General features: G+C 43.9%; 1 protein-coding gene across 6 annotated transcripts; it reads left to right on the top strand.

Moving 5' to 3' along the window:
* The first annotated feature begins 35,736 nt into the window (after positions 1-35,736).
* On the top strand, positions 35,737-235,903 carry pdgfd (platelet derived growth factor d). Of its 6 annotated transcripts, none has more exons than XM_041199509.1 (8): positions 35,737-36,396; positions 97,322-97,375; positions 137,714-137,918; positions 155,185-155,371; positions 170,586-170,645; positions 188,694-188,895; positions 206,061-206,275; positions 233,672-235,903. In XM_041199509.1, exons 1-8 carry the CDS (start codon positions 36,285-36,287, stop codon positions 233,801-233,803), a joined length of 1,167 nt encoding a protein of 388 aa, XP_041055443.1. In that variant the 5' UTR covers positions 35,737-36,284; the 3' UTR covers positions 233,804-235,903. The 6 variants fall into 6 exon arrangements, with proteins under 6 accessions (XP_041055443.1, XP_041055445.1, XP_041055447.1 ...); XM_041199511.1 differs by having other exon boundaries at positions 137,732-137,918; XM_041199513.1 differs by lacking the exon at positions 170,586-170,645.
* The last annotated feature ends 52,455 nt before the right edge of the window (positions 235,904-288,358 follow it).

Consider the following 288,358-nt stretch of genomic DNA (forward strand, 5'->3'; position numbering starts at 1 on the left):
GAAGAAGAGTCTGAAGAAGAGTCATATGGACACGAAACGTTAACTCCATCTTTCTCTCCACAGATGCTGTCAGGCCTGCTGTGTTTTTCCAGCACTTTTTGTTTTTGTTTCAGGTCTCCAACAATATTTTGTCTTTATCGTTATGTGTAGAAGAAAAGGACTGGTTTTGACTCTTCACCAAGTGGAATGCAGGTGAGGAAAGAACCCCTGTTCAAAGGAACAAAGCTTGTTGTGGAGAGTTGAAGACCAAGGAGTCACCAGGAACCTTGCTGCTGGAAGTCCATTCCAGTATGCTCAGAACAGTAAGTGAAGGGGATTTTGTTTAAAAGGACACTGGAAGATTCACCCTGGGTGGGGCAGGGAGCCTGTTTACAAGGCTACGTTTCTGTTGATAATATGCAGTAACATGTAAATGTGACATGGGGTTATTGGTTGTGCTGAGAAGTTACTCGGGAATACCTTTCTGTAGTTGGAGTATTAGCTGCATACTAAGTAATATTTATTCAAATTTGATTTTAGTCTGTTTGTTATCTTAAAAATCTTAAAATGTGAACTCTTGTTTTGTGATTCCTTGCATTGGTCACAGGGGAATTAATATACTTCTTTTTAAAAATTATTGGTCTTTACAGGGATTGTAACACTTGCAAGGTGTTTATTGGCTATTCCAGTTATCATGCTTTTGAAGGTGTTACATGACATGTAATTTTAAAAAATCAAGTTATAGAAATTTATGCCTAAATCTAATTGTTAAATTTCCACAACGTTCTGGCAGGTAGAAAAGAAATCTTACCTTTTTCCAAACCCTGAAAAAAGGATTCAGTGCTTAAATGAAAATTTTATTTTTTAAAAGTTTAATTTTATTTCTAGTTGGAAGGAGTTTAACTAATGAGGTTATCGAAAAAAGGGATTGGGTGCATATTGATGTGACAATCATTGTTTCAAATGAATGTTCTGTGGTTATAATGAGAACACTAAATGGAAAATTGCAGTTGACACATGTCGGCCGCATATTTGTCACACTGTCTGGCTATTCCCAATTTCACACAATTGGTGGCAAATGTACTAGATGTTGACTACAATTACATCATCACCATTTGGAATATTTGTCTCACAGCATCATCCCAGTGAATATATCTAGAAGCAACTAAACCAGCTATCAAAATATTAAACAGTATGTTTGTTTAGAACATAAAGCAAAGCAAAAACATCAGAGAGAATAAAAACTTTGAATGCTGAAAAGCCTGAAATAAAATCAGAAAATGGTGGACCCATTAGCCTTCCAAAACATGAGTTAATCTTTCAAGTGGAGACAGTTGAAATAGAAATTCAATCGCAGCCAAAAAAATGGACATGCAAAGGGCAAGGCATGTAGGGCGAGATGTTAACTCACAGAGTTAAAATGGGGATGTAATATTTGTACTATATTCTAATTATCATAGGTCAGACATGCAACCAATGTTTCCTATATGATTCATTGGCTGCACACCTGTTTGGAGGGTTAGCTATCAGACACCCTGGATGCCGCATAAAGACAGCCAGAGCTCTTAGAGGTAAAGTGCACGCTTACTGCAAACATCAGGGAAAAGTCTCTCAAAACAGAAATGGTTGCAGCAAGCACTGGAAAGGGAGGACAGTGGACAGGAAGCGGGCTTCTTCCCCAGGCCCTCCAGGCAACAACTCTTTTGCTGATGGGCAGATATTGATGTGAATGTTAATGACTAAAGCTTAACTCCAAGTAGATCGGCTGCAATATTGAAAGAAGTCTAAGGACCTCATCAGAGATGTCAAGATAAGATTAATGTTCTCTTGCTCTTTGCTGACACTTCCACCACCTCCTACCTCACTACTTACAATAATACTACCACCCTCCCCCACTTCCCTTAACACTCCTACATCGACTGCATCACACTTCACTACACCTCCTTTAGCTCCCATTCGCCACTATTGCAACCTTCACTCCCCCACACCTTACATTTTACACACTGCATACCAGCTATTCAGTCAAGATAAGCACATTATTTAAACAGCTCACATGACTAATCTGATACCTTTAAAGAGGAAAAAGAGCCATTTCTGTCCGTTAGCACTATGTGTTGCTGGGTAGGTTAAGAAGGTAGCGAATGAGCGCTGAGGCATACCAAAATCGGAAAATTGCCTTCCAAGAAACATATTCGAATTAGTTATTAATTGCTTTAACTAATTCTCGTGTGTACTCTAGACATCTGCGGTAAAGCCTGGATCCAATATGGAAGGCAGTGTGCTTCCAGCTGAAAATGAGCAAGGTCTTCCTGCATATCTGTTTGGTAGCTGAAAAACAGGTGAAGTGTGATTGAATTTGTAGGTCAAAAACAGAATTACCTGGAAAAACTCAGCAGGTCTGGCAGCATCGGCGGAGAAGAAAAGAGTAGCGTCCAATCCGAGTTTTTACGTGGCTCGTCCACGTTGTGTCTTAACTCCAGGAAACCACAGCCAGGGGCGGCGAAAAAGTCACCGCCAAGGGCCGCAGATCGGGTGGAAACGGAGCTCGAGGTCACTTGGTCTTGATTTTCAGCCCGAATTTAAAATTTGGCAAGCGTGGATGTTTGCCACTTAGGTAGCGATGAAACCAGGAAGCCGGTCACAAAGTTAGTGGTCCGAAGACCTACCCTGAATTACATCATCTGATGTGTGTTACTTTATTAATTACTTATTTACATTAACAAAGGAAAAAGCCGTAATTAAGTTTCTTTTCTTCTCCGCCGATGCTGCCAGACCTGCTGAGTTTTTCCAGGTAATTCTGTTTTTGTTTTGGATTTCCAGCATCCGCAGTTTTTTTGTTTTTTTTTTTTCTTTGAATTTGTAGGTCCTTGTTGAAACTGAGGAAAGGAAGGCAGGGGCAGGACTTTATTGAAATGACCAAAGCAAAGACAGGTGGAGGAAGCAAGATGAGAAAACCAAGTCATAGCTGTTAAAAGGCAACAGAGAGTGGTTTAACTACCTGTGAATGGATTGTCTTAAAAATCTGGAATGATGAAATCTGCTGGAAAATTTACAAACTTCATCTCAGTCAGTGAAGAAACAAAATAGAAGGTAAAATTGCAGAGACAACTAAGGCCTGAAGATACTAAAATCAACATTCAGATCAGCAGGCAACACCTGAGAAGAAAACAAGCCAATATTCATGATGTTAATCTTCAGCTTGGCTTCTTCAGTGGAAAATCCAAATATGAAAGGCCATAGTGGGGATGGGAAGGTATTTGAAATCATGAGGTAGAAGGTCAGGAAAATTCTTGCAGGCAAAATGGAGATGTTTTTCAAAGCAGTTACTAATCTGTAACTGTAACTGTAGAAGCAACAAATACAGTGAATTGCACTGGAACCCATACATTTAAATCAGTGGTCATGAAATTCAATAAGGCCCGAATATGGGAGCAGGGATCATGATGCTTTGATGCAGCATTACAAAAACCACAAGCTGCCAGGGAATTGCTGCAAGCTGGGGGGATTGCTGCAAGCAGAGGGGGGAGTTGCTGCAAGTGGGGGAAGTCGGGGTGGCGATTACTGTAGGCAGTAGGTGTGTAACTTGCTACAAGCAGGGATGGGGAGGGGGGAAGCTGGGTGAGTTGCTGCAATGAACAAAGGGAGACATCAGAGCATGAGCATGAACACCAAAAACATCAACCCCAAAGTGAAAGAGGCATCAGAGCATGAACTCCAAAATACTAACCCCGCACAGAGAGATATCAAGGCATGAAGCCCTAACCAAATCCCAGTCATGCTTGTATACTTTCAGTGATAGTCTGCAACTCTGGCCCAGTCAGGCTGAGGGGTATAGGTCTGTGATAACCCACCCACTGTCAGGCTGAGGGAGGGGGTTCTGTGGCAACCCATCCGCTGACAAGCTAAGGGGGGGAGGTCTAGTTCACTCCTGAACCTCTCAGATCCCATAAACCACTGACCAAGGGTTTATATGTCCTAGTACTGGCACTGAGTCCCTCTCTGACCTTTTGTAAAATTGACAGCAGGTGCCATGGTTCCAGCTGAAGTCAGCTGAAAAGTACTGGTACCAATTCAGCAACTGGGAGTCTTTACTGGATTTCTGATGAGTCCAGCAGAATTACCAGTTAATTGGTCGCCTCCATTAAAATCTAGCCGAGACCAGAATAAAACCGGTTCCTCCAAGTTCAGGTCAGTTCAATCTTGAACTGGTCTGAACTCTTTCTTCCATCATGGTGGAATTGTGCAGCCAGTATTAAACATGTTTTTGATTGGCTGTACACCTGAACAAGGGATGTAAAATCATGAGAGGCTAACATGAGTCCAAGCCAGCCTGAACTGCTTAAAGGGGAAGTTTATTTTGACTGGAGCAGACACTTGAAGTCATTCTAAAAGTAAGTTTGACCTGGGGAAGACACAAGAATGGTAGAACATGGGAGAGAGCAGGCTCCAAGATTTTTGATTCTGTAGTGAAGGCCTTGGAGCAGAAGATGGACAGGAGATGAGAGCTTCTCTATCTGCAAGTGGCTAGAGACCTTCTAGACAGACACTGTGTAGGCTGTGGCTTGGTAGGCAGATAATCATTGCAGTCGATGCCAGCAGTCTAGCCCTGAGGACCCAGATGCAGTGCCATGAGAATGACCTCACACAATTGGTCATCAGTTAATGTAGTTTCAAAGGGCAATATCCCACCAACTATGCCACTAGCCTCATGCATTGATCAATGTGTCACACATCCACCACTCACATATCAACAACCACTCAATGAAGAGTGCAGGAGGGCATACCAGGAGCAGCACCAGGCATACCAAAAAATGAGATGTCAACCTGGTGAAGCTACAACACAGAACTACTTGCATGCCAAACAGTATAAGCAGCAAGTGATAGACAGAGCTAAGCGATTCCATAACCAATGGATCAGATCTAAGCTCTGCAGTCCTACTGCATCCAGTCATGAATTGTGGTGGACAATTAAACAAATCACTGGAGAAGGATGCTCCATAAATAACTCCATCCTCAATGATGGGGGAGCCCAGCATGTCAGCACAAAAGAAAAGGCTGAAGCATTTACAACAATGCTCAGCCCAACGTTCAGAGTGGATGAAATCTCAGCCTCCTCCGGAGGTCCTCAGCATCACACATGCCATCTTCAGCCAATTCAATTCATTCCATGTGATATCAAGAAATGGCTGAAGGCACTGGACACTGCAAAGGCTACGGGCCCTGACAATACTCCAGCAATAGTACGGAAGGCTTATGCTCCAGAACTTGCCACATTCCTAGCCAAGCTGTCCCAGTACAGCTACAATGCTGGCATCCACCCAGCTATGTGGAAAATTGCCCGGGTTATGACCTTTTTTTTCTTCGCTCATGGGATGTGGGCATCACTGGCAGGGCCAGCATTTATTGCCCATCCCTAATTGCCCTTGAGATGGTGTTGGTCAGCTGCCTTCTTGAACCGTTGCAGTCCATGTGGTGTAGGTACACCCACAGTGCTGTTAGGAAGGGAGTTCAAGGATGTTGACCCAACAACAGTGAAGGAACGGTGACATATTTCCAAGTCAGGATAGTGAGTGACTTGGAGGAGAACTGCCAGGTCCAGTACACAAAACGAAGGACAAATCCAACCCGGCCAACTACTGCCCTATCAGTCTACTCTCGATCATCAGTGAAATGATGGAATGGGTAATCAACAGTGCTAACTAGGGCAATGCTTAACAATAACCTGCTCACTGATGCCCAGTTTGGGTTCCACTAGGATCACTCAGCTCCTGACCACATTACAGCCTTGGTTTAAACATGGACAGAAGAGCTAAATTCAAGAGGTGAGGTGAGAGTGACAGCTCTTGACATCAAAGCAGCATTTGACCGAGTGCGGCATCAAGGAGCCCTAGCTGGAGTCTCTAGGAATCTGGGAAAACTCTCCACTGGTTGGAGTCATGCCTAGCACAAAGGAAGATGGTTGTGGTTGTTGGAGGTCAGTCACCTCAGCTCCAGGACATCACTGCAGGAGTTCCTCAGGGTAGTGTCCTAGGCCCAACCATCTTCAGCTGCTTCATCAATGACCTTCCTTCCACCATAAGTTCAGAAGTGGAGATGTTCATTGATGATTGCACAATGTTCAGCACCATTCGCGACTCCTCTGATACTGATGCAGTCCATGTCCAAACGCAGCAAGACCTAGACAACGTCCAGGCTTGGGCTCTCGAGTGGCAAATGAATGACCATCTCCAACAAGAGAGAGTCTAACTATCTTCCCTTGACATTAAATGTCATTACCATAGTTGATTCTCCCATGATCAACATCCCAGGAGTTACCATTGACCAGAAACTGAACAGGACCAGTCATACAAATATTGTGACAACAAGAGCAATTCAGAGGCTGGGAATTCTGCAGCAAGTACCTCACCTCCTGAATCACTAAAGCCTATCCATACCTGCAAGGCACAAGTCAGGAGTGTGATGGGATACTGTCCACTTGCCTGGATGGGTGTAGCTCCCGGAACATTCAAGAAGCAGGACAAAGCAGTTCGATTGATTGGCACCCTTTCCACAGACATTCACTCCCTCCACCACCACCACAGTGGCACCTGTGTGTACCATCTACAAGATGCACTGCAGGAACTCACCAAAAGTAGCATCTTCATGACCACTACCATCTAGAAGGACAAGGGCATCAGATAGATGAAAACACCACCACCTGGAAGTTCCTCTCCAAGCCACTCACCATCCTGACCTGGAAATATATCATCCTTCCTTCACTGTAGCTAGGTCAAAATCCTGGTATCCCGTCCCTAACAGCACTGTGGGTGTTCCGACACCACATGGACTGCAGCGGTTCAAGAGGGCAGCTCACCACCGCCTTCTCAAGGGAAATTAGGGATGGGCAATAAATGCTGGCCTAGCCAAAGACACCCACATACCTTGAATGAATAAAAAAATATCTCCAACAATCATAGCTCATACCTAATATTCATAGCTTCACCTCATCCTCACATACTTAGCAATGCTGCAAACCTCACACCCACATTTGACAGTTTACATGGCCAACGACTCAAGTAAGACACCCACATCATGCAAACAGATTTCACCATTTTCCCTGACACACTTCTCTCTCTCATGTAGGACACGGTGGTGCACAACCACTGGCACCAGCAGTCAACTGGCAGGGGCAGCATGTCCTTACCCTGATGGAGAAGACAATTCTGGCCATCGCTGCAGTGGCCATGATTGAAGCCATGGTTTCAGCAACAGGGCTGAAACCACAAACGATAATGGTATCTTCACACCTAATCCCCCTTCTCACCTCCCACTTCTCTTTCATCCCCCATTCTCTTTAAAGCTGTACATGGTGTAAGGATGCACCTCTGACTTTCCCCTCTTCCTGTCACCCCAACCCTACCCTTGTATACTTCTCCTTTAAGATACCCAAGAACTGTCACCTGACCAGACAGTGGAGCAGGAGCAATGTGTGGGAGAGAAAGAAATGCTGATGACAAAGCATCATTCCCTCTCACATCCACAACCACCAGCTCAGATACGGGCAACATGTGTATTTTAGACGATAATTACAGATCATGAGATCCGTTTGTTGTCATGCAGGCTCAGAATGATGACCTCATGGCTAGAGATACCAGTGCTCAAAGGGGCTTGAAGGGTATCACAGAAGTCCAGCCAACATGTTCCTAAGATTGTTCAGGGACCAACCCAGAGAAGTGGTAGTGACCCTAAGGATGCTAGCATTCATCCTCTGACCACAACCATTCTGCCAGTGACCTTGCTGTTACTAGCCAGCCAGCCCAGGTTGTTGCCACCCAAGCTGAGGTGGCACTTTGCATGGGCTTTCTCAAGCCAGAGCTGTTTTAGGGCATCCTGCTAGGGTACCTGCAGTATCCTCCACTAAAGTCAGCAGTGTCCAACAACAATGCAGCAACCACTGGGGTAGCATTGTGTAGGAGCACAGGGACAGGCAAAGGTACCCGGAAGACAAGCGCTAAGTGAATGCACAAGGCTGATTAGTTGACTTTTGTCTGGAAGGTTGAATTGTTTGATTGACAAAGTTGTTTTGTGCTAAAATAACACTGTGACGGTCAGTAAGAATTGGAAGGTGAGGTGAAGGATGGCTAATGAAAGAGGAATTGGGATTGTCTGCGCTGGTACCACAGTTAGATGAGTGGATCATGGACAGCACAGGCAGAAAAAGGCCATGTTATTTGCTTCCTCCCTTCCTCTAGTCTTCCTCTTCCTTCTTCTCCTGTTCCTTTTCCTTCTTCCTCTCTGAGCTGCCCACCATATACCTGATGGCAAGGGCTGTGCTCTCTTGATGGCGAGGCTGTGCAGGATACAGCAGACCACAATGAATCATAAGCTCTGAAGAGTTCTGCAAGGCTCAACCAGAATGGTCCAGGCAGCAGAAGCATTGTTTAAGCACCCAAATGGTCTGCTCAATGACATTTTATATGGCCGCATGGCTCTCATTATTTACGTGCTGCTGACAAGCCAGGTAGTCAGCGGATAGCCCTTGTCACTCATTAACCACCCATTGGCTTCTCATGGTGGTTCAAATGCTGATGATTCAACTGATTAATGAAGAATAAAGGTACCATGACTGCTGCTGGAATATTGGGCACTGACCTGCATGGCACTCTACTAAGACACTACTATCACATGGTCAACTCAAATTGACTTATTGATCATTTAAATTGAATACGCACTTGTTTTTTGTCATTTTATGATAAACTGCTTCCTGTCATAGTTCATATTGTACATCTGATGGAAGAAAAATGTTTCCAGTGCACGGCATTTGGGAGGAATCCTTATGTACAGGTATCTCTGCAGGGTCTGATGGTGGAACATCACAACTTGAGGTTATTGGACAAAAAGTGCTGTGGTCGCTTTCACATTATTTATTGACCTCAACAAGTTTCACGTAGCACTCACAGCACCTGGCATTAATGCAGTGGTAAATGACAAATAAGATATATTCTATGTGAAGACATGAGTCCAAGATTTGGTGAAAAGGATGAAAGCTATCCATTTTTACTTGGAGCTACAGCAAATTTTCAGAAAGCCCTCCAAATATGGTGTACATTCCTATGTAAATTAATGCTCATTTCATAACCTATTTGGTAGCCTTATCAAAGCTAATAATGAGTGATAGCATTAGGTTTGATATTCTTAGCACTTCTGAAGCACAAGTGCAAGTAAATAATATTTTTATGTGTGTAGCTGCAGTATCGCATGGGATTTTTAATGAGTGCATTATTTCTTATATTTTACAGATTTGTCAGTAAAGAAAAATCTGCCACTGTAAATCCCAAATTGTCCTTCCAATCTGAAAAAATGTGATGAACATTCCACTCTAATTAATGCAATGTCTGCACCAGTATCAGTCAAAATCCACCTGAGATTAAGCCAGCAGTAAATTTTTAATAAAATATATTCAATACTGAGACACCAGTCCAATATTTGACAAGAATGCAGAAAAGACAAAGTTATCACCTCTTTTTGAACTGGCAGAGAGCTACCCATTATTACTTAAAATTGCAACATATCTTCAGAAAGTTCTTTCTATGTGATGTATATTCCCAGGGAATCGCTGTGCGATTTAAGTAATTCAACACTAAGTGCTGGCTTGAGCCACGAGATTAAACTGCTTAATAATGGGCTTTGCCACTGGCCTGAAGGTAGTCCTTTGCCAGGGGAAGAAACAAAAAAAAATGAGTTTCTTATCCTAGATGGAATAATATATATGGATGTGAAAAGCAACATTGTATACAAAACAAAAACAAAAATACCTGGAAAAACTCAATAGGTCCGACAGCATCTGCGGAGAGGAACACAGTTAATGTTTCGAGTCCGTATGACTCTTCAACAGAACTAAGGAAAAATAGAAAAGAGGTGAAATATAAACTGGTTTAAGGAGGGGTGGGACAGGTAGAGCTGGATAGAGGGCCAGTGATAGGTGGAGATAACCAAAAGATGTCACAGACAAAAGGACAAAGAGATGTTGAAGCTGGTGATATTATCTAAGGAATGTTATAATAAAGGTACAGATAGCCCTAGTGGGGGTGGAGTGGGGGGAAGGAATCGAAATAGGCTAAAAGGCAAAGATAAAACAATGGATGGAAATACATTTAAAATAATATTTAATAATAAATAATAATGTTTTATGCAAGTTTGATAGCAATTATTTATGACCTAAAACCCAGAGTGAGATGTGGAAATACATTTAAAATAATATTTAATAATAAATAATAATGTTTTATACAAGTTTGATAGCAATTATTTATGACCTAAAATCCTGAGTGAGAGATGTCAAATTTCATCCTCCCAGCAATCAATGTTTCTCTTATTATGACCATTTTTTCTCTATTATACTCCTGAAAGCACACTTAGCCATACATATGCTAAAAATGATAGTGGGGAGCTGGGAGCTGGGAACAAAGAGGTAATAATTTACAGTTGTGCTTTGTCCCACCTATGCAGATAAGCTTCTCCTACTGGTCTCAACCACCTGTTGTATGTGCCTCTGATTACGTGCCTTTCATTTTTCCTTTAGCAGTAAGAGGTAGGTGATTAAAGGTTTGTTATGATGCATGGTTATAATATTATAAATTTTTAGAAAAGCTATTTGAAAGCCACATTTTTGTAAACCTTGGACTAAGTTTAAAGGCTATTTCCAAAATGGACTGAGGGTCACTTGGCTTTCTCCTTGTGGATCCGGGCTGGTACTCCTTCGGCCTGACAAAGAGGAGACATCCTCAGACATACACATTTAAAATTCAATGAGTGTTCCAAAGGAGTTTTCAGAAACTCATTGACTTGACGGCTTTTCCACCAAACACAAAGACACTAATTGATAAGCCACTGTACGGTGTGAAGATCCTTGATCTTTTTGATCACTACAGGGACTAAGGAGACTTCAGATAACTTTAGTGGAATTACCACTTGTCTTATGTGGAAAGTGACTTGGCAGTCTTGTACAGATCACACAATAACAGTGGCCATCTTGGCTTACCTGCAAAAAGCTTTAAAAAGAGCACAAAGCTACAGATCCACAGAGAAACATCTTGAAGAAGCTTCAACCCAGGGAGAGACAGAGAAAGGCATTTAAGCACAGCTGCTGGTCTGCTGTAAAGTAACTAGGCAGCTAAAAATGCCACACCTGCAGAGCAGAAGTAAAGAACCTTCTCTCCTCCCTGTAAACCTGATTCCACCTACTAAACTCACCTGTTAAAACAACCTATGGCAAGTAAACAATGGAAGCCATCGCAGCTGCAGAGCCAATCTTACAACTTCAAAGCCCTCACTTCAGATAGCACAACTGCTTGACTTCAGAAATATCAACTAAACAGTTCCAATTTCATAAATATTGTTTTATCTTCATTTGTAAGTAATCTTTCTGTGTGTATGTGTTAGCAACTTTATGGGTGTAATTTATCAGCAGTGGGATCTGCTGAAGTCAGTGGAGTTTAGAATAGCTCGCCATATTTTACTGCCCCTTCCAGGCCGCGATATGACTGTAAAATCCAGGCCTATATTTTCTTAAGTAACTTTCAGAGCAATAGAGTGAAATAAACAAACCTTTTCTTTTTTAAGTAAGAAGGCTTTGCTGCTGAGTTATTTTTTAAATTGCATTTCTCATTCCACGGGTAAGAAAATACACAAACATACAAATACATTGCTCACGGTCAACTTTGGGGAAATACCTTTTAAAGCATCTGTGACAGGTTGAATTCTCAATTTTTAATTCATACTTTGCTCAATGCTAATAAGAATAAGGCCTTTAAATTTATAATCTGTACATATGCTCATTATATCCATATTGTAAGACAATCTGACACAGTTAACTCATTTTTTATGTCAATTAATACGTAACAAATTTACACTACAATGCAGACTCAGGAGTTGGGAAATAGAAAACTGAGGTCCCACAACACCACTGCTTGCAGGATAGTTTGCATAACCAATTTCCATTTTAAATGCAGATTTAGGAAGTTATAATAGAAAAACTTGATAAAAATGCCTGATGTAAGTGTTACAACAGGAAGTAAAGTTTGGTGGGCAGATGCAAGATTATTGATATATTATAGATATACCAAAAAACACCATAGTGCAATGAAGTTTTTGGTAATGCTGGTGGGTTGTGCATATTTTGAACAGGTTGGCAGGAAGACCCAGACATCACTGTGGAAACACGAGCACTATGGGTTGTGCATGTGCAGAAGAGGCAAATTACTCTTCTTTCTGGAAGGAGTCAAGAAAAACAACAAAACACTTTTTTAAAGGTCATCACATGATTGGAGTGAACAAGGAAGAGTCTTGCCCACTCCAAATGGTGATAGTCGGCCACAATGGAGCAGGAAGCGGTGGAAGCTAATGAAAAGTTAGTTGACTTAATGGTACTAATCATCCTGGAAAACTGGGTACACTCCATATGTACAGGCTGCACAATTCAAATTCAGCTCACAAAGTCATAGCTCTGAGCAGAAATTTAAAAAACACAATTTTGAGAGATGCTGACACTTTCAAATATAAACTTTAATGAGACACTGAAAGACACATAAGACAATTCAATTGATGAATGGAATCATGTTTTTGTGATTTTTTTCAAATTTTGTTATGTTTTAACTTCTAGGCTTTTGAGATAGAAATTTCAGTTATTAAGAAAAATGACAATATTTTCAGAAATCATTGAGTAATTTCTGGGAACTTAGCAACCAAATTGTGCAATCGCAGGATGTTGAGATAGGCAAAACTCAACATAAATGTTGCGATGAATGTATAATTGGAAAAGGCATGCAAAAATGCCACAACAGTCGGGGTTTGGACGACCTTCCTGCCCTGCCAACTATTGAGGTCCTTAAGAGGGCTATTAATACAGTGATAGGTGGAGGATTCACCATGAGGGGAGCAGGGCAAGCAGACCTGTGAGGCATTGCTTTCAAGCTCTTGGGAGACAGATGATCCCTCATGCAAAGGCACTCAGTGACTTATTGGGGGGACCCGGCACCAGGAAGGGGGTGGAGGGGGGTGGTGGGTGGCTTGTGAAAGCCACTTCCCTTGACCTTGTAGCTAAGCTTTCTCCTATCCCGCCCCCGAGAACTCCCACCCTTTGACTCCCTTCCTGCCATCACACCCGTGGTCTGGAATCCAGAAAAAATACTAAGTCTCAGGTTGGTGTCATATTGGCAACAGAGGCTGGCAGCTTTTGGCAGGTAAGACTTCTGCCCCCAGAGTCCTTGATCCCGGAGAAGGCCTGTTGCTGTCCAGTTAATTTGGCAGGCCTTCGCTAGAAGAGGCAAAGCAGGGCTCCCGCTGACTCTTCAGCAAGTGGGTCATCTCCATTAAATCCAACCCTAGGCGTGCCTAAACATAAATGTGGTCCGGACTAATAGTGCAAAACAGACGAATCATTAGCCTTATTACTTTCCACTAATCTTTCTTTTCCATTTAATTTCAATGAATAAGAAGATCATACGGGGTGTAACATGGGCCATTAATTTGCAATCACCTCTTTGTTCTATGGACCTGGGCAAGCTCACCCATTCAGTTTTTGCTATCTTACAGGTAGATGTGTGTCCATTAATTATAAATGCATCCTATGTTGACTCAAGATTAATATTGATGTCTTTCCATGTTAATTGTTTGAAACTCCTTTTGGATCTCATTCCTGGTCTCACTGCAATGGACACCAAAGTCAGTTCATCCATTTGGCTTTGCCTGGTCATTGTCATTAATACATCATAGTTGACTCTCCTGCAGTGCCACAAAGTAATCTCCATTTTCAAAAGCACCACCTCTTACTAAGAGTTGTCTCCCAGAGAATAAACTATTGTCTATTGTCTATTATTATTGTCTCCCAGATAATAAACTTGGTTTGACAAATTGGATGCCCAGCTCTTACTAACCTTTGTTGACTGTTGTGATTCCATAGACAGTATTTATGTTCAGCATTTAGAACAGCTATATGCCAATTAAAATGATTCAAAGATGAAAAGAACATTATTATTGGTGTGTCATAATTTATTGATTTTTCATTTTCTCCTTCAAACTTCTGTTTTGCAAACTAACTATAGGCAATTTGCAGCAAGCACAATTTTGATTGTCATCCAAATGTCTTCTTATAATACTGTGAAAAACTATTTCTTACCAAGAGATTAAAATGTGCCCTATGGTCTTGATCATCTATCTCTGGACTGAGTTAAAAGTTAGGCCTTTAAAGTTGTTAAAAGTATATTTTTATTGAATGTTCTTGGGGCTGAGTTTCTTTGTATTATACACTTAAACAAATAGCACCTTTGCCAATTAAATTATTCACACAATTTTTTACACAATTCAACACTTATAAGGTTAGCAGTCAGCATATTATTCTTTCACTTGCTATCTTAAGGGACTTGACAGCACACTAAAACAAAAATAGAAAATGCTGGAAATACACAGCAAGTCCATAACCAATTGAAAAGAAAAAAATGCAGTATTAGAGCTGTCAAAACATTATTTTTATAAAGTGCAATGAATTAAGGACAATTAAGTGTGCCTTTATCAAGCACTTCTTAATAACTCACCTCATGGTGACCTGGTTGTCGGAAAATTGTATGCAACATTCTAGGGATGTTTAACATCAGCCAACATTTGTTTTAGATTTAAAAGAATGATACCCCTTCATTAGTACTTGCTAGCAGATGGAATATAAAATGTCATGGTACTCCAAAAAGCCTTTTATTTCAACATATTTTAAAACATTACAACTATTAAAATATCTTGTTTGTAGTGTAACAGGTAATTCTGCTATGCTGCTTAGCAATTTACCACTGGTGGGTGGATCACTGCTCTGATCCCCAGGGTCTGGAATTTCTTGCATGGGCACAACCGCAAATTGGACCTGAAACTGTGCCCAACGTTGCAGCTATTTTGTTGATGTCATGCTATGCCCAAGTATCCTCACAATCTAATTTGAGCATTTTGGAACCTAATAATAGGTGGAAATTGGCTTAATATTCCAGCGTGGCTGAAAAGTAACTGGAACCGAACCAATGGGGTATCCAATCAAGGTGCTAGGGTGGAGGACAATAAAAACTGAAATGAGAAAAAGGCTTCCCTTCACTTTGAGGCTGGGGAGTACAACTTAAGTAACACACGCATTTCGCTTTCCTCTTGCTTTTTAAATTAATTGACTGGAATTGCTCTATTGAGAGTCTAAACAACAACAAATTTCTTCAATCTCACAAATGACTGATTTCCCACAAAAAGATCAGGAAGAAGGATATTTAACTTTGCAAATGAGGATCTCCAAGCCATCCAGGATGAGATAGTAGGAAAGCAGGAGCAGTTCATCAGCTTCCTCCACATCCAAGCTCTCATATACATAGAGCCGAATTTTACGGCCCCGTTTCGAAGGGGACGGGGCTGTAAAATGCAGCAAAACATTCTAAACCTCATTGGCTTCGGCGGGAATGTAAAATCCCGCTGCTGTAAAATTTCACCCATAGAGTTTTAAGCTGAGAAACAGGCTTTTCAGCCAATAGGTCAATGCTGATGTTTATGCTCCATGCGAGCCTCCTCCTACCTTATTTCATCCCACTCTATATAACCTTACCATCTATCCCTTGCTTATCTAGCTTCCCCTTTAATGATTGTATACTGTTCACCACAACCACTCCATCTGGTGGGGCAGCAGTGTACTGAGGTGTCTGATTCACCAAATACACATCAATGTACCCAGAACGGTGGAGCTGAACCATAAAACATTCAATGATCTGATCAGAGAAAAGAAGGCAAGAAAGACACATGCTATAATTTCATTCCCACTCACTGTGGTTGTCACACTCAGGCAAAAGAAGTTATTGGTGATCTGATCTCACCTCCAGAATGATGCAGACCAGCAGCTCCTTCAATTGTTCCACATATTTATAGCCCCCTAAGACTAATGTTTCCCATTTCCGCCTTCACAAGACAAGAATGCGCACAGTTCCCAAGAGAGGATGAAGCATGGGAAGGCGATTGTACCAATTCTTCATTCCCTGTTTTCATACAAAACCAGTCAAATGTTTGAGCTGATGCACAACTATGGAGGCCAGGATGCAGAAGGAGAGTCCACACTCAGGGTAGCAGCTGTCACTTGCTATTCCCCATTTCTCCAGGACAGGAGAGTCACACAACCTTCCAATTCCCACCTTTCCACCCCATCATCCCCTGGGACAACCATTCTAGCATTTTGTTTCTTCCTCCAGGTTAGAATAGGCATTTAATGACAGCTCCTGGGGAGGAAGGTGATGACTTAAGGGAGAAAGAGGAGTTGGAGAAGGGGATGTGGACCTAAACAAGGGCAACAAAGCAGCTTCTGGAGGAGATGGAGGGAGACGATACTGACATTGGCATGCAAACCTGGTTCATTGAGCTCGCAGAGGACGGGCTGCAACTCTGCTCCTTCTTGAGAATGCAGTCTCCACCCCACTCCACCCCACTCCACCCCACTTTCAAAATATAGCGAAGTAGAAACGAGAGTCAACTGGCTTTCGCCAACAAAGTGCTGGTGGAGAGATTTTATACTGTGCTGAACGAGTAGCACAGTGGCAGGTGAACTCCCTTGCTTCTAAATGCAGTATCAGGGAGTAAATGTAGATTTGGAGCAGGTAGAATATTCTGCCAACTCTCTAGTGAAACTGGCCAGAGGCAGCCATTGTTGAGTCACTGGAATTTGACTTCATGGCCACAGGCTTGTGAAGGCAACTGTTGGTGCAGCTGGGTCTCATAGGCTACCTGTACGTTAAGGGAATGGAGGTCCTTTCTGTTCATGTGCTGTGTGGATTCTGAAGGGGAGCCTTCAGTGTCACATAAGTTTCGTTAATCACACTGAGCCTTCCCAGGAAACCTGCAATTCCATAGAAGCTCTCGACTCTCTGCCTTTATTCCAACACCGATATTTCAAATGTAATGAAATCCAGGCCTTGTGGAACAGGATATTGGTGACCTGTTCAAATCTGTGCCTCACTTTCCGATGACTGAACCACCACAGGTTTCCCATGGATGTCTGGCATGATCCAGAACCATCAATATGGAGTGCTGTGGTCATTTATTTTCATTGTTAGGGCTCTGCAGCATATGAACTAAGAGTTCAAATTATCTTGGAGCAATTTGCACAGTCAGCCAATGGCATCCTTTGTGAAGGTGAATTGACACACAGTCAGGTCCTCTAACATCACCTGGAACGTCAATTTGAGGCCTTTATACTGTTCAGGCTTAGTTCCAGTGAATGGATGCACTATCTTCCTGTGGTGTTTCCTTCTTTGAGTCTGCTATCTCTGATTCTTTCCCTCTACCTTCAATCTACCATAAAATAAGGGTTAGGACCACAAAAGGAGCCACCTTTCTATTTTGTTTTAAGAATTGCCTGTAAGATGACTCGTTGCACCACTAAGGGTTGATCAAGGCCTCAATTCCCTCCTCATCAGCTGACTTGCTCTTTCTTCACCTAATCACAGGTATCTGTCCACATAAAATTCCGATTGCAATGTTGAAACTCACCAAGCCAGTACAATTGGAGGATACACACATTTGAGAGTTGATGGGTAGAGCTTCATTCAAATGAAGGGTTTTATGGGGAAATGTAAAGATCACAAAGAATTGGACACATTGTAGTTATGTGCATTAAATAGCTTAGACATAAAATTCTACAATCTTTTAAGTCATGTATTTAGTTTGTGCCCAGATTACACACTTCCCTACAGGAGATTCTAAGGGCAGGATTTTTCAGATGGTAGGATTTCCATCCCAGATCTGAAAAAGTCAGTGGGGAAGGCATCCCCACTAAAATTGGCACCTCAGCAGCAACTTAAAGCTCATTTCAGAATTAATTGGCTGGAGATAGGACTTCTGCCCCTCACCCAGGAAGAAGTCCCACGTCAGATTGGCTGGCCAATCTGATTTGTCAGCAGCTTTGTAGTTCCAGTACTGCAGTCAGGAGTGGTGGCCACAGTAGGGACTACAAGCAGTCCCCAGATTCTAAATGTCGGGATTCCAGGGCAAAGGTAATTCCTGGGGTCTCTGGGCCCTAAGAAGCCCTGAGGAGTGTGAGTGGGAAAGGGGGCAGGAGAGGGACACCTGGGCGTGGCAGAACCTGGGGGCACCTGAGGCAGACTTACCTACTGGGCTTCGCACCCCCATCCATGACCTCACAATTGTGGCCAGGTGGGAAGTGACCCTTGAGTGGCCAACCATTGGTGACTTGGGGCCTCAATTGGGGCAAGGGCATTTGGGCCGCCCTAGGGCCTAACCCACTGATGGGGGAAAAATATGTCTATTTGTATGAAGTAAGTTCACCCCACTGTGAACGTCTGTTTGTAATTTCTGTCATATAAAAAGAGAAAATCCAATTTTTAACAGGCACAAAGCAGCCGGCTGGAGGTCTGCCATATGGCAATGCAGGTTCCAGTTGAATGGAATGCATGGTGTGTCCAGTATTGACTGATTCTTTTTAATGTTGAGCAAGAATCTGCAATTTTCCCGGTCTTTGATCCCAGTTCTGCTCCTCCACAACTGTGTTAAAGTTCAGCACTTGCCAAGGTTTCATTATAGGTACGTCACCCCAGTAGTGCTTTTCTAACTGGGAGTTCATACTTGGCTGTTCCCCAGTTGGCTGTTGGTACTAAAAATCTTTCTTTGAAAACAATATATTTTGACTATGCTTATGGATGGAATGTCTTAAATTGAAAGTGTTTGCCCCTTGAGCATTGTTCGCCTTTAAACAAATAGTTTATATTAGTTTAAAAATTGTCAAAAATGATTAGAGTAATTTTTTACTCAAAAGTCCTGCAAACATATTCCCCAGACTGCCATTTGGGACTGCAGTAAAGGCTTTTTATATACATTTGGTCATGATACTCCATGCTAACTTTTCAATAACTGTACTGCCCATCATATGCCTAAATTTGGCTACATTAAAATAATTGAGAGTCTGCTGTCCACATCCTTGATCTTGCTACATATTTGCTTCCTTAGAGGTGCATTTCCATTCACGGGTGGTAGTTGCCTGGCTTTTAAGGCATCTATTGAATTAGAAATTATGATCCATTGCTCTCCAATTGGTCTTAAGTTATTGTATGGGTAAACTCTTCAGGTAAAATCACCTATTTTTTCAGGCAATGCTTTTTCTTATAGAATCAGATCTCCTTTGATAGTTGTCTGCCAACTGTTGGCTATGATTCTGAGGTGGGCTGTGCATGCATTAAGGCCACTCTCAGCAGAATGGTTTGATCTCTGTTTCTGCCTGAACTTTAGGAACTATCAGGGACAGCAACTGAGACTAACAATGTTAGAGACCTGAAGCATGTGCAATAGCAGATTTCATGGAAATCGACATTATGGGCATGAAAGCCTGCTACCCCATTGTACTTTATTGTTTCCTGCATATCATTCAACTTTCTATTCATGTTGCTACATTTTCTATTATATTATACAGCTGGATTTTTTAACCAGCTTACTGTGAGACACTTAAGTGTGGCCTTCTGAAAATTCATATACACTAACTACACTTCAGGTAATATTCAATTGGAAACTTCTTCAAAAAGCTAAATTATGTTTGTTAGACATGACTTGCCCTTATCAAATCCATGCTGCACTATTGAATACTTTGCAGATAATAATCAACAAAAAACGTCAGTTAACTGAAGTAGTCTGTGTCCATATGCAGCAAGACTTGGACAACATTCAGGCTTGGCCTGATAAGTGGCAAGTAACATTCGCAACACACGTGCCAGGCAATGACCATCTCCAAAAAGAGAGAATCTAACCATCTTCCCTTGGCATGTAATGATATTACCATCAGTGAATACCCCACCATCAACATCCTGGGAGTTACCATTAACCAGAAACTGAACTGGGCCAGCCATATAAATACGGTGAGTACAAGAGCAGGTCAGAGGCTGGGAATTCTGCAGCAAGTAACTCACCTCTTGACTCCCTAAAGCAAGTCCAACATCTACAAGGCACAAGCCAGGAGTGTGATGGAATACTCTCCCCTGGATGAGTGTAGCTGCGATAACACCCAAGAAGCTCGACACCACCCAAGACAAAGCAATATGCTTGATTGGCATAAAAGCAATATACTGCCGATGCTGGAAATCTGAAATAAAAACAGAAAATGCTGGAAAAACTCAGCAAGTCTGGCAGCATCTGTGGAGAGAGAAACACAGTTAATGTTTTGAGTCCGTATGACTCTTCTTCAAAGTTCTGAAGATTGGGCCTCATCTACCACCTTCAACATTCGCCCTCTCCACCACTGACACACAGAGGCAGCAGATTGTACCATCTACAAGATGCACTGCAGCAACTCACCAAGGCTCCTTCAACAGCACCTTCCAAACCTGTGGCCTTTAGCACCTCAAAGGACAAGGGAAGCAGATGCAGTGGAGCACCACCATCTGAAAGTTCCCCTCTACACACCATCCTGACTTGGAAATATATCGCCATTCCTTCACTGTCTCTGGGTCAAAATCCTGGAACTACCTTCCTAACAGCACTGTGGGTGTATTTACGCCACATGGACTGCAGCCGTTCAAGAAGGCAGCTCACCAGCAATTCTTAAGGGCAATTAGGAATGGGCAACAAATACTGGCCTAGCCAGCGACACCCACATCCCACGAAACATTACAAAATAAAAACAGCCATGGAGCTCAAAAGGAAATTCAGATGGGGTGTGAAACGGGCAGCCGATCTGCTGCCAAAGTTTGATCTTAAATGATGGATTCTAACAACTCATCCATAATTGTTGTTAGCCTAAGATGTGTTTGATTATCTGATTTATTCTTCTCTCCTTTTTTGAACAGGACTATTAAATTGCCCAATTTTCAGTTCCCTGGGACAATTAATTGTTGGATGGGGGGATGGATTTTGTCAACATCAGGCCATTCCCAACAACGTAATCGGAAGTGTACACCATTTCCACTCTCTTTTTGCTATTTCACACATGATAGCAATTAAAATTTAAAGTGCCAGCTTTGTGCATGGGAAACATGTATAATTCAGCTGTGATGGGGGGTGGGGGGGTGGGGGTGTGGGGGCACAGGGGAGAATTTTCACTGGTGAAGCCCGGCATCAGATGACAATGCTGCAGCATGGGCTATAAAAGAGTCTCCTGGTTAAACAGGGAGGCTCTGCATCAAAGCCAAAAACTTCTTGCCAAACTCCATTGCCATTAACATAGGCTTGACGGCAAAATGGCGGCACGGGTTTTTTTCAAAATTTAACTTCACTTGTAAATAATTCGCATAGGATTCACTTTGTTCATATGCGCATTATCATTATTTGTGAGGCCAATTTAGTCAGAGAGCCAGATGTACTGAAACACTTCATGGTTGGCACACATTAATGGTTACAGGGCTGTTGGGGGCATTTCCTTTATTGTGGAAGAATAACGTTATGTTTTCTTGTTCACCCCATTGAATGTTCATGTTAGTGCCCCAAGTTGTACTTGCCGTTCTGTAGGATGCGGCTGAACTTGCAGGCAGAGCTGGCTCTTCCTTCTATACATTGTAAAGGAGATTGTCAAAGAACACTCTTAGAGATAATTGAAATGTTACAGGTGAACGCAAAGCCCTGTAAAGAATGTGCCAGTCAACACTCTGAATTGGACACACATTTGGACAGTATTAACACTACCCTTTAGGACCCTCATTTTCTTACCTTGACTCACTGTCCCTAGCACTCCTTACCATACTCGTGACACCAGCCACTTCCCACCTCTCTCCTCCATGTTCCAGGCCCCACCCTCTGTCATCCCCTGGATCCATCTTCCACTCCATGCCCCCGCCCCCACTCCGCACACCCCTGGCCCCCCACAATCATTGACTCACCCTTGGCGATGCAGATCCCCTATTCAAGCTGCCATTCCCCTGCTCCCCTTCCTTGTGCCTTTGAGTTAAACAAGGAAAACTGCTAACATTACACACAACAGCACAAAGCCAATTGGTGCAAACAACCTTTGAACAAAGATGAACTGGATTCCTTAAGATTCCTGTGGGCCACTGACTTTATCTTGAAGGTAGAATGTAATTTTTAAAAGCTTTACACTGGTGAGTATTCATAGCATGCAAATGGATTACACAAAAGAACCCACCACAGGCTAGAGTGAGGCTCAATGCATCGTAAACATGCCACTGACTCTGCACCTCAACCTGCCATTGGGAAATCAAGATTTTGCATCCTGCCTAATTAAGTCCTATTCACTAATTAACTCTTGTGGGCTCCATAAAATTCCACCCACCCTGCCCACTATGTGTATAAGGAAGATTGAAAAGTTATGGCTGGAGCTTCTGATATTTTCTGCTTGTTCAAAGATCAAATCATTACTGAGTTTATTAAGTTCTCCCAGCCATAACTCAAATATATCACTGGTTAAGTGAACAAATAATGATAAAATAATATTGCTTGTGTCGAATTAGGCCATAATTTGCTGCAGCTGTGCATTTAACCATATCTGCCTTTGGTCAGACTTGCCCGCTTAGATTGTTTAAATTTTTGCATGGCAAGTTGCTGATAGTGTAAGGTGATCAAATTGCAGCAAGGGGAAAATGGGTATCTGTGACCTCAGCGAACAGGGTAAGCAACTCTGTATCCTTTCGCCTTTCAGATTAAAGGATTGTGCAATTAACAACTCCATGACTGAGAAGGAAGTATAAGTTAGAATGGGCAAATTGAAGATCAAACCAGGTGCAGAAAGAAAAAGGGGGAAAAAGCAATTGGATTATAAGAGAGAAAAAAGTAACAAAAAGGAAAAAAAATATCGGGCAGGATTTCGCCCTTGGTGTGCGGACTCAGCGGGGGAGGTCGGGAAACTGACCGCCGCCCGTGATCAGGCCCGGAAGGCAGCATAACGCTGGCATGCCAATTAAGGCCCGCCCAGCATGAAACACAAGCGGCAGCGCTGAGCGATACTTGTGCGGAGGGAGGAGTGCCAACCGAGCGAGCACGAGTGTGCACTACATAATCAAGCGAACTGATCTTTAAAAAAATTAAAGATTTTATAAATGTTATGAAACATGTCCCCTCATGTGACTCTGTTACATTAGCAGGGACATGTTATTACTGAAAAAAATAAAGTTTTCATTTGATTTTTATTTGCTTTTGGAAACCTCATCCCGCCTGTGGATGAGGTTTCCCAAAAAGTGCAAAGGCCTCTTGGCCTTTTTGCCTGCCAGCCAACCATTAGGTAGGATGGGCAGTGAAAAATCTCTTTCAATTAACTTTTAAATGGCCTTAACAGGCCTTTTAACTATTGCGCGAGTGGGCAATGATGTCGGGACGCACGCCCAACATCATCACGCATCATTTTATGCTCGGTTGGGTCAGGCATGAGCCCACCCACCTAATTAAAAATTTTACTTAAATTTTCAAAATCTCCAACAATAGTTGTATCATGAAGGAATAAGACTTCAAATTTGTATTCGTAAAATTTCAGTGGCAGTGAGGTTAGATGATAATAATTAACACTGATCACATTATTAAAAAGGGACTTAGACTGAAATAGACAAGACTGAGCATTCTGTGGTGAGTTTAGTTCATCCCTACCACACAAGTACAACTTCACGCTCTTCAAAGCGCTTCAAAGGTGAGTCAAAACGTGATACGCTATCTTGGCAAAGTGAGTGGTAGAACAGCATGCCACAAGCAGCAGTTTTTGAGATTCTTGAGTTAAACCATGCATCAGCTCTTGCTAGAAATTGCTAAGGGTGGAATAATCCGCTCCCATTGGTGGCGGGCGTGAGCAGACAACATAGCAGGAAGGTCAAATCTGTTTCATGCCTTCATGAAACACATTTGCAACCATCTGCTCCACCAGTCAATGGCAGACCACATTTCCCACTGTCAGACATCGGGAACTTCATTGTAATACACCTGCATAAGCCCAGCTCGCCGGAATCATCCCCCCACACTGGATCGTCCAAGCACGTTGGCGTGACTGCATGCCAATGTGTTTGACAACAGCATTTTTAAGGCATGCACCTGACGAGCTGCACTTTGAGGGGAACTCAGAGGAGAGTGAACATTGTGCAGCATTCGCAAGGGTCACTTGTTGGACTTCAAGGTTGAAGTGCCGTGCATTCAGGTGAGGACACAGGCAAGAGACATTTTCCTAGTTGGCTGACAGTGCGGTGCCAGGGCAAGGGCAGCCCTGCGGTTGAGGTGAGGTGGGGGGAAGCACTCAGTTGAGGCAAGTTGGAGGGATAGGTTGCTAGGGCTGCCCTGTGCTTGAGACGGGTTGAGGGGTGCTGGAGAGCAAGGGCAACACTCCGGTTGAGGTGAGTTGTTGGAGATGGGGGCTGGGGGTGGAAGGCAGGGTAGTATTCTGGGTGATGGTGGTCCACAAGCACATGCGGGGTGGACAGGGGATGGGTGTGTGGTCGGAGGGAAGTGGCCATGGATTAGGGAAACTTTTTAGAAGGTGACCATTCTTCCACAGCTGAGACAGTTCAGACGCAGCCACATTGACATGCTTGGAGTCCGGCCTCCAGCTTATCTGCCCACACAAGCAATGCAGAGGCATGAAAGTGCCATCAAGTGCTCCAGGGCTTTTCACCACTCGGGCACAGACTGCAAACAAATAAGCATTTTAGTGGACTGCAGAACAGTCAGACAACTTCACATATTGTACAACCTCCTTGCTAAAGTTGGCCATGCAGCAGTCACTGGTGGAGGTGCTCACAGCCCCTTGCAATGTCATCATCCTGGTTTGGACCAGTCTCCCCCTTGGATCAAGCTAACAGGACAGCCTTGCAACGTGGATATGGAGAATGCCTGTGCCTGAGCTGAGAGCACAGCATGCAGTCCAGGAGGGGGAAACTGCTGCCAACTGGTCAGGTGGAGCGGGACAGAGATGCGTGGGGTTTTGGGCAGCCACGCAGCACAATAAACTCTGGCCATCCAAGTGGTTGCCAGTGCTGCCTGGGATGTATTAAGGGGCCTTCGGACTTAACCAAGAGAGGTTCTTAGTACATCCAAGCTAACCTATGCATCTCTGTCTTTCATCCTGCAGGAGGAGTGCATCAGGAGCATGGAGCCTGGCCAACTAGCTGTATGCCTCATAGCTTACAGAGAGTGGAGACGAAGGGGAAGAGAGCGATGGAGGCACCTGGCTGGTGAGAGAGAGGAGCAGCACCCTCAGGAAGAAGGGGCGGGTCGGTCTCCGCCACACACTGCTGAAGTGCCATAGTGAGCTATTGCTGGTCGGCAGCTAGCTAGACCCAGGGTCTATAGACGCTACCTATCATTCCTGCAGATGACTGAGAGCCAGTTTTGCCGAAGACTGCACATGTCTAGGGAACTGGTTAGTCACCGGCTGCAGGATTTGGTGTCACATCGACATGGAGGGCATCCACTGCTAGTCGCTGTGAAAATGACTGCTGCACTCAATTTTTACGCCAGTGGCTCCTCTCAGTGCCCCACATGTGGATCCCTATGGGATATTGCAAGCCTCCACTTACAAATGCATGCAGGAGGTCATGGACGCCATCTTTGCGAAGGCACACAACTTTGTGCATTTCACCCTGGACCAGGAGAGCCAGGGTGCAAGAGCGCTGGGATTTTCTCAGAACTCGAGTTCCCCATAGGTGCAGGGTGCTATCAAGTGCACTTACATGGTGCTCAGATCTCTATGGCAACAAGCGGTCAACTTTGTCTAGCACAAGCACTTCCTCTCGCTGAATGTTCAGCTGGTGTGCGACCACCACAAACACATCCTACAGGTCTGCGCGCGATTCCCAGGGAGTGTCCACGACTCCTATATCCTTAGCAGGTCTCAGGTTGCTGACATCCTCAGGCTCCACAGAGGCTGCAGGGTTGGCTGCTGGGGACAAGGGCTACCCATAGAGGACATGGCTGCTATCCCATACAGCAACAGAGCGAAGATATAACGAGGCTCATGATGCAACTCACACCTTGGTGGAGGAAACCATCAGAATGTTGAAAATGAGGTTCCGGTGCCTGGACTGGTCTGGTGGACCCTGCAATATAGTCCACAGAGGGTGTCATGTATCGTCGTCACCTGCTGCGCGCTTTACAGCCTGGCACGGGGAGAGAAGCTGGCTGAGGAGAAGATGGAGGAGCTGAACGTCTTCTCCAATGAGGAGGATGTAGACAGGGATGAAGGGGAGGAGGTCGCCGAAGGCGAGGACACCAGCGATGAGGCCCTTGCACTGGCCAGTCTGGCTGAGGGCAGCGCACATATCCTCTGGATAAGACTCCTGTCATGGAGACACAGTGGAGGCCCTAATAGTTGCTAGATTCCAGGAGGGTGATGACGACATGCAGTGAGGACTCCACAGATCTTTACATAGCCTCTGTGAATGTTTGCATCCTGCCTGGCTGAGGGCAGCTCACTTGCGCTCTGTGACCAGGGTCATATCATGGAGACTCAGCCGTGAAACTTTAAATGCATCTGTCTGTGATGAGCTTGATGCACGTCCTTTGGATGGCCTGCATTCAGGGCCCTGCTGTATGGCAATGGCACCCTGCTCGGCCCGTGGAGCTGGAGCTGGAGTCACAGGAAGAAGGGATTCGGATGGCCGTGACACTCCAGGAGTCACCTGGGTGGATGGCCCTGAGGCGTGCGTCTGCTGATCCTCTCTCCTATGGGGGCCCGAGGGCCCCTATCTGATTTCCTTGAGGAGAAGCAGAAGCTGGAGTGAGATCGAGCAGCTGCGCACCCCTCTCGCGTTGACACTGCTGGAGGCTAACTATGGTGTCAGCGATGGAGTTCAGCCTGTGCAGCAGTGCAGGACTGATGTCCTGGATCAAGGTCTCCATGGCGGCTTGCATCCTACCAGTGTTGACCTCAGTGCATTGGCATGCCAGCACTATCACCTCAAACTGAAGGCAGACGGACTCCACCATCGTGTCTTGCAACCTACGGAGTGCAGCGGACATCCCTTCCTGATGTTCCTGAGCTTGCCTCTCAGCTCCAGCAACTGAGGTATGACCAAGTCCAAAAGCTCGTCATCTGATTTGGATTCAGCTGATTTCAGGCCTCCAGCAGTCCTCTGAACTTGGGAAGTCCCTGCTGCCACCTGCTGTGGATCAGACAGTGTGATATACTCATCAGATTGTGACCCCAAGGCTATTCTAGAACTAGGTCCCACCAAGGAGTGTGTCTCTGTACAAGTGTGGAGGGTGTGGGCGCAGTGATGAGTCTTCAATTAGGGTTTCAGCAGATTCCCCTTCTGAGGCGTCTTTGGGTCTTGAGTCAAGAGCCTGGGTTGCAGACTGTTATGATGCGGCAAATGATGTGTGCCAGGCAATCAAATCCATGAGGGAAACTTCATCACGCAGTCACAACAATTTTATAATTTGTATTTTATTTCAAGATGCGTGGCCTGAATTCAGAAGTAACAAGTCCACCAAGACTTAGAGATTTTTTTAGAAAACTAAATTCAACCTTTATTAACAAAGTAAAATATTTCAAGCACATACAAAGGTTTACAAATTGCTACTATAATAACTCCTAAAGCCCTTAATTAATCTGGCTTCCAGTTATACCTCCTGTTAAGAAAATGGTTAAAAAAAAATAAGTTTAAACAGATCCAGGCAAGTCAACAAAATAAAAACAAAAAAACTGCAGATGCTGGAAATCTAAAACAAAAACAGAATTACCTGGAAAAACTCAGCAGGTCTGGCAGCATCGGCGGAGAAGAAAAGAGTTGACGTTTCGAAAGCATGGTTCTCTGATGGATGTTGCACAGCTGGATTTATTCTTGGTAGAGCACCACCGACCTCACGGTCAACACCGGAATGGTCCAGATCTTTGACAGCCAGCTGGTTGACTCTGTTTTCATAGTTCGTTAGAACTTTGATATTGGGCATTCCTTCACCAGTCTGTGACCTCCCCCTCCTGTGTGCCAGCTTGTCCTGCTTGAATACAGCTAGAGAAAGTGCAAGCAGAATGCTTGCCCGGCCAGATGATAAGTTGCCTGGCTTGTGTGGGTAGTGAGTGGTGCCATGGATGGGATGAGTACAATGAATGTGTGTGTGAGAGAATGAATGGTGATGTCCCTTGAACTGCAGTGAGTGAGATCCCTGTTGAGTGTGTGAGTTGAGAGTGATGAGAATAGTGACTTACCCTGGTGGAATTGAGGGGATCAGTCACTCTCATTTGGCACTGGGTGGTTGTCCTCTTTTGCAGATGTTGGCACTGACACCATTGCCTCCGCCTCCCAACCTGGATTGGTGATGTTTCTGCCCATCCAACGGCCAGAGTGGGGGCAGAGGACATCATGGGGGGCCTACAGTACAACAGTGACTGCATTTCAAATGTACTTCATTGATTGTAGAGTGCTTTGAAACATCTGCTGGATATCGCCAGCAAGGCCAGTAATAATTGTCCAATCGTAATTGCCCTTGAGAAGGTGGTAGAGAGCCATCCTCTTGAACCACTGCACCTACATTGATTATACTTTGTCAAAGTGATTTGGTGTAATTGAATTCCATGATTAGTCATCATTACTGATCCAAGCTTTTTATTCCAGATTTATGTACCTAACTGAATTTACTTTCCTAACTACCATGATGGGATTTGGTCTTGACCCTAGATCTCTGAAATTCTCTATTTTCCGGTTCAGTGGGATTGCTCTTGTTTTGTTCCAAATATATTTTTTGTCATATTCAAAGTATCCACACAAAAAGCATCTCTTCCTGCCTTTGGATTTTTACCTCTGAACTATCCTTTCTAGCAACAATATTCAAAGATTATAAAGACATTTTTCACATGCTGAAGAACACTCAATTCTACCACCATATCACCTGCTTAGGGAGAGAAGAGTGGGGTTTCATCGCGCTGATGGTGCTTGAAGTAGTCCAGGAAGATCTGATGATGGATGGTTATATAAACTGTGGGCTAGATGTGCTCCAATCTGCATCCCTTAGACTTGGGGGCTATCCAAATGGGAAAAAAGAGGGGAAAAAGAAAGACTTGCATTTACTTAGTGCCATTTATGACCACCAGATGTCTCAAGGTACTTTACAGCCAATGAAGTACTATTGAAATGTACTCACTGTAGGGATGTAGGAAACATGGAAATGTAGGAACAAAGATGGAAGCAATAAGGGCTTTACTGGAGACCAGGGCATTAAAGTTAGAAGAGAGGGAGTAGTTGAGCAGCTCAATAGTGAAGTATTGTGCTGAATGGAGGCTTGGCCATCGGCAGCTTCAAAATGCAATTGGAAGCTACTTCAAGTGAGTCCAGACTTCACAGAAAATCAGATTCCGGTGGCAGAGCAGATTGCTTTCAAATATAATTTCAAGGATGTGAAGCAATCCCAATTTTAATGATATAATGGTACATGAAGTTTTGTGCTCTTAAAATCTATTGTGCAAGATATTAACTTCCCTTTCCTATAAAATGCTTGGGAGACTATCAGATGGCACTCTGTTGACTTTCAGAAAATTGGTGACTTTGCTTTGTCCAACTTTCGTACAAATTTCAGGAATTGATAAGGAGCTAATTATTTCCAGTAAGAAATTATATTTCACCTAGGGAAATGCTGAGGTCACCAACCATGCCTTTCCTGCATTATTGTATTGATAGCTGTATTTTTGCATATCACCTGCTCAGAAAGAAGTCACTTTATCTGTGGTTAAGAAATGCTTTATGGAAGTTGTCACTTTTCATTGGTATGTACTTATTCTCTAGAGGAGATTTAACTCTTAATGCAACTATTTCCTTCACTATATAAAATTGATTCCTTCCCTACCAGGTTATTTAGCAATCTTACAGTATACTAAAAAGCCTCAGGATCTCTGGGCTTTCAGGGCCTTGGTAGTTTTCAGAAGCAGTGAAAGAATATATTCAAAAAATAAGTTAAAGCTATTAACCATTATCATGCATTGATGCTGGAGGAGGAGGAGCAATAGCCTCAGCATTTCTTGCCCACACAGAAAGTACAATATATCAACAGATGATGTTTAAAGTGGAAGAGTCAGGATCTATATGTTTTTCAAATAATGAAGAGGTACAAATGTTTAGTTTTGAATTTAAACTAGACATTTTGAAGTACATTTGCTTAAACACAGGTCAATAAGGAATCAGTAATTATAAGTAAAGAAGCACAGTTGTATGATGAGATTAATTAATTTGCACAATTATGAGAAGATTGTTAAAACAGAGATTAATTGACTGTAACTATCCTGAAGTTAAATGACCTTTGTGGGAGTAATTATCTCTTTCCTACCAGGAACCCATCAGCCCCCATTAATACTGTAATTAGACTGCCTATTTGATGTTGGTCAGCACCAATCATCATACAATACAATATTGCTGATTCCATCTTAGGTGCAAAACGGACTGGCAACAAGATACTGGAGAGATGTCTTTGCACCAAGTTACAATCTCCAAAGACACCAATAACTTTTAAAGCGGTTTGAACTTCAAGTTACTAGCTGAAAGCAAGATTTCATGTAACAAATGACTACCAAAACAACATTGACTAAGCACTATTTTATTTTTGTAGGCAGCTTATACTTTAAACTACAGAAAGTGACATTCCCCTTGTATACTAATCATCCATCACACTCTCCAAAGAATTACCATCCATATAACAAACAGCCCTCAGTTGCTACCAGCTTCCAATGGGTTTTCTGTATCCCATTTCACTGAGTAGTAACTTCGAGTGACCATCTCCAGGCACTTTTCTCAGTCTTCAGCGAGTTTCTTAAATTCACCACCAATAATAAAACCTGTCCTGATGTTTCTTCTTCCTCATGATACAAATCTACCAGAATCCTTAGGAGGTTGTAGGATGTGTCTCTTCAATGAGAGACTGTTTCCTTCTCGAATCCAACTATGATAGCTTGCAAAGCCAGACAGTCTTTTACTGTCTGCTGAACACAGCACTGCTGCTGTCTGTTTGTGATGTTCCTTGATTTATAGGGAAGCCTGTAACCTGATCTCAAAAATGATTTTTTCTGCCCTCTTCCCCATGGTGATGTGAAACATGGGCATCTAGGTAGGAATGCTAACTAGTTATCCTTGATCCCAATTTCCTTTCATTTTAGAAGTAATTGGACAGTTTACAGCACAAATGTTTCCAACCCAATACCAATAACACCCTTTTAGGAGTTTGGGAAACTCAGAGTCTACTCATTGTAAACTCAGAGACTGCTGCCATTGTCTCCAAGCATAAATACCTTGTACCTTTTTCTCAGTAAAACAATCTAAGCCCTCCTTGATCTCTAACAATCAACCACCCAAGTTTACTGCCAGGTAGACTTCAGAACAGTTTAATCTAAATTTAAGGCTATAATCCCAAAATACAACAACATTACAAACTTCATAATTGTAACAGCAGTGATTCATTTTGCTAGCAAGAAGGAGGAGAGGTAGTATAAAATAAAGAGTACAATTCCAAATGGATTGCAGGAATAGAGAGACATAGGGCGGAATCTCAGATTCAATGTGGTAGTGGCGGGTAAAATGATGTTTTACCAGTCGGCCATGATGACGGATTTTCACGCCATATCATCCCAAACCCACAACATTATTTATGCATTCCCAGGAAACACACCGTTTCCATGGCAGGCGAGCTCTGATTTGCCCGCCCACCATCACCTCACTGCTTGATCATGCCTGGCACCATATTTAAAGTCCAGCCATGTGCACACATCTCGGTACTTCCAGGCCACAACTATTGCAGAGAAAATGTCCATGAAAGGCAAGAAGACTGCAGCCCCCAAGTTTAGTGACGCATCACTAGAATGCCTTTTGGATGCCGCGGAGTCTCATCGCGATGTCCTCTACTGCCACTCTGGCCACAGGATGGGCAGTGGCATCACCAATCCAGCATGGCAAGCGGTGATCAGGGTCAATGCCCTGAAAAAGGGGACAGCCACCCAGCACCACTACAAGATGAATGGTCTCATCTGTTCCGCCAGGGCAACACACTTTTCTCACTACTCTCAACTCAGACACTCACAGACCCATCATACATCCACAGGGATCTCACAGCTCAAGGGACAACATCACTAACTTTCACACATACCCTCACATCTCCGTCAGGCTCATATCCTCTTGAGCTCACACCCTTATTCCTGTTCATGGCTCCGGTCACCACACATACTGCGCATACTCTCTCCATCTGTTTTCATGCAGGAGAAGCCTGCTCACATCAGCAGGGAAAGGTCCCAGACCAGGGGTGGAGTGGCCCACATTAGGCCCCTCGGTCACTTTGAGCAGCGTGCCAGCATGCTAACTGATGAGTACATGGACCGCGCCTGCGGCAATGGTCAGGTCGGCAGTTAACACCCACGTGAGGATCTTGCACCACATCATCCCTCTCTCAACTCAACTGTGGGTGCTCTCTCTCCTGTTTTTGACTCTGCTGCCATGCACTAATTATCTCTACTTTGGTTCACAGGAAGATCTGCCAAGCAACTGACACCCTCAGCCGGTCAGTCCTTCAGCTCTAATCATGCCCTCATCTGCAGCCAAGAGGACTCCTCCTTTAGTGAAGAGGTGCAAATAAGCAGCCTGGAAGACCTGTCATTGCAGATGCAGCAGCCAGCCCACAAGTGATTCTGGAGGGAAAATAGTGTGTGGCAGGGCCTTTTGGAGCCTCGTGCAAGCATTCTCCCATGCACGTGGATCCTTCACGTTTCACACTCATCTCAATGTCCTGAGCATTTTGAATGCTGCCTGCTGGGGTTTGCTTTCAGTTGTCCATCTGAACTGACCTGCATCTCCACCCACCCAATGATCACACTCCCATGCATCGCCTGATCTTGCCCACCATGACTTTCGATTTGCACATCAAGGTGCTAATTTGGTTTTACTTTCGCTCCTATGTCATTTACCCTCCCCAATCATCCATTTCCTTACCCCCATCACAGTTGACCCACCTGGCATCACCTCCCACCTCCTCTCTGTGACCTACCAACCACAACCCTTTTCCTTCAGGGATGTCCAGGTGAATGTGCACATTCCCTTCCTTTCTGAAAATCCCACCCCCATCCACATTAACCTCCCTGACCTCCTCCTTCCCACCCCTAGGGATTGTGTCTGCCTCTGGGTCCCCACCACCCACCCTTGCTACTGGGTCCCTTCCATTGCTACTGTCGAACACTCACCCTCCCACCTTACTGCCTCACTCTGCCCTCGGTCATTCTCAACCTTCCTTCATACCACACCCACCTCAATTCACTTCCCAGGAGGCAGACATTGCCTTATCCAACACCTCCCTTGCACGTTCACCTGCACATCATCCCCTCCGCACAACTTCTCCCCTTCACATCCCTTCCCCGCGGAACCCTTTCCACCCTGGAACCAGTTCCCCGCTTAGAACCCCTGACACCACACTCCAGTCCTCCCACCCGCCCTGACCCCCCCACCACTTAGGCCCTCCTGCTTCCTGACTCCTTCCTCCACTCTTACCTCTTCCACAACCCTTAGTCCCTTTCCCTCCCGACTCCTTCCTCCAGCCTTAACTCTTCCACCAGCATCATTTCTTCCTCCAGCCTTACTCCTACCCCTTTCCTGACTCCTTCCTCCACTCTTACTTCTTTCTCCACCCTTACTCCCTCCCCTCTCTTGCCCCTTCCTCCCCCTGTACACCCTTCCCTCTCCACAGCCCTTTGTCTCCCTGGACACCTTCCCTTCTCGCACTCCTTCCCTTATGCCTTCCACCCCCTTTAAACCTACCTCCCCAGTTGCCTTCATCTCCCCTGTTACATCCTCCTCCTCCTCTTATCCCTCCCCCCTCCCAACCTACCCCCGACACATTCATTTCCCCCCTTGCAACCTCACCCCATCCTGACACTTTCATTCACCCCCTCCCAACTTCCCCCATCCTGCACCTTCATTCTCCTCCAACCTCACCCCCCGACACCTCCACAGTCGATCCTAGTCCTTCTTCTCTCACCTCCTCGACCATCATCCATTGTGAGCATCAACAGTGATTTCCCAACTTTGGTGAGCTGCTTTGCAGCGGAGCCATGCCCATGAGAATCCACCCAGCATACCACGAACATTCCTCCAGGATCCCATTGCTGTTGGGCTCCAGCATCTTCTGCTCCTCGGATGTTCACAATGTGAGAAAAGCCCTGGCAGTAAGTCCCGACTTCTGCACATCACACTTGTCAAGACATGTTCCACACCAGTGTGTTTTCCCGCCGACATGGGCAGACGATCCAGCAGGAGGCAGGGGGCACAATGCCTGTGGGCAGGCCTAATAATAATATGCTGATGTATTACAGTGAGGTTCCCGACGTCCGAAGGCAGAGAACGTGGCCCACCATTGTCAGGTTGAGTGGACAATCCCAAATGGGCTTCACGCCATCATGAAGCCAATCGCACCATATTATCTGCTCATGCCACCGATCATGCCCAACGCCAGCGGGCACAGAAAATCCTGGCCATAGAATTATATGTGCAGAAATCAATGAATGCAACAGGGCAGCTTCGGAAAGCAGTTAATGAAGTATATGGGATCCTGTATTTTTTACATAGGGGCATAGTGTACAAAACTAAGTTATTTATAAAACACTGCTTCGGCCTCAACTGGAGTACGGTGCCCAGTTCTGGGCACTACATTTTAGGAATGATGTGAAGGCATTAAAGAGGGTGCAGAAAAGATTCATGGGAATGGTCCAGGGATGACAAACTTCAGCTATATGGTTAGATTGCAGAAGCTGGGGTGGTTCTCCTTGGAGAAGAGAAAATTAAGAGGAAATTTGATAAATGTTTTAAAAGTCATAAAGATCAGATGATTTGTTTCTGTTGGTTGAAGTGTCAAGAACCAGAGGACACTGATTAAGGTGACTGGCAAAAAAAGCAGCTGTGACATGATGAAAGCTTTTTTACGCAGTGCGTGATTAGGATCTAGAATGTTCTGCTTTGAGGGTGAGGTGGAAGCAGATTTTATTGAGGCATTCAAAAGAGAATTGGATTATCATTGAAGCAAATCAATTTGCAGGGTGTGGGGAAAAGACTTTGGAGTTGGCCACTTGAGTTGCTCTTCCAGAGTTGGCATGGGCATGATGGGCAGAATGGCCTCCTGCTGTGCAGTAACCCTTCTATGATTCTGTGGTGGAAATAGATTCCACAAATAATTTTAAAAGGCAGATGAACAGGTACTTGAGGACGAGAATTTACCTGATTATGGTCAAAAGGCAGGGTTGTGGGGCTAAGTGCAACTGATATGTCAAACAGCCAGCACAGGCATGAAAAGCCAAATGACCTCTTTCTGTGCTGTAAGTTTCTTATCCATAGGAATCAGAGATAACTACTACTTCGAATTTCAACACTTACTGCAATTATACACAAAGCACCTCTCCCACTCCCAAAGTATGAGTGGACTGTGTGTTATCCAGCAAGGTTCCAAAAACAATGCCACTGAAGCAGCAGATACTATTGCAGATGTGATAAAAGATTAACTAATATTATTTCCAGGTGTTGAATTGTTAAAATTGGTGTTAATTCAAAGAAATCCCGCTTAATCCAATCAGTGTTCATTCTGAGAAAGGGAAGACCGACTGGGGTAAGAGTGCCGACCGTAGGTGATCACATAAACTGATTTGAATGCAGTACTAATATGGTGGTTTAATGCTGCGAGTGCACGGCAACTGATCTGTACTAATTATTTCACGGGTTGTTGGTGCAGCATAAAAACTGCATCCTAAGACTGGTTTCTTATCCTATAAAGTGTAAAAAAACACCAACGCGTTGCCAAGTCTGAGTCATATAAGGACTGTGCACTGTGGATGACATTCCCAGCGTCAAACAGAAACTGCTACGTGTAGACTTTTTCCTTTCAACGTGAAAGCTTCAGCTGTAGCTTGCAATGCTTTTCCCTTTGTTTACACTGCTATTTCCTTATGCTTTACCCGGCGTATTTCCTCACCAGGACTGTGGGAGTACACGCGCGATCTGCACCGATCACTGCCTCTGCATTTTTAAACCACATATATGTTAGGGCTGTCAGAAGACACTTACAAGGATTCTATTTTTATTGCGTTTTGAAAGCTTTGATGATGCGCTCGCACTCTTTGAAGATGAGATCTCCACAGGACACAGTTTTTGGGTGAAATTTGGAGTCTTGTTTATTTCTGATCGGGGACTCGAAGAATCAACCTGTTACATCTTTTGAGCTTTGGGGCGTTCTTTTCTGCAGGTCTTAGACAAATCGCTCTCTATCGTCGCATTAATGATGCTGAAAGTTTGTTGAAAACACGATAGAGTTTAGAGAACGCTTTGAAGATTTAAAGAGTACACATCGCCTAACTGGATTTGATATTAATTAAGCAGTGGAGCCTGGTTATAAAAATCCCAATGTTATTGCTATTCATATTGGTTACAGTGTTTGGAGACTTTCGCCTTCATGGCACCAAAGCTCAAGGTGGATCTATTAAAGCTTTGCGATCCTCTACCATACAGAGAGATGGTAAGTTACAGTTTTGCTTTTAAATCTAATCTAAGCATTAAAAGTTGTTCGAGCATCAATGTTTTCACGTAATAAAAGTAAGCTGGTGCTGTTTAGCGACTCCTGTTGGGCTGAATGTAGTGAAGAAAATATAAATAAACTGCAAAACTTTTTTTCTGTTTTCTCAAAGTATTTCGAGATCATGGCAGAACATTTAGTTTGTCTCAATGAAATGTTCCAACTCTTCTATTTTTAAAACATTTTTATATTTCAGTATGCTGCTCGTTTGACATTTTTTACTTGGCTTTTATTCGTTTATTATAGTTTGGAGGAAGGACAGCACAATTTTCGGTGTATCTTTGGATCTCTTTAATGGCCTTTAACCGATGTTTACCACACAACGGATATATGTACCAGAATAAGTAACTGCGATGATTATTTGATCGTAAAAATTAAATTTAAACTGCTGGTAAAATAAATGCATCTTAATGTTACCTTACTGTACTTTTTAAAGTAGCTTTAACAGAGGATCGGAGACAACGGAGTGTGAAGACAGATTTCTCAAATTTACGTATTTTAAACTTTTATTATAGTTTTGTCACAATCGGAGCCTGTCTGGACAGGGGCCACACCAAACTTCATGCTTACTAAAATTGCTTTCTTTCCCCTTGCCGTGAATTATTGTGGTTTGGGTCATGAAGTTTCAGTGGTGAAATAAACTATAACAAGAGCTGCCCGCCTCAGCTGCTGGGGTTGTTTTGGCTGAGGGCGGTTTGCTGGTGCGCCTGTTGTGTGAATGCTGACAGATGCGTGTCCATTGTGCAGGGGGTGGGGGGCTCTGGTTTCAGAGCATGTGGCTGCTGTATTCCAGCAGCTGGATGAATGTGTCAGTTTTATTGAAGGCAGCGGGATATATTACCCTGCGGGAAGAGGCATTACTCGGCACTCAGATCTGGAAGGAGCAAAAGCATGACCTCATCAGTGCTATTGTCCAAACTGCATTGAGAGAGGATGTGGCTCCTTAAAGTCCACAATCTCATTCGCAGATCGATCACCAGGGAACAGAATGGGCTGGTGAGCTACGCCGATCGGCCTTAACCATTTAAAGGCGTCACGCCGCCCGGCTGTTCAATTTGCCCCGTTTGAACTGACACGGTGGGGGGGTGGGGGGGGGGGCAGGGCTTCCGCATGACGTCATCAGTAACAAGCAGACTGTGACGTCAGCGGTCAGATTGTGACATCAGAGGCGACTTTAGTCGCAAAAAAGTGACGTCAGCAGTAAGGGGCACATTGTGACATCCTCGGTAACGAACGGATTATGACGTCAGCGGTAACTGGAACACTGACGTCAGCGTGGCACAGACCCCAAAAGCTCCTGATGCCGCCTTGGTGTTGGTGCATGCGCCTTGAAGCCTTTCCTAAACACTTCAAGGAAGCTGCTCGCAGTTGTAGTGTTTTTTTATTTGGAAAAAACGTTGACATAAATAAGCGTTCATGGTGCAGGAAATTCCTTTCCTAACCTTACTGACTACAGGATGTGCTGAAAGAGGATGATGGAAATGGAAGGGAAATTCGGGAAGAGAAAATTAATTATGCTTCTAAACAAGAAAGGACTTTCTGCTGCAGAAATTCCATAGACCTGAGATAATTCCCTGGTTCCTGAAATAAACCTCATATTCCGAAATCCTGCTCTGAAAAACATCCATTTCTGGTGCCATTGTTATAGTCCTTAACAACCTCAGTGCCATTATCACAATTATCAGACATCACTTAGTTAATTGCTTCTAAGGTCGAAAAAATAATTTTTCAAGTCATAAATGTTAAAATTAATTACAAAGGATATTTGCTTAAAATTACTATTTTGAGTTAATTCACATATGTAGTCACTAATTTATTTAAATTAAATCAATTTAGTCTTATTTATTAGAATGCTTGTAAATTGAATTTCAGCATTGAAACATTGTTTATTAATCTATGAATTAATTAAAATTGACTTGTGCCTTTCATTTTATTTGAACAACATAGTTTAATTTGCACCACTTGCTAACAAAGTAATTTTTAACTTAAACAGGTGGCTTGGCTTAATTCAAATTGAGAAGAATTTAGTTAGATAATTAGGAGTTACTCAGTAGAAAAAACATGCTCTATTTATTTTTGCTTAAAATGTAATTTCGCAGTTCAGTGAGAGCAAATTAGGTTACTGACAATTTTTGAATTCTGGGTCTCCATACCAATAATTTTTAGATACTGGGCATTTTTTTCAATATATTGGAAGAAAGACTTTAAGAAAAATGATCACAAATTATAACTAAATGTAGTTGAAAGTATTAAAAGGGAAAGACCGAGGCAAATATACAGATTGATTTTATTTTTCCTAATTATGTTGTTTTACTGATTTCCATCCACAGCCACACACCACCTCAGTTTGTCAAAACAGGAATAAAATTCTATTCCCAAATCATGTACCAATGCTGATGTTGGGCAGCTCTTCATAGAATTATGAGTGCAGCTCGGTGAAGGCTACACATTTCATTTTACTTATCACTCTTCCATTACCTCTGCTGGGCATTGCCTCACAGTTGCGATTGGGAACTCAGTGACGAGAAAGGTTGAACCTGTGCCTGAGCAAAATTTGGCATCACTTCATAACAACTTGCATTTATATAATATAAAAACAAAGTGCTGCAGATGCTGGAAATCTGGAAAAAAAACCCAGAAAATTCTGGAAATGCTCAGCAAATCAGGTGGCAACAGTGGAGAGAGAAACAGTTAACATTTCAGATTGATGACCCTCATCAGAATAGATTGCCATCAGTACCAATGCTTTGCACATATTGGCCTGAACCTTCCAAGCAGCGCCAATATTGGGTCCATGCTGCTGCGTGTGAAGATTCTCCTGAACCCATGCTGCTGCATATTTTTTCCAGGATCTTCTGATCATGGCTGTTAGAGAAATACGCAGTGCAGTGTCCCTGGGGAACTCTGTCAGAATAGAATAGAGTTGGGGGAAGGCAGGGTTCTCCCCCTTTTTACCGCACTAGCTGCCATATTCTATCTGGTAAGTTTAAAGGTCCAGTCTTTGTGGGTTAGTGAATGGGTGAGGTGGGTTAGTGAATGGATAGATGGGTGAGGTGGATAGGTGATTGAGGTGGATTGGCAGTTGAGCAGGTGGTTTGGGAGATTGTCAGGGAGATAGTGGGGTGGTTAGGTCAGGGACAGTCTGGTCTGCCTGGGTAGGTAATCAGGTTGGGTTGAGCAAGGGTGTAGTTGGGTGGCCTGGGGGTAGTCGGGTCCAATTCGGGTAGTTGGGTCAGATTGGGGCAGGTGGGGTAGTCAAATTGGATTGGCAGAGGGGTGGGGATAGTCAGGTTGGAGGTTAGTCTGGTTGGTTTGGGGATTAGTTGGATTTGGTTGAGTTGGGGATTAGTTGGATCCAGTTGGGTTGGGGATTAGTTGGATCTGGTTGGGTTGGAGATTAGTTGTATCTGGTCAGGTTGTGGGGCTAGTTGGGTGGTTGGGTGATTGGGGGATAGTCGGGAGGATTAGGGTGTATGGTTGGAGTGTTGGGTTGGTTGTGCAGTTACCAGGTGTATGACTAGGTTTAATCTCTGTAAATTTCCTGGATAACTATTCAGCTAAGTCCTATGAATCTCTCTGAAGCCTCCAACTCTAGCTCAGAATCAGAGATGTTCCTGCAGGGTGCCAGGCAGTAGGGGAATTGCCCTTCAGAAGTTTAAACTTTCAAGGCAATTCCAACGTAAGTCCATGCATCAGGACTTCCACAGGGTCCTGACACACATCTTCTGTAGTCTGGTCTCCGAAGATCTGGAGCTCGGAAGAGTTGGGCCAATTTTATACAGAATGATAACTTCTAGGGAAAAAGCCTGTTTTTCAAAAAAAAAATGCTGTTTTGACGTATTAAAAAAACACCTAACATTTAGTGAAATTGTAATGCATTTCCTTATATTTTCAGCCATTGCACTGCAAAAATTAAGTCAGTGAGCAAATTGATATTTTTTTAAGGATAAGATAAATGCAAGTGTTAAATGTACCTTTTCTCTCACCTGTTAAAGATGCATCAGGAGCCTGTTGCACCATTCAGTTAGATCACAGCTGATCTGTACTGTGTCAGCTCCATTTATTTGCCTTTGATCCTCACTTGGGGGTATGGTGATAATATCACCAGACTAGAAATCCAGAAGTCGAGGTTAATGCCCACGGGACAGGGGTTCAAATCCCACCATAGAAGCTGGTGTAATCTAAATTCAATTAATAAATCTGGAATATGAAGCTTATCTCAATACTGGTAACCATGAAACTGCTATCAATTGTTTTATGATCCCAACTGGTTCACTGATGTTCTTTAGGGGACGAAATCTGCCATCCTTACTTGGTCTAGTGTACATGTGACTCCAGATCCATAGCAATGTGGTTGGCTCTTAACTGTCCTCTGAAATGTTCAGTTCAAGGGCAATTAGGGAAGGGCAACAAATGCTGCCTTTGCCAGTGATGCCACATCCCATAAAAAGAATAAGGGAACAAAATTAATGCCCTTAGCTGGAAAAATGCCAGCAGCTTCTAAATTGAAAATATCAACTCCCCTACCATCTACAGCCTTTCGAGGGACAAAATACCTAATTTTCACACAACGTGTGAAAAATACTCCACGATTTTACTCCTGAATAGCCTAGATCTAATTTTAAGATTTTTAAAATTGATTCTTTCATGAAATATAGGCCAATATTTGTTGCCTATCCTTGCTTGCCCTTGAGAAGGCACTGGTGAGCTGCCTTCTTGAACTGCTGCAGTCCATGTGGTATAGGTACACCCACAGTGCTGTTAGGAAGGGAGTTCCAGGATATTGACCTAGTGACAGTGAAGGAACAGTGATATAGTTCCAAGTCAGGATGGTGTGTGACTTGGAAGGGACTTGCAGGTGGTAATGTTCTTATGCACCTTCTGTCCCTGTCACTTTCAGTGTTAAAGGTCGCATGATTGGAAAGTGCTGTTGAAGGAGCCTTGCCGAATTGCTGCAGTGCAATTTGTATATAGTACACACTGTTAACACAGTGCGTCGGTGGCTGTAGTGCTAAGGTGGTGGATGTGGTGCCAATCAAACAGTATACTTTGTCCTGGATGGTGTTGAGCTTCTTGAGTGTTGTTGAAGCTGCAGTCATCCAGGCAAGTGGAGAGTATCCCATCACACTCCTGACTTGTGCCTTGTAGATGGTGGACAGACTTTTAGGAGTCAGGAGGTCAATTCCTTGTCGCAGAATTCCCAGTCTCTGACCTTCTCTTGTAGCCATTGTATTTATATGGCTGGTCCAGTTTTGTTTCTGGTCAATGGTAACCCCCAGGATGCTGGTAGCAGGGCATTCAGTGATGGTAATGCCATTGAATGTCAAGGGGAGATGATTGGATTCTCTCTTGTTGGAGATGGTCATTGCCTGGCAATTGTGGCATTAATATTACTTGTCAGCCCAAGTCTGAATGTTGTCCAGGTCTTGCTGCATATGGGCACGAGCTGCTTCAGTATCTGAGCAGTCGTGAATGGTGCTGAACATTGTGTAACAGTCAGTGAACACCCCCACATCTGACCTTATGATGGAGGGAAGGTCAGTGATGAAGCAGCTGAAGATGGTTGGACCTAGGACACTACCCTGAGCAACTCCTGCTGTGATGCCCTGGGACTGAGATGATTGACCTCCAACAACCACAACCATCTTCTTTTGTGCCATATATGACACCAACCAGTGGAAAATTACCCCCCTTATTCCTATTATCTCAAGTTTTGCGAGGGATCCTTGTTGCTGCCCTGATGTCAAGGGCAGTCACTCTCACCTCACCTCTGAAGTTCAGAAGTTCTTCGCAGAGCCCAGCATCACTTTTAATTTTGCAAGTTTAAAGAATTGAGTTCCAAGCCACAGAATCATCATCAAACAAAGTGATGCTCATGGGCCAATATCATTGCTGCAAAATGTTTCAAGGGTGGCATCAAACCTGATTTGAAAATTGCTCAAGACATTTGGGGCTGAATTTTATGCCACTGGGATTTTACGTTCCCGCCAAAGTCAATTGAGTTTCGAATGACTTGCCACAATTTATGGCCCCTTCCCCGCCACAACGGAGCCATAAAATTCTGACCTTGGACACTCAGTAAAGTGAAGCCGAGGAAAATAGGCATTTCCACACAGGATTTCAAAAATTTGAAAATGTAATTTCCAGGGTTCAGAAACCTGTGAATGTGCACAAGCATCCATGCATGTAGCTCCCCCATGGCAATTGGAGTTTGGTTAAAAGTCTGCAGCACAGCTTGGGTGTTACTAGCTGTGCATTTTGCTCTGCGCCCACTGGTCCCTAACTGGAGCATGAGAACTATTAATTTCAGAATAAAATAAACATTATGTTGAGCATGGAAAACACCCAACACCATTCTATTGATGCACTCATTGCAGTGGAAACTTTGAACTTGAGACTTCAAATGTTAAATTTAATAACACGCCTCATAAATTACTTGATTACTAATTCCTCTGTTGCCATATAGCACTGAACATTCCCTTGACCCTTCTTAAGTATGACCATATTTCAACATAAATTAATTAAATAATTTGCAAGTCAGATAAACACTCCCTAGAATACTACAATCAGCGATTATGACTTTACTGCAAATCCTTGAGTTTGTGTGAGCCCCTGACATTATTATAACGTATTCTATCAAAGTTTCAGTACTGAACTGTAGCACTTACAGTGTATGGACAATCTATTAGATATTCTAATATGCAATCCATAAAAAGATTTTCTCCATGAGAAACATGTATATGTATGATTAAGAAAAGCTATACTCAGAAGTCCATTCATGATAATTGTTCCTTCTTGCTATATATATAATGACATACTGCTCACACTGAGGAGGATGCAGGATCTGCTATGATAAATGGGGATGCTGATTAAAATGTCACCTAGGGAGTCTATCCTTCCATCTGGAGTTAATGCTAGCTGGAGGGTGGAAGTATCACTTTAGTTGGGGCATAGATGCAGGGATTGTCTTGATCTAACCACAGAGATACACAATCAGGAACTTGCTAAACAGCTGATTTTTACCAGGGTGGAGAATCTTCTACTCGGTCTAGAAAAGAGTTGAGCCAACGTAGCTCATAGCAACTTGAAGTTGAGTAAGCCAGCTGGCATTACTTTCCTGCATTGCTTCGGAGGCAGCTGATGGAAGATTCTGCTGGACATCTGGCAGCTTATGCTCTCCCAAAGCAAGCGGTAGAGAATGCAGCTGATATCACTCCAGCACCACTGTGCAAAATGTTTATGTTTGTCCTGTAACCTCTTGCCTGTTATTATTGCACATTGTGCTACTGTATTGTCTGTTAAACTCTATATTGCTGTCGCACGCTGGATCGATCAATGGCTTTTAGACTGTTAACCAGTCAGTCTTTGGGGATAAGAAGAACCCTCTCTGATAGTGAAACTAAGCTTAAGTTGTATGGTGGTTAACAAGTTGATTTGTTGTCCTTTGTAATGCTGGCCTGATGAAGGTTTGAACAATTTTGGCAGAACTTACTTTCCTTTTCAATTGGTAGAGATATTTTTATCAGGCAAAGTAATCGAGTATTTGCAAAGGAGGTCTTTTATGCAAAGGAATCTGTTTTGAACTCTGATAGTTTCTTGTATTTTATAAATCTTTTAAAAGCTTTAAAACATTATCAATAAAACAAATAGGCAGAGGTTTTTCTACTTTATTCAAATTGCATTCTGATTAAATGCTGGAATTGTGACATTTTTACCTTTTAATTGAAATATTGCATTTGATAACTTTGCAAGATACAGTCAACGTTTCCTCTCTAATATATCAAAAACCTTACATCTGAATATACGTTCTGAATTTTAAGTCCTTTTGTCACATTTATTCACATTTTTGATCACCACCTTTTGCCATTTATAAATTCCTATTTAATTCCTACATATTTAAAATGGAAATTGCCTACATAAGCTTGTCACTGTGTTCACATCCTCGCACTCGTGGGGGCAGTATAGAGCCTCATTTTTCACTTCCTGATCCTTGGGTAGCATAGTAAAAAAGCTACTACACTGCAATAAACTCTACTTCTCTGCTTACCAACTTGCTGTAAAATTTGCTTTTTAATAAATAATATAAAATAAAAGTATAATATAAAAAGGACATAGTGGATGACTTCAAAATAGGGTCTAAGTTATGTCGGCATTCCCTGGTCTAATTCTTCTTCACTTTCTAACCTCACTTAATCCAAAGACTATGGGAGGAATCATCCCAGATTTGCACAATGTGTGGTAATGGGCGGGAAAAAGGATGTTTTACCTGCCAGTCTCAATGGTGGCTTTTCACGCTGTATTGTCCCATTCCCGCTGCTTCCTGCCTCAATAATGCATTCCCAAGAAACAAGGCAGATCGCTAGTGGGGCAGCCTCTGATTCGCCACCCTGCAGTCACCTCAGGCCTTCAGTAATCAAGGAGCCATATTTAAAGGACGCCCCTGTACTGCGCAAGCTCTCTCTAAGGCATTGTAAGCTGCTGCAAATGCATGGCTGCTAAAGGTAGGAAACTTGCTGCCCCCAGATTTGGTGATGCCTCCCTCGGGCACCTACTGGATGCATTGGAGGCCCACTGTGAAGTCCTCTATCCCGCTCTGGGCGAAGACCAGCATGCAAAGCCATCAATCCAGCATGGGCGGTGGTGGCAGTGGTGGTCAGCGCCAATCCCCTGCAAAAGTGGACAGGCACCCAGTGCCAAAAGAGGATGAATGATCTCCTCTATTCCGCAAGGGTAAGTCACTCTTCTCATCGCTCTTAACTCTCACTCTCACAAGCCCATCACACATCCCCAGGGATCTCACTCACCGCCAATTCAAGGAACATCATTAATTCATTCTCTCACACACACCTTCATCTGCCCTGTGGACTGTGCCCTCATCCTGTCCATTGTACCACTTGCCACCCACACATGCCAGGCATCCATCTCATGTGGCCTGACAGGCATCCTGCCTACAGTCTGTCCATCTATATTCATGCAGGACAAGCTGGCACAAAACAAGAGGGAGTGGTCACAGAGGGGTGGAGGAAAGCCAGACATCAAGGTCCTCACAGACTTTGAAAATAGAGTCATCCAGCTGGCCAGTAATGATCTAGATTGTTCCTGTGCTGACGGTGAGGTTGGTGGTGATCAACCAAGTGAGGATCTGGCAGTGCAACATCCATCGGACCACCATACTATGAGTGAGTTTCCCTTTTCTGCAGTGCCCTGCCATGCACTAGTTATCTCTCCTTGCTTTCACAGGCTCATCTGGGAAACAGCCGAGAGGGTCCATGACCCAGGTCCTTAACTCAAGACCCGAAGGCACCTCGGAAGAAGAACTTGATGACACCCTAATTGAAGGCCCATCACAGCCCTTACCTACACCCTCCACCAGCGCAGAAACACACACCTTGGTGGGACCTAGTTCTAGAGTAGCCTTAGGGTCACAACCTGGCAAGCACATTGTGCTGTCTGATCCACAGCAGGTGGAGGCAGGGACTTCCCAGGGTGCCAGCGCTCAGAGGATTGCTGGAGGTCAGAAATCTGCTGAGTCTGAGTCAGATGATGAGCCTCTGGACTTGGTCATACCTCAGTTGCTGGAGCTGCGAAGGCAAGCTCGGGAACATCAGGAAGGGATGTCCGCTGCACTCTTCAGATGGCAAGGCACGCTGGAGAAGTCCATCTGCCTTCATTCTGAGGTGATAGCGCCAGCATGCCAGCATGCACCATTGTTGACCTAACACTGGTAGGATTTCGGCCTCCATGAAGACCTTGTTCCAGGACATCAGTCCTGCACTGCTGCTTGGGCTAAACTCCATCGCTGATGCCATAGTTGGCCTCCAGCAGTATCAACATGAGAGGTGTGCGGGATAACTCGATCTCACTCCAGCTCCTTTCTCCTCAAGGTGTCAGCCAGGGACCCTCAGGCATCCATAGGGAGGAGGGTCAACATCCCAGGGCTACCTACCCAGGTGACTTCAGGGATGTCCAGTCCATCCGAATCCCCTCTTCTGTGTGCTCTCAGCACCTTTAGGTGGGGCTGGCCCCCCATCTCTTCAGCGTCTGTAACCAGTGATGCTGTGCTCCTAAAAGGGCCAGGTGCTGAAGGCTGACGAAGGGTTAGATGCATTTAAAGTTTCACAGCTGCGTCTCCATGACATGACCCTGATCACAGAGTGCAAGCGAGCTGCCCTCAGCCAGATAGGAGTCATTCACAGAGGCAGACATTCACAGAGGCAGACATTCACAGAAGCAGAGGCAATGTGAAGATCTGTGGAGTGTCCTCGCTACATGTCAAAGGAAGCTAGTGACTATTAGGGTTTCCACTGCTCCTCTGTGAGTGAGCCTGAGCACTGAGGGTATGTGCGCTGCCATCAGCTACAGAGGAGTCAAACGTTCACAGATGCAAGGTGAGGATGTCAGGACTGTCCTCACTGCATCTTGTCTTCATCCTCCATGAATCCTGTTACTATGGGGGCCACACTAGCATGCCAGCCTCGTTTGGCCAGTGTGATGGCCTCATCGGCATCCTCACCTCTGAGGACTCATCACTGTCATGCCCTTCAACATCCTCCTTATCGGAAGATAAATGCAGCTCCTCCATCTCCTCCTCAGCCACGTCCTCCCCCCCTTGCAGCATCAATTTGTGGAGTGTGTAGCAAGCGATGATAGTGCATGAAACCCTCTGGGGAGTGTATTGCAGTGATCCACCAGACCTGTCGAGGCACTGGAGCCACATTTTCAAAATGCCTATATCTTGCTTCACCAAAGTCCAGGTCGTGGCATGAGTCTGGTTGTACCATTGCTCTGCTGCAGTCTGAGGCCGCTGCATAGGCTTCATCAGCCATGTCTTCTGCGGCTAGCCCTTGTCCCCAAGGAACTAACTCTTCAGCCTCTGTGGACCCTGGAAGATGTCAGGGATCTGAGACCTGCTGAGGATGTAGGAGGCATGGCCGCTCCCTGGGAATCGTGCAGAGACCTGTAGGATGTGTTTGTGGTGGTCACACACCAGCTGAATATTCAGCAAGTGGAAGTCCTTGTGATTGACATAGTTGACTGCTTGTTGCCACAAAGATCTAAGCACCAAGTGAGTGCAGTTGATGGCATCCTGCACCTGTGGAAAACCTGAGATCTGCACAAATCCAGGTGCTCTTGCTTCCTGGCTTTCTTGATCCGGGCAAAAAGCAGAAAGTTCTGTGCCTTTGTGAGGATGGTGTCTGTGACCTCCCTGGATACACTTGTGCATGGACACTTACAAAATCCTGCGCAAGTCACCTGTGGAGCCCTGGAAGCAGCCGCTGGCGTAAAAATTGAGAACCGTGGTTACTTTTATGGCCACTGGCAGTGAATGCCCTCCAGGCCCCCCTGTAACACCAAACCCTGCAGCAGATGCCATATGTGATCGACCAGGTCCCTACACATGCATAGTCTTTGGTGACAATGGTTTTCAGTCGCCATCTGCAGAAATGACAGGTGTTGTTTATAGACTCTGGGTCTAGCAAGGCGCCTTGAGTGATAGTTTGCTGAGTATCTTCAGCCCCATGCGCAGCAGGCCCTACCGACCCTTCATCCTGAGGGAGGTGCTCCTCCCTTTGCCAAGTTAGGCACCTCTTCTGTTCTCTTCTTCTACTTCTCTGCTCCCTATAAGCCATGAAGCATACTGCTAAATCCCCATGCTCTATGATTCTGATGTTGTCCTTCTACAGGATCAAAGAGAGAGACGTGTGCTTTAGCATATGTGTACTAAGAACCTCTTGGTTATGTCAGAAGACCCCTTCATGAATGCAGGAGAGTGCTGGCCACCATTTGGATGGTCAGTCTGTAGTGCGCTTCATTGCTGTCCAAAACCCCATTCACTTTCGCCCCACTCCGCTTGACCGATTGACAACAGCTTTGACCATTGGACTGCATGCTGTGTTCTCAGCACATTTGCATGCATTCTCCTAAGCCACACTGCAAGGCTGCACTGTTAACTTGAACCATAATGGGTACTGGTCCAAACCTTAACAAAGACATTGCAAGGGGCTGTGAGCACTTTCCCCAGTGACTGCGCCATGGCCACCTTTCGCAAGGGAATTCTACAACTTGCCCAGTGGGCCATTCATTCTGCTGCCCCCTAAAACCCACCTTAATTTGCAGTCTGTGCCCGAGGAGTGAAAAGTTCTGGAGCATTTGGTGGCACTTTTATGCTTTTGTGTTGCTTGAGTGGGCAGAGGTCCGACTCCAAGCATGTCAATGGAACTGCAGCTGAATGGTCTCAGCTGCGGAAGAATGCTCATTTTTGACAAGCTTCTCCAAGTGCAGGCTATTGCACTCACTTCCTTCACCACTCCCCCACCCCCCCCCACCCCACCCCCCAGCATATGCTTGAGTCTTTCCTTCAGTTTGTCTGTGCTGCCTTTCCCACCTATGTCCCCCGCCACCGGCATATGCTTGAGTACTTCCTTCAGTCTGTGCTGCCTCGCCCCCCACATGGCCTGACCCACACTGGAGCCCTTGTCCCTGCACCATACTGAAAGTCAGCCGTGAAAAAGCGACTTGCCTGTGATCCCACAAATGCGCAGCACCTCATCCTGAATGTCCTATGGGCGATGCTCACAAGTGGGCACTCAGCTCCGAGTTCCCCTCAAAGTTCAGGTCACTAGGTGCATGCTTTTTAAAGGCAGCCGTGAATAACGCTATTCTGAAATCACACCAGCATGGATGGTAACTTTGACATGGGGGATGATTCTGGTGAGCGAAGCTTATAAGTAAATGAAAATGTATTAAAATGATGTTCCCAATGTCCAGCAGCGGGAAAGGCAGTTGCCATTCACGGGTAGAGCGGACGATCACAAAATGGCTTCATGATGGCGTAAAACTAAGTTTTGGCCTCCTCACCATATTGATACCCCCAACCCCAACCCCCGCCATGCACGCCATGATGCCCGATGCCAAGGGGACCAGAAAATTCCAGGCTACATTTGGCCATGACTCTCATAAGTAGATTTTCACCTTTTAGCTTGGGTGAAAAACCGATATTGCGAATTGGCCACCCATTGTATTAATTAGCCAATTGTCACTCCCAGTGATTTCTTTGGGTGATTTGTACAGTGAGAAGGTGACCTGCAACATCAGTGTGATGCCCAAATGATGGGATGAAAATCTGTCTCCTCTGAGTTCAATGCTTTAGGATCTCAACTAGTAATACCTAAACACTCTCGATTCTGGCTGTGTGTTTCCAGTTTACTTGTTGTTGACTCCAGTGTGCGCCCCCTGAACAGGAAGTGGCAGCAAAAGCAACAGCTTGAAGAAAATGGGCCTAGAGGCTGGCTCCTGCGTCTCCAGCAGCATTTGCATGTGATTGAGGCAAAGAGTGACTAGCAGAACCAACAGGCTTCTCCATCTGAATTTCCCCACTGTTTCTGTCACAATACCACCCAATTTGCAATGGGGTAGTAAAGAAGAATCCAGCCCTTGATAAATAGGAATACAACTATGGATACAACTGTGACAGCTCATGATCGCTTGCAAATGGACAACACACTATTACTTGCCATAACATCGAGGCATGTTTAAGAAAACCTAAATATTGCTATTACACTAGTTTAACCCACTATGCTGCAGCAAAAACCATTTTGTTCCTTTTACATAACAACTGGTGAACTGGAAAATCTGACTCACAGACACAGTGCTAAAGTGCACAGGATTTTAGAAGTCTGTGGGTTAGCATCCCACGGGATATTTTAATTGAGGTAAAAGGAAAGTTGAACTTTGGCAATGAGCAACAGGTTGTTCAGCAACTAAATGAGAAAACAGGTTAACATTTTGGATTAATGACTTAACTGACCTATTTTAATTCGTCTTGAATATTTTAAGCAAACTTTACTGAAGCTTTGCCCTCCTTGTTTTGGTTATGCTTGAATGCTATTATGGCAAAGATAACAATGGGCCAAAATTGGTCAAAGTTAGATGAATGAATTGACTCAGCAAATAATGAGACAGAATATTGACAGGCTTCAGCTTCAATTACTTAGTGGAAAAGCAGTTAAAATGCATTTTAGTTCTTTCATCTGCTTGGATTATAGGTTAGCAAAATATAAAAGTTATAAACAGACGATACAAAAAATATTCAGATTTAATATTAGACTCAATTCAGGCACCTGGGTCAGATTTTGCAGTCCCAAAATGGGACTGAACGGAGTTGAATGGGAAAAGATAACGGCTAGTGCACGAACCAAGTCCTAATCCCATTCCCATGGTGGACATTTTCAGTGGCACCTGGCGGGGTAGGGGGGCAGGCTGGGAATTCCACACGCAGCCCTGTTGAAGTTGCTGGCATCATTCTAGGAGTGGATATTTGAGAACTTCTCCAATTTTCATCAAGGCAGCTACACTTTGGAAACATTTGTAAAAAAAACGCTGGTAGAGTTGAGGCAGGAGCCATGGATTAGAGGCAGGAAGAGTATGCAAGGTGTCAAGTATATAAGATGTAACCTTCCTTACAGCTCATCATGAAATGCTATAGCCTGAGTTATGTTTACTGAAGTGAGCGATGACAGTGCAGTGATTGGAAAAAGCAAATAAACATCAAATAATGTGTTTGCCAGGGTGTTACTTTTAATAACTGGCAAGCTGTCAAAGGAAAGAACAGCATTATAGAAGTGGAAAAGTCTTCAGATGCATTAGAGTAGATTATGCAATGGATAAACAGCTATTTTGAATTGCACAATATTGAAAGGCTTTCCCAGTGTGAGATCGAGAGCTAATTGTTTAAATTCCACACATAATTTTCATTCATTTATTGCAGAACAACTCAGCCATCTGTTTGGCTGTTTGAAAGCTTTGACAGATGTATGAACTTTTGGCTGCCTTCAAGAGCACTGCTGGTTTTGTAATACATAGTTTTGTTTACTCAGCTGCCCTAAGGAATTCAAGTATGATGGCTTAGCTGCATTCCAAAACATTAATAGATTATTTACTGCAAAGTTCATTTACTTAACTGTCCCAGGGAATGTGAGTTTGATGGCTTTGTCAGATTTCTGAGGTTCTGAAGAGGACAATGGTTTTTCCAAAAACCTATTCAAGTGTGTTTGTTTATTTTGACATATTTATGAGCTGTCTAATAACTTCAAAATGTTATGATAGGGCTTTTGAGTTGTTTATAAACTGGATACTGGGTGAGTGGTTTGGGATAAAGGCTAAGGGGTTCAGGGGTGTCAGTGGGTGAGGGGAGTTAAAGGGGGGAAAGGAGGTGAGGAGTAAAGGAAGTGAAGAATGCTTTATGCTGAAATGAAGAATTGGGCCAATATCTCTAGAAATGGAAGATCTTTTAACCTGGTCACATCGGCATCAGCCTGCCTCTGTTTACAGCAGCAGGCCCCACTCCAAGCTGTCCCACCCTCCAAGATATGAAAACCCACCAACCAGTTCTGCTAGGACAGAGGTGGGATCACAATATCAGGAGAATTCCTGATTCCTAGTTCACGCCTCCATGTTAAAACTTACAGTCCCTGATATCCATTTACTCATGTTTAATGAAATTATGTAGAAAGAGAAAAAGAACTAAAGAAAAAATATATTTAATATTAATTTAGTGCCTTTCATGTGCCCTGTGGAGATTTTCCAGTGCATCACAACCAGTTAATTATTTTTGAATTGTAAATACCTCTGTTCCTGAAGGTAAATGCATTTGTGCGTTATAAGCATAAGTTAATATGGCTGCAATCTATATGCTGCTGATTATAAATGGTTTATTAAACTGCGTCTGCCGGATTCTTTTGGTATGTTTGAACAGCTTCTGCTTCTCTTTCCACCTCTCTCTCCTATTCAATAGATCTTGTGAATCTCAACTTTCCTAACAGGAGCCCAAGAGAGGATCTTAACTGAAAGACTCAGTAAACCCATTGGCACAGGAAGGAAACATTTTTGACCTCAAAATTTTCCAAAGGAATATTTAAACAAAATTGAACTTTTCTACTACTTGTTCAAACATAAGATTTCTTTTAAGCTCTCCCTCCTCCTTCGAACCCCATGAAACAAATACTCTAGCTCTGTGTGTTCAAAGTAAGCACAATGATGTCCTACTATTCCCTGACAGATATTTTGACTTTCTTACTCCTTCCCCTATTCAGTTTTCAGGTTAAAGCTGCTGCAAAAATGTAAATTCTGCAGCAGCAGCACAAGCATTCATACCATTTGAGCCCAACAGAGGAATTAGGTCCAGGTCATCAGGGCACATATGGACATGGGGAAATTGCACACGAGCTGAGTACGGAACTTTGGATGTTTAAATAACTACACAACTTAAATGCATATTTCACCAAGATCAAACTAGCGGCAATAGTTGGCAAGCATTGTTCACAAATACTAATTCCCTCCAGTGCTATTTGCTTTATTATCTGCATTGTCAATGGAGCTGTATGAAATGGCACTACCTTAAACACATTAATACAATTGCTATCACCTTACTGTAGTTCCAACTGTTGTTCACAAACAAATTGAAAAATAAATCATGCCAACTCCATGAATCAGGAAATTAGAAACACAAACATAACCCAGTGTTTCAAAATGGATCACTTACCCTCACCACGTTGCATTGACACCAAACACATGCCTATTTTGGCAGAGCTCCAAGTCTTTTTGAGGTTACAGATTGTTGCCATGTGTTGGAAATGCCTGCCAAACCACTGCAGGATGTGCTTCAGCAAATTCAGATAGACAAGTTATGTGAGCATGTTGCACAGTACGCAACTTCCAGTATATCGAATAACTGTACCAAGATGGAGCATTTGCTCAATACATCTGCCCGTGTTGAAGAGAAAATTGGTAGCATCCAATTGTTGATGAATTATCTCAGTAAGACACAGATCTCTCAAGCTGTCTTTCAGTAGCTTTCTGTATAATGAAGTACTGCAGCAACTGGTGTATAATGCTCTGTTATACTACAGCTATATGTTTGAGGTTGATACTTGCTTCAGCGAAATATGAGCTAGCAGTACTGAGCTGGTTTCACAAAGCTGTGAAATTAAGGTATTGCAGATTACTGTACATGGATAATTAGACACATGAAGACTGGATGACTAACTGGCACCTGGATATCAGTGAAATTTTCATTTAAGTGAAATGACGACTGAAAAATGTAAAGACAACCCCTGAACCAATGGGAAACATTTGAAATTTAAAATGCCCTCTTTACGCTGAATTACACTGCAGCAAGTATGAAACCAAAAATGTGTGAAACTATCCCTTAAGATTGCTCCTCTGAATGCTGCACCATCAACTTTATAAATAGCTGCTGCTCCCATTTTTCATTATCAGCACTACTTAAAAATGTAAGTATATAATGTAAATGTGATGTGAGGTGGTAATTCTGCTATTATGTCCTTTGGTGCTTTATTTCAGTCACAATCATAACTTAAATTTTGCAAAGGACAATAATAACTTACATTTATATAGCATTTTACATACGCCTAAGAGGGCAAATAAAAACTCTTTATCTCATCTGAAAGGTGGCATCTCTACTCACTTCACTAATGCACTGAAGTATGTTGTGTTTCAGTCTAGGTTATATGCTCAAGTCTCTAGAATGGGGTGTGGACCCACAACCTTTTGACTCCAAGCTGAGAGTGCCACCACTGATTCATAGCTCACGCCATAAACTGAAGTTTTGGAAGGCGGATAATGGAAGGCCAATCAGGAGAGCATTGGAATTGTCAAGGTTAAAGGTGATAAAGTCATGGATGAAGGTTTCAGCAGCAGATTGGCTGAGATAGGGACTAAGATAGGTGATGTTAGTGAGGTGTGAGTTTGTGTTGTTTGTAATGGAATGGATATGGGGTTGGAAGCTTTGCTTGAGATTGAATAAGATGTGTAGCTTGCAAACTTTCTGGTTCAACCTGAATGGCAGAGAGGGCAGTTATATCAGTGGCAAATGCGCTAGTTTGTTCTGGGACTCAAGTCAATGGTTCAGTCTTACCAATGTTTAACCAGAGGAAATTATGACTGATCCATGACTGGATGTTAAACAAGTAACTTGACAACACAAAAGCAATGGAGGTATCAGTTGAAATGGTGGTGAGAATACTTAGTGTTGTTAGCATACATATGGAAGCTCACTCCATGTCTGAGGATGATGTTATTAAAGGGCAACAGGAAATTGGGGAAAGGGGTTCAAGAATAGATTCTTGGGGGACTTTGGAGGGAACAATGCAGGGGCAGGAAAAGAAGCATTGTGAGATACATTCTGGCTATGATTGAATAGGTGAAAGTGGAACCCGGGGAAGATAGACCCAGCAAACTGGGCAACAGAGGAGAGGTGTTGGAGGTAGATGTGGTAAACTGTCAAAGGCTGCAGAGACGTCAAGGAGGATAAGGAATGAAATGCAATGACATATAAACACGGTCATATATGATGTAACTTCTGACTTTGATTAAGGCCATTTTGATGCTGTGGCAGGGGAGTTTCAGGAAAGATAAACATTGATTTGGGAGGCCACATCACATTCAAGTTTTAGACATGACACATCAAGTCTGCAATATAGAAACAGGCTATTTGACCCAAGTGATCTATGACAGGGTTTCTGCCTTCAACCTCTCCTCTTACTTAATTCTCTCAGTGTATCCTTCTTTTTCTTTACCCTTCAAATGCTTATCCAGCTTCCCCACTATGCTATTTGCCTTAACTATTCCTAGTGGTAGCATGTTCCACATTCTACTGAGTAAAAAATTCCCCCTTGGATTTGTTGGTGACTATCTTATAGCTATGATCTCTAGCTTGGACTTCCTGACAAGTGAAAACATTTTATCTACATTTACTCTACCATACACTTGCATTATCTTAAAGACCTCTATCAGGACACCTCTCAGCTTTTTCTCTATGGAATCGAGCCCCAGCTTGTTCAGTCTTTCCTGATAAGAATATCCTTTCCTGATAGGATATTCTTATCAGTAGTTTTATCATTTTTATGAATATTGTTTGCACCTTCTCCAATGCCTGCATATCCTTTTTATAATATGGAGACCAGATGTGTGCACAGAACTCCAAGCAGTTGTCCAACCAAGGTTCCATACAAGTATAACAGACCTTCTCTGTTTTTTAATTCTATTTTCTTGAGGTGAACTTTATTTCTGGGTTTGTTCGATGGCCTTACTAACTTGCTACATTTAGTGGTTTGTGTGCCTGTAACTCTGTAACTCTAGTTTCGTACCCATTCACTCTTATTATCCAAGCAGTATGTGACCTGCTTATTATTCCTACCAAAATGCGCCACCGCACACACTTTCTATATTAAAATTCATTTACCAATTACATGCCAGTTTATTAATGTTTGCTTGTATTTATTGCATTATTTGCTATATTAAATATCCTTCCCAATTTGGCATCATTTGCAAATTTTGAAATTGTCCTTCCATTTCCTGAGTCCAGATCATCAATGTGAATTGTGAACAATAGGATCCTAGCACCAATCCCTGTGGAGCACTTCCTGCCTTTTGCTAGTCTGAGTAGGTACATTTAACCGCAGCTCTCCATTTCCTATTTAGCAGACAGCTTGCCATCCATATTTTGAAAAAAAGTGTCAATGATAGTGCTGCCAGGTTATGTGTGCTAATCCTGAAGGCAGGTCCTTGGCTCATTGTCTGCTGATGCTTCATCCTGAGCTGTTTTCTTGGCAGCTTTTAATCAGGGCGGTTTGCCATTGCCTTCCACTCTCAGAGGGCAGAGTGAGGAAGCAGGTTCCAAGTCTACGGCAGCCAGAACGGGAATTGAATGCAGGCTGTTAGCATTATTCTGAACCACACACTAGCCGTCTAGCCAACTGAGCTAACCAGCTCCCATTGATAGCACTAGTGCAAGGTAAAACCAATGCAAAGTTGAGCAGTAAATGGGCTGTTCACGATAAAAATATTTTAAAAAATTATTTCACAGGATGTGGGTGTCACAGGCTAGCCCAACATTTGGTCATCCCAGCAACAGTGAAGAAATGGCGATATATTTCCAAGTCCCGATAGCGTATGGCTTGGAGGGGAATTTGTAGGTGGTCATGTTCCCATGCATCTGCTGTCCCTGTCCTTCTAGATGGTAGAGATCATGGGTTTGGAATGTGCTGTCAAAGGGCACTTGGTGAACTGCTGCATTGCATCTTATTGATGGTAAACAATGCTGCCACTGTGCATCAGCAGTGGAGGGACCGAATATTGAAGATGGTGGATGTGGTGCCAATCAAGCAAGCTCCTTTGTCCTGGATGATTTCGAGATTCAGGCAAGTGGAGAGTATTCCATCACACTCCTGACCTGTGCCTTGTAGATGGTGGACAGGCTTTGGGGAGTCAGAAGGTGAGTTACTCAGTGCAGGATTCCTAGCCTCTGACCTGCTCTTGCAGCTACAGTATTTACATGGCTAGTCCAGTTTTGTTTCTGGTCAATGGTAACCCTCAGGGTGTTAATAGAGGGGGATTCAGCAATGGCAATATATTTACTGTCAAGAGGATGGTTGGATTCTCTCTTGTTGGAAATGGTCATTGCCTGGTACTTGTGTGATGCGAATGATACTTTCCACTTATCAGCCCAAGCCTGGATATTGTCTAGGTCTTGCTGCATTTGGACATGGACTATTTGAGAAGTCGCGAATTGTGCTGAAGATTGTGCAGTCATTAGCAAACATACCCACTTCTGACCTTATGATGGAGGGAGGGTCAGTGATGAAGCAGGTGAAGATGGTTGGACTAGGATGCTACCCTGAGGAACTCCTGCAGTGGTGTCCTGGTACTGAAATGATTGGCCTCCAACAACCACAACCATTTTCCTTCCGTCATCCTGCATATGACTCCAACCAGCGGAGATTTTTTCCCTTGACTCCCATTGACTTCAGTTTTACTAAGCCTCCTTGATGCCATTCTCGGTCAAATGCTGCCGTGATGTCAAGGGCAGTCACTCTTACCTCACCTCACCTCTGGAGTTCAGCTCTTTTGTTCATGTTTGGACCAAGGCTGTAATGAGGCCAGGAGTTGCGTGGCTCTGGTGGAACCCAAACTGAGTGTCAGTGAGCAGGTTATTGCTGAGTAACATGATAGCATTGTCAATGACACCTTCTATCACTTTACTGATGATCAAGAGTAGACTGAGGGGCAGTAATTGGCCAGGTTGAATTTGCCCTGCTTTTTTTTGTGTACAGGACATAGCTGGGCAATTTTCCACATTGTCGGGTAAATGCCAGTGTTGTAGCTTCTTGATATCACATGGAGTGAATCAGATTGGCTGAAGACTGGCATCTGTGATGCTGGGCACCCAGGAGGATGCCAAGATGGATCATCCATTTGCCTAATCTGGCTGAAGGTGATTGCAAATACTTCAGCATTGACCTTTGCACTGATGTGTTGGACTCCCCCATCATTGAGGATGGGAATATTTTTAGAGCCTCCTCCTCCAGATAAATGTTTAATTGTCCACCACCATTCCCGAGTGGATGTGGCAGGACTGCAGAGCTTAGATCTGATCCGTTGGTTGTGGAATCACTTAGTTTTGTTTACTGGATGCTGCTTCTGCTGTTTGGTATGTAAGTAGTCCTGTATTATAGCTTCACCAGGTTAACACCTTTTAGGTATACCTGGTGCTGCTCCTGGCTTGCCCTCCTGTACTCTTCATTAAACCAGGGTTGATCCTGTGGCTTAATGGTAATGGTAGAGTAGGTGATATGCTGAGCTATGAGGTTACAGATTGTGGTTGTATACAATTCTGCTGCTGATGGTAAAAGTGCCTCATGGATGCACAGTTTTGAGTTGCAAGGCCTGTCTGAAATCTATTCCATTTACCACAGTGTTGTGCCAGAACGCAAAGTAGGGGTAACCTCAGTGCAAAGTTGGGACATCAACTTCCCAAGGACTGTGCAGTGGTCACTCCTACTGATACTGTCATGGACAGGGGCATCTGCAACATGTAGATTGGTGAGGGAGCAGTCAAGTAGATTTTTCCCTCTTGTTGGCTCCCTCACCACCTGCTGCTGACCCAGTCTGGAAGATATGTCCTTTAGTATTCGGTCAGTACTGGAGCTACCAAGCCACTCTTGGTGATGGACATTGAAGTCCCCCTCCCAGCGTACATTCTGTGCCCTTGCCACCATCAGTGTCTCTTCCAAGTGGTGTTCAACATGGAGGAGTGCTGATTCATTAACTGAGGGGCGGGATGTGGGGTGTAGCAAATGGCTGTAGGTGGTAATGATTAGGATGTTTCATTGCTCATATTGGACGTCATGCCATGAGGCTTCATGAGATCCATAGTCGATCGAACCTTTAAGGTTAAGATTTTCACAGTTGAAGAATTAAGCATATTATGAAGTGTTGGATATCCAGATTACATTAAAATTTACATCTGTTCAGAAATTACTGTGTATCAGTGAGTTAAAGTCCAATGCAATAAAGCTATAACATATGTTGACATTGATAGGATTGTATCCATTTGTGCAGGGAGTACAACTTTGTGAGGTCTGAAAACACCTGGCAAAAATATATATTTTGTATATAGTGCAGAGCCTTAACAAATTAATTAATTGGGCATTGCATGTTAAAAGTACAGCAGTAAGCTACCTTCACAGTGGCAAAGGTGGTTAGATGTAGCAGGTCTGATGGTTAGGGCGCTAATTACATTCTAACAATTGGCAAGCAGGCATATTGATATTCCAAACTCTCTCTAGTGATAAGAAAATTGAGATCACATTCACATTACTTTGATTTACGTATTCACAGGAACCAGAACAATCAATGTTATGCTGTTAATTCCTCAATAGTAAACTCCCTCACAAGTGTATGGATGGGCTGTCTGATGTGTACTGACATGAATAATTTAATTTCTAAAAGTAAAACTTATTCAGAAATTGCTTTTAATTGTAAATGAAATGAATTGTTTAACCACTTCTCAGTTAGTAAATCTCAGAAGGTATGTTGAGATTTATAATTTTAAAATTAATGTATTTTAGAATTTTATAGGTTATTGCTGAAAAGAGACATGTTGCTGAAGCTTTTCATCTTGTACTCATCAGAACAAACCCAAGAATGACAAATTTTAACAATCACAACAATTTATACTACAGGAGAAAAGGGTCCTGATTGGTTGGGAAGTCAACTCTGAGGTGTGCCATGGAGAAAGCAATAGGGAACTATAGGCTTCCCAGCTCCTGTGTAATTCAAAAAAGGCATAAGGCTTGAACATATTCCTTTTGTTTGCAGAGATTGGGTCCCTGCACATGAATATACATCACTTCTAGCAAGTGTAAATGAGCTGTGTTATGAGCTTGACTGATTATCTTAAATTGGTTGTTAGTGTAGCTGTTAGTGCACTCAGGATTGTTCAGCAAGTGCTGCCCAATCGTGGAATCACAGCTAACAGTAGACATTTATTTCAAGTTTTACAAGCACGGGCTGGTTGAGTGTAGTCTGTACTCTGCCTATTATGAACAACTGAAGGAACATCCTGTTTGACTTGATCAGCCAATCACTGACACTTACGGCCTAGCATCACACTGGCACTGAAATTCATACACAACATTGTTCAGTTGTGTGGTAGGCAGAATGTCTTTTTAGGTTGAAGGCAACATCCTGTTAGTGGAAAATACCACTCATGTAGCCACTGCGCAGCAGTAGCATGAAACATCTTCCTTAACATGTAATTCAAATTTTATGAGATACTTTTCCTTTACAGGGTAATTTTAGGTAGACCAGGCACTTTCAGTTCTGAAAGTGGCAGCCTTTGGCCCATTTGCGAGTTTGTATGATACGCTGTGAACAATGATCTGATTAAGATAGTCATTGCCCCGCAGGATGGCTTTGATGTGCTTTAATTTTGCATCAATCTTACAAGGTGACCAAGGCTGGGGCCCTATTTACAAGATTGCTGATAAGGCCAATCTTATACTGCATTGAGCTATAGGAGTATACTGACCGGTGAAGGTAGGCTTGTGGTAGACAGTAGTGGAGAACCCGTTAACTGATTTCTCAACTAGCACATCATGTATGAATTTCAGTGCTGGTACGATGTCAGGTACATAGGCTGGGCATACCATCGCAGTGACTGACTGATTGAGTCAACCATTTTCCTACCGTTGTTTGCAAAAGGCAGAGTACATACCATATGTGACTAGCCTGCGCTTGCAAAATCCCAAACAAAATGTCCGCTGTTAGATGCAATTCCACGATTGGGCAGCACTTGCTGATTGCTCTAATAGTGACACTAACAACCAATTTAAGATAATCAGTCAAGCTGGTAACATGGCTCATTTTCACTTGCTGGAAGCGACATACATTCATACACAGGGAGCCATTCTCTGTAAACAAAAGGAACATGTTCACGCCTTGCGCCTTTTTTGAATCACTCGGGAGCTTTGGGAGCCTGTAGTCCCCTGTTGCTTGCTCCATGGCAACACCTTGGCCAATCAGGGTAGACTTGCCAACCAATCAGCACCCTTTTTTCCTGTAGTATAAATTGCTGTAGCTGTTTGAAATTTGGCATTTTTGCATTTGTCCTGATAAGTGCAAGATGAAAAGCTTCAACAAGTCTCTCTTTTAAGCAATAAAAGTAGATTTATTAAGGAAGCCCCCTTGGCATATGTGGTAACACTTGAAGCCATAAAGTCCTTCAAACCTCTGATCTTCCTCAGGCAGAATGGCATCTGCTTTCCTTCGAGGATTTAGCTACAGGTTCTCATCCAACAGCAGCTCACAATCAAACCCAATTTCTGTAGGCATGCTCTTCAGCACAATGGCACACTTTTCCAGAAACATCACCGGTGTGTTCACAACAGTCATGATGGTGTGGATATGGCTTTGTCCTCCTTCCTCTTCCAGCAACTTGTCCAGGTCTGTGTCACCTCCGCATACTCTACCCATCATACTCTAAGCTGATGTTACTCTTGCACAGGAGAGAAGTAGCTTGTGCATAATCCTTGAAGCTAGGACAAATTTCTACAGCACATTCCACACCACTCCCTGTAGACTTCAGCAACTTTAAACAACTCTGGAAACTTCTACACAATTCCACAATCACAGCAAGAGCCAGTAGAAATCAATCAGCAACTATCCTGAAGGTAGTTGGTGATTCCTTTATAAAGCACAGTTGGTGATAGTGTGGTCAGCTGTGCATATTTAAGAAATCACATTAGCTGGAGTTTTGAGCCGCAAAATAGCAGTGCTGGTGCCAAATCAGCATTGTGCACTGATTAACATCACACTGTTCTTACTGAGTATACTTTCAGCAAACGTTGCCTACGTCTTTGTGAACATCATCACCAAAATGGTGACACACTAAAAGTGTGCATGCATGCCATGAACACCATTCTGGCAGCAAAATAGCACTCTTGGCATCGAAAAACCTGGATGTTACAGATCCAAATTTTGCGGCAGTGGCCTATTACTAAGATTTTATTGTATTCTTTCAAGGCCAGCATTTGTTCCCCATCTCTAATTATTCTTGAACTGAGTGGCCTAATCAGAGGGCATTTAAGAGTCAACCATATTGTTGTGGGTCTGGAGTCACACATAGGCCAGACCAGGTAAGGATGGCTGATTTCCTTCCCTAAAGGACACTAATGAACCGGATGGGTTTTTACAACAATTGATGATAGTTGTCATGGTCACCATTACTGAGAATAGCTTTATATTCCAGATTTAATAACTGAAATCAAATTCCACCAGCTGCCATGGTGCGATTTGACCCATGCACCCAAAGCATTAGCCTAGACCTTGGGATTAATAGCCCAGTGACGTTGCCATCCGTCTCTCCAAAATGTTACTCTTAGCTGATCACTAAGGTGTGCAATAGCCTTCCAAACTTGATGCTGTATTTTGTATTGAAACAACACCACCCAGAAACCTCTCAACTCTTTTCCAGTAATAATCACATGCTTAGTGTTAGTGTGTGGCTGTCAGTGTGAACACTTTTCACTTCCTATATCAGCAGTCTCCTAACCCTCTGAGTGGGATTGCAAGCTCATGAACAAGTTAGTGCCAATTAGGGGCAATTTTGTGGATTATGTCCAATTGGAACTAGATTGAGATTCTCCAAGCACTTTTCACATGGGTAGATTTCCTGACCTTGACTTTTTCTGTACCCTCAGAACAGATGTGATTTTTTAAAAATGATGCAATCTGTACAATTTGCTGGTTGTTTTCTCCAGCGAAGTTTGTATAGGAAGACAGGAAATTTTAGAAACAGGAAAGGGTCACTTGGTTCAACATGCCAATCCCTTTTGGATTGATCTCAACCTACCTTTTGCAGACAAAATTGGAAACTTCACCGGGCTTTCTGCCAAAGTGGTTATAACAAACAGGGAACATTTCTTCCAACACTGGAAATGGATGTGTTGAGTAAGAGCGTCTGGAATCTGAATAGTCAGTGACATAAGAAGGGTTTTTCAGTATCTTAATAATTCTTGTCTACTGCCTGAACTTATACAGAAATTTGTTGGAAACAATTGCATCCCATTTGCTTTCTTTCTTTTTACTTGGTAAACAAACTTTTACTAATTTTCAATTAGTGAACTTAAAATTTTTAGATAGCCACAACATTAAGTGTTTGGTCACAAAGGACTCCAAGTATTAGTAACTGTATTCATTAACTTAGAGCTAACAAAATCTAAGAGTTCCTGAGACTAAACTGTAGCAATGCCGTCCTGTTACACCTTGCTGCACCAGTTCAGTTCACTTCCCTTTGCTCCCCCTTTTCTTGAAGGTGCTAATTCATGCTGGGGTTTATTTCTATAGGCACATACAGCCTTCCAGTACCTGATGAAATAACCATTTCTCATGAGTGAGTCTTGATGGGCTATTTAACTGTTAATCCTATAGCTGAGCCCACAATCCACATACGCATAATTTTCAGCAGGGATCAGTGAAGAATGATCAAGACTGGAAAGCCATGGCTGAGATTAGCTAAATCATCAAAAATCAAGGAATGAGTATGGCACCTCTTTTTGGTCGTTATGGCTCAGTCAACAATCAGTAGTGCATTGTCTTCATGGGTTAACTCTTCCAAACTCCGGACTGTTGGAGACTGGATGTATGACTGAAGATGTGCATTGGGACCCTGCAGGAGAGCTGACATACGGACCTACTTGCGAATTGCCTGGGTAATTCCCCTGCTGCCGGGGACCCAACACAAATGTCTCCGACTCTGAGTTAGAGTTGGAGGCTTTGGACAGTTCTGGGGGACTTACCTGAATAGTTACCCAGGAAATGTTATAAGATTAAAACCTAGTCTAATACCTGGGTAACTACACAACTGAATCCACCATCATCCCTTTACCCCCAACTACACTCCTGACTGCCGAACAACCCCCTGACCTGAACTGACTATCCTCCCGACCCAACTACCCCCGACCACCTGACCACCCAACTACCGCCCTGGCCTGACTACACCTGACCCGACTGGACTGCCCCCATCCTGACCCCACCACCCTCCTAACTACCACCCTGACCTGACTACCCCCCGACACAACCTGATCTGACTACCCCACCCAACCACCTAACTACCCCTCCCCCAAGCAGACTTCACTACCCCTCTGACCTGACTACCAAGCCCCCCACCACACAGCTACACCTCCCCTCCACCCCTGAACTGACTACCCCTCCCAACTACCTACCTTCCCAACCGACCCGACTTCCCCCCAGATCTGACCCAACTAATTCCCTCCCCCCACGGACCCGATTACCCCTCCCAACCCACTCACCTACCTCAACTGCTTATCACTTCATCCCCCTACTGACCCACCCACTCATGCACCTACCCACTTCACCCGCCCTATCCACCCTGCTCACCACAACTGCCCACCCACCTAGCTCACCTACCTACCCTACCTACCTATCTACCTACCAACCACCAACTTACCCACCTACCCACCCTACCCAATTACCCACCTACTTAACTACTCATTCACTTATCCATTCACTAACATTACGACTGGACCTTTAACCTTACCATATGGCAGCTAGTGCCGTAAAAATGGGATATGTCCTGTCTTCCCCCGCCTCTGCTCCAATGGAGTTACCTGTGGCACGCTGTGCAGCGCATTCCTGTGAAATCCAGGATCGGAAGATCCCAGAAGAAATGCGTAGCGGTGTCGAGTTGGCGGAGACACTGTTAATATTATAAGGTCGTTGACATTTAAATGAGAAATGTCAGACAGATGTTATTAATGTAAATTTACTGGCTTGCTCTTAAAAGTTAACTTGCCGAAATATTTAAATGTGAGTAGCTGGGCCTTACAATGAAGTAATAGTGCAATAAGATGGCAGAGATACCATGACACAAATGTGCAATGCTGACAGTTTTGGAGCTTTTCATACTACGTAGTTCATTGGCACACTTTAATGTGGGAGACGATAACACCACATAATGGAACATTTTACCCTTATAATGAGGAATAGCTTGGGTCAAATTCAATGCTGAATATTAGGCAATACTTCTCAGCCTCCCTTGGAACCTAAATGGAGAATGCTACAAATAACAAGAGCTTGTTCAACTGATAAAAAGAAAAATTGGTTAGTGCTTCAGAAGTGACTCTTCATCAGTATATGTACACCTAAGTGGCTAAACTAACCATCTCTTTCAGACCTTGTTGGCTTGTTGTGCATTTCCAGTATTTTCTATTTTTTGTTTCAGCTCTGTGCCATAGATTATTACAGACTTTAGGTTCAAGGGTATTAGGTAGATGTTAATGAATTAGCAATCCAGGACTAATAACCCTGAGACAAGGGACATCATTTTCTGCATTTCGTCCTTTTTGGAACAACAGGACCATTTGCCGATTGGGGACCCGAATGGTGAAGGAGAGGATTTTCCTAGGGTTCTTTCGCAGACCCACAATATTAGCATTCCACCTCTGGTTTTCCCAACCAATCAGGGAGGGCAGGCCGGATGACACGCTTGTTCTATTAAAGAAACGATTTCTAAAAAAAGGGACCACGAGGGTTACAAGGACTGACTAGCACTTGAATTTCTGAGCCGACAAACACAGGAATGGAGAGGAGACCTGAGAAGATAGTACCCCACAACTCTGGCTCTTACCTGGAGATCCTGCTGAGGGAACAGAGGGGCTGCAGTGAGGTGATATTTCCCAAGCAGGCATGGATGGAAGTGGCCGAGGAAGTGAGTAGTCGGATCGTAGTTCCTCCAACCTGGAGACATTGAGCCAAGGATCCGGGACCTCAAGAGGGCATGACAGGTCAGTGCCAGGTGCCAAGCCCCACACTCCGACTTTCCCAGCATTCTCCTGCCAACACTCCTCAGAACAATGCACCTCAACAGCTCCACTCATTCCTGTCTCTCCAGACTCCACACATGGGCATCTGAACAGCCAACACTCACCTCACCCTCTGCCTTTTTCCTTCTCGCACTCATGCCTCATAGTGCCATTCACAAATGCTGTCCTTTCATCCTTGTCACACAAGCCACTATAAACACTCATAACTCTGTGTGGTCTGTCCTTGCAGGAGGAGAGAGCACACAACCTCGGAGAGACATGGGTGGGGCCTTTATCAGCTCCTGGCAATGCAAGCCCACCAGCTCCACTGGTCTTGTCCCTTGTAAATGTTAGCAGTGGCCTGCCATGAGAGCCTGAGCTACCTGAGCACTGATGTTCAGAGATGTCAAGAGAGCTGTTCTACTGCGAGGAGACTCTGTGCAGAGGGTCTCACCTCCTTTGAGCTGAATCTCTGTGTCCATCCCCTCTGCCTTGTGGATGATGAGAAAGAAACTACAGTTGCTGTTGTTGCTCCTGCTGCCACTGCTAGATCTGTTGGTGGCAATGTTGCTTCTACTCTTGTTCTTCACCAGTTGGAAGATGGAGCTGCATAAGCTGCTCCCGTGCCACGGTGAAGGCTGGCAGGAAGGATGTATTCCTGAAGGTTAGTGAAGTGCTAGGCAGGTGAAGTGCCCCCCAAGAAGTATGCAACCACTAGTCAAGCAATGATTGCACTCTCTGAGAGAAGAGAACAAGTGCTTTGAACAGCAGTCTCTCAATGGCTATGACTGGAGCTCTTCACGCCAACTGATCAAAGCCTTCCCAGCCTGTCAACTTAATTGAATAAGTTCTTCGTGCTGTACACTTGCCTCAGTGACCCCGTTGAGTTGCTAGCAGGTGCCCTGGTTCAGAAATCCAGAACTGAGGATTTAAAAAGTTCTTAATTGGCTTTTAAATAAATTAATTACTTACCTAACAGATCCAAGGGATCACATAAAACTACAAGATAGTTGAAAAAACTCATCTGGTTCACTAACACCCATTTGGGAAGGAAATCTGCCATTCTTACCTGGTCTGACCTACATGTGACTCCAGACCCACAGCAACGTGGTTGACTCTTAATTGCCCTCTGAAGTGGCCTAGCAAGTCACTCAGTTCTATAGGGATGGTCAGTGATGCCCATGAATGAATTTAAAAAAAAACACAATTAGCTAACCAACTTACTGGAGTTCTTTGAGGAAGTAACACGTGCTGTGGATAAAGGAGAACCAGTGAATGTACTATACTTGGATTTCCAGAAGGCATTTGATAAAGTGCCACATCAAAGGTTATTGTGGAAAATAAAAGCTCATGTTATGGGGTAACATATTATCATGGATACAAGATTGGCTGGCTAACAGGAAGCAGAGAGTAGGCATAAATGGGTCTTTTTCAGGTTGGCAAGATATAACGAGTGATGTGCCACAGGGATTAGTGCTGGGACCTCAACTATTTACAATTTATATAAATGACTTTGATGAAGGGATGGTTGCCAAATTTGCTGCTGACACAAAGATAGGTAGGAAAGTAAGTTGTGATAGATATAGATAGGCTAAGTGAGTGGGCAAAAATCTGGCAAGTGGCATATAATGTGGGAAATGTGAAATTGTCCATTTTGGCAGAAAGAGTGAAAGAGAAGCATATTGTCTAAATGGTGAGAGATCGCAGAGCTCTGAGGTGCAGAGGGATCTGGGTGTCCTAGTGCATGAATCACAGAAGGCTAGTACACAAGTACAGCAAGAAATGAGGAAAGCTAACAGAATGTTATAATTTATTGTGAGGGGAATTGAATAGAAAAGTAGGGAGGTTATGCTTCAGTTGTACAGAGCACTAGTGGGACCACATTTGGAGTATTGGTCATCTAATTAAGGAAGGATGTATATGCGTTGGTAACAGTTCAGAGAATGTTTACTAGACTAATACCTGGAATGGGTGGGTTGTCTTATGAGGAAAGGTTGGACAGACTAGGCTTGTATCTATTGGAGTTTAGAAGAGTAAGAGGCAACTTGATTGAAACATATAAGATCCTGAGGAGTCTTGACAGGGTGGATGTGGAGTGGATGTTTCCTCTTGTGGGAAAATCTAGGACTAAGGATTATGGTTTATAAATAAGGGGTCACCCACTTAAAACAGAGATGAGGTGAAGTGTTTTCACTCAGAGGGTTGTGAGCCTTTGGGACACTCTTCCTGAAAAGGTGGTGGAAGCAAAGTCTTTGAATATTTTCAAGGCAGAGATGGATAGATTCTTGGTAAGCAAGAGGGTGACAGTTTATCAGGGGTAGGTGGGATGCAGATTTCAGGTTACTATCAGATCAGCCATGATCTTATTAAATGGCAGAACAGGCTCGTGGGGCTGAATGGCCTACTCCTGCTCCTTGTTTGTGTGCTCATATGTATGTTCGCATCCATCTGAAACAGAGTAAATGTGAGGGCAGTACTGAGGGAATGCTGCATCTTTGAAAGCACTGTCTTTCTGATGAGATGTTGAACCAAAGCCCCATCTCCTACCTCAGGTGGATGTAAAAGATCCCACAGCACCATTCCAAGAAGAGCAGGTGCAGTTCTCTGGGTGTCTTGGCCATCATTTATTCCTCAACCGACGCCCCTAATAAAACAGCTTATCTGGTCATTTATTTCTTAGCTAGTTGTGAGATCTTGCTAAATGCATATTGAATCAATGTTTCCTACGTTACAGCAGTGACTACATTTCAAAACATAGAAACATAGAAAATAGGAGCAGGAGTAGGTCATTCAGCTCTTCAAATCTGCTCCATCATTCAATATGATCATGACTGATCCTCTATCTCAATGCCAAACTCCCGTTCTCTCCAAATATCCCTAGATGCCTTTAGAATCTAAAAATCTACCTATTTCCTTCTTAAATATATTCAGTGGCTTGGCCTCCACAGCCTTCTGTGGTAGAGAATTCCACAGGTTCACGACACTCTGGGCGAAGAAGCTTCTCCTCATCTCAATCCTAAATGGCCTACCCCATATCCTTAGACTGTGACTCCTTGATCTAGACCACCCAGCCAGAGGAAACATCATCCCTGCATGCAGTCTGTCCAGTCCTGTCAGAATTTTATCCGTTTCAATGAGATTCCCTCTTATTCTTCTAAACTCCAGTGAATACAGGCCTAGTCGACCCTGCCATCCCAGGAATCAGTCTGGTGAACCTTCGCTGAACTCACTCTATGGGAAGTATATCCTTTCTTAGGTAAGGAGACCAGAGCTGCACACAATGCTCCAGGTGTGGTCTCACTAAGGTCCTGTACAGCTGCATTAAGACATCCTTGTTCCTGTATTCAAATTCTCTCTCAATGAAGGCCAACATACCATTTGCCTTCTTAACTGCTTGCTACACCTGCATGCTTGATTTCAGGTACCTTTGTACATCAACATTTCCCAATCTATCACCATTTGAATAATACTCGCGCCATTCTGTTTTTCCTACTGAAGTGGATAACTTCACATTTATCCACGTTATACTACATCTGCCATGTATTTGCCCACTCACTCAACTTGTCGAAATCGCCTTGAAGCCTCTCGACATCCTCCTCATCACTCACATTCCCAACAAGTTTTGTGTCGTCAGCAAAGTTGGTAATATTATATTTGGTTCATCCAAATCATTGATAGATATTGTGAATAACTGGGGCACAAGCACTGATCTCTGCAGCACCCCACTGCTACTCTCAAAAAGACCCATTTATTCCTGCTCTCTGTTTCCTTTCTGCTAACCAATTCTCAATTCATGCCAATATACTAGTACTTTATTGGCTCTGAAATGCTTTGAAACATCCTGATATTGTGAATGATGTTTTACAAGTGCAAATTCTTTCTCTTTTAATAATAACATGCAACATCATGTTTTGCAGACTAGATCTTTCAATGAGTAGTCCTATGACTCAAAACACAGCCTATTTCACCATGACAGACAGTAACAACATGACTATGCTTTTAAAAAGCAGCTTTCCAGGAATAAAGTGTATTTTACTATGCTTTAGTGCAACCATTCTTTGACCAATGGGCCACTAGTTGGTACACCTTATAAATGCTCATTACAGCACCTCCAGTTTATATTCCAGGTGAAGAAAGAGTTGTGTGTGTGGCTTTACATGTGTGCTAAATAAATGCAATTTGTGAAAAAATAAACAAAACTATATTGCAGTTTTGTGAGCCAAATCACACTCTGTCCAAAATGAACAACCTGAAAGGAGGTTAGTGTAAGTTACTGCATGAATAGCCAAACTTGGCTTAATTTGGAAAACTCAGATTTGGCCTCTCCCTTTTACAAAACAAACTGGCAACACCCCTGAGCAAAAAAATAAAATGCCTTCCACATATAAGCAATAAACTCTGTCTTTACCCTTAAGAAAGTTTCCCATTGTTAGGTTGCTGGGTCATTGACCCTCTGATATAGTTGGAGCAATCATGACTAAACCGTGTTTTAAGGAATGTTTGTACATGTTTTTGTCATTCTTATTTCCCAGTCTAATAGCTAGAAGGAAGGCTTCCCACTGTTGAGAGGGTGGGCCAATTTCCTGCACATAATGGATCAGTATGATTTCAGTCCTTTACAATGTATTACCATATTTATATAGCCATACTTTTAAGTGGAAAGAATTGATTTAAGTTCAGCATGTTGTTTATACGTGAGCTATTTATAGTTATCTTTGTCCTGAGGTTTGGACTCAAATTTTGGGAAAGATAACCTCTCTGCGAACAAACAGCGCATTTTTTATCTAATCCTCTCAGTTTGCTATGAGCAAGGTGCAGCTTCATGATGGCAATTAAGCAAGCATGGTAGGAAACAGGGCATCTGTGGGAATAATCCCCTGCACATTAAGGATGGTATTTAATCTAGGGGAGCTGGTGAGAGCCCCACTTTACCTTCTTTGGGAAAGGCCCACCATACTAAGTGCCAATTAGACCCTTAAGTGGCCAGTGGCGGGTCTTCCTTCAGATCAACTGTTTGTTTTTTGGGTTTCCCGCCTGGTGACTGTCTCCACTCACTGCTGGTTGAATACCAGCAGCAAAGGGAGGAGGTGTTAATTATCCAGCTAAGGGTCACAATTGGTCGAGGGACGGGCAGTACATCCACGGGCTTTCCCACCCTGAATTTATTTGAGGCAGAGGCAGGAAGGCGGCATGTTCGCCACCCGACACTTTCTTACCTCATTAAATACCGCCCTTACTTCAAAACTCATGTCGGAAGAGGGCATTACATTGAACCCTAATTGTTGAATGAAGAGGGTGATTGTGGGTAGTTTGGAGCAGGGGCTGCAAGCAATTCTCAGGGGTGCCAGAGGAAGCACACAAAATCCTTAGTAGTTTAGTGGAGAATGTAGTATGCAGTCTTCTGGAGGGGATTTTCTATTCGACCCTAATAATCCAGTGGAAAAGAGTTTTATATTGGAGATAGATTTATCAATCTAGATGGCAGAATAGTAGGTATTACCCAAGCAAAACATTATGGAACACTTTCAACTACACCAGGATAATGAATAAATGGAAGGAGCATTTTGATTTTTATGACTTGGATGAGGATTTAAGTTCCAATTTTATCACCCACAATCAATGTAAACAGGGTATGTATGGGGTGGCAATGGTTGGTGGCAGGAGGGGAGTCAAAATATTGACAGCATGGGAGAGTCCCCAGAAAAGCTTTGCACAACAGCCTTTGCTATTTTATCAGGCACATTTTGGGCAGCATTTGAGGCCCTTACCCAGGCAGACGAAGCCGATGGTCTCACTGAGATTCAAAAGTCAGGATCTAATTAGATCATTTAGACCCTGATTACACATTAACCATCTGCAATGAAGTCAGCACCCAGTGCTGTTTTCATTGGTGAAATCCAGTGCTGAGGATCAGCGGACCCAGAAGTGGCCTTTAACAGTTTGTTATTTTGATTTGTCAGATTTCCCTGGGGAAGAGCAAGGGTACTTCACGAGGAACCATTGAACCTCCCAGCCTCATGTTTTCTCCAATTCCCTCAGAACCCCCACCTCCCTACTCTATTTACGTATCGGCACCTAACCTAGAGCTTAGGTCAGCAGTGTAGAGCTAGGTAGCGACATGTAAGAACATGCCACAGAGTCCTCTCCATACTTGTACCCTCTACTGTAAATATGTACATTAGTTTAGTGATGTTAACAAAGACTTCTTGCTAACTTCTACAAGAGTACTTAATGGTGTCTAAGCAATAAACATTTTATATAGTGACAACTCAGTAAAACATGGTGGCAGCAGTGGGATCAAAATCCTCATCCTCTGTAAAAAGACTTCAGAAATCAAGAAAAGGACACCATCAATACATTTTTGCTCTGAAAAAACCTCACTCAAGGTGAAAAAAGCTGAGAAAACTCACCTGAAAAGCTCCAGAGACAGAAGATCCTGGCAGCAGAAAAGGCAGAAGTTAAGCTCAAGCTAAAGCCTCCACTGGATCCCTGTGGAAGCAGCTTCAACAAAGCAGAGCTAGCAGCCAGGAATCTGCAGGGTGAGATGCAACCTTTTTAAGTTCCAGGAAGCCAGCTCTGTCAACTCTTTCTTTTAAAAAGTCAGCAAGGCAGAAAACCCAGTTGCATGTTTGTTGCTAAACTAACCTGTGACTCAGCATCCCCTCCACATGGCCCCTGAGTCCGGAGCACAGCAAAAGAAAAAAAAAACATTGAACACACAGAAATCCCCGTTTAAACGAAAGATTGAGTGCCTTGCAAAATTTTCAGCCTCCCGGCCAGTGAGGCTTCTGCCCTTCCAACCCAGGCCTATTCAACTGACTCGCAGTCGTAAGCTAACCCATGGCTATTTTGCAGCCTCTTCCTCCTCCTAGCCCATTGACATCATTTTAAAAGTCACACCAAAAGGCCAAGGCATGTGAAAATCTTCTCCTCGGCATTAGCGGCAGCACCATTTTAAAATCCTCTGATCTCTTAAAGAGACACCCACGCTTTATTCATCATTGCCACCCCCAATGTGCTTTACCTGTGGCCTGGACCAACCTCACAATTGGTGTTATTGAAGAAAAAGTTTCTACAGCTGCAGGATTAATTAAAAAGTTGGAGGCGGAACAAGTTAGCACATTACTTTATTCAATTGTGCTGATTGCAGATGATATCATCGCCAGGCAAGCCATAGAGAAATCATCTGCAAAGTTGCAAGATGCTTTAAAATCTTTTTACTTCTTTTTCAACCTGTGATCCAACAAGATCTTGGAACACACCAAATTTAACAGGAGAGTCCAGTAGCCTGGACAGCCTGTTGATTGCTTTATCAACGATGTCTGCCACATGGCAGATGGATGTGAATACAGAAATCTGAAATCAGAACTCGTCTGAGACAAGATTGTGGTGGGTTTTCTGGAGGGTTCACTATCTGACCTTCTCTAAGCCAAGGAAGCCCTCACTCTTGACAAGGCTCTTCAGCTAGTCAGGCTGTCCGAGATGTGGGACCAACATCAGATCATTCTTAGAGGTGAGACCGCTTCATGGGTCAGAAGCCATACTACGGTCCGCCACATCTGGCCATAGAAGTGCAAGATCATCTGAGCCAGGGTAAGCCAACACCCAACCACCCTGCTGAACGTCCATGCCAGCGCTGCTGGGCAAAGCGCACCCACAGGAAGGACCAATGTCCGGCCAGTGCTGCTAAATGCTTCCACTGTCACAAACAGGGGTATTCCAGCCGGCTATGCTAGTCGCACCCTCTGCACCATGCAGACAATCTAAGAGCTATCATGATGTCGAGGTCACTGACCCAGAAGCCCTTCTTCCTGGGCGACATCAGACGATGCGGCTCCTCCTTCTGGAACACGGACATCTCAGTAAACGGCCATCTGACCAATTTCAGGTTAAATTCTGATGCCAGAGTGACTGTCTTATCGGATGAAGAAACGTGGCTCCAAGACTGCTGGGTCCGAACCACGGACACCCCAGTCTAGGAAGCACAGTGAGTCCAACTCCTGATCCTTGGAATGATTCGAGCCATTAAGGTATGGTGACAAACAGATCGCAGAAGTTATGTATGTCGTGTAAAATCAGCCCTTTACACTCCTTGGGAGAAATGTCTGAATAGCTCTCGACCTGCTTCAACCGGCAGAAGATGTGACGACAACCACGGTTCCTATGTAGACAGAAACCCGTCTTCCCAAAAGCTCAACTACAAAGCAGAAACCTAATATTGTCTTTGTTTATAACCTCACTTCCCTGATCGCCGAGCAGGTCTGTTCTTCTTTTCAGATCCCCAAACCAAACCGAGGGCCAGACCAATTCAAAGCGCAGGAGGTTACCACAGCACCCCCAGTGCAGGTGATGCCAAAGCCAGAACGACTTCCGGCAGAGTCTCCACCTCCACCTCCACCTTCACCTCCACCTCCACCAATGACCACTGTGCAGTTGGTTGAGATGACGACCTACAGACAGCCCCAGCAGCTACCAGCCAGTGTGATGAAAACACAGAATCCACTGGCACCAGGTAGCCGCTCGACACAAACATTACTCAACAAAAGTGAGCTATCTCTACACTCTTCTTCCAGCCATAAGACAGCTCCCCCTTAACCCAAGAAGGTTTCCAGATGCCAGTAATGGTGGAAGAAGAAAGGATGCAACCGACAGCCAGACGGATACCACTCCCACCCTCCCAGAAAGAAACGACCACCACTCATGGTACCAAACCGCCACTGCTGCAATTTGGCCGACCAGGCATGGTGCAACACTCGCCAATGGAAAAAGCGCAGGGAACCATGCCTGCACCCAGCTCCAACCAACAATTACCACCAAGATCAACAGTCCCTAGATCCTACCAATCTCCTGACCGGATGGTAAATGAGAAGTGGCAGGGGTACAAGATCTCCAGACCAATTCAAACCCTGATTTCATAGACTTGAAGGGGGAGATGGGGTAGTACGAACTCTGTTAATGCAGCTGTTAATGTTGTAATGTTAATCACAAAATAGTTTAGAGCTAGGAGTGGTTTTAGTTGCAACACTGAAGTACACAAGCCTTTTGACAACACAAGACTTGAATCAAACTGTGAGTAACATTGCCAGTCTGCATCCGAGGGATAAAGACTTCTAGAGAGGGTATTAGAAGGATCCAGCACATTAAGGGTTAACCTGGGACTGAATACAGTACCGCACCGGTGATGTAAGAAGGAACCTGACCTAGAGATTAGGTCAGCAGTGTAGAGCTAGGTAGCAACATGTAAAGACATGTCATGGAGTCTTCTCCATACCTGTACTGTCTTTTGTAAATATGTACATAGATCAGTAAAGTTAATAAAGACTTCTCCGTAACTTCTAAAAGACTTCTTAAGCAGTACACACGATGGGCAGCAACAACCCAGAAAAACACCTATGAGTCCTTGGCTGTGCCTTCCTTCTATATTGGCCTAATGTCATTGGGGCAAATTTGGGCAGAAATCCGGCCTCACCTATTTAAATGAGGTTTGGGATTAAAAATGACCATCAGACCCACATTCATCGCTCTGCCCAAGTTAAAACTGCGGCTTCAGATTTTAGACGACATGAGTTTCAACTCATCCAGTGCAGGTTTATAAATTCAAAAGTGATTTAAATTGAACTCTTCCCACTAAAACAGTTACAACACTTAAGCAATTAATTGTCTGTGACATGCTTGGCAATGTTTCTGACCTACTAAAATGCTAAATAAATGTATGTCCTCCTTTCCTACTGTGTTCTTTGTTAGACAATTATAACATTGTCAGGAGAAATAGGAATAAAGGGAGCGTGGGGCTGGTGAGAGATTGTATCAGTGCTAAAGCATAAAAATATACCAAAAGATTGCATGAAGATGAAATCCATATTGATAAAGTTAAGGAATAGGAAGGGAAATGGTAACATTCCTGGCCACCAAATAGTAGTGATGAGGTACTTGTGGAGATCTGCAGACAATTCTGAGATCTGTAAGGAAAATATGACTATTGGGTGATTTTAATCATCCTACAATTGACGGGGATATAAGCATGAGCTCAAAGTGGGGTACATCCAGGACTGTTTCCTAAGTCTGTATGTTTTCAATTCAACAAAGAAAGAAGTATTGCTTAATGTAGTTTCAGTAAATGAAATGCTGCAAATAACCGACATGAACATAAGGGGAAGAATTGGGAAACAGTAACTTCAACATAGATACGTTCAATATAAAAATAGAAAAGAATAATGCAGAATCAAAGGTGAATCAAAAAATTTATGACTGGAAAAAGGCAAAATTCAGTGAAAGAAAAGGGAATTTGGCCCAAATTAACTGGACAGAAATATTAGGAAACAGAATGACTAACGATCAGTGGGAAATCTTCAAATACAAGATGTAAAATGAATAGAGGGCACATCAAACTAGAGTTTCATGGATAAATAGAGGGGTTAAAAAACTAAACTGAAACTTAAAAGGTAAACTACTGATAACATTTGTGTTAGTACTATGAAAGATCATCATTTCATATCTGCTCACTGTTCTTGTTGGTGAATAGTGTAAAGGATTTATAGGTTGACATTGAGTCTGACAAGCTGTAATGTGAACACCACTTTCATTTCATGCACTGCCATAATTCCATAGGGTGTAGGTGGGTAGTGGAGGCAGGGAGGGAGATGGGTAAGTGGGAATGGGGTGTCCTGGGAACACACATTGACTTGGCTCATGCGCCCAGAATTCAGAGCCAGAGCTCTAGTCTCCACTTACCAGGACTGTCAAGAGTGGGGTATGAACCTTCTGATGGGGACGGGAATGCTGCTATTAAGCAAAAGAACCATTCCATAATTGAAGACTATTATGTCAAGTAAAAAAAGGAGTAGTAGGGATGTGAAAAAGGAGCTAAAAGGGGTACAAAAAATTGCAAAAAGGTATTAGATGATATGAGGAACTAATAAGGGCTTTTATAAGCATATATAGTTTCAAAAAATTAAAGAGAAAGCAGGATTACTCAAGAATGAAGAAGGTTAGACTAATTATAGAAAACAAAGGTCAAAGGGCCATTTACAGCACAGCAGGAGGCCATTCAGCCATCGAGTCCATGCCTGCTCTCCACCATTAGCAATCCAGTCAGTCCCACTCCATTCTCAATCCCTGCAGCCCTGCAAGTTCATTCCCTTAAACTGTCCATCCAATTTTCTTTTGGAATCATTGATTGTTTCAGCTTCCACCACCCTTGCGAGCAGTGATCTCCAGGTCTTTACCACTTGTTGCGTTAAAAATTTTCTTCCTCACATTACCCTTGCATTCTTATCCAAAATCTTAAATCTGTCTCCCCTAGTCCTTATACAATCAGCTATCTCAGAAGAGAGTTTCCTTTTCTACCTTATCTGAGCCTCTAGTACACCGCTATCAAATCTCCCGTCAATCTCCTTTCTTTCAAGGAGAACAACCTAACCAAACAGCTAAACTCCCTGGAACCATTCTGGTAAATCTCCTTTGAAAGCTGTCGATGACCTTAATCTTTCCTGAAGTGTGATGACCAGAACTGAACACAATACTCTAGTTGGGACCTAACCAGAGCTTTATAGAGGTTCAGCATAGCTTGCCTGCTTTTGTACTCAATGTCTCTACTTAAGAAGCCCAAGATTCCATATGCTTTGCTAACCATACTCTCAAACTGTTCTGGCACCCTGAAAGGTGGATGCAAATGCACCTCCAAGCTCCTCTGTTTCTGCACACTTTTTGAAATATTCCTATTAGATCTATATTGTGATCACCACAACTGGTGTATTGTGTGCAGTTCTGGTCACCACATTACAGGAAGGATGTAATAGCTCTGGAGAGAGTGCAGAGGAGGTTTACAAGAATGTTGCCAGGGTTAGAAAAGTGTAGCTACGAGGAGAGATTGGATAGGTTGGGATTATTTTCCTTAGAACAAAGAAGGTTAAGAGGTGACTTGATTGAGGTGTACAGAATTATGAGGGGAATAGATAGAGTGGACAGGATAAAATTGTTTCCCTTGGTGAAGAATTCTAGAACGAGGGGACATAGATTCAAGATAAGTGGCAAGATGTGTAGGGGGGACAAGAGGAAGAACTTTTTTGCGCAGAAGGTAGTGAGTGTCTGGAATTCAATGCCCAAGTTGGTGGTAGAGGCAGAAACTCTAAACTCTTTTAAAAAGTACCTGGATCTGCACCTTAAGTGCTGTAAGCTGCAGAGCTATGGGCCGGGTGCAGGAAGGTGGGATTAGAAAGGGCACCCCGGTGTCCTTGGGCTGGCATGGACAAAGTGGGCCAAATGGCCTCCTTCTGTGCTGTAACTTTTCTATGGTTCTATGGTTCTATTGCTTCTCCCTATCCCTCCTGCCAAAATGCTTCACCTCATACTTCTCTATATTAAATTCCATCTGCCACTTGATTGCACATTCGGCTCACCTATGTCCTGTTGCAGGTGATTCGTATCATCCTCACTGTTAATTACTCCTCTAAGTTTGATATCATGCGCAAATTTTGAAATTTTACTTCATATTCTAAGATTCAAGTAATTTATATATAACAAGGGAATCACTGGTCCTCCTAGCACTAATCCTTGAAAAATGCCACAGTCTACCACCCTTTAGTCCGAAAAACGACCATCTACCATGCCTCGCTTCTTTAAAGCCAATGTTTTATCCAACTGGACACTGACCTTCCTATTCCATAAGCCTCAATTTGGCTAACCAGCCTTTTATGTGACACCTTGTCCAATGCTTCCTTAAAACCCATATACATCCACTGTATTCCCCTCATCAAACTTCTGTTACTTCAGCAAAAAATTCAGTTTGATTAGTCAAACACCACCTGCCTTTTACAAATCTGTGCTGGCTCTCCTTAATTAACTCAAACCTGTCCAAGTGCCTGTTGATATTTTCCCTGATTATGGATTTTAAAACCTTACCCACATGTTAAACTAACAGGCCTGGCAGCTTGTTAAGTAAATATTTTCCATCAACTTTTAGGTGTCATAGAGGAACATTTGGAACAACAGATAGAAGATTGATTGCTCTTAAATTAGACTTGGAGGCATAACATACTTTGCTGGCAGTGTTGGTGGGATGGGAAGGCTTTCAGCATATTGTCATAGTAGGATTTTGACAAGCAGTGATAAGGTTGCCAACCCTCTTGGATTAACCAGGAGTCTACCAGACTCGGCACCCATCTCTTGGTGACCATTGAAAGCAATCCGTGAGATTAAGAATATGTGGAAATGTTAATAGATCTAGATAGAGCAAATAGGTGGATGGGGTTGGCAGGGAGCTGGACACTTGTCTGGGGGGCTGATGGCCCCTGGGCTTTTGCAGAACACCGGCAATATTTCCGTTAAAGATGGTAGTCCCCAGAGCTGGTTTGAGGCCACCCTGCTCTCTGTGGATCCCAGGGATTGTTTTAGGTCTCATTGCCCGCCACAGCGCTGCTGAGACGGAAGAAGCGCAGATGGGGAGCGCCACGCTGCGGAGTTAGTCCTCGCCGAGAGGCTGCCTGTTCCTGGATGGGGTGCAAGGCAGAACCAGGGCTCAACCTGAAACATACTCATTGCCTGGATCCCAGGCTCCGCTGCTTTCAACCTGGCTGAGAGTCCGATCGTAGGAGTCTGGGGCCCGGGTTGGGGTGGTGAAGGTAGTAAGTTATATGACATTTCCCAGAACCTGTCCAGACAGAGTTGACAATCCTCAGCAGTGAGTTGGTGGAAAAGGGAAAATATCAGTTCGAGAAATGCACTAAGGATTCTCAATGCTATCAACACTATCTGGGCATCGAGGATGTTTTATAATATCATAATACCATGACTTGGCATGTTCCAGAATTACCAATGCAGTAATACAACATCAAAGGATTTTGACTGCTCTGTGGGCCTAATTTTCAAAGCTACTTTGAAATGAAGCATCATTTATTGGGGATGAGGGTTACAATAAGAGGCAATTTCTCTTTGTGGTTTATTTTTAGAGCTGTCCCATTATGGCAAAATGCCAAGCAACCGGCAATAACTTTGCCCACAGGGAGGGAAGGAAGGGAGATTGGAAGTAAAGCCACTTCTTTAAACTGGTTATTTTCCCAGAAAGGTGTGGTGTGTGGCATTAGAAGGAGAGACAGGAAACAAAAATATTTACAAGATAACTTGCCCCCTGCAAAACAAAATTAAGTCCCTACTCAGTGCATATCCTGGAATGTTTCCCAGGCAATGTTTCAAGACAAGATCACAGAGTGAGATTGCTTTTCTGTTGCACTTGGTAAAGGAATGGAATTTGAAGAAGAAAAACAAGGGAGAAACTCTGTGGTCCTGTGGCCAAGTGCAAGCCAAGGGAATTATTTTTCATATCAGTGTCGGCAAACTGTTGCTTACATAACTTTCATGACATTTTCAAATGTTTCATTTTGAGTCATAAAGGCAATGGGTGCCCTTACATGCCATTTTTCTCATTAATCTGTACTTTCCCCAGAAATCAACTGGATCTTTTAACTTCCTCTCCATCAGAAACACTATCTACTTCCATTTCCATATCATGCCCACTGACAGCCTTACCATAGCCTATCTGCTGCTAATACCCTAAACCCTACATTTGTCATCCCTGGACTCAAGTATTGTGATGCTTTCTTGGTTTATCTCCATTTTCTCTAAATTGTAACTCAATCAAGATATCTACTGCCTGCCTCCTAACCCGCTCACCCACCACTGACTCTCAGTCCTCCAACACCTCAAATTTAAAATTCATATTCTTGTATCCCTCCATGGGCTTGCCTCTTCCTACCTCTTTAACCTCTTCAGTGCTAAAACACAGCCATTAAAACTTTCTTTTGACTCCAACTGTTCATCCCTCCACGCTATTCCCCATCATTGGTGGTCGTGCCTTCAGCTTCTTATGTCCCATACTCTGGAATTCTCTCCCCATACCCTTCTATTTCTGTACCTTGCTCTCGCCATTTAAGACCCTCTGTAAAATTCACCTCTTACTTCAAACTTTCAACCACCCATTTGCATATTTTCTCCTTTGGCTTAGCATCCATTTTTATCCTTATGCCTTTGTGGAAGCACCATGGGATATTTTTCTATGTTAAATGCTCTATATAAATGCAAGTTATATTATTAAGCTGCAGCAAAATTTGAAGCAGCATGTTGTTCCTCGTCCACTCCATTCAAGTTTGGTGCTGCACACAGTGCAACAAGAACAAGGGCCTGGAGCGTTCCTGGAGCTGTTCCAACACCACTACCATAATCTCATGAAATGTGCTTATGTGTAATAGGAGTTTCCGCCACACTTTCAGTGAAGTTATGGTGGAGATGCAGCTTCCTGGAAATTCACAGCTATGAAAATTAACACTTCAAAAGAAGTGTAAAATAATTAGATAAAAATTCCAGATAAAAATTCCAGAGTTGAACACAGGAAGACATAGCGCAGGTGTGACATTCAGTTGAAAAAGTCATAAAATGGAATTAACAAGTGCAAAAGGATACTTTATACTTTTATTACTCATTTCATTTTATATTAAAGTGCAAGTATTTTGCAACTTTTTCCAGTAGGTCCTAATACTACTATTTGTCCAGTTACCAAAAGAAAATGACCTGAATAATTCCAATATCTGAACTCAAATGTGAAAACCCATTTAGCAAGAAGTGACCTATGTGGGTTATTATCTCAAGGTACTCACACCACACATTCATGCGCATCACATTTCTTGACATGCAGTATAATTACTTGCCCATATTGTGCGAAGTAGCAACATCTAACTGCAAGGGCTGCAACAGGCAGAATTCAGATGAGGAATTACCAAGGAAACTGAGTGATAATCAGTGAAGTTTACTTGGTGAAATGCTTGTGGAATGGCTGTCTAGAGAATTCTGAAGAGTACAAGATTTGTAGGAAAAAGAGATTTATGAAACTTGGATCATAAATGAGGCCAATCAAGAGAGTAAGTTTTCATTAATTGAATTATAATAAAGATAAGGTATTAATTGTTATAACTGATAAGGTTAAATAAATTTGCTGATTATTACTTTAGACCTGCTAATAATCAATTAACAGGAGTAAATTAGATTAAAGAAAATACAGATTGCAAATAAATTACAGTAGTTTAAATTACACTGTCTTGGATTATTGAACCTTGCAACTTCCAGTCATGCTTGCTTCTTCATAAAATAAAAATAATTTCACAGCAGAAAATTGATGCTTATAAGATAGCAGATAGCAGACAGTGAGTAACAAAGCAGTAATTCAAATAAGCAGTTTGGATAACATGAAAAGCAAGGTGAAACCTGAATATATTATTGCTGCATTAGGCTGACTGCTGATCATCTATTATTCCACAGGGTTCATATTTATATGTTTATTTTAAAGTGTTTTTTTTCCTCAAATTCATGCTTTGTTTTGTTTTGGCTACATTGAGTGTAGTAGAGGCAACATGACATTAATGAAAGGGTAATAAAAACGATAATGATATGGGAACTGAGGAAATGTGGAGTCATTAGGAAGAATTGACAGGATAATATGTTAAATAAAGAAAAGGTACTGTGGCTTTAGAATACAGTGCATAAAGGAAATGGGTGTGTATAAGGTGAGTGATCGCGAAACAGGATTTTGGGCGCATGCTCAAATTGCTGTGCGTTGCTATTTATGGCAAGGAAACAAGGTGGACAAAGAAAGGCTGTGCTGCCAGCAAGATTCAGTGTTTTTGCCAAGGAGCAGTTATATTAATAAATTCGCACAAAGAAATTCACATTGTTTAGGTGAACTCTGCTTCTAAAGCTCCTTGTGTCCAAACAAAATAGAGAAATTAGTGAGCCAATGATATGGGCTGGCTTTCTGTCGGTGGATTCTTAGAAGTGCCTTGGCTAATCTTAGATTACACTGAGAAGTTACATTTCACTTTATGGAAGCAAAGGCACTTAGTTGCATTCATCACCAACAATGCCTCCCACCACCACACCACCCCCCACAACCATCACCCACCCCCCTGCATTAAGTTGTTTAGATGTGGATGTTGGCATTTTTGTGTACTTTCTTTGCATCTCACCAGCTTTTCCTTATCAGGAAAATATAATAATTTTCATAATGCTATTGGAATTTATTGTAAAGTAGAGTAATAGTTGGGTCTGTTTGTGTGTGTGTGTGTATTAAAGGCAGCTGGTCTGAAGGCTTTGAGGTATCAGAAGATTAGTTAGGTTTGAAATGTTAACTAGGTAAACATGGGTGAAGTTTTAGAATGTGAGGTGTAAAGGGAACATTTATATTTTTAAATAAATCAGACTAGCTTGAATTCAAAAGAGGGGATGAAATGTTTCAGCTAGCCAGGAGAAGTTTGGAAAAATTAAACACTGTTTCTTAAGATTACTGATAAAATTGGTACTATGACAGATTTTTATTATTAGAGGGTTAAAGTCCAATGGTGAAACAATGGGAATTTGCATTCAAAGGGGATAGAGGAGAGAAGACTGTGTGCAAGAGAAAGCATTCTGAAGTCTAACACAAGCGTGAAAAGCCTCCAGCGTCTAAGGCTGCTGTCTACAAAAAAAAACTCACTTTGACTTTGGCTGTTCAGGGTATTGTGTATTTCTTTGCCTGAGTTTTTAAAATCTTTGTGTCTTATTGTTGCCTTAATGGAGGTGTAACTGGAAGTTAGATTAATTAGGGGATTTAGAAGTTATTATAGTGGTAATTTATATATCTATGTATGTGCTTAAAATCACTTCTTCTATTACTAAAGGTTTAATTTAGTTGTGTAAGAAACCTAAAAGACTCGGTGGTCTTATTGCTGCTGAATTCAAGGCATGCATCTTAACATATATACAAATTGCAAAACAAGTTGTGGCAGTTGTTTCAAGTCTTGCTTTGGGATTTGAAGAGCTCAGCATTTACCATCGGCTATGCCATAACGTTCCTACAGTATTGCTGAATGCTGGTACTTCTTCCCAGTGTCCTTTGCCAGGTTCTGACATCCTATTAAAATCAGTAAGCAGAAATAGCCACAAAAGTTTTGGTGAGCCCCACTACTGTATTCTTTTTCTCCAAGTGATGTGAGAATGTAATCCAAAAATGGCTGCCATTACAATTTTGCAGTTCTTATGGTTTCAGTCAGGTTACAGAATTAATAAGATAAAAGCAAAAAACTGCGGATGCTGGAAATCCAAAACAAAAATAAAAATACCTGGAAAAACTCAGCAGGTCTGGCAGCAACTGCGGAGAGGAACACTTAATGTTTCGAGTCCATATGACTCTTCAACAGAACCAGGTAAAAATAGAAGAGAGGTGAAATATAAGCTGGTTTAAGGTGGGGGGCGGGGTGGCGTGGGACAGGTAGAACTGGATAGAGGGCCAGTGATAGGTGGAGATAACCAAAAGATGTCACAGACGAAAGGACAAAGAGGTATTCAAGGTGATGATATTATCTAAGGAATGTCCTAATTAAGGGTAGAATGTGCTAATTAAGGGTAGAAAGCAGGAAAAGCAAGGTACAGATGGCCCTAGTGGGGGTGGGGTGAAGGAATCGAAATAGGCTAAAAGGCAGAGATAAAACAATGGATGGAAATACTTTTAAAAGTAATGGAAATAGGTGGGAAAATAAAAATTTATATAAATTATTGGGGAAAAAAAAAGAAAAAAGGGGGGGGAATCGGAAAGGGGGTGGGGATGGAGGAGAGAGTTCATGATCTAAAATTGTTGAACTCAATATTCATTCCGGAAGGCTGTAATGTGCATAGTCGGAAGATGAGGTGCTGTTCCTCCAGTTTGTGTTGAGCTTCACTGGAACAATGCAGCAGGCCAAGGACGGTCATGTGGGCATGAGAGCAGGGTGGAGTGTTGAAATGGCAAGTGACAGGGAGGTCTGCGTCATGCTTGCAGACAGACCTCAATTTCTCTGCTCCTCTCACCCACTCTAACCTGTCTCTCTGAACTTGCTGCACTCTGTTCTCTCAGGTCCAACCCTGACATTATCATCAAACCTGCTGACAAGGGTGGTGCTGTTGTTGTCTGGTGCACTGACCTCTACTTTGTAGAGGCTGAGCGTCAACTCGCAGACACTTCCTCCTACCTCCCCCTGGACCATGACCCCACCACTAAATATCAAGCCATTGTTTCCAGGACTGTTACTGACCTCATCTCCTCTGGAGATCTTCCTTCCACAGCTTCCAACCTGATAGTCTCCCAACCTCAGACGGCCTGCTTCTACATCCTACCGAAAAACCACAACCAGGACTATTCTGGCAGACCGATCGTGTTCCTGCCCTACGGAACTCATTTCTTGCTATGTTGACTCCATTCTCTCTCCCCTTGTCCAGTCCCTTCCCACCTACATTTGTGATTCCTCTGACACCCTACATCACATCAACAATTTCCAGTTCCCTGGCCCCAACCGCCTCCTCTTCACCATAGACGTCCAGTCCCTCTACACCTCCATCCCCCAGTGGGATGGTCTGATAGCTCTCTGCTTCTTCCTCGAACAGAGGCCTGAACAATCCCCACCCACCACTATTCTCCTCCATTTGGCTGAACTTGTTCTCACACTGAATAATTTCTCCTTAAACTCCACTCACTTCCTCCAAATAAAAGGTGTGGCTATGGGTACCCGGATGGGCCCCAGTTATGCCTGTCTCTTTACGGGGTATGTGGAGCATTCCTTGTTCCAGTCCTACTCCGGCCCCTCCCACAACTCTTTCTCCGGTACATTGATGATTGCTTCGGTGTTGCTTCATGCTCTCGTCTGGACCTGGAAAAATTGATTAATTTTGCTTCCAATTTCCACCCCTCCATCATTTTCACATGGTCCATCTCTGACACTTCGCTTCCCTTCCTTGACCTCTCTGTCTCAATTTCTGTTGATAGACTGTCCACCAATATCCATTACAAGCCTAGCAGGTACCCACAGCTACCTCGACTACAGCTCCTCACACCCACTTCCTGTAAGGATTCCATCCCATTCTCTCAGTTCCTTCGCCTCCTTCGCATCTGTTCTGATGATGCCACTTTCAAAAACAGTTCCTCTGATATGTCTTGCAGCTCTTGCCTCCTGGAGGCATTGGTGATTCTAATTGAGCACCAAGCTCACCTTCTGGCCAATTCAGCCAGAACTTTTAAAAATAGCATTGCAAGAGCGACATAGCTGGGGCACAGCATGAGGACCCACAGTTCATTCAGGTGTCAGGTTCCCGACTCTGCCTTGAAAATCTAGTGTCGGGTTTGCGTCTGTGCACAATTAAAGACGACCAATGCACACTCTGGATATGTGCCTGAATTCCGAATAGAAGTCCCTGGCATGAGAAGCTATGTACCAAGAAGCAAAGTCAACATATTTACTCCAAAGTTAGTAACAACAATTATCATTTGGTATCTTTCACTATGGATTGCACATTCCACTTTAGAGTTGCGATTAATTAACTTCTTGAAATTTCTAAGTTCAGTGTCTTGTTAGCTGCTTTAAAAAAATAGGAATGCATCATTACTACAAAGAATCATGATTCACTTGTACTTCTTTTGCTCCTGCTAATGAAATCTCATCCTCAGGCATTGGGCAGAATTTTCTGCCAGTCGGGTGGGCGGGCCCGACCCAATCTCCGGCGGGCGGGGAGCCAATTCCCGTTGAAGAAGTGGGCCCCGCCACCATTTTACGTGGGCGGGCTAATTAAGGCCCGCCCAGCATGACATCCAATGGGAAGCGCTATGCGCTCCCTGTGTGGGTGGGGGGGATTCCCCAAAAGTGAGAATGCGCTCTTTTGCGCATGCGTACGAAAGAGCGCACACCTCGCTGAGGCTAAGTGCTGCCTCAGGGAGATTGCTGAAAGTTTTTTAAACTTTAAAAATAGAAAAATAAAAAAATCCTTAACGTGTCCCCCTCATGTGACAATGTCACATGAGATGGGACATGTTCATAAATTACAGTAAAACTTTATTCAGCATTTTAGAAGACTGCATGGAGCCTCATCCCACCGGTGGATGAGGTTTCATGTTTTTTCTATTCCCCGCCAGGGCTCCTGGCCTGCCCACCAGCCTTAAGGTTGGACGAGCAGATCCTTTAATTGTTTAAATGATCCTGTCAATGCCCTCAATTGGCCCTTGACAGGTCAGCGGGCGCATAGCTGATTTTGCTGCGCCCCTGCCTTACTGAAAATTTAAATGGGGCACGATGATGTCGGGGGTTCCGCCCGATGCATCCCGTGTCAATTTACGCATCGGCAAACGGGCCCTGTCCCCTGCTCACTGACGGCAAAATTCTGCCCATTGTATTTTTCAAAGCCTCAGTTCTGAGTTCATTAGGAATTACCACTTTGTTTTGGGGACAGAGGAGCACCAGCCTCTTTGTTATATAATTATCTTTCATGTTAAACCTAGAGATAGTTTAAGTAAATTATAATTTGTATTTCTGGGTGTAAGGAATGAGTTTTAGCTTTAACTTTAAGTTTAATTTGCATTTCTATATTTGTGTGTTAAGAAAGGGGGGAACTTGAGTTTTGGTTTCGCTTTAAAAGATGCCTGCATTCTAATGAGGTTTTATGCCTCTTGAAGGGAAATTAAAACAAGCACAAGGTAGAAAAAAACCATGCTGTTGCCTAGCAACAGGGGTCCAGAGAGAGGACCCACAACCATGGAGAAACCAAAAGCAGTTTGAGTTCAGTTGGAGATTATGCTCTAAGGTAGGGGAAGCAATTTAAGTCTCTCTAGCTGACATACTAGCAGATTGCTGAGGAAAATAAGTCTAAGAATTTTAGATGAGTTGCTGTAAAGTTAAAGTAACAGTGACTGTTGAGTGAGTCCAGGATATCAAGGGAGATACCAAGTTGTCAGTAGTCTACTGGGAGAGAGAACTGCAGGAAGCAGGCCCGAAAGGAAAAGAGAAAAGCCACAAGAAGCCCTTTAGGTTAAGTAATTATTTAAGGACATGACCGGGGATCTGGAAAAAGTCCTGTTAAGAGTGAGGAGCAGAGAAAGGCTCCAAGCATAAAGGAAAAAAAAAAACACAGGATTCAGACTTAAAGCAAAATAGGCTTGTGAGATACCAGAAGGTCCAATGAGATAGCCAAAGGTCTGTACTCTATACTATGGACCTGTGAAGCAGTAGTGTTCTGTTGGCATGACTGAGTATCTGAGAGTGAATACATATGGTGATTATCAGAGGAGAGGAACATCTGAAGGAGAGTTCAAAACTCTGGAGGTGGACCCTTGTGGAAGGTATCCGAAAGAAAGCGTCATTCAGGAGAAGATTCCAAAGTGGGTTCTTTGAGAGTGGAAATTGGAAACCCTTGCATGAAACCCGGAGTTCAGTGGCTTACAGTGTGACAAGTGCCTGGGGGGAATTGATGAGGCATCCATAGCATTTGTTTAGGGTGGCATCTGTCATTTGGTTTCAGGGTGTGGTGTGTCTGACCACAGGTTGCCTTTTGGTTTAGATGGACTGGATACTTACTGTGAACATTAGAGTATATGATAGCTTTTGTAACTTGTGTTATCCTTACAAATCTGCACATATCTGTAAAGTGTAAAGGTATATGTGTGGGTGAAGGAGTATTGTAATATAGTTATTCTTTCCTTGTTTAATAAATGTTTTATTCTTTTGTTAAATGTTAATCAGCTGACTCCTGTGACTGTTCAGTAGCCACTTTCCGTGTATCTAAACAAAAAATAAAAGTTAGGATCTATGAAGCCGGGGTCCACCCTGGGGTCTGGCTTGTCCAGTGGTGACATCAGCTGGGATCATAACTTTAGCAAGACTTGATACTTTTAAAATCACATGGAACTATCTTGACTGCCTGAGTATAATCTATATATGTTCAAATATAATTTCAAGGTTGGTAAGTTTACTAATAACAGAATTGTTAAGGCTAAGTATCAGTTGATATCTAAGGTCTCAAGAATAATTTGGGCAGAATGCCTCTGTTGATTGATATTAAGTGCCAGTTAGAGGGACAAGCCTCCAAGCTGTATCTTTAATATTTCACTACAGAGAACTGGATAAATAATGACATAATTCATGCCAGTTCAGTTTAAATAAAACTCGAGTATAAAATATAAAGTAAGTCATGAAGCAGAACACAATCAGGGGAAAAGATCAGAAGTGGGTTTTCATCTGCCCTGCCTGAGCAGTAATCTGATGCAATAGTTTGCTCGCCCATCATAGATCTATTTTAATTGCATTGCGGCTCTGCTAAACCATAACCTTTTGTTCACTAAAGCCCGGTTACTGTACCAGATAATATAACAAATTTGCAATATTCTCCATCTTATTTTCATTATGACTAAAGTTTATTTTATATCCCTTTTTAGAACATAAACCTTAATAGAGTGGGATTTCTTAGTAGAATTGAGTAACAATAAAATGTTAGCATGAGTATAAAAGCAGGAAATCGGGCCATCCCTTATCCTGAATATGTACAGATATAAAGTTTTTCCTTGTCTTTCCTGAAGTTGCTGATTCATGCTGCAGAATGGTTCCAAAGTGTGCACTATGCCCTGGCACCTCTACTAACTTTCATTCTTCAGGTGTGAGTCTAGACAGTGAGTGTTGGCAGGCTAACCAATTGTGGAAGTGAATCACAGCTGGGTTTAACCTTGATTTTTATTCTTCCTTGCCCAGGAATCAGTTGTACTGTTCCTGCTGACACCTAGGCTGAGGCCAGCAAACCATGGTTCAATCTGGATCTGTCAGGTTTGTAAAGCTCAGTATCACATCAAGTGATATCCTTTACAATTGATTATTTGCTTTTGAGACACTCACAAAAAATATTCTGTTGTTTTGGTGCCCTATGGGACTTACGCTGTGGACCCGGAAACCATGTCTGGTACAGTGGGATCTCCATCTCTGCAACAACAATATCTTATGTGCCAAGAATACTGTACAGAGCCGAATTAAATTCCTTGGATGAAAGATTGACACAAGGTTCTATAGATCCTGCTAGACAGTGGGAGAGTGTGTTAAGGTGCCACAGACTGCATTCTCCATGAAGAACAGACCAACTAGGGCCAATTTTAGCAAATATGTGCAGTTATTACACCCTGTTTTTATAAGGAGGGTTTAAAAACAAGTGTGGGCAGTTTAATGTGCTATGACAAATGGAATTCAAACAGTTTGCAGTTGTTTTCCCAAATATTTTAAAAACAATCCCTAAATTCTCTGAAATTTATATTAGTATAAAGAATGTGATAAATGAGGCAATTTAAAAAAAAAAGCTGACTGTTCATTCCTGTTTCCTTTCACACATTTGCTGCCTGGTGTAAGCCACAGAGTGTTGTACTAACACATGCTTCAAATATCTGTTATTGATAAGATATCAGGGCTGAAAATGCAGATATTCCTTAACCAGCTTTAGATTTTACTGACAAACCAGTGAAATGTGCCTGTTCCTTTACATACCTGAAAAATAGGACAGGAATCAGGATTTATATGGTTGACTAGAGACACAGTAATCTTTACAGACGTAAAAGAAAGTTGATGCTATATTTTATGACTAACAGATGATCCAATGTATTCAGAGAAAAAGATCATGCTGCCACAAGAGCAATCAATAGGTTTCTGGAATTTGTGATTCTTTTTACTTTGCAAGGTCTGCTTAAGTGTTGTACGTGGAGAGCTCCAGTTTTTCTTTTATTCTCCAGTGCTTTAGGCAGTGAACCTGTAATTGTGTTTAACTTTATATATTACAAAATAATGTGTATTGTAAGCACGTTTCATTTTTAAAACAGATATGTTCTAATTATGCACACATATGCTTTTAAAGAGATGGTTATTTCGTGCAGGTTTGATGGTGCTACCCAGTTTTAGGGTGACCTGAATTGTCAGCACCAACCCTTTCATATCACTCTCAAGTCGTCGAAAGCAGAAATCTGTAAATTTAATTGCTTTCACACTGACTGTTACATGCCAAGTGTGAGGCCGCCTCCTGGAGGCGGTTTCATCCTGACACCAAGTGCTAAACTTGTACTTCAACAGTAGGCAATGGAAAAGAAAATCGAGTGAGAAATACAACAGGCAGCTGGCCGATACCACCTGTTTAATGCCCTTGTTAAGTTAAAATTTCTGGCCTGGGTGCCCACTAGATACTGGCCTGAATCTTACGTTCGTCGGGTGCATGTGATCGGCAAGCCCGGAAGTCGACGCAAAATACGTTCCTGGCCTTGATCGGCCCCTGAATGCAATTTTGCGCTGGCTGGCCAGTTAACAGCCTGAATTAGCAGTCAGCAGCATGCTGAGAAAGCTTCAGCACTGCCGGCCGGGCAGGAGGGTAGACGGGAAGAGGATGGATGCCAAGAATAGTGAGGGTACAGGTGAGGTTTCTAGTGAGCTCCCTGAAGGCAGATAGCTGCAGCAGAGCTGCCTCAGGGAGTTGCAGACCTGTACAGTTTAAATGACAAAATAAAATGCACCAAACTGTTTCTATGCAACACACTCAAGCACCTGACAGCAGAACTCAAAACACATCAGTCCCCAGATATCTTTCTTTGTTATATTTCATCCCAGACATTTCATCCTACCCTGGATCGAGATTTCAGTGAAAACGTGAAGGCCACCTGACCGATTGCTCCGTCCGCCAACTGTAAAAGTGGACAGGCCACGTAAACTCGATTACAATGGCCTCTTTAATGGGCTAAATTGCCTGCTTAATTGTTGGTGGGTGCACTTCTGACTGCCATGTGCACCCCCGAGCAAAATATCGCGCGAGTGTGCGATGGAGTTGAGACGCGCAACTGACATTTTCTCGCACGATTTCACATGTTGTTGGGTCAGGTGTGCGCCTGCAAAACCAATGTAAAATTCTGGCCACTATTATTGTATTTCATTTAAATTGCCCACCACTCCTACCTTTCTAGTCTCAGTGAGTACTGCTGCGTATGCCCCTCAAAGTCCATCTATGTCCCCTAAATTGCAATCAGAGTGCTGGTTACATCACAGGACTCCGATTTAGAGGACTATTATTTAGATGAAGAGGGCTATCACCTGAAACAGACAGGCGTTCCAGCCTCCCAAGAGGAGATAACAAAATGTCAATGGCTGAAAGTGTCTACTGACACCATTTTGAGGCAGTGACTGTAGAGTAAAGGGTTAACATCAGAAGCATACATGTAATAATGATGTCAGATCACTGAGAAGTAAGAGAAATCTTGAAGAGAGCAGAAGCTCCAGCCTAGTGTGGAGATCCAAATGTGTAAATACTTGCTATAAATAAATAGTTCTGGTTAAAAAGACTATGGACTTGAGCAGCATATTTTTGGGAGACTAGACAATCCCCAAACCCTGTCTAAACCCCTACCACAAAACAGAACATGGTGGCAGTGAGTAAAAGACCCAGCAAAGAATGAAGGAAGCTACTGGGCTGGCATGAAAAGAGAATCTCAAAGGAAGAACCAAAGTAAAAAAAAATCAAGGCTCACCAAAACATCGGAACATTACGGGAACAGCAGAGGCAAGCTGTAACACAGAGACCAGAAGACCAGACAGCAGTGAACACAGGCCTGAAATAGCAAACAGCAGCAGAGAAGAGGATCAAATGCAGGAATAATTCCAAGGCAGAAGCATGGAATCCACACTACTCTCAGAACCGTTTTAGAATGCGGAAGGCCCACACTAGGTCCAGAAGTGGGACAACTGGAGAAAAATGTTCACAAGGTACACAACTGCTTCAGGTTTATATAAGAAAGACCAGAAAGACCAGGTCAGTGCTCAACCTTACACTGTAGAAACTATCGCTGACGATGTGATAGTAAAGCAAGGGGTTGATGAGACTTCAGCTTCTTATGAAGAAGAAGTGCAAGCTTTCAACTCTTATTTTAACATCCATCACAGCTTAATAATTGAGAAGGCTAAATTTAACAGAAGAGAACAAAGGCCAAGTGAAAGCATGGATTTGTTTATCTAGGATTTCTATAGGCTGGCAGGAAAGTGCGATAATAGAATTTTGAAAGATGAGCTGATTTGCACCAGAATCATTGTAGGGGTGTTAGACAAAGCATTATCAGGTTTTTTAGAGACAAGGGAGGAGTTAATGCTGGTGAAAGCAGTGCAGATCGTGAGACAAACAGAACTTAGAAAACAGCGTTTGTTCAAGGGAAGGAGAATCTTCATGGGGAAGATTGAGCAAGCGCATTCTATTTGTAGGCCATAAAATGGGAAGTGTGCCAAAACCAAAGCTGCCAAAACTGGGAAAAGTGTGCCAACTATCATTTTGAAATGTCTCTGGTGTAGCATGCACAAGCCACACAAATGAGAAGAATGTCCAGCAAGTGTGGGGTGGAGGTGGGGTGGGGGGGAATGGAGGCAGGGAGGTGGTTATCAGAGTGCCACAACAAAACTGTTTGTCACTCTAAAATGCTGAAAACCTGTAAAAAGAGGGGGGATATTTTAAAGCAGAGCCATGTAAACAAAGTGGAAGAACCACAAGAACAGAAATCAAGCTTTCCAGGTGAGATAAATGACATTGAAAACAAGCATTGGAGTGTTAAACTCATTGTGGATGGACACCCCACAGAGTTTAAAGTAGATACAGGAACAGGAGTATCTATTTTATCAGATGAAGCCAAATGGCTCAAATAGATTACATTGCAACCCTCATCTATTACATTACAAGGTCCTGGGAGCACTACACTAAAAGTGAAAGGCTAGCCCATGGCATTGCTGAAATATCAAGATTGAGAAACCCTCGAACCTCTCTGTCATTGAAAATCAAGAGTGCTCTCTAGTAAACTGAAAGGCATGCCTAAATCTGAAATTAATCTCTGAAGTGGGCCAAGTTGCTGATGAGAATTACAACATTACATTCTGAAACAAATTCCTAAAATTGTTTACAGGACTGGGAAAATTAAAGACCGAACACCACATCATGCTATGTACTGATGTTAAACCAATTTGCCTCTTTACTTTGAGGAAAGTCCCTCATCCACTCTTGCACAATGTCAACATTGAAATAAAAATGATGCAGCAGCAAGGGGTTAGCTCACTGGTCACCATGCCAACAAAATAATGTTCAGATATGGTTACGGTCCCAAAACTAAACAGCTCTATAAGAATCTGTGTGGTTTTAACTCAGTGAAACAAATCAGTGGAACGTGATATCCACCCAATGGCCTCAGTGGATGAGAGTCTAGCAAAATGAGGCAAGAGTACTTTATTCACCAAATTGGATATGAACAGTGGATTTTGGCAGTTGCCTCTGGACAAAGAATCCAGATTGCTAAGCACATTTATAATGTCATTTGGCTATTATTATTTTAATAGTTTGCCCTTTGGAATTGCCAGAAATTTTCCAGAGAACAATGTCCAACACTTTAGGAGGCATCTAAGAAGTAATACGCTATATGGACGATATACTCATACATGGATCCGCGAGAGAGGAGCATGATCGCAGAGTCGGAGCAACCCTGAGAGCCTTACAAGATGCAGGCCTAACACTGAATGAAAAATGTGAGTTTGCCAAACCCATGATTAAGTTTCCAGGTCACACAGTACAAACCACTGGCATCATAGTTGACCCACAAAAAATGAAGTTGTAATAGAATTTCTGCAATCCAGGAACATAACCGAGATTCAAATATCCCTACGGCTGATGAACCAAGCGGGGAGGTTCCTATTGTATTTAGAAGAGGTCAATGAGCCCTTGAGATAGCTGTTGAGACAGGGTCAACAGTGGTGCTGGAATGTGGACCAGCAAAATGCTTTTGAAAGGATTAAACAACTTTTATCTCTTCTGAAATCTTGGCACATTACAGCCCAGAATTAGCAAACATAATAGCGGTGTGTACATCATCCACAAGTCTGGGCGCAATACTATTTCAAATGCAAAAGACAGTAAATGTAGACCAGTCTATTATGCCCTTAGGTCACTGACAGAAACTGAACAACAATGTGCCACAATAGAAAAAACCTTTGGCAGCAACATGGGTGTGTGAAAAAATTTCAGACTGTTATGGGATTACGTTTCAAAATTGAAACTGAAGATAAATTATTAGTCACCCTTCTGAACATGAAAGAAATTATGGCGGTGCTGCCCAGAAATCAACGGCTCAGATTAAAACTGACTAAACATGACTCCTTCACAGAGTATGTGCAAGGAAAATGCCAAACAACAGTGGACACACTGTCATGAATACCATCAGAAGAATCTGAACAAGCGCATTAAGACTTCTTTAAGGAGATTAAAGCATATATGTCCTTAATCAGTCAGCTACTGTAAGAAAGTTGCAGGAAATAAGCCAAAACCAGAGACAGGATGAAGAATGTCCTCAAATCCAAGAATATTGTCTGGAAGGATAGCTAAACTATATCCCCTAAATCTGGTACCAAGCCATTACTATTAACAGCGCAAGCACCTCATTGTCATCAAAGATTTACTGGTCTTCAATGAGAGAATAGTCATACCAAGAGCCCTTCAGCTTGATATCTTTCAAAGATTTCACCAAGGTCATTTTGGAATTACAAAGTGTTATGTGATGCCACAACAATCAGTCTGGTGACCAGGTGTTACTCACTCTATAGAAGAAATGTCTTCTGACTGTATTACTTGTGCAGTAAACAACCTGGAACAAAAAGAATCATTATTACCGTCTTCCTTTCCATCAACATCTTGGGAGCACCTGGTAATGGACTTATTTAAATTTGAGGGGAAAACTTTCCTTATTGTTATTGTTGTTCACAGCAGATTGAAGTAAACCAATTGCATAGTATCACAGCAGAAGCAGTCATCCAATCCCTTGAGACTTTATTCAGCGCGTGATTTCCGGACATGGCAGTGGCTGACAATGGGTCACATTTTGCAAATGAGCAAGTGCAAAATTTCTCGAATGAAAATGGCTTCATCTAACCAATTCACCTTGCTATCCTCAAGTAAATGGAGAGGACAAGAGAAGGGCATGAACCATTAAGGAGATATTAGAGAAAAATAAAGATCTTAATCTACCTATTCTGAGTTATCAGCCCTCACCAATACAGAATGGTTTCTCACCATCAGATGTCCTAATGGGTATGAGATTGAAAACACAGCTTTCATCTGACACAAAAATTTAAACCCAACGTCACCATGAGCAGCCAAGAGAGGGTAAAGCAGCGTGAGGAAGAACAGAGAAACAACCAAGCTCAGAACTTTAATTACAGGCATTGAGCACAAGAGTTACCAGTGCTAAAGTCCAGGGAGAGAGTATGGTCTGAGACCAAGAGAGGGAAGGCACGATCATTGAAAGAACTCCACAACCAAGATTGTGCTGGATTGAGACAGACCAGGGTATCATAAGGAGAAACCGTAGAACCTTAATATCCTTGAAAAGAAAGCCAGTAGAAACTTGGGTTTACTACTCAGGTCCTGAAGATGAGGAAAGAACTATTACAAGCTCTATAGTCACCCAGATGAACACTCCCATCAACAGAAGGGAGACCACTTAATATCCTCGACCTCAAAAGGAGATCAGAATGAGATCAGGAAGATTGGTCACGGTACCTCTGAGACTAACCCTGTGAAGTCTGAGACTTTGGGGGAGATGTAGGAGGATGTATATAGTTGGGAGAAAGATTTGGAGAGAGATGCAGAGTAAAGGTTAACATCAGAAGTATACATGATGCTGATGTAATAATTACGTCAGATCACATGACTGAGGAGTATGAGATCTGGAAGAGAGCGAAAGTTATCTCGTGTGGGGGTTCAAATGTGTAAATACTTGCTGTAAATAAATAGTTCTGGTTAAAAATACTATCAACTCGAGCAGCATATTTTTCGGAGTCTTGGCAAACTTCAAACCCTGTCTAATCCGCTACCACCGAACAGAAGTTACTAGTGTGTTAACGCTAATTCTGGCCAGTCAAAAACTGAAGGAATTTAGATTTATTAGGATATCTCAGCTGCCACCTGATCTTACCTTCATTGATTACTTACTGCGTGGTTTTATTATTACCCTTGTTTAGCTGGTATTCACATTTAGATACTACAGTCATTCAATTACATAGTCCAATTAATCCAAAATGATCATTTTGTTTCCTTACAGTTGCTCCTAGTCATGATGTAAAACTTTATGGCATCACATCAGAGGCAATTTTGTTCCTAACCTGCTTTGAGCTAGTAATTTTAAAGTTGAAGTCAGAAACAAAATGTGGCTGCAAGGAACAGCTTGGCAGGATCCAGACAGAGAGCTGTGCGCCAGGTGGACGGACTAAATAATGGGGAGACAGATACTGGTGGAGGCTGCAGGTTGTGGCAGGGCTAATGATGAAAGATTAAACAATTTGAAAATCTGATTTTAGGGAGAAAATGCAGAGATGGTGGTTGTTGGGTGGTGGATTCAGGAAGAGGCTACAGTCTGAGGTTATAGGTGAGCGGCACAGGAGAGGGATAGGGACTTCAAGTTAGGAGGTCTCCCATTGTTATAAGTGGGAGGCTGGGCCTGGATTCAGAGAATCGGGCCTGAAGCAAAACAGCTGAGTACTCATTGAAAGGAAGGAGCAAAATGCCGGGCCTGGAGCTGGTCTGAGAGGAATAGAGACAGGCAGTCAGGGCATGGTGCCAGAGTTAGAAGAGGAAGAACTAAGTAACTAATTTCTGAATCTGAGGGAGGGGGCCTGAAGACTTGAGTGGCAAAGAGAAAGTGACTGAAGCTGGGGCTGAGACCTGCTGGATGCCAGGCAGCTGAGAATTGAGTAACAATAGACACAGTAGTGAGAAACAGAACTTCATATCTGCTTGGTTGCTCCTAAGCCTAATGAAAGAACTGCTTGTCACATTGTTTCTAGGGACCAAAGCACTTTCTGAAATAAGGACAAGAAGAGAGGATAGACAGCGAACAGGTGCCATTTTTTCAATTATCTAGATGTGACCATTCGTACTTTTAAGGACCCGTGCTATAACAATGTAAAATGCTACAATCTCTGATAGAACAATCATATAAAGCATTCTCTCCACAATATACCATGCTTTTTATTAACCTAAGATAAAGTTAAAGAAAATCCCTGCTGTATTTCATTTACCAGTTAAACATCAGATTAGTGCTCACCCTGATTGTTTTAGGGCTAGTCTTGTTGCAGCATCTATCATTACAGACCTCTGAAGCCAGGAGAATATTACAGTTAATCTTACTGAAATGTCTCACAATGAGATGAATATACATTTGGTAGAGATATTGCAAAATGCATAACACTGACAGAGAAGCTTGACAATGCATGTGCATGTCGGCCTGAATAAAACACTGGCCTATCCAATTCACTCCATGTGATATTAAGAAATGGCTGAGGGCACTGGATACCGCAACGGCTATGGGCCCTTACAATATTCCGGCAATTGTACTGAAGACTTGTGCTCCAGAACTTGCTGTGCCCATGGCCAAGCTGTTCCAATACAACTACAACACTGGCACCTACCTGGCAATGTGGGAAATTGCCCAGGTGTATCCTGTACACAAAGAGTAGGACAAGTCCAACCCAAGCAATTAGCACACCATCAGTTTACTGTTGATCATCAGTAAAGTAATGGAAGGGGTCATCAGCAGTGCTATCAAGCGGCACTTGCTTAGCAATAACCTGCTCACTGATGCCCAGTTTGGGTTCCGCCAGGGTCACTCAGCTTCTGACCTCATTATAGCTTTGGTTCAAACATAGACAGAAGAGATGAACTACAAACGTGAGGTAAGAGTGACTGCCCTTGACATCAAGACAGCATTTGATCAAATGTGGCATCAAAGAACCCCAGCAAAGCTTGAATCAATAGGAATCAGGGGGAAAACTCTCCGCTGGTTGGAATCATACCTAGCACAAAGAAAGGTGGTTGTGGTTGTTGGAGGTCAATCATCTCAGTTCCACACGTCACTGCAGGATTTCCTCAGGGTAGTGTACACCAGGCCCAACCATCTTCAGCTGCTTCATCAGTGACCTTCATTCCACCATAAGGTCAGAAACGGGGATGTTCACTGATAATTGCACAATGTTCTACACCATTCATGACTCCTCAGATACTGAAGCAGCCCATGTCCAAATGCAGCAAGACCTGGACAATATCCAGGCTTGGGCTGACAAGTGGCAAGTAACATTCATGGCACACAAGTGCTAGATAATGATCATCTTCAACAAGAGAGAATCTAACCATTGACCCTTGGCATTCAATGGCATTGCCATCGCTGAATCCCCTACTATCAACATCCTGGGGTTGCCATTGACCAGAAACTGAACTGGACTAGCCATATAAATACTGTGGCTACAAGAGCAGGTCAGAAGCTAGGAATCGTGAGACGCGTAACTCACCTCCTGACTCCCCAAAGCCCGTCCACCGCCTACAAGGCACAAGTCAGGAATGTATGGAATACTCTCCACTTGCCTGGATGTGTGCAGCTCCCACAACACTCAAGAAGCTTAACACCATCCAGGACAATGCAGCCCACTTGATTGGCATCCCATCCACAAAAAAACATTCACTCCCTCCTCTACCGGTGCACAGTAGCTGCAGTGTGTACTATCTACAAGATGCACTCAAAGAATTCACCGAGGATCCTTAGAACCTTCCAAACCCACAACCGCTACCATCCAGAAGGACAAGGATAGCAGATAGATGGGAACACCACCACCTGGAAGTTCCCCTCCAAGTCACTCAACATCCTGACTTGGAAATATATCGCCATTCCTTCACTGTCGCTGGGTCAAAATCCTGGCACTGCCTCCCTATGAGTGTGTCCACACCACATAGACTGCAGCGGCTCAAGAAGGCAGCTCACCACCACCTTCTCAAGGGAAATTAGGAATGGGCAATAAATGCCGGCCCAGCCAGCGACGCCCATGTCCCATGAATGAATAAAAAAAATCCTTGCTATACCCTAACTCTGCCATGCTAGCAAGTATTTTAACCATGAGGTTATTAATACATTTAAATCCTGTCAGTAATCAATAAAATATGCCAGGCTAGAAATAAAGACTGCCAAATGCAGATGAGTTGTGGCCTTTTTTTGATGCTGCAGATATGTGTTATGATCCTGACCAGACCCCCAAGTCCTTGGTATGATCTGGTTAGGGACCAGTAACTTTTTGTTTAAATTCGGCAAAATTTGAAGACCCAGGTATTTACTAAGAGAATAAAACCACAAGATTCCATGTTTTTTGAACAAACAATATAAACTTTACTATACAAAGTCAGAAAAATTTAAAAATTCACAATATCTATCTGGTAAGTGCAAATTAACAGGCAAACTGTGGTCCAACACTCACATTACATATTAAATAGCAAAAGTGACTAAGGCAGACCCCACAGATTTCTTAGCAATCCACCCAGATGTTCATGTTGACTGTGAGTTATACAATCTCGTTAAAACTCTTTCTCACTCATGAGGGATTTCTAGTCTTAAATCTTCCCTTTCAAAGATCTAACCTTGAAATTCCTGCCAAAAGTCACTCTGACTTGAACTGCCTCAATGACTGCTCACCTCCTAGAGCTTCAATCTCGTCTCCCTGGACTACATTCCCCTGGATTTCCAAGCCTGCATTCCACCCCAACTCACAGGCACAATGTGAGTTCTTCAGACCAGGTGGGCAGAACTGTTCCCCTTTGCCCTAATGGCCTACAGTGTGGAGTCACCAACCTTCTGCTGCCTTTTAAGCTCTCCAGGGCTTTTCCCGAGCCCTCACTACTTGGAGTCTGTCAACCGCACCGCTTTCTTTTGCTCTTTCTTTGCCCTTCTCCACAGTGGTTTCTCTCCCCAATGGTTCCCACTGTTGGTCTCCTCCCCCTTGTTGTCTCCTCACGGTGGTTCCTTCCCCAATCCCCTCTCCTCTCTCTCTCTCTCTTCCCTCACCCCCTCCACCACCCAACACTCTCCCTGTCGAAGGGTCATGAGGACTCGAAACGTCAACTCTTTTCTTCTCCGCCGATGCTGCCAGACCTGCTGAGTTTTTCCAGGTAATTCTGTTTTTGTTTTGGATTTCCAGCATCCGCAGTTTTTTTTTTTGTTTTTAACTCTCCCTTTCTCTCTGGTACCTCTCCCTGGCCTTTCTCCGTGGGTTCCCTCTTTGTGACCTTTCCCTCTACCTCTCCTGTCCCTGGATTCCTCTTGTTATGGTGCCCAACTCCTGAGTCCCATGATCAGATTTTTGAACTTTTTCCCCATGCACTTGTCACTGGTCTGAACCGTGTGTGCGCAGCTTGCTCCCGATTCACGCATGTCCGGAAACACCCCAGGTATGTCAGGACTTGTAGTTCCCAACCTCCGCTCGGAAATCAGGTAAGTTCCTATTTCTTGACATATGGTATTGCCTCCAAAACGGCATCCACTGGCTCCACTGGATGCCATTTTGATGAGGGCATCAGCATGCATTCAGAGTGCATCGGCTGCCAAGTATATAGAATAGGCAGATTATGAGGTCAATGGCATGTAAAATTGATTTGACAACAGCAGTGCCATTTTGGAGCTCATTGCTCCAGCTAACGTCCTTTCTTCACTTTGCTCAGCTGAACATGCATTCAGCAGAAAAATGGATCCCGCACCAGGGCTATTTAAAGGGATCATCAACTACTTTCGGTTCAGTTACTGATTGATGCCTACTGGCTCTAGCTGCAATTTAGAAGTGTTTGACAGTTTGCAGAGTTATTTAAATTTGCCAAAGTCTACAAGGAGTGGTTTGGAACAAGCTGAGTTCAAGGATTCTCCACAGATCCTTTGCTCCCAGACATGAATGCCATAGTTTACAATTTCCTTGGTTTATAAGATGACAGTGAGAATGTGGAGAGGTGACACAGATCAGGACAGGATGCTGGAAGAAGGAAGAAGGGAAGGGGGGGAAGAATGGTTCTCAGCAGAAGGCCATATCCACACAAAAGTTTTCAATGAACATTTTGTTTTTATTTCCATGTGCCTTACATGTTCATGTCACAAAGGAGGTCCTCACTAAAATCTGCCACCTGCTAAAGTCACAACCGCCACCTCAGAGCAGGGCAAAGACAGCATGGCCAATGGCTGTGAAGGTGACTGTAGCCGTAAATGTTTATGCACTCCACTCCTTCCAGGCTTGAGCAGGTGGTATCTGTAACATTCCAGTCTGATGAACGCTGTTGCATAAGAGTGGCCTTGAAGTTGGCCTCTAAAGTACATGTAGTGTCAATATTTGAGCTGGCGGCGAGAGTATGGGAGTGACTGATGGTGTTTCTTCTACATTACTGTCGTCCTGCTCTTCCATCTGATTTCTTTCATCACTGCCTGACCAAGTTGCAGTTCTTGGGTATCTGAAAGGAGAAAGAGTCAAGGGTAGGGTAATGGTGAGGGAAGTCAGGGGAAACAAGAGGTACATGCTTACACCACCTGCAATTTGTAAATGAGAAGTGGGATGGGATAAGATGATATGGGATGTGAGGAGGAGGATTAGATAAAAGGATATCATCTTCTTCAAAGGTTTCTGCCCCACCAATGACCATGGCCTCAGTCATGGCCAGTTCAATGGTGGCAACCACTAACACCCCTATGGATTTGGGAACATAGAGCCATGCCTGTCCTGCCTGCTTAGGTGCTGCTGCCTCTGTGTTATGTGCCTCCTAATCCTGCATGAGTGAGGAAAGTGTGTCAGTGAATGTGGTGCAATGTGTTTGGGTGATGTGGTTGCCCTGGTGATTTTAATAAAATGTGATTTTATTAGCTGGCAGAGTATGCAAACTGTGAAATATAGGCGTGAAGCTTGCAGCAGTGCTAAGTGATAGGAAAGTGAGGCTATGACCGCTAGGTATGAGACCTGATTGATAGCCATTTGGTCAGTGAGTGATTGGGGTCTGATGCATTCAGAAGTGTATGAGGCTAATGGTGCAGTTGGTGATTTCTGGGATTTGAAGATGCATTTAGTGACCTTGACAGCTTGTATGTAGTCCGTGAACTTCTTGCAGAACTGCATCCAAGTCTTTGGGGCTGGACTGTTGTTGGCATTGATCACCACAGCTATCTGATCCCAATGCCTTCCGAGAATTTGTCTGGTGGGCTTTCTGGCCTCCGGGTTAGATGATATCTCTCCTCTGCAACTCCTTGACCAATGTCTCCAGTGCTGCATTAGAAAATCTTGCAGCCACTATATTGTACCATGATTTAGACTTCTTCTTGTTTTCTCTTTCTTCTGCAACCAGTTCCAACACTTGCTTCAGCCAGAATGCATATCTGCTTTAAGAATTGCAGGCTCACTTTAAGTAATGCTCACCTCTCACAATTTTGAGCTTTTTGCTTAGATGTGCAGCCACTCAACAGCATGCTTAGCGCTGGCTGCATGCTACACTCATTTAAATAAGCAACCAGCGCAAAGTTTGCATGCAGCCTGCATCAGAATCAACGGTCAGGGGTTAATCGTGCACCCCAATCCCCGCACTTGTTTTCACTTCAACTTCACTTGATTCTTTACTGGAACATTTTAATCACTTTCCCAATAGAATAGAGCCCTCGGATGTGCACAAATGTCAGGCTTCAGGGCATCATTGACTGTCTCCACATTGTTGTATGGGCCCCTCAAGATGAGCCCACTTTCATGAATTGCAAGAGCTTTCACTCCATTAATGGGCAACTGGTGTGTGGTTATCAGCAGCACACTATAAAGGCATTTGCCTGCTTTCCTGCCATTTGGCAATCCTTTATCTCCCCACTCTTTGCCCCAGCACATCTGCTTGGCAGCAAGGTTCCTCCTGCGTTCTGAAGAACAGTCATATTGGACAGGAAGCATTAACTCTGTTTCTTTTTCCACAGCTCTAACACTATCAACATCCTGAAGGTTACCATTGACCAGAAATTGAACTGGACTATCTATATAAATATAGTAGCTACAAGGGCAGGTCAGAGGCTAGGAATCCTGCGACAAGTAATTCACCTCCTGACTCCCCAAAGCTTGTCCACCATCTACAAGGCACAATCCAGGAGTGTGATGGAATACTCCCCAGTTGCCTGGATGAGTACAGCTCCCACAACACTCAAGAAGCTTGACTCCATCCAGGGCAAAGCAAACTGCTTGATTGGTACCACATCCACAAACATTCACCCCCTCCACTACTGATGCACAGTAGCAGCAGTGTGTACCATATACAAGATGCACTGCAGGAGTTCACCAAGGCTCCTTAGACAGCACCTTCCAAATCCATGACCATCTAGAAGGGCAAGGGCAGCAGATAGATGGGAACACCACCACCTGGGAGTTCCCCTCCAAGTCACTCATAATCCTGACTTGGAAATATATCACCGTTCCTTCACTGCTGCTGGGTCAAAATCCTGGAACTCCCTTTGTAACAGCACTGTGGGTGTATCCACACCACATGGACTGCAGCATTTCAAGAAGGCAGCTCATCGCCACCTTCTCAAGGGCCACTAGGGACGGGCAATGAATGCTGGCCTAGCCAGCGAAGCCTGCATTCCTTGAATGAATAATAAAAAGGTGCTGCCAGACCTGCTGAGTTCCTGAAGCACTTTCTGTTTTTATTTCCTGAGAAACCCATGTTCAGTGATTAAACTGTATTACGATAAGCTCCATGGCTCAACTGGAGCCTTCATCAAACAGACTATTGAAGTCCTTAAGCAGCAATTGATCTGCCTGGATTGATCTGATGCCTGCTTGCAATATAACCCACATAGAAAGTCCTGCATCATTGTGATTTGCTGTATTCCACATCGGACAAGGACCTTCAGTGTGATGAGGGAGAGGACATGAGATACTGATTTGCTGGCCACACAAAGCCAGCAGCAACCTCAAAGAAAAGCTTGCTAATTTCACTAAGGCTAGCCACCCGAAGTCATTTGTTTGAAATAGGTCTTCCTGGCAGTCAACTTGGCAAATCCAACGAGTTTACTTTGAGGTTTCTGACAGCTCCACCAGGCCTGAATGTTATTAGCATTTTCCCAAAATTTCTCTTGTATTTGTGTAAAAAACATACTTTGAGAATCAGATGTTCCGATGCTCTTTTATGTGCTGAACCTTATATAGCATGCTCAAGATGAACATTTTGGCCATAACTGTCAAACAGAACAGATGGAATGCCACTATTATTCAAAACTGTTAAAAAATGGTATTGGATCAATTTAAACAGCTAAAAGTAACAGATTACTGTAGTTTGAATAATACATCACAAAACACCAAGAATATAAAACACAAGGGCTAAAATACCCATTTTAGAAAGCATTGCTTACATTATTTGATTTGAATGAAAGACTGTTTCACAGATATTGATGATGGAATTTTGTTCGAAGTTTCCTTTCCATCCATGGAATTTAGCTGTCCAGTCAGAACTAAAGCAGATGGAGAGCTCTCCAGTGTTGAATCAATCCAAACCTCTGAAATCAGTGCACAACTCTTAATTAGCAAATGTCCACATTTTTGTCTGGTTTCCCAGGACTTGTTCAACCGATGATTGAGCATGTGTATTAATGTATAGCAATTTGGTGCATTAACGTTCATGGTACATTAGCAGATTTTGCCCATGCTCTGGAAATTCCTGCAAGGGCTGAAGCAATTTAGCACCCATTAGTGCATAGAGCCTCTGTAATGTTTTTGGCTCATTGAAGGAAAGTGTGCAAATTTGTATATGCCCACCTTCCAGTGCAAATTCTTTTAATGATGCTACTATAAAGCTTGTGCTAAGTCAACAAAAAGTATTGACAAAACATAGGACCATGGGGAGGATTTTCCCCTTGTCAGGCGGGTATGGCAGGCAGGCCTGAGAGTGGCCGTGCAACGGACCTGCGCCCGCGATCGGGCCCCTGACCTCAAGGCATAGAGCTGCCTCCCATGAAAGATAAAGTTTTTTTTAAAAAAGGAAGACGTCCCCTCATGTGACTCTGTCACATGAGCAGGGACATGTTAGAAATGAGATTTAAACATTTTAATTTTATTTTTAATTAACATCGGCAACCTCATCCTGCCCGTGGATGAGGTTTCCTCAAAAAATCCAAAGGCCGCTTGGCCTTTCAGTTGGCAGGTGGGAAAAATTCAATTTAATCAATTTATTAATGAGTGGAAGTTCAGCCCCATAAGAACATAAGGAATAGGAACAGGAGTAGGACATTTAGCCCCTGCAGCCTGCTCCATCATTCAGTAAGATTATGGCTGAATTGATTGTGACTTTAACTCCACTTGTGTGCCTGCCCCAAAAACCCTTGACTGCCCTTTAGATCAAAAATCTGTCTAACTCAGCCTTGAATATATTCAGTGACCCAGCCTCCACTGCTCTCTGGGGTAGTGAGTTCCATGGATTATCAACTCTCTGAGAAAGGAAAGCCTCCTCATCTCCATTTGGAATTCATGCTCCAATATGAAGCAGAAAAGGAACTATTATGTGAGGCAAATTGACTTACTTTAATCCACACTGCAACAAATGTGATTTTTTGCTGTAAATGTTGGAGATACAGGAGCAACAAGACAATGCAGAGGAGGACAGGAAGGTGCCAGATTGAAGGAGTTGCCACAGTGTTGTAGGGAGTGTACCTATACCACTGCTAGCTTGACTCGGTTGGTAACACTTTCTCCTCTGAGTCAAATGGTTGTAGATTAGAGCCTCACAGCAGAAACACGTAATCTAGGCTGGAAACTCAGTGCAGTACTGAGGGACTGTTGCATTGTCAGATGCCATCTTAAACGGAGGCCACATTTGCCTGTCCAGCTAGATATAAAAGCCCCATGACATTACTTAAAGAACAAGGGGTTCTCATGACACCATGGAAAACATTTTTTCCATCACATAATGTCACTGACAAAACATAAATTAAGTGGTCATTAACCTCATTTGTTGAGTGTGTAAATTGTTTGCTGTAGTTACCTGTGCAACAGTCATGACTATATTTTAACAATAATTGATGGGCTCTGAAATGTTGTGTCATCCTGAGGACAAGGTATACCCCATAAATGAAACCTTTCCTTCATTATCACCAGTGAGAAAGCTACCAAGAGGAAGTTATGTTTTACCAAGAATGCCATAATGAGCTGTGTCAACTCCTGAAACAAGACTTACAACCAAGGAACACATTGCCAGTAGGAGTAGAAATGAAAACAGCACCCAGTTACCTTGCCACAGGCTCCTTCTGAGCACTGCAGAAAACTTCACATTGATCATCTAATTCCACTACTGAAAGATGCCCTGTTCCAATATATTGGTGAATACATTAAAAAATAGCTTTAATGTACCATAGCAACAGGAGAGATGGGACAGGGATATATGTGTAACCTATCCTGCGTGTCGGGAGACTTTTGGATTTATTGGGCACCTTTTTACATCCTGCCCAATTTTGAACCCACTGGAAAGTAAAACTCAGGCTGTAAAATGGATTGCTGATCCAAATTACCTTTGAATTTCCTGAACACTATAAATTTCCCAGGATACTGCCTGGCAGCAATTGCATACAATGGATACAGCGGAAGGGCATTACAGATTCCCAACTTGTTGTATGAAGAACAAGGTGTACAGTTAGCTTGTCAAAGAAATGGGTTTACCTGACGAAATGTGATTCATAACAGTACTATGCAATGTGTATCCTCCCAGTAAGAATGCATTTTTGAGAACATGATCACCAGACGTTGGGCATTTGCAAGCAATATTTCTGACATGTGGGCTACAATATGCCCTACAGGAGCCCTCTACAATATGCCCTAGAAATAGATGATTGAATGGCAGTAATGCGCTGTGTGTGGCACAACATAGTCATCAAAAATAACATACAAATGGTTGTGAAAGATTAGCAGCAACAAGTATTCGCACAGAAAGAGGCAGAAGAGTTGAAGAATAGCACAGATGTAGCACAAGAATAGCAATTGCTCGAAGAAGCAATATGCAATTGTCAGGCTCTTACTGAGCTGGTCTTTCCTTGAAGCCTGACTTTGTTTCATTAAGCATTTTTTTTGTACAATAGCTATTTTTTGGGTTGGGATTTAGGTGGAAACCATTTTGTTAAAAAATAAATAATGGCTAAAATTTAAGGCAAATGTGTTATGTCTTTATGAAAGATGGGCAGTATATGTTTAACATGATACATTGCTGTGCCTACCCTACTGTTCTGGTGAATAAATTGGTCTGCTGTTGAATTTCTGCTCTACTGCTCCTACATGATGTACGACTGCAAGGTAAGGTTGTCTGACAAGCTTTTTCTGCACTTATTTGTAATACAGCTTGCTGCACCCTCAATGTATAGCCGTTCTTTCTGTATTCTGGCTATGGGTTTTGGTTGTTTTAAGGAGTATTGTCATGTCACAGAATGTAGACTTCAACATCATTAGTTGGAAGCAGTCCTATGGGACACTCCCTCCCTCATGCCTGAAATCTATCTTGCTGGTGCACTAATTATGCATGCTGCTCAAAAGGTTAGGTAGAATTCACAACTGTAATAAAGCAAGTTTGCTGTATGGTCTTCAACGAGGAAAATGGCTGATGCATCCTGAAATACATTAGAGCCAGTCTTGTGAAATAAGAATTGGAAAACAACTCAATGGGGCCATTATGATGCCAGACTCCAGCAGTGGTAATAACTGCCAGACATTCTTCAGTCATTAACCGTGTCCCTTTCCCAGAAAGGGAGGAGGGTCTAGGACAAGGAAAGCTCCAGATGTGGTGGTTTGCTGCACGTTCCACAATCTAGCAATCATGAGAGCCCAGCCATTACCATGAGCCAGTGTGCCAGAGGGTCAAACTCAGGAACATAAAAGGAATGAAGAGAAAGAGGACAAAGTTGAGGCTGAGGAGAAGGAAGATGGGGGGGCGGTGGGGGTGGGGGTGGGGGGGGGGGGCATGCAGATGAAACAGTGGCTTCCATCTAGATGAATCTAGGTGGGAGACCACTTTTTGGAGATGTCCTTCATCAGAATTCAGAGCACTGTTGTCACATGCCTGACTTTCCACAACTGAGGATCCATCAAGAAATAAACCATCTGCATTCAATCCTTTCTTCCCTGCCCAGAAAGAATACAATTTTTAAAAAGTCATGAAGCATTCAACAGTACACATTTAGGAGGGTTTTAGTGAATTTAAAAGATAGCATTGAATAAATGAACACTTTGAATGGTAGCAGAAGCTGAGCACTTACACACATTAAACTATTCATCATGGTGCTTACCCTTAATAGCTATTGTATACTTGCTCTTGCCTACTCCAGAGCTTCTACAAAGTGCAGTCTGAGTGGCAGAATCATGTGTGGTGGATTGAGAATCTGAAGAGTGCTGTTCAAATGCCCTTCTGCATTACCTCTTGAGAGGTTGAATTAACAAAATTATACCAACTTAATACAACCACAAAGTGGCAATCGTAATATTAAACTAGTCTTCTCAAAGCTAAATTTTGAAAATTAGTGAAAGGAACTTACTTGGGTATGTTTCAATGATGCACAACAGTTTGAACATTCCCCCAGACACAGGGGCCAAAATTTTCCTGTTGACGTGCGGGGGCGAGTGTCCCGACATCACCACTCACCATTGCAATATTTCGTTGGGCGGACGCGCGTTGATCTCTGATGCGTGCCCGCCATAAATTAACAGGCCACTTAAGGCCCTTGAGGCACCAATCGACCGCGATTTTTTGGCACCCGTGCAATCTTCAGGTCAGCACATGGGTGCAACAGGCAGGCGGGCAGGACACAGTTGTATAAACCACAGGTGGGATAAGAGGGCTCAGTGGGGTCGTGAGTGTGCTATGTCAAATATTGATGTTTCAAAGTTACTGATACTTGCCTGTGTGATCCGCAATACTTCGAAATGCATATCAGCTGCTTGATCTGGACTCACAACCTTCAGGTCAGCACTCTGCAGTGAGGAATCTTTTCTGGGTCTGCATGTTTCAGGAAGCCTTCCCTTAGCTGAACTCTCCACTGGAGGCACCTCCTCTGAGGAGGAAGGGAGGGCTAGAAGGGGGAGGAGGCCAGGAGTGCACATACAGCCTCCAGGGGAGCCACCTTTGGGAGGACAGGCGCAGACACAAGGGGCACAGGGCTAAGAGGTAGTCCAAGGTGGAAGGGGCCACAGAAGATGCCACTATCCTGCTGCCAGGGTATACAGGCGGTGAAGCAGCTACCTCAATATGTCTGAGGTGCAGTGCCAAAGGAGCTCCGTCTCTGAAGGCAACTATATCTGTCAGATGATTGGGCCTGAGATCTCCGCTAACTGTGTGGGCGGACACCCCATGCCAGTGGATCTAAAAGCCACAGCTGCCCTTAACCTTTATGCCTCTGGCTCCTTCCAGGGAGGCAGGGACACTGGGGAGGCTTTAATCCAATGAACCTTCAGCTAGCATACCACATATGGACCCCCAGGACAAGCATGGGCTGCAGTCTCCATGCTCGATACCTAAGTGCAAAATCTGCCTGGATAGGAACATTAACTAACGGCCTTGTTAATAAAGCTGAATGTCTCACAAATCACTCATAATATTATTGAAAACCATCCACCTGCAGAAGAAAAGAGGCACCCTCAGCCTTGGTGACATGTGAATTTAATATTACAACCAAAGGAATTTAAGAAAACAAACTGACAAAGGTGTTAAAAATCACACCAACTCATAAAGACCTCATTGCGGGCCAACACAAAAGCACCAGTGATAAACCCCATGGTATGCCTAAGGTGCCTTATGTTTACGTTTTCAGGTACTACATCGGTGCCGCCCCCTCGCTGGGAGTGGCATCTGAGACAGCCTGCTCACTGTGTTGTCCCTGTTGGCCTTGATGATCTTGGCGGTTGTCCTCTGGCCCATGGAGCCTGTGCTGGCCCCGCCTGGGAGGGAGTTGCCAATTCCACAGCTGGCATCTCCCCAGTCGTCACAGCCTCAATGGATGCAACGGTCACTGGCAGAGGGGCGGAAGTGCTGCCACCCTTATCTGGAGCGCCCTGAGAGGAGCCCACAGAGATGACACGCAGCTGCTGCGCTGACGTGAGGCTGCTTTGGACCTCCCTGCTCACCGTGGATGGATGGGCACCAAGCTGGGAAACTTGGTGCCCAGACCAGCTGAGGTCAATGCCGATGTGAAGGCTCGCTGGTCCAAGCGCATTCTGAGGAAGCCCTGAATAGTCTCCTGGAGAAGCCTTTCCATGAGAGTTGCCACTTCTCCATGGAGGATGCATGGCACTCGGACATGTGGCTCATTGCTTCGGCGATTGTCCATGTAGACTCCTCCACCATGGAGACCAAGCCAAGCATAGCCTCATGGGTCTCCCCGAGATGCTTCCGCACACCCAGCCGCATTTCCTGCATTTGCTGCATCGTTGACGACTCCAGAGGCACATCATCATGCACCGACTGAGCATGTGCCTGGTCCTTGCAGTCCTCCGACTGCTGGCGCATGTGGGCACTCCCTGTCTCTGCCAGCTCCTCCAGCAACTGTGAAGTGCCCTCACCACTGTGTCCTGGGACACTAGCCAATACTTTAATTCCCACCGAGGTGCTAATACCTGCGCTGGTGCCTGCCTTGCAGAAATGGTGTGATGCTGGTGAGTCAGTGACTTCAGGGCCCTCAGGTGTGAGAGGGGCCTCTGTTGCTGCTCCTCCCGGCCCTGCTCCGCTGATGCTGAAAGGAAGAACAAAGACATTGGATCAGTTAAGTGGAGACAATGTCAATGTGCATCCATGTCCCCCGGATCATTATGCGCTTATACTTCCATAAGGAATGGTCAAGTCATGTTGCAAACTTCAGTCGCTGCACATTCAGCACTGCATTGGCTGATAGGAGAACAATGGTGACCTCACTGCTGGGCATATGTACCTGCCCGTGGCACCCCAGCCTCACCAACACCGGTGCACCTGGGCGCATGGCACCTCTCCAATTCTAGGGCCTCCTGCCCAAAGCGGCTGAGAATCGCTAACTGTGCCAGCCCTCCGCTAGTCCTCACCCACTTGGCTGCATTATGTGCATTCTTCTCCTGAAAAGGAGAGAAGAGCATTGATTAGTGCTAATTGTACCTGGACTCTGTTCATGGACGGCCCACCCCAACCAGAGTGGGACATTGTAGGGCTCCAGTGCCTCCTCACCCCATTGCTGCCAAACACTCACACAAAGATGCCAGGCCTGTACCTCACCCTCCCACCCCCACCTTGATCAAATGCTGCCTACATCAAATTAGGCACCACACAGTCTATCCTTCTATAGCAAGGAGGCGCAAGCAAGTGGAGCACAGAGGACAGCAGATCATCGGTGCCAATGCCACCTTGAAGCTCCCCTCCCAACATGTCAGCACCCTGACCTTGACATGTCCTGGAGTTCCAGTGCTGCGCCTAGGTGCAGTTCCTCCAGGTTGCCCCCAAAACAGTAATGTAGGTCTCAATGTACCACATGCTGCGGGGCAGGACCCATCTCTTCACCACCCTCTCAGGGTGACCTCAGCATGGGCAATATCTGCTGGCCCACCCAGCGAAGGACACATGCTGTCAATGATTCAATGCAGTCACTACACTCGAGCTTGGGAGCTTGGGGGTGGGGGAGGTGCTGGGCCGGTGGGTGCGGGGGGGTGGGGGGTTGGGGGGGGGTGGACACCGGGGGGAAAACTGACCTGCTGGGTTAAATGCCCAATGCCAACACTGTCCTCACCCTTCCTGAGCACAACAAGTCATTGAAGCGCTTGTGACACTGGATCCGGGTGCGCCACACCACATCACGGGAACTCACCACCTCCGCCAACCCCTCCCAGGCACGTTTAGTCATGTGGGGGGGCCTTCTCCTCCTGTCCCTGGGAACAAGGACCTCCCACCATGCTGCTACCTCCTCTCTTGCCTGAGAAACGAGGGGCACAGTGGCCCCCTGCCCTACCCTCCAGCCTGGCCTGCTCACCAGCAGTGCTCTGGGGAGCCTTTGAAAGGCTGCAGCAACGTTTTTAAACAGGCGCCCGCATCGCCATTGGACCCAGTGTACATAGCAGTCTCGCCGCCGCCCTCCCACAGTCCTCGGGAGCTGCAATTCACGCTGGGCCGGCGGGTATCACCTTGTGGGGATTGCCTCCAATGGGTGCAGGTGACCCTGAAAAGAGGCCTCACCGCCACTTGCCTGACACCAGCCCATGCAGTAAAAGCTGTTGGGCCACCCATCTGCCCTGCCACTTAAAGATCTCAATAGACCCAAGAGCGAGCAAGCATCCCAATGCCATCCTGTAAAAAGGGAGACAGATCAGGGCAGGCAGGGAGGTAGAATACAGGTCATGTGTTGCACTTTAGGAGGACCCCTCGCCTTCAAATCAGTGAGGCGCGGGACCCTAAAAATTTGCCCTATATTTCTGCAATGGCAAGGTCCTTTTGATGCAATTCAGGATCGGTAATCACCAGAAATTCCCAGACTCTGTTTGTACAGAACTTTAGAGAAAAGATTAGTGCCAATTAACTCTTATGATGCTTGATCCTCAATACCCTCAAAGGCACATATTCTTAGTTTGAGGGGGAGAAGCTCTCTCTGACCCCTTTGTTCAATCTTATATCTTACTCTTTTGCAGGAGACCCACCAAGTTGGTAGCACATCCATCAAGTATCTACATTTCTAGCAATGGATCATGATACAAAGAAAATCATATTACATTGTACAGATACAGATTACAATATCATTAATAAATCATGGACTGAAAAGATTATCTAAATCTCCTTTTACCTTTATCCATCTTGTGAATAATTATGGTTAAGTATTATTTCTTTCAAGTTCTCAATTGTCCCAATACAAATTTTATATCCCTCTTCCCTTGAACTTCAATCCTTCCAACAGGTATCAGTGTGTTTAACTCTATCCTGATAGTTCCTTGATTGAGTATGTATCAATGTCTTAATGATTTAAAAACTTATTTCATGCTATGTTATCCATTGCATGCTGTGCCATTGTCAAATAACTAAGCATATGTGAGACCCATTCTTCAGTGCAGTTCCACATACAATTATGCTTCAGCTGGAACAAATCACATTTACACACTCAATGTTATTCTGATATCATGCTCATGTGACATCTAATGAAAAATATTCTTGGACTTTTAGATGATTTTATCAAATAATTGGGCGGGTTGGGTGGGGGGGTGGTGTTGGCGGGTGGTGGTACCTGGAGACCTTTGGTCATCTTCCCTTGAATGGACCTGATATTATTATTGTTAGGCTGAAAGGACTTGTCAGTGTTTAAATTTTTTGCCATCAAAAAGCTCTTTAATACACAGGAATTGACAGGAACCCCTAGACTGTTCTCCACCAGTTTCTTTTGATGAAAATCTGATTGTCCCCTTGAACTTCAAGTAAATGTTCCTTCTTCCAAAGTTTGAAACAGTAACTCATATCAGTTTTATTTTTATAAATTCAAATTTTGGAAAAGACTGATGCCCAGCTTTGGTGGTTTTACATTAGAGATGGGAGTGCTTTGCAATCTTCCAATCCTCTTCTAAAGCATTCTGCCTTGGAAGATAACAAAGGATCCTGCATAGGTTAAGTTCATTTTTTCACACTTGGAAGTCTGCCAATGTCTGCAAGATAAGTTATTAAATGGTTAGAGCTTGAGGTCTCTTGCTACATCTTCAATATTCATATGGTCCAGCAAGCCATGGTCGCATGTTTAAAAGGAAAACCGAGAATCCACTGTGGCTCGCCTTAAGAACCCAAAAGGTTAATTTGTCAACTCAATTTCTAGTCAATTTAGAAACTTACAATTGAGTAAAGCCTAATATATAAATTTATATTCAGTAATACAAACATTGTTCCTTGTTAACTTCTTTGTACATTTATACAATATTGTCAGACACAATTGCATCATTTCACCTAAATTTAGAAACCATTTTTACAATTTAAAAACAGTCAAACGCCATTTAACTTCCAGCACTGCCGCTGAACTCTCCTGCCTATCTTTTAATACTCGATCATTTTTTATCTTTTGGAATGGAAAAGAGCAGAAGTCATTAGTAACATTATTAACTTCAAAAAGACACTCATCAAGGAATTAAGACAGCGGGAAGAATTTTCCCCCGGTCTGGAGGAAGTGCAGGAGCGGGCATGTGCAGGCATGCCTCCGATCGCCGCCATTTTACATGGGCGGGCCAATTAAGGCCTGCCCAGTGTGACATCCACCATGGGGCGCTATGCGCTCCCTGTGCGGGCAAGGGGGGGTCTCCTCAGCCAAGCGTGCGCTCTTTCGCACATGTGCGTGAAAGAGCGCGCTCATCTCCCTGAGGCTAAGTGCTGCCTCAGGGAGATAGGCACAAAATTTAAAAATGGTAAAGGTGCACAAACATAAAATTTCCCTGACATGTCCCCTTATGTGACAGTGTCACATGAGTTGGGACATGTCCATCACTTTTATTCAAACTTTTATTAAATTTTTAAAAACCTTCATGAAACCTCATCCTGCCCGTGGATAAGGTTTAATGCTTTTTCTGAAGCCCACCAGGGCTCCCAGCCTGCCCTCCAACCTTAAGGTTGGATGGGCAAGTCCATTAACTACTAGAATTACTTTTTAAATGGCCTCAATTGGCCATTGGCAGGTCGGCAGGTGCACAGCTGATTTGGCTGCGGCCCCGCCTACCGGAAAATTGAAATGACACGGGGTGACATCAGGAGTTCCACCCGACGTCATTCCGTGTCATTTTACGCGTCGGCAAGTGGGCCCGTTCCTGCAGCGTTTTCAAGTAAATTCTAATTATGTTAAGCTATTAGCATTTTTCTTTAAATATAGAGCAGAATTTTGCCCTCACTGGGCAGGCTCAATGGAGGTGAACGGGAGTGGTGAGGAAGCCAATTGCCGCCTGCTGTTGGGAGACGACCGTGATTTCACAGTCAATTGGTGGGCCAATTAACACTCGCCCAGCATCCAGCATGAAACACGCGTTGCAGCGCTCAGTGCTGCCTGTGTGAGGGGGGGGAATGGGGGGAGGAGGTTGAACGGGGAACTTCGCGCATGCGTGCAAGCACGTGCAGGAAAAGCTCCCTGAGGCCCAGAGCTGCCTCAGGGAGCTGAAAGCATAAAAAAATCAAAAATAAAGAATTTAAAGATGTCAAAAACATGTCCCCTCATGTGAGCTTGTCACATGAGCAGAAGCATGTATTTAATAAAAAGTTAACATTTTATTTTAGTTTTAATTGCTGTTGGAAACCTCATCCCGCTCATGGTTGAGGTTTCCTAAAAAATGCAAAGGCCGCTTGGCCTTTTCGTCTGCCCGCCAACCGTAAGGTTGGAAGGGCAGCAAAAAATTACATTTAGTTGGTACTTCAATGGCCTTAATAGGCCTGGTAATTGTCAGTGGGCACCCTGCTGGCTCACGCCCGCGCCTGCCCACCAAAATATCATGCGATGACATCGGGACGCTTGGCCAACGTCATCACGCGTCATTTTAAGCTTGTTCGGCTCGGGCACACACCTACCCAATGAGATAAAGGTTCTGGATATAGTGTTTCCCAAACGCAATTTTTCCAGTGTAACCAAGATGATGAAACAAGCAGAAATCAATTCAATTGTCCCAAGTTCCAATTCAAATCATTAAACATTAAAACTGTTCAAAACTGCACATGTTTATATGACATTCTCATGTCTAGAATTAGAGACCTTCATTAATTTAAAATAACAACCAGAATTTCAATGTGTCCATGTAAGAGTCTGTTTCTCACAATATCACCAATTTAATTGAGACCAAAATGTTATTAACTAAACAAAATAAAAAATACAGAAAAAATAAAATAGCACACACCTATAAAAAGAATGTAAATTATATCATTTTTCTCCTTCCTTTATCCAGGTTACTTTCCAGATCATTAAAATATTGAATGTAACCAAAGAAAATTTGTTTTGCCTTTAAATAAACCTTGAACATTCTTACACAAAAGCGGGAAAAAGGCAAGCTTCCAACTGCTTGTGGGCTCCGAAATATTCATACTAGCTTTTTAAAAGGACGCATGTTGAGAACAAAAGAACTCTTGTATCTTGGAACATTAGAAAAGGGGTTAAATCTTCCTGTTTCTCCCTCGTAATTCCATCATAGGCTAATTTAGAGTTCTTGTTCTCTCCAACCAATTTACATTTCCTGATGTTTCCTATAGCCAAGACATACTGGCTACTCTGTTGAGTCTGGTGAAACAATATGAGCATTTTTCTGCAGGCTGCAGATACTGGGCATGGTTCCATCAGGCTGCTATACATCAGGCAGTCATTAATAATAGCATTCACAGTCTGATTTCTGCTGCACCAGCCTTTGGACTTCTGTCACCTTCCTGGTGCCCACTGGGAGTTTAGCTTAATGGATCACCTCATTATCAGTTAACCCTGATAAAATATCCTTGTACTGTAAAAATATACCCTGTTAGAAGCATCTTTGGGCCATGAGCCCTGTTATGGACCGGATGGGGGATTAATTTAAACAGCCCTGATTTCTCCACTCACTATCCGTCCGTAAACAGAAAGGTGTTTCTGAGTTTTGATTTCCCCCTTTATAAACAGTGGCATGTTTTCCCCAACCCTTCCATTTTGGAGTGATCCAATCTGCTATTAATAACCTCACAGCAAACTCAAGATAAAGCAAAATAAGAGGAGTAGTTTATTTTACGCACACACAAAATGTGGGAAAGGATTTTGCAATGTCCACCCTTCTTGTATTCATACAGTAAAAGAGGGATAAGGGAAAGAAAGGGGTTTGGGGCAAAGACCACAATAAAAATAAGAGTTATGGTTTCATTTGAGTCCAGAGTCCAGTAAGTCAATGTCCAATGAAAGTCCTTTCAGATGGCTTTGCTTGGCAGAATTCCTGGTCTTGGTCCTAGAAACCCAGTTGCAGGTTGAGCCCATTAAAGATCCAGCAAAGTATTCTTGTAATCAGGGTATTAGTTCACTCTGTAGGCAAAATACAGGGTTCTTTCTGGAAATCAGGCTTTGAAAGGTGGAGGTCAGAGAGGCAGGCTGCTAGCCAAAAGTCTGGACTTCTCTCCTGAAGTTAAACCACAAATGAAGATAAAATTCAAAACTTGTGTAATTAAAGGAATTCAAACAACTCAAATTTCTGTCATGTGACAGAGTGGTTTTGGGTCAAGCTATTCAGCTAACAAGGCCTCTTGTTACAACCCATTGGGTTTTGAGCAGGTAACTGGAGAACCATTATCACAACGTGGCATAGGAGGATCCCAGTACTTTGTCTTTGTCCAGCACTGGCTGGTACAGATGCCTCATCCTATCCCTTTGGGCAGAATTGTCCAAGATCTGCACTAAGTGCAGTAGCGGGCGGGAAACAAATGTTTTACCTGTCGGCCGCAATGGTGGCTTTTCACATTATATCGTCCCAATCCCGCCTCATTAAGTATGCATTTCTGGGAAACGGGCCATTTCGATGGCAGGCGGGTTCTCATTTGCCTGCCATGCCATCACCTCGCTGGTCCCTCACACTGAGTGCCATATTTAAAGTGCAGCCATGCACACACCTCTCAGTGCTTCCAGTCTAAGAGTGCTTCTCAGAAGACATGGCCCCGAAAGGCAAGAATACTGCAGCCCCCCGATTCAGTGTCATGCCCCTGGAATGCCTTTTGGACAGGATGGGGGCCCGCCATGATGTCCTCTACGCCGCTCTGGCAGCAGGAGGCCCAGCAATCTCACTACTCTGGTTGGTAGGTGAGGGTAGTAGGGATCAGTGCCAATGCTGCGGAAATAAGATGAATGATGTCATTGTGCCACCAGGGGAGGGCAACCATCTCATCACTCTAAACTCACAAACTCAAGCCCATCATACATTCGCTGGCATCTCACTTACTGCCAGCTCAAGGGACATCACCACTCACCATCTCACACACACCCTCAATCTCCATCTGGCCTCATCTCCTCTGGAAACTGCCTCCTCAGCCCTCACCATCTTGAGGCCAATTGCACAGATCAACTTGTGTCCCACACACACTCTGAGATACCCCCCACCTTTCCCAGTACAGCCCTCACCCTACAGCCTCTCCCCTTGCCTGAGACCATTTCTATCCCTTCCCCAAGCAGGACCTTGCCCTGCAGCCATTGAAAAGCCACCCCTGCCTTATGGCTAGTTTGATAGAGACCTGCTGTGAGCCCCGCTAAAAGTGATGTGGTGCTGCCTGCAAAGCCTGGTGCTGATGACTGTGAGTGCTGCTCGAAGCAAGGTAGGCAAACAAACTGTGAAGTCCCTAGTGAAATGCAGGTCGCCAGGTGCACGCCGCTTATGTAAGTTGTGAAAGGTGTCGGTGTGCAATCACGCTGACATACTGGGATGATTCACCGTGGGGGGATGATTCCAGCGAGCTGAGCTTGTAATGATATGCAGATGTATTACAATAAAGTTCCCAATATGCGACGGCGGGAAATGCTGCCCTCCCATTGGGCAAAGTGAACAATTGTGAACTAGTTTCATGACATCGTGAAAACGATTTTTGGCCTTCTTGCTATATTATCCGCTCATGCCGCCAAACACGCCCACGTGAACTGCACAGAAAATTCCGCCCTTTGTGTTAGCTTGGCTAGAATATTTATACAATGCTAAAGGTGTTACAGTCCAGAAGTATGATGAGTTAGCCTTTGACGTTTGACGATGTTTAAACTGCTCAGAAGCTTTCAGGACAATCATCGTGTGGTCAGCTGTGGTCATTTTATTAGTCCAGTCATTTGTTCATTTTTTAAAAAGTAATAAGTTTACAAAGTAGCCAGGATGATATAGATATATATATATTTTCCTACCAGTCTTATGATCATGACAGCCTGATTTTTGATGGTCACCTGAGCTGCTTTAACCCAAGGGTCCCCATCCTATAACACACAAAGATCTAAAGGGGGTGTTTCACTTGCAGTGTTTTTTTGTAACTGACCCTGTATGCATGATGATAGTTCATACAGTTGTCATGCAGTCCCAAACTTCTGGTTAACCCATCTGCCTTGTCATTCTCACGGGCCCTTGTCCAATTTAAACTGTATAGAGGAATAGCAGTTTTTAGCTTTACTCCAATTTAATCGAAGTGCTTTGAAAAGAACACATTAATCTAACACCCTGCTTTTCGTGGTAATCTAAGTAAGCTTTAGTCAAAATAAACCCACAGCAGCCTCTAAACGTATTCAAAGTTCCTCAATTCTCAGTGCACAATCTTAAATTGAAATGAACATACTTAACCAGCGACATTCACAAGGTTGATGCAAGTTAAATATTGAACTCAGTGGCAAATTTTTATGTGATATTCCCAGGCCACAAGCCTAAGAAATATTCATAGGGTTTATGTCAGTTCAAAACCAAAAACATGATTCAAGTACCTCAGAAATAATGGGCTGAATTTTTCCCTTGTCGAGCTGGTGTACGTCCGACCTGAACAAGAGTAAAATAGTGAGTGATGACGTCGGGCAAGCGTCCCGATGCCATCGTGCAATCTCGTGATATTTCACTTGGCGGGCAGGCATGGGAGGTGGCAGTGCGCCCGCTGACAATTAAGTGGCCTATTAAGGCCCTTAATCAATTAAGTAATTTGAATTTTTTGCCACCCGCCCAACTGCTCGGTTGGCAGGCGGGCGAATAGGCCAAGCAGCCTTTGCATTTTTGGTGAAACCTCATCCATGGGCGGGATGAGGTTTTGACCAGGGATTGATAAATTAAACTTTTAAAACTCATTTCTAACATGTCCTTGCTCATGTGACAGAATCACATGATGGGACATGTTTCCCTTATTTTTGAATTCTTTATTTTTATTGTTAAAAATCTTCAGCTCCCTGAGGCAGCTCTGCCTCAGCGCTGCAACGTGTGTTACATGCTGGATGGCCGTTAATTGGCCAGCGAGCGTGAAATTGATGTCGGGGCCCGATTGCAGGCCAGGCGGCTTCGTGACCACTCCCGGGCCCGCCCGCCGCGCCCACCTGACAAGGTAAAAATCCTGGCCAGTATGTGTCTAGATACATTGAGAAGGCAATTAACAAACTTAAAGCAGCGTAAGCTTTTCAGAAAAGGTGTTGATTAAAATTCTTAAAATGCTTCAATTAAGAACAAGACTACAGAGGGATATATGGCTTTGAACTGAGTGTTGACAATAAAAAACAATTACAGACACTTTTTATTAAGGCAACCCTTCAAAGAAAGAAATGGTATAACATCTTATTCCACCAATCTTTTAAGTTTCTTTTCATTCAGTGATTCTTTCCTTTCATTTTTATCAGCACAGAAGCTGGCAGTATTTAGCATCTGTTTCAATGCGACTTCAATTTTATGTTTCTTTGCTGTTGCCTTTTGAACTGTCATTTCAGCAGCTTGTTTTGGGTCTCTACCCTGTGTTCTTTTCTTTCATTTTCAGAGTTCCCAGATCTTGTGCTACTGCTGCTGCAGTTGGGTTAACATGCGCCTTATACCACCATCCTGGTCTCTAGCTGCTGGTGTTCTTTTGCCCGATTGGCTTTTAGCCGCTGGCATCCTTTCTCATTCTCTATTTCATCCTTGATAATTACCCCTTATGTCTCCACATTCTGCACAAACATGGTCTGCATAACTGCCTGCTTTTATCTAATTTGATGGTGCCCAAAGTTATTTGGCTCTGGATCCAGTCTGTTCCTTTCTGATATGAGTTCCCTTCTGAAGGGAGTGCTTGGAATGACTGAAAAAAGACAATAAATCTGTCACACAGCCTCTCAAATCTTGTACCTCTGGTTTTCTCAGCATTATTTCCGTCCATCATCCTTAATTCTGTCACTCACCGATTTTTTTTTATTTGGATGGCTGGGTAGGCAATTGTATATAGTTTGATGTCAGGGTTCATCATCCATTCAACGGCTTCAGCTGATGCAGTGCGATTGGTTGTGATGCCACCAGGAAAAGATCTCTCAGGGCAGAAGTTCAGTTTACGAGTGATGGTCAGACTTGGATGGTCATAGTCACAAGATGAGCTGTTCCTCATGCTCCACTTGTGGAGCAAGTGGTCACATTTTCATCAGCCCATAAACCAGATTGTTCGTATTTTATATGGAAAGTTAAAGCCCAAGACTTCATCACCCAGTTCAGTCACCAGGCTGCAGTTGGTGACATTTGCAGTCATCCAGGAGGTGTGCCATCGAGAGATGGGGCTGTTGTCAGTTTGTAGGGTGTGGGGTATATTCCAAAAAGGATTTTCCTTTTGAGGTGATGTGTCATTGGGAGTGTTTCATTAGCTGTCAGCTGGTGGTGTTCGTTGAGGAGGGTGGTTTCCTTGCTGATATCTTTGTTATGAGTCCGAGAATGGACTGCTTGAAAAATGACACCAAATCTGTCACATAACTTCTCAAATTCCTTATCTCTGGGCCCTCACAACATTGTTTGAATCTGCCATCCTAATGAATTGCTACAATATGCTGGTAGGTTAAAATGTCTGACTTTCCCTTCAAGAATTTCCTTCCTTAATTGTCTAGGCAGCACTAATCTCACCAGTCCTAGGATCCTACTGTATCAAATTATGTCAATAACTGTTAATCAGCCCCTAACTGGTTTTCCATTGTAAGAAACGATTTAGGCATAGACCTTCCATTCCCCAGAGGTACCCTGGAAGATGTGCTGGAGAACCCCTCGGAAGTCCCCTCGCAAGGACTGCATGGGAATTGCACGGGAAGTTTCAATATCTGTAGGGCTATAACCCTGTGTCTGGCACCCTCCAAAACTCAGATTTAAATTCGGAGCCTTCTGATAGTTCAAATTTACTTCGCAAAATAGTTACCGAGGAAAAGTTAGAAGCATTAAACCTATTCTAACCCCAAGGTAATTAGACTACTGACCCCTCCCCCCGACCCCATCACTGTACACCTCAACTACCCCTCTTCCCAACCGTCCAATCCCTAAACCTCTGACTACATCCCCAACTCCTGACTCCTGACTATCCCCTGGCCACCCGCTGACCAAATCCCACTGCTGGGGAATTTTATTGACAACAGGACTGGAATCAGACAGGCTAATTTATATATGTAAATATCCTATTAATGGCTATTTTACTTTGCTATTCATTTTTTGTTGATGCTGGATCAACCCCTCAATGCGTGAGCTGGAGCCTGCGATTGTGATAGTGATTGATGCATAACCATCTTCCTCACTCTCCTCCTCTTTGTTCAGCGTGGTGAGGTGACTCTTTCTCCTGGGAGCTTGCAAATATAAGGCCAGCAGAGTTAGAGTGCAGCAGCAGAGTTAGAGTGCAGTGCATCTGGCTGTTGGAGGTTGTAAATGATGACACCATATGGAGTCTGTGTGTGGAGAAAGATTTTGGCGTTTAGAGATTGGGATTGACTGTGGATATGGAAGGAAGCTGGAGTATCCACATACCTGTTTCTCCTGCTCCACCAATGGCCGTGCCATCTTCCACTCTGCACCCAACCACCACAGCACTGCCTTCTCAAAGGGAATGATCACATGCAGTCATGTTCCGCCTCCCCTAATCAGGTCCTTCTAGTGTCTGTTATGTGCTATATTATCTTAGAAGATAAAGAATGCTGATTTTGAATGTGTGTATTAGTGGGTGGGTTTGTGTGTGTGTGTGTGTGTGTGATGTCTCACATTGTTGAAGGGCTATGCAATGCATCTGAAGTGTGACCAGTGCCTGTGAATGACGCAGTAGAATGGGGTTTGTGAATGTTCGTGTACAGTTAGATGGTGTGTAAAGCGTGTTGAGATTTGAAGCTTGTGTTGTTATTAACAATTGTATTCATGAGATGGGATCTTAATTTGGCCAGTCATGTCATGTAGTTAAATGCTTTGTGGCATTGGAGCCATGTCCTGGGGGCAGAGCTCCTGGCAGTGACCTCCTTGATCTCTTCCACATCAACACATTATATGCCTTGATGTCCTCCTTTCCCCCGCAGGCACAAGGCATCCTTCCTCCCTGGAGCCCTCCAGTGCCATGTCTGAGAACCTGTGAGCCATCTCCTTTGGTCCCTGAGCCAACATGATATGTACCATTGTCTGTCAGCCAGGACATTCCACACCTCCAGTGGGAGAGTGTGTTTGGAAGCTATATATACCACAAATAACCATATAAGCCCTTGAGTGCTAAATGTGTGGGGGTGTTCATTTTGGCACCTCCAGGCAGGTTTAAATCATGGTAATCATCAATTAGCCCCAAACCAGCAAAAAACATAAGTTTAAACAGGCATGTCTTAGGACAGCACCCACTTAGTGCTTTCCCCACAATAACCTTTCCTCTGTCATTAAAAGTAATCCTATTTTTTTTTAGCATAGGATATTCTAGTCACTCGCAGGCAAGATTGAGCCTGTTGCCTCAGAGTGGGAATTGATGGCCAGAATCTTTGGGTGGGTGTGTGGGGGTGGGCCCCGCTCGCTGATGCATAAAATGATACGCGGTGATGTCAGGCACGCATCCCGACATCACTGCGCGTCATCCTGATTTTCAGTTCGGCAGGAGCGCACCGGACTTGGCTCACGCCTGCTGCACTGTCAAAGGCAATATAAATGTCAATTAAAATAGTTACCTGAGCTGCCTGTCCGACCTTAAGGTTGTCGGGCAGTCGTAGAGCCCAGGCGGCCTTCGCATTTATCATGAAACCTCATCCACGAGCGGATGGGCTTTCATTAAGTGTTTGTAAATTGAATAAAACTTCTTATTAAAGTTCATTGACATGTTCCAACTAATGTGATACTTTCACATATGGGGACATGTCTTCAAAATTCTTTTTTTTATTTAAATTTTTAAAACTTAAGAAAGAGCTCAGGCCCTGACTCAGCCTACTCCCCCCCTACCCAGCGAGTTCTCAGCGCTTCCAGGTGCACATCATGCTAAGTGGGCCTTAATTGGCCCGCCCATGTAAAATGGTGGTGTGCAGCCAATCGCGGGCGGTGATTGGCTGCATGCCCACCCTCACCCACTCCCACTCAGCCCCCCTGATGGGGAGAAAATTCTCCCCATGTGTCATCAATTGTTAGAAAGAATGGTGCACAAGGTTAAGAATGACCACATTCCTAGCTAAATACTGCCTCCGATGTATTTACATCATTGTTTCTTTTAAAGATCATAGCCACACATTTGGACCGACAGTTATATAGTGCAGATGTTATGCTTAGGAACTAAGATGAATGGTGTGAGTTTATCTTACTTAGTTCACACAAACAGCCCTGACTGACAAAGAGAGTCACTGGGAAGAAATTTTAATGGCACTTCCTGACACTGAAACAGTCCTTTTCCAAATCCAGCAAGGCCTGGACAACATTCAGGCTTGGGCTCACAAGTGGCAAGTAACATTCGCACCACACAAATGCCAGGCAAGCAATGACCATTTCCAACAGGAGAGAATCCAACCATTTACCTTTGACATTCAATGGCATTGCCATTGCTGAATCCCCCACTATCAACATCCTAGGGGTCTACCATTGACTAGAAACTGAACTGGTGCAGCCGTACAAATAGTGTGGCTACAAGAGCAGGTCAGAGGCTATGAATCCTTCAGTGAGTGACTCCCCAAAGCCTGTCCAGCATCTACAAGGCACAGGTCAGGAGTGTGATGGAATACTCTCCCTGGATGAGTGCAGCTCCCACAACACTCAAGAAGCTTGACACCATCCAGGACAAAGCAGCCTGCTTGATTGGCACCACATTCACCACCTCCAATATCCACTCCCTGCACCATTGACACACAATAGCAGCACTGTGTACCATCACTGTAACAGCTCACCAAGGCTCCTTTGACAGCACCTTCCAAACCCATGACCTCTACCTTCCAGAAGAACAAGGGCAGCAGGCGCATGGGAACACCACCACCTGAAAGTTCCCCTCCAAGTCACTCATCATCCTGACTTGGAACTACATCGCCGTTCCTTCTCTGTCAATTGGGTCAAAATCCTGGAACTCCCTCCCTAACAGCACTGTAGGTGTACCTACATCACAGGGGCTACAGCAGTTTAAGAAGGCAGCTCACCATCACCTTCTCAAGTTCAATTAGGGATGGACAATAAAAATGCTGGTCCAGCCAGTGAGGCCCATGTCCTATGAAAGAATGAAAAAAACATAAATCTGACAGTAGCAACCCAAAAATATTTTTAGATAAATCACTACTCATTTCTAAGCTGGCTGGAAGGGCACTTGTAAAATGCAAATGGAGCCCTAAGATGCAAAAAGCGCGCTGATTGCAATTTTGAGGCATAAATAGGCGGAATGTGCAGACTTCTTTACTAGCTTTGAGTAAGATAATCCAGGGTGAGAGGAGGCACAAATAGAGGATAAAGTCCAACATCGATCCGTTGGGCCGAATGGCCTGTTTTTGTAAATTCGATGCAACTTGAAAATTGGGACAACCGGAGGTCGTTCAAAAAATGGGCAATTTTTTTTTTTAAATCTTTTATTTTGTGAGGCCAGGAGGTACATGGCATACATTGGGAGGTGATGGCATAGTAGTATTGTCACTGGATTAGCTATGGAGACCCGGGTTCAAATCCCGCCATGGTAATTGGTGGAATTTGAATTCAATAGAAATCTAGAATTAAAAGCCTAATAATGACCATTAAACCATTGTCAATTGTTGTTCACTAATGCTCTCCAGGAAATCTGCTCTCCTGACCTGGTCTGACCTGTATGTGAGTCCAGACCCACAACAATGTGGTTGACTCTTAAATGGTCTAGCAAGCCACTCAGTTGTATCAAACCATTACAAAGTCCCAAAAAAGGAACGAAACCAGATGGACCACCCAACATAGGAAATGACAATGGCAAAATCAGCCCTGTTGACCCTGCAAAACGCTCCTTACTAACATCTGTGCCAATACTGGAAGAGCTGTCTCACAGACTAGTCAAGCAATTGCCTGATATAGTCATCCTCGTGGAATCATATTATACAGATAATGGGCTGAATTTTGCCCTCGTTCGGCGGGCACAGCAGGCAGGCCTGGGAGCAATTGCAAAACCGACCACCGCCCACGATCAGGCCTGGACTGCGATTTCACGCTGGCTAGCCAATTAACGGCCAGCCAACATGAATCGTGCACTGCAGCGTGAGCACTGCCGGGTTAGGGGCAGGAGGAGGGCAAGGGCAGAAGTGCACAGGTACGTGCACTGAATACTCCCTGAAGGCACAGAGCTTGTCAGGGAGCTGAAGATTTAGAACAGTACAAATAAAGATTTAAAAAATAAAGTGAACATGTCTCCTCATGTGACTCTGTCACATGAGCAGGGACATGTTTTAAGTAACATTTCAACATTTTTACTTTATTTTTAATTCCTGTTGGAAACCTCATCCCGCTCGTGGATGAGTTTTCATATAAAATCCAAAGGCCGCTTGGCCTTTTCGCCTGCCCGCCAACTGAATGGTTGGATGGGCAGCGAAAAATCAGATTTAATTAATTGATTAAGGGCCTTAATAGGCATCTTAATTATCAGTGACGCTTGCTGCTGCCTCTTGTGCATGCCCGCCGATGAAATATCGCGAGAGTGCATGATGATGTCGGGATGCTCACCCGATATCATTGCGCACTATTTTACTCTCGTTCGGATCAGGCGCACGCCTGCCCGACAAGAGAAAAATTCTGCCCAATGTCCCAGACACCACCATCACCATCCCTGGGTATGTCCTGTCTCACCAGCAGGACAGACCCAGCAGTGGTGGCAGCACAGTGGTATACAGTCAGGAGGGAGTTGCCCTGGGAGTCCTCAACATTGACTCCGGACCCCATGAAGTCTCATGGCATCAGGTCAAACATGGGCAAGGAAACCTCCTTCTGATCACCACATACTGTCCTCCCTCAGTTGATGAATCAGTGCTCCTCCATGTTGAACACCACTTGGAGAAAGCACTGATAGTGGCAAGGGCGCAGAATGTATTCTGGGCGGGGGTCTTCAATGTCCATTACAAGAGTGGCTCAGTAGCATCATTATTGACAGAGCTGGATGAGTCCTAAAGGACATAACCCCTGGGTCCATGACAGGTGGTGAGGGAACCAAGAAGAGGGAAAAACTTGACCTCATCCTCATCAACCTGCCTGCTGCAGATACATTGGTCCATGAAAGTAACGGGAGGAGTGACCACCGCACAGTCATTGTAGAGACAAAGTCCCACCTTCACATTGCGGATACCTCATGCTACCCCTTCCAAGGCATGCCCCTGCCCACTCTATGGCCCCCTCATGCCCCCATACCAAGGTATATCTCTAATCAATGCTATAGTGGTTGTTTGGGAGAGCATATGTGGCATGGGGGAATAAGGGCCATAGGGGTTGTTTGGGGGGAATAGCTTGGCATTGGGGTCCAATTGGGGTGGGTTAGGGGTGTGAAATGGCATGGATGGATTATGGGGAGTATGTGGGTAGTGAGTGGGTGTGAGGGGTGAGGGCTGGAGGGCCGTTCTGTTTTTGTTCTAACTGGGACAAAGTCCTACAGCACTGAAGCGGGCCTTTTAAACAGTCCGCCTCAGCACCTAACAGCCCTGTGGCTGCCTCTGAATTTTTTCCCCGGTCAATTGGCCCAACTGAGGTCTGCAACAAATGCCCCACAATGAAAATCCAGTCCTTTCAGGCACTTTCTCCTGAGGCAGGCAGAGCAAGCCGAGAATAATCCCAATTCCCCCTACCTGCCTCAAGGATGAAAATTCATCCCATTGAGTCAAGTTCAGTAATACCAAAACAAAAATGGCACAGAAGGACAATCACTGCACTTTAAAACAGCAACATAATATTGGAAAGGAAGCCAAATTGTGCATTTGTTACTTACTTTCTTATAGTCCTGGAGTGTAGTTGGTCCCTTCTAAACATGTACTAGATAATACAATGGGGCTAAAGTCCACAGCTTCCATGCTGGATTGCCAGCAGAAGTGTGGTGTAGGAGACTTCCTGGGTGCAAAGTTTAGGAGGAACCTAGAAAAACCTGCCCTCCTCAAGGTCTGCAGACTTCCAATGCCTGGAGCATGCAGAATGTCTAGGTGAAGAGCAGAGCAAAAGGCAGAGACTCATAGGCCTGGGTTTTTGCAATGACAAGAAAGCCTCTCCATCAGTGTGAAAATGGTAGAGGAGGCTGAAAATCGGGACTCCCACCCCCAAACACGGCACCTACCATTTTTGCTGGGGGCAGGAATGGGTGTGGGTCATGTTTAGTGCATACATGTTTTGTGGAGGCAGCTGGCCATATAAATCAACAGCTGCTTCCACTCATGTCTAATGTTGGTGACCTAGGCGTGTGAATCATGGCATGTGCAGGTTAGGTTGAGTCCTTTGAAGAGGTGGGGTACCCTTTTTGGAGAGGTGAAGTACCCCTTTGGATATGGTCCCGGGACAACTTTGCGGGAGGTTAGGTGCCCTTTGGGGGAGATCAGGTGCCCCTTGTTATTGTTAAAGTTAAGCATGAATGTGTGCAAAAAGTGGATAAACTCAATAACTATCAAGCTCATTGGAACTGTGTCAAAATGAACTGTTAAGGGCAGCTGTCAAAAGTATTAAAATGAATTTCAAAAACAACTGTAAGGCCGTCAAGGCATTTATAAATCCTGCTCTTTAAATTTTTGGGGAAAACTGTCTGGAGTATTTAAAAACATATTGCTTGCTATTTCAGTCTGTCTGTTGGCATAAGCCTGAGGGATACCATTACTGGATTACTGCTACACTACTGATTGCACAAACATCCATTATCACAATAGGGTGCCTGCCGTTTCACAGTTTGATTGACAGCCCCAAGTTGTTATCGGTTCCTTGAAGTAGACTATGAATTCCAATGCATCTTTTTATAAAGGATTATGCATTTAAATTAAATGTTTGTTCTTATAAGGGATTATGTAGTTGAAGCATGCGAATGTAGTAAGTGGATTTTTATAAATGAGAGCGTTTTTTTAAAAATAAATGCTGAAATCAACACTTAGAACTTTGTACTATTTCACCTCACCATCGCTCCCAATGTCTGCTATGGTGGATACTGAGTTGGCATGGTAGGTAAAAGGGCAAAGGGTGGTGGGTGGGGACCATCAGTTGGCATGAGTTGGCACTAAATTGGCATTGGGACTATAAAGGATCATGGAGTGGATAGAGGAGGGGTGAGGTGACATTGAGGATATGAAGAGTCATTGGATGGGCAGGGCAGAGGTTGGCATGGTGGGTATGAGGGTCCATGGGGGTGGGTGGGGGACATGTGTTGCCATGGATTGGGCATAGGGAGTGGGTGAGGGCTGGAGGGCTGTTTTATGTTTTATTGGGCTTTTTTTGAAACTTCAACACAGTGCCGCAGCACCGAGGCAGGCCTTCCACCCAGCCTACCTCTGAACCCGGCAACCTTCACACTCATTTCAGGGTCACCTGACCTGACTTTCAGAGAACCTCTCCTCCTGGGAATGAAAATTCCAATTTCCGGAGCACTTTCTCCCAGGTTGTGTTTGCAGAGCTGGGAAATGACCCGACTCTGCTCGCCCAATGTGGGAGCAAAAATTCAGGCCTCTTATGTCCCAAGCAATATTAATGAAGTTTGTTTCAAGATAAATATTTGCCAGGACAGACAGGAGAACTCCTATCCTCTTTTTCAAGTAGTGTCATGAGATTGAATTATGCAAAATGGCATAGTCCCCTCCCCCTATGCCAACCTCCTCCCCACCATCCAAAATGAATAATTTGACCAAACAACAGCAAGAATGTTAATATGAACTGACCTATTACAAACAGAATAGCCTGACCAATCAGCAGTAAGATTCTGCCCATATTGCTGTCCTCCTCTTTATATAACTATCTTTCAGCTGTTCCGAGCATTCAATCAGATTTTGGGAAGAGTCTGTTGTTTGAAATGTTGAGGCCAATCAATTCTTCTAGTAACAACTGCTCTTCTTGGAGCAAAATTTAGCATGGTGTCATTGTAAATTTGTCTTCCTCAATGTGATTGCCCTCATCAAGTAAACCTTCAAAGAACTTTTATTTAGAATAGTGTGAGGTGATTGTCTTGACAATCTAATTAAAGCTCACTTTAGGTGATAGAGTGCAGAGAGGAAGAGGAATCTAACAGAAATAGACCATTTGTTGGGGCGGAGGCATGGTCTTCTAAATAATTCTGCTGCTTAAATTGCAGGCATTTATGGAATAAATAAATAGATGTTTTTATTCATGTAGTTTCATGTCATTCTGATTAATGTTATAAAAATGGAAAGGTGTTACATGTTAATACAAATTAGTTATCTGTGAACTTTGGAGACTTGCAATCCAATCCACAATGCTATGGCTAAGTTTGAAACATATGATGAACTACAGATTTTTTAAAAAGTTAACTTTATGATAAATTTCCCACCTGTATGTGCACCTGCAGACTAATTAATCATTTCATAACCTTCAACATGTTATTATGACTAGGTTATATCATTTATATCGAGTAAAATGTTCAATGGAAATAAAAATCAGGAGAGATGCAAAATAAGCAGCCAAATTGTTAACATCTGCTTTACAGGATTGTACAAATTCAAGATACCCCAATGAATTTCATAACTTGCACAAATCCTCCCTATTGGAAATGTTGACTAGAGGTTCCTACCTCCAACAGGAGGGGTTAAAATCATAGGGTGAGGCAAGATAATGGATCCCTTAATGTTGGCAATCAGGAAGTCTTGGCAGAAAATTAGAAACAGGTCACCTGCTTATCCTCTTAGTGTTTGATATAAATGGACCTGTTTTACAAGGAGAGATGGGTGGTGGGTCAAATGTAATTAAAAACATATAAATTTGTAATTACATTGTTAGTCATGGCCCAACAATCTAACAAATTGCTCCCGAGACAACTGTTATATTTTTATATACAATATAATCAGTACTGTAATAAGAATAACCTTAGTTATAGAAATATAAAAATATCGCTCTTATTAAAGGTGATTTTATTACAAAATTACTTATTTGGTAGGACAGACTTGAGTATTGTTGAGAAAAGAGACATGCTTTCGAAGCTTTTTGTCTTGCATTTGTCAGGACAGCTGGCAAGAGAATACCAACAGTAAAGGGAACAACATACTGCATGAGAAGAGAGTGCTGATTGGTTGGCAAGCTGATTCTGGTTGGCAGAGGCATTGGCATGGGGAATGGAGCAGAGATATTATCTGTAAACCCAACAAAAGGAATAGTCATCCTCAATAAGTGTGACTATATCAACAAAGTGCACACCATTCTTAATGATGTGTCCAAGTTCGTGCCTATTGGACTGGCCCAGGAACTAAGCATGGCCAGAGAGCCCTGCTTGAAAGCAAGTTACAAAAACGCTTGTTGGATTTGTGTAAGAGTAATGAGCTGCCAGGTGGTATAAATGATAGGATTTGTCCACATTTTGTCCAAGACACACACAAGTGATGCCCCTTTGCACATTATCTTATCCATGATTGGCTCTGCACAACATGAATTGGCCAAATGTTGGACGAGTTGCCACAACCAGTTCTGAGCAGGTTTTCCACACACAGGGTGAAGGATTTCTTCACCTTTGCGAAGACCATACAGGACTTTCGCAGATCAATAGCAATGCCAGGCCCATGTGCTCGTTCAACATTGTTACCCTATTCACTAATATACTGCTCAAGGAATCGCATCACTATATCATCATTGGCTGAATCTGTATTCATTGAAATTATGAACTCAGCAACTTGTGCAGTTGAGTTCAGTTTTAACACCATGTATGCCCAAATAGATGGTGTTGACATGGGATTCCTCTAAGCCCAGCTCTTGCAAACATCTTTGTCGGTTTCCATGAGAAACACAGCTTTGATGGAATGATAGCAAATGTCCTACCACTTGCATATGTCCAATATGTAGATGACAGGTTTGCTATATTTGAATTTGCAGCTACATGAAAGAACTTCCTTATGGGCTTAATGGGCTCATCCTGTGCTGAAATTCACCTTTGAAATGGAACAGTCAAATGAACCCCCTTTCCATGACATGCTGGTTGGGAAATCTGCCAATGGGTTCTCTACTACAACTGTCAGGAAAATATAATAATTTCCATAATGTTATTGGAATTTATGGAAGGACAGGAATTTTGTGTGTGTTTTTGTGTGTGTGTGGCTTAATGGAATTAAAGGCAGCAGAACTGAAGGTTTTCATGTATCTGAAGATAAGTTAGGTTTGAAATGTTATAAAGGTAAACATGAGCCTGAATCTTCTGGCCGGCATGCAGGGGCGGACCCCACTCGCTGACGCATAAAATGACACGCAGTGACGTCGGGAATGCGCAGGCCCAAAACTCAGCTTCCTACCCCCACCCGCACAGGGAGCACTCAGGGCTTCTGGGTGTGTGTCATGCTGGGTGGGCCTTAATTGGCCTGCCCACATAAAATGGCAGCGTGCATCCGATCGCAGGCGGTGATTGGCTGCGCGCCCACCTGCTCCCGCTCAGCCCCCACAACGGCGAGAAAAATCTCCCCATGGTTCAAGCTGTAGAATGTGAGGTATAAAAGGAAAATTTGCATTTTTAGATAGACCCATTTTTAGATAGTTCTAAGAGGTGGTAAGGTGTTGCACCTAGCCAGCAGAGGCTAAGCCAAACAGTATGTTTATTTTTCCCAAAGCTTACTGATAAAATTGGTACTATGAAGGATTTTTATTATTAGAAAAGTAGAGTTGAAAAGACATATTGAAACATTGGGATTTGCATTAAAAAGGGAGAAACATGTATAAAAGAGATGAGGTTAAGCATAAGGAAAGAAGGCATTCTGACATCCGACAAGTGTGAAAAACCTTCAGCCTCTAAGCCTCAAGTTGCTGTCTACATGAACTGAAGTGAATAAAACTCACTTTAACTTGACTGTTCAGGGTATCGTGTTACCTTGCCTGGGTCTTTTAAAATCTATGGGCTGAATCCCCGACGTCATCCCGCCCCATTTAAATCTTCAGGAAGGCGGGCGGAAGCGAGATCAGCTGTCTGCCCACCGACCTGTCAATGGCCAATTAAGGCCATTGACAGGATAATTAAAACAATTCAACAATTAAACAATTAAAGGACCTGCCCGTCCAACTTTAAGAATGGTGGGCAGGCCAGGAACCCCAGCAGGCTTCTGAAAAAACATGAAACCTCATCCACCGGCGGGATGAGGTTTCATATAGAGTTTAAAAAACTTTAATAAAGTTTTAGTGAAATTTATTACATTCTTTACACAGGTGATTTTTGAGGTATTGAATGCTTTGCCAAGAGTCTTTTTGGCAATGCAACTATATCTTTTAGGGGGAAATTAGGTAAGTATTTGAAGCAGAGAAAAATATGTTGGGAGTTCTGGCACAGGTAGGATAAGCTTGATGACCTTCTGTGCTGTAAGCTTCTATGATTGTAAGCATAGTCAAGGAAAAGAATCTCTGTGGATGGTAAGTGGAAAGGTATTCAACCAGCAGTGGGTGGGGAACTCAGCATCTGGGGAGTCCACCTACCCATCTGGAGGGGGTCCCTTATTCACAGGTACTTTTGCCCAATTGACGGATCTGGCATCGGGAAGGGTGAGGGGAATGGGGTCCTGCAGGAAGCCCACCCTTTTCCTTCCTGTCGACTTGCCTCCCCCCTCACCACCCAATGGCGCTTCCTCCCTGAAAACCTCAGCGGAAACCTCCAGAACCCCAGCTCCTGCTGCCAATGCTGCAAAATGTTGGCCTCTGATTAGCCGGCAGCTCTTGGGATGGGACACCAGCACAAGGCATGGTATTGCAGCAATTAAGTAACCTCAGGGTTCCCACTGTCAGTTAGGAACTGTATTCTGTCAGGGATCGTGGAGATCAGGCAATAGGGTTGCCACCTGATTTTGTGATGGACGACGAGTACCCCGCCATCCACATCATATTTTGTCCAAGGAAGATCATGTGATGCTAGAAAGTAAGCCAAAATAAAATGGAAAGGGTTACCAAATTATCTAGATTTCTTCGCAGTGGGGCTTGAGGAGCAAAGGCTTAACGAAGAGAGTGAACTAAGCCCAACTAAAAAACCCAGTTTAAAAAGAGGGATAACACCAAAAGATGAAAACATAGAGGGGAGACAGTTGGGTAGTCGTAATGTCACTAGTAATCCAGGGGCCTAGGCTAAAGCTGTGAGGACGAGGATACAATTCCCACCATGGTGGCTGGTGGAATTTAAATTCAATTAATTAATAAATCTGGAATTGAAAGCTAGTCTTAGTAATGGTGACCAAGAAACTACCACTGATTGTCATAAAAACCAAGCTGGTTCACTAATGTCCTTTAGGGAAGGAAATCTGCCACCTTTACCCAAACTGGCTTAAATGTGACTCCAGACCCACAACAATGTGATTGAATCTTAACTGGCCTCTGAAGTGGCTTGACAAACTACTCAGTTTCATTGAGTTGCTACAGAGAAGTCACCCAGATGGAATGTAACATTCAAGAAGGCGGCTCACCAAGACCTTCTCAAGGACAGTTAGGGATGAGCAACAATACTTTAGTGACTGGAAGCCAGTGTCCAGTGGCGTACCAGAGGGATCTGTGCTCAGTCCCCTATTATTTGTCATTGACATAAACGACATTGATGACTATGTGGGGGATAGGATTAGTAAGTTTGCGGATGACACAAAGATTGGCCGGGTGGTTAACAGTGAGTTTGGGTGTCTTGGGCTACAGGAAGATATAGATGGGATGGTCAAATGGGCAGGTAAGTGGCAGATGGAATTTAACCCTGAAAAGTGTGAGGTGATACACTTTGGAAGGAGTAATTTGATAAGGAAGTATTCAATGAATGGCATGGCACTAGGAAGTTCTGAGGAACAAAGGGACCTTGGCATGTGTCTCCATAGATCTCTGAAGGTGGAGGGGCATGTTAGTGGGGTGGTGAAAAAGGCATATGGGACACTTGCCTTTATCAATCAAGACATAGATTACAAAAGTAGAGAGGTCATGTTGGAGTTGTATAGAACCTTGGTGAGGCTACAGCTGGAGTACCATGTGCAGTTCTGGTTGCCACATTATAGGAAGGATGCGATTGCACTGGAGGGGGTGCAGAGGAGATTCACTAGGATGTTGCCTGGGATGAAACATTTAAGTTATGAAGAGAGGTTGGATAAACTTGGGTTGTTTTCATTGATGCAGAGAACACTGAGGGGCGACCTGATTGAGGTGTACAAGATTATGAGGGGCATGGCCAGGGTGGATAGGGATCAGCTGCTCCCCTTAGTTGGAGGGTCAGTCACAAGGGGGCATAAGTTCAAGGTGAGGGGCAGGAGGTTTAGGGGGCATGTGAGGAAAAACATTTCTACCCAGAGGGTGGTGACAGTCTGGAATGCACTGCCTGGGAGGGTGGTGGAGGCTGGTTGCCTCACATCCTTTAAAAAGTACCTGGATGAGTACTTGGCACATCATAACATTCAAGGCTGTGGGCCAAGTGCTGGTAAATGGGATTAGGTAAGTAGGTCAGGTGTTTCTCACATGTCGGTGCAGACTCAATGGGCCAAAAGGCCTCTTCTGCACTGTCTGATTCTGTGAATGCTGGTCTTTCCAGTGGTGGACACCTCCCATGAAAGATTTTTTTTAAAAGCTGTTTTTTCAGCCACCATAACAAGCTACTGGATCTAGCTCATAAATTCCTCCACCCTTCCTCTCTAAAATCCCCTCGATGCTTTTTTTTTCCAACTACCCTTTTGGCCCCATTGCCTAATTCTGTCTACTTCTGTCTTTTCTTTGCTGTTCAGTGTCCTTTTTTGTCTTTTCTGCATTATAAAATATTCTGAAACCTCTTTCCAACATGGGAAATGCCAGTTAAATGCCAGTTGTTGTTGCACCTGACCTGAGGTTGCTTAATGTTAAGACTGGGTACCTGAAATGAACTGTCCCACATTCCAGCACACACATCACTCACTTTAATATAAATGAATAAAGACAAAAATCAAAACATTTTAGAAACCATGTATGAGGTTTTGTACAATGACCTTTTCTGCTGGCTCTTTAATTTGGAAGAAAATAATGGTCATTACAATACTGTGCACAAAAGCATTAGTACAGTTTTCACAAGATTGATTATGCACATTCCTAAGCTCCGGATTTGAACTGAATGTAATCAGAGAAGCAAAGTGTTGATGGAATTTGCACGGTTACTTGCTTGCATTCTAACCAGTAACATTTTCCAGCAAGGCTCGTATAAAATCCAGATATTCAACCTGCACTTTTTCACCCAGCCAGTCATCCTGGCTTTAGTTTGGATTCCTTTTAACTAGTGGAAACAAACCTTCGCTGATGATGGAAAAAAAAGCCAACAGTATCCGCTGATGAAAACAAGTAACGTTCAGGTTCTGTCTGGATAGGTTCTATCTGAGGCAGAATCCTGCTATTGTGCAATGACAGTGATCTGATATATAAATTGTAAATTATTCCCATTTGCTGAGGTTATGTTAATTATTTATGTATTGGTCTGCTCTCATATTTCTACCTCAGCTGAAACATAATAAATACAGATGTTAAAAACAGATTGAACCTTGGTAAAGTGTTTTTCAATAGCAATTCATCAGCTTTGTAAATGGAGGAGTAATGTGAGGGCAAGGTAATTGTCTCACCAATTATATATAGAATTATTAGAAACTGCAGCACAGAAGGAAGTCATTTGTCTCATCTTGCCTGTGCCAATACTAGCTGTTCAACTGCAGTTGTCTATTCAAATCTCACCTCCCTGATCTTGCCCCATATCTTATATTCTTACATTTCAAATGTTTATGTAATTCATTTTTACATTAAATCGTAATCTGTGTCACTGGACATTTGCAAAGTTTAGCAAAAAATCCCAATGGGCGGGATTTTCTGCACCCGCCCGCCGTCATGATCTTCCAGTCCCACCGCAGGTCAATGGACTCCTGGCTGGGGCGCCACCTCGCCCGCGGCGGGCCCCACCTCCGACGGGGCTGGAAAATCCCGGCCACTATTACTGAAAAACGCTTTGCAAAGGTTATTGCTGTGGTAGGTACCATATTTGCTATACCACAAATAGTTCCAGCCATCTCATGTGGTAGAATTTCAGGTACGTTTGCACAGTAGCCTACTCCTGGTCTGTTGGATATGAAGTAATTACAATTATGCTATGTTTATCCATGATTCTTTTTTTAGCTTAAATATAACCAGCATTTAACTCTTTCTAGTCTCCACAGGCCCACAATGTCTGCATGTTTGTAACCTAAGCCGACTGAGTACCAGCTGATGACATGTACATGATGTATCTGTACCTAAAAGGCACCATTAAAAGCTAACAGTCTCGACTGCTAACATTTTTATATGCAATATCATTAATTGCAGGAAATGTTAAAAGTTTGAAGATTTATCATACACTGTTATACTTGGTGCTTTTTATTTTGCATTGTTCTTCAATAATTAAACAGCTAACTAATTTGTACAAGTTGTGACTACTAACAGAGAGCAATCACCTCACAGCAATTTATCGGCAAGAAGATACAATCAATGTCGTGAATAATGGATTTATACAGAGTCCACGATTTCCTCTCAACTATCCAAGGAGCATTTTATTGACGTGGAGATTGCTGTCTCCTGAAAACACAAGGATACAGTTGGTGTTCGATACTCGCTTTGGGCTGGAGGAACCAGAAAATGATATTTGCAGGTAAGCAGAAAAAATGGGTAAGTTATGAGAAACTCTATTCCTATTAATGCTTAAACTACCTATTACAATATTTATGCTGTGGGTTAGCATTAAGATTGTAACCTTGAATGACCTTTATCACACGAAAAGTGTCAATATTTATGGGTCAAATTGACTTTAAATCAGCATATACATGAATGGTGCAGCTGCAAATGTATTTACAGTGTCAAATAACAGCAGATGGTACAGAGCTTCAGAATGAGAAGCAGGAACTCCAAACTGGCATGGCACAAGATGTTTGGTATTGATGCACATTTTGCAGCTATTGATAGGAAATGGAAGCTCTGAATTTTATACATTCCATGTTGTACCTGACACAAACGCAAAAAGGTGCAAAACTCCATTCGAGTAACATTGTTTCCTGGATTCACATCCATTTTCTCTCCCAACAAGACCCCCTCCCTATTCATTGTGTTTAAAATTATTTGTGCAGAGGGGGAATTAGGTGTTGCTTTTTGCCTCCTCTACTTGGACTGGTTTGTGTTAAAAGTAAACATTTAATTTGATCTATCTAAAACTTAAACTTGATGATATGTTAAAAATAAATTATGAGCTAAGTTGATTAAATACATAAACTTTGATGAAATAAAGTAAAGTTAGATACGGATGGCATGCATTTTGCATGCGGCAACTGCAGCAGGTGGGGATTTATGGAGAGAATTGCGATCCCATGCAACCACACCTGCAGCAAATGTCTGCATCTCAAAAAACTTCAGCTGAGCTGGAGTCCAAGGTGCAGATGTTGCGGGGCAACAAGGAGGGGGAGAATTATCTGGACACGGGGATGTTCATTAATGATTATACAATGTTCAATTATATTCACTACTCCTCAGATACTGAGGCAGTCTGTGCCCACTTGCAACAAGAGCTGGACAAAATTCAGGCTTAGGCCAATAATTGGCAAGCAACATTCATGCCACACAAGTGCCAGGCAATGACCATTTCCAACAAGAGGGTCGAACCACCTTCCCTTGACATTCAATAGCATTTTCATCACTGAATCCTCCATTATCAACATCCCAAGGTTATAACTGACCAGAAATTGCCTCCTTCACCAATACACCATGGCTGCTGTGTGCATCATCTGCAAGATGCACCACAGCAACTTGCCAAGGCTCCTTCAACTGGACCTTCTAAACTGCAACCTGTCCTTCCCAGAAGAACAAAAGCAGCTGGCACATTGGAACACCACCACCTGCAAGTTCCCCTCAAAGTCACACACTGTCCTGACTTGGAACTTTGGGCACAATTTTCCATTCAGCGTGTGAGAACTGGCCCGAAATGCTGGAACGTAAAATGATGCGCGATGATATCGGGTGTGTGACCTGACGTCATTGCATGGCCTTGCGATATTTCATTCAGCGGATGACCAACCAACTCTGGCGTGCGCCTGCCGATAATTGATAGGCCTATTAAGGCCATTAAACAGGTAATTAACATGAATGTTATGCTGCCTGTCCAATCTAATGGTTGGTGGGCAGGCAAAAAGGCCAAGCAGCCTTTATGATTTTTAGGAAACCTCATCCACGAGCGGGATGAGGTTTCCTAAAGCTAGTAATGATTATATAAAAACTTCCTCTGAAAAATAAAAACATGTCCCATCTCATGTGAAATAGTCACATGAGGGGTTGTGTTTCATTAAATTTTTATTGTTTTTATTTATTATTTTAAGAAGCGCTGCAACCTCCCTTAGGCAGCTCTGTGCCTCAGGGAGATTGAAGCACTCTTTCACGAGCATGCGTGAGAGACCACTGGATCCGACTCTCCCTCCTCCACCTGCCTGCACAGGCTCGCGTATTATACTGGGCAGGCCTTAATTGGCCCACCCGCATAAAATGGCAATGCGGAACCGATCGCTGGTGGCGGTCGGGTTCCTGGCCGCTCGACCAATGAAATTTCCTGGCCTATACGTTGCTGGTTCAAAAACTTGAAATTCCCTTCCTAATAGCACTGTGGGTGTATGTACACCACATGGACTGCAAAAGTTTAAGGAGGCAGATCACACCATCTTCTCAAAGGCAATTAGGAATGGGCAATAAATGCTGGCTTTGCCAGCAACGCCCACAACCCATGAAAAAAATAAAAGAAATATTGAAGGAAACTTCCAGGGCTGTCCAAGCACCTGAAGCACATCTTCAGCATCCCAGTTGGTGGCTCTATTAAGCATGTCTTCATCATATGGCTTTTATTGTAGTGCTATTGGGCCTCATTGCTTGGGCTCCTCATAGTTGTTGCCCGCCACATTTTAAGTGGATAGCCAATTTCTCCAAGGCACCAGCCATTATGTGAATTCCAAAGTGTAAAGAGCTCAGAGGGTGAACTGGCACTGAATCATGGCAACTCCCTGGGAATTTTCCACACATCCACATGATCTTTTTGCACAGGGACTACATATTGGAATGGAGGACCTTATGGTTCACAAACCATCCTGGGTAATCTGGGATGGCTCGACTATCATATGTGCAGTTGGTCACAATCTGCACCTAGAGCCACATAACTTGCACACCTGCCCCTCTGACTGACCTCATCAGTAGCAAAGTATACATTGCATTACTGTACTATGCAAACTTGGCATCAGTGACCTGTGTGATGCAGTTGTAGGCAGTTCACTATGATATTTTGAAAATGGCTGCTATGGATCCCTGGAATGAGAATGAAGCCAAAAAAAGTTGAGGATGGTGGTTACTTTGACAGCCAGTGGCAAAGCATGGTCACCAGATCCACTTGGCAGTAGGTCTTCTTATAGCAGGCTGCAAATGTCTGTGACCACCTGACAATACCCTGATCCTCCTGAGGCACTGGTGTTTAGTCAGAGTGTGGAAGTTGATCCTCTGCCTGTATTCATTGTGTTGTGGGTAGTGGCTCCTGCGAGCTGCACCCCCGTGCTCATCCCAGCTCTCCTGTGGAGCAGCAGGTCTGTATGGAGAAGGCTGCTCCTGTTCAGGTTGCTGGCCCCGCTCATTGCCCTACCATTGGTGTTCTTGTTGCTGTTCATCTTGTTCTTTTATCTGAGGTCCAAGGTAAAGCAGAATAAGCAGCACCCATCATGAACTGTTGTGAGACAGATGGAAAGTGGAGATCAGACATGCCATCCTCCCACATAGTGAAGGTTACCTCCAAGGTAGAGAAAGTCACCTCCAAAGTAGTAGAAATCACTGCCAAAGTTGTGAAACCACACTCTCAGAACAAGTACTGTGAGCCAAAGCCTGTCACTCAGGCAAGGAAGCAGATGAGAGGTTTCAATACTAATGGGGTTCTTTTGCCTGTTATTTCTTCAGCCTTCGCATTTGCCACTGTGCTTTCACCTTGGTTCCACTGGTGATTCTAGGAAGCCCAGGATACCTGTGCCAAAAGTTAACGTAAAAACCCCAGTTAAAATAGCTGTTATTGAGTTATTAACATACATAAATTGGCAACCCACCTCTCCTGGTTTCTCACTTGCAGCCAAACACAGCCGCAATTAAATGTGAAAGTCATCAGAGACAGCTTCTCAACGCACTGTCATTGTCGGCACTTTTAACCACCTACCTGCTCCCAAACACACTCGTTCTTTGAAGTTAAAATCCCCCCTGAGGTGTTGTAAACTCAGCTCAGCATCAAATTCTATTTCTCAGCACTAACATCCTTCACTTTGATGATCACACATACACACAAAAGCTTAAGTTGTTTGGAGAGACAACAGCACTATCATTTTCATCATGATATTTATGTACAATTATGCATTTGGCACAATTTATATCACAGCATCTCACAGAACTACAGAATCGTTACAGTGCAGCAAGAGGCCATTCAGTCCACTGGCTCACTGAAAGAGCATTCTACCTAATCCCACTCCCCTGCCTTATCCCTGTAACCTTGCACATTCTCTCTTTTCAGGTAGCAATTCAATTCCCTTTTGAATACCTCAATCCAACCTGCCTCCACCACCCTTCCAGGAAGTTTGTTCCAGACTCCAAACACTCTCTGGGTGAATTTTTTTTTTCCTCACATCACTTCTACTCCTTATACACATTACTTTGAATCTATGCCCTTTAGTTCTTGAGTGGGAACAGTTTTGCACTATTTTCCCTGTCCATACTCCTCAGGATCATGAATACCTCTATCAAGTCTCCTCTCAGCCTTCTTTTCTCCAAGGAAAATGGACTCAACTTCTCCGATCTATCCTCATAACTCCAGTTGTTCATCCCTGGAATCATTCTTGTGAATCTCCTCTGTACCCTTTCCAATGCCTTCACATCCTTCCTTACGTATGGTGCCCAGAACTGGACACAATACTCGAGATTAGACCTAACCAGTGTCTTATATAAAGTTAACATGACCTCCTTACTCTTGTACTCAGTGGCCTATTAATAAAACCTAGGATGCCATATGCTTTATTAACTGCTCTCTCAACATGCCCTGCCACCTTCAATGACATATGTACATATACACCAAGGTTCCTTTGTTCCTGCGCCTCCTTTAGACAAAATAATGTACTTATTGATGACATCATAATTTAAAAAAATATTCATTGATAAAAAAATCAATACATTGTAATTGCTTTAACTAATCTCTTATGAAAACAAACATTTCTATTCTATAACCACCTGGAGCTATCAGTCAAACTGCTTACTTAAAAGACACCCCACAGTGATAATGTGAGGTTGTAAAATCAGCCATGCAGCAGAAATCCTATAATGTTAGCTCTCAGGCCTAAGTCAACAGACAGATTATATGTCATTGCACCAAATATTTGAAAATAGGCAAAACTCATCTCATGAACAGTGTCTCATTAAATGTCTAATATTGGTGGCTGCAACTAGACGATCATTAGCACTTTGGAAAATACATAAGGTAGCTTTTCAACACTTATCTTCTAATTTAGGCTCCGAAGAGTGTGTCTGCAACTACAGAACTGAGAATCAGACCTCGTTAATTCTACAACTTTTTGGTGAGGTCCAATTGTTAAGTGATTGTAGGAAAGGGTATTGGAGGCCAATTAGAAATGGTAGGGTAGAAATTGCTGTCATTTATATTTTTGAATGCTTCACACTCTCATTTCAAACAATTCTTTCCATTAATTTAATAGGTATGTTAACCCAATGTATTGTTACATCCACTAAAATAGCACAGAAGAATTGTGTACAATAACACTGCAGAACTAATTTCTACATTACTACTTAAAGCAAAATAGTCTGGCAACACTTTCAAATGGTTCGACCTTTAGTTGAACAGATCACCAAAATCTTTCTTTGCTTATATTTAGATGCAGTGAACTTATCAATAAATTCTCAGTATACATGGTGTAATTAGATATTTAAAATGAAAATGACTAAATAGTACACATCTTGCAACATCGAAAGCAGGTGTAGTCAGTCTAATTGACTTTACCTAAAGGGGAAATAATTGACTAAATTACCTATGAAGTGCAATTTTGAGCAGATTCAAATGTGAAACAAATTATCCTAATTTTCATCATGGATATTATTGCATCAGCTTTTGTTAAGTAGATCCTTCAAATTCAAAAGCACTCAGTCAGGGGAGATCAGTTCATGATGCTATCTCATAACTGCTGCTATTTTCTAACACTTGTTTTAATGTTACAGTAATGAGATGCAAATTTTGTTGCTTTCATCCATACAATTATGGTGGAATTTTCCGTGCCTGTTGGTATCGGGCACGTTCAGTGGCATGAGCAGACAATATGGCGAGAAGGCCAGAAATCAGTTTCACGACATCGTGAAACCAGTTTGATTGCTCGCTCAGCCTGCCAATGGCAGGCCTTGCTTGCTGCCATCGGACGTCGGGAACCTCATTGTAATACATCTGCACATCATTATAAGACCAGCCACCGGAATTGTCCCCCCCTCGCTGGATCGTCCACCCACGTCGGCAGGAACACCGCTGTAGAACGCGTCTTGACAAGTGTGATGTGCAAAAGTCGGGACTTATCATGAGGGCCTTGCGGACATCCGAGTAGGAGAAGATGCTGGAGCCAAACACCAGCGGCACACTGGAGGAACATCCATGGTATGCTGGGTGGATTCTCATGGACATGGCTCTGCTGCGAAGCAGCTCGTGGAAGTTGGAAAGTCACCATTGAGGGTCTGCTGACAATGGATAATGGTCGAGAGGATGGAGAAGAAGGTTCAGCTGTGTTTGGGAGATGAAAATGTATCGGGGGGTGGGAAAGGAAGGTCCATGATCGATTGGGAGAGGAAGAAGTGTTGGGGGGGTGAGGTTGGGAGGGGAGGAACAAAGGTGTCGGGGGGGTGAGGTTGGGAGGGTGGATATGAAGTTGTTGGAGGGGGTGAGGTAGGGAGGAGGGAACAAAGGTGTTGGGGGTGAGGTTGGGAGGGGGCGCGAAGGTGTTGAGAGGTGAGGTTGGGAGGGGGGAGCAAAGGTGTTGGGGGGTTAGGTTGGGAGGGGGAAATGGAGTTGTTGGAGGGGGTGAGGTAGGGAGGAGGGAACAAAGGTGTTGGGGGTGAGGTTGGGAGGGGGAACGAAGGTGTTGAGGGGTGAGGTTGGGAGGGGGGAGCAAAGGTGTTGGGAGTAATGTCGGGAGGGGGAACAAAGGTGTCAGGGGGAGGTTGGGGGGAGGGATTAAGGGTATGAGGGTGTAACTGGGAGGCAACTGCGGGGTAGGTGTAAGGTGGGGGTTGAATGTGTAAGGGAAGGAGTTTGGAGAGGGGAAGGAGTGCAGAGAGGGGAGTGAATCCAGGGGGAGGAAGGAGTGCAAAGAGAAGAGGGAGTCCAGGGGGAGGAATGAGTGCAGGGTGGGGAGGGAGTCTGGGTGGAAGAAGAAGTAAGAGTGGAGGAAGGAGACAAAAAGGGAGAAGGAGTAAGGCTGGAGGAAGGATTCGGGACGGAGGAAGGACTAAGGGTAGTGAAAAAAGTAAGGGTGTCTGAAGGAGTCAGGAAGAGGGAAAGACTAAGCAGGGGGGATGTCCCGGTGGGGTGGGAATAAGTTCCAAGGGGGGAAGGGTTCCGGGTGAAAGGGCTTCTGGGTGGGGAAGGGGTTCTGGGTGGGGAAGGGGTTCCAAAGGGGGAAAGGGGTTCTAGGAGGAGAAGGGTGTTCCAGGGGGAGACGGAGTTCCAGGAGGAAGGGGTCCACGGGGGGGATGTCCGGGTGAATGTGCAAGGATGGACTCTGATGAGTCCACAACTGCCTCCTGGGGAGCAAACTGAGGGTGGGCGTGGTACAAGGGAATGGTAAGAATGACCAAGGGCAGAGTGAGGCGGGAGGGTGAGGGTTCGACGGTAGCAGTAGAAGGGATGGCAGGGGTGGTTGGTAGGGACTTGGAGGCAGACATGGACACTGGGGCAGGGAAGGACGTTGGGGAGGTCAAGATGGATGAGTTTTTTGGGTAGGAAGGGAATGAGCACATTCACCTGGACATCCCCAAAAGAAAAGGGCTATGGCTGGTAGGTCACAGAGTGGCGATGAAAGCTGATGCCAGGGGTCAACAGTGATGGGGGGAAGGAAATGGGTAACTGCGGGAGGGGAAAGGACAGGATAGTGAATGAAATACTATATCACCATCATGTTGTCTAAATCAAAAGTGAAATGAAAGTCGTGGTGCGCAAGATCAGGTGCTGCATGGAGAGCAATCAGTGGGTGGTGGAGATGCAGGTCAGCTCAGATGGACAACTGAAAGTGAACCCCAGGAGGCAGCATTGAAAATGATCAGGACATTGAGGTGAGTGTGATACGGGAAGAATCTGCGTGCTTGGGAGAGTGTTTCCACAAGGCTCCGAAAGGCCCACACACACACCTCTCTCCAGAATCGCTCGTGGGCCAGCTGCTACTTCTGCAATGATGGAGGACGAGGTTGGTGGGGGGGGCGGGGGGGCAGTGGTCATAGGCAAAGGGGACTTGAAGGGAGAAGACAGCCTCTGCAATTACTGAGTGGATGACCCAGGATTGTCCAGCTGTCACTCTTCCTCCCTTCGGGTGCCCAGGTGCCCTACCTGACTCTCTGAGTGGAAGGAGCACCTGGAGGGATGTCGAGGTGTCCCGTTTCCCTCTCACATTACCAGTGCAGGAACTTACCCATGGCTCCCATGATGGAGTGCAGGTTTGCACATATCTCTGCGTTCTGCTGGACCAGGGCCTCCATGGTGTCTGCCATTCTTCCCATGGAGACTTCCATACACGCACATGTGGGCACCACTTCATCAGAGAGCAGGCAGACGCACTCCTCCAACTCACATCACTCTGTTGAGGGCTTCCACCAGCTCTGTGTGATGTTCCCCCGCCTTTTGCTGTCTCTCCAGGATGAATTGGAAGGCCAAATCCAGAGGTTCATCACCTGACTCCGATGCCTCTTCCTCCTCTCAGATGCCTCTTCCCCAGCAGTCCTCCGAGTGCTGGGGAGCTCGGCTGCGCCTGCCTCCTCTGCTGCGGACACATGCACATGCGGCAACAAGCAGATTGTGAACCCAAGCCTGCTCTAGATCTAGGTCCCACCGAGGTGTGTGTCTCTGTGCTGGCGCAGGGTGTGGGTAAGCGCTGTGACGGGTCTTCCAGGCTGCTTATTTCCAGCTCTTCAGTGGAGGAGGTGTCCTGGTGTCCTCTTGGCTGGAGGTGGGGATGTAGATGGAGCTGAGGAGCTGGCTGGTTGAGGGTGTCAGTTGCTTTGCAGAGCTCCCTGTGAACCAAAGTAGAGATAATTAGTTAAAAACAAAAAAACTGCGGATGCTGGAAATCCAAAACAAAAACAGAATTACCTGGAAAAATTCAGCAGGTCTGGCAGCATCGGCGGAGAAGAAAAGAGTTGACGTTTCGAGTCCTCATGACCCTTCGACAGAACTTGCGTTCGAGTCCAAGAAAGAGTTGAAATATAAACTGGTTTCAGGTGTGTGTGTGGGGGGCGGAGAGATAGAGAGACAAAGAGGCGGAGGGGGGGGCGGTGTGGTTGTAGGGACAAACAAGCAGTGATAGAAGCAGATCATCAAAAGATGTCAACCACAATAGTACAATAGAACACATAGGTGTTAAAATTAAAGTTGGTGATATTATCTAAACGAATGTGCTAATTAAGAATGGATGGTAGGGCACTAAAGGTATAGCTCTAGTGGGTTTTTTTTTAATATAATGGAAATAGGTGGGAAAAGGAAAATCTTTATAATTTATTGGACTGTCAGTGACCTCATCTCCTCTGGGGATCTCCCTCCCACAGCTTCCAACCTGATAGTCGACCAACCTCGGACGGCCCGCTTCTATCTCCTACCCAAAATCCACAAACAGAACTGCCCCGGTAGACCGATCGTCTCAGCTTGCTCCTGCCCCACAGAACTCATTTCTCGTTATCTTGACTCCCTTCTCTCTCCCCTTGTCCAGTCCCTTCCCACCTACATCTGTGATTCCTCCGACACCTTACGTCATATCAACAATTTCCAGTTCCCTGGCCCCAACCGCTTGCTCTTCACCATGGACGTCCAATCCCTCTACACCTCCATCCCCCACCAGGATGGTCTGAAGGCCCTTAGCTTCTTCCTCGAACAGAGGCCCGAACAATCCCCATCCACCACTACTCTCCTCCGTCTGGCTGAACTTGTTCTCACACTGAACAATTTCTCCTTCAACTCCTCTCACTTCCTCCAAATAAAAGGTGTGGCTATGGGTACCCACATGGGCCCCAGCTATGCCTGTCTCTTTATGGGGTATGTGGAACATTCCTTGTTGCAGTCCTACTCCGGCCCCCTTCCACAACTCTATCTCCGGTACATCGATGATTACTTCGGTGCCGCTTCATGCTCTCGTCAGGACTTGCAAAAATTTATTAACTTTGCTTCCAATCTCCACCCCTCCATCATTTTCACGTGGTCCATCTCTGACACTTCCCTTCCCTTCCTTGACCTCTCTGTCTCAATCTCTAGTGATAGACTGTCCACCAATATCCATTACAAACCCACCGACTCCCACAGCTATCTCGACTACAGTTCCTCACACCCCGCTTCCTGTAAGGACTCCATCCCATTCTCTCAGTTCCTTCGCCTCCGTCGCATCTGTTCCGATGATGCTACATTCAAAAACAGTTCCTCTGACATGTCCTCCTTCTTCCTTAACCGAGGTTTTCCACCCACGGTCGTTGACAGGGCCCTCAACCGTGTCCGGCCCATCTCCCGCGCATCCGCCCTCACGCCTTCTCCTCCCTCCCAGAAACATGATAGGGTCCCCCTTGTCCTCACTTATCACCCCACCAGCCTCCGCATTCAAAGGATCATCCTCCGCCATTTCCGCCAACTCCAGCATGATGCCACCACCAAACACATCTTCCCTTCACCCCCCTTATCGGCATTCCGTAGGGATCGCTCCCTCCGGGACACCCTGGTCCACTCCTCCATCACCCCCTACTCCTCAACCCCCTCCTATGGCACCACCCCATGCCCACGCAAAAGATGCAACACCTGCCCCTTCACTTCCTCTCTCCTCACCGTCCAAGGACCCAAACATTCCTTTCAAGTGAAGCAGCATTTCACTTGCATTTCCCCCAACTTAGTCTACTGCATTCGTTGCTCCCAATGTGGTCTCCTCTACATTGGAGAGACCAAACGTAAACTGGGCGACCGCTTTGCAGAACACCTGCGGTCTGTCCGCAAGAATGACCCAAACCTCCCTGTCGCTTGCCATTTCAACACTCCACCCTGCTCTCTTGCCCACATGTCTGTCCTTGGCTTGCTGCATTGTTCCAGTGAAGCCCAACGCACACTGGAGGAACAACACCTCATCTTCCGACTAGGGACTTTACAGCCTTCCGGACTGAATATTGAATTCAACAACTTTAGGTCGTAAGCTCCCTCCCCCATCCCCACCCCCTTTCTGTTTCCCCCTTCCCTTTTTTTTTCCAATAAATTATAAAGATTTTCCTTTTCCCACCTATTTCCATTATATAAAAAAAACCCCACTAGAGCTATACCTTGAGTGCCCTACCATCCATTCTTAATTAGCACATTCGTTTAGATAATATCACCAACTTTAATTTTAACACCTATGTGTTCTATTGTACTATTGTGGTTGACATCTTTTGATGATCTGCTTCTATCACTGCTTGTTTGTCCCTACAACCACACCCCCCCACCCTCCGCCTCTTTGTCTCTCTATCTCTCCGCCCCCCACACACACACCTTAAACCAGCTTATATTTCAACTCTTTCTTGGACTCGAACGCAAGTTCTGTCGAAGGGTCATGAGGACTCGAAACGTCAACTCTTTTCTTCTCCGCCGATGCTGCCAGACCTGCTGAGTTTTTCCAGGTAATTCTGTAGAGATAATTAGTGCATGGCGGCAGACTCAAAAGCAGGAGAGAGAGCACTCACATTTGTGTTGAGAGAGTAATGATGTGGTGCCAGATCCTCATGAGGGTGTTCGTCACTGACCTCACCGTCACCTCAGGTAAGCTCTGTGTTCATACCAGTCTGCGCAATGGCACATTCCTCAAAGCAAATAATGGGCCTAATGTGGGCCACTCCACCCCGGTCTGGGACATCTCCCTGCTGATACGAGCTAGCTTCTCCTGCATGGAAACAGATGGAGAGAGTGTGAGCAGGACACATGGCACTGCATGAAATGTTTGTGTGGTGAGTGGAGAGATGGACAGGATGAGGATGCGAGTTTGAGATGATATGAGCCTGATGGAGATGCGACGGTGTGTGTGAGAGTTAGTGGTGTTGTCCCTTGAGGTGTGAGATGTGTGATGGGTTTGTGAGTGTGTGAGTTGAGAGTGATGAGAAGAGTGAGTTACCCTGGTAGAATGGATGAGACCATTCATCCTGTTGCAGCACTGGGTTGCTGTCCTCTTTCAGGGCGTTGGCGCTGACCACTGCTGCCATCACCTCCCATGCCGTTTTGATGTTGCTGCCCATCCTGCGGCAGAGTGGGGCTAGAGGACATCATGGTGGGCCTCCATAGCGTCCAAAGGTGCTCAAGGGACACGTCACTAAACCGCGGGGGGGGGGGTGGGGGGGGGGGCGGGGGTTGTGTGCGTGGTGGGGGTGGGTGGCTGCAGTCTTTCTGCATTTCGGCTCTATCTTGTCTTCTGTGCAGCAGTCCTGGACTGGAAGCACTGAGAGGTGTGTGCGCAGCTGCACTTTACATGTGGTGCCTGGTGTGATGAAGCGGTGAGGTGATGGCATGGCGGGTAAACGAGAGTGCGCCCGCCATCAAAATGGCGTGTTTCCCAGCAATGCATAATTAATGCGGCAGGTTTGGGATGATACGGTGTGAGAAGCTACCATTGTAGCCGACAGGAAAAATGCTGTCTTTCCCTCCCGCTACCGCACTTAGTACAAATCTGGGACGTTTCCGCCCTTAATATCTTGACATAAGAAATTCAAAATATCAAAATGCCAGCGCTATGGTGAGACTAACTGGTTTGAATTCCTTTGTATTTGGAAGGTTGAGGGGTGGCCTAATGAAGGTCTTTAAAATAATGAAAGCATTTGTTAGAATAGATACGGAGAAGCGACTGTCTCTGGTGGGAAAATCCAGAATAAGTGGGGTTTTGAGGAAATGTTAAAATTAAAGCCAGGTCATTTACGCTCAATCAGGCAGCTTTCAAATAAGGGGTCATGACATGTTAGAATTCCCTTTGACAAAAGATTGTGGATTCTGGATCAATTGATATTTTCCAGACTGACATTCATAGATTTTAGTTAGTTAGGGGTATCAAAGGATAAAGAGCAAAGTTGTGTAATTAGAATTGAGGTACAATCAGCTATGATCTAACTCAATGATCTAATAGGCTTGAGGGACAAATAGCCTACTCCTGTTCCTATCTTTTGATTTTCTAAAATCTATAATTCAAAAAGCTTATTTTTCTAAAGAGCACTGGGAAAATCATATCATTTTTTAAAATATTTATTAGTTTTAAGAGTTGGCAACATAAGCAGGCACAAAAATCTATTTTTAACATTATCCAAGGTGAAACATAATTCATTGAAAGTGTAATGAAAAGTTGGAAAATTAATTAAGAATATTTTATCTTTTCTCAAATGGAATTTTGGCTGACTTCAATAGGCCCCTCATTTTCCTGTTTAACAAAGGAACAAGAATCAACCTGGCTATTCTCTGCATCATATCCATTAAGTTGCCTACAATTGTTAATAAATATAATGTCCTGTTATTAATGCCTGCCAGAAAACAACACAAGAACTGAAGAGAATCCAGTAATTTGGCATCTTAGGATTGTGTCTAGAAATGACTTTACCAAAGGATAATGCAACAATGCCATATCAGAATGCTACAGGCCCTTAGATTAGCATTTTAACATATATACATATTTTAAAAATTAAATATATGATTTTAGGGTGAGAAAATAAAGGAGCATTTCATTACAGTCCTAATCATCTTACTGACCTTGATATACACACAGGAATCACAGAAATAGAATAAACCACATTCTAAGCATTTCAGTTCTTTGATTTCCCAGAAAAGACTTTTAATAATTAATAGGGACATCCTTGATGTCTGACTGTAGGTGTTCTGCTTCTGTCCAGTCTTTCAGAATGCAAAATGTGCCTGCACTTTGATAATTTATGCCTCTGGTGGATAATTGTATATTTTTCCATGCCATGTAACATGGCACTAGCCTTATTATACGTGCTGGGCACTTAATCTGCCTGTTTTCAACAAATTGTCCTTATTAATGTTTATGTTTTTCTATGGGAACATGCAAAGAAGCTTCATTTTTCACCAGATGTCAGACAGCAACTGTGCTGTGACAGATTTGATTTTACAAGCACATTGTTCTTCATTGCTGATGGCTTATTGACCTCTGTGGTCAGCTCACCATGACAATTCCCTCATGCACAGCAACAAAGAAAAAAAAAATGACTATGCATAAATTACATTCATTTGTGGATTCCTGTCTACCCTTTTGCTATTGGGAAAGTGCACATAGATAGTCAACCTGATTCATTTTGACTTTGAGATCACATTTGAATATGGTTCATTCTAGCCATCAATCGATTGATCCATATCCCTTTCAATGTACCTTTATTTTTAAACATTTTGATGTCATTCTGCTTAAAATTAAAGTAAAAAAGCTGTAAGAAGTGTACTTAAATTTCAAGGACAACTAATTGTCAGCGGCTGCTCTGAAGAGCACTTACACTACTATTGAATACATTTGCATGTGAATATTACTAGGTGACTAGACACATTTTTTCATACATCTAAACTAGCAGTGTAAAATTACACATAACTTGAAGATTCCAAATTGCAAGTGTTCTGCCTGATAGTCCCTCTCCATTCTAATTTAAAAACAGACAGTTATATTACTTCAAACAAGGCATATATCACTCTATTAAATCTGATTTCACCTATGTTCAACAAAATCAATAAATGTAATAAGTGGTGTCTACACTGAAAAGGAATCTTAGTTCTTTGGTCATACTGTAACCTCAGGAACCAGCTGTCTTATTCTAAATCTTTTCAACAGCCACATTTTTAACCAGTTTCAAATGGAAAGTTAGGAAATGAGATTCCACAATGGAAAACAATAACATATTTAAATATATGCAATGGAAATTAAATTTAATTTAAGGAAAATAAAAAGCCACAAAGAATTATTTCTTAAACTCCCACAATTCCGGGAAACATTACTCCTTGAAGTGTTATGGAGAGGTAATGCACTTGGGTGGCTGGGGTGCAGTGAACGAGGTAGAGATGTACAATAAATGTAGGCCACTGAGAAGTGTAGAGCAATCGATTGACCTTGGAGTACATGTTCACAGATTCCTGAAGGTAGCAGGACAGCTAGATAAAGTCTGAAGAAGAGTGATACGCACTTGAAACATTAACTCTGTTTCACCTATCTAGCATCTTACACCTTCAGCTGCATTACCCTATCAACCTCACTACAGCATGTCACTGGAGGGCCCATATGCTGCCCTATGTGCTCCCCCACCCTGACCACCTTCACCCCAGCGTCCCTGGCGATGTGAGATGCCGGAGAGAATGAGTGGAGCTGCAATGTATACTGTCTTGAGGAGGATTGTGCAGCAGAGTGCTGCCCAAGTCAGAGTGTTGAGGCTTGGCACCTAAAAGTGCTATGTAATTCACCTTTTGCAGCCTCCTGAGGTCCTGGATCCTCTACTGTCTGCAGGTTGGAGGGACCCCACTCCTTGCTGCTGAGTTCCTCAGTCACTTCCATCTATACCTCCTTGGTTAGCGAGATTGTTCTCTTCCTCCTGCTCTTAGGAAATGTCAACTCACTACAACCCCTCAGATCTTGCATCAGCATCTCCAGGTAAGAGTGAGAGACACAAGGATCAGCCTTCCCAGGTCTCCTCTCCATTCCCGTGGTTGCTACAGCCTCAAAATTCCACATGCCGGTAAGCCCTTGTAACCCATGTTTTAATTAGAAATCCTTCCTTTGACACTTCCAGTGCTCATCCTGCCCTCCCTCCCTGATTGGTCAGACAACCCCAAAGTAGGGTTACAGCTGAGCCAGAGCTAAACCTGCCATAAATAAATGGTGTACTGAGGGACTGCTGCAATTGCGAAGGTGCCGTCTTTCCGATAAGATTTTAAACCAATCTGCCTACTTGGGTGGATGTAAAAGATCTCATGGCAACATTTCAAAGAAGAGTAGGGGAGTTCTCCCTGATGTCTTGACCAATATTTATCTCTCAATCAACATCACAAAAGCAGAATATTTGGTCATTATCGTATTGGTGTTTGTGGGATAAGCTTGCTGTGCACAATTTGGTTGCTGTGTTTCCTACATTAGAACAGTGACTACACTTCAAAAATATTTCATTCATTGTGAAACACTTTGGGATGACCAATGGTTGTGCAAGACACGATACAAATGTATGTCTTTCTTTTCCAAACTGAAAATGGGCCTTCTGCAAGGATCAAGTCCAGAAGATTTCCCATCGTGGAGTTGGAGGGAGAAACAACCATAGCTCAGACAAACTCTATCAACCACCCCCCCGCCCCCCACATTGACAGACATACACTTACCAGTCGGATGGGATGGTGATCAGTTGCTGCTTTTTTTTCTCTTTAACCCAGGATCACTGAGGCTCACTGTAATACTGTTAACCCAGCTAAGATCAGGTAGTTGAATACAGACCACAGATCAAAGGTTGGATTTTCAACCCACTGGCAGGTAGAAGGACTGGGGACATGTCCTGGCTCGCCCCCCCCCCCCCCACACACACACACACACCCCTCCCCCCACCTCAGGAGAAAGTGCCTGCAGTGATGGGATTTTCATTCCCGGAGGGAGTGGAGAGGGGTTGATTAGAGCTCGGCATGCCCCCACTCCCCACCAGAAAGAGTTCAGAGGCAGCCACAGGGGCTGCCAGGTGCTGAGGCGGTCTGTTTAAAAGACCCACCTCAGTGTTTTGGGATTTTGTCCCAGTTATAGGAATGATAGCAAAACTAAGAGCGGCCCTCTTGCCCTTGCCCCTTATACCCTTTCACCTCCACCCCTACAAACTCCCCATGGCCCACCCATGCCAACTCATGCCCCCATCCCCCCCATGGTCCCTCATACATTCCATGCCAAGCTATGACCCTCCATCTACCCCTCATGTCCTTCTTACCTTCCATGCCAAGCTATGTTCCACCCACCTGAAATGGCCCCTGTTTCACTCCATGCTAAACTATGGCTCACGGAAAACTCCATGGCCTCTCGTACCCTGCATGTGAAGCTCAGCCCATCCATTCCCATTCATCCATTATACCCTATGCACATAACCAATGAGCCCAACAGTCAAAATTGTATGTGTGATCAAGCTTTAAATAAAGTCATTCATTCATAAATTGCTACTTTCTTAAAAAATATTCCTTTCACTACAGGCCTTTAAAAGTGTCAATCATCCAGATCGTTTAAAGTATCAATAGTTGAAACTGCAAGCGATTGAAACCTCCTTGTCTTGTTTAAATAAACATTGTGCAATTGACAGAATACATCACAGAGCACGAACTGCCAACCAAGCAATGTTTTCCCTGGGGTTTAGCTGTTTCAACAGTCTAATAAAACTGGGGGTGCTAGGAATGGGGTTGGGAATCACGGAGTCAGGTCTGAGCCACCATTTTTACACTTCCACAGACTCTCCCCAATTCCATGAAATCCAGTCCCAAAGGTGGAATATTCTTGGGCTGTTTTAATCAGTACTGCATGAGATGTTTTATTTACCCATACAATCTCCCAGGAACATAGCTTTTATTTTGAAAGAAAGTACATTAATTTGGAAACTAACCATGAGTCTTTACATTCTCCACCATTTAGGTATGACTTTGTAGAGGTGGAAGATATCTCTGACACAAACCGAATTATTCGTGGAAGATGGTGTGGAAATAAGGAGGTTCCCCCAAGACTAATATCAAAAAGCAATAGGCTCAGGATAACCTTTAAATCAGATGAATATTTTGTGGCCAAACCTGGATTTCGCATTTATTACTCTCCAGTGGAAGTGGTAAGTAATAATAATTAGTAAATTTGTAACTAGGAATCAGAGTCATGATTCATATTTCCACCAGTGGGCTTTTCAATTGACAGTTTGGTTGCATGATGCAGTTATATAGATGCTGTGAAGACACTGCCATTAAGTTATTACACTCCAGTGTGAAGCTAAATGTCATGTGTGATAATATAATGACTAAAAATGTCCCGCATAAGCTCTCCACCACATTCTCAAGGACAATTAGGGATGGGTAATAAATGCTGGCCTAGCCAGCGACACCCATGTCCCATGAATGAGAAAAAAAAGTATCCAGAGAAAAGACAAAAAGATTTTTTTATTCATTTTTTTATTCATTCATGGGATGTGGGTGTCACTGACTGGGTCAGCATTTATTGCCCATCCCCAGTTGCTCTTGGGAAGGTGGTGGTGAGCTGCCTTCTTGAACCACTGCAGTCCATGTGGTGTAGGTACACCCATACACCCGTAGGGGAAGGCAGTGTACTAGTATTCCAGAGAATCAGGGTAATGCTCTGGCGTGTTCAGACACCACGGCAGATGGTGACATTTGAATCCAATAAAAAAAATCTGGAACTAAAGGTATGATGATGACCATGAAACCATTGTTGATTGTCACAAAAACCCATCTGGTTTACTAATGAGCAATTTTCCACATAGCTGGGTAGATGCCAATGTTGTAGTTGTACTGGAACAGCTTGGCTAGGGGCGCGGTAAGTTCTGGAGCACAAGTCTTCAGTACTATTGCTGGAATATTGTCAGGGCCCATAGCCTTTGCAGTATCCTATGCCTTCAGCCATTTCTTGATATCACGTGGTGTGAATCGAATTGACTGAAGACTGGCATCTGTGATGCTGGGATCCGGAGGAGGCCGAGATGGATCATCCACTCGGCACTTCTGGCTGCAGGTTGTAGCAAATGCTTCAACCTCATCTTTTGCACTCATGTGCTGGGCTCCTCCATCATTGAGGATGCGGATATTTGTGGAGCCTCCTCTTCCAGTGCGTTGTTTAATTGTCCACCACCATTCACGACTAGGTGTGGCAGGACTGCAGAGCTTGGGTCTGATCCATTGGTTGTGGGATCGCTTAGCTTTGTCCATCACTTGCTGCTTATGCTGTTTGACATATAAATAGTCCTGTGTTATAGCTTCACCAGGTTGACGCCTCATTTTTAGGTATGCCTGGTGCTGCCCCTGGCATGCCCTCCTGCACTCTTCATTCAACCAGGGTTGATCCCCTGGCTGGATGGTAATGATAGAGTGGGGGATATGCCGGGCCATGAGGTTACATGTTGTGTTCAAGTAAATTATGCTACTGCTGATGGCCCACAGTGCCTCATGGATGCCCAGTATTGAGTTGCTAAATCTGTTCAAAATCTATGACAAAATGACAAGTTAGAACACGCTAATTGTTTTCAAATATAATAGAAATGTTATACATTCTCTCCTAATTCCATCGAAAAACTGTCTGGCAATATGCACAAATTACAATGTTGCATCTTGTGTGTGGCTGGGCGTTGGAAGTATTTTGTCTGTATTATAAAACGTGGAAGTGTTTGATTAAAGAGGAAGAAAAACAAATATTTGATGGGGTGGAGGTATTCTACCTTCAGAAGGCTGGATCTAAAGTTTGAGAGAATAGAAATAATCTGTGTGAGGGGAAATAGAAGTATTCTGTCTGAGGAAAATGAAAAGATTTAGTCTGGGGAGTGGTGAAAGCCTGAGGAAATGGGGTAGAAGTCCTTTATCACAGGAGGGTGAAATATAGAAAATCACAATGCTGGAAATGACCATTTTCTGCCTTACTGTTGTCCAAGCACTTCAAACTGGTGACGTGTCTCTCTTCAAGATAAATGTTCATTTTGACCTTGAAGACTTTTAAGCACCAAAATCTTCTTTGGTAAAGTATGCCCAAAACCATCCATGCTCTCTTTGGGCAGAATCGTGTCATCTTTAAAAATTTGTGAAGGGTCTGAACCATTTCCTGATTCCGACCCTGCACTGGCAGTTGGCACGACTGCCTGGGAGTTCACCTTCAGAGGCAACCAATTAAGAGACTGCCTCTGGGTCCGTCGCCCAACTGAGGATGGCAAGAGGTTTCCTTGGGCCTACAACCTCATCAGAAAGCCTGCAGCCTTGTAAGCCTTGTAAGGGCCACAGCCCACCCCAGCAGAGGTGGGCAATGCTGCTGCAGGAGGCGACTGACATGGCGCCTCCATCTTGAATTTAATCAAATCAGCGGTGCCCACACCTACCAGGGCAGGCCTGTGAAGGAAAAACCCCTTCACAGGATGGCCAACAGCCGCAGAAGTGGCCCACTATGGCTCCAGTTTGGGGGTTAAAGAGGAGGCACCTACTAGGTATGGCCCTCAGCGGGGTAGTCCGTCCTCCACCAAGAAGATCCCAACCTATCTGTGGGCTAAAACAGCCTTCAAATGGACATTTAATTCAGCAGTATCCATTACTGCTGGGTGGGTAGCCTTTGCCAGTGCTGACTCACCTCCAGGAAGATCACCCAGAAGTGGGAACGCATCAGACTTTGATCCAGCACACATTTCTCTGAAATTCCTCCTGATCCAGCCTTGGAACCCACCCCCACAGGGATTGGAAAGATTCCGCCCAGTGCAACATTGCATTTTTGCATTATCCCTGAGTCAATCTATTTTCAGCTGATATTCATGTTGCTTTATCTTGCTATCCTATATGAAATTAAATAACTTGGACTGGTCTCTTACATCTTTGAATCACATTAATTTGAATACAGGAACCATATCATCATCAGTCTTCTCTTTTTGTTAAAGTTTCCAAGGTTGATACTGCTGTGCAGCATTGAATACTGCATTATTTGGAACAGGTCCCTTTTGAATTAGACATTAAAAGACGACTACAATGATTCCATTGTAGTATTCAAAGAAAGGCACTGGTGGTCTCCTCACTCATGGTTGTTACTCAAGCAATATCTATAATGTGGGATGCTGCACGATGTAAATTGATTGCTGCCTTATAGAAGAAAAAAATCAAAAATTAGCTGTGGAAATTGAAAGTTTTTATATATATATATATATATATATATATGCAAGTTCTTTCTTTAAGGCTGAACATGGTAAAGAAATGAGTTAACAGGAAAGAAAAGGAGAAAAATGTACAACAGGGCAAATATGAATAAAACACACTTTCTTGTTTTATGTCAAATTGTGTATTCAACGTTTACAATAACAAAACTATTCCTAGGCCAGGATTTTATGGCCCCTCCCACCTGGTGGCATATTACAGTCCTACCGGACTGAATGGAGATTTAAATGGGGGAGACACGCTGCAGCGGGGCAGTAAAACCCTGGCCCTGGTTTTCTGATGTGCATGAACTGGAAACCTACAAAACTGAACAGCCTCTTCAGCAGTTCATTCCGTAGTTCACAGGTTAAATGTCTGATAGAACTGACCTTGTCATCTTCTGAAAGCACAGTGTTAGTTTCTGCATGTATGCTGATGACAGTCAGCTCTATCTCACAGCCAATTCTATCGATTTCTCCACTATTGCCAAATTTTCAGACTGCTTATCCGAACAATCAGTATTGGGTGAGCAAAAATTTCCTCCAGTTAAACGTTGGGAACACTGAAGCTATTGTTTTTGGTTCCTGCTCCAAACTCCGAGCTACCAAATCTATTCCTTCTCCCTGGCAACTGTCTAAGACTAAACCAGACTGTTTGCAACCTTGGTGTTGTGTTTGACACCATAGGCAGAATTTTTCCGTTGGTGAGTTGGGGGCAAGGCCCGCTCGCCGATGCGAAAATAACGCGGGATGACATCGGGGGTAACCCCTGACGTCATCCCGCCCCATTTAAATATTTAGGAAGGCGGGCGGACAGCATGATCAGCTGTCCACCCGTTGACCTTTCAATGACCAATTGAGGCCACTGTCAGGATCATCAAGCCAATTAAAGGCCCTGCCCGTCCAAACTTAAGACTGGCGAGCAGGCCAGGAGCTGGCGGGTTGAGGTTTCATGTCTGTTTTAAAAAAGCTTAATAAAGTTTTTGTCATATTTACTTACATGTCCCATCTCGTGTGACATTGTCACATGAGGGAGACATGTAAATATTTTTTTTATTATTCTATTTTTGAAGTTTGAAACACTGTCAGCGATCTCCCTGAGGCAGCACTTAGTCTCAGGGAGACGTGCGCTCTTTCGTGCACATGCGCAAAAGAACTCACTCTGACAGCTGGGGAATCCCTTCCCCCTCGGACAGGAAGCGCATAGCGCTTAATTGGACCACCCACTTAAAATGGCGGTGGGGCCCATTTCGGCGGCAACAATCGGCCCGCCACCGAGCCGGTGGGGTCGGCCTGCCAGTCAAGGGCAAAATTCTGACCCAAAGTTTCCGACCACAGATTTGCATCATCACTACCTATTTCCATCACTTTAACTTCGCCCCTGCCTCAGTTCATCTGCTGCTGAAAACCTCATTCATGCCTTTGTCACCTCTAGACTCAACTATTCTAGTGCAGTCCTGGATGGTCTGCAACATTCTATCCTCCATGAACTTGAGGTCATCCAAAACTCTGTTGCCCTTGAACTAACTTGCATGATATCTCATTTGCCAATCACCCCGTACCAACTTACATTGGTTTCCAGTCAAGCAATGTCTTGATTTTTAAGTTTTCATCCTTGTTTTCAATTCCTCCATGGCCTCATCCTTCCTATCTCTGTAATCTCCTCCAGCCCTACAACCCTCTGAGATAGCCGTACACATCTAACTGTGACCTCTTGAGCATCCCTGATTTTAATCCCTCCACCATTGGTGGCTGTACCTTCAGTTGCCAAGACCTTAAACTCTGGAATTCCTTCCAGACACCTCTCTGTCTCTCTTCCTTGTGTTTCTCCTTTAATACACACTTTAAAACCTACCTCTTTGACCAAGCTTTTGGTCATCTGACCTAATATCTCCTTATGTGGCTTGGTGTCATATTTTGTTGCATAATGCACCTGTGAAGTTCCCTGGGATGTTTTATTATTATTTCTTTCATGATTATTTATTCAAGGCACTAAATAAATTTAAGTTGTTGGCATTGTTAGAAACAAAGATTGACTGTCAATTTTACCAGCCGTGTATAGAAAATGTTCTATTCTATTATGATATTAATTGGCAAAATAAATCTACATATATCAGATATTAGCAGTACCAAAAAATTTTTCAACTGGAATAAAGACGAGAACTATTTTTCATCTTGTTTGAAGATAGAGATAAATGTATCTGTTTATTCCTCTCCTTCCCGGAGGCTAAATTGAGAGGGAATACTGGCAAGAGAAGAAGGCACAAAAACCATGTATTAAATGTTACAGACATCAATGTGGCTGTGTCTGAATATGATGCCAGACAGGTCTGTACTGATCCTCTCCCTTGTGTGCCAATGAGATGGCATGCAAAGTGAGTTGACAACTTCACAAATGAGCATCCAATGGAATGGCTAATGCCAAGCACTTCAGGAAAAGATTCGTTATTTCCCAAAAGAAAAAAATATTGAGGTTTCTCCTAGGAAATTTTGTAAAATAAACCAGTGTATTGAGGAAGGGTGACACCATAAATGATAGACATACAAACCACCTGTAGGACCTTTGGAAAATTACAGAATGTTTGTCAAATGCATTCAGTGAAAAAACCTGAAAAATATGCAATCTGTTTCTGCAAAAGAATTACTTAGAAAGATAAATGTTTGTCATGCTGCATGCCTTGGTTGAGCAAAACCAGTGACTTACACAATGAGTATTTACAATTAGTATTAACTGCTGTCAGCTTGTTTATGCTTTCTCATCTGATCCTGACACATGGGCTAAGTAGCTAATGTTCTGCTGTAGCAAGAAAGTGCTAATGCTAAAATAATATAAATTCTTTACCGTAAGCATTAGAGTTTTCATTTAAAAAATCTTGCTTATGTGGCACCTTTTACATTAAAAGACATGCCAAGACATTTCACAACCAACCACACAAAGTGATAATAGGGCAGATGAATAAAAGCTTGGTTAAACAGAGAGGCTATTAGGAACTTCTTAAAGTAGAAAAAAGAGAACAAGAGAGAGAGAGGGAGAGAGGGGTTTAGGTAGGGTATTCCAGAGCTTAAGGCCTGAAGACAAACCACCAATGGTGGAGCAATTAAAATTGGGAATAACTAAGAGACCAGAATTAAATGAGCATAGCTATCTTGGAGAGCTATGAGGCTAGACGATACTACAGAGATAGGGAGGAATGAGGCCATGGAGATATTTGAAAAAAATGGGAATGAGAAGATAAGAATTTTAAAATTGAGGTGTTGCTTTACTGGGAGTCAGTGTAGGCCATGGGTGTTCTATGTAATAGGGCCTTGGTACGAGTTAGGACACAGATTACTGAGTTTTGGATGATTTCAAGTTTACGGGGGGTAGAATGTGGGAAGCTGGCCAGCTGTGTATTGAGACAGCCAAGTCCAGAGATAAAAAAGGCATAGATGAGGATTTCAACAGCAGATTAACTAAGCTGGGGAGAGATTGTCGATATAGCAAAGGTGGAAATAGACAATTTTTATGATGGTGTGGGCATGTGGTTGGTAGCCATCCCAGGTCAAGTAAGGTACCAAGGATGCGAACAGTCTGGTTCAGCTTCAAGCGGTTGCCAGGGAGAGGAATGAAGTCGATGCCTAGGGAGTGGAATTTGTAGCAGGAACAGAAGACAATGGCCAGAACTTTATACTCCCTCACCAGCAGCTTTTTAGGTGGGGTGAGGGGGAGTGTGAAATTGAATGAACAGGATTCCTTCTCAGTTCCTCGCTGCCCGACTACACTGCGATTTTACACTGGGGCAGGCAAGGCCTCGGATGGGAAGCCCGCCGTTACTCCAAATGAGGCTCTTAGTTGCCTATTACTGACCACTTAAGGGCCATTTCCCACCAGCCTCAATTTTTAGGCTGGCAGGATGATTGGTGTAGGGGAAGCCCAGAAATCAACAGGCTTAGATCCCAGGTGGTGGGGGGAGTTGTGGCGCCTCCATTAGAAACCCTCTTCTGACTGGGATGCTCCCCACCACCATAAGGTCCAGTGGCCTCTGGACCCCCCTCCCCCACCACCCCAGCATCTTCCCTTGACACCCTGATCATCCCCATCATGGCTCCCCTCAGGCCTTCCCTACCCTAGGACCCATTAAATTTACCTGGGCCTCTGCTCCCCGCACTTAGGGTCCAATGCCTTCCTGAACTTCCTCTTCTGTCCACTGCAGAGCTGTCATTGCAGGGACTAGGGAGCTGCTGGCCTATCCGATGGGCTGGCAGCTCTTTAAGGTGGGACTTCCTCCTGAGTGAGGGGCAGAAGTCCCGTCTGCAGCCAACTGATGCTCATTCAAGCCTGAACAGGTTGTGGGGCACTCGGACTGGTGGGGACGTGTTCCCTGCCCACTCTTCGGAGACCCTGCCATCCGAAAAATTCAGGCCAATGGCTTTAGTCTTCACAACATTTAATTGGAGAAAATTTCTGCTTGTCCAGTCCTGGATGTAGGACAAGCAATCTGATAATTTAGTAAGGATGGAGGATGGAGGAGTCCAGAGTGGTGGTGGTGAGGAAGAACTGGGTGTATTGGAAAACTAACGCTTTTGTTTTCTCAAGGGGCAGAATTTTCCTCTCATCAAGCAGCCGCGCACTCAACCCAGTTGAGCATAAAATGACGCGCGATGACGTTGGGCGATCGTCCTAACATCATTGTGCACTCGCGCGATATTTTGGTTGGCGGGACTGTAAGTTGAGAGTGCTGGATGGGGTGTCTGTCAAGCGGGCTGCTTTGTCCTGGATGGTGTCCAGCTTCCTGAGTGTTCTTGGAGCTGCCCTCATCCAGGCAACTGGAGACTATTCCATCTCACTCCTCACTTGTGCCATGCACATGGTGGTCAGGTTTTGGGGAGTCTTGAGGTCAGGTAGCAGCCACAGAATTAGCAACCTTTGACCTGCTCTTTCATTTAATGTGCTCACAATCCATCTACCTGTCTTTATGCAGGAGAAGGTGGCCTACAACAGGAGGGAGAGCGAAAGAAAACAGGAGTGAGGGAAGCCTGAGCTCCAGACCCCTCACTGCATTCGAGCAGCAGGCTGCCAAGCTGGCAGGGAGGATCGTGACCATGCCTGTACCGACGATGAGGTCGGCAACCCCCAAGCATCTAGCGAGGATGCATGCATAATCCAAGCAACCTCGGAAAATCTAGGTGATTGATGAGTGCCAAGTTTGAGCCAGCCTAGGCAGTCACTCATTCTCTCCTCTCTCCATTCCAGGTGCCAGCAGGAAGAGGGTGAGGTCAGCCTCCGCAGAAGTCAGCCCCAGCTGGCAGGAGACCCTGGAAGAGGACGAGGATAACTTTTAACCTGCACCCTCCACCAGCCCAGAGATACACCTCCGTGGCTCATAGATCTAGTTGCTTGGGCTCACACTCTGGTGGTCATTGCACAGACACATGTCCACAGCACGAGGAGGCAGTGATAGCCAAGGTCCCCAGATCATGTAACCTTACATTACAATACTTCTCTTAAAGGTATATTACATCTCAGATTACTACACCCTCCCACCCTACCGTGTCACACTTCCCCCTCTCACAATGGCCGCCCCCTCATATCACCAACACCCCCAGTTGTCCCCCCAGGATTCCAATGCAGACTCGACTGACCTCTCCCTCTGAACAACTCTGGCCCAACCCCACCTCCCTTCCCTCCTCCTTCCATGCCTTCCTTCCCCCCGCCCTTTTCCTTCATGTTTTCCTCCACCCACAAACCCCCTCAGTCCACAAGGTCAGAGAAGCGGCCTCTGCTAAGTCTGAGTCAGATGACAAGCCTCTGGAAATGGCCATGGAGAAGATGCTGGAGTATCATTGAGACGCAGGGGAACATCAGACAGATATGTTAGGGGCCCTCAACAAAGTGGCACTTGAGGCATAGGAGTCTGTCCCCATGTTCTCTAATGTAGTGGCTCCGACATTAGAGTGCATCGAAGTCTCCATGAGGAGGAAGGGGAGGCCATAGAGAACCTGGTCCAGCAGAACACCCAGGTTCTGTTGGAGATGCGCTCAGACCTGTTGCCATGGGTGAGCTTTCACGGTGGCTAAGTGAGAGGGGGGTGGGGCACCTCGACCTTATTCCAGGTGCCCCTTCTCCACAAGAATTCAGGGAGGAGCCCTTGGTCAACCAAAGGATGGAGAGCGTTAGGTGAACACCTTGGGGGCATCCACCCATGATTCTCCAACGGTATCCAGGCATTCCCAATCCCCTCTGCCTGTGACCCCATCAGCCCCAGCTGCTCAGGCCGAGAAGGATTCACCTGCCTCTAAGCAGGAGACCCACAGCAGGCTGGGGCCCGCTAGGCCTTGGGTTTGCAGAGGATGCCCGCTGAAGTCACCACAGCCAACAGGTATGATAGTCAGCAGGCTGCCTCCACCTCTGCTGTGGATGTCAGGGGGGCACCTAGATGTTGTGGTAGAGTAAGGAAATTCAAAAGTACCAAATGAGTACTGGTGGTACAGATGTTTAATTGTAAATAGTTTTTACACTCCGAAATATATGTTATGTTGCACTGTTTGGAAGTGTCCTGGATTCATTCTTGCTGCTAGTAGTTTTAATGGTTGCATGCCTCCAGCCTTTCCTGATGTGGACCAAGGATGGGTCTTCTTCTCCCTATTACATGGCTGCGCACAGAGGCATCACTATTTGACAAGGGTGATGACTGCCATGTGCGAGAGGCCTCCCACTCACATGATTCCACTTGCCTCCACTGCCCTCTAAACTTGAAGGACAGACCTGGTCCCAATGGAAAGCCTAACCATATGAGTCCCTATCAGGCAGGTCCATTCCCCTGGGAGGATGGAGGTTTGCAATCTTGACTTGGCTGCCATTCACCTGCATGCCCCTCACTCCCTACTCCCTTCTTCCCTAATTCTTCCTGGATCCAATGGCCAGTGGCTCAGAGTGAACAGCAGCTTTACACCTTGCTGTGATCTCGTTGTCGTGAGAACATCCTTGGTCAGACCTGCTGCCGTGTGGCTTTCACGAAATATTGAGGAATAACAGAGGAGAAAGTTCTCATACATTCCCCACATGATTATTAGGGTTTCCCTTTAGTTGTCCAGTTGTGCTGGCCTTCAGCTCCACCCACCTGAGCAGACCCCCCACCTCGATGTTTTGCACTTGGACATGGAGGGTGTTGCCTTGGTCTGGAGCTGGCTCTGTCTCAAGATGATGTCTCCACTACCTTTTATCCTGCCTCTGTCACCCACCAACTACCACCAATCACTGAATCCCCGCACCCTTGGTAAACTGTGATCCTCCCTGCATCAGCCTGGACTCTATCACTGTTAATCTGCACATACTTCCCCTCCTCGCTAAGCCCACCCCAGTTACGGTTCCTATGCCCACCCTGATTCTCCCCACTCCCAAAATCCGTTTCACCATCCTTGTCCCCTTCAATGATCTCGTCGGATGAGAACTGTACTCGCCACACCCAGATCCTGTCCCTTTATTGGATCTAGTGCCCTTGGTTTGTAGGAGCTAAAGGACCTAGGTTGTATACTTCATTCGGGGTGACTGAGTTGGTACAGAGACAGAGAGCACCACGGGATTGTTGTTAGAATAAACACATGTTTATTTACAAGCTAAACTTTGCAACTAGTGTGCTTACAACATAAAACTCTGCCTTCACTCATCAGTGACTAACCCAAGACTCTCCCACCTAGAGGTAGCCCATGCTACTCTACTATTGGACCCTCAACTCCTTCCCTTGTTCTCACCCATCCCCTTCTCTTGAAGCCCCACCCCCTCCACCTCCTTCTCCTCTGGACGCCCCCCTCCATCTCGTCAGGACCCTTCTCATCTCCTCTGAACCCCCACCTTCATATGTTGCACTCGCCACCCCTACACCTTTGTGTCTTCCGCACTTACCATAGCTGTGGCCTGGTACGGCCAGCTTTAACTCCAAGGTACGTGCTTTAAAATTCTCCCTCACCAGCTACCAGATGTCACGAATGTCCAGTCAGGTTACACCTCAGCATCAGTTCCTGCTGGTGGGGTGGAAGGTTTGATGGGAGTGCAGATTCGGGTTGGTTGGGGTTTTAATGAGCATGCATGAGATGCAAAGCGTGTTCCCACTGAGCTTCAGCGGGACACCCGACCCATCATCAACCTGCCATAAAAGCCAGAAGGGGACAATCCCAATCTGGTTTCCTGATGTCGGAAACCAACTTGTTTGCTCCCCGCCATACCTCCTGCCCCCGCCCGCCACAAGTACCGATGACAGTGGTGGGGGGGGGTGGGGAGATTCTGTTCTTGGTTTTTTTGAGGTGAGTGGTGATGATGGCAGATCTAAAGCAGAGAATGACAGTACCAGAAAGAGGGCATATATGTTGGAGCTCCCCATTATTTGACAATTCACATGTAATAGCAGGGACAAACATAGATTTAACACCTTGCAATGCCATTAAGCATACTCTTGTAGGCAATTTCTGGCCTTGTTGTAACATGCTAATGACAGTTCGTCCTTTATTGGCTTTCACCCCTGTTCAGCTGACTTACTGTTAAAGAAACCCAACATCAGTGCCACGTTATTTAGTGAATGATGTAAACTTCCTCATGACCACTTTAATCAAATAGTGCTCATACTTGTACATGGTAAACACTGTCACATAGAAGGTTATAACATACTATTTCAATTATACTCTTTGCAAATAATTTGTGAAAAGGCCAGATGCCAGTTACAGAAAGATTACAAGATAAATTTTGTACGGTTATGCTCCTGAAATGGAGCCTTATTCAATGTGGATTTGGCTCAGAGAATTGGATATGAAGGTCATTTTGTTGTACGCCTATATTTAAGGCATAATAAGTAACCACAAGGAAACTGGGAGTGCTATGAATTTGGTACACTGACTTTCACATGTGATTCTTAAACCGTACTCCCATTAAGTGAGTCTCTAATCCAGCAGTCTTTCAAAATTCACCTTGCACATATATAACCAGACCTGTGGATGACCTTTAATCTCAGGTTAAATACAAATTAGTTTAATGTCAAAGTAAATATATTCTATCGTTCCTCACCCCACTTTGTAACCGATATATACCTTCCCCTGTTTACATTCCAACCCTAATGACTCACCATTCCAGTGGCTGAGAGGGTATAGGGTAGGCAAATGATCTGTTCTCGGGCGTAAGTCACTACTGCATCAAGCCAGTCAAAGATTGACCATACCTTTTGTTTTTTTCCTTCATCCTGTGGGAGATTTTGGCACCAGCTCCTCATGGCCCAGCTTGGACTGGAGTGACACGAGGAAACACATCATGCCATTTTCTAGAAGACATGAATGAATCTCCTTTTGGCACTCAAAGTCATTTGAAAAATAGTGTTTATGTGGCATTATTATCAAGGCGAGAGATTTACATACGATTTAACTTACTAAAAAATATTTTGGTGTGTAGTGGTATTTTCAGTTTCAATTTTGATATTTGGTGTATCAATTGTAAATCAGTTCACTTTATTATGTGTTTGTAGTTAATTTTATGCATTAACCAACTGGCCAATCATACTCCACAAATCCAATCCTATCAGTATTATCTTCTATTCCTTTCTCCCTCCATGCCTTTACTTTAAATACATCTGAGCTATTCACTTCAAATACTCCTTGTTGTGGGTTCTACATTCTAACCACTCCCTTGGTAAAGAAGTTTCTCTTAAATTCCCAGTTGGATTTATTATTGACCATCTTATATTTATGGCCTCTAGTTTTTATCCCACACAAAGTAAAAACGTTTCTTCTACATCTAACCTACGAAACCCTTTTGTAACTTTAAAGATCTCGATCAGGCCATGCCTGAATCTTCTCTTTTCTAGAGAAAAGGACCCAAATCTGTTCCGTCTTTCCTGATATACATGACCTCTCAGTTCTGGTATCAGGCTTGTAAATCTTTTTTGCAGTTCCTCCAGTTCCTGTATATCTTTTTGATGGCCTTGAGGTAGAGGACAAATTGGGAAGGGAGAGTTCGGAATGGAAATAATGCAAATAGGGCTGTCAGAGCACAGGACATAGTATTGTGGGCTATAGTAGTAGGAAGAGTGTGATAGTGGCGAATACAAGGAAGGATTCCTCATGTGTGACAGTACCAGATGGGTTGAGGACCAGTGAGATGGGCACTACAAGATCTGGCAGCACTGCAGAATTTGGGTTAAGAAATATTGAGCAGGGGTTATTGATATAAGATTGAAAGTCAATGTCTGGGTGTGGTGTCTCAGAATTTGGGAGAAATTGAAAGGAGATTGTGAGGTATGGGACAACTGGGATGTTGAGGTCTGGAAACTTGATAGGAGAATGGTGGGTGAGGGTGTGGGACCCTTGAGAGGAAGGCCTTTATTTTTTATTCACTCATGGGATGTGAGCATCACTGGCAAAGCCAGCATTTATTACCCATCCTGATTGCTCTTGAGAAGCTACCAGGGAGCAACCACCTTGAACAGTTGCAGTCCATGTGGTGTAAGTACACTCAAAGTGGGGTTAGGGAGCTCCAGGATTTTGACCTAACAACAGTGAAGAAATTGTGATATGCTTCCAAACCAGGATGGTGTGTGGCTTGGAGGGGAACATGCAGAGGCGGTGTTCCCATGCATCTGCTGCCCTTGTCCTTCTGGGTGATGGAGGACACAAATTTGGAAGGTGCTGTCAAAGCAACTTGCCAAGGCTTCTGCTGTGCATCTTATATATGGTACACACTGCTGACACTGTGCTGGTGGTGGAGGGAGTGAATGTTTAAGGTGGTAGATGAGTTATTGATCAAGCGGGCTGCTTTTTTGTTGAGTATTGTTGAGCTGTCCTCATTCAAGCAAGTGGACAGTATTCTACCACATTCATGACTTGTTCCTTGGAGATGGTGGACAGGCTTTGGGGAGTTAGGAGATGTGGTACTTGCTGCAGAATTGCCAACCTCTGACCCCTTTCATAGCCACAGTATTAGTATGGCTAGCCCTGTCAGTGGGATACAGCATACACAGGAATGATGATGGAAGGGTCTGGGGCATAGGTGGTAAGGTATGATTTGGTGAGTATTACAATGTCTGGTTGATTCTTGACTATTCTGTGGGACAATCCTCCCAATTTTGGCACAAGTCTCCAGATGTTAGTGAGAAGGACTTTGCAGAGCCCACTGGGCTGGTGCTGCCTTGGTTGTTTCCAGTGCTAAGTAATGTGTAAAAGCAGCCCTGATTGATTGGAAGGAACTAAGAAGAATAATTCAGTACAAGGATAATCAATGATGCAAATCCATTTGCTATGGCTTCTTCAAGCCTTTTCTTGGTATAATCATTGGCATGTCCTGGAAGAAAATCTTGTTATACTGAAATTGCTCTTATGAATAAGGGTCTGAACATCGTAAAGCTATATAGACTACAAGTTAATTTAGGTTGTGGGTGTAGAGCGAGGCTGTGAAAAAGAAAAAGAAACCGTGAAATGTTTGGATATTAGAGGATCAGCTCTGAGGAGGAGGGAAATTGTTCTCAGGTGAATTCTGAGGAAATTGCAGCATTCAGTTAATCTGAATTCTAGTCCCACATGCAATTCTGTTTCTTCCCCTGAAATTTAACCAACATCATATTCAGTACAAAAATACTTGTGACGGTCTGACACTGTCAAATCCAGTCCATGAAACTGAGACTTTATGGCTAATTGAGACTGATAATAATTATAATCATCCACATGCATACAGTGACATTGTTGCAATGAGTCCTTACAAAGCTCACATAATAAAAAAAATTCATTTTATAACATTCTAGTTTGCTAATACGGAGTGTTTTGACATGGTGTTGATATTGAGCCTCACAGCAAAGCAAAAAAAAAAATCAGCTGTCAACCAGAAATTGAAAGCATCACATTTCATAAAGTGTTTCAAAATGTGTTGAAGAAAGATATCCTACCTATATAAATGGATCTCATTGCAAGTGTGAGTAATATCACGCACTTTTCCTTTATGCTACAAAAGGCCACAACTACTATAGCAAAATCACTGCATTGGAGGGAGATTATTGAATTTAATGCTAGCATTCATTACAGCTTACTTCCACCCCACCACTCCCCACAACAACCTCAATTAGGAAGATCGTAGTGAACACTTTCATTGCGAAGCCACAGGACACATGAACAAAGAAGATGATCAATGGACCTTTATTTCATTCTTTTTCAGGACGATTTACAGCCTCAGCCCTCCAAATCGAACTGGGAGGTGGTCACAAGTTCTGTATCGGTAAGTAATTTTTTTACCCTCTGTGACAAAGCATTTATTAAATTGACAATCCAGAAATACCCATAAGGTAGGACCAGGGTAGATCACTTATCCCTTCAAACCTCTTTTGCTATTCAGTGAGATCATGGCTGATCTGTGACCTTATTCCTTAATATCTTGGGGATAAATAAAATTTATCAATTTCAGATTTAAAGCTATCAATTGATCTTGTATCTATTGCCATTTGTGGAAGAAATTTCCAAACTCCTGCCATGCTTTCTGTATAGAAGAAGTGTATCCTAATTTCAGTCCTGTAAGGCTTGGCTCTAATTTTTAGATTCTGTCCTTGGTCTTAAACTCCCCAACTAACAGATATAGGGCAGAAATTTACACCTTGTGGGTGGACGTGCACCCGACCTGATTGGGCATAAAATAGCGCAAGAAGGGTCGGGCAAGCATCCCGATGTCATCCCGCCCAATCATAGGGTCAGCGGCTGCAAACGGAAGTCAGAGCCATGCCTGCCATCAATTAAGTGGCCACTTAAGGCCATTAAAAGCACAGTTGAACCCGATTTTACATTGCCTGTGCAATTTTGCGGTCGTCACACAGGCAAAACGGACGGGTGGGCAACCCACATTTTGCAAAACCTCATTCAAAGGGCAGGATAAAAAGGTTCAGCAGCATTTTCAGTAGGAGCAGTGAGGAGGTTAGGAGATTTATTGGTACTTGGCAGCTTCATCTCTGTTCTGAACTTCATTCTTAGCATTTCTAGGCTTTATTTCAGGACTCATTGGTGTCTCCAAGGCCCCCAGAGGATTTTGACCATGTGGACCCTTCCAGGTATCAGGCAGGCTTCCCTTACTCTGGGAATGGGGATTGTGGTCTCTGCTGATGGCACCTCCTCTGAGGAGGAAGAGTGGGGCAGAAGGGAGAGGAGGCCAGGTGGCCCAATGCAGCTTTCACAGGAGCTACCTGTGGGAGGAGAGGCGCAGGCACAGGGGGTGCAGGACCAGCAGGTATTCCAAGGCGGAAGGAGCCACTATCCTGTTGCCAGGGTTTACAGGTGGCAATGCAGCTACCTCAATATGTCTGAGGTGCAATGCCGAAGACGGCTCAGCCTCTCAAGGGAGTCAGTCACCTGCATTTGTCAGATGATTGGGCCTGAGATCACCTCCAAATCTGTGGGTGGAAACCCTATGCCAGTGGCTCTGAAGGGCACAGCGGCCCTCAACCTCTATGCCTCTGGCTCCTTCCAGTGGTCAGTGGGGAATCTTTGTGGAGTGTCCCAATCAGCTGTCCACAGTTGATCCAAGCTGGTAACAGCAGCTCTGTTCAGGCAGGTAATGGCATGTATTCATTTCCATAAGGATGAGGCCAGCCAGGCTGAGTGAGCGCTTTGTAGCGATTGCTGGGTTCCATGTATCCAGGGTGCAACTGACTGCACACATGTGGCCATCAAGGCGCCAGCGGGTCATCCGGGTGCCTTCGTCAACAGGAGCTGATTCCACTCGATGAACGTCCAGATAGTGAGTGACCACAAGGTGCACATTCTGCAAGTCTGTGCACGCGACCCTAGCAGCTCCCATGACGTTTATATCCTCAGACACTCCCAGGTGCCTATTGGATGGATGGCTGCTGGTGACAAGGGCTTATCCATTGAATAGGCGGCTTATGACATCTCTCCACCATCCAAGAAAGCGGCAGGGCAGTGTTATAATAGGAGTCATGCCTCCGGAAGGGTGGTGATAGAGAGGACCATAGGTCTTCTGAAGATGCGTTTGCAATGCCTGGACTGTTCAGGGGAGCACTACAATACCCGCACCACCCCCCCCCCCCCTCCACCAACCGCCAGAGCGGGTGCCACTGATAGTGGTTGCATGTTGCACTCTCCACAACAATCTGGCACTGGCAAGGGGGAACCTACTGTAGGAAGAGGATCTTCAGGCAGCTCCACAGGCCACAGAGGATGAATCTAGTAGTGAGTCAGAAGAGAAGCATGGTGAGGAGAACACTGAGAGCGCTGAGGCAGACCTCTGTATCCTTCAGTGAGGCAGGAACAGCAGGGATGCCTTGATCCAACGCACCTTCAGCTAAGCTACCAAAGGTCTGTTTCCACCTCACGCCAGGCTGCTGCCTCCATCCCAGATAACTGAAATGGCCCTTTCATCTGAGCCCAAAGTCTAATTAGTGCTTGTGCAATAAAGTTTAGAGCCTCCCATGTCCAGCATTACATACTGCGTACCCTGCACCAAAACAATACAACAGTAAAGCACACTCAGGCCATTATGACAAAAACAAAATTTCTCATTTTCGCAATCCGTAAAAAAAAACAGCACCTTCTCTGGTCTTCATTCCCAGACCAGTAAATATAAACAAAACATTACACAACAGAAGATCACTTGTGACCAGTCCCTTTTGTTCTCATGGTGCCTTAAACTTATGTTTGTGAGTGCTACATCTTGATGCTTCCCCCCTCACCCTGCCCTCACTGGCAGCGGCATTGGAGACAGCCTGCTGACTCTGCTGTCTTTTTGGCCTTGATGACCTTGGTGGTCATCCTGGCAGTGGAGCCTGTGCTGTCCCTGCCTGGGAGGGAGAAGCCAGTGCCACGGCTGCCATCTCCCCAGTCATCGCAGCCTCATCAGATGCCATGGTCACAGAGGGGCGGAAGAGGTGCTGCCATCATCCAGGGTGCCCTGAGAGGAGCCCACAGAGACGTCAAGCATCTCATGCACCAATGTGAGGTCGCTCTGGACGTCCCTGCTCACCATTGATGGACGGGCACCTAGCTGGGATACTGGATGTCTCATCCATCTTCCAAACTGGCACTGACCACCTGAGAGCATTGCCTGTGTGAGGGCTTGCAGGTCTGAACGCAACCCCAGGAGCCCTGAGGTTTCAGGACCTGCCTCTCCTTGAGAGTCGCCACTCTCTCAATGGAAGAGGCTGTGCACTCAGCCATAATGGTCAACACAGTGCTCATGCTCTGCATGGACTCCCCTATAACCCTGATGAGACAATGGAGATCTGCATCATGGTGCCATTGTCTTTCAATGATCAACGGGGAACCCCAGTTTTGAGGTTCCTTTCAATGATAAGACTAGACAATAAAGTTCGCAGCATCCGAAACTCTTACCTTTGTGCATTGCACTCTTACCTTCACCTGACACCCCAGCCTTTCCTCAGCTATTGACCGAGGTGCGTGGAACCTCTCCAGCTCCAAGGTATCCAGCTCGAATCTGGATAGGATTAGGAGCTTTGGGGGCCTCCTGCCTGTCCCGCGACCTCTCAATGTTTTTGTGGGTCATCTTCTCCTGAAGGACAGAGGAGCATCGATTAGTCCACTCTCTACCTGCAGCGCCATTGCAGCCTGGCCCCACCTGACGAACACCTTGCAGGGCACATCCAAGTTGTGGCCCTCAAACCACAAGGCACTCAGCCCAAGCAGATGGGGCTCATCCCCTTGGCCAGCTCTGATGTCATTGACAGTTGGCACTCAGACTCTAACACCCCTGAGCTTCACGGGGGAGACGGCCACACCTTAACACTTCAACACACTGACCCATGCCAACACAGTAACTCACCCTTCCCGAGCACAGCAGTTGTTAAACCTTTCATGGCACTGCGCCCATGCGTGCCACATACCATGTGGCTGCTGACCTGCACTTCCACATGTTCCCAAGCTCTTGTTGCAGTGCGGTGTGGTGGCCTCCTCCTTCCATCTCTGGGGACAAGGGTGTCCCTCCTGGCAGCCACCTCCTCCAGAAGGACCACAAGGCACTCATCCAAAAACTGGGGACCGAGTGCTCACCTGACCTGCCCTCCTGCTTGGCGTCTCCAGCCGCACTTGATGCCATAACTTAGTGCTCACAACGCAGAAGATATGTCCCTCCCTGGCAGCCTTCAAGGAACTGCCTGGGCCAATTTTAAACCTGCCACTGGGTCGCCATTGGTCCCAGTGGCTGACAGGCTCCTGCCCCAGCCCATCCCTTACAGGCCATTGGGAGAATGCGTTTCATGCTGGGCGGACCTTAATTGGCCAGTTGGCTTGACATCATGGTCAGAGACCAATCATGGGCCTCGGCCCATTTCCTGACCAGTCATGGGCACACCGATTGCTCCCGCCCGCCAAGGGTAAAACTCAGGCCATGGTTTCTCTTTATTCAGTGTTTCCGTTTCCCTACATATTTTGAAAACTTTGATCAAATCACCCCTTTGGTTTCTAAATTCTAAGGAAATATTACTAGTGTATATAAGCCCCTTGCATTCTTTGGATACCCTTGATGTCTGCGTATCATTCTGGTAAATGTACGCTGCACTCCCCTCAAGGTGTGTACCCTTCCTGAGGTCTGGTGCCCAGAACACAGTATTCCAGGTGTGGTCAGACCAGAGCTTTGCTTAGCTGACGCATGACTTCTACCCCTTGTATTCTAATCCTCTAGATATAAAGGCCAACATCTAATTAGCCTTGAATTGGATGGGATTTTCTGTGCCCTTTGGTGACAGGTGTGTGCAGTGTGAGCGGACAATATGGCAAGAAGGCCAAAAATCTGTTTCATGATGTCATAAAACCAGTTTGCAATCACCCACTCAGCCCATCGATGGCGGGAGCGTTTCCTGCTATCAGATATCAGGAGCCTCATTGTAATACATCTGCGTATCATTATAAGGTCAACTCACCGGAATTATTCCCCCTTCCCCGCTGGATCGTCCACCCTCATCAGTGTGATTGAACGCCGACATGCTACACAACAGCATATATAAGGCATGCACTTGGCAGGCTGCACTTGAGGGGAACTGGAAGGTGAGTGCACAGTAACATTGTGCAGCACCCACCTGGGCCGCCAGTTGGACTTCAAGGTTGAGGCGCGTTGGGGGGGGTGAGGGGGGGCAGAACTGCCCTGCGGTTGAGGTGACTTGGGGTTGGAAGGCAAGGGCTGCCCTGTAGTTGATTGTTCACAAGCACGTTGTGGGGGGAAGGGCGTGGAGAGAAGCGGCCATGCATTGGCAAAACTTTATACACTGTCAATTCCTCTGCAGCTGAGAGAGTTCAGACGCAGCCACATTAACATGCATGGAATTGGGTCTCTAATTTATCTGCCCACTCAAGCAGCACAAAGGCATCAAAGTCCCACCAAGTGCTTTAGATCTTTTCACCCCTCAGGCACAGACTGCAAACTAATGAGGATTTTAGTAGACTGCTGAACAGTTGGACAACTGGGCACATTGTACAACTTCCTTGCTAAAGCTGGCCATGGAGAAATCACTGGTGGAGGGACTCACAGCCCCTTGCAATGTCATCATCCTGGTTTGGACCAGTCTCTCCTATGGTTCAAGCTAACAGTGCAGCCTTGCAGTGTGGTTTAGGAGATGCCTGTGCCTGAGCTGAGAGCACAGCATGCAGTCCAATGGGCAAAGCTGCCGCCAATCAGTCAGGTGGAGTGGGGTGAAGGTGTTTGGGGTTTCGGGCAGCCATGCAGTGTACTAAATTCTGGCCATCCAAGTGGTGGCCAGCATTCCCTGGGATGCGTTAAGGGCCTTCAGACTTAATCAAGAGAGTTTCTTAGTAAACCCATGCATCTCTCTCTTTCATCCTGCAGGAGGATTACATCAGGAACACGGAGCCTGGTTAGCCAGCTGTATGCCTTGTGGCATACAGAGAGTAGAGGCGACAGAGAAGAGTGGCAAAGGCATCTGGCTGCGTAGAGGGAGGAGCAGCACCCTCAGGAAGAAGGGACGTCTGGGCCTCCCACACATGCCACTGAAGACCCACAGTGATCCATTATTGGTCAGTGCCCAGCCCATCCCAGGGTCTATAGACACCACCTTTCATCCCTGCAGGTGACTGATAACAAGTCACGCCAAAGACTGCAGAAGTGTGGAACAGGCCTGTCACGTCTGCCAGCTACAACAGGATTTGGCACAATGGGGACATGGAGGACATTCACTGCCAGTGGCCTTGCAAGTGACTAGGGCTCAATTTTAATGCCAACGGCTCCTTCCAGGGTTCCACAGGTGACCACTGTGGGATATCACAAGCCTCCACCCACAAATGCATCCATGAGGTCACGAGTGCCATCTTTGCGAGGGCACACAACTTTGTGCATTTCGCCTGGGACCAAGAAAGCCAGGATGCAAGCCATTGGACTTGCCCAGATCTCAGGTTTCCCACAGGTGGAGGGTGCCATCGACTGCACTCACATGGCGCTCAAGGTATTAACTATGTTAACCGCAAGGGCTTCCATTCGCCGGAAGTGCAACTGGCGTGCAGCCTGATCCTTTGTCCGCCTTCAGCACCTGAGCATCTCAGGACCATAGTGTCACCGATCACAGATGCTGATGAGGTGGGGGCCAGCCCCAACTTAAAGGTGCTGAGAGCACACGGAAAAAATGATGGAACTCTGTGGTGCCTGCCCACGACATTCTGGCAGCAATGACAGGCACCATCGGGATGCAGGAATCAGTAATGTGTCAAGGGAGCGTGAGGCCAGACCATCACTTTGGTCTGAAGGCTGCACAAAGCACAGGGAAGAGGCCCTGGACTGAGACACCTGCCTTTATCTTGTGCAGAAAGGTTTCACATTTGAGTGACAAGAACACTGCTCATCAGAACAAGGAGCCATAGGCAGGGAGGCTGTCTTGGGAGTTAATTTACAATAGTGAACATTTTGTACAAGTGATAAACAGCTATGCCCAGGCTGTGAAACTAATTCTCCTAACCTTGCCGCTACATCTTGGTTCTCCCCACTCACTCACAGCAGAAGTGGAGGCTGCCTGCTGACTGCAACACCCTGTGTGTGAAGGACATCCTCTGGATGTCCGAGACTTGGAGGGCCCTGTCCTGCTTTCGGGGTCCTGCTTTGTGGCAGTGGAATGCTCCTCGGCTTGTGGAAGAAGGGATTTGGATGGGCCGGACACTCCTGGAGTCACCTGAGTGGATGACCCCGAGGCGTACACCTGCTGATCCTCCTCCCTGTGGGTGCCCCAGGACCCCTTGCTGACTCCTTGAGGAGAAGGGATGGCTGGAGTGAGATTGAGCTGCCCGCGCACCCCTCTCGCGTACACAGTGTTGGAGGCCAACTATGGCATTGGCAATGGAGTTCAGCCCATGCAGCAGTGCAGGACAGATATCCTGGACCAAGGTCCCCATGGTGGCTGCCATCCTACCAGTGATGACCTTGGTGTATTGGCACGCCGGCACTATCACCTCAGCCTGAAGGCGGACGGACTCCTCCATCGTGCCTTGCAATCTGAGGAGTGCAGCGGACATCCCTTCCTGCTGTTCCCGAGCTTGCTTTTGCAGCTCCAGCAACTGTGACATGACCGAGTCCAGAGGCTGATCATCTGACTTGGACTCAGCAAACCTTGGGCCTCCAGCAGTCCTCCAAGTGCCAGGGACCTGGGAGTTCTCTGCCTCTGCTTGCTGTGGATCAGAAAATGTGATGTGCTCACCAGATTGTGATCCCAAAGCTACTCTAAAGCTAGGTCCCACCACGGTGTGTGTCTCTGTGCTGGTGGAGGGTGTAGGTGAGCACTGTGAAGGGACTTCACGGAGGGTGCCTTCAGATTCCTCTCCTGAGGTTTCCTTGGGACTTGATTGGATGCCGTGATCTGTTGGCTGTTTCCCACATGTTCCTGTGAAAGCAAAAAGAGATAACAAGTGCATGGCAGTGGCCTGTGAAACAGGACACATCACTCACAGCATGGTTTTCTGATGGATGTTGCACTGTTGAATCCTCACTTGGTAGAGCAGCACCAACCTCACTGTCAGCCCCGGAATGGTCCAGATGGTCGCTGGCCAGCTGGATGGCTCTGTTTTCAAAGTCCGTGAGCACCTTGATTTCAGGCATTCCTCCACCAGTCTGCGACCTCTCTCTCTTGTTGTGTGCCAGCTTGTCCTGCATGAATAGAGATGGAGAGAGTGTAAACAGGACGCCTGCCAGGCCAGGTGATAAGTATGCCTGGCCTGTGTGGGTGGTGAGTGGTCCCATTAACAGGATGAGGACAATGAAGGTGTGTGTGAGAGAGTGAATGGTGATCTCCCTTGAACATCAGTGAGTGAGGGCCCTGTGGATGTGTGATGGATCTGAGTGTAAGATGAGAGTGATGAGAAGAGTGAATTACTCTGGCGGAACGAAGGAGATCATTCATCCTCTTGTGGCACTGAGTGGCTGTCCTGTTTTGAAGGGCCTTGGCGCTGACCACTGCTGCTACCATCTCCCAAGCTGGTTTGGTGATATTGCCGCCCATTCTGCAGCCTGAGCGGGGGTAGAGGACATCATAGCGAGCCTCCACAGCGCCCAAAAGGCACTTGAGGGATGCATCATTGAACCTGGGGGCTGCAGTCTTTTTACCTTTCAGGGCCGTGTCTTCTGTGCAGCAGCCCTGAGATGTGTGCACACGACTGCACTTTAAGCATGCCACGCGGTATGATAAAGTGGCGAGATGATGGTGTTGCCGGCAAATGAGAGCCCGCTCGCCAAGGAAGCGGTGTGTTTCTCAGGAGTGCATATTTAATATGGCGGTTTTGAGACAAGCTGCCATTGCACTTGGGCAGAATTGTTCCAGATTTGCACTAAATGCGTTAGCAGGTGGGTAAAACAATGTTTTACTTGCCCATTACAAATCTGGAACAATTCTGCCCAATATATGCTGTACCTGTTCGTGATATTTTAATGATCTAAATGCCTGTACCCCCAAGTCATATAGAGCTATTAGGGCACAGGAAACTATTCAGCTCATTGATTCCATGCCAGCTCTCCTTTCCAGAAGGCATTTGATAAGGTGCCACATCAAAGGCTATAATGGAAAATAAAAAGTGCATGGTTTAGGGGGTAATATATTATCGTGGATAGAAGATTGGCTGACTGGCAGAAAGCAGAGAGTATGCATAAATGGGTCTTTTTCAGATTGACAGGATGTGATGAGTGGGGTGCCACAGGGGCTTGTGCTGGGGCATCAACTTTTAGGCCAGAGATGAGGAGAAATTTCTTCTGAGGGTTGTGAGACTTTGGAACTCTCTGCCTCAGAAGGCAGTGGAGGCGGGGTCATTGAATATTTTTGAGGCAGATGTAGATTGATTCTCTTGCCTAACAAGAATCTAAGGTTATCAGGGGTGGATGGGAATGTGGAAATCAAAACACAAGATCAGCCATGATCTCATTGAATTGTGTAGCAGGCTCAAGGGGCCAAATGGTTGATTCCTGTTCCTATTTCTTACGTTCCTATGTTCCTTAGAGCAGTTAATTCAGTCCCATGCTCTATCCCCATAGCACTGCAAGTGCCCATACAATTTCCTTTTGAAGTCATTGATCTTCTCTGCTTCCACCACACTCATAGGCAGCAAGCTCCAGGTCTTACCACTCGCTGCATTAAAAAAAGTTCTTCCTCGCATTCCCCCTGCACCTCCTGCCCAAACCCTTAAACTTGTGTCCCCTAGTCATTGAACAATCAGCTAAAGCTAAATGCTTTTCTTTGTCTACCTGATCTAAACCAGTCATAATCCTGTACACCTCTATCACATCTTTGCTCTAAGAAGAACAAACCCAGCTTCTCCAACCTAACCTTTTAGCTATATTCTCTCATCCCTGAAACCATTCAGGTCAATCACCTCTGCATCCTGTTCAGGATCCTCACATCTTTTTAAAGTGTGATGGCCAGAACTGGATGCAATACTCCAAGTATAAGCTGAGTTTTTCCAGGTAATTCTTTTTTTGTTTTGCAATACTCTAGTTGTGGCCTAATCAGAGTTTTATAAAGGTTCAGCATAATTTCCTTGCTTTTGTACTCAATGCCCCTATTTATGAAGCCCAAGATCCCATATGCTTTGCTAACTGCTAAATCTATAGATATGAAACTCCAGGTCTCTATCTCTACACACTTTCAAACTGTACCATTATGTCTATATTGTCTCTCCCTCTCCCATCTTCCAAAATGTATCACTTCATACTTGTCTGCCCATTCTGCTAGCCTCTCTATATACTAATGCAGTCAATTGGCATCATCCTTGTTGTTTGCCGCACCTCCAAGTTTGGTTTCATTGGCATATTTTCAATGTATTCCAAGGTCCAAGTCATTTATATATAGCAGAAAAAGCAGTGGTCCTAACACTGAACCTTAAGAAATATCACTGTCTACCATCCTACAGGCTAAAGAACAACTATTTACCATGCCTCGCTGTTTTCTGTCCTTAAGACATTTTTTGTTTTACTCAAGCTCACATCAATCCCCCTATTCCATGAGTTTCAATTTTGTTAACCAGCCTTTTATGTGGTACTTTGTCAAATGCTTTCTTAAAACCCATATAGACAACATCCATTGCTTTCCCTTCATTAACTTTGTTATTTTGTCAAAAATTCAATTAGTCAGACATGATCTGCCTTTTACAAATCTGTAGTAGCTCTCCTTAATTAATTCAAACCTCTCCAAGTGCCTGTTATTTTTTTTTCTCCTGATAATTTTTCTAAAATCCTACCCACCACTGTTAAACTGACTGGCCTGTAGTCGCTAGCTATGTCCTTACATCCTTTCTTGAGCAAGGGTGTCACATATGCCACTTTCCAACCCTCTGACCTCACTCCCACATCCAGGGAATATTGAAGGATTATGGCAAACTCTTCCATTGTCTCCATTACCACTTCCCTTGGCAACCTGTGATGCAAACCATCTGGACCAGGTGACATATCCATTCTAAGTATAGCCAGCCTTTTCAGGACATCCATCCTATCAATTTTTACCCCATCCATTACATCCACCGTCTCTGCTTCTAGCAATATTTTGTCAGATTCCTCCTCCTTAGTAAACACCGATACAAAGTATTCATTAAGTATTCCAGCCTTGCCTAGTTTCCCAAAGCATATATTGCCTCCTGTCTCTAATAGGCCCCAGCCTGCCTCTTTCTACTCGTTTAGTATTTACATGCTGGTAGAAGATTTTTTGCTTCCCTTTTATGTATCCACCATCTTATTCTCATTCTCTCTATGCCAGTCTTATTTTCTGTTTTCCTTCCCCCCTGTTATTGTAATTGACCTGATTCTTGCTTGAAGAATTCACCTGAAACGTATCATACATCCTCTGTTTGTTTCATTATTCTCTATCTTCCTCATCATGCAAGGAGCCCTGGCTTTCGTTCCCTTCCCATTCCCTCTAATTGGAATGTACCTAGCCTGTACCTGAAACATCACTTCCTTAAAAATCCCACACTTCTGTTACAGATTTTACTGTCAAACTTTGTTTCCATTTTACCCTGGCTAGATCCCCTCTCATCTCATTGCACTCGCCTTCTTCCAATTGAAAAGTCTATTCTTAGATTGTTCCTTGCTCTTCTGCATTATTAATCTTAATGTTATGATACAATTATCAGTCTTACCCAAGTGTTCTCCCACAGACACCTGGTCCACTTGCCCCGCCTCATTCTCCAGCACCAATTCCGGCAATGTTTCCTTCGTAATTAGACTGAGAACATACGGGTCAAGTTCTCTTGGTCACATTTCAAAAATTCCTTCCCCCCTTTTCTCTATCGTTATTCCAATCTATATTTGGGTAATTAAAGCCCCCCAATATCGCAACTTTATAATTCTTGCGCATCTGATTTCTTTGTGGATTTGCTCCTCTATCTCTTTCTCATTATTTGCAGGCCTATAGAATACCCCCAGTAGCATGACAATATCTGTTTTGCTTATCAACATGAACCAAATGGATTTCAATGCTGCCTTGTCAAGGACATCCTCTTTCCAACACTACAATGTCTTCCCTAATCAGCACCACCAAACCACCTCCCTTTTCTCCTTCCCTATTTTTTATGAATTTTTTATGTAATTGTGTATATTAAGTGCTCAGTCCTCACCATTTTTAAGGCACGTTTCCAATACTGCTACTACATCATATTCCCACAGGTACCAACCTTACCACATTTTATGCATTTACATACATGTATCCCTAACCTGTCATTGTATTCCTCATAGTTTTACTTTGTCTACTTCTAACTAATATGGTACTACTTCAATCTCTGGTACTATCCACACACTCACTACTTTATGCACCTTATTCCCCTTTTCTACTTCTATATGCTGGTGCCCATTCCCTTGCCAATTTAGTTTAAACCCTCGCCAACCTCGCGAGGACATTGGTCCCAATCCAATTGAAGTGCAACCTGTCCCTTTTGAACAGATGCCTCCTGCCTCAGAATTGGTCCCATTGCCCAAGAATTTGAAGCCCTCCCTCCTGCACCATCACTCAAGCCACACATTGACCCTTCCTATCTTTTTATCCTCTTACTGACCTGTGGAGTCTGGCTAGACCCGCTCATCCCATTGAACTCGCCTTCTTCCAATTGAAAAGTCTATTTTTAGACTGTTCTTCTCCATTACTGGGAGTAATCAGACATCACTACCTTCAAGATCCAACTTTTTAAGTTCTTCCCTAACTCTTGAAAGTGTGACTATAGGACCTCAATACCTGCACTCTCAATGTTGTTGGTATTGACAGGTACCACAACTTCTGGCTCACCCCTTTATTCATGATACTTTTTACACTGGCTCTATGAGGCAACACAACATGTGGGTGTGATGATGACAGGTAAAGAAATGCCTCTCTCTCCTTTGACTGTGAAATCTTCTATAAGACTGCATTTCTATTTTTTGCTGTTTCTCCCTGGTGCCATGGTCTGGACTGCACTCCTTCAAAATGTCATCATTTTCAGTAACCTTAATTCTGGGTACTGGTTTGATAGTGGCACACACCCCAAAGACTTCTGCACTTCCTGCCTCTCCCTCCTCTTCTGGACAGACACCCCATCTATTATCCTGAACTTTGTCTGCCTGTGGGGCAACCACCTCCTGGAACTTACATTCCGGGAGACTCTCAACCTCCATGTTGTTCCAGTGATTCCAGCTGCCTCACAGCCTTCGAAACCCTGAGCTTGAGCTCAAACAGCTGCAGACATTTCCTACACGTGGTCCCACACAGGAAGTGTCCTGAAGTCCACACACGGCACAGGAACAGGTCTCCCATTCTCTTTAAAAAATTCTATTCCCACATTTAGGATCTAGTTAGAACCTCATTTAAACTATTAATTTTAAATAATGCCTCTAGACCTCAGCTCTCAAGTCTCGCTGTCTCCTGTTCTCTCTCTTGTTCTTGCTCTCTTGCTGCTTGTTCTTTTTAAATACCAGGACAGCGCTCTACCTCTTCTCACTGCACAGAATTCCCTCACTTACCAGAATTTAGTGCTTACCAGAAGCAGTACTCATAGAACTTGTGCAACAGCAAAAGCCTCCTGCATTTGTACAAACAAATATTTCAAAGGCCCTGCTATCAGTACTTTCCAGTTCTAAATGGCCACCTAGTTAATTAATTATGCAGCTGCCACTGGCAGGCCGCTTGTTTATCACTAACTAACATTGAAAGAAATGAAAGTTAAGGTTAAAGTTAAATAAAAAAGCAAAACTTACCTAAGTTTTAGAAAGAGATCAACCCTTAAAACACTCTGCTCACCAAATTCCCCAAGTTTAAAGCCCTGTAGAACGGGTACTCCATAGAACTGGACTTCTTTCTAATTTTTCATCATTTAGAAAGTACTCAGTTCTATCCTGTTCAGGACTAAAGTGGATAACTTAACATTTACCTACATTGAAATCTATTTGGCTCAGTTTTGCTAATTCACTCAACCTATCGATGAATCTTTGTAATATAACAATGCTTATAATGGCACCCTTCTTTCTGTCATTGGCAAACTTAAATATTTGGCTTTCTATCCCACCATCGAAGTCATTAAGAAATACGGTGAAAAGTTGAGGCTTTAACACGTTGTCACATTCTGCCAATTACAGTATCTGACCATTATCCCTACACTCTCTCTCCTGCAGCTCAGCTGATTTCTTCAGCAGGTCAATAATTTACCCTCAATATCATGAGCTTCATTTTAGCTAACAGTTTCTTTTGAGGGACATTATAAAATGCCTTCTAGAGGTCCAGACAAATGCTCCAGAGACATGAGTTCAATTGCATCACAGAAGCTGGGGGAATTTAAATTTAATGGATAAATAATAAAAAGCCAGTCTCAGTAATGATCATCATGAAACTACTAGATTGTTGTAAAAAGCCATCTGGTTCACTAACATCCTTCAGGGAAGAAAATTTGCCACCTTTGCCTAGTCTGGCCTATGTCCAACCCACACCAATGCGGGTGACTCTTAATGGCCTAGCAAGATATTCACTAGCATCAGACTTCTACAGAAAAGTCAAATAAGGATAAAACTGGACAGACCACCCAGTGTCGACCAAGGCATTGAAAATGACAAAAGAAAACTTTGCCCAGTTGACTCTGCAAATTCTTCCTCACTAGCAGTTAGGGACATACCAAAGTGGCTTCACACCTTTATTCTCACTGAATCATACCTTACAGCTAATGTTTCATTCTTCTCCATCACTATCCCAGAGGTGGCAGCACAGGGTCATACAGTCAGGGAGGAGTGGCCCTGGGAGTGCTGAACACTGCTTCAGGACCCTGTGAAATCTTATGGCATCAGGTTAAAAATGGACAAGGAAGCCTCCTGCTGGTTACCACTTTGGTATTTTTATGTTGGGACATAACTGTAACAGGTGGTGAGAGAACCAACAAGATGTAAAAAACTACTTCCTTACTCATTTACCTGTTGCATCTGCATCTGCCCATGACAGTAGGTAGAAGTGATCAGTCCTTGTGAAGACAAAGACTCATTTTCACATGGAGGATACCGTCCATTATAGAAATTTATGACACAGAAGGAGGTCATTTGGCCCATTACATCCACTGGTTGGCCTTTATTTAAAGTGCTGGTACGTCCTCAAAAAGCTCTAATTTAATTTTCAGACATGATTTTCCTTTCATAAAACCATGCTTATCCAGAAGATCATATGGGGGAGGATCTACCGGTTGGCGAGCGGGGGCGGGGCCTGCCCACCGACACGTAAAATGATGTGGGATGATATTGGGTGGAATTCCCAACATCACCCCGTGTATTTCCATTTTCAGCCGAATCAGCCGTGCACCCGCTGACCTGTCCACGGCCTGTTGAGACCATTGAAAAAGTAATTATCATTAATGGACCTGCCCGTCCAACCTTAAGGTTGGCGGGCAGGCTGGGAGCCCTGGCGGGCTTCAGAAAAAGCATGAAACCTCATCCACGGGCGGGATAAGGTTTCATGAGGGTTTTTAAATATTTAATGAAGGTTTCAATTAAAGTTATGGATATGTCCCAACTCATGTGACAGTGTCACATGAGGGGACATATCAGGGAAATCTTTCTATCATTTGGTTAACAATCGTTAATTTGGAGCCGATCTTCCTGAGGCAGCACTTAGCCTCAAGGAGATCAGTGCGTTCTTTTGAGCATATGTGCGAAAGAGCGCACTCTTGGCTGAGGGAAATCCCACCCCCCCCCCCGCCCGCACATGGAGCACCTAGCGCTGCCTGGTGGATGTCACGCTGGGCGGGCCTTAATTGGCCCGCCCACATAAAATGGCAGTGTGCCCCAATCGGGGGCGCTGGTTGGAGGCGCTCCTGCCCGTGCCAGTTCCCGCACCTCTCCCCCCAACGGAGGAAAATTTTTCCCGTGATCAGCTTCATTAGCACCTGCGTAATAATAGATTCCAACATTTCCCCAATAATTAGTTGGGCTAATTGGCCCGTAGTTCCCGGTTTCCTCTCTTCCTCCTTTCTTGAGTAATAGAATTATATTTGCAACATTCCAATCCACAGGAATGTTCTAGAATTTGGGGAATATTGGAAAATCCCAACTAATGCTTCTTATATTTCTGCAGTGACCTCTTTTAGCATCCATGGATGCAGGCCAACAAGACCAGAGGATATGTTGACTTTTAGTCAGATTAATTTCTTTAGTGCTTTTCTTCTAATGATACCAATTACTTCAAGTTCTTCAACCTTATTAGCCCCTTGATTCCTCACTATTTTATTTATGTTTTTTGTCTTCTACTGTGAAGACAGATACAAAATATTTGTTGAATATCTCTGCCATTTCCTTATTCCCCATTTTAATTTTTCTTCTCTCAGCCTCTAAGAGAGCAACTTTTCGTTATTCTTTCCTGCTCTTTAGCTCTTCCCTGTATCAGAAATTATTCACAGTCTGAAGTGACCTACATTGCCTCCTGGTATGAAGTGCAAGAGTTAACTTATTCACCCATCCCCTCTATAGAGGTGCCTTTTCATTTGCCACCTGTTGATGCAGTCTTGTGATTGTTAACCTGCAATGCTTAGAATCAGTATCAAGTAAAATCTTGCCATTCTGTGGTGGGGCATGTTAATGCACCGCTCAGGCACAATCCCTAAGGAGGCTAGGCTCTGCCAGATTTCCTAGTTTTCTGGAGTGATAGCAACAAACTTGCAATCCTAATGGTGTGAGCGTATGGCATTTCCATGAAAAGTAAGTGTCCTGCTTCTGACTCCACAAACGTTGGTTGATTCTGTGATGGAGTTGGCAGGTTGATGCATCCTGGCACCTAGATGGATTTTTGGCTTTGTGGCATTTATACAACACACTGTGATGACATATTCCCCAGAGTGCACCAGAGGAATGGCGTTGCAGCAACTGCAACAACAAAATTAGGCAGGATTATTCTATAAAACATTGTAGTTCAGAATATTTTGAGTGAGCTGTGTGCTTTTAAGATGAAGCTTTTTTAAACCCTTAACTGATACTTGGAAATATAATTAACGTATAAGCTATTCTAGTTATGGACAGTGCTTCTTGTTTAAGATGTTAGATAGTTTGCATTGATTTGAATGAATACTTCCTTCAGCTTAGCTAACAGTTTAATTTAAATTTAACTGGCCTTTAACTCAGCTTTAATATCAATGCATATGCCTTTTAGAAAAGGTTATTATACAAATCTAAAACAGCATGGAGTGCCCAAACTACATTCTATAGCTATAGCTGCAATCAGGTTATTGATCTTAACTCTGTATTTCACCATTCATGCACTGAACCACTGCGACATGTGTGGCAAAGTCGGAGCTGTTCATCTCACCCTCTTTGTAAAGTAGATTTTTACAAGACAGTTTTACTGCATGATTCACTGAAGCATTATCAGTTCAACCCGTGTGCAAAATAGAAATAGATTGCAGGCCATTTCAAACATCTATCATTCTGAAATCATTCCAGCACTGAGTGAGGTCAAGTGGGGAAGCTGTCCAAAACCTCTGGGAATTTCTCACACCAGAAGGCTGCTGTGAATTAATAATCTAACTTTGAAGTAATTTACAGATACTTGCTCAGTGTTCCTATACAAATAGCTACAGGATTCAAACTTCTGGTTTGGTTGAAACCCCCCTTCCCTAACCTTTCCAAAAAAAGATGCAGGACAGGTGCAGCCGGCAAACCCTGGCTAAGATTCAAGGCTGCATTGCCGATTGATTTTTTACATAGAAATAAACAGTTGACAAGTTAAGTTCAGGTGCTGCAGTCACTGACGTATATTGATACAAAAATTTTCTAAGGGCAACACATTCTACTGGAAAAGAAAATCTGACCTCTTTCCAAAATAGCCCTGAAAATGAATTGCGTACACTTTTCATATGTTGGTAAGGTTACTGGCCAAGTCAGGGGCACCTTCATCAATGACATGACAAGCATAAACAATCTTTCCTCAAGATATTGGAAGAGTTTATTTGGTAGTTCATTCTTTAACATGCGCTACTTGAGTGCAGACTTAAATGTTTATGCACTATTGTGTTTTTATAATATGAATTTAAGTAAGAGTGCGAGCTCATTACTGAGGATTAGCCCATACATCAGTGATTAATTGACCAGTAAGCAGATTGGTATTAATTAGCAGAACACGAATGTTGTTGCTATGCTGTGTATCTGGCTTGTAGGCTGTTAGAAAATTTAGAGTAATAGAGCTACATCTTGCCTACACAATTACTGAACTTGAAAGTAATTCATTGTGTAAAACACTGATACATTTTACAAAATAGAGCACTCTATAGATAGAAACACTGTTAGCTGTTTTGAAACTATACAATGATGTTGGGGTACACTAATACAATTTGATTATGCTTTTCTATACAGGGGCCAGTATGGCATTCCTCAGCAGTTACTGATTCACCATTGACTGCAGAGTCTTTGGATGAGGCTATTGCTGGATTTGATACAATAGAAGAACTTCTGAGGCATTTAGATCCAGAATTCTGGGAAGAAGACTTGAACAATATTTTTCAAGCAACACCCCGGTTTCGTGGAAGAACATTTCATCATCAACGGAAAACCAAAGGTAGGAAGTTAATTAATGATTAAATGATAATCATTAAAACATTATATATTAAAATCAATAAGATTGAAAGATCCTTTTTCAACATTTCCTATTCCAGGATCTGTCAATAAAAAATTCAATTTTAAAATATTAACTATTACCTGCAGTCTCTGTTATGTCTGTAAGTGGTACTGTGATAGATAGTTTTAGTACTGAATATGTCTTATAACATTAGATGTAAAAGCAAGAGCAGATACTGTACTCTTCTTATCACGAGACTTTGTGCAGTTCTGGCCACCTGATGGCCCTGCTGGAAACTCTACATCTCGCTGAAATGTATTAATAGAATTAGTTGAAAATCTGTTCCCGATAATAAAAATAAGGTAGGTTTTTAAACCCTATTTCTGTCTTACTAACATACAACTATATAATCCATATGATATTACTGGTCTAGACATGAACCCCAATGAACACACATCATTTCAGAATCATGGACCCTAAAATAAACTTGAAATTACTCCAAATTCTTGGAGTAACATAACAAATTTCTAGTACTGTCATCACAGAGCTAAGTCAGATGTTGGATCATTGATATTTCCTACACTCTCTCCCTGAATCTTTGTTACCCAATGCTGCCCCAGCCTTTGTTGTACCTTCCTTCCCAGGCTGGCCACAGCTACCTCTGTGCCCTGGCACTTTGCTGAACTTACTGAAAAATGAACAAAACATAAAACATCCCTCCAACCCGCACACACAGTCACCATCACCCCCCACATACTCCCCATGCCCCATCCATATGACCTTATGGCTGCTCATACCACAATGCTACCCTATGCCGCTCTCCACACCACTTGGCCCTTCATACCCTCATGCCAACCCATGCCCGCCACTCATTTCCATGGCCCTTTATAGCCCCTGTGCCAACTTAGTGCCAACTCATGTCCCCCACCCACCAAGCCAACTCACCTAGTGTCCCACCCTGGGTAAGCCTTAGGAACCATGCTGACATCACAGAATCTTTACAGTGGAGAAGGAAGTCATTCAGCCCATCAAGTCTGCACTGGCTCACTGAAAGAGCTTTTTACCTAATCCCACTCCCCTTCTTATCCCCGTAACATTACACATTCCCTCTGTTCAGATAGCAATTCAATTCCCTTTTGAATACCTCAATGGAACATGTCCCCACCACCCTTTCTGGGAGTTCATTCCAGACCCCAGACCCCAAACACCCTCTGAGTGAAAAAAACTTTCCTCACATCACTTCTATTCCTTTCGCCCATTACTTTGAATCTGTGCCCTCTGGTTCTCGATGTACTCTTGAGTGGGAACTGTTTCTCACTATTTACCCTGTCTATACCCCTCAGGATCTTGAATACCTTTATCAAGTCTCCTCTCAGCATTCTTTCCTGCAAGGAAAATGGACCCAAGCTCCCCAATCTATACTCATAGCTCACACTTTTAAAAAAAAATTAAAGTCTAGAAGAATTCAATCCCTTGACAACTTTGACAGTTCCAATGAGTTTTGACATTTTCCATGTGTTTTGACAGTTTTTTGACAGCTTGATAGCTCTTTGACAATTCTTTGACAGCTTGGACAGTTCCAATGTGTTTATACACTTTTTACGCACAATCATGTCTACTTTTCACAATCCCAAAGGGCACCTTACTTCTCCTATAGATACCACCGGACCATATCCAAAGGGATACCTTACTTCTCCAAAAGGGTACACTGGCTATCTAAACAAATCCACAAGGTTCAGACCTTCTCCTACCAGGTCTAATCTCCACACTTTGGGATTCGGACATCTACATCACCAAATAACATGAGTGAAGGCAGCTGCTGATTTATATAGGCAGCTGCCTACGTGAACCATGGATGTGCAATTTATAATCCATTCCCATTTCTCCTGCTGCAAAAATAACAGATATCAGGTTCAGGTCAGGACTTCTGAAATTGGGCTTCTGCCAGCAAATTTTGCACACCTCCCCTCTCAACTCTCTTCTCTTTCCTATCCTTTCCCATTATTTCATCCTCCCATATCTCTCACATCTGCCTGTTCCATTCTCCCTACTTCACCTCTCTCCTTGCTCCAATTATCCCACCAAAAAACCTCTGTTCATGTGCAATACGACAATAAATCATCTTGTAGTTTATATGAAGTATCTGCATGGGAAGATCGCTTGATGACTCACGTGGCAGTGAACAAGGTCCAAGTTCAATCCCCGATCTGAATTAATTAACCTTGATAGGCCAACAGATGGACAGGACAATTGAGCTCAGTGACTCCAGGCAATAAAGTGAAAAATCAGCTGGATTACCCATGGCTAATTCCAATCCAATGCTTTCTACTCAAAGTCAGATAATGGTAGGATCATGTGCAGCTCAGATGACCACAACCTGTATAGCTTGCCGACACTTGGGGATTGACAACTTGAGGAGATACTGGGGGGCTGTCAGTGGCTGAGTACGAGTCAAAATGCTAAAATATTTACTACTTTGAATACTAATATTTTGAAAAGCTGCATCACAAGCTGTCAGGATATAATAATATGGCACTCATCATAAGTACAAGCAGAAGCAATAGGATAATAGAATTTCACATTTATTCACTTTCTGCTAATGTCCAAACTGAAATCCCAAAATACTCACTCGTCTAACAACTTGCTTATATGTGTTTTAACTCTTAAAAGTACAAGGGTATGAATGAAAAGTGCTCAATATTAGGATAGAATTTGATTATTTTTATATCCACTGATAACAGCAATAATGGTAATATGTCACAAGATGATGACAGTAGCTGTGGACTGTGCACTGAGGCAGACAATTTCTAAATGAGGATTGATTAGAGGAAATGTCTAATTTAAAAAGCAATGAGATAAAGATCTGTGAGGAAATGCCAAAGCAGTAGGGGTAATGGATGATATTTTCATTTGTTTGCTTTGAGATATTGTGATGATATGGAGAAAAAGAAAGTATTAATGGCATTAGTGGATGACAGTCCAGTTAAGAGCCAGGAAGAAGTTTATTTTTAACTGAAATGATTTCAGCAATAAACTACGGCAGAATTTTTTTTATCTTTTGAGTTATTTATCAGTGAATTATGAAGTATAAATGGTGCTCTTGAGGTTAAGCTGAAGACATAATTTAGTGGGCACAGTGTGAGCTTCAGTTTATATTTGGTTTAAATTTTACATGGCCCGGGAGCAGGTGCTTCTGGTAATGGGTGCAAATACTGGAAAATATATCCCATTTCTGAGCACTGAAAATTTAGCGATAAAATTTAGCAACGAATGTGGAGAGAGGCAGCTCTTTGATACAACATCTAACAGTTATTCAGCACCAAAGCTATCAACACATAAGCCAAGAATATACTGCACACACAGGATAAATTTAAATTTCCCTGCTGCCTTGAGGCATTTATTTTTAGGCAGATTAATGTCACAGTTAAAGTAGCGATTAGAGGAATGTGATATGTGTCCATTTTCATATAACATACCGAGTAATTTCTAGGCTATGGTTCTGTGAGGTTAATTTTAAATCTTGGGTGAGAAATCTATGGAGCACGCGAGTCACACACCTGCACTTGTAATGAGGCGGCAATCATTTTGAGACCTGAGCCTTATTTAAACAGGACCAGCAAGTTGTCACAAACATACATTCTGATGCAGCTCACCAAATTCAGGCCACTACTATATCATCGTCTGGCCGGTATTAAGGCAAGTCCTAGGGGAGGGCCTTCATGCGCTCTGGAAGTGGGAGAAGCCCGTGGCAGCAGCAACAGCCTGTGTAATCTATATGAAGCCTGGAGAAGCCTATCTCTCCCGGCTCCACAAAAATAATTTTAATCTTACTATTTTTGTCCTCAGCAGCTGGGCCATCAAAGTAAAACTGAGGGGAAAAAAAAGAGTGCGCAACCCTCAGTTATCTCCCAAAATGGCCATTGGGGTCCCACATCATGTAATAATTATGATATTATTTAGTGTGTAATGTACCTTTAAGAATACTTATTAAGGAAGATCACATGATCTTTAGTAATCAATAGGAGAGTCGCATGGGCTACCTCTGCAGTCAGTTGAGAGGTAGAGTTGGAGTTGAAAGCACACATGTAGTTGCTGCTGAGGATATTGTAAATAAACTTAATCTTTCCACCCAGGAAGTGTCTGTAATTCAACTCTATCATTAATAGTACAACTCAGCCACCCTACAACAAACTGGCGACAAGGATAAAATAAGATTGAACAGAATAAATCAGGTTAGAAAGAAATTGGCACTGTATCTTGCCCAGTGGTTGTAAGTTGCAAGCTCCATTAGAATTGAAGAAGTTATCCTCTCCCAAAATGCCACAGTTTGGGAGAATTGATCCTTTCGAACCAGCCACAGATGATTGGTCTCAATGCATAGAACGCTCATGTTCTTTTTTCAAGCAATTGAGATTATGGGGTAAGAGAAGAGGCGAGGGATCTTCTTAAGTACGGTGGGAGCAAAATCTACAGCTTGATTTGAAGTTTGATGGCACCTAATGTCCCAGGTTTGAAGACGTTTGATGAATTTGTGGACCTTGGGAAGGGTCATTTTCAACCCAAGCCCTCAGTCACGTTGCAGAGGTTCATGTTAAATTTGTGAAATAGAGCCCTGGGTGAGACAATTGCATGTTATGTGGCAAATTTGAAGAGCTAATGGAACATTGCGAGTTCAGTCAGACTCTGAACGAGATGCTCAGAGATTGTTTTGTGTATGGTGTGAAAGAGGACACTATTAAGAAAAGATTATTGTCCGAAGTGAATCTGGATTTCAAGAAGGCGCTAGAGATAGCACTGGCCATGAAAAGTGCAGTAAGATTCAAAAGCAATACAGGGCGTGCAAAATGACACTGTCCTCCACATCGAACGGGAAGCCTCAGATGAAAGTGGTGCAAAAAAGTGAGACAACCCCGATAGCTGAAGAATAAAGAAAAATAACTTAGCAGCGCAGTCAAAGAATAATTTTAATAAAGGTGGAAACGAGCAGTCTTTTAGTGATTGGCAGTTTAAGATAATCGAATGCTACTATTGTCACAGAAATAGACATACGATGAGGCAGTCAAGGAAAGATTCAAGCAGGCTTGTAAACAAAAGAAGAAGCCTAATGAAATCTACAATGTAGAAGAGCCTAAAAAAACAAATTCAGACATTTATTCCTTATTTAAGCTGAAAGTTGGAAAGACAGAACCAATATTTGTCACAATGAAAGTAAATGGCAAACCTGTTAAAATGGAAATGGACACAGAAGCTTCCACTACAGTAATTGGGGAACATAACCTCAGATATTTGAATAGTGGGTGAACATCAATTAAATTTGGAATGAACAGCAGCCAAACTAAAAACGTATACAGGCAGACATTCAAGTAAAAGGCATAAGCAGAGTAACTGTCCATTATGGAAGCCAATTGGCAAGGCGACCAGTGTTGGTATTGAGAGACAGGGGACCATGTCTTCTAGCACGAAATTGGCTAAGGGAAGTCAACCTTGATTGGCCACTGAGATTCCAAAAGGAAGCTGGAAGCATCCCTGTTTTGAAAAAGTAGTGTTAAGGACTCAACAACCTGAAGAAATGCAGACTTAAGCCAAAACCTAGAAGAACAGCAGAAGAAACTCAAAGAGACCCTGCTTGATGACACAGTTCGAGACGAGGTGAGCAACCTTTGAAGGGAAAAATAAAACCTGTTGAAAAACCTTCATACACTACAAGGTTCCCTCAGGTCAAAGTTTGTATCGCTGGAAAAGTATAAAGAGAAACACAAAGAATTCAGCACCTCTCTGAACAAACAGTTGGCAGAGATGACACAATAATGTTCAACTTTCCAGGAGGCAGCAAACAAATACAAAAAATGAGATGGAAGAGCTGAAGAATCAGCTAAATGAAGCCAAAGAGGCTTTGGAAGTAAAAGTTGCAGAATTTGCCCAGAAGCAGACAGATGATGAAATTTTGGGAGACTCAGCCACTGAGCTTGGACAAGTTTGAGCTTGCATCTGAGAAAAGTCTGGCCAATAGTGAAGTCAACAAGAAAGCCGAGATTAAAGTCTGTGCTAAGAAGAAGGCACGTAGAACTACTAATAGGGCCTTAATCCTGGCAACATACGAATACACTTTTGTACATAGGCCTGGCGATCAAATTTCAAATGCCGATGCCCTTAGTCGTTTGCCTTTACATGAAAATGATGAGCACTTCCCAGTTCCACAGGAACTTGGCAACCAAGTTGCATGCTTTCTTTTTCATTACAGGACTACCCCTCATAGAACAACAGGTGTCACACCTGCAGAGTTATTGTTGAAACGCAGTTTCAAGATGAGATTGAGCTTAATAATGCCAAATTTACAGGGGAAGGTGGAAAGGAGTCAAAGAAACCAGAAAACTAGATACGACTGGCATAGGTAGCGAGAGGAAATTTACCGTGGGAGAGCGGGTTAGTTGAGAAACTTCGGGGAAGGGCTAAAGTGGTTACCGGGTGAAATAAGTGCGGTGACTGGACCTCTTATCTTACCATGTGGAGGCGGAAGGCCAGACCATCTATTAACATGTGGACCATTTAAGGAAGGGAGAGACAAATCATCAAGGTATGGTTCCACCAGCGACCATGACCGGGTCTGCGTTTCCTGTTGAGGATTCTCAACCCAGGACTAACATGTCTGATGTTCCTTTAAGAGTTGAGGATGCAGAACTTCAGTGCCCACCAAAGCACCTGATGTTCAGGCAACTTCAGAAAATGAGGTTCCTGACAAAGAATCTGAAATTGTATAGCTGCAATGTACCTTTTAACAATAATAATTGTTAAGGAAGATCCCATAATCTGTAGTAATCAATAGGAGAGTAGAGTGGGCTACCTCTGCAGTCAGTGTAGAGATAGAGTTGGAGTTGAAAGCATACGTGTAGTTCTGCAGAGTATATTGAAAATAAACTTAATCTTTCCACCTAAGAAGTGTCTGCAGTCAACTCTATCATTACTAGCACAACTTGGCCACCTTACAACATATCAGATCCTTACTTACATATTAAAGGGGCTTACCAATGGAAATAGTCCAGCAGCCCACCTTACAGGGTGGCTGGAGTACAAGTGTAAATGGCTAGTAAGTGATGCAGCTATTTTATCGCCATCTTCACCTCACTTATATCAGTGACCCAAGTGGAAATGTATCCAAGTGTTTTGATGTTTACTGAAAATTAGCCAAAGTTTCTACTTACCTTTGTTCATATATGTCTTGATTGTAGTACTTTAGATGATATGTTCACTGCAAACCGGACTCAGTTAGGAGTAAAATCCCCCATAAATAGAAAATGCCTATGTTTATCCAAAATGAATGAGTTATTAAAATAATTGCATTTTCAGAATGCACATTTTAAAGCTGTGTCTTCCTGTGATTTCACGAGATGGCTATTAAATATGGAGAAATAGATATTCTCCTATTTTTCAATAAATATTAATTCCGGGTTCAGATAGTAATATTAATAATCCATAAGGAAAAGTTATTATTTCACAGCTCTTCCTTACTATTGAAGTAAACAATTAACTTATTATATATCACTTAGCAACAAGTTAATTACAAACAATTGTTAAATCAGAATGCATTGTTAAAGGGATTTGGACTCTATACTAAACCTCAGAGTAAGAAAATTCTTGTCAAAAATGACAATGACTAATTTAGAACACAAAGCACAAGATTTATCGGACAATAAAGATTGATACTTAACATTTCATTAGTCGAGGCATGGCATATACACAAGTTCAACCCATGTCAGTCTGTCTTTCTCATGGATCCTGGGATCTTCTCTTGGTTCCTTGAACCTGGCTCACCATGTGTTTCGAGACTTTAGCTCAGCCAACTTAACTCAAACAAATATACAAATCCCTTTGCAACTTTAAAACTTCAACTCTAATGGACCTTTTTCCAAACCACAACTTTTCAATTGACCTTAACTGCTGAAGCTTCTGGTCCATCTTAACTGCTGAAGGTACATACTTCACAGCTGCCTGCTGAACATCGTCTCCCTCTCTCTTCTCTCTCCTTTCTTTTTGGTGGAAACAGCTTTCTGACAAAAACTGTGGGTTCTCAAAAAATGCTAGACTTTAACTGACAGCTAAGTTGTTATACATTTTCTATTCACTCTCTCTGAAGGCAATTAATTTAGCCCTGGCAAACCTGTCTATACTGGATCCAATGATCTCTAATATTGGATTCTTACTAATGGCAACCCTCAACTCGTGACAATTACTTTAGTCTCTAGCAAAGCCTAATAACGGGTTCTTTTGGCAGTCCCTCAAACTGTGAAAAATATTCATCTACTGGCAATGTTCTATGCAAATGCTAACTTCCTAGCTAGTGACCTACTCCAAACTCTTTCGCCTGACAAATGCCCTGCCTGCCTTGCCCCAGCAACTGTCCTGTGACAAATTCTAACTCTTGGCAAGTGCAAAGACCTCAGTGATGCACCCTATTTTTATAACCATTTTGCGGGTAGCTTTGCAACATTTAGCCCAAGTATGTGCACCTGGATGAACAGAACTAACAACTTCTAACCCAATATTTGCAATTCTTGGATGGGAAGAGTTCTCCTAGCATTGCCACAACAATCTAATCTTAATTTGTATCTCTAACCAGAGGTCCTCAGAACATTATAGCCCTCAGGCCACCTTCCTGGCCAATCAGCATTGCAGTTTTGACTTCCCTTATAACTGCTAAACTATAACTTGTATCTTTTGACTGGAGGCCCTGGCACATCTAGTCCTCAAGTATGTCCTGGCTATAACTTCAATTCACTCCGCATGTTCTTCCTTAAAGCTATATCACAATATTTGGTACTTAAAGAGATGCCAATGTTAAGTCTTTCTTAACAACATACTCCAAAATTAGTGAATCATCCCAGAAATACATACAAATTAAGACTTTTTTTTGTTAGGCTTATGTACAGTACAATTTGATCAATTAGGCCTTATTAATTACACAAATGTGCCAACAAGGTAAAGTCTAACGGGTGGTATTATGCAACTAGAGTTATTCCTTTGTAATAAACTTTGATTATGAAACATTTCTAAATGTGCTGTAATTTGCATTACAATTCAACTAATGGTATTTTTTTTAAACTCACCCTGTAGCTCAAAGTTTGTACTGCCCATCAAAATATGTTGAAATCAGAACTGATAGTTTCTTGGGCATAGCTTAGCAATACCTGTAATAGGTTTTACGTTAGTTTCAGCACCTATATGGCACATGCTACATACATGTCTATAGCTCTACAGACCTGCTGATATGCTCCTCAAATTTGGGATCACAATTCTTAAGGTTGGATGGGCAGCTTCTCAATAGGTTTAATTAGTTAATTAATGGCCTTAACAGGACTTTGACAGTTCGATGGGCGTGCAGCCGAGTCAGCTTCACGTCGGCCAAACTGAAGATCTAAATGACGTGCGGTGATGTTGGGAGACACGCCCGACATCACCCCGCATCATTTTATAACTTGGCGAGCAGGTCCCATCCCCACTTGCCAAGCCGAAAATTCTCCCCTTGATTTTTTTTTAGTTAGCAATTTGTAGATCTTTGTTAAGGTTATCCCAGTCATCTCATGTCAGGCAAAAGGAAACCATTTTGTGGCATCCAAAAACATTTTGGTCTGAATGCTTCAACAGACATAGATGCACTTCATTGATCTACTGATCCCTTACTTCTGGACCCTGGCTTTCGCCAACACACCATGACATTCATACCTCACAGCTATTCATAGTCACAATGTTTCTGCATTTTTTCACAAGTACAAAGCCACAATCCAACCCTTTTAGTGCTTAGCACTTGCACAAGCTGTAATAGCACAGAAAGGAGCACAGTTCTGTGCTAATGAAATGCATTGTGATATTGAGTTGGCATTTTTAATATGGCTTTGAGGTAGCACAATAATTATGTGTAATCTTTATACATAAGTAATGTCATATTATTATTCCTGAGCAGATGAACTTTGAGGTACAGCAAAGGTTTCTGGAATGAGGGGTTGTTCTGTGATGAAAGACTAAGTAAATTGGGCTTAGATTCTCTGAAGTTTAGAAGAATGAGAGGCGAGCTCATTGAAAACTACAAAATTCTGAAGGGACTTGATAGGATTAATTCTGAGGAAATGTTTCCACTAGTTGGAGAGCCTAAAACACAGAGGTACTCAGGATAAGGGACCAATCATTTAGGAGTGAGATGAGGAGAAATTACGTCACTCAAAGGGTTGTGAATCTTTGGAATTCCCTGCCACAGAGGGTTGTAGATGCTTCATCGTTAAATATATGTAAGGCTGGGATAGACAGATTTTTGGTCTCTCAAGGAATTAAGAAATATGGGGAGCGGGTGGGAAAATGGGGTTGAAGCCCAAGATCAGCCATGATTGTATTGAATGGTGTAACAGGCCCAATGGGCCATATGGTCTAGGCCTGCTCCTATTTCTGTGCTCTTGAGGAAAAATGATTTTTAACAGTATTTGCAAAATTATAAAGTGAATCTGTAAAACCATGTTCCGATCAGGTTAAACAATCATGAAGAGTTATTGATAGTTACAATCAGATGGTCTTTTCCTCTCTGTTCAAGGATGATGGTTTTGGGAGTTACCTGTCAGGCAACGTAAAAATACGTTATTGGAAAAGTGAAAAAATATAAAATATAAACTAGTGGAAGACCTCTTTTTAACCTTTCATTTATTGCAAACATTTTTTGAAAGTTACCTTTCTCAGTTTTGGGGCTGTTACTTTAACACACATTATTCCTTGAGCAAGAAGATAGACAGTCAGTCTTGCTCCCAAGCCTTTGTCAATGGTGCTCTGTAAATTTCATGGTGTGAGCAAATTTTCTGTTTAGCACATCTCCAATAATAGATAACAAATATCACATAAATTGTTTGGTTATTAAGAGCGGAATAAGCACAGAACGATTTGGGAACCTTTTGGAGGTTGGTGTCACCATAGGCAGGATTTTCCCCCCATCGGGGGTGAAGTTGAGTGGTGGGCTTGCACAGGCCCGCTTCCGATCAGCGCCCCCAATCGGGGATGCGGCGCCATTTTATGTGGGCGGGCCAATTGAGGCCCACCCAGCGTGATGTCCGCACAGAAGCGCTATGTGTTCTCTGTGCGGGGGGGTGGGGGGGGGGATCCCAAAATCGAGAGTGCACTTTTTCACGCATGCGCACAAAAGAGCGCACTCATCTCCCTGAGGCTAAGTGCTGCCTCAGGGAGATCAGCTCTAAATGTCAAAATGCTAAAAACAGAAAATTAAATTTCCTTAACATGTCCCCTCATATGACACTGTCACATGAGTTGGGACATGTCCATAAAATTTTAATAAAGCTTTTGTAAAAATTTTAAAAGCTACATGAAACCTCATCCCGCCCATGGACAAGGTTTCATGCTTTTTCTAGTTTGTGCCGGGGCTCCTGGCCTGCCCACCAACCTTACGGTTGGGCAAGCAGGTCCTTTAATTACTTAATTGGCCCTGTCAATGGCCTCAATTGGTCATTAACAGGTCAGCAGGCGCGAAGCTGGCTTTGCTGTGCCCCCACCTTCCTGAAAATTTAAATGGGGCGCGATGACGTTGGGAGTTCCGCACGACATCATCGTGCATCATTTTACGTGTCGGTGAGCGGGCCCCACCCCCACTCACCAACGCATAAAATCCTGCCCCATATTTCCACCCATTGCACCTGTCCATTGGAAGATGTCCCTGAATTTGTCATATGCTAAACTGTGCACTACTTTCATGCACAACCAGATTTGGACAATGGGCTTTTCTAAAGTTGCCAACACACCTGGTGCACTCTTTAATGACAACTAAAAATGTTGTTGCTGGGGTAGTAAGCTTCTTTTAAATGCAGAATTTCTGATGTCAGAATCCTAAGTCTCTGCAGCTGAGGAGGAATATGAGATGACACTCCACCCAACAGGTGCTCATCAGCTACCAACACATGCTCCTGCTTCATTCATTCTTTGATATACCTGGTGCACCCTCCTGTAAGTGACTATCTAAATCTGCAGTGGTGCTCTGCAGTACTGCATTGCTGGATATTTGGGGCAGGTTAGGCTGACTGTTGTTGGCACCTACAGAAGTGAAAAAGGATGTTTATAAAGCAAGTGTGTGTTATGGCAGAGTTCCTATGTACGATTGGACAAGTGGCAAAAACCTACTGAGAAAGGGTGATACCATTCCTCTGTTTCAGGGAGGCCTCTAGCTTCATCATGACGACTCTTCTAGTGTTCTCCAACCCCAGGATTTTCAACATAATCTCTTCAAGAGACTCATGGCTTTCAACCTTTGGAAATTTCTTCTTATTTGAATTTCTTATCTGGTAAATTGTCCTGTAAGCAAAGTATACATGTTGGTACATTAAGTTTAAAGATTGCGTGTAGAGAGGGCAACTTTGACCTGTCCCTCCCTTTGGGGAACTAATAGGATCTGGTGCAATGTTGGTCTTGCATCCCACACAATTTTATTCTTCATTAAAGTGAATGGAGAGTAATATTGAGCAGAGTGAAAAACCAGCAGTCCATCTCATCCTGTGGGTTTGCACTTCTGTTATTCCACATTCTTTTTATGTTGAAGGAGAGACTCTGGAATATGTTGAGCACTCCCCATAACTTTGAAGCTAACTCTCTCAAAAGGCCACCATTTATGAGGAGAACCAACACTGGATCAGCTGCACTACAAACTATAGCAGTGAGTGTTTGATAACAAGAAACTCTGCAAGACACCAAAAATGCTAGTGTACAGAGCAGATGTCATCAGTACATTCCTGTACTGCAGTGAGACCTGGATTGTTTATTTGTGGCACATAAGAGCGCTAGAGAAATTCCATCAGCAATGCCGCTGCCATGTTCTCTGGATTCAGTGGGAGTACTGTCAAGCAAATGCTAATGTCATTTTTTAAGCCAGCTCCACAAGCATTCAGGCAAAGCTCCTGCAAAATCAACTTCAATGGACTGGACTCTGTGTCTGGGCGGTTAAAGCATCTGCCCCGCCAGATTCTGTTTTCTTAACTCTCAAATGGCCAATGTTCCAGGGAGGACAAAGAAAACACTCTGAAGCTCTCAATGAAGCACGGCAGTATTGACATTAATAACTGGAGGAGCTTGCTAAGCATCATTCAAAATGGTGACAACCAGCCCATCAAGCTGCATCGTGCATTGAGTCCAAATGCCTTAATGATGAGGCAGAAAAGCAGCAGAGAAAGAAAGAAAAGGAAGCAAATCCTACACCCCAGATCCCACTACCATGTTTCCAAAGATCTGCAGGTCGAGACTTGGCCTGTTCAGTCAGATATGAAAACCCATGAAAGAAACACGCAACCCTGAGTAAATCCTCAAACCCAGGGACAGCCAGCGATGGCAATATATCACAGGTTTAGCACTAGTTCCAATTTTAAGTGGCAGTGATAAAGCGTTCCCAGCTGCTAAAACGGGTCATCCTGTTTGTCTGTCAAACTGATTCCCAGCAGTTTCACTTGTGGCTTTGGTGGCTGCAAGAGGGCCACAGTTCAAGAACCCTGAGGCAGTAGCATTGGTTTCACACACAAGTACCTTATAAGTGGATGGACAGATCTGTAGTTCATTAGATAGGAGGTTATTTGTGTAAGTAACTTGACAAATGCACAGTAATGTTATGTAAATAGTCTTCATGAGTGGCAGGAAGTGGCTGCAATTGGAGAAGATAGTATAGGGATAACTTTTCAAACTCATGCAGCTTGCTGGCCATGAATGCTAGTGAAGAATTTGGGTGCACATGCCCGATTAGTTTCTTTTCCATACTCTTTCAACAAGTCAAACTCCTGCCAAAAGTGTGGCTTTTGTAAAATTACTTATTACAAGTAGCAAGGAGCTTGTTGTGACACATAGACTGATCCGTTTTTTAACAATTTAATTTTGCTTTCAATCTGTCAATTGGGAACACCAAGCATGGGCTAATATTCTCTCTTTTTATAATTCAGAATTGTCTATCTTTTTTTGTCAAGTTCAAAATCTATATTTCAACAAATACTTCAAGCCAGTACAGCGTTATTCCAATGTTAAAAATTTAAGTGAAACAAATCTAGTGCTGTATAGTAGCAATTATTGGGGAAAGGTGTTAGATATATTGTGGATCTAATTTTATATTTAATGCTAATGACAACACAGTTGAATTTGAGTTATGAACACCAACATAATGCTAAAATGGCCAAAAGTCTGAAGTCCCCATTTTTCATTAACTCTATTTATTTATCTAAAAATGTTTTAGGTACATACAAATATAGCTTTAGCAATGATACAAATATAGTGCATCCTACCCAGCAATTAAATATAGCAGCATTGAAATGTACATCTGGTTGAAAAAATATTCCTTTTGATATAAATGGTGTTTGTTGTGCTGGAGTGCCTTGAACTTTGAGGTCTGTTAATCTGAAATTATAGTGAACTAGCAGAATGCTGGTTGTAGATTTTATGCTATGACACAGTTTGCATATATTATGTTTATTTGACCCCTGTTTTGCTTCGTGGTACTAAGCATATTTTAATACTTTTGTTTCCACCTCCTTTGAGGTTCCCAGCATCACAGATGCCAGTCTTCAGCCAATTCAATTCACTACATGTGATATCAAGAAACAGCTGATGGCACTGATACTGCACAGGCTATGGACCCTGACAGTCCAGCAATCGTACTGAAGACTTGTGCTCCAGAACTAGCCATGCCCCTAGCTAAGCTGTTCCAGTATAGCTACAACACTGGCACCTACCCAACAATGTGAAAAAGTACCCAGGTCTGTCCTGTTCACAAAAAGCAAGACAAAACCAATCCTACCAATGACTGCATCATCAGTCTACTCTTGGTCATCAGCAAAGTGGTAGTAGGTGACATCGACAGTGCTATCAAGTGACACTTTTATATAGTAATAAGCTGCTCAACAATGCTCAGTTTTGGGTTCCACTTGCGTCATTGAGCTTCTGACTTCATTACAGCCTTGGTCCAAACATAGACAAAAGAGCTGAACTCCAGAGGTGAGGAGAGAGTGTCTGCCCTTGACATCAAGGCAGCATTTAACTGAGTGTGGCATCAAGAGCCCGAGTAAAACTGGAGTCATTGTGAATCAGGGAGAAAAATCTTCGCTTGTTGGAATGATATCGAGTACAAAGGAAAATGGTTGTGGTTGTTGGAGGCCAATTATCTGAGTCCCTGGACATCGCTGCAGGAGTTCCTCAGGGCAGAGTCATGGGCCCAACCATCTTCAGCTGCTTCATCAATGACCTTCCCTCCATCATATGGTCAGAAGTGGGATGTTCACTTGATTGTACAATGTTCAGCACCATTCACGACTCCTCAGATACTGAACGTCCATGCTCACATGCAGCAAGGCCTGGACAATATCCAGGCTTGGGCTGATAAGTGGCAAGTAACATTTGTGCCACACAAGTGCCAGGAAATTACTATCTCAGAGAATCTAATCATTGCCGCTTGACATTCAATGGCATTATCATCGCTGAGGCCCCCACTATCAACAGCCTGGGGGCTACCATTGACCAGAAACTGAACTGGACTAGCCTTATAAATAACAAAAGTAAAAGTTGCTGGAAAGAATCTGAAGGTTCTGAAGAAGAGTCATATGGGCATAAAACGTTAACTTTCTCTCCACAGATGCTGTCAGACCTGAGTTTTCCAGCAATTTTTGTTTTTGTTTTTGTTTCAGATTTCCAGCATCTGCAGTATTTTACTTTTATCTTAGCCATTTAAATACTGTGGCTGCAAGAGCAGGTCAGAGTCTGGGAATTCTGTGGCTAGTAACTCACCTCCTGACTCCCCAAACTCTATCCACCATCTACAAAGCACAAGTCAGGAGTGTGAAGGAATAATATCCATTGCCTGGATAAGTGCAGCTCCAACAACACTCAAGAAGCTCAACACCATAAAGATCAATGTAGCCCGCTTGATTGTCACCCCATCCACAAACATTCACTCCCTCCACCACCGACATACAGTGGCAGCAGTGTGTATCATTTACAAGATGCACTGCAGGAACTCACCAAGGCTCTTTAGGCAGCACCTTCCAAACCCAGGACCTCTAAAGCCTCAAAGGACAAGGGTAGCAGACATATGGGAGCACCAAAACCTGCAAGTCCTCCTCCAAACCACACACCATTCTGACTTTAAACTATATCACCATTCCTTCACTGTTGCTGGATCAAAATTCTGAAATTCCCTTCCGAACAGCACTGTGGGGTGTATACGCACCTAATGGACTGCAGCACCTCTAGAAGGCAGCTCACCACCACCTTCTCAAGGGCAATTAGGGTTGGGCAAGAAATGTTGGCTTATCCAGCAATGCCAACATCCCATGCAAGAATAAAAGCTTTACTATTTTCAGTAGAGCAATATGATAAATTGTGACTGTAGCTTAGGTAAGTCAGTGGCCACTTACAGGATGGGCATTTCATTAGCATGAGATCATTGGTGATACCTCACGAAATGACCCAAATTCTTCAATGGGTTTTGTTGCCAACACCACTGTATGAGCAGCCTTTTCTCATTTCATGCTTTCTCATGTTCTTACTGGTTAAACTTCAATTTACTGTCAAACATAATAAAATAACACTTGCTTTCACAACGGTAGTAAAATGGTAACACTGGACTCTACATCTGTGCGCAATGTGTTGCATAATTAGTAGCCCTGGGAACAGGACTGACAGCCCAACAGAACATACTTTACAAACATAGAGCACATCTTGTTTTAAACTTGCGTTTTATATATATAATGAGAGTGCTTAGTGGAACACATTAGTATGTTGCTTGGGGTAGTTTGTACCAGGTACAAGGCAACTTTTGTCATTTGTATAATTACCTATAGCAAAACAGTAAAACTAATAAGAGTGATCACTGGGTTTGAATATACTGTATAGTATATGGCTTATAATGTTTAAATGATCATTGCACAGTTTCATACAAAAGAATATATCACAAATGTAATAGCACAATAAAGCATTTAGCCTAATAGCTGAGATAATGGAATCAAATTGCGATGCAGTTTCAAAAGAAACTATTTTTGTTTGCAAGTTTGAAAAGCCTGCACATGTTATCAATGAGTATTTTCTGACCCAACTACCAAAAACAAGCAATGATGCCACTTCTAACAGCAAAGCAAAACTAATTTTCTTTAAATCTTCTTTTATAGCTGACCTGAACAGAATGAATAGTGATGTTAAACGCTACAGCTGTACGCCACGAAACTACTCAGTTAACCTTCGAGAAGAGCTCAAACAAACGAATGCAGTCTTCTTCCCTCGCTGCCTCCTTGTTCAACGTTGTGGGGGGAACTGTGCCTGTGGTACTGAACACTGGCGATCCTGCAACTGCATGCCAGCCAAAACCATTATGAAGTATCATGAGGTATTTTTAATTAAATTAACCTTAACTGAGACTGTGATATAATCTGATGGTTCAGATACACATCAGCACTAATAGCATGTGGCATCTCTTTTTATCTTTTATCTTTGAAGGCGTGATATTCTGGTTTATAAAGATAGAAGAATAGCTGAAATAAAAACAGAAAATGCTGAATATACTCAGCAGATCAGTCAGCATCTGTGGATGGAGAAGCAGAGCTAATGGCCAGGACATAATGTGGTGGCAGTGGCCCCATCCATGAGCCTGTTAGTCAGGGGCAATCCCAACTGGGCCGTTTTTGGGAGCCCAGGCCAGATTTTACGTCAATCAGGCAATTACTTCCTGGCTTCAGGGCTCTCATACCTTTAAGGGAGGAGATTCCATCTCCAAGACCTGCCAGCTAACTTGAGGGCTGGTAGCTCGTCAGTCACAGCAGTGTCACTGGGAGCAATGACCGCTGCTGGGACTGCACCCTGCCGAGAGCAGCATCATGGACAGCACCCTGGCACCAAGGCAAGTGAGGTCAAGGTCACCAGCGCCAGTCAGGCAGGCCCCAGCAAGGGGGGAGTGGTGAGGGTTGGGGGGTTGTGGGGGAGACATTGCTGACAGGCAGCCCTTGCTGCCAGAGGGTCCCTCCATGGGCCAAAAGGTGCCTGACAAGTCCACATAATGGAGGGTCTCCACCATCACTGGTAAAATGCCAGCAGCAGCAGGAAAAGGCCTTTAACTGACCCTTAATTGGCCACAAGGGGCCTCATTGGTCTTTGGGTAGGAGGGCCGTCTGTTACCCTACCACCACTGGTAAAATGCCAGTGGCAGTGAGAAGGTGACAGGAATGTCATCCCCATCCCTGTTGTCCCACCCTGTTTTTTGGCCTCCCACCTCCCAGCACATTCCCTGAGGTCCCGTGATATCCCAGCCAACATTTCTGGTCAATCACCTTTGCTCAGCATGGGAAAAGATGAGAGATGTACAGGTTTCAAGCACGTACAGAGGCAGGAAAAGGTGAGGGAAGAACAAAAGGGAAAATTGGTAGCAAATTGGAAGGCAGGAGAGATTAAATGACAATATGTATGATGGTGCAATGGAGAAGGAGATAGTAATGAGACAAGGAAAGAAACAAATGATGGGTCTAGAGATGGTGCAAATGGAAATGTAACAGGAGAATCATCACCAACAGCTGCTGTCCAAAAAATAAGTGAGTGCAGAGATTATGATGTGAAATTGTTGAACTCATTGATGAGTCTAGAAGGCTATAAAGCGCTTAATCAGAAGACGAAGTGCTGTTCACCAAGCTTATGTTGTGCTTCACTGGAATAGTTTAGGAGGTCAAGGACAGAGATCAGAGTGGAAGTGGGGAGGAGAATTAAAATGACAGGCAAATAACAGCTGGATAAGAACAGCTTCAAAACAAATGTGCTATTTGGGATCATGTTTCATACATATTTATTAAAACCAATGAAGAGCATTTTGCTCTACAAATTAATTTAATTACTCTTTTGTGTTTACAGTAACTTGGTCCTGCAATCCCCACTTAATAAAATATCTATTATCATGTCATGAAGATTAGAATGCCAAAATTTGTAAAACAGATCAATAATGAGAGATGCAGAAATAGAAAATATGCATGAAAATTCTAACTATACAAACTTAAAAAATACTGCGCTATTCACAAGTTGACTGATGATCAATGATTTTGGGGAGAATTTATTCCTAGTGTTTTTTTCCTGAGAATTTTGCTGTTTTCAGGGCATGGCTAAAATGTGGGCTAATTCCTCCATATAGAAGATGCGTAGTACTAATCAACTTAATCAACTGTAAACTGCAATTAGGAGGCAGTTAAGCACTGGGAAGGCACAGTTAGATGTTTACTCAATAACATTGCTATAGAATAGGACAATACATTGTATGTAAAACCAGTTTCGTAGGAAAACTACCAGCAACCCAGACAGAGGAGGCACACAGTTATATCCATGGAAAATATGCTCGATACTTGTTTGTGGATATAATTCCCATAAATTGGAAACAAGCAGCAGGTATCAGTAACCACAGTCCTGCACATGACTGATTTGCATGCACAGGTCCCACAATGCTTAACGAAGGAGGTCCAGAGCCACCTTAATGGCAGCTAAACAACACATGTCCTTCAAGTATCACATATTTTAAATACAAGGTGAAATTACAAACCACACAGGAGAAATGGGCGTGTGCTATATGGCTTCCCTGATCAGAATACCAATAATACATTTGACAATAATTCTAATTGTAGTACAACCAACTTTGCACTTGCACTACAGTTCTGTACATTTTAGCAGATGTATATTGTTAGCTGTGGCTGCATGGATAACCTTATTCTCTCTGAAGCCATCCTGCCACTACTTATTTCAGATCAGTGTTTGTCTTAAAATGAAAGCAAATGTGAACCTCGAGAAGAATACATCTCTACTTTTATTACCTGTATTTTGTGCAGGAAGAAGTAGTGTAGCAGTGGTTGGTACTTGATTGTACTTCATACATACTCGTCACATCATGGGCAACATTTCCAGCTCTTTCTAATTCATCTTTTTCCAGTCCATTAAGTGCGTAGTGTACAAAAATCTAGAAAGTGGAAAACAGTTGAGCCAACTCATCTTTAAATGAAGAACTTGTGACTTTCCTTTTACACATTTTCTGGTTATCAGTTGGCTGCATCAAACTAGCAATGTGTTAGTGCTAAAATGTCAAATTTTCCTCTTAAGTGCCCAATCTGCTGGTTTGATTGGTTAAACATGCAGATTAAGTGTATTTGCACTCGAACTACAAAGTATCCAAGAAAGATTTTTTTTAGCTCCACTAAGTACTCTAGTGCACTCCCAACAACATTGTCCAATGTCACTTTAAGCCATAAGCAATCTTTGTTTATAATTGGTTAACATAAGAGTCAGAAACTGCATATAATCAGTTTTGCTAAAATGCACAATATTTTGGAACAGAAGCTGCAATGTAAACTTAAGATACAAAATAAGGTGTTGTAATTTTTTAAAAATATTTTTAAATAGATCAAGCTCATTTTCATGAAAAGAACTTTTTGTACAAAATTTTACATACTTAATGTAAAGTAAATATGTTAGATGGAGTAGTGTTAAAGATCAGGAATAAGGGTTTAAACTAATTTTCCTTTATGTTAAAACAGGACTGCATATTTGTAAGTAGACGCATAGACCAAGGCATCTTACATTCATTTGACACTATAATCTACCACTAACCTCATTCATCAGTTTGTACAATACATTCAGCATCAACATCTCAAATGCTCTAATCTGAATGCAACCTGGGCTGAGACTGAGGAAACATAAGACGTGTGAGAGATACACATGCTCTCACTGCCACAGTTAATTGCAGAGTTGTCATCTTTTTAACAGAGAAGTGTCTCCACTTTTGGCAATTTCCTGTTATTAACATCCCAATAATTTCCTCGAAGAAACACTCAAGACTGGGGCATTCAGGTCATGACTTTGAATGCTTCCACTGAAACAGCCCGATCTTTGACACTGAAACTCACGTAGACATATACAAATGGATGATGGTGTTCTTTGTATCAGCTGCTTATCAGGCAGAAGTCAATAATTATGGAGACACTGTATTGCAACATTTGCTAGATACATATTTTGACATGGGAGTTCTAGTTCTTAAATGGCTATACTATATTTTTGCCATCCCATTAACTGTCAAAATCCTTGAATAATTATGCTGCACCTTCAAACTTTGGACATAAGTAGTTCTCGCAGATCTAATCATATCAGGGCCACAGCGAACCTCTAAACAGATTTAAATTCATGAAAGAATGTGAAGTTGAAGAATTAAAATTCAAACCTGAGGCTGCTTTCCTTTTGTGTTTCACTTCACATAGAAGTCCAGCCGTAGCTTTTAAAGCCTAACTTTTAACACGAGGGTATAGGGTCACTCATGAGCCAATTATTCTTGAATTGTGGAACAGCTCAGACAAGGGAAATTAATTTTAGAATCGAGGAAGGCAGAAGTCATTGCATCAATCACATTCCTGATCAATCAAAGCCCTTTTTGTACTGTTGAGCTGAAAGCTATTTATGCATAATGAATTTGGAAAAGATTCAGTTGAAAGCTCTTTTTGATATTTCTGATATGCTGTGTGGAAATTACATTGTGTTCTGAGTATACAAAAATACTCATGAACTAGATTTAAGATCTCCTTCACAATGCAGTTCACGTCAAATACTTCAACCTTCTGTAAGATAGGGGGAGGCGATGGGGTAGTGGCATTGTCACTGGGCTAGAATTCCTGAAACCCAGGGTAATGCTCTGGGGACCTGGGTTTGAATCCCACCACGGCAGATGGTGGAATTTGAATTCAATAAAAATCTGGAATTAAAAGTCTAATCACAGAGTGCAGAAGAGGCCCTTCGGCCCATCGAGTCTACACCGAAACGTGAGAAACACCTGACCTACCTACCTAATCCCATTTACCAGCACTTAGCCCATAGCCTTGAATGTTATGACATGCCAAGTGTTCATCCAGGTACTTTTTAAAGGATGTGAGGCAACCCGCCTCCACCACCCTCCCAGGCAGTGCATTTCAGACCGTCACCACCTTTTGGGTAAAAAAGTTTTCCCACACATCCCCCATAAACCTCCTGCCCCTCACCTTGAACTTATGTCCCCTTGTGACTGACCCTTCAACTAAGGGGAACAGCTGCTCCCTATCCACCCTGTCCATGCCCCTTATAATCTTGTACACCTCAATCAGGTCGTCCCTCAGTCTTCTCTGCTCCAACAAAAACAACCCAAGTCTATCCAACCTCTCTTCATAACTTAAATGTTTCATTCCAGGCAACATCCTGGTGAATCCCCTCTGCACCCCCTCCAGTGCAATCACATCCTTCCTATAATGTGGCGACCAGAACTGCACACAATACTCCAGCTGCGGCCTCACCAAGGTTCTATACAACTCCAACATGACCTCCCTACTTTTGTAATCTATGCCTCGATTGATAAAGGCAAGTGTCCCATATGCCTATTTCACCACCCCACTAACATGCCCCTCTGCCTTCAGAGATCTGTGGACACACACGCCAAGGTCCCTTTGTTCCTCAGAACTTCCTAGTGCCATGCCATTCATTGAATACTAATGATTGTCGATTGCCATTAAAAACCCAAATGGTTCACTAATACCCTTTAAAGAAGGAAATCTGCCATCCTTACATGGTTTGGTTACATGTGACTCCAGACTCATAGCAATGTGGTTGACTCTTAACTCCCTCTGAAATGGCCTAGCAAGTCACTCAGTTGTACCAAACTGCTACAGAGCCTTAAAAAAGGAATGAAACTCTACGGACCACCCGGCATCGACCTAGGTACCAGAAATGACAACGGCAATCTCAGCCTGTCGACCTTGCAAAGTCCTCCTTACTAACATCTGGGGGCTAGTGCCAAAATTGGGAGAGCTGTCTCACAGACTAGTCAAGCAATAGCCTGACATAGTCATTCTCACAGAATCATATCTTACAGAAAATGTCAAAGACACCACCATCACCATGCCTGGATATGTCCTGTCCCACAGGGCAGACCCAGCAGAGGTGATAGCACAGTGGAATACAGTCGGAAGGGAGTTGCCTTGGAGGTCCTCAACATTAATTCTGGACCCCATGGAGTTCATGGCATCAGTCAACCATGGGCAAGGACACCTCTTGCTGATTATCACGTATCATCCTCCCTCAGCTGATGAATCAGTGCTCCTCCATGTTGAACACAACTTGGAGGAAGCACTGTGTGTGGCAAGGGTGCAGAATATACTCTGGGTGGGGGACTTCAACATCCATCACCAAGAGTGGTTCAGTAGCACCCTACTGACTGAGCTGGCCGAGTCCTAAAGGACATAGCTGCTAAACTGGGTCTGCTGCAGGTGGTGGGGGAACCAATAAGAGGGAAAAACATACTTGACCTCATCCTCACCAACCTGCGTACCGCATATGCATCTGTCCATGACAGTGTTGGTAGGAGTGACCAATGCACAGTTGTTGTGGAAACAAAGTCCCACCTTCACATTGAGGATACCCTCCATCATGTTGTGTGGAACAATCACTGTGCTAAATGGAATAGATTTGGAACAGATCTAGTAACTCAAGACTGGGCATCCAAGAGGCGCTGTGGGCCATCAGCAGCAGCAGAATTATACTCAACCACAATCTGTAACTCATGGCCCCGCATATCCCCCACTTTACCATTACCATCAAGCCAGAGGATTGGTTCAATGAAGAGTGCAGGAAGGCATGCCAGGAGCAGCACCAGGCATACCTAAAAATGAGGTGTCAACCAGGTGAAGCTATAACACAGGACTACTTGCATGCCAAACAGCATAAGCAAGAGTTAAGCAATCCCACAAACAACGGATGAGATCTAAGCTCTGCAGTCCTGCTGCATCCAGTCATGAATGGTGGTGGACCATTAAACAATTCACTGGAGGGGGAAGCTCCACAAATATCCCCATCCTCAATGATGGAGGAGCCCAGCACAGCAGTGCAAAAGGTAAGATTGAAGCATTTGCTACAATCTTCAGCCAGAAGTGCCAAGTGGATGATCCATCTTGGCCTTCGGAGGTCCCCAGCATCATAGATGCTAGTCTTCAGCCAATTTGATTCACACCACGTGATATCAAGAAAGGCCTGAAGGCACTGGATACTGCAAAGGCTGCAGGCCCTGATAATATTTCAGCTGTATTACTGAAGACTTATGCTCCAGAGCTTGCTACACTCCTAGCCAAACTGTTCCAGTACAGCTACAACACTGGCATCTATCCAGAAATGTGGAAAATTACCCAAGTATGTCCTGTACACAAAATGCAGGACAAATCCAACCCAACCAATTACCGCCCCATCAGTCTACTCTCGATCATCAGTAAAGTAAGGGAAGGGGTCATCAACAGTGCTATCAAGCGGCACTTGCTTAGCAATAACCTGCTCACTGTCGCCCAGTTTGGGTTGCGCCAGGGCTACTCAGCTCCTGACCTCATTACAGCCTTGGTTCAAACATGGACAAAAGAGCTGAACTCCGGAGGCGAGGTGAGAGTGACTGCCCTCGACATCGAGGCAGAATTTGAACAAGTGTGGTATCAAATAGCCCTAGCAAAACTGAAGTCAATGGGAATCGGGGGGAAAACTCTCCACTGGTTGGAGTCACACCTAGCACAAAGGAAGATGGTTGTGGTTGTTGGAGATCATTCAGTTCAACTCCAGGACATCACTGCAGGAGTTCCTCAGTATAGTGTCTTTGGCCCAACCATCTTCAGCTGCTTCATCAATGACCTTCCTTCCATCATAAGGTCAGAAGTGGGGATATTCGCTGATAATTGCACAATGTTCAGCACCATTCGCAACTTCTCAGATACTGAAGCAGCCCACGTTCAAATGCAGCAAGACCTGTACAATATCCAGGCTTGTGGCAAGTAACATACATGCCACACAAGTGCCAGGCAATGCCCATCTCCAACAAGAGACCATTGCCCCTTGACGTTCAGCGGCATTACCATCACTGAATCCTCCACTGTCAACATCCTGGAGTTACCATTGACCAGAAACTGAACTCGACTAGCCATATAAATACAGTGGCTAGAAGAGCAGGTCAGAGGCAAGGAAACATGCGATGAGTAACCCACCTCCTGACTCCCCAAAGCCTGTCCACCATTTGCAAGGCACAAGTCAGGAGTATGATGGAACACTCGCCACTTGCCTGGATGAGTGCAGCTCCAACAACACTCAAGAAGTTTGACACGTTCCAGGATAAAACAGCCCATTTGATTGGCACCACATCCACAAACATTCACTCCCTCCACCACCAACTCACAGTAGCAGCAGTGTGTACCATCTACAAGATGCACTGCAGGAATTCACCAAGGCTCCTTAGGCAGCACCTTCCAAACCCATGACCACTACCAACTAGAAGGACAAAGGCAGCAGACTCAACGGAACACCACCACCTGGTAGATCCTCTCCAAGTCACTCACCATCCTGACTTGGAAATATATCACCATTCCTTCACTGTTGCTGGGTCAAATCCTGGAACTCCCTTCCTAACAGCACTGTGGGTGTTCATATATCACAACTGCAGCGGATCAAGAAGGCAGCTCACCACTACCTTCTCGAGGGAAACTAGGGATGGACCAGCCAGCAAACCCCACACCCCATGAATGAATATAAAAAAAGATGTGTCATGAGGATATTCACTTGCTCATATCTTTTCTATAAAAGTAATCATTTGGGTGATGATCCAAACATTGCTAAATATTGCCTTGGTAATCAAATATTAATTGACCTGAATTACATTGCTAGCAATGTTAGTTGTGATTTTATGGGTAAAACTTTTAGCTCGGCATGCGGGCGCATGCCCGACCCGCTCGAGTATAAAATAGTGCATGATGATGTTGGACAAGCATCCTGACTTCATCTTGTGCTCGCGCAATATTTCGGTTGGTGAGCACACATGAAAGTCGAAAGCGTGCCTGCCAACAATTAAGAGGGCAATTAGGTCCATTAATGTTTCAATTGATTCCAGTTTTTCATGGTCTGCACAACCTTAACAGTTGGCAGGCGGGTGAATCTGCCAGGCAGCCTTTGCATTTTTGATGAAACCTCACCCCAGGGCAGGATGATGTTTCCGTTTTTAAATTTAAAAACCTAAAATTGTTTGGGCAGAATTTTCATCATCTGTATGTTCAAGTGACTGATTCTGATCTGTGGACATTTTCTTCTTGATTTTAAAATCTTTATTAATTGCTTTTAAATTCTTCAGTTCCCTGAGGCAGCTCTCTTCCTTCAGGAGCTTTCATTCCGTGTTCCCCAATGCCCGCACTTACGTCATCGCCCACCCTCCTCCCTCTCTCACTCACTTCGGCAGCGCTGAGCATTTCAGCGCGCTTATCATGCTGGCTGACCATTAATTGGCCAGCCAGCATGAAATTGCAGTCGGGGGCCGATCAGGCCCTCCAATTGCGCACGCCCGCCAAACTAAAAATCCTGCCCTATAAGTTTGGTATTATGAAAGAAAATAGACATTTTTTGGATTGGTCATTATTGGGACAAGACTAAAGTGTCATCACTTTCCAACTTTGTAGTCAACACTTAACCTATTACAAGTTGACAAGGATCAATTCATGTGTTCAATTGCTTAGTACCATCAGACCTCCTTATGCTGTTATTGTCTACCAATTTAGCTTAATGACTGGTTTAGCAACAGAAATCTTTGACCCTCTTAATTGCTCAGCTTGGAATCAAGCAATATGCTTCAAAATGAGCCTCATCCAACTTTACTTTCCAGCAATAGGTCCTGGGTCATTTGGAAGATGAAAACAAATGTCTCATTAGCACTAATGACCTAAATTAGATTTTTAATATGTAGTGGATTTAATCTGTTAATATTGCAATAACGTCCAAGAAATAATTCTCCAGCTCCCTTGCATCATGCAAGTAGAATGTGAACTAGCTGTCTAGAAAAATCCATCAGAAGGTCAAAAGACATATAGTGATTACATATCAGAACAGCAAGAACCTCAGTACAAGAGATTGAAAGAAATTCAATTTCCAACAAATCAAAAATCCAAAGAAGGGTGGGTTGGATGAGGATAAGATGACTGCAGAAAATTACCTCCCTCTATTATCCGAGCTTGCCCCGCAGCGATAGCACAACAATTTCTTCCAAAGTTCCAGTTTTTAATTTATGATTCATGAAGCTATAGTTCAGTGGTAGCACTCTTGTATTTGAGTCAGAAGGGTGTAGGCTCAAACCCCACTCCAGAGGGTTGGGTGCATAATATAGGCTGGTACTCCAGTGTAGTACTGAGGGAGCACAGATGGCATTCTGAAGTAGAGTCATATTGGACTTCATATGTTAATGCAGTTTCTCTCTCCACAGATGCTACCAGACCTGTTGAGATTTTCCAGCACTTTCTGTTTTTATTTCAGATCTCCAGCATCTGCAGTATTTTATTCCATTTTAGTACAGAGGGAGTGTTGCACCATTAGAGGTGCTGCCCTTTGAATGAGGTGTTAAACCAAGGCCTCATCTTTCTCAGGTGAACGTAAAATATTTCATGGCACTACTCTTAAAAAGACCAGGTGAGTTCTCCTTGGGTGTCCTCGTCAATGTTTATTCCTCAACTAACATCACTAAGAGAAATTATCTGGTCATTATCTTATCGCTCTTTGTGGAACCTTGCTTTTTGCAATTTGACTGTCACATTCCCTATATTACAACGGTGAATTAATTTGTTATAAAGCACCTTGGGATGCTCTGTGGTTATGAAAAGCACTATATAAATGCAAGTTCTTATTTCATAATAAACAGTAAGCTGAAAGCATTCCTGTCTTCTTTGAAATGTAATGTGCATTTTAGGCATTTGGAAGGCACACAATTATATTGTTTCCATGATGACCAAAGGTTTAGATCTGGAGCATCTGTTCTAATACTATGCCAGTATAAATAGGGAAATTATACAGCCCAGCCATCAGTGTTTTTAGCTGACATCTGTGTTTTAATCCATGTTATGCAAAAAAAAAATCAGCTTTTTTACATTAGGAAGTTGTATCGACCAGCTTGGTTAAATGTTGGCACTGAAAATTGTTAGAAGATGTTCTCCCACAGTAAGTTGTGATGCTCATGAGGCAGAAATATTTTCAATTAAGTTTATGGTTTCTGAGAGTATCCCTGAAAAAATTATATTAACAAGTACGCTGATAAAATACAGCTTCAAAAAAAAAAACCTTCCTGGACCATGGCCTGTAGTTTTCTACGTGAAAGTTTATTTTCTGCCTGACTGGCTGCAGACACATTCAGGTGAGGAGGTTGAGGATTTGTTCAAGCATTCAGGTCACTGTATTTGCAGAATTTCCAGGACTTGGAAATTAAAGAGGGAGTGAGGTTGTTAATTTAAAGATTAACACTACGATCTTCATGTGTAAAATTTTTTTACAGGAAAATTCAGCTCTATTAATGAGAGTGTTACAGATGGCAAATCTCAGTCTGGAGGGAATCAGTCATAAGCACAAAATTCAACTGTGCCATTCCTGAAAAATTTGCTCTTGTGCATTTTTTTAAACAACAGCAACCTGATCATTTTTATTTTGAATACATTGGAATAAACTTTATTGACAATTTTTATATAAAATGCTGACAAGTTGGCATGGATTAAAAAACCCTTTCAGCAACCATAAAGATAGTTACAATACCATTGAAGGAATGTTCACTTTGTGTTATATCAGACTATTAACCAGCCAAGAATCCTTTCACTACTTCACACCATTCTCTAAGGAAGAAGTATGAAGATATGAAAGCAATAAGAACCTTGCAAGAATGGATTTTGTTATATCCACAGCAATGCATTGCAGGACTTGGGAGTTTCATAGTCAATGGTGTGTTAGTATTTTAAAGTTTAGAATGCCACAGGCAGAAAGCTAGCTTAGTTTCATAATTTCAACCTCATTTAGGCAATGGGTCTAAATATATAGATAAAAGGGGCAGAATTTTATGGCAATGGGATTATAATGGGGATTTATAATGTCTCGCCGCATTTTACAGCCCCGTCCCTGCCGAAACGGGGCTGTAAAATTCTGCCCCAGTAATTTGTTGCACAAACATTGTGTTATTTCTGTAATGCTAAATTTTTAAAATTCATTTATGGGATGTGGGTGTCACTGGCTAAGCCAGCTTTTATTACCCATCCCTAATTGCCATTAAGAAGGTGGTGGTGAGCTGCCTTCTTGAGCTGCTGCAGTCCTGTGGTGTTGGTATACCCACTGTGCTGTTAGGTGACCATATTATTTTAAGCTCGACAAAAGATTACCTACCTGCAAATATTTATTTAAAAATGATAAACATGTAATTTATAAATGGGCTCACAAATATTTTCATGCACAGCGCACTGGTGAAACCTTCCTCCAGTGTAATTTCTGGTGTTTCAGTAACTCAGTATCTCTGAACTTAACAAGTAACCCCCACCCGTATTACATTGAAGTAGTTCGGCCAAGCATTGTTTCCTTGTTTTGAAATAGCATGAGAGGAAATTTGGCAATGAAGGCAGTTTCCCTTCATTTGAAATACTTTTTCACACAGAGAGTTACAAGTGTTAAAATCTATGTTAAGACATACTGTTTAGCACGTTTGAAAGTGTGTGATTAAAAAATCACCTCTCCAATTTGCACACTTTACTGTGTGCATCAGTACCTATTCTTCAGCAATACAAATACTTGTGAAATACTTAATTTGTATAAACTAAATATAACCTCACTTGCTACAAGCCATCAGATTGACATACAGAGTCACCTGGCATATTTTTCTAACAGTAGCTGCTTTGTCTGGTACTGTGTTCACCAATGTGGTTGTTAGCAACCCACAAAGAAGCTTATGATATAATACTTTCATATAGTTCCCAAGCCATCATTAGCACTTGAAGCATCAATAAGATTTGGTAAACATGTTTGTTGACTTATATTGGCTATAACTCAACTGCTATCCACAAAGCCATCCGCTCACAATTGTTTGAAGTGCTTAAAATTCTTCTGTAACTGTGTATAATGTGGAATCTTTTCCAAATTGTCCAGCTGGATAAATGAATACTTTATTTATTAGCACTTCATGTTCTTATTTGAACACTTCCCAAACTGCATGAATCATGTTGTTATTCAAGTGTTGGTTATTAAGTTTATTTCACCAGGAATGTTTCCTCGCTGTCCTTCTCCAATGAAACTCTTCACAAATATATATATATATATAATTAAAATTTACTTCTAATGTTATATTAAGTAAAGCAGTATAGTTTTAAAAATACACAATTCAACCAGGATTACAAGCACATTCTACACATTTAAAATGATAGATTCAAAAGTGTCATATAGGACAATGGACCTGAGCTATTGTACTCCGTTCATCCTTTACATTATGAAGGGATTTGTCAAACTGCAGGAACCCTAATCAGTACTGCAGTGACATGGGTCAGGATTTTCAGCTCGGCTTGCAGGCACATGCCTGACACGCATGAACGTAAAATCATGTGTGATGATGTTTGGCGAGAGTCCCAAAGTCATCCTGCACTCACATGATATTTCAGTCGGTGGGCGCACATGGAAGTCAGCAGCAGCCCGCTGACAGTCAAGAGAGTTGTTAAGCCCATTAATTAATTAGAATTTTTCCCTACCCACCCAATCTTATGAAATGGCGGGCGGGCAAATATAGTGGTCTTTGGATTTTTGAGGAAGTCTCATCCACGGGCAGGATGAGGTTTCCGATGTTAATTAAAAATAAAATAAAAATTTTTGGAACTCATTTTCAACATATCCCTGCTCATTTGTCAGAGTCACATGAGGAGACATGTTTAAAACTTTATTTTTAATGTGAAAAATCTTCAGCTCCCTGAGGCAGCTCTGTGCTTTCAGTGAGCTTTCAGTGAGCGTACCCCCGTGCACATGCGCCAACTTCCGCACTCATCCTCCTGCCCCCACCCAGGCAGTGTTGAGGCTATCAGCGTGCACTTCACGCTGGCTGGCCGTTAATTGGCCAGCCAGCATGAAATCGTGGTCATGGCCCGATTGCGGATGGCGGTCCATTGTGCAGCCGTTCCCGGATCCGCCCATTGCGCCCACCTGACGAGGTAAAAATTCGGTTTCTAGATGGTAGTTTCTGTAAGTGATCTTTTCTTAACTGTAACTTACTTTACAAGATTATTGAAATCTTTCCAAATAGCTATGTGATAATTTAGCTTCAGCTACAAAATCACAATCAGCAAAAGGGACAATTTAATAGTTGGGGAACAGAGATTATTTAGAATTGAACTAACACTTACATGGTTAGGATCAACATAAGTCTACAGCACTTTCATGTGTTCTCTCACAATGAAATATAGCTCACGTCACTGAGATTTTGTGACTGACTTTTGTCTAGGTTTCTTTGGCCTGAATTTCCTGGTCGGCATGTGGAGGCAGGCCCTGCTCACCGACGCATAAAATGACATGCGGTAACGCTGGGCATGCGCCCCGTTGTCACCACTCTTCATTCTGATCTGCAGTTTGGCATGCGCACACCGGAGTCGACTGCGCATCCACCGAACTGCCAAAGGCCTATTAACACCATTTAAATAGTAATTGAAATGATTAACAGGGCTGCCTCTCCAACCTTAAGGTTGGCAGGCAGGCGAAGAGCCCAGGCGGCCTTCGCATTTTTCGTGGAACCTCATTCATGGGCGGGTTGAGGTTTTATAAAGGGTTTATGAATGTAATAAAAGTGTTTATTAAAATTCATTGATACATCCCAGCTCATGTGATGCTGTCTGAATATTTTTTATCTTTTATTTAAATTTCTCATACCCAAACTAATCCCCCTGAGGTGGCTCTGTGCCTCAGGGAGATGTGCAAGCCTCGACTTTCCCTCTTCCTCCCCACCTGCACAGGGACCGATCAGCCCACCCACATAAAATGGTGGCACGCAGCCAATTGCGGGTGACGATTGGTTGCATGCCCGTTCCCGCTCAGCCCTTGGACGGGGAGAAAATTTTCCCCTTTCAAAGCTGAGGCCTGAACTTTACGTATAGGGTCAGGCACCTGCCCGACCCAAACACATGTGAAATTGCGCAAAACGACAGTCAGGCCTGCGTCCCGACGTCATCATGCATGCAAGTAATATTGAGATTGGTGAGCGTGTGCGAGATTTGGAGGCACTCCTGCCGACAATTAAAGGGTAAATGAAAGCCTATTGTCTACGATTTTATGTTGCCCGTGCGATTTCACGCTCATTGCATGGGCAAAACGGGCAGGTGTTAACCTGTTTTTAACAAATTGCCATCCAACGGCGGGAAATAAAGGGTCTGGAGCATTGCCATTGTGAGTAGCGAGGGGTTTAGGAGATAGTTTGCTGCTGGTTGCTTGGTAAAACTTGACAGCTTTATCAATGTCTTGTGCTTCAAGTCTTTGCATTGCTAGCCTCATTTCAGGACTCATTGGTGTCTCCAAGGCCCCCGGAGGATTTATAAAGTGTGAACCCGTCCAGTCACCAAACAGCCTTCTGTTTCTCTGGTAATGAGGATTGTCTACTCCATTGGTGGCACCTCCTCTGAGGAGGAAGAGAGGGGCAGAAGGGAGAGGAGGCCAGGTGTCCATAGGCAGCATCCAAGGGAGCCACCTATGGGAAGAAGAGGCACAGGCACAGAGGGCGCAGAGCCAGCAGGGAGTCCAAGGTGAAAGGGGCCGCAGAAGAGCCCACTATCCTGCTGCCAGAGTGTACAGGCAGCGATGCAGCTACCTGCATTTCAGAATAGATTATGATGGGTATAGACACATCCTTTTATAGGGAACCTTAGCTTTCAGTTCCTTTATATGTGTTTGTTCATGTGCAGCTTATTGCATGTCTACTGACATTACTCCAATCTCCACCTGCAGCGCCATTGCAGCCTATTGATAAAGCTGTCAATCGCAAACTGGTTTAATGTATTGTGAAACTGATCGCACCTTATTGTCCATTCATGCCACCGAACACGCCCGAAGCCAGCGGACACGGAGAGTCCCGGCCCACATCTTGAAAAGTGCAACATGCAGAAGTCGGGACTTACCGTCAGGGCTTTGCTCACATCGCAGACATCTGAGGAGCAGAAGATGCTGCAGCCCAACAGCAACGGGATCCTGGAGGAACGTCCATGGCATGCTGGGTGGATTCTCATGGACATGACTCTGCTACGAAGCAGCTCAGGGAAGATGGAAAATCACCGTTGAGGGTCTGCTTTGGGACTTCGGTGTCTTGGCCATGGTGTGTTATGGATGATTGTCGTGGAGGTGGAGAGGAAGGTGTACCAGGGGTGGAAGAGATGGTCTAGGTTTGACTCAGAGAGGAAGGTGTGTCGGGGGAGGTGAGGTTGGGAGGTGGGGAATTAAGGTGCTGGTGGGAGTGAGGATGCCCGGGGGAACAAAAGTGTCAATGGGGGGAACGAAAGTGTCAGGGGAGTGAGTTGGGAGGGGGGGAAACAAAGATGTCAGGGGATGGGATTGGGAGGGAGGAATGAAGGTGTTGGGGAGGGTGAGTCTGGGAGGGGGGAGGGAGTACGGGGAGGAAGGGGTAATGGGGGAGAAACTACAACTGCGGGGATAGGTATAAGGGGGAAGGAAGGTGCAAGCGAGGAGTTCAGATGGGGCAAGGAGTCCAGGGGGGAGGAAGGAGTCCGGGGGAGGAGGAAGCCTGGTAAGGGGAAGGAGTAAGGATGGAGGAAAAAGCAAGGGTGGAGGAAGAAGTAAGGGTGGAGAAAGGAGTCAGGAAGGGGGAAGGAATAAGATGGGGGAAGAGTCTGGGCAGGGAGGTGTCCAGGGGGGAATGAGTTCCAAGGGGGGAAGGAGTCTGGAAGGGTGGATGTACAGGTGAACATGCAAGGATGGGGTCTATGTAGTTGGTGACTGCCTCCTGGGGAGTGAACTGAGGGTGGGCATCATAGGACGGAGTGGTGAGAATGACAGAGGGCAGAGTGAGGCGGTAGGGTGGGAAGGTGAAGATGTGATGGTACCGGTAGAAGGGACAGCGAGGGTGATTGGTGCAGACTCGGAGGCAGACACAGACCCTGGAAGTGGGAAGGAGGAGGTCGGTGAGGTTAATGTGGAAAGGGTGGAATTTTCGGGGAGGTAGGGAATGTGCACATTTACCTGGACATCCCGATAGAAAAAGTTGTGACTGGTAGGTGATGCCGGGGTTTAACAGTGATGGGGGAAAAGACATGGGTGGCTGGGGGAGGGGAGAAGAGGAAATAATGGGGAACCTGAAGAAGAATGTTAGATGCACCATGCTTATAAATCCAAAAATGAAAGGAGACTCATGTTGGACAGGCACATAGGAGTGCAATCAGTGGGTGGGAAGAGATGCAGGTTAGCGCAGATGGACAACGGTGTGCAAACAACAGTGATCAGGGTTTCTTAGCTTTTCTAGGTCTTACACTTCAAGGTGCTGCCCTGACATCTGCAGCAGGGGTGGAGACAGCCTGTGCAATGGTTGGCCCTGTTGCCTTTGATGACTTTGGCATGGGATTCTGGGGGGGTCCAAGACCTTGGGGGCCCTGGCTTGCTTTGGCTGTCCTCCTGTGGGCAGCTGCTCCCTCTGTGGTGACAGAGGATGAGACTGAGAGGGAGGAGAGGGGGTCACAGGCAAAGGGGATTCAGGGAGCAGACAGCCTCTGAGATTCCTGAGTGGATGACCCAGGGGGCCCCGGCCTGACTCCTTGAAGGGAAGGAGCACCAGGAGGAATGTCAAGGCACCCTATTTCCCTCTCACGTTGCCATGGTAGGAACTCACCCATGGCTACCACAATGGAGTGCAGGTCTGCGCACAACTCTGCCTTCTGCTGGACCAAGGTCTCCATGGCATCTGCCACCCTTCTCATGGAGACCTCCATACGCACATTTGGGCACCACTTCATCAGAGAGCAGGCGGACGCACTCCTCCGACTCGTGTTCCACTCTGTTGAAGGCTTCCAACAGCTCTGTATTTTGTTCCCCTGCCTTCTGCTAGCTCTCCACAATGCGTTGGAAGGCCGAATCCAGAGGCTCATTATCTGACTCTGACCTCACAGATGTTTCTTCCCCAGCAGTTCTCCATGTGCTGGGGAGCTCGGCTGAACCTGCCTCCTCCTGCTGCGGACATGTGTCCATGCAGTTACCACCAGTTTGTGAACCTAAGCAAAGTTGTGTGTCTCTGTGCTGGTGGAGGGTGTGCATAAGCATTGTGACGGGTCTTCCAGGCTGATTATTTCTGGCTCTTTAATGGAGGAGGTGTCCCCTTGTCTGGAGGTGAGGACGTGGATGGAGCTGAGGGATTGGCTGGCTGAGTGCGTCGATTGCTTGGCAGGGCTCCCTGTGAACCGACGTAGAGATAATTATTGTATGGCAGAGTCAAAACCAGGAGAGGGAGAACTCATAGTTGCATTGAGAGATAGATGATGTGGTGCAGGATCCTCACCTGGGTGCTTGTTGCCGACCTCACCATCGCCACAGGCACAGTATATGTCCTCACCAGTCAGCACGATGCACGCTCCTCAAAGTGAGTGAGGGGTCTAATGTGGGTCACTCCACCCCCAGTATGGGACCTCTCCCTGCTTCTTCTGCATGAAAACAGATAGAAAGAGTGTGAGCAGGACGCATGGCACTGCATGGAATGTCTGTGTGGTGAGTGGAGCCATGGGCGGGATGAGGACATGAGCTCGACAGGATATGAGCCTGATGGAGGTTTGAGGGTGTGTGTGTGAGTTCGTGGTGTTGTCCCTTGAGGTGTGAGATCCCTTGAGGTGTGATGGGTTTGTGAATATGTGAGTTGAGAGGGATGAGAAGAGTGACTTTACCCTGGCAGAACAGATGAGATCATTCATCCCCTTGTGGCACTAGGTGGCTGTCATCTTTTGCAAGACATTGGCACTGACCACCGCTGCCACCGCATCCCTTGCTGGATTGGTAACCTTGCTTGTTGGTCTTCACCCAGAGTGGAGGCAGAGGAGATCACGGAGTGCCTCCACAGCACCTAAAACACACTCTAGGGATACGTCACTGAATCAGGGGGCTGCAGTCTTCTTGACTTTCAGGGTCATGTCTTCTATGCAGCAATCGTGGCCTGGAAACAGAAATGCACATGCACCAGCACTTGAAAAATATGGCACCCCGTGTGAGGAAGCGGCGAGGTGATGGTGTAGCGAGCAAATGAGAGTGCGCCCACCTTCGAAATGGCATGTTTCCCAGTAATACATAATTAATGATGCGGGGTTGTGACAATACAGCGTGAAAAGCCGCCATTGTGGCCAGCGGGTAAAACATTCTTTTCCCCGCCTGCTACCGCACTTAGTGCAAATCTGAGACAATTTCACCCAATTTGTGGGGAGCATCATTTGGAGACAAGCTAGTTATCAATCCAATTCTCAAATTTGTATTCCTCATAAGCAGGTCTCCTCACCAGGAAAACAGAATCATCCCATTACTGTTACATTCTTCATCTCTTTGACATAAACAACCCAGCCACAGACAAGGATTGGTGAAACAATAATGTGACTTCTTTACTTAAAGATAAAGTTATATATAGATAATGTTCACTAGGAGGCTAGGTATAGTACATTTGCTCACTGCTACTGCTGCTTGCAGATTTACTACAAATCATGAGACTAATACATCATATCCTGTCAATGTGGTATTGAATGGCAGTAGTTTAAGATACGCCCTTTAAGATATGCACATTATATGACAACATCCCCCTTTTTCCTAAACTAAGGGTTTATGCTTATAGAATCAAACTATTTACATGACATCAAAAGAAAATAACATTGGCCAGAATTTTCTAGCCCCTCACACTGGTGGGATCTTCCGGTCCTGCCAATCTGAGCAGAGACTTTAATGGCTCGCTGGCCCCGCTGCAGGGGATCCAGCCACAGGGGATTGCGGGGGAGCTGGAAAATTCTAGCCATTGGGTCTGAATATGCTTTAACACAGAGTTATAAATTTACAAGTCTTTGAAATGTATCAGTGATTTGCTTATCTGTCCAGATCATTATGATCTTTGGTGGAGGCTGCTGTACAATTAGGGTTGCTTTGTTTGTGTTGAATCTTAAACCACGTTCTAGTCGCAATAGGATGACTTGATGATTTTGGTTGTGATACTGTTCGCGGTGAGTTTGGCAGTGGTTGGTTGAATCATCACTTGCCACTTCTATGGGTGCATACATTTGAGTGTGCAAAATGGAAAGATGTTTGTACCTGCACTGGTATCCAGTTTTGCATATGGGTTATGCTGACCCTGTATCTGTGGACATATAATATGGATGGTGGCAAAAGCTTTCATTGCTACCACCGTACCAATATATTCTTTGATGTTCACTGTGCTGAATGTCTGCTCACTTTTGTGTGTCAATGGTCTGGTCATGTTTATCACCTGATTGTTCAGCTTGGCTAGACATTTTGTGGATCATCTATTTGCGCTGTTATGAGCTCTTGGTTGGTTAGAATGCCATACCTATCTGGCCTCTGGTTGTGGCTTCTCATGACGTCGAACCACTTGTGTTGTCCTTTACTTCTGCACTGGCACTTCCAGAGTCCTCTGGCACCACATGCCTTGCATACAGCATTAAAAGCTGGGAATTTTCTTGGTGCATGTATGAGGCTGCACCACCGCATTGCTTATTAGTCTTGCTTGTATTGGCTATCACACCAATGGTGGAAGAATTATATGTGGCCTGTAGACTCTATCTAACCATTAATATGGCTTCGTACTTGTATCCAATTTGTAGTAGCACTTCCACAGTGTAACCTTTGGGCTAGTCCAAGATGTCATTTTGAAATTCTTCCATTGGGTAGATGCTATCACATGCTCTATTTCCCGTCAGCTAGCTCTGCTGCTAAGAAATCACAATCATGCCCTTTGTCTCTCCATCTGTGTATGAATTAGTCAATCATCTCTATTGATTGCTGCCTGAAAGCCATGAATTCCAGATGGTGTACTCTGAAGTTGAGTTTCATTTGCAATTGATCTTTGAGTGTTGACCATATTTTATCTGGATTGTTGTCAGACAGACCTGACGTGTTTGGTTTATGGAAAGTTATGACATGGCAGATGATGTCTGCCAGGTGGACCAAATCCATAAGGGAAACTTGGTTGCGCCTTCACAATGGTTTTGCAATTTGGATTTATTACGAGATGTGTGCACTGAATTCGAAAGTAATAAATCCACCAAGATGTTTAGAAATTTTAAAAATTAAATTAAAATATTGATTAACTAAATATAAAAGATTTCAAGCACATAAGACCACAAGATGCAGGAGCAGAAGTAGGCCATTTGGCCCATTGAGTCTGCTCTGCCATTCAATGAGATCATGGCTAATCTGATAATTCTCAATTCCACTTTCCAGCCTTTTCCCCATAACCTTCAATTCCTTTACTGATTAAAAATCTGTCTACCTCAGTCTTGCATATACTTAACGACCCAGCCTCTACAGCCCTCTGTGGTAAAGAATTCCACAGATAAATTCCTCCTCATCTCTGTCTTAAATGAGCAACCCCTTACTCTAAGATTATGCCCTCCGGTCCCAGACTCTCCCACTAGGGGAAACAACCTCTCATTCTTCTAAACTCCAGCGCGTACTGGCCCAACCTACTCAACATCTCTTTATAAGAAAATCCCTCCATATCTGGGATCAACCTAATGAACCTTCTCTGGACTGCCTCCAATTCCAGTATATCTTTCCTTATATAAGAGGACCAAAACTGTTCACAGTATTCTAGGTGTGGTCTAACTAGTGCCCTGTATAGTTTTAGCAAGACTTCCCTATTTTTATACTCCATTCCCTTGGACATAAAGGCCAACATTCCATTTGCCTTCTCTATTACCTGCTGAACATGTAGTGTAGCCTTTTGTGATTCATTGATGACTTCCAGCTTTACCCCTTCACCACCTCACTTGACATCTCCACTTCCTCTGTGTCGTCAGACTGCTTGCTCAACAACCAGTACTGGATGAGCTACAATTTCCTCCAGTTAAACATTGGAAAGAGCAAAGCCATCATCTTTGGCCCCTATTCCAAACTCTACTCTTATTGATTCCATCCCTCTTCCCAGTTCTGTAGTCTGGGGTCAACTATCTCAGGCCGAACATGACAGTTTGCAACCTCTGCATTCTATTTCATCTTGAGCTAATCTTCTGGCTTCATATTCTCTCTAGCACCAAGATAACATACTTACAGTTCTGTAACATCACTCATCTATGCCCCTGCCTTCACTTATCTTCCACTGAAGCACTTATCCATGCCTTTATAATACTCCAATAATTACTACTACAATAACTACTACAATAACTCCCATAATTCCTAATTAACCTGACCCTGAGTTACACTCCCTTTAAGACAACGGTCCAAAATAGATTTTAGCTTTTTAAACAGATCCAGAAAGTTAACACAATATCCTGGACAGTGGAATTCCAAATGGCTTTCCCCCAACTTCAGTTTGTTTAGACGTATGCACAAATTCTGGAAGCTCCATTAAGGCTATTTCATACACTCCTGTTAGATCTTACATGGCCTTCTCTTTCCACATGGCCTTTCATTCACTTTTATATACGCTTCTCTATTTTAATATGTAAATTCTACAGTTCCATATGTCTTTAAAACTTTATCTTCCTCATAATATAAAAACTTTCTTGTTGCCACTATGTATTGTCAGTAACCTTTGGGAAAAATAAACACATTCCTTAGCCGTGCTTATCTGGCTAGTTGTAAACAGACTACGATCCCTTTGAAACCCAAATATCCCTTTATTTATCTAAACATGTGAATTCCCTTCACACCTTACATGCTAAGCCAGCATCCATAATTACTCATCAGCATGTCAGGCACCTAGCTTCTTTTGATTGTTTCAAGCTTGCAGTCTACTTGAATCCAAATGTAATTAGATCACACACAGACCCAACTCTACTTATCCCCATAAACCTACTTCACAATAAACCAGAAAAATATTTTGAAAATTATTACACTTTCATCACAGGAGGCTTTCACTACTCATAGCAATTTTAATTTGAAAGACTTGTTTATCTGGTTTGGAAATAATGAGGTCTAGAAAATGCAGTTCAATGCATTGACAGAACAAAGTAAACTCAGGTATGAGATCTGTTGCCTTCCAATTAAGTGTTTTAAATTCTGTGATCATCTTTTAGCTTTTTTCAGGCTTTTTTCAAATGCTATCTGGAGCTTTTGATAGCTATGCAAGTTTACTCCAACTCTTTTAGAAGTAATTTAGTTCTGTGTTGCAGTACCTTTGGTGGCCATTGCCTTAGCTGGTCATAGGTTACTGCTTGAGTGCAATGGTGGCGCTGTTGAATGCTCTCTGATTTTTCCCTGGTTTAGCTCTAGGCTCCACCCACAAAGTAGTGATTTATGCAGGAAAATGGCTGCAGACTTCAAAATGAAATCAAATAGTGAAAATAAAGCTTTTTTTTACAGGCTTCTTCTGGTTGTTGCTGAATGGATTCCTCTTCCCAGCCGAACCTGCAGCCTTTTAACTTCAGCAGTAATGAATTCTCCTCTCTGTGAGTCCTGTTTACTGTGAGAGCTTCCAGACTGTGCTATTTAATTCCTGTTCCTGATTAAACTTCGTGGCAGATAGACATTTACTGTTTAAGCTTTCCCAGATTTGAACAATCTGTGCGATCCCAGAAAGAAGGTGCAGTGTGTGTAGAATCCCTAGAAAGCTTCAGAAAATTTGCACACAGTGAGTCTTGATAGTTGTTTCACTTTCACACCAGTTCTTTTCTTCTGCTGGATATGAAGGAGTTGAGTCTTGTATTCTGCTCAGTCAAGCCTTCACAAACTGTGCTGCCACCATGTTATGTCCTTCTTCTCTTCAATGTACCAATCATATATAAGGATTGGTGAAACAATAATATGGGTTCTTTATTTGGAAATAAGGCTGTATATAGTTACCTAGGAGGCTAAGTATAGTACATCTGATCTCTGCCACTGCTGCTTGCAAACTGACTAAAAGTCATGTGACTAATACATACTACCTATTGATGTGGCATTGAATGACAGTAATTTAAAAAATATCCCTTAAAGGTGCATACGCATCATATCACAACAGATATAATATCTGAACTACCAGAAATCCTTTGATAGAATTCTATTTACAAGGCTGCTGCACAATCTTAATGCAAGGTGTTCTGGTTAAAAACTGAAAGAGAGGAAGAGTCAATATTAGTCATTGAAGTGATGTCAGGCATTGCAGATGTATTGAATGGAGTGTCCAAGAATTGATGTAACAGCCTTTACTATTTTCAATCTAGAATTACTTGATTTCTAAAACACAATGTGCGTTGATCAAATTTGAAAATTGTGCTTAAATAGAGATGCAGCAGAGTCTAGCCAAGTGAATGGAAGAATTAGAAAGGATCTAGACAATGGGCTGAATTTCTCCAATTGGGTGGGTGGCCCAACTTTGGCAGAATACATGTGTCACCGTCACGCAAGGGCAGCTGGCGGGACATCCCCCTGAAACTTATGGGTTTATGGGTAGCAACCAATTAAATGCCTATTCAGGCAACCCATCCCTGAGAGCTGATGGCCCAATCAGAGGGCTGGCCGCTTAGCAACCTCACCAGTGCCACCGGGAGCAGTGGCTGTGGTTCAGGCAGGCTGGAGGCCTGCAGCCTTCAGCAGATAAGATAAAAATAAATCTTTAAAAATTGACAGGCTGAATGCTGGAGGGAAAGCCCCTCCGAGGATATTGTTAGGGCTGCGTCAGTTGACTTCCGTGCCCCCTCCATTTAGCAGATGGTCTTGTCACATGGCAGAGGGAATCAATCCAAAATGCCAATGGCATGGTGAAATGACCAGTAATAGGGCCTTTGCATATCTACATTGGCTGCCTGTCTCCTTGGAGCAGGCAGCCTGTCCAATTCTGGCCCCAGTGTTGGTAAAATTCCCCTACAGAGGAACGAGGTCAGGTAGCCAATCTGATGCAGCTGCCCATCATTTTACCACTGTTCCCCACATCCTGGTGGCTAGTAGAATTCACCCCAATATTTGTAACTGAGAAATAAAAAAACTTGGGGCAGAATTTTACATCCCACGGGCGAGCATACACCTGACCCGATTGGGCGTAAAATCGCGTTGAGTGTCCCGACATCATCATGCACACGCGTGATATTTTGCTCGGTGAGCACGTGCAGAAGTTGGAAGCATACCTGCCGACAACTAAATGGGCAGTTAAGCCCATTAACGGCGCAATTATCTGTGATTTTTCATGGCCCGTCCAACCTTATGTTTGGCGGATGAGCAAATTGGCCAGACGGCCTTCATAATTTTCATCAAACCTCATCTAAGGGCAGGATGAAATCTCCATTAGAAAATAAAATATAAATAAATAAATATCTGTGGACAGCATTTTTATGAGATATGCTTTCAGGTGCTTGATTGTGATGTATGGGCAATTGTTTGCAGCTTTTTAGTTTTAGTTCATTATATGCAGGTCTGCAGCCCCCTGAGGCAGCTGTTTGTTTTCAGGGAGCTCTCTAGAAGCGTTTACATATGCCCGCAGTGATGTTGTCGCCCACCCGCTTCCCTCCCTCACCCTGCTGGGCTTTTCATTGCACGTTTCATGCTGGCTGGCCATTGATTGGTCAACCAGTGTGAAATTGCAGCCGGGGGCCGATCGTGGTTGGGGGTCCATTTGCCGGCTGCTCCTGGGTCCGCCGATCGCACATGCCTGGTGACCTAAAAATTCGGGCCTTGTATTTATAAGGTGCCTTCCACAACCTTAGGACATCCCAAAGTGCTTTACAGCCAACGAAGGACATTTAAAGCCAAAAGCCACAGTTGAAATGTAGGAAATGTGGCAGCCAATTTGCACATAGCAAGCTCCCAAAAACAACAAAGTGATAAAGACCAGATCATTTGTTTTTTCAGTGTGTTCATTGAGGAATAAATACTTGCCCTGACGTTGGGTGTTTTCTTCAAAATAGAGCCAGGGGTCTTTAACACCCACCTGAGAGAGCAAATGGGGCCTCAGTTTAACATCCCACCTGAAAGATGGTACCTCCGACAGTGCAATAGTCCCTCAGTACCATATGAAGTGTCAAATTTTTGTGCTCAAGTTTCTGGGATGGGAGCTGAATCCATAACTTTCAAACTCATGGGCGAGGATGCTACGAACTGAGACCCAGCTGACACACACACAACTAGATGAAATCTAATGCAATGTTTTACTTTCAATGGTCAATATAGAGGACATACTTACTTAATGAGTTGTATCTTAACTATTAGGGTTCAGTGTGATGAAGCAGGCTCAACTCTGACCAAATGCAATCTTTCAAAAACAGAAATTAGCAAAATAAACAGAATACTGATCTAATACTAAAGTAAAATACTGTGGATGCTGGAAATCATGAATAAAAATGGAAAATGCTGGAAACCCTCAGCAGGCCTGGCAGCATCTGTGGAGAGAGAAATAGAGATAACAGGTAGGATTTAATTGGACCAACTGGGGTCACACCCACCGGGCAGAGAATCAGTGAGGAACCCCTGTCATTTCCATGGGGAAGGTCCGGTCACCGTCGTGCTTTCCCCGGGATTCAAGATCCCAACGACAGAAGTCCCACCGCCAAGAGCTGCCAGCCAATCAGAGGCAGCTTCCGGCAATGTACCCACCTGAGGCTCAGGATCGCTAAGGGGACCCAAGCCAAAGGTGAGTGATGGCAGGATGGGATCATGGATTGGGGGTTGTGGGAGGGGGGCAGGGTGGTCGGAGGCAAGGGCCGGGGGTGGCTTTCAGTGAGACCCCTCTCCCAATGCCAGGTCCCTCGATCGGGCACAGAGTGCCCGATAGCAAGGGATTCCACCAGAAGACCACTGGCAAACCTGATAGGGTATGTTTGGTGGCCTTCAGGAGCCATCAACGAATTGCAGTAGACTCAGGAATAATGTATCAGTTGGCTCATTAATGATCCTAATTAACATTCCACCACCAGCTGCTGGGAATCCCATGTGAGCTCCTTCCATCCTCCTGTATAATTGGGAGAGGTTTTGCCACTACCAGGAGATGGACATGGGGCCTCTCCCACCATGAAATGGGCCCAGCCACCATGGTTCCCTGTGCAACGGGCCGGATTAAATTCCGCCCAACTTTTCAGGTCGATGGCCTTTCATCCGAACTAATCTATGTTGGCAAATAAGCAGGGTTTATGTCTCAGGTCATCATGTTAAAGCAAGTTTGGATGTACCTTGCATTTACTTCTAGTCAGTCAGGCAGAAGGAAAATGTTCAATCTCTTGAAGTGATACAGGCCATAAAACTAATGGTTAGTAATAGAGGATTGAGTTCTGAAGAAAACTTAGAAAAACTCAGGCCTCCTCATTTTTATTTGAAAGTAGATCTTATAGAAGTATATAAAATACTACATGGAATAGAAATGTTAATATGAGCATTATTTCATTATTTCATGTTAAACCATTTCTTCAGGGTAGAAGGCCAAACACAGAGGCTGGTACAGTGCAATTTCAGGACTGATAATAGGAAACACTTTCTTGAACAATACTTAGAAAGATCTTCCATGTGCTGTAATGGTGGCAAAAGTTCTCTTAAAGGTCATTTAAGAGATAGTTAGGTGCTCTTATAGGAGATTTTGCAGAAAGATGAGACTGAGTAAAAGATGAGTAAATGTGATTAGGAATATTTGTTCAGTTAAAGAGTGAACGCCAACATCGACTTGTTAGGCTGAATGAACAACCTGTTTTAGTTGAGAGGTTTTCCTTATTTGTATTTATCTTTATGATTTGTCAGTGCAAGAATCAAGATTTCCCCTAAAGATGTTAAGGCAATGAAATAATTCTATTTTCTGAAGGTACGCATGGTTTCATTTCAGGTGTTGAGATTTATTCCTGAACCAGGTCAGCCGCGCAGGAGGGGCAGAAACAAGACCATGGCCCTTATCGACATCCAATTGGAGCATCATGAACGCTGTGACTGCATTTGCAGCTCCAGGCCACCACGATAAGTTAAGAATTGGATTGCTGATAGAGGCTGTTAAGGACCTTATTTTTTAACAGGATTGCATTTGTGTACAGATGATTGCTGACACCTGAGTTAATGTTTTCCAACATTACAGAAAGTAATTAACTGCTGCGCTTGAATATATTCTTTAATTAGCATTGTGGCAGCCAGACTTTCATAATAATGCCTTGCTTATTGTAGTCAGAATATCATAAAACTGAGTTTTATTAATTTGACTAGATTTAATGCAGAAACAACCTTCAACTATTTTTCTAATGTTCAGATTATCATCTCAATCAGTTTACTGGATTTAAGTCTGAGAACATGTCAATTGTAAAGCAATGTTTAAAGACAAAGTAATTATTGGATGTTGAAGAAGGAAGTTAATCCACAGATATGGCTTTCCTATTATCAGAAGCACCTTGAAAGTTTCACATTGTAACAACAATTTCAGATTAAATGTGAAACTGCTTTATGCAAAGCGTTTTTTTGAGACTATTTGGGGTCAAAGTGTTTCTCAGGCAATGTTTGTTAATGCTTCAATTCCTTTCAACTACTTTCATCACTAAACATGTAAATGATATTTAAATGCAAGTTTTCAAATATTGTTGGCCAAGCAAGTTCTTCTGTCTGTTACATTTTTTGTTTTATTTTGCGATACATGGCACATCACATGATGATTAACCTCCACAATCTTCTTAAAAGGCAGAATCTCTTTTTTAAATGAAGTATGATTTACTTGTACTGGCAATGTGCCTTGGTTCAATCAAGCCTGATCGTAAAACTTACTTTGATCTGATCTTCCAGATCTTTGAAATATCAAAAGCATCCTTCAGTAGAAAAAGTGAATGCATTTTTGCTGAATGAAATAGACTCCAATGTGGTTAGTAACTGCACGAAACAGTGGCTGAAGCAAATGACTTCAATTTAAAACTGAAGTCATTCAGCTTCATTCTATTGTAGGTGAATATACTTGGTCTAATATGTTCCACTCTCATTTATAATTACAGCAGTCTTCAAGTAATAGACATCCAAATCAATATGATTGTCCATTAAAGGCACCAGGCCTGTTATGCCTCACCTGTTCAATTCAGATCTTAATCTGAGCACAAGAACAATTGCTTCGGCTATTTTCTAAGTTTATGACCAGTACTTACATCCATTTTAATGGATGTAGTGTATGATAGAGAGCAATTATGCCATTTTATCCTCACATCAAAAGTCACTTGCCCATTGTCAATACCAATTACCTGTGAATCATACTTGCTGGAGAAGCTAAGCAAAGGGAAAGAAGGATATTACATTCTGGCGATGACTATTAATGTCTTCAATGGACAAGCATATTTGAAAATCCTGTGAGATTCAAAGATTTTGGAATAACTCAAAAATGAAAAACTTTAAAGCCAATTGAATTTATACTGTTCTATTAAGAATCGTGCAAGGCAATTTCATAATCTTTTAGAATTAATGGTGAAGAATTTTGAACAATGCAAGTACAAATCAATTAATTAATGGAATGGATTTCACATGAGGAGTTTCGCATTCTACCTTTCAATAGTGCTGCCTGCTTAGGATCATGTACCTATAAAGCTCTCTGCACCTTATAGATTAATGCAATATTATCTTTCAAATTCATATCCCAAATCACCCTTTTTGGAGATTTTTCAGAGTCATCCATCACAGTTACAAGTTACTAAATAAGCAACAGAAAGTGATTTTCTTAAGAAAGTTCATTTTATCTTAGGAATAGACAATTTTTAGTTTCCTGTAAGTTGTATAATAATATGCTGTGCTCCAATATTAGTACGCTTTCAGTACTGCAAGGCTTAATGGCCTTTAGAACAATTCCACAGGGTCCTGGGATACTGATTTTGTTCTTGTGTAATAAGAACACAATCTCCTAAAGTGCAATTCTTGCATTTTAACACAACTTATTTTTGAATATATATATAGCATTTCAAACAGCTTCTTTTGTTTTTGTATGTATTATTATGATTAGAATTATGATGTGTTCTTTGTTTTGATGGAATGTAAAGATTGGTTGAGAAAGGGAATTGTAGAGGATTATTTTTTGTTATAAAATAAACTAAAATTTTCAACTTTATTTGCTATGTTGCTTCCTGGCCTATTCAGGCCATTATTAGCAGAGGGCTCGCCAGACAGTGGAATCAGGATACAGAATAAGTTTGCAAATGTCATGCATTTCTGAAAGGAACCTCCTTTTCCTGTTTAAGCCTTTATACCTGTTTCATGTCACTGAGCTGTTTCGTACAACCAACAGTGGAGGATTTGCTAGCCTGTGAATTGCTTTGTGATCACACACAGCATGTGCTTATTGTGAAGCGAGACTGGTACTAGAAGGCATCTATCCTTCCTGAGAGAAAAGCACTTGGTCTAGAAATTGGATCTTGGCCCACTCAGGATAAAATACTGGAGTAGCTCACACAGCATACAGCAGAACCATAGAAAGTTGGTCCATTTGCCTCATTAGAATAGTAATAAAAACAGAAAATGCTGGAAAAGCTCAGCAGGTCTGATGGCATCTGTGGAGAGAGAAACAGAGTTAACCTTTTGAGTCCGGATGACCCTTCAGAGCTTCTTCAGTATTTTTCTTTTATCTCATTAAGATAGTACTGGCAAGCTCCGTGTGTCAGGGGCAAATTCAGCCAACTGAGACGCCAGCCAAGATGAGACAGGGAAGTGGGGCATGGTGGAGATTAGTGGTGGCTATCAGTACCTCTGGCTTTATTTTGAAGTTGACAGGAATGTTCCTGCTCCTCCTGACTTCACATTCAGATAAGTAAAACTCTTTTGCAATTTCCCCTGTGTGACTCACAATAGCGTGCCAGAGTTAAGTGCTTCAAGGAGTTGACTTATAATAGAGTGCCGAAGTTGAGCGCTTCAGGGAGTTAAGCGGAGGAACAGAAAGAGGTGTTTGGTTGCTTTTGCCTAAATTTCTCAGCCTCCAGGAATTGATTCTTGATCTGCTACAGGAGAAGAAGCTGGTTAATTGGTGAGTATCTGGTAAGTAATTAAGGTTTATTCTATTCCTGAGGCTCAAAATAGTATATTTTGAGTGGGAAGTGAGCAAGAGAGGATAAAAGGGCAGATCGAGAGGCCTACCTGCAGTGAGACCAACATCATGAACAACAACGTGACACAAGTGCAGGGAAAACAGCTTATTGGTGAGTAGGATTGGTGAGCATTTCCAGTCTTTAAAGTAAGGTCTTTAGTTTGTGTTTAGGTCTCTAGTCTTTTATCTCTTTTTTTCTTAAAAATAGCTTGTTAAGTATAAGATCGATACTGGTGTAACAAAAATAATTACAATAAAATGTAAAGAGCGGGGTATTCAGTTCATGGGACACTGGTACAGGTACTGGGGTAGAAGAGAAATGTGCTGGTGGGACAGGCATCACTTGAACCATGTTGGGACTGGTGTCCTCGCGACTCGAATAACTAGGGCTGGAGAGAGGGCTTTAAACTAAACAGAGGGGTGATAGTTCTGGAGATGGGATATGTAGGCTTCAAAAGCAAAAGGATATGGCAGCCTTGCAGGGCAGCTATTTAGGTGATGAAACCCGAGTGTGACAAGAAATAACAGAGTGTACAAACATAAAAAAAGCAGCAAATAGGGTCAAAGGAGGAATAAATGGTAAAAAAGCAATTAATAGTCCTTTACTTAAATGCACATAGTATTTGGAACAAACTAAATGAATTAACAGCACAAATAGAGGTTAATGGATATGATCTTCTAGCCATTACAGAGACATGGTTACAAGGAGATCAAAGCTGGGAACTAAATAGTCAGGGGTATGTGACTTTTCAAAAGAACAAGCAGGAAAGAAAGGGTGGTGGGGTAGCTTTGTTAGTACGAGATGGAATAAGTATGATAGCAAGAAATGATCTTGGATTGGAAGATGTAGAATCCATATAGGTGGAGGTAATAAATAACAAGGGGAAGAAGACACTGGTGAGGGTAGTCTATAGGCCCCCTAACAGTAACTATACTGTAGAACAGAGAATAAATCAGGAGATAGTGAGGGCATGTAAAAAAAGCAGTACATTAATCATGGGTGACTTTAACTTCATGTAGATTGCAAAAAGCAAATTGGCAGAGGTAGCGATGTGCAAGAATTCAGAGAGTGTATTTGGGACAATTTCCTAGAACAATATGTTGTGGGTCCAACCAGGGATCAGGCTATTTTGGATCTGGTAATGTCTAATGAGGCAGTTTTAATAGAAGATCCCCTAGGAAACAGTGACCATAACATGCTAGAATTTAGCATTTAGTTTGAGAGTGAGAAACTTGGGTCTGAAAGAACTGTGCTAAGCTTAAATAAAGGTAACTACAATGGAATGAGGGCAGAGTTGGCTGGATTGAACTGGGAAAGGAGTTTAGCAGAAAAGATGGTTGAAGAACAATGGCAGATGTTTAAGAAAATAGTTCATGACTCACAACAAAGATTTATCCCAACGAGGACGAAGGATTCTAGAGAGATAATAAACCAACCATGGTTAACCAAGGAAGTTAAGGATAGCATCAAATTGAAAGAAAAAACATGCAATGTGGCAAAGATTAGTGGTAAGCCAGAGGATTGGAAAAGTTTTTAAAACCAAGAAAAGATGAACAAAAAAATTAGGGAGGAAATAAACTTTGAGGGGAAACTAGCAAGTAATATAAAAATAGACGGTAAGAGCTTCTTGAAATGTATAAAAAGGAAGAGTGAGGCCAAAGTGAACAAAGGCCCTTTAGAGAATGAGGCTGGGGAAATAACAAGGTGGAACCAGGAAATGGCGGAGGAGTTGAATAAATACTTTGCATCTGTCTTCACGGTAGAAGATACTAATAGCGATCCAAAAATACTAAATAATCAAGGGGCAAAAGGCAGGGAGGAAATCAATACAGTAACTATCACTAGAGAAAAAGTACTAGGGAAACTATTAGGGCTAAAGGCCGATAAGTCCCCTGGACCTGGTGGTTTGCATCCTAGGATATTAAAAGAAGTAGCTACAGAGATAGTGGATGCACTGGTAATAATCTTCCAAGAATCCTTCAGAAAATTTTGGAAAAGTTCCAGAAGATTGGAAAACTGCCAATGTAATACCCTTATTCAAAAAGGGAGGGAGACAAAAAAAGAGATAACTGTAGGCCAGTTAGCTTAACAACCATCATTAGGAAAAAGTTAGAGTCTATTATAAAGGGTGTAATAGCAGAGCATTTAGAAATGCATAATATAATCAAGCAGAGTTAGTATGGCTTCATGAAGAGGAAATCATGCCTGGCAAATTTATTAGAATTCTTTGAGGAGGTAACAAGCAGGGTTGATAAAGGGGAACTAGTAGGTGCAATATATTTGGATTTCCAAAAGGTGTCCAAAAAGGTAGCGCACATAAGGCTGTTTAATGAGATAAGAGCCCATGGCTTTTGGAGCAGTCTATTAGCATGGAAAGAGGATTGGCTAACTAATAGAAGACAGAGATTTGGGATAAGGGGGCATTTTCAGGATGGCAACCTGTAACTAGTGGAGTGCCACAGGGATCAGTGCTGGGGCCACAATTATTTACAGTATATATTAATGACCTAGATGAGAGAAGTGAATGTACTATCGCCAAGTTTGCGGAAGACACAAAAATAGGTAGGAAGGCGAGTGGTGAGGATGATAGAGTCTACAGAGACATATAAACAGGTTAAGTGAGTGGGCAAAAATTTGACAGATGGAATATAATGTTGGAAAATGTGAGGTTATGCACTTTGGCAGGAAAAATAGTGGAGCTGAATATTATTTAAATGGAGAAAAACTGCAGGAAGCTGCAGGACAGAGGGATTTGGGGGGTCCTTGTGCATGAATCACAAAAAAGCTAGCATACAAGTGCAGCAGGTAATAGGGAAGGCAAATGGAATGTTGGCCTTTATTTCAAAAGGAATGGAGTATAAAAATAGGGAAGCCTTGCTAAAACTATACAAGGCACTAGTTAGACCACACCTACAATACTGTGAATAGTTTTGATCCTCTTATCTGAGGAAAGATATACTGGCATTGGAGGCAGTCCAGAGAAGGTTCACTAAGTTGATCCTGGGTATGGAGGGATTTTCTTATGAGGAGAGGTTGAGTAGGTTGGGTCTGTACTCATTGGAGTTTAGAAGAATGAGAGGCGACCTTATTGAAACATATAAGATTCTTAGGGGGCTTGACAGGGTAGATGCTCAGAGGTTGCTTTCCCTTGTGGGAGGGTCTAGGACCAAAGGGCATAATCTCAGAGTAAGGGCCCGCCCATTTAAGACAGAGATGAGGGTAGTGAATCTGTGGAATTCTTTATCGCAGAGGGCTGTAGAGGCTGGGTCATTAAGTATGTTCAAGGTGGAGATAGACAGATTTTTAACCAGTAAAGGAATTAAGGGTTATGGGGAAAACGAAAGAAAGTGGAATTGAGGATTATCAGATCAGCCATGATTTCATTGAATGGTGGAGCAGACTCGATGGACTGAATGGCCTACTTCTGCTCCTAAGTCTTATGGTCTTAAACTTGCCTTTCAGTCAGCAGCCTTCAGAACTGCTGAATTGACAGCTGTGCATGTGGGAAAATTGCCTGCAGCATGCCGAGTGGTGGTCAGTCGCCAACAAATTTTAAAATGGGGCCGAAGACAGGCACAAAGCTCCACACCAACTGTGGAGCACCCTAACAAGTATGGTAGCAGTGCAATTCTGGTCTGAGCACACACAACATATTGGGTTCTGCACCACCCAGCTTTCACCCAGAGTTGCTTATCTAAAACCAGATGAATGAAATTTGATGGAGGGCTGATAGATGAGTAAACCAGGATGTGGGTGACAGAATTTTGGATGAGTTGGAGTTTGTTAACAGGGCCATAGAGTACAAGAGGAGGCAGATTATGCTGAGCTTATATAAGACACTAGTTAGACCTCAGCTGGAGTATTGTGTACAGCTCTAGGCATCACACTATAGGAAGGATGTGAACACATTGGTGGGAGTGCAAAAGAGGTTTACAAGAATGATTCCAGGGATGAGAAAGTTCAGTTATGAAGATAGACTGAAGAGGTTGGGACTGCTCTCCTTGAAGAGGAGAAGGCTAAGGGGAGATTTGGTGGAGGTGTTCAAAATCATGAGCGGGCTGGATAAAGTAGATAGGGAGAAAACTGTTCCCACCTATAAAAGGATTAAGAACGAGAGGGCACAGATTTAAAGTGATTTGCAAAAGAAGCAAATGGGATATGAGAAGAAACTTTTTCACACAGCAACTGGTTCGAGTCTGGAATGCACTGCCTGGAAGTGTCGTGGAGGCAGGTTCAACTGAGGCATTCAAGAGAGCATTTGGTGATTCTTTGAATAGAAACAAGGTGCAAAGGTATGGGGAAAAGGCAGAAGCATGGTACTAAGTCATAATACTCGTTCGGAGAGCTGGTGCAGACATGATAGGCTGAATGGCCTCTTTCTGCACCATAACATTCTGTGATTCAGTTATGGTGGATCTTAGCAGACTGGAACAAACTGAAACTGTACAAGTTTCTGTACAAGTTGTCAAACATAAATCTTAATCAGTTTTGCTTTGAGGAAAGTACAAGCAAAATAAATAATTATGTTACCATAAGCAAATGACCCTGAGAAACAATTTTACAATATCAAGGACATAATTCAAAATATGAAGTTGAGAACAAATAGTTGCCTCTGACTTGCTTTCTTTCAGTCGGATGGGATTGTGTTATATGTACATCTATTTATAGTACGCGAGCGTACTGTACTTTATTAATGGTTCCATTTCTATTATAATTCAGTATGTCAGATTTTCATTACAAGCATCATGCCTGCCCAAGGGGCTCCACACTCTCACTTGGACAATTAATCCTGATCTCCTTATGTAACTGTGATGGGAGAGTGACAGAATCTCTGCAGAAAGGACATACACAGGTGAAATAACCATTCCTGTGGGAGATCCGCCAAAGTTATGGAAGGAGATTTGAAGAAGCCCCACTCTGTGAATTTCAGGGATTCTCTGTCTTTTGCTTTGCCTATCAGCATTCCAGCCCAGCATTACTGAGTTTGCAGATTATATTCTACCAGTAACTGAGTGTTAACAAGAAAAGACAAAATCATTAGTACGGAAATTCCTGCAGTTAGACAATCGATCTTAATATATTTTATACACAGTCACAAAACATTCAAGAAACGGAGTGAGAATTTTCTTTTCCATTTCCAGTATGTGTAAGTATCACAATCTTGATCCAGTTAAACTGCATTAATTAAAGTTTCCTTTGTGGCAGCAGCAGTTGAAGAATATACACTCTATTTCATACCAATTCTCATTTTTAACACCACATTGTCTTAATGATCTTCACCTCATTATCAGATTAATTGGTTATGAAGACAAAATTTTGATGAAAATATTGTGTTCAACTCAAAATAGCTCAAAGGTGAGGGTTGGGCTTTAATCTCTTCCAATTAGTCTGGATAATACAATTTTTCATCTCTAGGTATTGGAATGATCATTCATGCTGAACACTACATTTCACACAAAGTCAAGAACAGGCCATTAGTCACAGACCTAATACTTTATGTGTAACTTTAGTTAAGTGGCTTATAATCAAGTTGACTCCAATTAAAGGTTTCATATTTGAGGAGGGTACAAAGTACTGCAGTAGTATTTAAAGGCATTCAACAGCTTAAGGGTGTTATCACAGCCTAGAAATTTTTCTGGGCCCATTTTCCGGCCCGAACTCGGTGCTGTGAAGGCAGTACCTCAAAGATTAATGGAAATTGACCTTTGGCTTCATCAACATGCTCTGTATGAGCTATAGGTACTGGTCTTAGCTCCTCTGGCAGCTTGACTGAGTGAAGACATCAAATGTGGGTCAGTGTGCCTTAATTGCTGCCTTACTCAGGTAGGTCCTGGGAGGGGCAATTGGAATGGGATGCTGGGGGTAGAAAAGGGATTAGGGTGTGATGAGAACTCCACAGGGTGTTTTTTTTTTTTGCAATTACCTATTATTGGTCACCTGAGCATGGGAGTCTGACACCAGCTCTTTTCAATGCCAAAGCCTGTGATCAGTGTCAAGGAACTTGGAGAAGTCTGCTGCCAACTTTGTGCAGGACTTTGCACAGAACCTGATTGCCCAGCCATTCCAGTATGAAAATACTGGCCACCCCCATGAGAACGCTTGTAGACCCAACAATAATACAATGACTAGTGGCTGATGTCTGAGCTTCCACTGCAGCATGAGCAGTAGCCACTTAACATTTGGGTGCTGGAGTTGAAGCTCAGATTGAAGTCATGCAAGCCCAGCATGCTACCATCATGTTTGTAAATGCCAGTGTTCAAAGGGGCTTGGAGGATGTCACAGCAGTCCAGTAAGCTATCCTCCAAAACATTGCTGGGATAGCTGAGGTATTGACCCAGTGAAATGGCAGTGACTGTCTTCTCTCAGGATGACAGCATTTGTCCTCTCACCACTGCCATTCTGCAGTTGCCAGCCTGTCTACCCAGGCTGCTGTCATGCATGCCAACATGGTGCTTTCCAAAGCTGCTCAAGGTTGACTTCGGCTATCTGTACTCTCCCCCAATGATCATCAGGAGCTTCCACCAGCCATGCTGCAACCATTGGTGTAGCACTGTGTAGAAGCATTCAGACAGACAAAAGCAACCACAAGACAGACACTAAGGAAATGCGCAAGGATAATTAGGGAACTTTGGTAGAGAATATTGAATAGTTTCATTCATAAATTTGGTTTGGAAGGTTTATTTTGTGGAGGCTTTTGTTTTTGCTTTGTGGCTAAGCAAACACTGTGATGGTTAGTAGCAGAGAGAAGATAGGATATGAGAATGTTGTTGAGGGGGAATTGTATTCATTGGTACTGTAGAACGATGATTAAGTCATGGAAAGCCTGGCAGAAAAGGGATGTGTTGGTTTCCTCTCCCCCTTCTCCTCTTCAGCTACTTGCCATTTAACTGGTGTGAAGGGCTGATGATGCAATTATAGCATATAGCAGTCTATGAGGAATCTTGATACATGCTCTGCTAAGCACTGCAGGGCTCCTCCAGGGCAGTCCAGGTAGCTGAATCATTGTTTAAACATCCCAATGGTCTACTCAATTACCTTTTGTTTGGCAGAATGGCTTTTGTAATATGCATGGTACCCATCTGTGCATGGATTGTGCACCAAAATCATGAGGCATGTTGTCAGTTGATAACTCTTGTAGCCACCTCCTAGTGGTAGGTGGCAGGTGATACAGTGGACTGTTGCAGAATGAAGGTATCATGACTTCTGCCAGCACACTGGGCACTTACCCATGTGATGCATAGTCTATGGTCATGCAGCAGCTGAACATGGAAGGGATGCAATCCCTTCCAGTTGAGATACAACTAAATACACTGCTAAATTTGCCATTGTTGGAGGTGCTGTTAGGGAGGGAGTTCCAGGATTTTGACCCAGTGACAGTGAAGGAATGACAATATATTTCGAGTCAGGATGGTGAGTGGCTTGGAGGGGAACTTTCAGGTTCCTAGACAATAATGGGCTTGAGTTTGAAGGTGCTGTCTAAGGAGCCTTTATGAGTTTCTGAAGATGGTAAACACTGCTGCCACTGTGCATTGGTGGTGGAGGGAGTGAATGTTTGTGGATGTGGTGCCAGTCAAGTGGGCTGCTTTGTCCTGGATGGTGTCAAACTTCTTGATTGTTGTTGGTGCTACACTCATCCAGGCAAGTGGGGAGTATTCCATCACACTCCTGACTTTGGGGAGTTAGGAGGTGAATTACTCTCCACAGGAATCCTAGCCTCTGACCTGCTCTTGTCGCCACAGTATTTATATGGCTAGTCCAGTTCATTTCTGGTCAATGGTAATCCCCAGGATGTTGATGGTGGGGTATTCGGCAATAGTAATGTCATTGAATGTCATGGGGTGATGGTTAGATTCTCTCTTGTTGGAGGTGGTCATTGCCTGAAACTTATGTGCCGTGAATGTTACTTGCCACTTTTCAGCCCAAGCCTTGATAAGGTCCAGGTCTTACTGCATTTGGACATGGACTGCTTCAGTAGCTGAGGAGTCGCGAATGGTGTTGAACATAGTGCAATCATCAGCGAACATCCTCACTTCTGAACTTATTATGGAGGGAATGTCATTGTTGAAACAGCTGAAGATGGTTGGGTCTAGGACACTACCCTGAGGAATTCCTGCAGTGATGTCCTGGATCTGAGATGACTGACTTCCAATAACGACAACCATCTTCCTTTGTGCCAGGTATGACTCCAGCCAACCAAGAGTTTTCCCCCTGATTCTCATTGATCACAGTTTTGTCAGGGCTCTTTGATGCCACATTCAGTCAAATGTGGCCTTGATGTCAAGGGCAGTCACTCTCACCTCACCTCTGGAGTTCAGCTCTTATGTCCATGTTTGAACCAAGGCTGTAATGAGGTCAGAAGCTGAGTGGCCCTGGCACAACCCAAACTGAGCATCAGTGAGCAGTTTATTTCTAAGCAAGTGACACTTGATAGCACTGTTGATGGCTGCTTCCTTCACTTTACTGATGATCAAGAATAGACTGATGGGGTGGTAATTGGCCAGGTTGGAATTGTCCAGCTTTTTGTGTAATTTTGGGCAATTTTCCACATTGCCGAGTAGATGCCAGTGTTGTAGCTGCACTGGAACAGCTAAGCTAGGGACATGGCAAGTTCTGGAGCACAAGTCTTCAGTACTTTTGCTGGAATATTGTCAGGGCCCATAACCTTTGCAGTATCCAGTGCCTTCAGCTGTTTCTTGATATCATGTGGAGTGAATCAAATTGGCTGAAGGCTGGCATCTGTGATGCTGGGGACCTCCAGAGGAGGTTGAAATGGATATCCCACACAGCATTTCTGGTTGAAGATTGTAGCAAGTGCTTCAGCCTTATATTTTTCACTGATGTGCAGGGCTCCCTCATCATTGAGGATGGAGATACCTGTGGAGCCTCCTCCTCCTGTGGGTTGTTTAATTGTCCACCACAAGTTACAACTGGATGTGGCAGGACTGCAGAGCTTAGATCTGATCCGTTGGTTGTGGAATCGCTTAGCTCTGTATGTCTCTTGCTGCTTATGCTGTTTGGCATGCAAGTAGTCCTGTGTTATAGCTTGACCAGGTTGATACCTCATTATTAGGTATGCTTGGTGCTACTCCTGGCACCTCCTGCACTCTTCATTGAACCAAGGTTGATCCCCTGGCTTGGTGGTAATGGTAGAGTGGGGGATATGCTGGGCCATGAGGTTACAGACTGTGGTTGAGTACAATTCTGCTGCTACTGATGGCCCATAGCATCTCATGGGTGCCCAATCTTGGATTGCTAGACCTGTTTCAAATCTATCCCATTTAGCATGGTACTGCAGATCAGGAGTCACTTTAGGCCAGACCAGGTAAGGACAGCAGGGGCAGAATTTCACCCTTGCCGGGTGGGCTCAGTGGGGGTGGGCAGGTGAGCGGGAAGCTGACTGCCAACTGCGATTGAGGCTGGAAAGCGATTTCACGCTGGCAGGCCAATTAAGGCCCGCCCAGTGTGAAACACGAGCGGCAGCACACAGCTCTGTCTGTGCGGGGACTGGGGGTTGGGGGTGAGCAAACTTTGCGCATGCCTGCGAGTGAGAGCTTGAAAATCTCCCTGAGTCACAGAACTGTCTCAGGGAGATGAAGAGTTTAAAGAAAAATAAAGAAATTAAAAATGTTATTAAACACGTCCTCTCATTTGTCTGTGTCAAATGAGCCGGGACGTTACTAATCGAATTTTACATTTTTAATTTTATTTTTTTATTTGCTTTAGGAAATCTCATCCCACCCGTGGATGAGGTTTCCTAAGAAGTGCAAAGACTGCTTGGCCTTTCTGTCTGCCAACCATAAGGTTGCACGGGCAGTGAAAATTTCTAATTAATTAATCCTTTAATGGCCTTAGCAGGCCTTTTAATTGTCGGCAGGTGCGCTGCCGACTCCGGCATGCAATGACATGCAATGTTGTATTCAGCCTATTCATGGACTAAATCTATCATCTCTCTCTTACAGGCAGCAGCAGGTCCAGACAAACCTGAACAGGTAACATAATCACCAGGATACTTCAGAGGAGTATGCTGAGGAGCCATTTGAAGAAGACCTGTCATAGCATTCAACTGCGCCCTCCACAGCACAGACGCACAGGTAGATCATAGTTCTAGATTAGGCTCATGATAACATTCTGGGGAACACCTCACTGACACATCTCTGCAGCATGCGGAGGCAGTGACAGCTCAGGTCTCTAGCACTCACAGAAGAGCCACCCGCCAAGTCCGAGTCAGATGATGTGCCTCTGGAAGCGGCCGTCGCAAACATACTGGAGATGCAAATACAGGCTGCAAAACATCAGGTAGAGTTGCGTGAGACAGTCAACAGTCTAGAGTGAAGGATGGAGAAGTCCATCTGTGTCCTGTCTGATGTCATGGCTCTGATATGCGAGTGCTTCAGGGTCTCCATGGGAAGGGTGATGGCCATCTTGGACACCTTGGTCTGACAGGTTCTGCCGGATTTGCACTCGAACCTTCACTCCATCGCTGTAGGCATTGTTGGGGTCCATCAACAACTAGGTAAGAGGAGGTGAGAAGGGGTTGGGGCACCTAGACCTCCCTCCAAGTACCCCTTCTCCTCAAGGAGTCAGGGAGGGGCCATCAGGCAGTCACAGTGAGGAGGGCCAGCAACTGGACGTCCCAGGTGACACTGAGGTGACACCACGAGTGTCCAGCCAATCCCAATCACCTCTGCCTGTGACCCCATCACCTCTAGCTGCACAGGCAGAGTACAGTGCACTTTCTCACACCAGGAGACCCAAAGAAGGCTGGGGCCCTCCAGGCCTGAGCCCTCCAGAGGACTACCACCAAAGTCATCACAGACAACAGGGTGTAGCAGTGAGCAGGGATGCCTTCATCTCTGCTGCGCATGTTGGAGATCCACCAAGACGTAATGGTAGTGTTAGAAAGATTATGAAAACTTGATACCACTTTTGGGTCAGTGGTATGCTCACTGTATATATCATGCACCTTTTTAGATACATTTGCTGTTCATGACAATGATCTCGCCATTTGAATGCACTGTGCATATGCACCTACATGGCCTCTTATTGCGAGGGTGACCCAAGCTCCCATTCTGTGATCACCTACCTTTGTGAGCCTCACATTTATGTAATGTCCAGCTGACTCATGTCAGTTACTCACCCCCTGTCTAACATCAGGGAGATGTGTCAACCTCTTTATTGAAAATGATTGCAAATTGAGTTAGGAAGTGATATTCATTAAAAGACACCATGGAGTTATGTGTGCTCAGTTGCATGGGAGGGTTACCAGTCATGTTGGCCCATCATCAAACCGCTGTCATCATTGTTTGTGCCAAAGCACAAGATCTGCAGCTATAATGGTCTCTCCAGCCATGTGTGTGCAAGAAGTGTCTCATTCAGGAGGTCAAGACTGCATCAATTCCACTTGATGCAGGCTTTGCACTGGCATGCTGACTTTCACTTCCCAGAGCAGTTACATACAGCTTTGGCTGCTGTCCTTTCCAAAGATTAGTGCCTGGTGAAACATGAGGATTGGAGGTCCAAGGCCCAATGCTGACATTGCTCTCAATATTAGTGTTTGTAAAGGCTTTTCAGATTACTGACATGCCGCCAAGGGACAAGAGAAATGCGCTTGGGTACCCTTGCCTGTACTTTACTCCTCCTGGAGCCTTGTGGCTATGAATGTGTGACGGACACATCTCTCACATCTTGTGGCTTCAATCACACCCTCACATGGAAGCTCCCCATCATCGCCCTCCTCAGGTTCCTGCCCTTCCAGTTCTTTCTTGTCCGAGGAGTTTTCAGCCTCCTCCATGTCTTCCTCTGGCAAGTGATCGCTCCTTTGAAGTTCCAGGTTGTGCAGTGCACAACAGACCATGATGATGTGGAACACCCTCTCTGGAGTGTACTGCAGTGCCCCACCTGAGTGGTCCAAGTATCGGAAGTGCATTTTCAGGAAGTGAATGGTCTGTTCTATGATAGATCTTGTTGAACTATGTGCCGCGTTGTATCTTTCCTCCCAGACTCTTCGAGGACGATGTACGGGTGTCATGAGCCATCATTTCAGCAGGTATCCCTTATTACCAAGCAGCCAACCCTGTAAGTACCATGGCCCTTCAACTATCTGAGGCACCTGAGACTGCCTCAGGATGTATGAGTTATGGGAACTCCCAGAGTACTTGGCACAAGCATGCATGATGCACTTCTGATGGTTGCAGACCAGCTGAAAGTTTAGTGAGTGGAACCTTTCTTGTTAATGAACATCAGGGGCTGCTGCCATGGAGCTCTCAAAGCCACATGTGTGCAATCAATCACATCCTGTATTCTAGCAAAGCCAGATATTGCTACGGAACCCAGATATCTAGCAGCCTAGCTAGCTTCATCAAGTGCAAACTTTACAGAATGATGAGCTTTACTTTAGAGGTCATCTGTCACCTCCTTGATATGTTTATGTCTTGAGGACTGAGAGATGCCACATAGGCCACCTATGTACCCCTGAAACGACCTGCTGCTTAAAAAAATTGAGTGCGACGGTGACCTCAGGGGGACTGGCAGGGATGTCCTTCCAGTTCGTGCAGCATTAACTCCTCCTGCAGAATGTGGCAGATATGAGTCACCACATCTCTTACCATGCAACACATGGTTTCTCGCTCATCTCCAGATAGGAACAGCATCTTCGGTAGACCCTTAGTCATGTGAATTGCCTTGGTGGGATGAGTCTGACCTTCTTATCTTCCAGGTCTTGCTGGGGCTCCCCTGGACCATGGTCCTCCGCTGTGCCTCTTCTCAAAGCTCCTCAATTGAATCAGTGTCATCAATAAGACAGCATTGAGCATGGGCTCCATTATTCAATCCTCCTTCTCCCTGGGGAGAGATAGATCCAACAGATTAAAGAGAAATGGGCAATTACCAGAAAGCCAATATTATGCTCTTCTCCTGATCCAGTGTTCCAGCTGAGGTACTACCTCACAGATCTAGGTAACCAAGATGCCACCCCAGCTACTTGATATCTTAATCCCAGAGAGGTTGGAAAAGGCTCGGGTGCATCCAGGATATGTTCAACCTCACCTAATGCACTTGTGCTATGTCTAATCTAGTATACTGATTATGCCCTACCTGCACTTTTAGAATGACTGGATGCCCTTTGGCCCATTAGCCATGCCAATTGCAGAAAGCACTTTAAAGGCTTTCATTGATTATCTTGCAGATATTCAGCAGCTGTGCTCCCTTCGTGGTTGGCTGCACCTTCCATTCTCACATTCTTCACTGTTAATGCTCAAATTGATCAACGTCATTGTGAACCCAATGACTCCTGCAGTCTCATGTTAAAGTGCTCCAAATGTCAATGGCTCCAATTGCACCTTCTCAATAAACCCTTCCTGACTTCTGTCAGCTCAGACTCCATTTCCATGTTGTTATTCTAAACAGTTAGGGCCCCTGAGTCCAGCCATGCGCTCCTCCCATACCATCCCAGCCCCCTTGCTTCCAGATTCATTTCCAGTTTCAATTTTAAACTGTGTCATAACTTTGAGGTCTCAAGATGGTGGTGCTGCATTTTTACTTTGAGACCAACTTTGACCCTCCCCCTGTCAGCATTCGGGACCCCTGATCTTCCTAGAGCCTCACAATGTGCAGGTAGAACTCTCTCCAGTGATTCTCCAGCCTCCTCCAGTAACCTTGAATCCCTTTATTATTGCTATGGACATTGCTGCCCTCTCCCCACACCCATCACTGTAGATGTCCCCATGTCCCATGTAGACCTCACCACCACCCCCCCACCCCACAGGAGAGTTTCAAGTACCCCCCTCTTTATTACGTTTTCCCCATTTACAGGCTGCAGATGCCTCCCTTGACCATGACCATGCCATCTGCAGCCCAGTACCGAGCCAAATGCCCCCATCACCAGTGACTGTATGACTATGACCACGCTCTGCATGCTAAGCAGCGCCTGGTCCACATTGAGCACACAAACTTTGCTCCTCCCTAGAGCGGGAACATGACGTGTATGCCATACACAGCCCTGAAGCATGGCTCACAGGGCCCTAGGGCTGCCTTTAATCTCTCACCCAACCTATTGGCATTAATCTCGGGACTATGACTGTCCTTCTCTCAGCCCTCTGGCTCCTCAATCAATGACTATATGACTGTTTCTCTTCCCAGCTGATCCATGAGTCTCTGGGCAACCCATCTCTCTCTCTGCAACCCTTCCCTCTTGTGCCACACTAGCCTCCCCCACTAGAGTCCCCTCCCCTTCATGCAAATCGAATCCCAGCCATTCCTTCTGTGTCTTCCTTCTACTGTTCCGTCAGGCTCCAGCTTCCCCACCTTCAATCTTCGCTCTGCCTTCCATCATTTCCCCCTTCCAACCCTTCCAAGCCTCCTCCGCCCTCATGTTTCTCCCATATTCTCACCACAACCTTGTCAAGCCCCCTTCACTCTCGTGTCTCTGTCATCCCAGTTCAACACCCGAGACAGCCATCATGAGCAACCCCACCATACACCCACACCGGTGTGGATTAACATTGGCATTGCTGAGGAACCAGAGCAGTGCTTTTGCAGGTAGGTTTTGAAAGATGCACTCACCTCAAAGATACAAGCGAAGTGAGGATTGACAACTGCACGTCACATATAGCGGTCGTGATTTAGACCGGTCTAATTTTCCTTTGGCGTGGCATATAATTGGGAGGGGAAATGTGAGTCCGGTGAGTTGTGTTTTTAATGAGTGTTCATGATATGCTAATGCATGCAAATGGCGTACCCGACATGGATCAGTGGGAATGTCAACCCGCCATCATCCTGACATTAAAGTGGTGAGGGGAAAATTCTGACTCGTTTTTCTGCCGGGCGGAATCCGACTTTATTTTGACAGCTTTCCTGCACGTTTTGTAAATTGGCAGAAAACTATATTTTATTCTAACTTACAAGAGTTTTAGAAGCAGGGGTATTAGATTGCTATATATTTTAATCAACTACAGAACGATGGGGCAGAATTTCCACAGGGCTCTCCCAATCTCCACTGTTGCTTTAATGGAAGATCACTAGAAATGGCTTAAGTCAATTCTCCAAGGTTTTGCCTAAGTCTTAGTAGGAGGTAGAGAGAACAGCATGAAAATGGCACCTCAACACTTCATATAAAACTGACATTATACACAGCATGCACTCAAGTAGAAGGCGTTTTAGTAATCACTTACTGCAAACTGTGTAGACCTTCACTGAAGATCTTGAAGGAAGAGTGCATATTGTATCATTACTAATGCTGCGAGCAAACCTGATTTCCTGTTTCTCTGTTCAGTCTGCCAGCAAAAAAAAAACTAATCTTTTATGGATCCTTCATGCGCTTGTTCCCTGTCTGTCTGCTTTGAAATGACAAGAAATCATTTCTTGTTAGACTTTCTACAAAAGGATAGCATTATTACTTAATGAATTCATATAACCATGCTGCAATCATTGTAAAGGTTCCAGCAAGTGCACCAATGATTTAACCCATTAAATGCACAAAGAATATTGTTCTGTTTCGGACATCTATAATCACTTATAATATTGATCATATACATACAGTAAAATGAATATGATGTTATTGATGGATTGACACAAAGGATGCATTTACAACAACTTGCATTTATATAGTGCTTTTAATGTAGAAAATCATTCCAAGGTGTTTCATAGAAGCGTAGGGAAAAATGGATATTAACCCAAAGAAGGAGATATTAGATGGGATGACTAAAAGCTTGGTCAAAGCGGTGGGTTTTGAAGAAAGGGTGATGACCAGGTTAAGAGTGCTAATGCTTGTCATTTATCTCTAAATGTACATGTTACCCAAGCTATAGGACACAATGTAATGGTCCCCTCTTGTGCTCAACATTGAAAATGTACCTCAATAACTTCCAAATAGGATCATAGTTTGGTTGAAATGGACTACTTTCAAATTAGGAAGTTCAAACTCCTCCTCCAAGCTTTCATCTTTTGTTCCCATAGATTTCAAGTAGTTGTTCTGTCTTCCATACATTCACACCACATTGAAATCAACACTGTCATTGCTGCTGTCTCTTATTCTAGCTCATTTTTTCCAGAATCTCAAAAATGTGAAATACTTCAGCCTTTCCACTTGCTCATATTTGCAACTCTTTCATTTCTTAACTTGAAGTCAATACTTCTTGATTAGATTTTACTTACTGTTTCACCTTTAGAGATAATTTATAATTTGGCCTTTGACATTTTCACAAAGGGTTCTTAACAACAAAAGATCAAAAAGCCAGGTAATCTTACAACAAACTATAATGCTTGAGCAGCTATGTGTAAGCTGAAATTCAACCTGACAATTTAATGCAACAAAAGCTACAATTGGTCAACAAACATAAATGATGGTAGAAACTGCTACTAGGATAAACTGGTAGATTAATGGCAAAGGGTCTTTTTTAACCACAGGAAAACTGGCAGCCCAATAAAAATGCCAATACGAGAATGCGTTCAGGTCTCTGACAGGCTTTTTTTTATTATTCATTCATGGGATGTGGGTGTCGCTGACTAGGCCAGCATTTATTGCCCATCCCAATTGCCCTTGAGAAGGTGGTGGTGAGAGCTGGACCACTATCATCAACATATTTAACATTGGCCCAGATCTTCCAATCTCCAGATGGTCGGAGACTGGATGTACCTTGGAAGATGTTCTACTGGACACTTTAGAAGCCCCAACATAGCGAATCCATTGAAAATTTCTCGGAAGTTTGAACATCCGAAGGGCAATTCCCCTGCTCCTCGGAACCATCCAAAAAAGTTTCCAACCCTGAGTTAGAGATAGGTACTTTGGACAGTTCCAACTTACTTACCTGGATAGTTACCCAGGAAATGTTAGACAGGAAAAAACCTAGGGCTGTATTTTACGGGAGGCCAAACTGCTCGCCACCGCCCCCCCCCCCGTCCCCTGCCCCACCGCCTTGAAGTAAAGTTAAACGGATGCCGACTCACTCTATGCCAGGGCTTTTTCGCTTTTTGGTGGGCTAATTTGGTGGAGAGTAGGACTTCCACCCCTCCCTCAGGAGCAAATCCTGCCCTCGGGAGCTGCCACCCAATCTGATTGGCCAGCAGCTCCATCACTCCTGGCAGCGCTAGAGCTGGGTAACAGGTGCTGACAAGACTGCAAGAAGAAAGCTGAAGACGAACATGGCTTCCCTGAGAAGGTAAGCCTCAGGGTGTTAGGGCAGGGAGGATCCCAGAGCCCAAGGAGAGAGGAGAGGGGGTAGGGGGGCCGTGTTCTATCAGAATACACAAGAACACAAGAAAAAGGAGCAGAAGTAGACCATATGGCCCGTTGAGCCTGCTCCGGCATTCAATACAATCGTGCTTGATCTTGGGCATCAACTCCATTTTGTCGCCCAGTCCCCATATCCCTGAATTCCCCAAGAGACCAAAAATCTAGCACAGCCTTACATGTATTCAATGATAGAGCATCCACAACCCTCTGGGGTAGCGAATTCCAAAGATTCACAACCCTTTAAGTGAAGTAATTTCTCCTCAGCTCAGTCCTAAATGATCAGCCACTTACCCTGAGACTGTGCCCCATTGTTTCTGCTGGTAAGGGAATCTAAAACAATTTCTGTGTCCACCCTATCAAGCCTCTTCAGAATTTTGTAAGTTTCAAAGAGATCCCTTCTCATTCTTCTAAACTCCAGAGAATCTAAGCCCAATTTACTTGGTCTCTCATCATAGAACAATCCCATCTTCTCAGGGAGCAATTTAGTGAACAAGGGCAGACAGTCTAGTCAGGCAGGCAACAGGGAAGGAAGGTGGGGAGCTAACATCTCAGGAGGGCCGACCCCAATGTGTGCTGGGCAGCCCCCTGAATGAGGTGCCCTCTTACCTTCCCACCTTTGTTCATGCTGACCTTTAAAAATGGCCTGCCCACTCCCACCTCGCTGCCGACACCAACTATGTTATGATGTGGGCAGCGTATTATTCAGGTCAATAGACTTGTTAACAAGCCTAAGTGACTTTTAATTATATGGTGGGTGGGATGCCTATTTTGGCGACCACCCACCTAGTGTATTATTAGGTTGAGTTCAGGCATGGACAGGAAGGTAGTGGACTATACACCTCACCTATTTTGCATGCCCCCCTCCCCACCGAAAACATGCTAGGTGAGGACACGTAAAATCCATCCCTTAGTCTAACTCTTAGGTAATTATACAACTGACTCCCAATCACTCACACTGACACCTCCAACTCCCCCCTCAAACTCTCAACTCCCCCCGATCACTCATCCCCCCTAACCTGAACTGACAAGCCTCCACCGCCCAAATAACCCCGTCCAACCTGACCTGTCTAGCTCCTGGCCCGATCTTCCCAACCCCACCAACCAACTAACCCCTAATCCGATCTGACCTGACCCAAACTTAGCCTGATTCCCCTGGCCCCCCCGACCTGACCAGTCACCACCACCCGACTCCCTCCCAACCTGATCTGACCAGCCCCCAACATGAAAACCCTCCCAACCTGACCCGACTCCCCTCAAACCACCTACCCACTCAGCGACCTATCATTCCTGCCACCCTTCCCACCTGCCATCCTGACCAGCAGTCACCTTATCATCCTATCCAACTGCCACCCTTCCCACCTGCCATCCTGACCAGCAGTCACCTTATCATCCTATCCAACTGCCACCCTTCCCACCTGCCACCATACCCAGTTGTCATCCTGCCAACTGACTCAGCTGCTGTCCTGCCACCTACCCACCTGTCATCCTGCCACCTCACCCACAGCCACACTACCCACCTGTCATTTTACCCCATTACTCACCTTACTTACCCAACCCCCTTACCCACCCTATCCTTTTACCCACTGACCTTACCCACCCTTTCCCCTTACCCACTTGCCTTACTCACCTTACCCCTCACCCATCCTACCTCCTTACCGACTTACCTTACCCACCCTCCCCCTTACCTGCTGTATCCTCTTACCCACTTATCTTACCCCACCCCACCCTTTACCTTCTCTCTGTAGTTTTTCAAAGAAACTTTGGGACATTTAAACTCTTTACTTACAGAAAATGGCAGCTAGTACAGTAAAAAGGGGTTTCTGCACAGCTTATCTCTCCTGCTACCTCTGAGCTTTCCTGTGCTGACTGAGTTCTGCAGGATCTGCCATCAGAAGATTGCCCTGAAAAGTTGGAGAAAGGTAATTTTCCTTTTTTTTTTGTCTGATTAGATGGCATTGGAAACAGGTTCCAACCCTAAACAGAATATTCAAGCCATTGTGTTTACCTATCTATGTTTTGATCTAAAGAGAATCTCGTTGAGCCATCCTGTTTAAAAAGGTTTCAGGAGTGCCGGCTAGCAGCAAAATTAGATAAGGCTCATATAAAAAGAGAGCAGGCAGGCATGGCTGGAATTGTTTATAAACTTGTATGATGACTTTGATAAGTGGCCATCACAGAACATCAGCACATTGGGTTGAGGAGATCCATGGAGAAATGGTACTAATCTATCCTTTCCTAAAGGTAGCAACTCATGCCTGAAATAAAACCATTTGAATCTCATAGACCAAGGAGAAAATAAATAGAACTGCTGAACATCTGAGAAAGAGAGCCAGAGACGCACAGCATGTCAATGATAATGCAAAGGAAAGTTGTAAATGTTTGCAGTTGTTTCTGTGTTACCTTCCATGCTCTGAATCAGCCCTGCTACAAATGTAATATAAATGAGGCAGATTTCAGAGCACTGACAGTCCTAGAATATTACAGAATCCCTTCTACTTGAACTAAAAGGGGACAATGAGAGCTGGAATGATGCTGAGAAATTGCTGTTCTCATTTGTAATAGCACTTTCACAGCTCATGAATTATCCATTTCACAATTTTTGCAATCTGGTGTGCTCATGTATGGAAATAGCAGTACAAGTATGTGGGGAACAATGTGCACTTTAATATTTTATCTATCGTTTCATGCTTTAAGGAGGAAAAGGCACAGGATAGGTGTCAGCTAGCGCTCAATTTATAGCACTCTTGGTTCAGAATCAAAAATTAAGTCCCACTCCAAACACTTGAGCTTAAAATTCAGGTTAACACTAAAGCGCAGGGCTGGGCAACTGTTATAGTTTTAGAGTTGCTGTCCTTCAGATAAAACCAGTTAAACCAACATCCATCTGCCCTCTCAGGTGAGAGGGTAGATGGCATTATTTCAGGGACTAGCAGGAAAGTTCAGCCTAGTGTTCCAGCCAATACTTATCCTTCATCTGGCATCACTAAAACACATCATTATTAATACACTGTTTTTCAAACTTTGCTCTGTGCAGATTGCCTACCACATTTTCTAAACTTCAGAAGTATTTCTTTGCCTGTAAAGAGCTTTGGGACATCCTGAGATTGTGAAAGTCTTCACTTTTTTATTATTAGTTCTCGGGTCGTGCCAACATAATCCTATTCCTGAGTAACTCAGATTATCTGGTATCCACATATGACATTCGAAATAATATTACCAATGTGAACATGATTCTGAGTGAGCTACGTTTTATTAGTCTGTGTAGCTAGCTGAGGGTCAAATCCAGAGCAAAGAACACAACAAACAATACTTGATTGAAAACAGTAAAAGCATAGAAATAATGATGAGCTGTTGACAGTTATAGCTTTGTCCCAATGTGCATGAATCCACAGATATACCAGATGGGAATCTCTGCTCTGGACTAGTTGATCTGAGCACACAAATATCACACATTCTCCTAGTTGAAAGAATTCTTCTAAAACTCCATTTACCAGCAAATAGATTGCCACAGTAAAAATGCAAAGGCTTTTACCATATTAATAACAGATGGGGATAAGAGAAAAAAGGGACAGCAGGCAGTGAAATGTGTTGATTTAACACAGTAATCACTTCACTAATGTTAGGTTTATGTTGTCACCTTTAATGGCTTTTTATCACCTTCAGACATTCAAATAGCAAATGTTTTATTGAAAAAGTATTCCACCACGGGTATCTAAAGTCATAAAATTAACTGGGCTTTTAACCAAGCTTTGCATTGACCTTGGGCACAACAAACATGATTCACTTGCTTCCTGAGGCCAAATACTAAAAAGACAATATTTGAATAATTTATTTGTTTTATTAACAAAGCTTTAGTTTGGGACTGATGTTAATGATGGAGGGTGTGGAGGTGAGAAAGAGATACTCTCCAATGCATGGAAATGTAAGAAAATAAAAATTTTATATTAAAAACATTAAAAATTAGGAAGACCAAAGCCATCATCTTTCCCTCCCACCACAAATTCCAATTCTCCTCTGCTAGCCTCAGGTTGATCCAGAAAGTGTGTAACTTCACCATTCTATTTAACCTCAAGTTAAGCTTCTGACACCACTTCCCATCCATTACAATAATCACCTACTTCTACCTCCATTACATTGCCTGTCACCATTCCTGCCTCAGCACTTCTGCTGGTGAAGCCCTCATCCATGCCTTTAAATTCATGATTCCAATTTTCCATCCACCCTCCATAAACCAGATTATCCATAAGTGCTGCCTGAATCCTATCCCACATCAAATTCCACTGATCCATCACACCTGAGTTCACAGGCCTATACTGGCTCTTAACTCCCAAATTTAAAATTCTCATGTTTATCTCATCTAAATTGACACTCCAGTGCAGCACTGAGAACATCATGAACATCATACAGGGTCATTATTGACCTGAAATGTTAACTCTATTTCTCTCCACAGATGCTGCCTGACCTGCTGAGTATTTCCAGTTTATATTTCAGATTTGCAGCATCTGCAGTATTTTCGTTTTGCACTGCTGCTCACAGCACTTCTTCTGACTGTGTGCTTTGCTGCTTGACAGGTGATTTCCAACTTTTTGGATGCCACTTCACCTGCCTTGAACTCTGGTCACCTTGATCTGCACACTCCTGCTGTGAACCTTTAGTGAACAGCGTGGGCGCAACTTATGCAGCTCTACCTATTGGACCTCTGATGAGGAAAAAGAGGAGCAGCAACACCAACAGTGCCAGCAGCAACAGAAACACCAGCAACAGCACCAGGTGCCTTCTCCTCAGCCACATACCCCTCCAGATGACAGAGGGGATGGACACACACCCAGCTGGAAAGAGATGACATCCCCAACACAGGGTCTACAGGCAGAGGATCAGATCTCTCGACATGTATGAGCACCAGTGCCTCGGGGTTCAGGTTTTTGGAGCAGGGTCACTGCTGACATCTGCAGCCTCCTGGTACAAGATGTCCTTCCAGTGGAGCAGGTGAGAGTGGGGAGGAGAGTGGCATATTGCCTGTGGCTGACAAGGTGCCTATTACTGGAGGGCCACCACCCCCCTGCTCCCTACTCCCCCAGGCCTTTCAACAAGGCAGGTTGCTGTCTCCTCCAGCAAGGAGAGAAAGCAGAGGTGTGAGTGGTTGTAATGGTTCATGTGGAGAGGAGGGAAGGACAACATTTGTGGAGAGTGAGTGTGAAGCATGCGTGTGAGATAGCACTGTCAGTGTTGTCTATTCAGATGGGGATTGAGGAGTTGTTTGCAGAGATAGAAGGATGGACTGGAGTTGAAAAATGCAATTTTCTCAGGAGTGCTGCACAGGAGAAAGCTGGGTTCAGAGTATGCTGCTTGCACCTGAAAGTGCTATGTCACTGACCGTTTCTAACCTCCTGAGGTCCTTGAACCTCTTGAGGCACTGTTTCCAGGTTTGAGGGACCACACTCTTGCTCATTTACTTGGCCACTTCCAGCCACACCTGCTTGATTGGAGAGGCTGGCCTCTTCCTCATATCCTTGCAAAGCATTACCTCACTTAGGTCCCTTAAATCCCACAGCATGACCCCCAGGAAAGAATCAGTGACCTGGGGCAGCCTCACTCAGTCGCCTCCCATGCCTGTGGTTGTTGACGCCTTAAGAAGCAAAGTACAGTTCAGGCATTCTGACTCCCGCCTGGTTTCCTTGCCCTGGAATCCTTCCACCAATAGATGCACTGCGTCACCCCACTCACCCTCCATAACTGACTGGAAAGCTGGCATGCTGATGCTGTGACTGGGTTAAAGAGCCTTGAAAAAGCTTGCTTTAATGACAGATCAGTTCCTGATCTGCTACTAGTGCCTCTGTTGCATGTGGGACTATTGTTTTATGATACCCAGAAAGGTAGCTTACTCTTTGGAAAAGGTTACTGCAGAATGTTGCCTACTCCTCAGCCTTGGGGAAGGGGAAGAAGTGGCCCCAGGCATGGGAAGAGGCTACAGGGTGAGGGCTGTACTGGGCAAGGGGGGTATCCCAGGATGTATGTGTGGGAGCACATGTTGATCTGTGCCAGTGGCCTCAAGATGGTGAGGACTGAGGAGGCAGTCTCCAGAGGAGATGAGGCCAGACGGAGATGGGAGGGTCTGTGTAAGAGAGTGAATGGCGATGTCCCTTGAGCTGGCAGTGAATGAGATGCCAGTGAATATGTAATGGCCTTGAGTGTGTGAATTAGAGTGATGAGATGGTTGTCTTACCCTGGCAGCATGGTTGAGATCATTCATCTTCTTTCTGCACTGGATGGCCAACTCCTTCTGTACCACATTGGCACTGACCACCACAGCCACTGCCTCCCAAGTCGGAATGGTGAGAGTGCTGGACCTCTTGCAGCCAGAGCAGGGGTGGAAGACATCACGGCGGGCCTCAAAAAGACATTCCAGTGATGAGTCACTGAACTCTTCTTTACTTTCAGGGCCATAACGTCACCGGAACAGTCCTGGCCTGTAAGCATTGGGAACTGTGTGCATGGCTGCAGTTTAGATATGGCACCCGGAGTGAGGGAACGGTGTGGTAACAGCGTGGCAGGCAATTCAGAGGCCACCCTCCACTGAGACCGTGTGTTTCCTGTGGCTGCATGATTAATGAGGTAAGCAGCGGACAATACGGCATAAAAACCCGCCATTGCAGCCAGTGGGTAAACCATTGTTTTTCAGGTCCGCTACCACACTTGGTACAATTCAGGGATGATTCTACCCTTTTTTGATTGGTTTTTTACAAAATAGTATTTCAATGTTCACTGCTGACAGACAAAAAGTCTTTACTGTCCATCTACTTATGATGTCATGTCCCTGAGACATGAAGGAGATCATAAACTATTTAAATCTTTTGATTTATTAGTGGACTTTGCTGAACCAAAATATGGTCTCTACAGGTCACATGACTCACAAGTTGGCTACAGTTTCTGGAAATTTCCAACAACAGTTACAGGACAAAAGCTCAACCTTCAACCTTGTGGAATGTCACATCGCTCGTTGTGAGGACACATTATAGTCAACAAAACCAGGGACCAGCAGGCAATCTATTTCTCCAGCCTGGCCCTATAACAAAGGGATAGCCAGCGAAACTTGTTATACCTGCAGAGGTGCTAATAGCCACCATTTAAAGGGAACAATGATTTTGACCAGGAACCTGAAACTGACTCAATAATGGACAACATCACATGACCTAAGCTCCTGGCCTTTGGAAAGGTTTTATATTACATTTCTAGACTCACAACTCAGTCTGCTGTTTAAACTCCAGCCTGCAAACATCAAAGCAGAACTCCAACAAAAACAGGAAATGCTGGAAAAACTCAGCAGGTTGAACAGCATCTGTAGAGAGAAAAAAAGAGTTAACGTTTCGAGACCATATGACTTTTCTCCAGAGCTCTGAAGAAGTCATACGGACTCGAAATGTTAACTCCTTTTTTCTCGCCACAGATGCTGTTTGACCTGCTGAGTTTTTCCAGCATTTTCTGTTTTTGTTTCTGATTTCCAGCATCCGCAGTATTTTGCTTTTATTAAAGCAGGCCTCCAGGCTGACCAACAGCCTGCATCAAGTCTAAGCCTCCTTGATGCCTATTTTCTCTGGAAGATTCCTGCTGAGCAAACCAAATCTCTGTTTACCAACATCATCTCTCTGCATCACTATCAATTCTAAAGGAATTCTGCAACTCCTGTTTCAGCTAACTGAACCCGCTTGACTGTTGCTCCCTCATGAAGGAACCCTCACTGGACTCTGACTTTCTGGACTCTGGTAATCACATGACTGATATCCATATCTGTGGTGCTTTTCTTTTAAGTTATTCATAGTTGTAAAAGCTCCTCTTTCCTATCTCCTTATTGTGTGCTTGTGTGGGTGTATATAATGCTGTACCCATTCCTCTGGTTTGAATGTGTGAACAAACTATACTTCTGATTTAACCCGAAAGAGAGTTTGCTGCGAGTCACTATAAAAATTGACCTCACAAACAGAGGGTTTGGGGAAACATCCCATAGCCTATTTCAGAAAAAAAACACCTCTGCTTATGGACAAATGGTGTGAAAATAAAGGAGTTAAGTTTTGCCTCTCTCCCCCATCTGTAACAATGTTTTAACCATTATCAGCTGGGGCTCAGTCAACACTCTTGTCTTTAAGTCACAACGTTCTGGATTCAAGTCCCACTTCAGGACTTCAGGCAGTACTAAGGTAGTTAAGCACTATTGAAGGTGCTGCCTTTCAGGTGAAATATTAATCTGGGGCCCCATCTGCCTTCTCAGGTGGATGCAAAAGTTAAGGCACTATTGTGAAGAAGAGCTGGAGAGTTATTCCTCTATCCTCGAGAAATTTACCCCTCAATCAGCAAGACAAAAACAGATGATCTGGTCATTACCACAGTGATGTTTTAGGGAGTTTGCTGCCTTGTTTCCTATATTCCGACAGTGACTACACTTAAAAATAGTACTTCATTGGATGTAAAGTACTTTGAGATGTCTAGTGGTTGTGAAAGCGCTTATATAAATGCAAGTATTTATTTCTTTAAGAGCATTGGGTCAGGGAATCTGAACAAACTCAACATGTTGGCTTCTCAAAGAACCAAATGTCTCTGGTGAAAAACACTGATACGAGCTTTTCACACATAAAAAATAATATGGTATAAATATTCTTAATAATTTTTTTGGTAATTGTCATCTTTTTTACGTGTTCATCATGTTACAAATACTAGCCGAGATATTCTGCTGTGTTGCCCCACAGTGCCAGGTGGATCTGGGGTCAGAAAGGTGCATGGTAATGTTAAGAGTGTTGTGAGGCATAACTTTTTTCTTCATTCCTGCTATGGGAATGCTGGATAACAATAATGCCTTATATTCCTGGCTTCAGTGTTGCTGTGGTGTGTAACAGCTGATTTAATGGGCAGAATCATCCCAGATTTGCACTAAGTGCGGTAGTCGGAATGCAAAAAGATGCTTTACTCGGCCAGCCACAATGGCGGGTTTTCATATCATATCATCCCTTTCCTGTATGTCCTGCCTCCTTAATAATGTATTCAGAGTTGCCAGATCACTGGCAGGCAGGCTTGGATTTGTCCGCCACACCTCAGCGTTTTATCGCTCTGCACGCCGTATTTAGAGTGCGGCCTATTTCAAGTCTACAGACCAGGACTGCTCCAGGAAACAGATGGCCCCAAAAGCCAGGAAGATGGCAGTGTCCAAATTTAGGGAAGTCTCTCTGGGGCGCCTGCTGGATGGAGTGGAAGGCTGCCATGATGTTCTCTACTCCCAGTCTGGCTACAGAAGGTCCACCAGAGTCACCACTCGGGCCTGGGAGGCGATGGCAGCAGAGGTCAGTGCCACCAGGACACAGAGGAGGTCAGCCATACAGTGCAGGAAGAGGGTGAATGTTCTCATCTGTTCCTCCAGGGTAAGTCAACCACCTCATCATTCTCAACTCACACACTCATCGCATATCCACAGCGATCTCATACCTCAAGGGACAGCACCACTAACTCTAACACACACCCCAACATCCCCATCAGGCTCATATCCTCTGGAGCTCATGTTCTCATTCCATCCATGGTTCCGTTCACCGCACAAACATTCCAAGCAGTGCTATGTGTCCTGCTGACGCTCTCACCATCTGTTTTCATGCAGGAGAAGCTGGCCCACATAAGCAGGAAGAGGTCCTAGACCAGGGGTGGAACGGACCACATCAGGACTCTCACTCACTTTGAGGAGCTTGCGATTGCTAGTGGTGCAGCAACGGTAAGGTTGGCAGCGGACACCCTCGTGTGGATCCTGCACCACATCATCCCTTTCTCAACACAACTGTGAGTGCTCTTTCTCCTGTTTATGACTCTGCTGCCATGCACTAATTATCTCTACTTTGTTTCACAGGGAGCTCTGCCAAGCAACTGACGCCCTCAGCCAGCCAGTCCCTCAGCTCCATCCATATCCTCACCTCCAGCGAAGAGGACATCTCCTCCATTGAAGAGCTGGAAATAAGCAGCCTGGAAGACCCATCACAGCGCTTACCCACACCCTGCCCAGCGCAGAGACACACACCTCGGAGGGACCTAGATCCACAGTATTCTTGGGTTCACAACCTAATGGTCCCTCTGTGATTCAACGCCGGCGTGAAACCGATTTCTGCCCATCACGTCGAATTCTCCCCCTCTACGCCAACCATGATGCCCACGACCAACAAGACTGGATGATTCTACCCAATATTTTAGTTTTGAAAGTCTCCGTGAAGAAATGCGATTATTTGTGAGGTGATCAACTCTATTTCACAAACTTGTGATTTAACGCTTTTCAAAGGTTTCCTGTGGGAATTTTCCCTAGCCCAAGATGAGTCTCACTAAGCCTTCAGTAGACAGTGAAACTAAAATTGGCCAGGGTCAGAGATGATTCAGTCATGAAGGTGCAGCCACCCCAACTTCACTCGAATGCTAGTTTTTAGTCTCAGTGGTGAGAGTCCAAGAGAGTCTTGAAGGGATTTTCCCAAAAAAAAGTAATTGAGCCATTTGATAGGCTTACCTTTTCCTATTGGTAACAGTTCTGACTGCCCGTTGTTCATTAAGAATCTTTTAAAACTATACAATTAATGGTTTCAATTTTATGAATGGTGCCTGGTCACTTGTGGGAAGTTTTTATTTTATGAATATGAAATTTGAGCCAATTAATTGCAAGTTTAACACAATTAAATATTCATTTAATTTAAATTTGCATTTCAATGTATGAAGTGCAATGATTAAAATGTGCTCAAGATTATATTCCATGGCATTGTTGCAATAATTCAGAGAATGCACTGTTTTATATCGAAAGGAGCATTATATCATGAAATTTTAATTTGAAAGTGCAAGTCAATAGGTCAATCTGCCTTAAAAAATTAAGCAAATTTACATCTGGTTATTGTGACATTTATTTGTAAAATCAGCACGTGTTCTGACATTCCAAGGTCCAGGACTATTTGCTGAGGGACGCACTGAAGCTTGGGGCAGCCACTACAGAAGCACAATGGGGAAAGGCCACTGTGTAAGGCTTCTCTGCCATATTAAATGAAGGGACTGGAAACTGTGTAGAATCCCTCAGGCTGTATGCCTGACATGGAATGTATTGTGAATATCAAAAGTATTTAAATTATATTGAGACATCTCAGAGTGGCACATGCTATATAGATAAAGGTTGAATTTTATTGCACTTTCTGTAATTTTCAATTTGAAATATTTTGTAATGTACTTTTACCAATTCTATGAATAAAGTATAATTTTGGAAACAAAACTTTTGGATTAGGCAACTTTCTTTAAAGTGTTATTGAGTGGGTACTTGCCAGTAGTACTTCCAATTGTTATAAATGATAAAGACTACTTTATGTTAGAAAACCAGATATTTTCAAACAATCTGTTTGGATTAATGAACAGCTCTTGTTCTCATTCTCTCCCCTTCTCATGATTCTGTCTCTTCTATATGTTTCTCACAGAGTTTTAATCTTTCTCTGCATTTCACCTCTTATGGATGCCTTAATCATTTTCATTCATTAGCCTAAAATTGGAGTTCATCTTTTGTATTGCAGGATCTTTATATGTCACAAATATACACTGCTGCCCTGGCCTGTATTCTGGCCTTCAGGTCATATGCAGAGTTTTGTCGGTCTTTACCAAAGATTTCGCCCAAAATGGAGCAGAGAGTAGCCACAGCAGTCCTCGGAGACTGATAGTTAAATATCAGATCAAGCAGAACGTATTTCCATAATTTTCAGATGCCTGCTAATAAATTGGTGGGCTCATTGTATTCTATGAGGGAATCTGGATGTAAGCATGATTGGGAATGTGGAAATCTCTGCCTCAGAAGGCAAGGGAATCAAAGGTTATTGGGGGTAGATGGGAATGTAGAACTCAAAACACAAACAGACCAGCCATGATCTTATTGCATGGCAGAGCAGACTCAAGGGGCTGAATGGCCTATTTCTGCTCCTATTTCATATGTTTGTGGCAGAGTATGTCCCCAACAAAATACCCTCTCCACCCATCCCAATTCTACCAAAACACTGACAGAGGGAGCCACAGGCTCCAAAGTTCCACAGGGTCATTTGTCCTGACAGTGCACTCCAAAGACAAGACTCCTGGCTGCCTATCTAACCAACCCTAATGTACAGTGCTGGGGAGGGGCTGGAAGTTTCTTATGGGAGAAACAGGTAAGTAATGAACCTTTTGCAAGATTTAAATTACTGGCTAATTGCTGTCATAGGTGGTTCATGTGACATAAACTGATGCTCTAAATGGGCAGAAATTTATGTTCCCATGCAGGTGGGTTTGCAGGTGGAGGCGGGGGGTGGGGGGTGGTGCCTGTAAAATACTTTGAGCACTTTTCCTGGTGCCTACCCACCCACCCCTGCCCCCACCACAATTTTATGAGCCGCAGGAGCGGTGTCTGGTGGCTTGCCCACCCTTGTGCCAATTGAGGCACTTAAGTGGCCAGTTAATGCTGGGGCCAACAGCAGGTCAGAAACTTGACAGGAGTCCCTGCCAAGGCCTTGGGCCAGTGAAGGTGGGGGGGGGGTGCCTCTTTAATGGATGCTTTGTTTCTATAGGAGCCACAACCCAAGCCACAAACGTCCCTGCTTTTCCCATCCCTCGCTACCCTGTCCATCCAGGCCCCAAATCCCCTTTGCTCCCCTCGCAGCGGCCTGGCAACCTGACACCAGCAAAACCCATCCCCCCTTCATCTGGCTCGAGTGATAAACATGATGGGAACTGGCTGCAGTCCCAGCAGTGTCTACCACTCTCTGTGAAGGTGCTGGGACCAAAGGGCTGCTGCCCATCCAGATGGGGGTTTAAGTCTCACCTAAAGGTAATTATCCCAATAGATGTTAAATCACTGTGGGGCCATGGGGCTGAGCAGGAGAGGACGTTGAGCCCACTTCTGCATCTGCTCATGGGACCCACATACTGGATGTAAATTCCAGCCCAATGTTTTCTAGTGGAGGAGCAGGCAGTGGCACCCAAGCAGGCAAAAAGGGCAAGGGGGAAAATACCCAAATTATAATGAAGTCACCATTATATCACCCTTGAGAAAGGTGACTGGGTTCTCATGGAAGTATCCTCAGGAAAGAAGAATGCCTTTGGAGGGAGTTAATGACGTGACTGAGTTCTACTTCTATTATCATCAGAAGAACAGTACAAGGGGAAAAAATTCAATGACTAGATGAGGGTAGGCAAGGTAACATGGCCCACCCTCCCTTTTCTTTCTTGGACACTATGTAAAACAAGAAACTGGACAGGGCACTTGACAGCTTTCTGGACTTAACATTGAGCTCAACAACTTCAGACCATGAACTCTTCCCTCTATCCTCACCCTTTTTTAATCCCCCTTTTTTTCTACATTCATTTTTATTTTTTATCCACTTATTTTTGTTTTTATTAATTTATCCATGGTTTTATTCCATTTTTTATCCTCTCTTCTATCCCATATTCTATCGTTTTTCTCCCCACCACCTCGGCCTCGCCATCTCCAAAAGGGCCATGTTCAAGGTGTTTTTTTCAGAGTGCTGGCCCTGACCCACATCTGCTTTCTCACCTTTGCCATTATCAGCACCATTTTTACTCCTTACCATTTAAAAAAAATTCATTCACGGGATGTGGGCTTTGCTGGCTGGGCCAGCATTTATTGCCCATCCCTAGTTGCTCTTGAGAAGGTGGCAGTGAGCTGCCTCTTGAACCGCTGCAGTCCATGTGGTGTAGGTACACCCACAGTGCTGTTAGGAAAGGAGTTCCAGGATTTTGACCTAGCGACAGTGAAGGAACAGCGATATATTTCTGGGTCAGGATGGTAAGTAACTTGGAGGGGAACTTCCAGGTGGTAATGTTCCAATCAATCTGCTGCCCTTGTCCTTCTAGGTTGTAGTGGTCATGGGTTTGGAAGGTGCTGTCTAAGGAGCTTTGGTGAATTCCTGCAGTGCATCTTGTACATGGTGCACACTGCTGCTACTGTGCATCAGTAGTGGAGGGAATGAATGTTTGTGGATGTGGTGCCAATCAAGTGGGCTGCTTTGTCCTGGAATGTATCAAGCTTCTTGAGTGTTGCGGGAGCTGCACTCATCCAGGCAAGTGGAGAGTATTCCATCACACTCCTGACTTGTGCCTTGTAGATGGTGGACAGGCTTTGGGGAGTCAGAAGGGGAGTCACTTGCCGCAGGATTCCTAGCCTCTAACCTGCTCTTCTAGCCACAGATGAGGAGGAGGATGGGGACCAGGAGCAGGAGGGCAGATGATAACAGTGACAGTGAGAATGAGGATGAACAAGATGTTCCTAGAGACCCTGCTTCACATTCCTCTACTAAACCATCTTGAGGTCACCCCATACATCATAGGAATGGAAGCCAGAGAATGGCAAAGTGAAGGAAAATAATGAGGGAAATTAGAAGAAAGGAGGACAATGACAATGGTGATGAAGAGCATGAGAAAGCTGAGAACCAGTTCACTCAAAAAATCCTGGAACAAGTTTTTCTGTGACTCAATCCCCTTTAGGATCATCACCTGTGTCACTTGTTTTCTCCCACCCATGTACCAGCTCAAATATTGGCCCATAACTTCCAAGCTCCAGAGCAGCATATCTGGTAGGTACCCCAAAGATACGCTGGAGAAATCCGCTCCCCCCACCAGCACCCAAAGGTCTCCCAGTTAAAGACTGCACAGCAATTGCCCAGGAAGTTCAACCTTCCAATGGGCAATTGCCCTGCACTGGGAATCATCCGGAAATGCAACAAAATTGCAAACTTCAGATGGTTCCGACTGTCTTACAGCAATAGTTATCCAGACATAGTTAGAGGAATTAAAACCACTTCTTGTTTTTAGGTAACTATTGCACAGACCCACACTGACACCCCACAGAACTACCCCCCTGGACAACCTCCCACCCGCCAACTAGACGCCACTCAACCCTCCACAGGACCCCTGAATAACCTCACACCCGCCACCACACACACCCCCGATGCCCCACCAGATCCCCCTAACACCCTTTGACTACCCCTCACCTCCCACAGGACTCCTTCACAGCACCCTGACCACCCATAGAACCCCCCCACCACAACACCCCATCACCACCCCACTAGCCCCCCCACCCCACCCCAACTGTCACCCCATACCCCCCACAGGATGCCCCTAGCAATGCCTGCCAACCCACACGGGAACATAAACCCCCAACTGCATACCCCTTGACTATGTCTCCCCCAAGCTGCACACTGCCTAACTGCACATCCCTCCCAACCACACACTCCCCAACTGAATCCCCACCAACTGCTCACTCCACCTCACTGCAAATCCCCAATTGCATCCCCCCTCGACTGCACTCCCCCACTGACTACCTCACCCCACTGCACCTCCCCCTCCACTGACTGCACACCCACTTGTTTGTAGGGCTCCAATTGCTGCCACACCCAACTGCACTTCCCAACCACCCTCCCCATCAACCGCACACCTTCCAATTGCACAATCCCCTACTACACCTCCCTCTGACAGCATCTCCCCCTGCTTCATCCGCGCCCCCCCAGACTGCACCCACCTCCTGACTGTACCCCGATTGACTGCACTCTGCACTCCCCCCTGGCTACCCACCCCCCCAACACCCCCTGCACCCCGCCACCGGACTGCACAACCACCGACTGCACATCCCCATCAACTGCACCCCCCTCAACTGTGCACCCCCCGACTGCACTCCCCACTGCCCCCCTGCAACTGACCACCCCACCCTGCAATTCTTCCCACTTACCTTAGAAACCTACCTTTTCCCTGGCTGGGAAGTGGCTGATCCTTTAAACTTATTTGATTTACAGCAGTTAGTGCTGTTAATAAAGATGACTTGACCTCCTTTTACCCAACTGTGTAGCTCTCGACCGAAGGCCTCAGGAGCGCGCTGCCCTGTACAATTCTTGCCTGGCCTCAGTCGGAATGTCAGGCAAGAATGAATCGCCTGAATTTTGAGGTGGGGAACTAGGAGCAGAGTGACAATCTAACTCTCGTTGCCACTTCATGGAAGTCCTGGTCCATTCTGACTGAAGATAAATGGAGAGGGATTTGATTAACACTTAATTTGAAAGGTACCCGCTGGGATTTTCCGTTCCTGTTCACACTGAGGGTCATGGCGGGTGGAAACAGAAAATATCACCAGTAGGCCAAAATTCATAGTTTTCATAATCGTAAAACCAATTTGCGATTGTGCCCTGCCGCCATCAATGGCAGCCTGTGTTTCCCACTGCCGCACGTCTGGAAAGTAATTTCAATATAATTGATTCTCATTATAAGTTCTGAATCATCCATCCATATTGGATCATCCAGGGATGTCGGCATGCAATTAGGACAACGTGTTTCACACCTGGTGACCTGCACTTCGCTCGTAACTTCAATGTTCGTTCGCTGACCTTGCATCTCGCAGCGCTTGTGGTAATCAGCGCCAAGCTTCGCAGGCAGCATCACATCGCTTTCAGGTGGGGTGTCACAGGCAAGTCTCTACCTACCAGGCTAGTGGTAAGGCAGGGGTGGCTTTTAATGGTTTCAGGATTAGAGCTGTACTGGGAAAGGTGGAAAACTGGCCTCAGGGATGAGAAGGGGCTGCAGGGACCAAAACCCCTTCTGGCTGCACGCCCCCCGACAGCACAGCCCTGACAACACCCCCACTGACTGCACACCCCACAACTACTCCCTCCCCCACCGATTGAACACCCCCTGCCTGCACCCCCTACTTTCGCCTAAATTGCATTGCACAGCATTCACAGTAATCTGCACTGGGCTTCACAGGCAGCACCACATTGCTTTTGTCGGGGTGTCACCGGCAAGTCTCTACCTACCAGGCCATTGATAATGCGGGGATGGCTTTTCATGGGCTGCAGGGCAAGGGCTGTACTAGATGGCACGGATGGGGAAGGTTGCACTCAGACTCATAACTGGAATGAGGATGTTGGGGGTTAGCGTCCTCAGCATCAGGATGGGGAGAGAGTATGTTATAGAATGATATAAGCTATTTGGAGCCAGAACAGGAGGAGCCCTGAGTGAAGCAGTGCTTCAGTTAGCATTGTTGAGCTTGCAAACAATGTCCTTGTCCCTGTCCAGAGTTGGGGAGGGCATGTCAGTCCAGTCTCAGTCGTGCACAGTGTGTTGTGTAGAGGCCATTGTCATAATATCACACACCTCGATCCATGGGGTTCCTGGCATCAGACAGGTTAACAGTTGGCACCCTCAATCAGGGGACGCATCCGCAGCCTAAAGATGGGAAAAAAGCTTTGTGGGGATACTGGAAGGTGTTGAGGTGGGGTATATGTTTAACTGTGCAAGTGGCCTAAAGATGGGGGAGGGTTGAGGTCCACACAGGGCATAGGCACAACCATGTTCAGGGGCTAACAAGTGGATATCCACCACAATCACGATGGGATCAAGGAATACAGGGGAAGGATTGAGAGGTTTTGGAGGGAAGAAAACCTGAACATTAAGCTCCTCCTGGAGGATGGGAGGGATTTCCGTACTCACACAGGGAGGGTCCAAGCTGATCTGGCAGTGAAAGCTCAGCACCACCATTTTCCAATCATTAGCGATGGCACAGTACAGAATTAAAATGAGGAGAAGCTCTGCTGATGAGGGCTCTGTGGGCAGATTGGAGGGCAGGTGCATGCTCTGGGAGGCTGGTTAAAGGGGCACCCAACTGAACTGTGCATTCCCAAAGGAGGAGAGAGGCACAACTGAGACATGTTAGGAACATTTCAATGACAATACAAGGAATCAGGAAAGTGAAGCAATGATGCACATTCATGTGAGACTAATCCCACAAAGTGGCACTAATCAATCTCCATGTTTTAACCCCTTGTACACAGCGCGGAAATTTCCCAGAGTGATAATGAATGCCAGAGCAACTGAATGACTGGACAAGCTTTAGAAGCATGTTAGAATCGTGGCGCCAGATGGTTCACAGAAGAGAAGCTTCAGGCCCCCCCTCAAATAATCTCATTTCCTGACTACACATTTACCCTCATGTTTATTCCAAAGAGTGAAATGTTAGAGTGAAGTGAATGAGGATCCCAGCGCCTGGGCTGAAAGCAGCACAGCCAAGCACCTGGCCAAAGCAATGTCATAGCATTTGGTCATGGGAAGTTGGCGGGGTGGGGGGAAGGAAGCACCTTGATATGCACCCCCACACTGGCCATCACTTCAGGGGCGAGTAATTGCCGACATGGGAACAAAGCCCTTGAACCCATATTCACTGACGAGTCACTGACAGGAAGAGTTTGGAGACTAATGCTGACTCTTGTCTGTTTCTCATTGATACTGCAGAGAGACCATCAGGAAGATGGAGCCTGGATTTATTGCTGCCTGCTTAATCACATACAGGCAATGGAGAAGAAGGAGAAGATTGTGACAGAGGCGCTTGGCTCACCGAAGGGAGGAGCAAAACCCTCAAGACCAAAGGCCAACAAGACACCCTCCAGATGCAGAGGATGATGCTCACAAAGACATCGTGCGTAGGTGGCTCACAAGACCTAGGGTCTACGGAACTCACATATCTTATGTGGAGATGAGTGAGAACTAATGTCGCCAAAGCTTCTGCATGTCCAGGGATCTGGTGACTCACACCTGCCACATTCTCCAGGGATTGGTGCTATGCGGGCTGGGAGGGCGTCCATTGCCAGTGACTCTGAAAGTAACGGCCGCACTCAACTTCTATGCTATTGGCTCCTTCCAGGGCTCCACTGGGGACATCTGCAGGATCTCTCAAGCATCCACAAACAAGTGCATACATGATGTCAAAGATGCTCTTTGTGCCAAGGCCTGCAATTGCATCAACTTCGACAGAGATCAAGCAAGCCAGGACGCCAGAGCACTGGGCTTTGCTGAGATTGCTGGATCCCCACAGGTGCAGGGTACCATCGACTGCACTCTTGTGGCTATAAAAGCTCCCTGGCAACTGGCACTCCAATACATGAACAGGAAAGGCTACTATTCGCTCTACTTACAGTTGGTCTGGGACCATAAGAAACTTATCATGCAGGTTTGCGCCAGATACCGAGCATCCATGACTCATACATCTTGAGTAGATCACAGACCTTGGGCATCTTCGAGGCACCACATAATATCCAGGACTGGCTCCTCAGTGGCAATGGGTACCAGCAAAGGACCTGGCTGATGATACCCGTGCAGCAGCCTCAGACTCCTGCAGAGAGAAGGTACAATGGGGCTCAAGCCACTGAGCATTGGTGAAACCCACCATAGGGATCTTAAAGATGCGATTCTGATGCCTGGACAGATCCGGCAGGGTACTCCAGAATACTCCCCAAAGGGTGTCACAGGTCATCGTGGCTGCTGCACACTGCATAACCTGGCATTGTAAAGGGGGGAGGACTTGCCAGATGCTGACATGAAGAAGCTGCATGTCTCTTCCAATGAGGGGGACATTAAAGGGGATGAAGCCGTTGAGTTGGAAAAAGCCAAGGCTGCAGGGGAAGAGGCCATAGTACAGGCTAGATGAAGCAGGCATGCACATGAGGCCCTCATTGCCACCAGATTCCACGAGTAGGATGATGAGTTGCAGTGAGTACCCTCTTTGATATCACAAGCCAACATTAACACCAGCATTGCTATTCCTCTCATTTCAACCATTTGCTTCAATATGAGAGTTAAACATCTGGCTCACATTGTTCTGATTCTTTGAAGGACGATGAACCCTCGGCAGCGTGTGTCCTTGCTGAGATGAGGTGCTAACTGGAGGGGGCAGACCCAGCATCAGACGTCAGAAGTATATCTTCAAGTGTATCTTCAGCATCCAGTCATAGCGGCCGCCTACAAGAGCCAGGGGCTTTTCCACTATCCTTAGTGGGCTCGTAGCTATATGTCTTCAATGTTACAAAGCTCCTCAAGGAGATCCATCTCCAGCAACGTGACAATGCATTCTGTGTAATGTCTATGGTGACACTTAGGCCAAGGCAGCCAAGGATATTCCGCAGGTGTGCATCTATTCTGAGAGGGCTTAATCCGCTGCCTCGACCCCCTTCTCATGTAGCCACTGATGGATGCTACCAATGGCTACAGCGATGGAGTGCTGCAGCACAGATGTCCTGGACCAAGGTCTCCATGGCAACTGCCTTCTTATCAGTGTTGACCTGAGTTTGTTGGCATGCCGGTGCTATCACCTCAGATTGAACATGGACGAACTACTCCATCGTCCGTTGAAATCTGAGGAATGCAGCTGACAAACCTCACTGATGTTCCTGTGATTGTCGCTGCAGCTCCACCAACTGATTTAGGACCAAGTCTGGAGGCTCATTGTCTGACTCAGACTCCACAAATTCCTGGCCTCCAACAGTCCTCCGAATGCCAGTGACCTTGGCTGTCCCTGCCTCCGCCTGCTGTGCATCAGATTGTGCGCTGTTTTCACCAAATTGTGACCCCAAGGCTGCTCTAGAACTAGGTCCCACTGAGGTATGTGTCTCTGCACTGGTGGAGGGTGTGGGTGAACTTGAGATGGGTCTTCTATGGTGCGTTCCTCTGATTCCTTATCTGAGGTGTCGTCAGGCTAGAGCTGAGGACCTGGCTTGTGAATGCCCTTGGGTGCTTTCCAGAGGTGTTTATGAAAGAAAGGAGAGATAATTAGTGCATGGCAGGTGACTCTAAAGCAGGACAATGCACTCATAGTCTGGTTGTCTGATGGGTGAGCTGGTGGCAGGATCCTCACTTAGGTGTGCGCCACCCACCTCACCATTGGCGCAGACAGGGTCCACGTCCTCTCAAGCCAGCTTGATGGCTCGATTTTTGAAGGGAGTGAGCACCTTGATTTCTGGCATTCGACTCCCAGTCTAAGACCTCTCCCTTCCATTGTGTGTGAGCATGTCCTGCATAAAGACAGATGGAGAATGTGAGCAGGATGCATGCCAAGGCAGATGATAAGGATGCCTGCCATGTGTGGGTGGTGAGTGCAGCCATGGACGGGATGAGGATGTGAACTGCAGAGGATACGAGGCCAGATGGCGATATGAGGTTTGTGTGAGAGTGAGTGGCGATGTCCCTTGAGCTGGCAGTGAGTGAGATGCCAGTGAATGTGTGATGGGCTGGTGAACGTGTGAGCTGAGAGTGATGAGATGGTTGACTTACCCTGGGGTCACGGATGAGATCATTCATCCTCTTTCCACTGGATGGCTGACCCGTTCTGTACTGTGTTGACACTGACCACTGCTCCCACCCCCTCCCAAGACGGAATGGTGAGGTCAGTGGACCTCCTCCAGCCATCACGGGGGTAGAGGACATTGCGGCGGGACTCCATGGCATTCAGCAGGCCTTCCAGTGAGGCGTCAGTAAATTTGGGGCTGGTGTCTTCTTCCCTTTGGGAGCCAGGTCTTCTATGGAGCAGGACTGGGCTGCAGACATTAAAAAAGCTGTCCATGGATGCTGTTTAAATATAGTGCCTGGAGTGAAGAAGCAGTGAGCTCACGGCAGGGCTGGTGAATCCGAGGCCGGCCGCCCGCCCGGGATTCGCTGTTTCCTTTGCGTGCATAATTAATGTGGCGGGAAGCAGACAACACTGCGCAAAATCCCGCCATTGCAGCTGGCAGGCAGAACGCCATTTTTCACGCCCGCTGCCGCACTTAGTGCAATGAAGGGAAAATCCCACCCACCGTTTCTGACTGTGCTCCTCTAAAGTGTCTGCTCAGATTAAGTGCTCAAACCCGAGAGTGGGAGTTGAACCCATATCTTTCTACCTCAGATTTTGAGAATGCGACTACTGCACCAGGCACTTTAAAAAAAACAATGCTGATCAAACGGTATAAATCTTGCAGCATCTGACTTTTAACAGCTTCTTTTCTATATGCTGATTCTGGGCTGTTTTCTTTCCTGTGCTAAATTGCTTCCTCTATAGTGTGGGTAATATTACCTCAGCAGAATCTAAAATGTATTTCAGCTGTGCTCGCTTCCTCTGGGAAATGATTTTCTCACCCAATAATGTGTGCTTCCCACGTTGAAGAATGGGAAAGGATTAAGTCAGCGCCATTGCTTATGCCAATCACCTTTGCATGAAATCACTGGCTTGCGTTGTCATGTGACACATGGGACTAGGAATGAATTTTCATGGGGGACTTGATTAGGACTAACAGTTTTCAAAAAACAGTGATTTACAGATGAAGCAGTGAAAGACACTGGCCACAAATACTATTTGTTACTGCCTAATTAAACAATTCAAAGAAGCAAATTTCAGACCTCAGACCTAATTTAAGGTTGGAGCTGAAATTCCAGATGGGTTCTTACAACCCCCTCTCTGCTCTTTCATGGGATATGGGTGTCTCAGGAAAGACCAGCATTTATTGCCCATCCCTAATTGTCCTTGAGAAGATGGTGGTGAGCTGCCACCTTACATCGCTGCAGTCCATTTAGTGCAGGTACATCCACAGTGCTGGAAGGAAATTCCAGGATTTTGACCAGCGACAGTGAAGGAACAGTGATATAGTTCCAAGTTAGGATGGTGTGTGGTTTGGAGGCGAACTTGCAGGTAATGGTGTTCCAATGTGCCTGCTGCCTTTGTCCTTCTAGATGGTAGAGGTTCCGGGTTTGGAAGGTGCTGTCGAAGAAGCCTTGACGAGTTACTGCAGTGCTCCTGTAATACACACTGCTACCACTGTGCGCTGGTGGTGAAGGCAGTGAATGTTTATTGTGGTGGGCAGGCTGCTGACCAAGCAGGCTGCTTTGTCCTGAATGGTGTCAAGCTTCTTGTAGGGGCTGCACTCATGAGGTAAGTGGATGCAATCTTACAACCTGAGTACAGAAAGTTTAAGAACAGGTGAACGTATGACTGGAAAGATGGTGCAGGAGGGAAGGTTTTAGATTCTTGGAACATTGGCACTGGATCTGGGCAGGATGGGACCTGTACAGGCTGGATGAGTTGTACCTGAACAGACCCAGGACTGAGTTCCTAGCAGGTCATTTTGCTAGTGCTTTTGAGGAGGGTGTAAACTAACTCGGCACGGGTTTGGGAACTAGAAGAAAATATCAGAGAGGAATACCAAGATTCACCAAATACAGACAGATAGCACTAGAATAGAGAATAGTAAATTGATAGGTGGGATCAAAGTAAGGGAGAAAGTAATGAAGTCTAAATCAGGGTTACTGTGAATGCATGGAGTGTGGTAAATATGATAAGTGAGTTACAGGTGCAGATTGCCATGTGAAAATATGATGTTGTGGCTATAACAGAGACCTGGCTCAAAGAAGGGCAGGACTGGGTATTAATAATATTCTTAGAGACAGGGTGTTCAGGAAAGATAGGTATGGGAAAAAGTGGGGGAGGGTGGTATTGGTTAAGAATAACATTGCAGTGCAGGAGAAAGAGGATGTTCCAGAGGGGTCAAGGGCAGAATCTATTGGCCAGAGCGAAGGTGCAATAAAAAGTGCAAATACATTACTCGTTGTAATCTATAGGCCACCAACAAGCTGGAAGGATGTAGAAGAACAAATCTGCAAGGAAATTACAGAGAGGCACAAATATTATAGAGTAGTTATAATAGGGGCTTTAATTATCCAAATATAGACTGGAATCTATAGTAGTGCAAAGGGCAGAGAGGGATAAGAGTTTCTAGAATGTTTTCAGGAGAATTTTCTACAGCAGTATGTGTCCAGTCCAATGAGAAAGGAGGCACTGCTAGACCTGGCTCTTGGGAATGAGGTGCACCAAGTAGATCATGTCTCAGTGAAAGAACATTTAGGGGACATTATAACCATTGTATCTTAAGGTTTTGGATGGCTATGGAAAAGAACAATGAACAATCCAGACTAAGAATAATTAACTGGGGGAAAGCCAACTTTAATGGGGTAAGGACAGATCAGGGCTGAATAAATGGGAGCCAAAAGTTGGCAAGAAAAACCGTAGCTGAACAATGGGCAACTTCAAAGAAGAGATGATTCAGGCACAGTCAAAGTATAATACCTTGAAAGGGAAAGATAGGATAAAAAATCCAGAGCTCCCAGGATGACAAAGGATGTAGAACTTAAGATAAAGAAGAAAAAGTGTTTTTATGACAGGCAGCAGGTAGAAAGTGCAATTGAAAACCAGGCTGAATAGATGAGGTCCAGGGCGGATGTGAAAAAGCAAAGAAGAGAAGCAAAGAAGGAATACGGAAAGAGGCTGACAGCTAACATAAAAAGGAATACCAAAGTCTTCTATAGACACATAAATAGTAAAAGGGTGATAAAAGGAGGAGTAGGGCTGATTAGGGACCAAAAAGGGGATTTATATATGGAGGCAGGGGGCAAGGCTGAGGTATTAAATGGATACTTTGCATCTGTCTTTACGAAAAAAGCAGAAATTACCCAGGCCATGGTGGCAGAGGAGGAAATTCAGTTACTACACAGGTTTAAAATTGATAAGGAGGAAGTGTTGAATAGGTTGCCTGTATTTAAAGTTAACAAGACACTGGGACCAGATGAGATGCATCCAAGGATACTGAGGGAAGTGAGAGTGGAATTTACAGGGACACTGGACATAATTTTTCAATTTTCCCTAGACTCAGGAGTGGTGGCAGAGAACTGGAAAATTGGAAATGTTATACACATGTTCATAAAAAGTGTAAGGATAAGCCCAGCAATTACAGACCAGTCAGTTTAACTTCAGCAGTGGAGAAACTTCTAGAAATTATAATTCTGGACAGAATTAATAGTTACACAGACAGATGCAAGTTAATTAAGGAGAGCCAGTATGTATTTCTTAAGAGAAAGTCATGTTTAACTAACTTGCTAGAGGTTTTTTGAAGAGGTAACGGAAGGTTGATGAGGGCAATACTGTCGATGTGGTCTACATGGACTTTCAAAAAGCATTTGATACAGTGCCGCACAACAGAATTGTCAGAAAGGTTATAGCTCATGTAATGAAAAGGGAAGTAGCAACATGAATGCAGAATTGGCTGAGTGACAGAAAACGAAGAATAATGGTTAATGGATGTTTTTGGGCTGGAGGAAGATTTGTAGTGGAGTTCCCCAGGGGTTGTTATTGGGGCCCTTGCTTTTCCTGATAGATATTAATGATCTGGTGTACAGGGAGTAATTACAAAATTTGTGGATGATACAGAACTTGGAAGCATTGTAAACTGTAAGAAGGACAGTGTACAACTTCCAAGGTACATAGACAAGTTGGTGGAATGGGCAGCCCTAGGCAGATGAAGTGCAATGCAGTGAAATGTGAGGTGATGCATTTTGGCAGGAAGAACATGGAGAGACAACATAAAATAAAGGGATGTGAAGATATTGAAGAGGGTGCAAAAGAGGTTTATGAGACTGGTTCCAGGGATGAGAAATTTCAGTTATGAAGACAGATTGGAGAAGCTGGGTGTCTTTTCCTGGGAGAAGAGAAGGCTGAGAGGAGATTTGATAGAAATTTTCAAAATCACAAAGAGCCTGGACAGAGTAGATAGGAAGAATCTTTTCCCATTGGCGAAAGGATTGAAAATCAGAGGGCACAGGCTTAAAGTAATTGGTGAAAGAAACAAAGGCGATATCAGAAAAAGCTTTTTCACACAGTGAGTGGTTAGTGTCTGGAATACACTGACTGAGGTTGCAGTGGAGGCAGGTTCAATCGAGGGATTCAAGGGGGAATTAAATGATTATTTGAAAATAAATAATGTGCAAGAATACAGGGAAAAGGCAGGAGAATGGCATTAGGTGAAATGCTCATTCGGACAACTAGAGCAGACACAATGGGCCAAATGGCCTCCTGCTGTGCTGTAACAGTCCCATGATTCTGAGCTTCTGTGATCTCCTGTCATAATTTCAGCTCCATACATTAGAAAACCTGATTAGCACTAAGTTTGAAAACTATTTCTATTACTGCCAACTGTTATACAATAAGGTTTTAAACTTGAGTATTATCACCCACAATGGTATATAGTTATCAGACTCATGCTGGTCAATATAACAATAAAAAGAGTGAACGTGAGGGATGTAAAAGATAATTATTCATATTTTAACCTCATAACATCTTGACGAAAGTGCATTGAAATGATCAGACTGGTACAGATGAGTTTACAGTCCACCTGAACGTGAATCAGCTTTTTCTTACTTCAAACATGGCAGGGCTAATATCAACTTTGAGTCACATTTCTAAAGTTTGATGATGATTTTAATTTCCCATGATTCATTGTTTTGTCAAGTTTTCCTTAATTTTATTTGATGTTGATATTGAGAACATTGAATAGAAATTGATTCACAAATTTTTCAAAGAACCAACTGTTCATTAGATATAATATATTAACAGTTCAGAAAAATGTATATATTGTAAATTCTATTTCAACAGTTAACTACAAAGGTGTTAGCTTAAAATAGTACCACTTTCAAATGCTTTTTATAAGGAATTGTACTTTCCATTTCAGATTTATGAGTTCGAGAAGTTAATTATGTTACAGCCAATCTTTTAATTTCATCATCAGCCGTGTTTGGAAATTAAAAATGAGATTTCACACATCTGGGACATTGCAGGGGCAGTGAGGGGCTTTCCAGAGTTCATCCAGAAGTGCCTTTGAAGTCTTATGAATTGCAGGACATTTATAACACATCCTGTTTATTTTTTTAGATACAGAGTAGAATGTTTTCATATCTTAAAGAGAAAATAAACAGGATATGTTAAGAATAACAGACAAATTTATTCAATGGGAGGAGTTTTTTTCCCTTGGAAAGATTGGGAGCATTCGGAATATTTGCACATGTAAAACATTGGCCCAGGTTTTGCGCTCAGCGATGGACAAATGCCGCTAACCATTCATTACACTTATACCTGCCCACAGAGTTTCAATGGGCATTTGCACTACAGCTTACAGTGATTAGAGATCTAAGACAGCAGTGCTTTGACAGGGCACCTGGGAACTGTATAGAGAGGGCAAACAACTATGTATTCTCTTAAACTATCAGACTGAAGAATCCTTGGTGAGGCACACAGAGTCTGAATCAGGAATTGTAAGTAGGAACATTTAATACAATTTTTACAATTGGGAGGTTTATAAGATTATTATGTTTTAGGATTATATATTTGGGTTTACAAGATTACTATATTTTGAGACTGTAACTTTAAGAGTAAGGAAGATGAAAATGGTCATGTGGCCTGTGCTGGAGTCTGCCTGAAAGTAAGGCTGAATGCATTATTTGTTAGAGATAAAAAAGAGACTCAGATTGATTAGTTGAGAGGGAGGTGCAAGGTATTTACACTTGGGAACAATGACACAAGGTAATTAGTATACCATGAATAGACTCTAAATCTCCTGAAGTCCCAAAAAAGTGTTATAGCTATTAAGTTGTAAACAGTGGTGTTGTAAACTCTCCCTTTATTTACAAAATTAAGGGAGAGTTGGAATACTGATTAGCATTTCCACTTAGATAAAAAGTCAATTTGTTTCTCATTGACATGGGAAAGAGGATACAGGAAGCCATTTTGAGATCAGGTTACAGGCTTCCCTATAAATCTATGAATATGAGAGATAGGCTGGGTTGCAGTTTTTGTCTTGTGTCTGCCGCCAGCTGAGAGGTAGAGAGCAACAAGGAGATAGAGTTATCCAGTCCTTCACCTTAAGCAGAACATGGTTGGGAGCACATGCTCAGTTTGAAAACCAAGTTCATGTGGAGTCACAAGAGGCTAGAAGATTTGCCTATCTTGGAGCTAGAGGAAGAACTCTACAGTGTAACCTTCAATGGGAGATGGTTTTGGGATTAGAAGTTACCCAGTTGGGAAAGTAGAAAGGAAACAATCCAATGGGAGCTAGGAGCAATTGTGAACTATTTGCCATGAGACTTGTAATTCTGGGGAACGTGATAAGTAACAAGAACCTGTTAATTTCTGTAGTTTAAAGTATAAGTTGCCTACAGAGAAAATAATGTTTAGTTGATGGTTTTTCCAAAGTCATTTGCTACTGTAAAAGTTCTTAAAAATGAGAAATATTGATATGTAATTCTTTCAGCTAATACCTGGAAGTCCAAATTTCTCTTTAAAAGTTACTGGTCTCTACAGAGATCATAACATAATGCCAAATTGATAGTGAAGTAAAGAGAGGAAAAGAAAGATGGGAGTCAAAGAAAAATAAGAGATCGAAAGAAGATTGAAAAAAAATCCAACTAAAATTCCAGTTAAAATCTGAAGGAATTAACTCCACAATTGTAAAAGTTCATTTTCAGTGCCTGAGAGGCAGTTTTGCAACAATTAAGACTTATCATAGAGTCCTTTAAAACACACAGGGAGGCCATTCAGCCCATCAAGTCCATGCTGGCTTGCTGCAGAGCAATCCAGTCAGTCCAATCCCCCCACTCAGCCTCTGTAGCCCTACAGGTATATTTTCTTCAAGTGTCCATCCAATTTCCTTCTGAATACATTGATTGTTTCTGCGCCCGCCAATCTCATGGGCAGTGATCTCCAGGTCATTATCATGCAATGAGTGGTAAAGTTCTTCTTCAAACTCCCCTGCATCGCTTACCTAAAACATGAAATCTCTGCTCCCTAATTCTTGGACTATTAACTAATGGGAATGGTTTTCCCTTATCTACCTTAAAATGTGTCATAACCTTGTACACTTCTATCAAATCTCCCCATAATCTCCTTTCCTCCATGGAGAACAACCCCAGCTTCTCCAACCTAACCTTGCAACTAAAATCCCCCATCCCTGAATCTATTCCGTTAAATCCTCTTCTGATCCTTCTCAAGGACTCTTACATTTTCCCAAAGCGTGGACCTAATATTCTAGTGGGGGCCTAACTAGAGCTTTATAAAGGCTGAGCAGAACTTCCCTGCTTTTTCACACAATGCCTCTATTTATAAAATCCAAGATCTCATATGCTTTGCTAATCACACTCAATGTGTCCTCCCAACTTCAAACGTAGATGCACATGCACCCAACCCCTCTGATACTACATACTTTTTTACAGTCCCCTTGAATCCACATTGCCTCTCCCTATCTTTTCTGCCGAAATGCATCACCTCACACTGGCCAGTACTAAATTCCATCTGCCACCTGCCTGCCCATTCTCCTCACCTATCTGTGTCCTGCTATCATCTTCACTGTTCATCGTTCCTCCAAGTTTGGTATCATCTACTCTGTATTCCAAGATCAAAGTCTTTTATATATTGCAAAAAAACCTGTGGCCTGAGCATGGGGGAACACCACTCTCTACCATTCTCCAGTCTGAAAAATAACCATTTAACATGTCTCACTGTTTTCTGTCCTTTTTTTTCCAGCTGGATACTGATGATCCTATTCCATGAGCCTCAATTTTGTTAACCAGGCTTTTATGTAGTACTTTGTCAAACACTTCCTTAAAACCAATGGGCTGAATTTTATGCTCTGAAAACAGGATTTTTTTTAGTCCCACAGAAATGTAATTTTTGATGTGACCATGCCGGGTTGTGAATTACACTGTGAATTGCCAGTCAGTAATAATACAGTGGGTGGGCAACTCTGAAATCAGGAACCCACCTGCCATTTTGAAATGAACTATTAGCGATTGTTTAAGCTCATGCGCAGCCTAATCAACTGCAATAATATATCCCCAACACGTTGCCTACATGTGAAACACACCAGGGGGAACCTTGGTTTTATCATTGTTATTGGGAGGGGCAGATATAAAAGCTGGAGGTGGGTCTGTGCCTAACTTTAGCAGGAGAGGCTGCTGACAGGCTTTTCACTGCCAAATCTGTGAAGCTCATGAATCCTTGGACACTATCAGCGCTATTGATCATTACAGTGTCCTCAATCTGATAGACACTGTAATCTAACATCACTGCAGCTCTGTTGCTGAGTCCAATAAGGGCACAGTTTATTCTTGAATTTTGCTGAAAAAAGAGATATGTTGAAGCTTTTCATCTTGCACTCATCAGGGCATTTTGCAAGAATATCAATATAAGAGGAAAATAACAATTTATAATGCATGAGAAGAGACTGCTGATTGGTTGGCAAGTGGGCTCAGGTTGGTAGAGGTGTTGCCATGGAGAGTGCACCAGTGATGCTGACTGCCAAGCATTGTTTGAAATTTAAACCAAGCAGCCTGACCCTGATTGTCAAGGCATTGTCCTGAGGAATGAGTCAGCAAATGGCTGTCACTTGTTTTGTTTAGTTGAAACAGGTGTAATGAGTGTACATAAAAGCAAAATACTGTGGATGCTGGAAATCTGAAACAAAAACAAGAACTGCTGGAAAAACTCAGCGGGTCTGACAGCATCTGTGGAGAGAAAGGCAGAGTTAATGTTTTGAGTCCATATGACTCTTCCTCAGAAATACATGCAAGAAAATTCCCCCCATCGGGGGAGGTTGTGCAGGGGTGAGCGCGAACCTGAACCCGATCAACGCCCCCGATCGGGTGTGCACCACCATTTTACATGGACCAATTAAGGCCCGCCCAGCGTGACGCAATGCCAGAAGCGCTGAGTGTTCCCTGTGTGGGCGGGGGGGGGATTCCCTGAGTCGGGGCCAGAGGTGCCTCAGGGAGATTAGTTTAAATTTAAAACTTTGAAATAAAGGAACTTAAAACTTTTAAAAGATGTTTCCTCCATGTGACAGTGTCACATGAGCTGGGACATGTCATTGAATTTTTATTAAAACTTTCAATGAATTTTTAAACACTTCATGAAACCTCATCCTGCCCGTGGGTGAGGTTCCATGAAAAATGCGAAGGCCGCCTGGGCACTTCACCTCCCTCCAACCTTAAGGCTGGACAGGCAGCTCCTTTAACTTTTTAATTACTTTTCAGTAGGCCTTAATAGGCCTTTGACAATTTAGCGGGCAGGCAGGCAATTTGGCTGTGCGCCCGCAGAACTGAAAATCTAAATGACACGCGGTGACGTTGGGACACCTGCCTGATGTCATCGCGTGTCATTTCACACGTCAGCTGAAGGGAGAATTCTGCCCTCAGGCTCGAAACCTTAACTCTGTCTTTCTCTCCATAGATGCTGTCAGACCTGCTGAGTTTTTCCAGCAATTTTTGTTTTTGTAATGTGTGTACATGTTCTTTTTGTCTACAAAGAACAGGGCCCTGTGTATTAATATATGTCGCTTCCAGTATACGCAAATGTGCCACACTGCAAGTTTAAATTGGTTGCCATGGTAATTCTTAGCACACTGAGGATTATTTAGCAAATATTAGTCCAATCACGGAATCACATTTACATCTTATGTAGGCCGTATGTCCCAAAGACTGGTGGATCGTATCAAACAGCATGTCCCAGCCGTTGTTCACAACAGGTACAGACCATCCCCAACTGACCCATGCTTGCAAAACTCAAAACATAATGTCCAACGTTAAATGTAATTCTGCAAAAGATGGAGGAGGCCAGCTGAACGGAGGCAGGAACTACAGGAAGTGGCTGATGGAAGCCAATGTGCTGAGGAGCAAGGGGCTGCTCAGGGCTGGCTGCAGCAGGCACAGAGGTGCCCACAGAGCCCATACCCTGCCAATCATGTGTACAGAGTGTGCATTAAATACCAGCAAATGACTAAAAGACAATGCCTGCCAGGACTGTGCCTTTCTTGAGCCACTGTGACATCTCTTTGTGATATTCTAGCCCCAGAGATTGCATCCAACTTTGTGTGAGGGGTGGGGAGCATCCAATGCCTGTGGAATTTAAAGACACAGTGGCACAAAACTTTTTTGCATCAGGATAATTTCAAGCCACCAGAGATGACCTGAGTGATGTAACCCAGTCTGCAGCACACTACTGCATTAAGATTAAGAACACCACTGCATTAAGATTAAGAAAACCACTGCATTAAGATTAAGAACACCACTGCATTAAGATTAGGAACACCACTGTATTAGATTTAAGAAAATCACTGTATTAAGATTAAGAACACCACTGCATTAAAATTAAGAACACCACTGCATTAAAATTAAGAACACCACTGTATTAAGATTAAGAACACCACTGCATTAAGATTAAGAACACCACTGTTTTAGGATTAAGGAAACCACTGTATTAAGATTAAGAACACCACTGTATTAAGATTAAGAACACCACTGCGTTAGGGTTAAGAACACCACTGCATTAAGATTAGGAACACCACTGTATTAGATTTAAGAAAATCACTGTATTAAGATTAAGAACACCACTGCATTAAAATTAAGAACACCACTGCGTTAGGATTAAGAACACCACTGTATTAAGATTAAGAACACCACTGCATTAAGATTAAGAACACCACTGTTTTAGGATTAAGGAAACCACTGTATTAAGATTAAGAACACCACTGCATTAAGATTAAGAACACCACTGCGTTAGGGTTAAGAACACCACTGTATTAAGATTAAGAACACCACTGCATTAAGATTAAGAACACCACTGCGTTAGGATTAAGAACACCACTGTATTAAGATTAAGAACATCACTGCATTAGGATTAAGAAAACCACTGCATTAAGATTAAGAACACCACTGCATTAAGTTTAAGAACACCACTGTATTAGGATTAAGAAAACCACTGCATTAAGAGTAAGAACACCACTGCATTAAGATTAAGAACACCACTGCATTAAGATTAAGAACACCACTGCGTTAGGATTAAGAACACCACTGTATTAAGATTAAGAACACCACTGCATTAAGATTAAGAACACCACTGCGTTAGGATTAAGAACACCTCTGTATTAAGATTAAGAAAACCACTGCGTTAGGATTAAGTACACCACTGTATTAAGATTAAGAACACCACTGCATTAACATTAAGAACACCACTGCGTTAGGATTAAGAACACCACTGTATTAAGATTAAGCACACCACTGCATTAAGATTAAGAAAACCACTGCATTAAGATTAAGAACACCACTGCATTATTAAGAAAACCACTGCATTAAGATTAAGAACACCACTGCATTAAGATTAAGAACACCACTGCATTAAGATTAAGAACAGCACTGCGTTAGGATTAAGAACACGACTGTATTAAGATTAAGAACACGACTGTATTAAGATTAAGAACACCACTGTATTAGGATTAAGAAAACCACTGTATTAAGATTAAGAACACCCCTGCATTAAGTTTAAGAACACCACTGCGTTAGGATTAAGAACACCACTGCATTAGGCTTAAGAACACCACTGTACTAAGATTAAGAACACCACTGCATTAAGATTAAGAACACCACTGCATTAAGATTAAGAACACCACTGCATTAAGATTAAGAACACCACTGCATTAAGATTAAGAGCACCACTGCATTAAGATTAAGAACACCACTGTATTAGGATTAAGAAAACCACTGTATTAAGATTAAGAACAGAACTGCAGTAAGTTTAAGAACACCACTGTGTTAGGATTAAGAACACCACTGCATTAGGATTAAGAACACCACTGTATTAAGATTAAGAACACCACTGCATTAAGATTAAGAACACCACTGCATTAAGATTAAGAACACCACTGTATTAAGATTAAGAACACCACTGCATTAAGGTTAAGAACACCACTGTATTAAGATTAAGAACTCCACTGCATTAAGATTAAGAACGCCACTGCATTAAGATTAAGAAAACCACTGCGTTTAGATTAAGAAAACCACTGTGTTAAGATTAAGAACACTACTGTATTAAGATTAAGAACACCACTGTATTAGGATTAAGAAAACCACTGTATTAAGATTAAGAACACCACTGCATTAAGATTAAGAACACCACTGCATTAAAATTAAGAACACCACTGTATTAAGATTAAGAACCCCACTGCATTAAGATTAAGAACACCACTGCATTAAGATTAAGAACACCACTGTATTAAGATTAAGAAACCCACTGCATTAAATTAAGAACACCACTGCATTAAGATTAAGAACACCACTGCATTAAGATTAAGAACACCACTGCATTAAGATTAAGAACACCACTGCGTTAGTATTAAGAACACTACTGCATTAAGATTAAGAACACCACTGCATTAAGATTAAGAACACCACTGTATTAATATTAAGAATACCACTGCATTAAGATTAAGAACACCACTGCATTAGGATTAAGAACACCACTGTTTTAAGATTAAGAACACCACTGGATTAAGATTAAGAAAACCATTACATTAGGATTAAGAAACCCACTGCATTAGGATTAAGAACACCACTGTATTAAGGTTCACCATGTAGAACAATTCATTGCCTTCACCACTGACAACCATAGTCAAATGGAAAGAGCCAGAGGCTTTGTGGCTATGTCAGGTTTTCCAAAGGTGCATGGCTCCATTGATTGCACTCATATCTCTATCAAGGCAGCCAGGGGCCTTTATTAATGGAAAGGTTTACCACTCAGTCAATG

The sequence above is a fragment of the Carcharodon carcharias genome, chromosome 11 (assembly GCF_017639515.1).
Source record: "Carcharodon carcharias isolate sCarCar2 chromosome 11, sCarCar2.pri, whole genome shotgun sequence".
Lineage (NCBI taxonomy): Eukaryota > Metazoa > Chordata > Chondrichthyes > Lamniformes > Lamnidae > Carcharodon > Carcharodon carcharias.

Excerpts from the sequence above, each read along its gene's own strand:
- pdgfd (XM_041199509.1), top strand. The coding sequence starts at position 36,285 with ATGTTATTGCTATTCATATTGGTTACAGTGTTTGGAGACTTTCGCCTT. Across the intron at positions 36,397-97,321 it reads CTCTACCATACAGAGAGATG|GGACCAAAGCACTTTCTGAA; the intron begins GTAAGTTACAGT and ends CATTGTTTCTAG. Across the intron at positions 188,896-206,060 it reads TCATCAACGGAAAACCAAAG|CTGACCTGAACAGAATGAAT; the intron begins GTAGGAAGTTAA and ends CTTCTTTTATAG.